Source organism: Aspergillus fijiensis (genome assembly GCF_003184825.1).
Source record: "Aspergillus fijiensis CBS 313.89 unplaced genomic scaffold BO72scaffold_37, whole genome shotgun sequence".
NCBI classification, from domain to species: Eukaryota; Fungi; Ascomycota; class Eurotiomycetes; order Eurotiales; family Aspergillaceae; genus Aspergillus; species Aspergillus fijiensis.
The window spans coordinates 1-258,043 of NW_024469013.1; the positions used below are offsets into that span (position 1 = coordinate 1).

The 258,043-nt window shown below is 52.9% G+C and overlaps 87 protein-coding genes and 8 non-coding genes across 95 annotated transcripts; 45 read left to right on the forward strand and 50 right to left on the reverse strand.

The window, feature by feature from the left end:
• Positions 1–527: 527 nt before the first annotated feature.
• BO72DRAFT_460387 (uncharacterized protein) lies at positions 528–2,511 on the reverse strand (the record flags this gene model as incomplete). The annotated part of the gene is made up of 3 exons (XM_040946466.1): positions 528–541; positions 582–620; positions 1,062–2,511. 3 exons carry the CDS (start codon positions 2,509–2,511, stop codon positions 528–530), a joined length of 1,503 nt encoding a protein of 500 aa, XP_040799397.1.
• A 923-nt stretch (positions 2,512–3,434) lies between these two features.
• On the reverse strand, positions 3,435–5,952 carry BO72DRAFT_382289 (putative DNA helicase; the record flags this gene model as incomplete). The annotated part of the gene is made up of 5 exons (XM_040941468.1): positions 3,435–3,519; positions 3,586–3,646; positions 3,693–5,122; positions 5,207–5,239; positions 5,369–5,952. The coding sequence occupies 5 exons, from the start codon at positions 5,950–5,952 to the stop codon at positions 3,435–3,437; spliced, it is 2,193 nt and encodes a 730-aa protein (XP_040799398.1).
• Positions 5,953–6,700: 748 nt separating this feature from the next.
• Positions 6,701–10,257, reverse strand: BO72DRAFT_433054 (endonuclease III domain-containing protein; the record flags this gene model as incomplete). The annotated part of the gene is made up of 2 exons (XM_040943187.1): positions 6,701–8,381; positions 8,926–10,257. 2 exons carry the CDS (start codon positions 10,255–10,257, stop codon positions 6,885–6,887), a joined length of 2,829 nt encoding a protein of 942 aa, XP_040799399.1. The 3' UTR covers positions 6,701–6,884.
• A 243-nt stretch (positions 10,258–10,500) lies between these two features.
• Positions 10,501–11,729, forward strand: pex4 (putative ubiquitin conjugating enzyme (UbcJ)). Its single transcript, XM_040945100.1, has 2 exons — positions 10,501–10,940; positions 11,047–11,729. The coding sequence occupies exons 1-2, from the start codon at positions 10,784–10,786 to the stop codon at positions 11,367–11,369; spliced, it is 480 nt and encodes a 159-aa protein (XP_040799400.1). The 5' UTR covers positions 10,501–10,783; the 3' UTR covers positions 11,370–11,729.
• A 54-nt stretch (positions 11,730–11,783) lies between these two features.
• On the reverse strand, positions 11,784–13,834 carry BO72DRAFT_169451 (putative GPI anchored cell wall protein (Dan4)). Its single transcript, XM_040939359.1, has one exon. It carries the CDS (start codon positions 13,436–13,438, stop codon positions 12,197–12,199), a length of 1,242 nt encoding a protein of 413 aa, XP_040799401.1. The 5' UTR covers positions 13,439–13,834; the 3' UTR covers positions 11,784–12,196.
• Positions 13,835–15,768: 1,934 nt separating this feature from the next.
• On the reverse strand, positions 15,769–16,380 carry BO72DRAFT_382399 (YbhB/YbcL family Raf kinase inhibitor-like protein; the record flags this gene model as incomplete). Its single annotated transcript, XM_040941474.1, has 1 exon — positions 15,769–16,380. One exon carries the CDS (start codon positions 16,378–16,380, stop codon positions 15,769–15,771), a length of 612 nt encoding a protein of 203 aa, XP_040799402.1.
• Positions 16,381–17,619: 1,239 nt separating this feature from the next.
• BO72DRAFT_169761 (uncharacterized protein) lies at positions 17,620–18,423 on the reverse strand. Its single transcript, XM_040939361.1, has 2 exons — positions 18,247–18,423; positions 17,620–18,008 (listed from the first exon to the last, which is right to left on the reverse strand). Exons 1-2 carry the CDS (start codon positions 18,308–18,310, stop codon positions 17,785–17,787), a joined length of 288 nt encoding a protein of 95 aa, XP_040799403.1. The 5' UTR covers positions 18,311–18,423; the 3' UTR covers positions 17,620–17,784.
• Positions 18,424–19,951: 1,528 nt separating this feature from the next.
• Positions 19,952–21,792, forward strand: gel1 (1,3-beta-glucanosyltransferase gel1). Its single transcript, XM_040939360.1, has 2 exons — positions 19,952–20,796; positions 20,868–21,792. The coding sequence occupies exons 1-2, from the start codon at positions 20,200–20,202 to the stop codon at positions 21,642–21,644; spliced, it is 1,374 nt and encodes a 457-aa protein (XP_040799404.1). The 5' UTR covers positions 19,952–20,199; the 3' UTR covers positions 21,645–21,792.
• Positions 21,793–23,097: 1,305 nt separating this feature from the next.
• BO72DRAFT_170449 (putative cellobiose dehydrogenase) lies at positions 23,098–26,317 on the forward strand. The gene is made up of 2 exons (XM_040939364.1): positions 23,098–25,379; positions 25,437–26,317. The coding sequence occupies exons 1-2, from the start codon at positions 23,202–23,204 to the stop codon at positions 25,998–26,000; spliced, it is 2,742 nt and encodes a 913-aa protein (XP_040799405.1). The 5' UTR covers positions 23,098–23,201; the 3' UTR covers positions 26,001–26,317.
• A 1,439-nt stretch (positions 26,318–27,756) lies between these two features.
• On the forward strand, positions 27,757–28,778 carry BO72DRAFT_498054 (putative Cu-dependent DNA-binding protein; the record flags this gene model as incomplete). Its single annotated transcript, XM_040948738.1, has 3 exons — positions 27,757–27,832; positions 27,898–28,034; positions 28,224–28,778. The coding sequence occupies 3 exons, from the start codon at positions 27,757–27,759 to the stop codon at positions 28,776–28,778; spliced, it is 768 nt and encodes a 255-aa protein (XP_040799406.1).
• Positions 28,779–29,872: 1,094 nt separating this feature from the next.
• On the reverse strand, positions 29,873–32,419 carry BO72DRAFT_470043 (putative actin polymerization protein Bzz1; the record flags this gene model as incomplete). The annotated part of the gene is made up of 6 exons (XM_040946995.1): positions 29,873–30,252; positions 30,332–31,496; positions 31,543–31,623; positions 31,668–32,195; positions 32,285–32,311; positions 32,375–32,419. The coding sequence occupies 6 exons, from the start codon at positions 32,417–32,419 to the stop codon at positions 29,873–29,875; spliced, it is 2,226 nt and encodes a 741-aa protein (XP_040799407.1).
• A 589-nt stretch (positions 32,420–33,008) lies between these two features.
• On the forward strand, positions 33,009–35,315 carry dbp5 (ATP-dependent RNA helicase DBP5). Its single transcript, XM_040945101.1, has 6 exons — positions 33,009–33,375; positions 33,483–33,651; positions 33,715–34,212; positions 34,265–34,502; positions 34,552–34,752; positions 34,808–35,315. Exons 1-6 carry the CDS (start codon positions 33,300–33,302, stop codon positions 35,078–35,080), a joined length of 1,455 nt encoding a protein of 484 aa, XP_040799408.1. The 5' UTR covers positions 33,009–33,299; the 3' UTR covers positions 35,081–35,315.
• BO72DRAFT_170424 (uncharacterized protein) lies at positions 35,121–35,626 on the reverse strand. Its single transcript, XM_040939363.1, has 2 exons — positions 35,246–35,626; positions 35,121–35,181 (listed from the first exon to the last, which is right to left on the reverse strand). The coding sequence occupies exons 1-2, from the start codon at positions 35,496–35,498 to the stop codon at positions 35,162–35,164; spliced, it is 273 nt and encodes a 90-aa protein (XP_040799409.1). The 5' UTR covers positions 35,499–35,626; the 3' UTR covers positions 35,121–35,161.
• A 1,899-nt stretch (positions 35,627–37,525) lies between these two features.
• Positions 37,526–41,556, forward strand: BO72DRAFT_170492 (putative WD-repeat protein). The gene is made up of 4 exons (XM_040939365.1): positions 37,526–37,931; positions 38,041–38,066; positions 38,116–39,676; positions 39,730–41,556. Exons 1-4 carry the CDS (start codon positions 37,755–37,757, stop codon positions 41,518–41,520), a joined length of 3,555 nt encoding a protein of 1,184 aa, XP_040799410.1. The 5' UTR covers positions 37,526–37,754; the 3' UTR covers positions 41,521–41,556.
• Positions 41,557–42,745: 1,189 nt separating this feature from the next.
• On the forward strand, positions 42,746–43,905 carry BO72DRAFT_449799 (oxidoreductase, short chain dehydrogenase/reductase family). Its single transcript, XM_040945102.1, has one exon. The coding sequence runs from the start codon at positions 42,885–42,887 to the stop codon at positions 43,719–43,721; it is 837 nt and encodes a 278-aa protein (XP_040799411.1). The 5' UTR covers positions 42,746–42,884; the 3' UTR covers positions 43,722–43,905.
• Positions 43,906–44,038: 133 nt separating this feature from the next.
• On the reverse strand, positions 44,039–45,432 carry BO72DRAFT_170513 (uncharacterized protein). The gene is made up of 2 exons (XM_040939366.1): positions 44,981–45,432; positions 44,039–44,894 (listed from the first exon to the last, which is right to left on the reverse strand). Exons 1-2 carry the CDS (start codon positions 45,088–45,090, stop codon positions 44,270–44,272), a joined length of 735 nt encoding a protein of 244 aa, XP_040799412.1. The 5' UTR covers positions 45,091–45,432; the 3' UTR covers positions 44,039–44,269.
• Positions 45,433–47,202: 1,770 nt separating this feature from the next.
• Positions 47,203–48,727, forward strand: BO72DRAFT_460399 (putative GTP cyclohydrolase II; the record flags this gene model as incomplete). The annotated part of the gene is made up of 4 exons (XM_040946467.1): positions 47,203–47,310; positions 47,381–48,337; positions 48,387–48,668; positions 48,722–48,727. The coding sequence occupies 4 exons, from the start codon at positions 47,203–47,205 to the stop codon at positions 48,725–48,727; spliced, it is 1,353 nt and encodes a 450-aa protein (XP_040799413.1).
• Positions 48,728–50,513: 1,786 nt separating this feature from the next.
• BO72DRAFT_513307 (MFS general substrate transporter) lies at positions 50,514–51,884 on the forward strand (the record flags this gene model as incomplete). The annotated part of the gene is made up of 2 exons (XM_040949462.1): positions 50,514–50,516; positions 50,592–51,884. The coding sequence occupies 2 exons, from the start codon at positions 50,514–50,516 to the stop codon at positions 51,870–51,872; spliced, it is 1,284 nt and encodes a 427-aa protein (XP_040799414.1). The 3' UTR covers positions 51,873–51,884.
• A 699-nt stretch (positions 51,885–52,583) lies between these two features.
• Positions 52,584–52,683, reverse strand: BO72DRAFT_t188. The gene has a single exon. It is a non-coding gene; the product is annotated as a tRNA-Thr (tRNA).
• Positions 52,684–53,078: 395 nt separating this feature from the next.
• On the reverse strand, positions 53,079–54,593 carry BO72DRAFT_408180 (uncharacterized protein). Its single transcript, XM_040942375.1, has 5 exons — positions 54,355–54,593; positions 53,601–54,297; positions 53,383–53,509; positions 53,268–53,324; positions 53,079–53,214 (listed from the first exon to the last, which is right to left on the reverse strand). The coding sequence occupies exons 1-5, from the start codon at positions 54,364–54,366 to the stop codon at positions 53,130–53,132; spliced, it is 978 nt and encodes a 325-aa protein (XP_040799415.1). The 5' UTR covers positions 54,367–54,593; the 3' UTR covers positions 53,079–53,129.
• A 370-nt stretch (positions 54,594–54,963) lies between these two features.
• Positions 54,964–55,036, forward strand: BO72DRAFT_t179. Its single transcript has one exon. It is a non-coding gene; the product is annotated as a tRNA-Thr (tRNA).
• A 41-nt stretch (positions 55,037–55,077) lies between these two features.
• On the reverse strand, positions 55,078–55,972 carry BO72DRAFT_449802 (putative DRAP deaminase). Its single transcript, XM_040945103.1, has one exon. It carries the CDS (start codon positions 55,784–55,786, stop codon positions 55,247–55,249), a length of 540 nt encoding a protein of 179 aa, XP_040799416.1. The 5' UTR covers positions 55,787–55,972; the 3' UTR covers positions 55,078–55,246.
• Positions 55,973–56,195: 223 nt separating this feature from the next.
• Positions 56,196–61,446, forward strand: BO72DRAFT_170563 (NACHT and WD domain protein). The gene is made up of 3 exons (XM_040939367.1): positions 56,196–56,343; positions 56,421–57,339; positions 57,387–61,446. The coding sequence occupies exons 1-3, from the start codon at positions 56,215–56,217 to the stop codon at positions 61,148–61,150; spliced, it is 4,812 nt and encodes a 1,603-aa protein (XP_040799417.1). The 5' UTR covers positions 56,196–56,214; the 3' UTR covers positions 61,151–61,446.
• A 1,054-nt stretch (positions 61,447–62,500) lies between these two features.
• BO72DRAFT_460402 (uncharacterized protein) lies at positions 62,501–63,582 on the reverse strand (the record flags this gene model as incomplete). Its single annotated transcript, XM_040946468.1, has 2 exons — positions 62,501–62,535; positions 62,598–63,582. 2 exons carry the CDS (start codon positions 63,580–63,582, stop codon positions 62,501–62,503), a joined length of 1,020 nt encoding a protein of 339 aa, XP_040799418.1.
• Positions 63,583–64,808: 1,226 nt separating this feature from the next.
• On the reverse strand, positions 64,809–65,846 carry BO72DRAFT_498065 (uncharacterized protein; the record flags this gene model as incomplete). Its single annotated transcript, XM_040948739.1, has 1 exon — positions 64,809–65,846. One exon carries the CDS (start codon positions 65,844–65,846, stop codon positions 64,809–64,811), a length of 1,038 nt encoding a protein of 345 aa, XP_040799419.1.
• A 668-nt stretch (positions 65,847–66,514) lies between these two features.
• BO72DRAFT_t187 lies at positions 66,515–66,595 on the reverse strand. Its single transcript has one exon. It is a non-coding gene; the product is annotated as a tRNA-Arg (tRNA).
• A 694-nt stretch (positions 66,596–67,289) lies between these two features.
• BO72DRAFT_382306 (SGNH/GDSL hydrolase family protein) lies at positions 67,290–68,749 on the forward strand (the record flags this gene model as incomplete). The annotated part of the gene is made up of 4 exons (XM_040941470.1): positions 67,290–67,424; positions 67,480–67,919; positions 67,965–68,075; positions 68,161–68,749. 4 exons carry the CDS (start codon positions 67,290–67,292, stop codon positions 68,747–68,749), a joined length of 1,275 nt encoding a protein of 424 aa, XP_040799420.1.
• A 402-nt stretch (positions 68,750–69,151) lies between these two features.
• On the forward strand, positions 69,152–69,787 carry BO72DRAFT_498067 (uncharacterized protein; the record flags this gene model as incomplete). The annotated part of the gene is made up of 1 exon (XM_040948740.1): positions 69,152–69,787. The coding sequence occupies one exon, from the start codon at positions 69,152–69,154 to the stop codon at positions 69,785–69,787; it is 636 nt and encodes a 211-aa protein (XP_040799421.1).
• A 1,704-nt stretch (positions 69,788–71,491) lies between these two features.
• BO72DRAFT_513318 (2EXR domain-containing protein) lies at positions 71,492–72,511 on the forward strand (the record flags this gene model as incomplete). Its single annotated transcript, XM_040949463.1, has 1 exon — positions 71,492–72,511. The coding sequence occupies one exon, from the start codon at positions 71,492–71,494 to the stop codon at positions 72,509–72,511; it is 1,020 nt and encodes a 339-aa protein (XP_040799422.1).
• A 131-nt stretch (positions 72,512–72,642) lies between these two features.
• BO72DRAFT_498069 (tryptophanase) lies at positions 72,643–74,025 on the reverse strand (the record flags this gene model as incomplete). Its single annotated transcript, XM_040948741.1, has 1 exon — positions 72,643–74,025. The coding sequence occupies one exon, from the start codon at positions 74,023–74,025 to the stop codon at positions 72,643–72,645; it is 1,383 nt and encodes a 460-aa protein (XP_040799423.1).
• A 1,433-nt stretch (positions 74,026–75,458) lies between these two features.
• Positions 75,459–76,778, forward strand: BO72DRAFT_487483 (aliphatic nitrilase-like protein; the record flags this gene model as incomplete). The annotated part of the gene is made up of 3 exons (XM_040947983.1): positions 75,459–75,724; positions 75,788–76,194; positions 76,311–76,778. The coding sequence occupies 3 exons, from the start codon at positions 75,459–75,461 to the stop codon at positions 76,697–76,699; spliced, it is 1,062 nt and encodes a 353-aa protein (XP_040799424.1). The 3' UTR covers positions 76,700–76,778.
• Positions 76,779–76,998: 220 nt separating this feature from the next.
• Positions 76,999–78,897, reverse strand: BO72DRAFT_513324 (Arabinanase/levansucrase/invertase; the record flags this gene model as incomplete). Its single annotated transcript, XM_040949464.1, has 2 exons — positions 77,201–78,897; positions 76,999–77,138 (listed from the first exon to the last, which is right to left on the reverse strand). The coding sequence occupies exons 1-2, from the start codon at positions 78,873–78,875 to the stop codon at positions 76,999–77,001; spliced, it is 1,815 nt and encodes a 604-aa protein (XP_040799425.1). The 5' UTR covers positions 78,876–78,897.
• Positions 78,898–81,674: 2,777 nt separating this feature from the next.
• On the reverse strand, positions 81,675–82,960 carry BO72DRAFT_498073 (purine-nucleoside phosphorylase; the record flags this gene model as incomplete). The annotated part of the gene is made up of 2 exons (XM_040948742.1): positions 81,675–82,748; positions 82,802–82,960. 2 exons carry the CDS (start codon positions 82,958–82,960, stop codon positions 81,675–81,677), a joined length of 1,233 nt encoding a protein of 410 aa, XP_040799426.1.
• A 2,640-nt stretch (positions 82,961–85,600) lies between these two features.
• BO72DRAFT_449806 (nuclear transport factor 2 family protein) lies at positions 85,601–86,305 on the forward strand. The gene is made up of 2 exons (XM_040945104.1): positions 85,601–85,696; positions 85,755–86,305. The coding sequence occupies exon 2, from the start codon at positions 85,886–85,888 to the stop codon at positions 86,279–86,281; it is 396 nt and encodes a 131-aa protein (XP_040799427.1). The 5' UTR covers positions 85,601–85,696; positions 85,755–85,885; the 3' UTR covers positions 86,282–86,305.
• Positions 86,306–87,523: 1,218 nt separating this feature from the next.
• Positions 87,524–88,727, reverse strand: BO72DRAFT_470057 (isocitrate lyase/PEP mutase family protein; the record flags this gene model as incomplete). The annotated part of the gene is made up of 3 exons (XM_040946996.1): positions 87,524–88,146; positions 88,218–88,365; positions 88,470–88,727. 3 exons carry the CDS (start codon positions 88,725–88,727, stop codon positions 87,524–87,526), a joined length of 1,029 nt encoding a protein of 342 aa, XP_040799428.1.
• Positions 88,728–91,134: 2,407 nt separating this feature from the next.
• BO72DRAFT_382514 (uncharacterized protein) lies at positions 91,135–92,266 on the reverse strand (the record flags this gene model as incomplete). The annotated part of the gene is made up of 2 exons (XM_040941478.1): positions 91,135–91,848; positions 92,081–92,266. The coding sequence occupies 2 exons, from the start codon at positions 92,264–92,266 to the stop codon at positions 91,135–91,137; spliced, it is 900 nt and encodes a 299-aa protein (XP_040799429.1).
• Positions 92,267–93,493: 1,227 nt separating this feature from the next.
• BO72DRAFT_498077 (putative aldehyde dehydrogenase) lies at positions 93,494–95,271 on the forward strand (the record flags this gene model as incomplete). Its single annotated transcript, XM_040948743.1, has 4 exons — positions 93,494–93,539; positions 93,605–94,055; positions 94,197–94,902; positions 94,987–95,271. 4 exons carry the CDS (start codon positions 93,494–93,496, stop codon positions 95,269–95,271), a joined length of 1,488 nt encoding a protein of 495 aa, XP_040799430.1.
• Positions 95,272–99,048: 3,777 nt separating this feature from the next.
• On the forward strand, positions 99,049–100,898 carry BO72DRAFT_449814 (uncharacterized protein). The gene is made up of 4 exons (XM_040945105.1): positions 99,049–99,442; positions 99,496–99,581; positions 99,641–99,849; positions 99,908–100,898. The coding sequence occupies exons 1-4, from the start codon at positions 99,391–99,393 to the stop codon at positions 100,725–100,727; spliced, it is 1,167 nt and encodes a 388-aa protein (XP_040799431.1). The 5' UTR covers positions 99,049–99,390; the 3' UTR covers positions 100,728–100,898.
• Positions 100,899–103,086: 2,188 nt separating this feature from the next.
• BO72DRAFT_408208 (SMP-30/gluconolactonase/LRE family protein) lies at positions 103,087–104,456 on the forward strand (the record flags this gene model as incomplete). The annotated part of the gene is made up of 2 exons (XM_040942376.1): positions 103,087–104,036; positions 104,162–104,456. Exons 1-2 carry the CDS (start codon positions 103,264–103,266, stop codon positions 104,454–104,456), a joined length of 1,068 nt encoding a protein of 355 aa, XP_040799432.1. The 5' UTR covers positions 103,087–103,263.
• Positions 104,457–105,045: 589 nt separating this feature from the next.
• BO72DRAFT_170835 (pectate lyase family protein) lies at positions 105,046–106,414 on the reverse strand. The gene is made up of 3 exons (XM_040939368.1): positions 106,110–106,414; positions 105,738–106,050; positions 105,046–105,661 (listed from the first exon to the last, which is right to left on the reverse strand). Exons 1-3 carry the CDS (start codon positions 106,212–106,214, stop codon positions 105,111–105,113), a joined length of 969 nt encoding a protein of 322 aa, XP_040799433.1. The 5' UTR covers positions 106,215–106,414; the 3' UTR covers positions 105,046–105,110.
• A 3,626-nt stretch (positions 106,415–110,040) lies between these two features.
• Positions 110,041–111,952, forward strand: BO72DRAFT_449816 (putative amino acid transporter). Its single transcript, XM_040945106.1, has 5 exons — positions 110,041–110,206; positions 110,274–110,382; positions 110,442–110,557; positions 110,620–110,862; positions 110,927–111,952. The coding sequence occupies exons 1-5, from the start codon at positions 110,098–110,100 to the stop codon at positions 111,763–111,765; spliced, it is 1,416 nt and encodes a 471-aa protein (XP_040799434.1). The 5' UTR covers positions 110,041–110,097; the 3' UTR covers positions 111,766–111,952.
• Positions 111,953–112,948: 996 nt separating this feature from the next.
• On the forward strand, positions 112,949–113,021 carry BO72DRAFT_t180. The gene has a single exon. It is a non-coding gene; the product is annotated as a tRNA-Lys (tRNA).
• Positions 113,022–113,700: 679 nt separating this feature from the next.
• Positions 113,701–115,983, reverse strand: BO72DRAFT_460418 (uncharacterized protein; the record flags this gene model as incomplete). Its single annotated transcript, XM_040946469.1, has 6 exons — positions 113,701–113,791; positions 113,949–114,932; positions 114,964–115,034; positions 115,104–115,258; positions 115,506–115,737; positions 115,792–115,983. The coding sequence occupies 6 exons, from the start codon at positions 115,981–115,983 to the stop codon at positions 113,701–113,703; spliced, it is 1,725 nt and encodes a 574-aa protein (XP_040799435.1).
• A 575-nt stretch (positions 115,984–116,558) lies between these two features.
• Positions 116,559–117,712, forward strand: BO72DRAFT_513335 (uncharacterized protein; the record flags this gene model as incomplete). The annotated part of the gene is made up of 2 exons (XM_040949465.1): positions 116,559–117,142; positions 117,249–117,712. The coding sequence occupies exons 1-2, from the start codon at positions 116,614–116,616 to the stop codon at positions 117,710–117,712; spliced, it is 993 nt and encodes a 330-aa protein (XP_040799436.1). The 5' UTR covers positions 116,559–116,613.
• A 1,254-nt stretch (positions 117,713–118,966) lies between these two features.
• Positions 118,967–120,174, forward strand: BO72DRAFT_433128 (putative nicotinamide N-methyltransferase). The gene is made up of 2 exons (XM_040943188.1): positions 118,967–119,556; positions 119,626–120,174. The coding sequence occupies exons 1-2, from the start codon at positions 119,073–119,075 to the stop codon at positions 120,159–120,161; spliced, it is 1,020 nt and encodes a 339-aa protein (XP_040799437.1). The 5' UTR covers positions 118,967–119,072; the 3' UTR covers positions 120,162–120,174.
• A 514-nt stretch (positions 120,175–120,688) lies between these two features.
• Positions 120,689–121,403, reverse strand: BO72DRAFT_449818 (uncharacterized protein). The gene has a single exon (XM_040945107.1). It carries the CDS (start codon positions 121,248–121,250, stop codon positions 120,891–120,893), a length of 360 nt encoding a protein of 119 aa, XP_040799438.1. The 5' UTR covers positions 121,251–121,403; the 3' UTR covers positions 120,689–120,890.
• Positions 121,404–123,594: 2,191 nt separating this feature from the next.
• BO72DRAFT_513343 (uncharacterized protein) lies at positions 123,595–124,206 on the reverse strand. Its single transcript, XM_040949466.1, has one exon. It carries the CDS (start codon positions 124,198–124,200, stop codon positions 123,943–123,945), a length of 258 nt encoding a protein of 85 aa, XP_040799439.1. The 5' UTR covers positions 124,201–124,206; the 3' UTR covers positions 123,595–123,942.
• Positions 124,207–124,693: 487 nt separating this feature from the next.
• Positions 124,694–124,765, reverse strand: BO72DRAFT_t186. Its single transcript has one exon. It is a non-coding gene; the product is annotated as a tRNA-Arg (tRNA).
• A 370-nt stretch (positions 124,766–125,135) lies between these two features.
• BO72DRAFT_t181 lies at positions 125,136–125,207 on the forward strand. Its single transcript has one exon. It is a non-coding gene; the product is annotated as a tRNA-Arg (tRNA).
• An 823-nt stretch (positions 125,208–126,030) lies between these two features.
• On the reverse strand, positions 126,031–126,780 carry BO72DRAFT_470067 (aspartate/glutamate racemase family protein; the record flags this gene model as incomplete). Its single annotated transcript, XM_040946997.1, has 1 exon — positions 126,031–126,780. The coding sequence occupies one exon, from the start codon at positions 126,778–126,780 to the stop codon at positions 126,031–126,033; it is 750 nt and encodes a 249-aa protein (XP_040799440.1).
• Positions 126,781–128,064: 1,284 nt separating this feature from the next.
• Positions 128,065–129,892, reverse strand: BO72DRAFT_529356 (MFS general substrate transporter; the record flags this gene model as incomplete). The annotated part of the gene is made up of 2 exons (XM_040950235.1): positions 128,859–129,892; positions 128,065–128,793 (listed from the first exon to the last, which is right to left on the reverse strand). The coding sequence occupies exons 1-2, from the start codon at positions 129,861–129,863 to the stop codon at positions 128,065–128,067; spliced, it is 1,734 nt and encodes a 577-aa protein (XP_040799441.1). The 5' UTR covers positions 129,864–129,892.
• Positions 129,893–130,410: 518 nt separating this feature from the next.
• On the reverse strand, positions 130,411–132,464 carry gliC (cytochrome P450 monooxygenase gliC). Its single transcript, XM_040947530.1, has 3 exons — positions 132,235–132,464; positions 131,986–132,170; positions 130,411–131,912 (listed from the first exon to the last, which is right to left on the reverse strand). The coding sequence occupies exons 1-3, from the start codon at positions 132,349–132,351 to the stop codon at positions 130,673–130,675; spliced, it is 1,542 nt and encodes a 513-aa protein (XP_040799442.1). The 5' UTR covers positions 132,352–132,464; the 3' UTR covers positions 130,411–130,672.
• Positions 132,465–133,725: 1,261 nt separating this feature from the next.
• On the forward strand, positions 133,726–140,552 carry BO72DRAFT_433141 (putative nonribosomal peptide synthase; the record flags this gene model as incomplete). Its single annotated transcript, XM_040943189.1, has 2 exons — positions 133,726–140,325; positions 140,424–140,552. 2 exons carry the CDS (start codon positions 133,726–133,728, stop codon positions 140,550–140,552), a joined length of 6,729 nt encoding a protein of 2,242 aa, XP_040799443.1.
• Positions 140,553–141,492: 940 nt separating this feature from the next.
• BO72DRAFT_170975 (uncharacterized protein) lies at positions 141,493–142,918 on the reverse strand. The gene is made up of 5 exons (XM_040939369.1): positions 142,746–142,918; positions 142,633–142,686; positions 142,206–142,585; positions 142,055–142,125; positions 141,493–141,990 (listed from the first exon to the last, which is right to left on the reverse strand). Exons 2-5 carry the CDS (start codon positions 142,645–142,647, stop codon positions 141,584–141,586), a joined length of 873 nt encoding a protein of 290 aa, XP_040799444.1. The 5' UTR covers positions 142,648–142,686; positions 142,746–142,918; the 3' UTR covers positions 141,493–141,583.
• Positions 142,919–143,741: 823 nt separating this feature from the next.
• BO72DRAFT_498090 (beta-ketoacyl synthase) lies at positions 143,742–144,394 on the reverse strand (the record flags this gene model as incomplete). Its single annotated transcript, XM_040948744.1, has 2 exons — positions 143,742–144,104; positions 144,332–144,394. The coding sequence occupies 2 exons, from the start codon at positions 144,392–144,394 to the stop codon at positions 143,742–143,744; spliced, it is 426 nt and encodes a 141-aa protein (XP_040799445.1).
• Positions 144,395–145,647: 1,253 nt separating this feature from the next.
• Positions 145,648–147,427, forward strand: BO72DRAFT_513364 (cytochrome P450; the record flags this gene model as incomplete). Its single annotated transcript, XM_040949467.1, has 6 exons — positions 145,648–145,914; positions 145,975–146,340; positions 146,410–146,612; positions 146,695–147,142; positions 147,196–147,285; positions 147,335–147,427. 6 exons carry the CDS (start codon positions 145,648–145,650, stop codon positions 147,425–147,427), a joined length of 1,467 nt encoding a protein of 488 aa, XP_040799446.1.
• A 3,180-nt stretch (positions 147,428–150,607) lies between these two features.
• Positions 150,608–151,162, reverse strand: BO72DRAFT_382505 (uncharacterized protein; the record flags this gene model as incomplete). Its single annotated transcript, XM_040941477.1, has 1 exon — positions 150,608–151,162. The coding sequence occupies one exon, from the start codon at positions 151,160–151,162 to the stop codon at positions 150,608–150,610; it is 555 nt and encodes a 184-aa protein (XP_040799447.1).
• A 1,236-nt stretch (positions 151,163–152,398) lies between these two features.
• BO72DRAFT_449823 (uncharacterized protein) lies at positions 152,399–152,778 on the reverse strand. Its single transcript, XM_040945108.1, has one exon. The coding sequence runs from the start codon at positions 152,731–152,733 to the stop codon at positions 152,494–152,496; it is 240 nt and encodes a 79-aa protein (XP_040799448.1). The 5' UTR covers positions 152,734–152,778; the 3' UTR covers positions 152,399–152,493.
• A 740-nt stretch (positions 152,779–153,518) lies between these two features.
• BO72DRAFT_171059 (uncharacterized protein) lies at positions 153,519–154,267 on the forward strand. The gene is made up of 2 exons (XM_040939370.1): positions 153,519–153,558; positions 153,656–154,267. Exon 2 carries the CDS (start codon positions 153,690–153,692, stop codon positions 153,969–153,971), a length of 282 nt encoding a protein of 93 aa, XP_040799449.1. The 5' UTR covers positions 153,519–153,558; positions 153,656–153,689; the 3' UTR covers positions 153,972–154,267.
• A 1,083-nt stretch (positions 154,268–155,350) lies between these two features.
• BO72DRAFT_513368 (putative amino acid transporter (Mtr)) lies at positions 155,351–157,009 on the reverse strand (the record flags this gene model as incomplete). The annotated part of the gene is made up of 5 exons (XM_040949468.1): positions 156,835–157,009; positions 156,522–156,783; positions 156,277–156,468; positions 155,827–156,218; positions 155,351–155,767 (listed from the first exon to the last, which is right to left on the reverse strand). The coding sequence occupies exons 1-5, from the start codon at positions 156,985–156,987 to the stop codon at positions 155,351–155,353; spliced, it is 1,416 nt and encodes a 471-aa protein (XP_040799450.1). The 5' UTR covers positions 156,988–157,009.
• Positions 157,010–157,772: 763 nt separating this feature from the next.
• BO72DRAFT_513378 (SDR family NAD(P)-dependent oxidoreductase) lies at positions 157,773–158,657 on the reverse strand. Its single transcript, XM_040949469.1, has one exon. The coding sequence runs from the start codon at positions 158,603–158,605 to the stop codon at positions 157,796–157,798; it is 810 nt and encodes a 269-aa protein (XP_040799451.1). The 5' UTR covers positions 158,606–158,657; the 3' UTR covers positions 157,773–157,795.
• Positions 158,658–159,293: 636 nt separating this feature from the next.
• BO72DRAFT_529361 (flavin-containing monooxygenase) lies at positions 159,294–160,937 on the reverse strand (the record flags this gene model as incomplete). Its single annotated transcript, XM_040950236.1, has 1 exon — positions 159,294–160,937. One exon carries the CDS (start codon positions 160,935–160,937, stop codon positions 159,294–159,296), a length of 1,644 nt encoding a protein of 547 aa, XP_040799452.1.
• Positions 160,938–161,483: 546 nt separating this feature from the next.
• On the forward strand, positions 161,484–163,807 carry BO72DRAFT_433150 (Zn(II)2Cys6 transcription factor; the record flags this gene model as incomplete). Its single annotated transcript, XM_040943190.1, has 2 exons — positions 161,484–162,757; positions 162,854–163,807. Exons 1-2 carry the CDS (start codon positions 161,672–161,674, stop codon positions 163,805–163,807), a joined length of 2,040 nt encoding a protein of 679 aa, XP_040799453.1. The 5' UTR covers positions 161,484–161,671.
• Positions 163,808–165,030: 1,223 nt separating this feature from the next.
• BO72DRAFT_382359 (SDR family NAD(P)-dependent oxidoreductase) lies at positions 165,031–165,961 on the reverse strand (the record flags this gene model as incomplete). The annotated part of the gene is made up of 4 exons (XM_040941472.1): positions 165,031–165,218; positions 165,304–165,442; positions 165,501–165,881; positions 165,938–165,961. 4 exons carry the CDS (start codon positions 165,959–165,961, stop codon positions 165,031–165,033), a joined length of 732 nt encoding a protein of 243 aa, XP_040799454.1.
• Positions 165,962–166,343: 382 nt separating this feature from the next.
• Positions 166,344–168,187, reverse strand: BO72DRAFT_382434 (Zn(II)2Cys6 transcription factor domain-containing protein; the record flags this gene model as incomplete). Its single annotated transcript, XM_040941475.1, has 2 exons — positions 166,344–168,024; positions 168,093–168,187. The coding sequence occupies 2 exons, from the start codon at positions 168,185–168,187 to the stop codon at positions 166,344–166,346; spliced, it is 1,776 nt and encodes a 591-aa protein (XP_040799455.1).
• Positions 168,188–168,754: 567 nt separating this feature from the next.
• Positions 168,755–171,006, forward strand: BO72DRAFT_513392 (alpha/beta-hydrolase; the record flags this gene model as incomplete). Its single annotated transcript, XM_040949470.1, has 6 exons — positions 168,755–169,106; positions 169,160–169,334; positions 169,399–170,397; positions 170,572–170,656; positions 170,724–170,784; positions 170,872–171,006. The coding sequence occupies exons 1-6, from the start codon at positions 168,999–169,001 to the stop codon at positions 171,004–171,006; spliced, it is 1,563 nt and encodes a 520-aa protein (XP_040799456.1). The 5' UTR covers positions 168,755–168,998.
• Positions 171,007–171,939: 933 nt separating this feature from the next.
• On the forward strand, positions 171,940–172,732 carry BO72DRAFT_449826 (uncharacterized protein). The gene has a single exon (XM_040945109.1). It carries the CDS (start codon positions 172,224–172,226, stop codon positions 172,629–172,631), a length of 408 nt encoding a protein of 135 aa, XP_040799457.1. The 5' UTR covers positions 171,940–172,223; the 3' UTR covers positions 172,632–172,732.
• A 593-nt stretch (positions 172,733–173,325) lies between these two features.
• Positions 173,326–176,598, reverse strand: BO72DRAFT_487503 (uncharacterized protein; the record flags this gene model as incomplete). The annotated part of the gene is made up of 7 exons (XM_040947984.1): positions 176,424–176,598; positions 176,140–176,355; positions 175,911–176,074; positions 175,786–175,854; positions 175,424–175,705; positions 174,603–175,014; positions 173,326–174,503 (listed from the first exon to the last, which is right to left on the reverse strand). Exons 1-7 carry the CDS (start codon positions 176,509–176,511, stop codon positions 173,326–173,328), a joined length of 2,409 nt encoding a protein of 802 aa, XP_040799458.1. The 5' UTR covers positions 176,512–176,598.
• Positions 176,599–177,888: 1,290 nt separating this feature from the next.
• Positions 177,889–179,742, reverse strand: BO72DRAFT_513410 (isoamyl alcohol oxidase; the record flags this gene model as incomplete). The annotated part of the gene is made up of 1 exon (XM_040949471.1): positions 177,889–179,742. Exon 1 carries the CDS (start codon positions 179,698–179,700, stop codon positions 177,889–177,891), a length of 1,812 nt encoding a protein of 603 aa, XP_040799459.1. The 5' UTR covers positions 179,701–179,742.
• Positions 179,743–181,339: 1,597 nt separating this feature from the next.
• Positions 181,340–182,346, reverse strand: BO72DRAFT_433160 (uncharacterized protein). Its single transcript, XM_040943191.1, has 3 exons — positions 182,152–182,346; positions 181,924–182,087; positions 181,340–181,860 (listed from the first exon to the last, which is right to left on the reverse strand). Exons 1-3 carry the CDS (start codon positions 182,275–182,277, stop codon positions 181,440–181,442), a joined length of 711 nt encoding a protein of 236 aa, XP_040799460.1. The 5' UTR covers positions 182,278–182,346; the 3' UTR covers positions 181,340–181,439.
• A 2,206-nt stretch (positions 182,347–184,552) lies between these two features.
• Positions 184,553–186,375, forward strand: BO72DRAFT_171327 (uncharacterized protein). Its single transcript, XM_040939372.1, has 2 exons — positions 184,553–185,383; positions 185,439–186,375. The coding sequence occupies exons 1-2, from the start codon at positions 184,681–184,683 to the stop codon at positions 186,203–186,205; spliced, it is 1,470 nt and encodes a 489-aa protein (XP_040799461.1). The 5' UTR covers positions 184,553–184,680; the 3' UTR covers positions 186,206–186,375.
• A 525-nt stretch (positions 186,376–186,900) lies between these two features.
• BO72DRAFT_171397 (cytochrome P450) lies at positions 186,901–188,957 on the forward strand. Its single transcript, XM_040939374.1, has one exon. The coding sequence runs from the start codon at positions 187,088–187,090 to the stop codon at positions 188,681–188,683; it is 1,596 nt and encodes a 531-aa protein (XP_040799462.1). The 5' UTR covers positions 186,901–187,087; the 3' UTR covers positions 188,684–188,957.
• Positions 188,958–189,595: 638 nt separating this feature from the next.
• On the forward strand, positions 189,596–190,480 carry BO72DRAFT_513423 (lumazine synthase RIB4; the record flags this gene model as incomplete). Its single annotated transcript, XM_040949472.1, has 3 exons — positions 189,596–189,816; positions 189,908–190,073; positions 190,150–190,480. The coding sequence occupies exons 1-3, from the start codon at positions 189,771–189,773 to the stop codon at positions 190,478–190,480; spliced, it is 543 nt and encodes a 180-aa protein (XP_040799463.1). The 5' UTR covers positions 189,596–189,770.
• Positions 190,481–191,263: 783 nt separating this feature from the next.
• BO72DRAFT_382490 (UbiD family decarboxylase) lies at positions 191,264–192,885 on the forward strand (the record flags this gene model as incomplete). The annotated part of the gene is made up of 3 exons (XM_040941476.1): positions 191,264–192,093; positions 192,154–192,268; positions 192,346–192,885. The coding sequence occupies 3 exons, from the start codon at positions 191,264–191,266 to the stop codon at positions 192,883–192,885; spliced, it is 1,485 nt and encodes a 494-aa protein (XP_040799464.1).
• A 543-nt stretch (positions 192,886–193,428) lies between these two features.
• Positions 193,429–193,500, forward strand: BO72DRAFT_t182. Its single transcript has one exon. It is a non-coding gene; the product is annotated as a tRNA-Ala (tRNA).
• Positions 193,501–194,248: 748 nt separating this feature from the next.
• On the reverse strand, positions 194,249–195,337 carry BO72DRAFT_498110 (uncharacterized protein; the record flags this gene model as incomplete). Its single annotated transcript, XM_040948745.1, has 2 exons — positions 194,249–194,784; positions 194,860–195,337. The coding sequence occupies 2 exons, from the start codon at positions 195,335–195,337 to the stop codon at positions 194,249–194,251; spliced, it is 1,014 nt and encodes a 337-aa protein (XP_040799465.1).
• Positions 195,338–196,386: 1,049 nt separating this feature from the next.
• Positions 196,387–197,271, reverse strand: BO72DRAFT_433167 (NAD dependent epimerase/dehydratase family protein; the record flags this gene model as incomplete). Its single annotated transcript, XM_040943192.1, has 2 exons — positions 197,178–197,271; positions 196,387–197,070 (listed from the first exon to the last, which is right to left on the reverse strand). The coding sequence occupies exons 1-2, from the start codon at positions 197,214–197,216 to the stop codon at positions 196,387–196,389; spliced, it is 723 nt and encodes a 240-aa protein (XP_040799466.1). The 5' UTR covers positions 197,217–197,271.
• Positions 197,272–198,256: 985 nt separating this feature from the next.
• BO72DRAFT_470089 (DUF4246 domain-containing protein) lies at positions 198,257–201,298 on the reverse strand (the record flags this gene model as incomplete). The annotated part of the gene is made up of 3 exons (XM_040946998.1): positions 198,257–199,532; positions 199,567–200,332; positions 201,079–201,298. 3 exons carry the CDS (start codon positions 201,296–201,298, stop codon positions 198,257–198,259), a joined length of 2,262 nt encoding a protein of 753 aa, XP_040799467.1.
• Positions 201,299–202,654: 1,356 nt separating this feature from the next.
• On the forward strand, positions 202,655–203,224 carry BO72DRAFT_513449 (uncharacterized protein; the record flags this gene model as incomplete). The annotated part of the gene is made up of 1 exon (XM_040949473.1): positions 202,655–203,224. The coding sequence occupies one exon, from the start codon at positions 202,655–202,657 to the stop codon at positions 203,042–203,044; it is 390 nt and encodes a 129-aa protein (XP_040799468.1). The 3' UTR covers positions 203,045–203,224.
• Positions 203,225–204,085: 861 nt separating this feature from the next.
• Positions 204,086–206,179, forward strand: BO72DRAFT_513451 (uncharacterized protein; the record flags this gene model as incomplete). Its single annotated transcript, XM_040949474.1, has 5 exons — positions 204,086–204,158; positions 204,194–204,798; positions 204,898–205,011; positions 205,066–205,800; positions 205,928–206,179. The coding sequence occupies 5 exons, from the start codon at positions 204,086–204,088 to the stop codon at positions 206,177–206,179; spliced, it is 1,779 nt and encodes a 592-aa protein (XP_040799469.1).
• A 592-nt stretch (positions 206,180–206,771) lies between these two features.
• Positions 206,772–207,495, reverse strand: BO72DRAFT_498115 (uncharacterized protein; the record flags this gene model as incomplete). Its single annotated transcript, XM_040948746.1, has 2 exons — positions 206,772–207,213; positions 207,266–207,495. The coding sequence occupies 2 exons, from the start codon at positions 207,493–207,495 to the stop codon at positions 206,772–206,774; spliced, it is 672 nt and encodes a 223-aa protein (XP_040799470.1).
• A 1,640-nt stretch (positions 207,496–209,135) lies between these two features.
• BO72DRAFT_498116 (uncharacterized protein) lies at positions 209,136–209,858 on the forward strand (the record flags this gene model as incomplete). Its single annotated transcript, XM_040948747.1, has 1 exon — positions 209,136–209,858. One exon carries the CDS (start codon positions 209,136–209,138, stop codon positions 209,856–209,858), a length of 723 nt encoding a protein of 240 aa, XP_040799471.1.
• A 535-nt stretch (positions 209,859–210,393) lies between these two features.
• Positions 210,394–210,467, reverse strand: BO72DRAFT_t185. Its single transcript has one exon. It is a non-coding gene; the product is annotated as a tRNA-Asn (tRNA).
• Positions 210,468–211,640: 1,173 nt separating this feature from the next.
• On the reverse strand, positions 211,641–213,597 carry BO72DRAFT_513459 (putative tannase). Its single transcript, XM_040949475.1, has 3 exons — positions 213,166–213,597; positions 212,828–213,109; positions 211,641–212,763 (listed from the first exon to the last, which is right to left on the reverse strand). The coding sequence occupies exons 1-3, from the start codon at positions 213,554–213,556 to the stop codon at positions 211,682–211,684; spliced, it is 1,755 nt and encodes a 584-aa protein (XP_040799472.1). The 5' UTR covers positions 213,557–213,597; the 3' UTR covers positions 211,641–211,681.
• A 3,278-nt stretch (positions 213,598–216,875) lies between these two features.
• Positions 216,876–218,707, reverse strand: BO72DRAFT_470092 (putative cytochrome P450; the record flags this gene model as incomplete). The annotated part of the gene is made up of 3 exons (XM_040946999.1): positions 216,876–218,183; positions 218,264–218,392; positions 218,612–218,707. The coding sequence occupies 3 exons, from the start codon at positions 218,705–218,707 to the stop codon at positions 216,876–216,878; spliced, it is 1,533 nt and encodes a 510-aa protein (XP_040799473.1).
• An 812-nt stretch (positions 218,708–219,519) lies between these two features.
• BO72DRAFT_478830 (cytochrome P450) lies at positions 219,520–221,612 on the forward strand (the record flags this gene model as incomplete). Its single annotated transcript, XM_040947531.1, has 6 exons — positions 219,520–219,565; positions 219,782–219,861; positions 219,938–220,051; positions 220,168–220,413; positions 220,612–220,832; positions 220,894–221,612. 6 exons carry the CDS (start codon positions 219,520–219,522, stop codon positions 221,522–221,524), a joined length of 1,338 nt encoding a protein of 445 aa, XP_040799474.1. The 3' UTR covers positions 221,525–221,612.
• A 320-nt stretch (positions 221,613–221,932) lies between these two features.
• On the forward strand, positions 221,933–225,860 carry BO72DRAFT_478831 (NAD(P)-binding protein). Its single transcript, XM_040947532.1, has 9 exons — positions 221,933–222,543; positions 222,615–222,634; positions 222,698–222,734; positions 222,806–222,879; positions 222,953–223,326; positions 223,395–223,487; positions 223,566–223,707; positions 223,774–223,832; positions 224,361–225,860. The coding sequence occupies exons 1-9, from the start codon at positions 222,357–222,359 to the stop codon at positions 225,481–225,483; spliced, it is 2,109 nt and encodes a 702-aa protein (XP_040799475.1). The 5' UTR covers positions 221,933–222,356; the 3' UTR covers positions 225,484–225,860.
• Positions 225,861–225,955: 95 nt separating this feature from the next.
• Positions 225,956–226,735, forward strand: BO72DRAFT_487510 (uncharacterized protein; the record flags this gene model as incomplete). The annotated part of the gene is made up of 3 exons (XM_040947985.1): positions 225,956–226,133; positions 226,191–226,473; positions 226,553–226,735. Exons 1-3 carry the CDS (start codon positions 226,102–226,104, stop codon positions 226,733–226,735), a joined length of 498 nt encoding a protein of 165 aa, XP_040799476.1. The 5' UTR covers positions 225,956–226,101.
• A 532-nt stretch (positions 226,736–227,267) lies between these two features.
• BO72DRAFT_513502 (MCT family MFS transporter) lies at positions 227,268–228,692 on the forward strand (the record flags this gene model as incomplete). The annotated part of the gene is made up of 3 exons (XM_040949476.1): positions 227,268–227,475; positions 227,528–227,669; positions 227,727–228,692. Exons 1-3 carry the CDS (start codon positions 227,309–227,311, stop codon positions 228,690–228,692), a joined length of 1,275 nt encoding a protein of 424 aa, XP_040799477.1. The 5' UTR covers positions 227,268–227,308.
• A 5,522-nt stretch (positions 228,693–234,214) lies between these two features.
• BO72DRAFT_171574 (FAD-dependent oxidoreductase) lies at positions 234,215–235,964 on the reverse strand. The gene is made up of 2 exons (XM_040939375.1): positions 234,752–235,964; positions 234,215–234,701 (listed from the first exon to the last, which is right to left on the reverse strand). The coding sequence occupies exons 1-2, from the start codon at positions 235,826–235,828 to the stop codon at positions 234,348–234,350; spliced, it is 1,431 nt and encodes a 476-aa protein (XP_040799478.1). The 5' UTR covers positions 235,829–235,964; the 3' UTR covers positions 234,215–234,347.
• Positions 235,965–238,947: 2,983 nt separating this feature from the next.
• BO72DRAFT_382300 (MFS transporter) lies at positions 238,948–240,679 on the reverse strand (the record flags this gene model as incomplete). The annotated part of the gene is made up of 6 exons (XM_040941469.1): positions 238,948–239,033; positions 239,086–239,259; positions 239,314–239,826; positions 239,879–240,163; positions 240,257–240,502; positions 240,580–240,679. The coding sequence occupies 6 exons, from the start codon at positions 240,677–240,679 to the stop codon at positions 238,948–238,950; spliced, it is 1,404 nt and encodes a 467-aa protein (XP_040799479.1).
• A 5,426-nt stretch (positions 240,680–246,105) lies between these two features.
• Positions 246,106–246,834, reverse strand: BO72DRAFT_171642 (uncharacterized protein). The gene has a single exon (XM_040939376.1). It carries the CDS (start codon positions 246,700–246,702, stop codon positions 246,196–246,198), a length of 507 nt encoding a protein of 168 aa, XP_040799480.1. The 5' UTR covers positions 246,703–246,834; the 3' UTR covers positions 246,106–246,195.
• A 2,011-nt stretch (positions 246,835–248,845) lies between these two features.
• Positions 248,846–251,919, forward strand: BO72DRAFT_487514 (beta-N-acetylhexosaminidase; the record flags this gene model as incomplete). The annotated part of the gene is made up of 3 exons (XM_040947986.1): positions 248,846–250,957; positions 251,036–251,093; positions 251,258–251,919. The coding sequence occupies exons 1-3, from the start codon at positions 248,879–248,881 to the stop codon at positions 251,917–251,919; spliced, it is 2,799 nt and encodes a 932-aa protein (XP_040799481.1). The 5' UTR covers positions 248,846–248,878.
• Positions 251,920–253,226: 1,307 nt separating this feature from the next.
• Positions 253,227–254,911, forward strand: BO72DRAFT_347232 (uncharacterized protein; the record flags this gene model as incomplete). Its single annotated transcript, XM_040940673.1, has 4 exons — positions 253,227–253,354; positions 253,419–254,083; positions 254,129–254,427; positions 254,483–254,911. Coding segments are annotated over 4 exons (1,521 nt in total), but the record flags the coding sequence as incomplete, so codon positions are not given.
• A 722-nt stretch (positions 254,912–255,633) lies between these two features.
• BO72DRAFT_498128 (uncharacterized protein) lies at positions 255,634–257,612 on the forward strand (the record flags this gene model as incomplete). The annotated part of the gene is made up of 6 exons (XM_040948748.1): positions 255,634–255,783; positions 255,846–255,948; positions 256,105–256,254; positions 256,314–256,570; positions 256,636–257,314; positions 257,362–257,612. The coding sequence occupies 6 exons, from the start codon at positions 255,634–255,636 to the stop codon at positions 257,610–257,612; spliced, it is 1,590 nt and encodes a 529-aa protein (XP_040799483.1).
• Between the last annotated feature and the right edge of the window lie 431 nt (positions 257,613–258,043).

Sequence of the window (258,043 nt, forward strand, 5' to 3'; positions counted from 1 at the left end):
GAGGAGGGGGGTTATTCTTGGGGTTTGGGGGGGATTGCGGTGGGGATGGGAATTGCGGTGGTGATTGCGGTGGCGATGCTGGGGAGGGGGTAGCAGGAGGGTGGATGGGGTTAACTGGGGTTGGGGTTGGGTCTGGGGGTTGGATTGGGGGTGGCGTTGGTGATGATGGAGGATCCAGGGTGATTGTGACGGCTGGAATGGCATCGGCATCGGGTCGGGATTCGGTTCCTGCATTGCGGATTGATCGATGGTGATGGTGGGTGGCTCGAGTGCTTGTTGAGATAGCAGTTCTGTAGGGAACGGATCAGGGCGAGATCTATATAAGGGCTTTGTGGAAAGAGCTTTGATGTCCATGTGGGCTTTGTTACTTACGGATAAACAGGAAGTCGCCCTTCCGGTGAAGGAATCTACGGATGATCTGTGCGATGTTGAATGATCGATGTGCTAAGCTTTGATGTGGGGATGAATGTACAAAGAATTCATTGCAAAGGGGTCATACAATATGCTCCAGAGACAAAGGCCTTCAATTACTTGGACACATCTGGTACAGGGACAAGATAGACAGACGTCTGTTAACTTACTTGGTATCCTGTTTTTGGCTTGGGTTGCGCTGGCAAGTGCTAAGTTGCGTACCAACAGAAGCACTGAGCAAGCTTCTTAAGTTCTACCTTTCTGAGCTCAACTATCTTACTTCCAAATTGAGTCCGTTCAATATATCAATAAAGTATATACACTAAAGCTAACTAGGTAATAAGTAATCCTGTCATGAACTTTTCCAAATCATCCTGTGATCTGTCAAGTCAGAATCCGGCTATATACAGTAAAACATGCATAACAAGTCGTTAAGAGGAGAATCCACCACAATCAGATCATCCCACCCAGCTCCATTCGGCGACCCGGCGACCATCGCGACGAAATCACCTCCGGTGCAGGTTTCACCGGCAGCGGTTTATTGCCCGACAGCTCGTTGCGTTCCCACTCCGAGTCGCTTTCCCCCGGCACACCGACTGTCTCCGGCCGAGAAGATTCGCTCGACGACAACCCGCCACCTGGCCGCATACGTCGGAAATCCTGCAGATCAGAGATGGGGATCGGGTAAATCGGCCCCATGCCCAACCCCATCGAATCACGCGCCATCTGCGTCAGCTGCTCCATATCCTCGCGAAGGCCGGCGACCTGCTGCTCGAGGCTACGTCGTGCGGTCTGTTCGCGCCGCAGCAGCATGACCAAGGCACTGTACTGTTCGACTGAGATGGTGCTGTGGTCGGTCAGGGATGTCGAGGAGGGGGCTTGTAAGGTACGTGAGCGGTGGAGTTGATTCGGACGAAGGGTGCTTGTGCTGGAGGGGCGGTCTGGGAGGAGTGTGTCTTGAGTAGGGATGGGCGGAGGCATCTTGTTCGGCCCCGATGATTGTTTGCGACGATGTCGCTTGACAGGTGATGCAGCCTGCCTTGATTCGGCGGGACTTTCACTGCGGTCGGTCTGCAGACGAGCAATGGCGAACTCGAGGTCGATCATCTTGACTTCCAGGATGTTGAGCCGCTGCTCCAGCGTGATGTGCTCGTCCTGTTGCATTGAAGTGACGAGGGTGCCGACATTAGTCGGAATCGGATCCTCGGGCTCGGGCTCGGGCTCATCTTCCGCCTCTGGTTCCACGGCGGCCTCCTCGGGCTCAGCGCCTTCAGGCTCTGCTGGTTCCTCCATCAGAACCAAAGTCTCGGTGGGCAGCGCCGGCGCACTGGCGACTGTAGTTCGAGTTGGTGGACGGTCGACCTCCGAGGGTGCGCCATAGGCGGTAGACGCGGCGCAAGACTCCAGACTGCGTCGACGCCATTGAATAGGCGACATGAGATGGTGGTGTTCCTGCGCCAGACCGCGCAGGGCGGCAGCACTCCGCGACCGGCGCTTTAGCTGCTGGCGCTCCCGGCGACGGCAGACATCAAGAGGATCGCTGTTAGCATGAGGACTATTGTCGCGCTTGCTCACAGGACGGCCCTGAACGGCGGCTTCGAGCGCACCGCGGGATCCATCATCTGACAGGATCAGACTGGGAAGCGTGGCCCGACGCCGTCGTGGATGCGAGTCCAGCTTCTGCAGAGCTTCCGCGAATGAGGTGACCGTGCCATTGGAGGGCGTAAACAGGGGAGGGGAGTGTTGATGTTGTTGTCGAGATCCGAAGGTTAGAGCTTGTGACGGCAAGCATCGTTCCATAGTCGGACTAGTGCTACCTCCCCGTGGTGGCGGAGACACGCTTTCATCCCCGCGCGTCTTGCGGGTGAAGATCTTGCGCATGACGGTCTTCAACGTGCTGCCAGTGCGTCGATGGGTACTGGAACCGCGCACAACCACGGTCGGGGGCTCGGCAGGGACAGGAACAGCTCCCTGGCGGGAAGGGCCGCGCAACGTGCTGGACAAGAGTGATGTCTCGGCGGGGCGCGCGCGACGAGTGCTGACGATGAGTTGTTTCGAACTCATCGGAGGTAGGGCCGTGTCATCCCAAGTGTCGGCCATGGCGGACTCTGGCGATGGGGAGCTCCGATGCGAACTCAAATTGGACATCTAGAAGAGAACATAAGATGCACGGGCACGTGGGAATGTCGGGATGTCGGAATTGCCGCGTGGGATGATGAAGAAAAATGATCGATCAGACGGAAAAGACACGATCGGGTATATAGTCACAGACCGGACACGGCCGCGGGGGAGAGCGCCACCGTCAGCAGGGAGAAGCAGGAGATCCGGCCGAAACGCTCAGATCATGGTGAGACGAAGGAGCGACGCGAGATAAAGTCTGTTTGTAGAGAGTGAAAGACTATCAAGTGGGGGAAACAGTATGGGAATGAGAGACAGTGGATCGAACCAAACATCAAACTACAGGAGGGGGGAAAGAGAGACTGAAGGGAGAGAAAGTGGACGCAAAGAAGAAAGAAGGAAGAGAAGGCGGAGGAAGAGGAGGAGGTGGTGGTGGTGGTGCAGGCAGAAGAGGAGCAGAGAAGCAAGCATGTGCCCAAGTGGGCCTTTTTTTACGTTTCAGGGGGGGTATTTTTAGTATCCAACCTGACAAGATTGAAGACTAAACACAAGGCTCTGTATTGTGGACGCAGAGAAGATGCACAGAAGAGCATGATGAGGTGAAGAAGGATCAGCAGGATCGGATCGCGACCGATTCATCGTCCTCGGCTCGTGCCAACACAACCGAAGATGAAACCGTCAGACTTTAGTTGTTGTTGGTCGATTGATTAATGGTGGGTGAATTGAGGAATCGATTCTCAAATGATGGATGCCAAGCGGGCGTGCTCTGACCACTTTTGCTGTCACTCGAGCCGAATTGGTGAATTTAGTCTGTTTCAGCCGAGTGGAGCTGCTGCACAAGGCCGAATTACGGAGGATTATGCAGTTGCAGTGTTTTTATGACTTCGTCTTTGGCGGGCGGCCTCTCACAAGAACGTCCCTGCATCGGGATAGCGCAGATCAGCCTGTTCTTCTAGAAACTCCATCCAGCGCTTCAAAAACCCGTTTCCTCTATAATGCAGTTGGGGTCTGTCAGCAATCACGGCGAAATCCAACAACCGCCCCCAAATGACTTACTGGCTGATCGTCTCCGAATCACCGCAGATGCATAAGTGTCGCTTCGGCCGCGTCATGGCCACTGGAACGCTCTAGTCAGTGCTGACCTTCGCCAATTAATCTAGAACTTATCTTACCATTCAGCCGACGCTTCTCGGCCAGAAATCCAACTTCACGGGCCTCGTTACTGCGCACCAGGCTGACCACTACTGCCTCCTTTTCGCGCCCCTGGAAGCCGTCGACGCTGCCCAATTCCAGGTCGGGATATTTCTCGCGGAGCATCTGCGACAACACTGCGAGCTGTCCGTTGTACGGGGTAATTACTGCAATATCGTTCGGTTGCACCCCAGCCGCCACCAGGGCATCGACATGCTGCCCTACCACCAATGCCTCCATCGAATTACTCTTGCTTTCCCCCAATAGTTTCTCTGACTTACCTAGCCCCGATTCCTCCGCCGTCTCAGGGAAGTCCCCGCCCTGGGTGTCCCAGAAGACCAGGGGTGCTATCGTATCGTCCGTCGTCTGTACTTCGTATGGCAAGTCCGCCAACCGACGCGCCCGCACGGCGTCAGCTGCTATCAATTTCGACTCGTACAGCTCCTGCGAGGGGAATTGCATAATGGTTTCATGCATACGATACTGGGTGGTGAGCATGCGTTTGATCCCCGGTCCATGCGTGGCCAGTAACCGGTCAAACAGCGTAGTCTCCAACGAAACGTCGGGCAACAGATCCACCCCCGCCTCCGCACTGCTGGTTTTTGTCTGCTCGCGCGTTGATTTGACGGTGGGCGGCAGCTGCAGATGGTCACCGGCCAGGATGACCTTGGACGCCGGCAGCAGCGGGATCCAGCATTGGGGCTCCAGGGCCTGGCTGGCCTCGTCGATCACGACCACATCGAATTTTTGCCCGCGCAACTGATGCCCGCCCGCCCCATGCAACGTCGCCAGCACGACGCTGCTTTCGCGCACCAAGTCCACCACGCATTTCGTTTCCCGCTCGCGGTACTCTCGCCGCAACTCCTTCAAATCGTCGTAGATGGCGCGCCGCTCCCGTCCCGTCCGCGTCTTGCGGATGCTGGCCTGTTTCTGGTCGATCTCGCGGCGCACATCCCGCACAATCCCGGCCGCCTCGGATGTCTGCGTCAACACCTCGAGCGAGTGATCCAGCACCGCCGGCAGCAGTCGCGCGGGGTGACCGATGCGCACCACGGGGATCTTCTTGGGGACCAGTCGCTCGACGATGTTATCCACCGAGATGTTCGAGGGCCCGCAGACCAAGACGCGCTGTTTCCGCTGCACCAGCTGCACGATCAACTCGATCAGGGTATGCGTCTTTCCCGTGCCCGGCGGACCGTGGATGAGGGCGATATCGCGCGACGCCAGCGCGAACCGGATCGCCTCTTTCTGGGAGTCGTTGAGCGTAGGATCGGTAAACTCCATGTCCTTGCATACATCGTAGTCGGGTGTGAGGGGGGTGGTATGTCCGAACGCGACGCGCATGAAGTGAGTATGATCGGATTCCTGCATTTTGGCCATGCGATCCATCGTCTGGTTCATCCTGCATCATCACCATCGCCGTCATCGCGTCAGCATTTCTCCCTTCCCTCAAACCAACCAGAATCACCCGAGGAGATCTCCTTACCTTCGAAACGTGACATCATTCGCCAGCTTCACACTACCCCCCGCATAAAACTCACCAGTCAGCCAGCCATCCCGTCCCATAATTCTCATCATCTTCACCTCTCCCTCCCACCACCCAAACACAAAAACACACAAACAAAGAAAGAAAGGGGAAAAAACATACAACCAAACCCTCTTCCCCCACAACTCCTCCACTCCCTCATCCTCCTCCTTCTTTCCCCCGGCCGACGCAGCAGCCCCCTGCTGGCCAAACGCAACCCAAACCGCCCCCTCCCCAACCCTGGTGACCACCCCCTCCGGCGCCTTACTGCCACCACCACCACCATCTTTCTTCCCCTTCTTCGCCCCCGCCGACGACGAAGAATTACTAATCTCCAAACACCTCACCACATCCCCGACCCGGATGCCATGCGCAGGGAGCCGTAACCGCCCATCATCCTTCCCATTATTCCCGCCCTGGCTGTTGCCATCGCCTCCTCCCTTAGAGCTGTTAGAGGACGTAGTCGCCGCATCCGGCACAAACTCCCCAACCAACCGCCCGCCCAACCCCGTGCGCGTCTGCGTGAGCACCAGGCCCGTGAGCGCGTGGCCCGTGGCCTGGAGGGTGCGGCGCGTGGCGGGGCTGGCGGCGACGGAGGCGGCGGAGAGGGTGGAGGAGGCGATCTCGAGGCTGTGTTCGGTTTTGAGGTGGTGGAGCTGGGTGGTTGCGAAGGCGGGGATGGGGATCGGCGATGATTGGGGTTTCATTTTGGAGAAGGGGATAGATACAGTTTGCGTTTGTCTGAGAGGGTTGAGAGGTGGTGGTGGTGAGCTGAGCTGAGCTGAGCTGAGCTAAGATGGGTCAGTGTGTGGTTGTTTGCTGTGGTGGGGGTAGGTAGGCGTGCGCACTGCGGCTTTTGTGGTGAGGGGTGGTAAATTTCTTGGTTTTTCTTGGGCGGGAGGAAGAGATTGTGGTTTTGTTTCGGATGCGATGGGCTCGATTCGGAGCAAGGTGTGTTGCGGTGGCTTGCTGATCACGGTGGTGAGTGAATCTGGGGAATTGGGTCAGGAAAGTGGAGGAAGTGCGTGCTGCAGGATTGAAGAATGATGCAGTGCAAAACTGAGCTGCCAGATCGGGCTGCGGGCTGCGGGCTGCGGGGAAAGGCCGCGTGAGGGGAGCGATTAGTCATCAACTCCCTCGGACAGCTGTCGTAGTGGGATAGTGGGGGGTGAAGTAGGGGAGGGAAGGCTGGATTCAGTCGCTTCATTTGTGGGTGTTTGCGTCTTTGTATTCAGTGAGGATCCTTCTATGAGAGCTCTAGGCGTAGGAGTTGCTTTGTTGACACTTTTTGGACCAGGGTAGTGGTAGTATGGCATTAGTATGGCCGTATATCTTAACCACCTCAGCCATGGGCAATCTAAGGGACCACTCAATCCTATTCTGGATGTGGTCTAGGCATCAATGACGCCACGAGGAATCGCAAATTAAAATCTATTTGCTGGTTGCAAAGAAAGCCTTTTTTTCATTTGTTATTATAAACAATTACCTTCGGTTACAGACAACCTCCACTTATTAACTAGAGTAGATATTCCGAAGTGCTGAATAATGAACGGCCACCCTCCCTCCACGTTCCAACAAGGAAAAAGAAAATAGACACAGAGAAAAGTAAGATCAAGTCATATCCACTGAAGACACATTGTCAATGCGCATGCTGTGAGTTCTTCGGACCACTGAAGGGCGCCACTCCGCGAGCCCGCTGATATACGATCTCCCCCAGCATCCGCACTTCCATGTCCTTTGCCAGTTCGTGGTTCTCGGAGAGATACAAACGGTAGTCGCGCAGTCCTCGAAGTTCGAGCATCCCCTCTAGCAGCTTCTTCAGGTAACGGCGCCGGGGCTCACCGGAAACCATCCCTTTCCAGCCCATATCCACAATAGTCAATGACAGGTTCGGGATCTTGAAGTGCTCGCGGATGAAGCGGCGCAGCACCGACCACCAGAGCAGAGTCGATTCGTTGGAGCGGGGCCCTGTGCGGGGAGTATCACGGTAGTGGGACGGAAACTTGAGAATCAGGTGCCGCATGAGCTCCGTGGTTGAGGTCGGGAGCTTGTTAAGGAACTGCAGCATGAACTCCGGGTCTTCATCCAGGAATGCGAATTTGTTACGGGAGTAGAATATCTGGCGGGCGTCCCGATAGAAGTCTCGGCTGACAAGGAAGTAGTTGAGCGGGCTCTCAAGGCAGCTGCAGGAGGTCGAAAAAGCTGTGTGACGGCCACGGCAGAAACAAATTGCCCCAACAGGAGAGCAGGTCAGGCAGCAATTCATCGAAAGAAAGCTGCTGGGTCGCATGGCTTTCTTGCGATCCTGGAGCGAGATGACACCTCTCAGGCTCTCCACCTTTGGGAGGAATGGGTCTGGATGGTCCACCAGGAGCAGCTCCAGAATCATGAACTGTATCTCCCGGGGAAGACGAAAGTACGGAAACTGAGGCTTGACTGCCAAAGTATTCGTCACCCTCAAGGCAGCACGGCGAATCACCTTCTGAGTGTGTTCCTCATAATTGTGACCAAAGTGGAACGCGCACTGGAGCAGAACTGGGAATGGATTCATCTCACGCATGAGTCTCTGGGCGACCTCCAGTTCGCGCACCTTGCATGTCATACTAAAATACTTTAGGCCGTGCATTTTAGAATGAGCCAGCAGGCAGAAGCTGATCCAAATTCGTAGAGACGTCCTGTGGACTCCACCGGCCAGCTTGAGGTAGCGGTGTTCTTTCGGGCTCAGGTCCAAGTGCAAGTAACGCAGACGGTGGAGTCCCCATTCAAACGAGGACTCAAAGGAATTGTAGTCAGTTCTGCTGGAGAGGGGTGCGTTAAACCGATTGTGGGAGAAGAAAACTGCGCCCGCTTCTTCACGAGTAGCACGAGAGATACTGAAGAGCTCGATAGGCAGTTTCGGGTGATTGCAGTCGCGCTCTATCCAGATCCCTGGACTTGGAGCAATATAATGACGATGATCCCCTTTCAGACAGGTGCCACCATTGTGCTTTCTGCGTACAGCCTCGTATCGGAAGTTTATGACACAGTTCCGCAGCAGTCCAGCATACTCGAGGATCCTGACGCGAGCCACATACGGGAGATCCATGAACGTGATGCGTGGTTTCTGAACGACCACCTCACTTTGAGCAGCCTGTTTCTCGGGATCGTTCGCAGAAAGCATCCATCCACGTTCAAGGAAAGTGAAGAAGGCATCCTCAAAGGTTGGGAGAACCGCGGCCGGAACATCGATCGAAGCTACTCAGAACCAGACGGTTAGTAGTCTTTTAGCTTGGTAGATAAGGGGAGACATGGAGGCATCAACGGACCCATGATTTCCATCAGTCGAGATGAAGTGCGTCCCAGATACTGCCAGGCAGGACTGAAACTACTTGAGGAAGCCCATATGAGATGGAGTGTGAAGGGCGAGGGAAATTGGGTGGTGGAGGACGAAGTATGGAGGAGGCAGAGATGTGGTGTAGAGAAAGCGAAAGAACGGACGCGAAGAGGAAACACGGTAAGTCACGTCAAATCCTCCTACTGCGTGACAGAGTCAACAGAGACAGCAATGGGGAGATGTCGGACTTGATGGGCAAAACAACAGAACAACAGAACAGTCCAAACAGTCCAAACGTGAAACCTCTCAACAACGACGAGTGAAGAAGGTGAAAAGGGAAAGGCCCGCATTCAATCCATCACTCCACCTCAACCTTCACCTTTGGACTTCCCCCGCTATCGTCACTAATGAACTGCTGCGGGGCAACACCACTTTCCGCCTTGTATACTATCGTCTTCTTTACTTTGGAAGCCATTCCTCGAATCTCGCTCTTGCACAACTTCGTCCCTGCAAGGTCACAGTCGCCGCACCGCCGGCCGATAGGTAAGCAGACCGTCTGCCCCAGTCCAACCAGCAACTTGTTAATCTCATGCCATTTGTCCTTTGGCAGCCACGATTCCAGGGCCTTACGAGTCTCCTCCGGAGTCTTCGTCTTGTGCCATCCCCAGAGGTTGGTGATACGGTGCACGTGAACGTCAACGCCAATGCCTTCGTGCTTGCCCCAAGCAGCACTCATACACAGGAATGCCATCTTCGGCCCGACCCCCGGCAAGCTCATCAACTCAGTCGGCGTCGACGGGATATCGGAGTCATACTGATCGCGGATAATGAGGGCAGCGGCTTTGATATACTTGGTTTTGTTGTTATGGAAGCCCACGGTGCGAATCAGCTCGTTCAACCGTTCCGGCGATACGGCCAAGATATTCTCCAGGTTCAGAGTGCTGTCCTGCATAGGCTCTAGTGCCTTGCTATCATAGTTGTCGTCGTTGGGCTCGGCCTTGATGGCAACTGGAGGTCCATCCCCAAGCTCTGTGTGCAATCGTTGCATGGCCACGGCCGTCACCGTATCCTTGGTCTGCGACGACAGCATCAGAGCAATGAGGGTCTGGAAGCGGCGATCTCGGGGCGACGACGCACGCCAATAGAGCTCAGCACAGCCCATAGTGTCGACTGGGGCGGTCGGATTGTCCTCGCGCATCTTCTTCACGGTGGTATAGATGGTCTCCCAGTTGGACGGAGGCTCTACCGTATAGGTGCCATCCTCGACCTTGACCTTCCGGGCAGGCACGCGGCGGGATCTGGCCGCAGGCTTCTCGAAGACCTCCTCTTTGACAGTGGTTTCAACTTTGAGAGATGTCTGGGTAGCATTTGCAGGCGTTCGCGCAGTACGATTCCGCGAGCCGCGGGCTGAAGGGGCGCTCAATGCGCTCTTCCGCCGCTTGGCAGGGGGCTCCAAGATATCCTCGATATCGACAGTTGGGACCGATGACAGCGACGACGTGTCATCATCATCGCTCACTGCCTCCGCAGACGCAGGCACAGATGCAGATGCAGACGCAGATGCATTGGAGCCACCGTTGAAGGCGAAACTGCGCAGGACACTGGCATGAGCCGATGAGCTGCGTGTTTGCCGACGGCCAGGGGGCGACAGGGCCTGAACGACTCTGGCCGTCTCCTTGGCTGTGCGAGAGGTGCGCATGGATGTAAAGCTGCTGGTTATCAAGATGAAAGATGAAAGATGGATGTCGTTTTCGATTTCACATGAAAAGACGGTGGCTAAGCATCAATAAAATTTGTTAGGGCCCCATCAGTCCAAGGAATGCGCAGTCCAGACCACGGGAAGAAGACTGGCACCCGGCGCTACTGAATGGGGAAGACCCACGACTTGAGCCTCGGTATTTTCTTTCCGCTTCAACTCCATTTGAGTGCAGTGCCAGCCACCCGCTGTGTCACATCCTGGAGGAATGTGTCTGTTGGTGAGGGACTGTTTTTGAGAGACACGCAGCGATCGCAAAGACTTGTTTTCCCTTTCAAAGAACACGGTCAATTTCACACGTCCTCCTCCACACGCACCAAGGGCAAACCCCTCGCTCAGTCAGCGACGCTCAGTCAGCGACGCCGAGCATTCCACCGCATTCCAGCCACTCACCACTCGCCAACCACGCCAGCCAGCAGCCAGCAGCAGCAGCAGCAGCAGCTCGTTCTGCACATGAGAAGCTGAGACAATGGCAACGCACAACACCACCCAGCGTCTCCTCCGGGAACTGAAGGACTACACCAACAACCCCAATGAAGCTCTTCTGCATCTCGGGCCCATCGAAGAGGATGATCTCCTCCACTGGGAAGCCGTCCTGAAAGGTGTGAAGGGCACTCCATACGAAGGTAAGCAAACCCTCATTCCTCCCTCTCCCCCGCGCCCCTCCGCACTGCCGACAGCCCTCACTCAGCTCTCCCCCACAACCTTTACACAATCTAAGATTCTCAATAGGCGGCCTCTGGTCCCTCCACATCACCATTCCCCCATCCTACCCGCTTACCCCGCCCACCATCCGCTTCACCACCCGCATCAGCCACCCCAACATCTCCTTCACCACCGGCGAGATCTGCCTCACCCTCCTGACGACCGAGCACTGGAGCCCCGTCTACACCCTCTCCTCGACCCTCACCGCCATCCACCAGCTGCTGACGGATCCGCGCCCGGAATCGCCGCTTAACGTCGACGTCGCCGCCCTGCTGCGCGACGGCGATATCCCCGCGTGGGAGAGTGTGGTGCGGTTCTGGACGGAGGAGGAGCGGTGGGTGCCGAAATAGACAATATACCGCGTGGACTGAGGGAGGTCGTTTGGGGTATATACTCGTTGGTCAGGAGGTGAGAGGCTAGGTTGAAGGATCGCACCATGCAAACCGAGATGCGGCGCGTCTTTATGGATCATCAAACCGTGTCCGTTCCGGGTGAGGGGACACAAAGAGATAAGAGGGAGGGGATTATCACCATGTCTATACCTACATCTACACCTATCTATACTGTTGTTTATTATTGGGTAGGTTTGTACAGAGCTAGCTACGAAGGTATCTAGCTAGCCTACCCATCACGTGCAAAGTGACAGCAAGCAAGTAGGGCAAGTCATGTCACCAGATTAGAGCCATGTTGTTACGTTCAGAATACCCATTTTCATGACCTAAGCACTACAATTATCCATAGCCTGAAACAACTGAGAGAACGAAACAGTCTCAAATTATGTCCGAATGATCCGTGATCCAGGAGTCACCTTTGCAACCCCCAAGGGTGAATGATCAAAGACAACCTGTCTAAAGTATGCACATGCTTTGAACAACATCCATCCATCCATCCCCTCTACCCTCCTCTTCTCCCCAACCCAGGTGTAAAAACAGAAATCAGAATGCGCTAAAGGAGAGACAAGATGTGGGAATACGCCGAGCTAAATGAACAAGTAATGTATGCTTTGCCAGATTCACGTGTGTTTTGTTTTGCATCAAAAGGATCGTAACATGGTGAGAGGTATCATGGGGGCAGCTGAAAAGCTAGCAGGAAACAAAAAAAACGCCGGAAAATGCATTTGCTGGGAGGAGAAAAACAAGTATTCGGATGATGTGGGGGAGGTGGTTTGCTTTTGTCTTTACAGAGCCATAGCCACCACGGCCGCTCCACCGACCATCACGAACAGCTCCCGACCTAGACCGTGCGCGGTCGCGGCACCGTTGTCGGTCTGCAGACTTGGGGATCCGCGGGTGCCGGTGGCGACCTCGTGGGCAGTCTCGGTCGGGTGGATGACGGTGATGGCGGTGACGGTGCTCTGCTGGCCGTTGGGCAGCGTGGTGGTCATCTTGTAGGTGGAGGTGTAGGGGGTGGTCTTGGCGCTGGTGGTGGAGCTGTCGTCTGTGGTTTGGGAGTCCTTGGTTGAAGTAGTGGAGGTGGAGGTGGTGGTCTCGAGGGTGGTGGAGGTCGAGGTCGAGGTCGAGGTGGCGGATGTGGATCTTGATGAAGTGGAGGACGAGGAGGAGGTCGAGGAGGTGGATGTTGTTGAGGTGGTGGAGGTCGTGTGAGCTGCGGTAGTATGTGAGCTGGATGAAGTGGTACTAGTGGTAGTGGAAGTAGCAGAGGTAGAGGTAGTAGTAGTAGTAGTGGCCGCGACGGTGGGGATCGTGGTACTAGCTGCGGTGGTGTGAGAAGAGGACGAGGACGAAGATGTAGACGAAGTGGACGAAGAAGTAGAAGTAGTAGAGGTCGACGTCGCCGTGGAAGACGACGAGGAGGAGGAAGAGGTCGACGAGGTGGTCGCCGTAGAGGCAGAAGAGGAAGAAGAAGACGTGGACGGAGACGAGGAGCTAGACTCACTGCTACTAGAGCTCGACTCACTGCTGCTAGAGCTGGACTCACTGCTGCTAGAGCTAGTCGTAGGTCTCGCAGCGGTCGTGCGGGCAGCAGTGGTCGTAGGAGCGGCGGTAGTTTCCGCAGCAGTAGTGGTGGGCTGTTGTTGCGCACTGCTGGTGGAACTCTCAGCCTGCGAAGCGGTGGTTGCTGCCGCGGCGGCAGAAGTGGTCGCTGCCGGCTCCGAGGCCTGGCTCGTCGTCTCTACCGCAGCCGTCGAGTTGCCATCCGCTCGCTTGACCAGGTTCAAGTGGTCCGCCAACGACGAATCATCCTGCTGGAGAGCTGCGGCAGCTTCCTCGTCAGACTGGAAGATGCCGTGGCTGAACCTCTGGAACAGATGCAGAGCCTTGTGGAGGGAGGTCTCTTCGATGCTGTCGGCGACCGACGGGGCGTCGGATTCGGACTGATCGGCGGCCGGGGCTGCAATCGCAGATAAGGCGATTAGGGATAGGAGAAGCAGTTGGAGCAGGCGAGTTGACAACGCCATGGCGCCTCAGTTGGATATTTCAACGTCTTTATTGATCGAGTGGGATGTTTTTGAAGTTGAAGTGGAAGAAACGAAGGTTCAGGGGATCGAAGCGAGAGAAAAAGTGTGTCGTTCACTTGGTTGGAGTTCCCAAAAGGGTAATACTCGGAGGTCGATGAAGAGGGGAAGGAGACGGAAGCGGAAGAGAGAGGCCAGGCAGGTTGATAAGTATGAGTAGGTGTACTGGGCTGAGTACAGTACGCTGCGTGTAGTGCGTCCTGCAACAGTGGGCTGGCAATAATTGATTATAGTAACGGTTGGCAGGTGATTGATTAACTGCAAGCCACCCGAGATGAGAGTGAAACAAATGGCCGACAAGGCTTGTTCTGCTGCGCCGCCAGTGAATAAATAGTAGCAGACAAAAGAGAGAAAGAGAAGAAAAAAAAAAGAACCTCGATCGCCAGGCAGGCTAGAAAGAGCAGGAAAAAAAAGAATACGTACTAATGAAAAAAACAAGGCAGGTCTAGCTCGGACTTGCGGAGCCAGTGAGTGAGTGGATCAACGAGTGGAAAGACGCTAGAAGATCGAATTACAAGATGGTGCCTTATTTTTTTTGTTATCATCATAGAAAGAAAGGATGAAGCAAACAACATTCAGGAAGCAAAGGCATTATAACAAGAGGGACTGATAGAGAAAGGAACAAGGTTACCCAAATGCATCTTGCACCATGGTTCTACCCAGGTGCGGCGATGCATAGCCTATCCCCTCCGGTCGCGATAAAATGCCCTTAAAAAAGCAACAAAAGTATCCGGATGCAATCCGTGGGAGTAGTGACTTCTCGACCGATTGTACGAGGTCACCGTCAGCCGCGAACACGGGCAATTGGGCCAATGCACACACCAGCTCGCCTGGATTTCCTAACCCAACCCACCTATTACCTACACAGAGGGTGTAAGACGGCAGCCATGCATCTTTGGCTTTGGTTGCGTGTCTCACAATCTGTGTGTATACCACCTCGGACAGACACTGATTGGCAGGCAGACTGTTTTGATGATTGGTGTCATGGTGTCATTGCGAACAGTCGGCATTGAATTTAACCTCACTGGCTTGAAAAGGGAAGAATGTTTCAGTTGTTGCGGCCAGTAAGGCTGGAGCGGACGATCCCGACCGCTGAGACAAATCCGAAGAACTCCAGGTCGATAAGCAGAATAATGACAACACCATGAGATCAGTCGTGTTGCGTTTACGGTTTTACCCCACCTTACTCTTCGCAACCGAGCAGTCTTCTCCGTCAAGACCTCGGAGTTGACCACATGAGATTTCTACCGAGGACAAAGAATTGAGCTCTGGGGCAAAGTATTCAGTATGGATTTTTTTTTCTCTTTCAGCACAGGAGTCTTTGTGCTGGGTCTATCAGGCACCAGGGGGAAAAGGAAGCCCGAACTGGGCCACTTGGTCCGTTCCTCTGCCACCGTTCGCGGACTATCGGCACTACCATCCAGGTGGCCAATTTGCCAAGGAGGTGTTCCTGACCATCTCTGGTACCTGTCGATTGCTATCCACTTACATCACCAATTGATCCCTTTCTTTGAGTTTCATCAAGAATCATTCACCCTGTGATCAAATTGATTTTTTTGAGGCATCATTTGATGCCTCTTCACCTTGCAGTGTCGACAGACCGGCTGTCATTGTTACAGCTTCCCGAGCGCCGAAACCCCCCTCCGCATCCGTTGAAGGGCTAAAGGGGCTTAGCTCTTATTAGATTCGGCCCTAGTCCCAGAACGGCTAGCTAAGTTGGGTCAGATCTGCTATTCTGGGCAGCGTAAGCATCAGTGGCCATCTCTGATTGGCTCTCATCAGCGCAGTGAGGCTGACCCTTACCGGGACTGGACTAGCGCCCCCTATCCTTGTGCTAATCTTGGAGACAGCCAGGCAGTCATTTTGCCTCTTCTACCAGACACAATACGAACACTGCAGAAGTTTGTTTTCGACCAAACGGTCAAGAATGAAGCCAAAGTCGGGTCGTTCGGCCAATAGTCCATACTATAATTATCGGACAATTCGAAGCTAGCCGGCCCTAGTCGACGCAGAAAGAATGCCGACTTTCGACGATGACGTCCACGACTACTCCATGTAAGACATGAAAGTGAAGATCAGAGCGAAGCCCATCGAGTGAACTGTGGTCGTACCACTTTCTTGATTGCAGGTGCTCCCAATGCCTGTCTCCGGGTGTTACAAATGATTGCGGGTGTATCCATGAAAACACAACAACGACGATGACGATGAACGACTCAAAGCACACTGTGCAACACAACAACGGATAACGATCTCCATCCGATTCGGATCATGCTTCAAGCTCTCTGAGACAATGCCATCCAAGCGCCCCATCCCGCCACCTTCCCCTCGATCGCGCGCATGATTTCCTCAATCTTCGCCGGCGAACTGAGACCCTGCTGGTCCACGGTCTCGTTCAGTGCCACCAGCTCGAAGAAGTACCGATGCGGCCCTTGGCCCCGGGGCGCCAGCGGGGCGAAATACACGCCATTCCCTCCATTCTGGCCGTACTTGAATCCACCCCGCAGCATGAACGGCTCGGTCTGCGACTGGTCGAGGAAGAAATCCGGGTTCTGCACCCCGGTTGTCGCGCGATGGATCCCATAGAACAGGCCGTGGATGACGGCTTCAGCGGTCGGGGAGTCAGGGTCCTCGCAGAGGAGGATATACTCTTGGACGGCCGTGCCGGATGGATAGGGCCAGGACAGGGCGGGGAAGTTGCCTGCGCCCTCGCGTGTGTGGTCGATGTCAAGGTAGGAGCCGGTGGGGCCGAACTCGGGTGATTCGAGGAGGATGGAGGGCCACGGGTGGTTGGTGAAGGCTGGCTGGCTGATGAAGAGTTTGGACCATTGACACCAAACGGTGCTGAGGAGGGTGATCCAGATGAGGGGGTAGGTGGTGTAATGCATCTGGTGTGCTGTCAGTGTCTGCAGTACATGCTGGGTGCTTGGGTGCTTGGAGGCCACTCACACTTGCTTGCTCGTTTGAGCTGGTATGAGCTGGTACAAGCTAAGGGGATGACGAGAAAGAATGATCGAAATTATGTGGTTGCGAGGTGAGGATACTGTTGTTGCTCTTCTGGACGCTCTCTTGGAGGAGGTTGTCGGGCTTCGGTGGCCATATGGACATTCTCCTGCCTCTTGAACCTCAGGTGCAGTGAGTCCTCGGGGAAGGAGCCAGCCGCCACGTATTGAGAGTTGGAAGAGCAAGCACCGAGCCTGCATCTTCCAAGCGAGGTGAGTACTATGCTGGTCCTACCTGCTAGATCATGGTGCAGCTGCCCCGACAATGGCAAGATGCCTTTGCCATGACAGTCGGTGTTGAGCAGCTCAGGGGACCGCCAACAACAGCCAGTGCATTACATCCTTCATTTTCCTCTGGGTGTTCTTTGCAGGCAAGCAAGCGAGGATAAGTATCCCTTATGAACAAAGTAGTACTGCGAGTAAGTCGCTTCACTTGATCACAAGACTGTCATGTTGACTGCAAGAGCTGAGGAAAGTGCAGGACAAACCCTCCAGCCATTGGCCGACATAGTATATATAGATGCCTACCCGAGCACTACATAGCATATTAGGCTGCCATCAACAGCATTCCCTAGAACAATTCCGCCCCCTTTCCGCTCGCGAGTCAAATAAACTATCAGTATAGTTCACATCTTTCACACGGCGACTTGGCAAACCCACGCTCCTCGGCTGTCGAGCTCTATCCCAGCTTGGCGACCGTCTGCGCCTCAATGGATTCACAGCATGCTCGTAGCGCATGTCTTGGCCCATTGGCAATACTTCAGAGTGTCAAGGACCAGGTAAGTCCCGTCCGCGGGCTCCGAGCATGATGGATTGATTCCATGTGGTCCGAGGCAGCATACGCTCGCTCCACTCCTGATTCATTTGTGGGCGACTGGTCGTCATGAGGGACTTCAGATGCTCCAGAGGACCCTGGGATTAATGTCGTGAGGTATACAATCCCATACATTCCATATATCATTCCCTAATAATCCACCAAATTCTCAACCTTCCCTCCTATCTAGCTATCTAGATATAAATTCCTCCTTCGCACGTCAACAGAAGTAAACCTCACCTTCACCTACCCTCCACAATCCCATAAGTCAGCACAACCAAACCCAAGAAGCAGAAACATGCTGCCTAAATCTCCCTCGGCCCCCCAAGACCTCCGTATTTCATCAAATGGCAACCCACCCCGCCGAGACGGTCTCGACCGACTAGCCGAGTCCCGCCGCGCTCGTTAAATCTCCGGCCAAGGATTCCGCATATGAGTTTTGACGCGAGCTATCCACCCCCCGTGGGAGATGTCGCTCAGTGAGCGGTACTCAACCTCCTGAGTTCTTGGGTTGGTTTTTGTGGACAACTTTGTTCTCCTGTTTTGTCTTGTTTTGTTGGTATGCGGTCTTGGATTTGACGGTCGGTCGGGCTGGGCTCGGTTAAGGGGATTAGATAGATGGATAGACAGGTACGGTTACCGGTCGCGGGGAGGGGGGGAATTGGGTCTAGAGCGAGAGTTGGTGGGACCGTGCTTCGATCTGTGCGTTGACGTCAGTGTTAGGGTTTTCGTGTTTGGTTTGGGGATGGAGGGGATAGCATGGGTTTTATGTTCCCTGGGTGATGAGGGATTGGAAGTGTAAAGTTTAGTATTTATGGTTGTGGATGCGATTATCTGAGATTGTTTTTGTTTGTGGGCTGGGTTGGATCGGGTTGAAGAGTTGAGGGAATAGAGAAAGTACCACTCCCGACCGGGCTCGGAGGGAGGGAATATCCTACACATAGGCAGAGTATTCCGTTCGGCAGTTATGAGTACGAGTAAGTTATGTTGAAGTTTGCACATTGTCAGTTGAAGTATAGAAAAGATATCTTATCTTGACGCACGCGTTCTGCTCCTGTGATTTACTTTCCTCCTCTAAGTGCATCATCAAAGGATCGAGTGATAATGATCCCTTCCGGACCTACAGACATACAGATGTTAATTGTGGCACAAGAAGAATCACTGATCTCATCCTCTACCAGTCCAAAGAGCGAAAGGGAGATCAAACTTGGCTCTTCTTCATACGTAAATGCAGGGAAATGAGTCGGTTGGCTAAAATTAGCGAGGGGACCGCCTAAAATTAGCGGAGGGTGGGTTGAGTGGATGGGGGAAGGAAGGGAATCTTGGGTGTTGTGTTGGCATGTCTCAGCTGCTGCTTCTTGGCTGGGTAACCATACCTGCTTTCCATCCAACGAATGGCACAGGCAAAACCTTGGGGGCTCTGAGACAGGATACAGAGTCGTCGTAACCCCCCCCCCCCCAAAGCCTATTCTTCTGGGCGTTTGCTCGGCCATCAACGGAGGGAGGTATTTGGAGACACCACAAGGGAAAAGAGAAGGGGGAGGTCAGACATGCTGAGGAAGGAACCAGTCCTCGAGTCAAACCAGCTCGGAGATGATCTGCTTTGGCACGGCAGGGAAACGGGATGGCTGCATCGATCGGTACCCTGAAGTGCTTGAGAGAGGGGAGGGGATCTTCCCCTTCTTATACGTTAACATGATTACACATAGTATGTTTGGAGAGGCTGAATTGTTTGATCTGGTCGTTAGTGCTTAGTCGACAGTTGAGTACTGAGTAACCTATTTTGCAGGGTGTGGAAGTACAGTACATACTGTGTACAGTACAGTGCAATATGTCAAGCCACTTCCAGTGAGCAGCACCCAGGCAGGGGTCTCACTTCGTTTTCTTTCCCGCCCAGGGACTGGATTTGTGGCTGGACCCACTGGGGGCCCCTCCTTCTTTCCTTGGCCCGGCCGGGGTTCAGGGCTTTTCAGGGCTCCTCAGGGCTCCTCAGGGCTCCATCTCCACTCCATCCATTCTTTGCGCCCTTCCCAGGTACAAGGATGTCATGGTCGACTTAATTGGTGATTGAAAAAGGCACAGCAGAGATAGAAATTCACCAGAAGGAAAACACCAATTCAATTCAATTGACTGTTCTTCAATATTCACCTTTTCACCAGAAAATAACAAACTGTTTACACACAATGGAATCCACTCTGCTGTCCTATGTATAGTCCAGTCCAGTCCAGTCCGTCCCTGGCTGGACCCTGATCCTGCAGTGCAGTGCAGTCCTGCGCTGGGGGCGATCTGACGATCGAGACAGCTGATAGGCATCCGGTAGACCCGCCCAGCAATTTCCCACACATACTGAAATCCCTTGGCTGCCTCATCCGGCAATCCAGGCAATGGAGACATTGTGTGACACGCGCTTCTTTGTGGCAACCTGGGTTATCCTTACTGTTTTGAATCTTTGTATGGGGCAGACGGCTCAGGGATGGAGTGGATGGCTGACACTGCCTGCCTTGGGCTGCCCAGTGTCTGCTCTTCAGTTACCCTTTAAGGGTCCTTCGACCCTGCACCACCACCACCACCCCCTTCCTTACTCTTTCGATTTCTCTCTCTTCTCTCCTCATCATCTTCTTCCCCTGCCTTGGGTTCTTTCCTCCACTATCCCTTCAATCGTTCGCTTTTTTTTTTTTTCCCTCTTTCTCTCCCCATTTCAAGTCACTCGTTCAATCTTATTGACCTCTTCTCGCCTGCTTTCGATAGCCGCCAATTCTTCCAAGCTCTACCCTCCCATCAACTATATCATACTGTTTTTACACAGCAGGTCTCCATTCGTTCCCGAGACTCACCCACCATCCGCCTTGTTTTCTCCCATCAAAGCACCTCAACTCACATAATCCATCAACATGAAGGGCTACGCTATCGCGACAGCCATCACTTTGGGCGCCTCCACCGCTTTGGCTGCTCCGAACCTCAAGGCCCGTGACGACGTGACTCCTATCACCGTCAAGGGTAATGCCTTCTTCAAGGGTGACGACCGTTTCTACATCCGTGGTGTCGACTACCAACCCGGTGGCTCGTCCAAGCTGGCCGATCCCATTGCCGATGCCGAAGGCTGCAAGCGCGACATCGCCAAGTTCACCGAGCTCGGCTTGAACACTATCCGTGTTTACTCCGTCGACAACTCCGCGGATCACGACGAGTGCATGAACGCTCTGGCAGATGCTGGCATCTACCTGGTTCTCGACGTCAACACCCCCAAGTACTCTCTCAACCGTGCCGACCCGAAGCCCTCCTACAACGATGTCTATCTCCAGTACATCTTCGCCACGGTCGACAAGTTCGCCAATTACAAGAACACCCTCGCCTTCTTCTCTGGAAACGAGGTCATCAACGACGGTCCCTCGTCGAGTGCTGCTCCCTATGTCAAGGCCGTCACGCGTGATCTTCGCCAGTACATCCGCAGCCGCAAGTACCGTGAGATCCCTGTCGGATACTCTGCTGTATGTAGTCACGTCATATCACAAGGAAAGGAAAAAGCACGGAAAGTCTAACCTGGAATTTGTCTCTCTAGGCCGATATCGACACGAACCGTCTCCAGATGGCCCAGTACATGAACTGCGGTAGCGACGATGAGCGCAGCGACTTCTTCGCCTTCAACGACTACTCTTGGTGCGACCCGTCTTCCTTCACCACCTCCGGCTGGGACCAGAAGGTCAAGAACTTCACTGGATACGGTCTTCCTCTCTTCCTGTCCGAGTACGGCTGCAACACCAACACCCGCAAGTTCGAAGAGGTCAGCTCCCTGTACAGCACCGACATGACCGGCGTCTACTCCGGTGGTCTCGTCTACGAGTACTCGGAGGAGCCCAGCAACTACGGTCTCGTCCAGATCAAGGACGGCAAGGTCAGCACCTTGGATGACTACGATGCTCTCAAGTCTGCTCTGGCCAAGACCAAGAGCCCCACTGGCGACGGTGGCTACAACAAGACTGGAGGCGCCAACCCGTGCCCTGCGAAGGATTCTCCCAACTGGGATGTTGAGAACGACTCTCTTCCTGCCATTCCCGAGCCCGCTAAGAAGTACATGACCGAGGGTGCCGGCAAGGGTGTTGGATTCTCGGGCTCTGGTAGCATGAACGCTGGAACTGCTTCTACCAGCACCGCCACGCCTGGATCTGGCTCTGCCTCCTCGAGCAGTGGCTCTAGCTCTTCCGGCAGCGGGACTTCGACCAGCTCTCCAGGTGCTGCTGCTGGCCTGCACGTGCCCCACCTGACCATGACCCCTGTTCTTGTGGGCCTGGTCACTGTCATGTCAACCTTGTTCGGAGCTGGCATGGTTCTTGTTTAAATAGTTCATCTACCAGTGCATGTTTGCTCATGCTTGTCAATTCTCACCGAAAACCCTTTTCTTCTTCCGACGGACCTTTTCCTCTTTTTTTTTTCTTCTTGTTTTTTTGTCTTCTTTAAAGTCAATATGCAGCCAGATTGGTCGAAGCACTGTATTTGACGATAGCCGATAGCCGATTGCTAGCAGGGCAGATGGCGGATGTGGGTTGCCAACGAAGTGATATTGAAGGCAGCTGTACAGTTGTTTGGTACCTACATTTTTAGCGCACGTCTCTCTGCATGTAGAGTAGTAATGAAATGATTTATCAAGGAAATTGCCCCGCTCAATTGAAGAAAAAAGAAAAATTGATGAGTATGACCCTATCGCCGGTTGGTCGGCTCAGCTGCCTGGTGGTGGGACCCGCCCGGAGGCCGACCGAGGTTTCCCCTCCCGAGTCGCTGCGGACTAGAGTAATTTCCAGACTCCTCTCTCCGTCTTCCACCATCCATCTTCTCTGACACTTTGTTTGTCTCAGGATTCCGCAGAACGCTTCACTTACGATATCATCCCGGCGGCCAGAGCCAGCATGTTGATTCTCAAAACCGAACAAAGTATCAGGTATGTTTGAATCTTGTCCATTTTCCGATTCAGGTGTTTGCAATCGCCTTGCTAAACAGACAAACCACCCCCCTAGGCACCAACGACTGGAGTTGTGAATACTCCAAGCCTCTACGGCGATAAGACAGCTCTTGGCATCATCACTATACCTGTCCGATATCATGATTTGGTAGGAACCGCCTGTCGACAACGGGGGCTGTCTTCCACCCACTGGGGACCTTCATTATTCATCCGACGCCCAGGGAGGCCAATAGGCGACGCGGGTTTTGTGATCAATCCACTCCGGCGCGAACTCCTGCCAGGAATCTGTTTGATATAGATGAGCTTGGCTCTTCCAAGGCACAGGGGTGCTATAACGCTCAAACCACCGATGTCTGCTCGTGAAACACATGCCGACTAGGGATGCTTGGCATGTCCCACTCCACGCCGCTCTCCGAGAAACGCCCAGGGCCCGCCGGATATTGCTTATTTTGCTTCGAAGCCACTCACAGCCTGGGTTCTAGACGGCCACATCGCTGGAAGGGAGCAGACTAGACGCCTTCGAGGTGGGCATGCGTGTCCACAATCAATATCTTCAATGCATTAGTCTTATCCTCTGACCTCCCTTCAATCACCGTTACGCCTCCGCTTTCCTCACACGATGGCCGGCCTGTCCCCACGTCGGCCTCGCGGAGGATTCTATATGAATGCCGTGGTCCGCCTCGAATTGGACTTCCACCGGCTTTCAAAAGTTTCAATCCATTCTCTCTCATTCTTTTCGGTCCTTCTTTTGTTTTTTCTTTCTTTTTTTTTCTGGCAATCTCTTTTTTGCCGCCACTCTTTTCCGGGTTGCTGCTGGGCCAGCTTTCCCCCTCAAGGTTTCTATCTCATTCTTCTCACCTTTGATTAGGTAACTTTCCGACCCTTTCTGGTCTATCGCATCTTTTGCTCGTTCTTCTCTTTCGAACAATTCGCTTCAAGATGCGTTCCTACATTCTTAGCGGCGCTGTGGCCCTGAGCTCCGCGCTCGGTGCCTCCGCCGCAGCCACCGCCACTTCCGCCTACAGTGATTCGCTTTCCGGCATGGACTTCCAGAGATGGTGCGATTCTGATACGGGCTTCTGTTTCGGTATTGCGCTGCCCGAGACCGTGGAGAAGAGCTTCATCGGTCAGCTGAGTGTGCCTCTCGACAGCTCTAAGGGATGGGGTGGTGTCAGTATGTCCGGTTCTATGACCAAGGCTCTCCTCATCGCAGCCTGGGCCAACGGCGATTCTGCTGTCGGAACTCTCCGCGAGACCAGTGCCTACTCTAGCCCCGAGGTTTACAGCGGTGATGCCAGCATTCTCGAAATCCCCGAGGGAACCTCCGTCAACAGCACTTTCCTCACCTATACCTTCCTGTGCGAGAACTGCATTCTCGGCGAGCCTACCACTTTCGGCGCCACCGAAGACACCTACTACTTCGGCTGGGGTCTCGCTACGACCAGCCCTACTACCCCCTCCTCCGATTCTTCTGCCATGCCTTTCCACGGAGCCGGCTACGGTGGCTTCGAAGTCTACCTGTCCAAGGCCAAGTCGTCTAGCTACGCCACCTGGGCTGCGAAGGCCGTCTCGAGCACATCTACTGCCTCTGCGTCCGCCTCGGTTACCAGCCCTTCTGCCAGTGCCTCGGCCAGTGTCGTCGCCACGGTCTCGAACACGACCTATGATTACATCGTTGTCGGAGGCGGTGCTGCCGGTATCGTTGCCGCTGAGCGTCTGGCCGAGACCAACAAGAAGGTTCTGCTGATCGAGCGTGGTGTGGCTCCGACCACGGAGCTGGGTGCGACCGATGCTCTTTCGTGGAACTCCTCGATGACTCCTTTCGATATCCCCGCCCTCGGCAGCTCCCTCACCTCCCTCAACTTGATGGGCGACTACCTCTGCGACGATACTGCGGGAATGGCCGGTTGTGTTCTCGGTGGTGGTACCATTGTCAACGCCGAATCCTTCATCCACCCCCAGGAGGCCGATTTCGACGACAAGTGGCCCACCGGCTGGAAGTGGAAGGACATTGAGGCGGCCGCTAATCGTCTCTACGCGCTCAACCCCGGAAGCACTCTTCCCTCTGCCGACGGCAAGCGGTACGACCAGGGCATGTACACTGTTCTGTCCGGCTTCCTGAAGGGTCTTGGATGGAAGTCTGTTGACTCCCAGAAGCAGCCCAACGAGAAGCACATGGTGTACAGTTACCCCTCGTGGGATGTGGGCAATGGTATCCGTGCTGGTCCCGTCCGCTCCTACCTCCCCTTGGTCCAGGACCTTGACAACTTCAGCCTTCGCACGAGCACCAAGGTCCGCCGTCTTGTACGCCGCAGCGCCCGCGTTACTGGTGTCGAGGTCGAGACCAGCTCTGGTGGCATCGAGATCATCAACCTGAATGCTGGTGGTAAGGTTGTCCTTGCTGCCGGTTCCATGTCTACTCCTCGCATCTTGTTCAACTCCGGTATTGGCCCCACTGAGCAGATCCAGACTGTCAAGAGCGGCAACACTGGCATCACCCTCCCTCCTTCCTCGGAGTGGATCAACCTGCCCGTTGGCCAGAACCTTCGTGACCACCCCATGTTCACCATCACCGTCAACACCAACAGCAACTTCACCCACTTCAACACCTCCAGTGTTGTTCCCGGCCCCAGCGCCGCCGTTCAGAAGCTTTTTGCTGAGGGCTCCGGTGTCCTCACCCAGGGTGGCCACCGTCTCCAGTTCTGGACCTCCAACGTTGGAACCGATGGCATTACTCGTTTCTACCAGGCTTCCTGCAGCACCAGCACGGACGGCGTTATCACCATGAAGCTGTACCTGACCCACGGTGCCACCTCGACCGGTGTCCTTGGCATTGACAGCTCCGGTACCACCACCCTCGAGACCGACCCCTGGTTGCAGACTGCCGCGGACAAGGAAGCTGTCACCCGCTTCTTCCAGAGCTTGATCGACGACATCAGCAACTCCACCTCCGGGTTCTCCATCTCCGGAACCTCGACTGCCTCCGGTATCCTTAACCTTATGACCAGCGGTGACCACTTTGTCGGCACTGCGAAGATCGGCACTGACGATGGACGTGTCAACAACGGCACTTCGGTCGTTGATCTCAACACCAAGGTGTACGGTACCGAGAACTTGGTAAGGATGCCCTTCTGGAATCGATGGCATCGCGCAGTGAGCTAACCATTTTCCTAGTATGTTGTTGATGCCAGTATCCACCCCGATCTGCCCACCGGTAACACCCAGGCGATCGTCATGATTGCCGCGGAGGCCGCTGTGGCCCGCATCATCGCCCAGGGCACGGACACCGTTAGCGCCGCCAGCTCGTCCATTGCTGTTTCTGCGGCTTCTACTGCTGCTGCCCATTATGCATCTGCTACCGAGTCCTCGGTTGCTGTCAGCATTGCGACGGCTACTCCCGAGACTACCGCTGCCAGCGTTGCCGCCGAGGCGACCGCCACTGCTACCTCCGAGTCCAGCTCTGCTTCTTCCAGCTCTGCCTCTGCCTCCGATGAGGATGAGGATGACGAGGACTTGCCCGACTGCGACGATGAGGACGATGAGGAGGAGGAGACCAACCCCGAGGACAGCTTCTCGGGCTCTGTCTCTGTGACGGCCCACAAGGCTGTCGCTACTCAGGCTGGCTCCGGTGCCTCGACCACCACCGTGTGGGTGACCTCGACTGCCTGGACTACGACGACCGAAGCCGTGGTTACCACCACCACTTCGACCGTCACTGTCTGGCCCACCTACGCCTAGATAGGTTTGGGGATGGACTCTCTTGTGCGAAGGTGGTTGTGGTTGTATGTATATAGCCCGACTTTACCTTTCGATTCTCTGTATTTAGACCGACCGAATTTACTATTAGTATATTTGTGATGCACGCAGCTGGTTACTTCAGAGTAGAAGTAGTCACAATTAAGCCATCCTGGTCATGGTTGTATTATGCGAGAAGGATTGATGAGAGCGAAAGGAAATGGGAAGGGGATGGGTGGCCTGGGGGAGGCCTGAGGAATGAAATTGAACGGGAGGCAGTCACATGTTTGGGCGGATTGACTGATTTGCTCGTCCTTACTTTTTCCGATCGGACGAAGATCAGCACTCTCGCACTCTCCCACACCACAAGATTGAGTCTGTGTCTCAAGCCACGGACTTCTGGTTCCAACCAGTCGGAGGGTCCCAATTTACTACGAGCTGAGCACGGAGCAGGTTCGATGAGGAGCCGATGATGCAAAAGCTCCGACCGGGGAGGACCGAAAGTGCGGCGTGGCCAAACAAGTTTGGAATGGGAAATAAGCAACAACCACTGCACCACTTCCAAATGTCAAATTTTTAAATCACGCAGGCCCAGATTGGCTCGTGCTTCAAGCAGTTGAAGGAAATGGAAAGCTGCTCAGCCACCTCCATCCATCCCGCCATGGCTCGAGCTTTTCCCACACTTGTGCTCTTCGTGCAGCATGGTCTGCAAGCTGCAAGCTGTAAGCTGTAAGCTGTGCGCCGCCAGGGTCTCGAATTTTGGATCTCCAACAGGTCCCAACCCAACCCAGACCTTTTCCCTCCGATCATCAGCAGCTCGAGCGTACGGAGTAATAATCTCTTCGCAGTCGCCGTTCACCTGTCGCTGCTTAGTGCCTTTGATCCAAGGCAGCAGGAATATGATTGTAACTATAGCTAGTCCCGCGAGAGGATTTTCTGTGTTATTGTTCATTCATTGTATGCGGGAATTTGCTGCACCATTCGGTTTTGCCCGCAACTAAGACGGATGCGGCATCTCGTTACCAACGAATTGTCTCGATATTTCGCTAGGGAAAATCCCGCATGCTAATCGCTGGTTTTTTTGTTAGGGCAATTATATCATCATGGACTCCGCAGCCAGCGGGAGAGAAGAGGAGGAGGAGGAGGAGGAGATCGAGGGAGGAGAAATCAGCTAAGGAGGAGTTGGTCCTGGCTGGCTCTGGCGCACTGCACTTGCACTCCCTTCGGATTACCTCTTTCTCTCTAAACTGACTACCTCCAGTATGGTAAGTTAGCAGTCAGAACCTGGGACTTTTGGGTCCATCCAGGAACGGACCCTCCCCAATCCCCCCCCCCCCCCCCCAAATATTGCGGTAAAATGAGACCCAAAAACCGCGCATGCAATCATTTCCCTTGCACACGAAGCTCAGGACCTACCTACCTACCACCTACCCCCTCCCCCCTCTTTCACTACCAGCTACGGAGTACTTTCTTTCTCTACCGAGCTGCCTTATTCTATACAGTCCAGTCCAGTCCTTGCCATCCATGTAGTCGATCCGTGGCTGTGCCCGTTCCCCATCCCCATGCGGCTTTGCCTTTTTCTGTAGTAACGCTCCATCTGGTGGTGTTCATTTCCCCCATCGGCGTCTCTAATCTTTTTTTTTCTCGCTCGCTGGTTTTCCGGCCCATCACGTATTGTTTGCTCTTACCTATAAATCCTCCCCCCTATCCGCCTGGGAATCATGGCCGCCTCTATTCCACTTCAATCTTTGTCCAAGGGATGCTCATCGACGGTGAAAAGTGGGCCTGTGAAGCTTGCGTTCGCGGTCACCGAGTGACCACCTGCAAGCACCATGGTAATATATACATGCCTTGTGTGAATGGTATTCCAACCTACCTGGCTAATTCCACCTCCGCACAGATCGACCATTAATCCACATCAACCGAAAGGGCCGTCCCTTTGCAACCTGCTCGGTCTGCAACTGCACGCCGTGCGAGGCGCCCGAGGATCACGCCAAGCTCAAACGCGAGGCCGACGCCAGATGTCAAGCATCAAAAGTAGAGCCATCCCCGATGTTCAGCACCAGCATTGCAAGCCCCCCGCCCCAAACATATACTACAAAGACAACCAAAAAAGCCCACTCACCATCTGAATCTGAATTTTCCCACACACTCCTTCCTCATTGCTCCAGAGAACAGTCTAAGGCTGATGTGGAATTCCCTTTGGCGTCTTGCTCTTTGTTCTAGAGAGCCGCCGGCAGATCTCCTCGTTCCACCTCGGTGGGCTCCCTGAAGCCGATTGCGCCGCGTCCTGCGCCGTCGTCCACGGGCGGTGGTAGCAGTGGTGGTGCAGGTGCAGGATTCCGGCGCGACTCCCACTCTCCCCCGACAGGGGACTATGACGATCATCGCCCTCGGTCCATCATCTCCGTGAGCCCGCCGCCACCTCCACCACCCCCATCATCCCAGCTGTGCCACCAGCAGCAGCAGCAGCAGGGTCTCATCCCCGGTACGCCCGGCAGCAGTCCCATCTACCTGCCCGGCACCAGCACCAGCACCGCCTACCCGTCCCCATCATACTGCACGATAAGTGACATCCCCAGCTCGCTGAGCATGGTCAACCCGCTCGACTTCGAGAACGGGGTCGGGGTCGGGGTCTCCTCCTACGCAGACAGCGCGTCCGCCGCCGCCATCTACGCCCTCGAAGACCTCGACGTCAATGCTCTGCCCGCCGACGTCTTCCAGGGCGATTGGTCGTGGCTATCGTTATCGGAGGAGGCGGCCCTCCGGGACGAGGTATAACATTTGCAGACGGGCTGGATCTCACTACCGGCTCGTCTACTTCCAAAGGAAAGAAAGCAAAGAGAAGCGATGGTGCAAATGTTATGAGTCATGACGTATACGAGAATGATGATGTTTGAGTGAGCATGAGATAGCGATGGCTGCGTGGAAGGGGGGGGGGGGTTTGTGTCTGGACGGGGAGCACAGAACCATTAGTTAGCCGTGGGGAATCTGTTGATAGAACCGTCTGGGGTAGGGGGTTTTCTGCTGAGCTTCGAGGGCGGGGGTGTTCGCGCCTTCGTATCGCAGGCTTTATATATAGGTTTGTTGCGCAGTTTGCGCAATACCTACAGCAGGATATAGGTATATAGCAATACGATATACAGTCAGCAGATCTTGTCTGCGAGCAATGAAGATTATCCCCCTCCCGCCTCCCGGCAACAAAGAAGATTAAATGCAACCCTGGGAATATCACCTATCGCTGATCTCGATCTCTCAATCTCTGTAGTACTCCTTACTACGGTGCCAAGGGTATACCCCTCGCTATGGAATCGGTACTGTGGTGAGGATGCCCATGGCCACGGAGTCGGAAGCTATAATACTACGAAGCAGTGCATGGCAAGATAGCAGGGAAAGACGACTGAAAGAATCGATGAACTTGAATCTTTAGAGCTGAGATGGGAAATGAGTTGGGAGAACGAGACAAGGAGGCGGAAGGGGAGAACGATTGAGAGGATCAAGTACAGCTATCGAATATAGCATCCCCAAGCCTAGTTATACAACCTAGTTACAGCCTGGAGCGCGGCCGGCCTTTCCTAATTTAAATCCCAAGGGTGGTATTCTCCAATTACCGTCACGCTAGCTTAAGACAAGTCCCTGAAACAAAAGTACAAGTTTAGCTATGCTCGATTATGTACAGCATAACAGCAAGGAGCACCGTATGTATTGTGGTATATGTACTGCATCTCCCGCCATCTCACCCCCCAACCAAATCCAATTGACAACTAGCAATCCGTGAGCCTTGTCTATTGCCCAAAAGCCACATGCTACCTCCCTAATTCCTTCCACCTGGACCCTCCGTACCTGGAATCCCCACGTTTGTTTCCGCCACCTGTCTAAACATCCTGAATATAGTTCGCCGGCACGCTCTTCGTCACGCCCCCCCGCTCCACATCCGCCCACCCATCCCCGCTATCCCGGTTCACCAGCACGAACCGGTCCCCCTCGCTCATACTCCATTCCATGTCGCTGCGGGCCTCGTAGTCGTACAACGCTTCCACGTAGGCCAATTTCTTGGCCCCCCGGCGCGGCGCCACGGCGGGGCCGATGCGTTTGCTGCCGCCTGCTGGCAAGGTAGAGGCCGAGGCCGAGGCCGAGGAGTTGGTTGAGTAAGTTGATGCTGGGCGTTCCATCGGAAGGGCTTCGACGTAGGAGGCCGGGACGAGGCCTTCGTTTCCGGTTGCCGGGGTTCGCACGCGAAGCCAGCCAGATCCGTCTGTTTTATGTGGTGATTAGCCTGGATATTCCAGAATCAAGGATGTGAGAAGATGAAGGATGCGACAAGAGTATCTTACCATCTGGCTCTACAATAACGATATCGTCCCCTTCTTGGACGGTGACTTCGTCATCGCCCTGTGCTTGATACGGATACAGCATCTTCCCGCGGGGTTCGGAAGAAGCCGGTTTGGAACTGAGGGTCGGGGTGGATGGAGGACTGTTAATGTATTGCGCCGGCGGTGGCGCAAGGATGCGGTTCCGCTTGGAGGCGGCCGCGGCAGCGGGTTTGGTCTCTGTAGCTGGTGGTGTTGGGGTTGATGCAGGTAACTCGGCTGTAGACGGGGAGAGACTGGTGGCGGTGGATAAGGAGCGGTTGGCACTGACGGCGTAACCGGAACTGAGTGAGTTCATGGTGTCTTTGCGTGTGAGCGAGGGCGCCCCCGTTGGACCGCTGGATGATGACGGCTCCAGGTCGAGAGTCGGGGTCGAGTTGGCCAGCTCCTGTCGCTCGGCTTTGAGCTTCTTCTTCTCCTCCTTGGTCTGCTCGCCCGGACATTCTGCCGGCACCTTCATCTCGCACTTGCTGTGGCACGTATAACCGCAGTCGCGGCAGTCGAAGCCCTTGGCTGATAGACCCCAGATGCGCTCACCGCAAAGGTCGCAGTTGGTGGGGATCTTGAATGTCTGCGACTTGAAATTGTGATTGCGCGCCCCCAGCGACAGGTCGCCTACCACGGACATGATGGTTGATGTCTCAACTTCGGCCGTCAGGCGTTTGCGGTCAAGCTCATGCAACGTCTCTTGCAGGAAGAAGATGGACCGGACTACTTCCACCTCGCTCCGTTTGTCCCTGCCCTGCTGGATCGCTTCGCGTACCTTCTTGGCCGCCTCTACCTCTCGTCGCTTCTGATCGGTCTCCACTCGCAGATCGCGCACCTGTGTCTTGCTCTTGCTGAGAAGATTGCGCAGGAAGACCTTGGCGGTCTCGTCGGTTATGAGGGCTTCGTCATCGTGCCAGACCGGGCTGGGCTCGAAGCCTACATTGGCGGGTTCTTGAAGAGGGGTGGTGTTGTGGCGCAAGAACATGAGCGAGTCGAGATGAGGGAGGTTGCGGGGGATCTCGTGCAGGAGATTGGACATGTGCTCCACACTTTTGGTCAGGTAATTCTTGTCCAACTGAGCTGCCTGCGCCCAGATTGAATTCAGCTTCGCTACACGGGTTTCGTTGAGGTCTTGCAGCCCCTGCGAACGTTAGTGTCATAGCTGAGGCTGGGCGAAAGAAACCTACATCGAGTAGCTCGGGAACATATTCGTGGTAAAAGCGCTCCTTGAGCTTGTTCGTCACGTTGATGCTGATGAGGTAGGTGTTCTGCTTCTGTTAGTGTGCGATAGGAGCTGTGATTGGCTACATACCTTGACGTTGTTCATTTCCAGAATCTGCTGCTGATAGGCCGCTTGGGCCTTGGACTTGCTGTGGTCAAACGAGCTCTCCATTTTCTTCCGTCGCGCTTCCACCTCCTGACATGCACCGTCATATTTCCCCTTGACCTTCTTAAGCTCGCTGTAAGAAGAGTCCCTTTCCTTCTCCAATTTGGCATGAAAGTCGACGTGGCACTTCCGCAGTTCCTCGTATTGCGCTGCGGCTTGTTTGAGCGGCTCCGCTATTTGGACCACCAGATCCGTGCCGAATTGGTCGCGTTCGGCGGCGTGCGCCTCGATCGCAGTCAATTGCGTCGTCCATGTCGTGAGCGAGGCGCTTTCGAGCGAGCCCGGGGTCATACTTGGAGTATCTCCTACACTCAGCGTGCTGATCTTCTTCGCCTTGCGGTCGTTGTACTTTCTGCACAGCGCCGTCATTTTGGCCGCATATTCCTTCTCGATAACACTGCGCTCTCGGTAGAACTGTTGTATCTCATCCAACCACCCGATGCCATGGGAAACCTGGGGAGCGATGTCTTAGCACGGAATGTCGCATCGACCGTGGTCGTGGGGGTGAATGCGCGCGGACGAATATGCGGGGAGGGACATACCCAATTGTTGACTGGTTTGAAGGCATCCTGTTCAATTTTGCTGTTAGCGACAATACTGGTTGTTTGCCCTAACTGCAGACATCATCATACCTTCAGTTCTGCCCCAAAATGAGGGGCGACATCTGGGGTTGCCATGCTGACGGCTAATTCGCTGCCCGAAGATCACGGCGCAGAAGACTGAGGACGGGGATGCGAAACCAGGAGAAACCGGAATGTGTCGGCCTAAGATAACCCAAGCAGGCGCACGTTGAAATCACCAACCACCCGGAGAAGGGAAGCCTGGTGCGCGACCGGTGTCAATGGCAAGGGATCGGAGCAGCAGCGGAAGAAGCCGAAGTGGACAGCAATCACTAAGACTTAATGATAGTTTGGAGAAGAGAGGAGAGACGCAGGCAATCAATCAATCACTGCGAAAGGAAGGAAGCGGGGAAGAACACAGCTTAGGCTGGATGCAGTAAAAGCCACGGAAGATTGCCCGATGACAATACCGAACGAGGCTGTCAGGCCACGTTGGAGCACTACGTCATTCAGCCTGATGCCACTAGAGTAAGGTACCGTACCGTCGATGCCCTTTCACCGCCCTTTCACCGCCTACCACAATGGGCATCACGACGCCTTCCGGTTCTCCTTCCTATTCAGGATTAGCGCAGCTCAAAGGCGGTCCGGACTGGTTTTTCCGCCGTCATTGTCTGGTGATGAGCAAATGAGCATAGCAACTTGAACACCCATTACTGCCTTATTGCTACCGCGATTGCTCTGAGTCCCGAGTTGGTCCCGAGTAAATCTTTCTCTCTCCTTCTCTTTCTTCTTCGTCCTTGAAAGGATTTCCACCTCTGCCTTGTGTTCGCTTGAGTCGCTGTTTGGAGCCAGCCCTTCGTCGCGCGTCTGGTTTAAATAGAATTACCTACCCCGCTGCTCCCCTCCTTCTTCCGTCTGGAATCAAGCAGCCTTTTTATTATTTTTCCTCACAACACACACCGTCCTCAAATTACCTTTGTCGTTTCACGAGCTTATCATGGCCTCCGACGAACAGCCTGCTGGCGGCTCTCTCGCCGACCGCATTTCCAAGCCCGAAGAACCTCAGCCTGCAGGTATGGACAACACGCGGCGGCATACCTTCCTTCGACCCGGCGACTGTGTCACCCTCCATCGCGGTCGATCGCATCCAGAACCACGCTAATCCAGCCCTCTTACGCAGAGTCCACCGAAACCCCCAAAGAAATCGATCAGACGGATGGAGCGCCCGCCGCCTTGGGTGGCTCCGATCTTCAGGAACCCGACTACACCGTGGAGGTCAAGCTCAGCGATCTGCAAGCCGACCCCAACAATCCTCTGTTCTCAGTCAAGAACTTCGAGGACCTTGGCCTGTAGGTCACATGTCAATCAAATCACTGAATGACCCTTTGGGGCTAACACCGTTTGCTCAACAGCGATCCTCGTATCTTGCAAGGATTGTCGGCTATGAACTTCCGCAAACCGTCTAAGATCCAAGAAAGAGCTCTCCCTCTTCTGCTCGGCAACCCCGCAAAGAACCTGGTCGGCCAGTCCCAGTCGGGTACTGGAAAGACTGCCGCATTCACGCTCAATGTCCTCAGCCGCATCGACCTCAGCACGGAGCAACTGCAGAAGACCCCACAGGCCCTGATTTTGGCCCCTACGCGCGAGTTGGCGCGTCAGATCGTGGGTGTCATCCAGGTCATGGGTCAATTCCTCCCGAACCTCCTCATCGGTACTGCTGTGCCTGCGGATAGCAATGCGCGCCCGACCAAATTGGAGTGCTCCGTTGTTGTGGGTACGCCAGGAACGGTTACCGATATGATCAAGAGACGCACCATCACGGCCAACAAGCTCAAGGTGCTGGTTCTGGACGAGGCAGATAACATGCTTGACCAGCAGGGTCTTGGCGATCAGTGCATCCGTGTCAAGGCGTCAGTTTCGCCATTCCTCTTCCGAATACTGTGATGACTAACAGCTTCGCAGTTTGTTGCCCAGGGATATTCAGGTTGTGCTCTTTTCGGCCACTTTCCCTACGCACGTCCACGAATACGCTTCCAAGTTCGCCCCGAATGCGAACGAGATTACCCTTCAGCATGAGGAATTGACCGTCGAGGGTATCAAGCAATTGTATCTTGACTGCGCCAACGAGGAAGAGAAGTACCAGACCCTTGTTCAGCTTTATGGTCTTCTCACCGTTGGCTCTTCCATCATTTTCGTCAAGGTTGGTGGATTTGGACTCGTGCCACAGGGTTTCTGCTAATCCTCGCTAGACCCGTGCCTCTGCTGTCGAAATCGAAAGGCGCATGGTGGCCGAGGGTCACACCGTTGCCTCCCTGACCGGTGGTATCGAAGGCTCGCAGCGTGATGCCGTGATTGACCAGTTCCGTGCGGGACAAGCCAAGGTTCTGATCACCACCAACGTCCTCGCCAGAGGTATTGATGTTTCGACCGTTTCCATGGTCATCAACTACGTAAGCAATTTGAGATGTGATCTTCAAGTTCATGCAAGCTAATTCCCGTGATCAGGACATCCCTGAAATCCACCAAACCAACCCTCGCGCTCCGCGCCAAGCGGACTTCCAGACCTACCTTCACCGTATCGGTCGTACCGGTCGGTTCGGTCGTGTGGGTGTCTCGATCTCGTTCATCTCCAACCGCGACGAATGGGAGATGCTCAACCAGATCCAGAAGTACTTCAACACCAGCATCCAGCGGATTGACACCAAGGATTGGGACGAGGTGGAGGATATCATCAAGAAGACGCTCAAGAACACCCGTGCCCAGGCCGGCTTCCGGTGATTGTACTGCCTCTGCCCTTGCTGTTTGATAGTCACCGTTCGATTGCCGCGGATTACTAGTCGGTTGGAGCAAATTGTTGGTTTAACGCCTGGGCTGTACTGCTGTATGGGCTGCGGATGAGTTTTATGAATCTTTCCATGATGGCTGAAAAATTGCACACCACACATATTAATAGATACCAGTTCATATTTGAGTTGCTGAAAACCAACAACCCCAGAATAGATATGCAGAGCTTGAGCGTTTCGATGTAGGTTTTTCTCTGTAATGGACGGCGATGTATTGTCAGACATGTGATATGCAGTACGGAGGTGAGGAGTGCTAGGATAGAATGTGGCCATGGACTGAGCCCGGCAGTGCGATTCCCACTGAACCCGAACAAACCGCTTTCTTCCTGCTTTAAATCAATTGGTCCGAGCATGTGGGCACCGGGTGGTCTTGTTGTCCATTTGACCCTCCGTCTGAATATAGAAGTTGGGGGGGTTCCCAGGCGCGATGTTGACAGGAGATATTGTTTTGCCGGACCAATCGAGATATCTCATATCAATTCACATCAACAACCATCCAGACCGGTCCGAGATCTGGCCAATAGAATCTGCTGCAGCAGATGCTGTAACAGCTGGTGGAACTTGATGTGATTTGGTTGCTTCACCGATGCTCGCGCATGTCGGTGGACATCATAGTCCCACGTTTGTGTCATGTCTTATTGTAGCTGGAGGGTAGGTAGATATGCCAGCCCAGCGCTGAGGCACAGCCCGACTGAGCTCCGTGAAAGCGCAATCAGGCCATGATCGGCTAGTCAAAAAGCCAAAGACCGAGACAAAAAGACATACAACAGAAGGGATTCGCTGGTGGTCACCCACCCAACTACTAACCTCCCGGCGTGTGGCTTGAACGCGGCCAGAACGCGGGTGGGTGCCGTTCGGGTGAGCTAGCAGGTGAGGCCATTCTACGGTCCCGCAACCGAGGGCTGAGTTATCTAAAGAGGGTGACCTATCGCACTGGTTGTGCGGCAGTTCACGCAATGTCACCCATGGAAACTTTAATTCTTACCGAATCTCTCTCCAGCAATATTGATTGGTGTAAGTTAATATACTAAGACTGCTAAGCCACCTAACCAACTCAAGACTATCTACTTTGAGTCTAGATAACACGTAATCTTACTCTTTTAGTCTGGTAACAAAGAAGACGAAGTAAGTAATAGATCCGAAGGCTTATAAATTAGGAAACAAAACGCCTCTAGCTACAGTAGAATTGACCAGGCCGCGTTATCCGGATATGTCGAAATTGTAACGAAGCCCTTTCAGCCTTTTACTTGCCAGAAGGATGATGAGAGAAATGACTGAGGAGACGACAAATTCAATCAGAAGCATGAAGAGAGTCGAGAGCATTGCATCGCGCCTTACAACCATGCAAGAGACATCTATCGCTTGCCCCACAGCGGGCTGGAGTCACATGATGATGGGGCTGAAAAGTGCCCCTCTCTTAGCTCAGACAAGTATATTAAAGCTGAGCTGACCAGTTTCATTGTATTTCGCTTTGCTCTATCCTTCTTACTCCCTTACCTCGTGCCTCTGAGAAAGGTTACTCCTTGACGTCTGCCTACTCGTTGACCATTAAGTTTGGCGACCTCTTCCTTAATCTTCGGCCAAAGCCTCTGATTGTATTGATAGAGCGAATGCTCGATTGATCTATCAAGTACTATCCCAAGCGTGTGATTACTCTGCTTCTTTGAATTGTTTCAACATGGCAGAGGCCCAAGAGCAATCTTTATCAGCACAAAGCATCACTAGTCCTGAGACATTCCCGTGCCGAAAACGACTCTTTTACAATGCCTATACTATCGGATGGGTGTGCGCTCTTCCAAAGGAGCAAGTCGCAGCCAAAGTCATGCTGGACGAAGAGCACGAACCTCTTCCGACTCCTCGAAATGACCATAATGCGTATACCCTTGGCTCAATACGCAGTCACAATATCGTGATTGCTTGCCTACCAAACATAGGAACCAACTCTGCTGCGACTGTCGCGACCTCTATGATAAACACATTTCCGTCAATCAGATTTGGGCTTATGGTAGGAGTTGGCGGCGGAATCCCGAATAAGGTTAATCTAGGCGACGTGGTGGTCAGCCAACCTGTTGCTGACTATCACGGGGTAGTACAATATGACATGGGCAAGCTGGAACGGGGTGGGCAGTTTATTCACACGGGCTCACTAAACAGACCTCCGAACACGCTGCTCAACGCGTTGAATCAGCTGAAGGCTAATCATGAAATGTACGGATCGAAGATAAATGAGTATCTGAATGACGTGGAAAGGCGATACCCACGACTGGCGCCAGATTATACCAGGTGTGAGTACTTGGAGGACTTATTGTTGACATCGGGAAAAGTGGATCAGTCTCCGGCCAGAACCCACCTGCTGTTCAGTTTTTGGCGAGCGATCATCGCCACTGTCGCATATCTTCTTGGTTTATGGACTATTAATCCAGATGAGGAATATAAGCAACCATCGGAGCCGCCAGAAGGAGCAAGAATCCGAAGAGAAGTAAGAATCCACTATGGTCTTATCGCATCCGGGAACAAAGTTATCAAAGATGTTCACTCCCGAGACTCTATCGACAAAGCATTCGGTGGGCATGTGCTATGCTTGGAAATGGAGGCAGCTGGGCTCATGAATGACTTTCCATGTGTTGTTATCCGAGGTATATGTGACTACGCAGACTCGACAAAAAACAAAACCTGGCAAAACTATGCGGCAACTGTGGCCGCTGCATATGCAAAGGAATTTTTGGGATGCATTCAGCCTAGTGTTATTGATACCGAGGTGTCAGCAAGAGCTATATTGGAAAAGGGTAAGTATATGGTTTTAGGAGAGAAGTCATACGGCCCTAATCATCTTTACTATCTTCCGGCTTTTTTTTCTATACAGACACCTACTGACAGTTCATAGTTGAGCGGCAGACGCAAGAAGCACAAGACACACTTAGGTAAAGCTAGGTAGAGGATTATAAACGAATACACAGCTAATATAAGAAGTATAATTCAGTCTCAATTCAACCAAACAATCGGTTGGCAAAATCTGAGGGTTGTCCAAGATGCATTGTTTGACTCTCATGGAAATCAGCATGAAGAATGTCTCCCCGGAACCCGAACCAATTTACTCAACGAAGTCGAAACTTGGGTTGAATCGATAGATGGGAAGTGTATCTTCTGGTTGAATGGTATAGCTGGAACAGGAAAATCAACTATCGCTCAAACACTTGCAAGAAATCTTGATAAGAAAGGAGAACTTGGTGCCTCATTCTTCTTTAAGAAAGGTGAAGCAGACCGTGCGACCGCAAGATATCTGATTTCAACAATTATTGGACAACTAGTGAAGCACTATCCAAAGCTAGCACCAGGTGTTCTCAAAGCGGTCAAGGAAAAGCCAGATATTTCCTTCAAATCACTTCAGCAGCAATTTAATGACTTGCTCCTTAGCCCACTACTTACTTTACATTCAGCAAAACCTACAACTGTTGTTGTTGTGATCGATGCGTTAGACGAATGCGACCAAGAGGATGATATCAAATTGATCATCCGGCTTCTACCAGCACTTCAGCAGTCTCAGGCAGTACGTCCTCGAATATTTCTGACTAGTCGATCCGAGCTCCTTATTCGCCTAGGCTTCAAGGAAAACGAGCATCACCAAGACTTGATCCTCTATAAGCTGCCAGAGCCCGTAACTGAACACGATATTCGGTTATTCCTAAAATATGAATTTACCCAAATCTGGAGGCATCCATCCTCCCTGCAATGCTCACTTTCACCGGTTTCGCCCGGAGATGACAACTTTGAGAAACTGGTAACTATGGCAGTTCCCTTGTTCATCATTGCCGCCACAATTTGTTGTTTTCTTGAAGATGGATACAAGCTTCCGGACGAGCGTCTCAGATCCGTTCTTGAAGACAGAGCCATGATATCAAGATCTGATATGCAGATGATATGTCAAAAGATCTTAGATCGACATCATGCTTCCAGGAGTCAGAATAAACTTATAGAAATCTTGCAAGATTCTTATAGTATCATTGGAATCATTATTCTTCTCGCTACTCCACTTTCAGTCAGAGCTGCTGCTCGGCTAAAAGAAATACCCGATACGAAAATCATCAGTCAACTGCAAAGATTTCACTCTACTCTTGATACATCGGCAAATCTCGAGGCACCGGTTCAAATTCTGCGTTTATCATTCGAGGATCATCTCTTGAAAACAACAGAAAAGAGACTTTTCATCGATAATCAAGAGATACATGGGGAAATAGCATCATACTGTCTCCGGCTTATGAAAGCCAAGCTCAAAGAGAATATCTGTGAGCTGGAGAGTTACGGAATACAGTATAAGAATATCAGACTTCAGATTATCAAGAAATATCTTACTTTGGATATACAATACGCTTGTTTTTTCTGGCTTCGACACCTTAAACAGAGCAAAGATAAGATCTCTAACTCTGATATTCTCTCTTTTCTCCAGGAGCACCTTCTTCACTGGTTGGAGGTACTAGCTCTCATAGGAGAAATATCAGAAGCATTGGGATTGATAAATATCTTGAACTCAAGAGTATGGTTAAGTTTCTATTTGCTTACTTTAAAACCTAGCTGATTATTATATAGGTGCATTCAAGTTCTGAGCTTGCAGGTTTTCTTTACGACGCAGAAAGGTTCATTCGTCAAAATAGCTATATCGCAGGAATTGCTCCACTACAACTCTACCGTGCTGGACTTGTCTTCGCACCTACGAAAAGTGTTATAAAGAAGATCTTCTACGACAAGAACATGCATCAATTAATAGATTTAACGGCAGTGGAAGACTCATGGAGCTCTAACCTACAGACACTTGAGGGTCATTCTAAAGTGGTCGGCTCCGTGGCCTTCTCACCGAACGGCTGCATATTAGCAACAGGCTCAACTGATCATACTATCAAACTCTGGGATACAGCTACAGGTATCGAGAAGCGGATGTTATCTGGCCACTCTAACTGGGTCTTTTCTGTGGCATTTTCACCAGATAGCTACATACTCGCAACAGGCTCACGTGATCATACTATTAAGCTCTGGAATACAACTACAGATACTGAACAGTATACACTAGCCGGCCACTCTGGTCCAGTCTACTCTATAGCTTTCTTACCAGATAGCTGTATACTGGCAACAGGCTCAAGTGACTGTACTATCAAACTCTGGGATACAGCCAAACGTGTTGAATTAGACACGCTTACTGGCCACTCTGGTCCAGTATACTCTGTGGCTTGCTCACCAGATGGCTGTTTACTAGCAACAGGCTCAAGTGACCGTACTATCAAACTCTGGGACACATCTAAGCGTGTTGAGCTATATACACTTACTGGCCACTCTGGCCTAGTCCGCTCTGTGGCTTTTTCACCAGATGGCTGTATACTGGCATCAGGCTCAAGTGACTGTACTATCAAGCTCTGGCGTATAGCCCAAGGAGTTGAGCATTCTGGCCCAGTCCGCTCTGCGGTTGCAACAGGCTCATATAATCGCACAATCAAGCTCAGCAATTTAGCAGCGGGCTTCAAGCAGCACACACTAACGGGCCACTCTAGCCAGGTTTTATCTGTGGCGTTCTCACCGGACGGCTGTATGCTAGCAACAGGCTCACGCGACTTTACTGTTAAGCTCTGGAAGACAGCTACAGGCGTTGAGCAGTACACGCTGACTGGCCACTCTGGTCCAATCCGCTCCCTGGCCTTCTCGCCTTTGTTACATAGCCACCTGCTGGTAACAGGCTCAGATGACCAGACTACCAAGCTCTGGGACATAGCCAGAGGTGTTAAGCAGTGTAAACTAAACAGTCACTCTGGCCCAGTTCTTTCTATGGCCTTTTCACCTAACGGCCGCATTCTAGCAACAGGCTCGAGTGATTATACTATTAAGCTCTGGAATACAGCTACAGGTACTGAGATTTATACATTAACTGGCCACTCCGGCCGGGTTTCTTTGGTAGTCTTCTCACCAGACAGCTGTGTATTAGCAACAGGCTCGCATGATCACAATGTCAAGGTATGGGATACAACTACGGGTATCATACGGTACACACTCAGCTACTCAAGTCTAGTCCGCTCTATAGCCTTCTCGCCAGACGGCTATATACTAGTCACGAAGTCAAGCGACCACCAGACTATCAAACTCTGGGACGCGGCCACAGGAGTTGAACAGCACACGCAGACCGGCCATTCTAGATTGCTCTCTTCAATCCTCAACAAACCTAGGTTCAATTCTCATTTATCTATCGAAGATTCTTGGATATCTTTACGAGGTGAAAGAGTCCTGTGGCTAACTGCTGAATATCGCTCGTTTACAAGTTATGCTGTGAAGGATAATACAGTTGCCCTTGGATTTCGGAACGGGCGTTGTCATGTACTACATTTCAATTTTTTATGAATAAAGCAGGTTAATATATTTTTTACTATTCTCTCCTATATCTTTATCTTCTTAAGGATCTAGGATATACCCTTGGTGTGAATAAGAGGTACTGTTGTATTGTTTCTAGACTAGTCAGCAGTCACCACCTGTTTATCATCTACTCAAAGATCTGAGTCATTATTGCATGGTATACTTATTTTTAGAGCAGGATTACTTCTCAAGTTATACTATGAAGGATAAGTCAATTCAATAGAAAAAGGGATATACAACCAGGTCAAGCGCCATTTCTAACTTCAATCTTTTCTTTTTCGCTGCCTAGATGGCCGGTCCGCTTAGTTACTTGTTGACGCACACCCTATTAGCGTAGTCAGGTCATTCTGCTCACCCAAGCTCTTGACAAAAGCAGCCAAATCACCCGCATTCACCCTTCGTCTTAGCGTTGCTCACCCATTAAGCAGCGACCGAGAAAAGGCTCAAACTCCAGTCGGTTGCGTTCAATATGTGGCTTGAGTACGGCTGAGCGGACGGGAAGCCCTATTTTCCACACCCTGTGGTCGTACGTGCTTGGTAACGTCTCTCTGCGGTTTAGATAGAACGTGCGTGTCGATTTATCAGTGCATTTATGAAAGATTGGGGGAAGGCGAAGGGAGGAGAGACGCATCAGCCTCGGGATCAGCTATAAGGATAGGGCATGGATTATATGATTGGCGGCTGTTATAGTGCTTGGTCTTACCACCCTTTCTTCCCTTGAATATGGATGTCTAGTCTTCAATACTGCGTTTAAGATATGCAGCACTGCCAACCGCAGAAAGTGTGTATACTGCTCCCCAGGGGTGCTCAGATATCCTTTGGCGGAGTTAGCATCCCCCGGAGATTACGGTGATAAGAATCGAGCTAGAAGATTCAGTGCGGTGTTTACTAATGGCACATCCTTTTTGAGATAACTGCACCTTCTAAACATCGTAGCACGTTGAAGACATCAGCCGGCTAAACGGACATTCGCCAGGTGCATGCGCCAGTCACCAGCCACGGGGGCCTTTCTGACCGAAGCTCAATTGACGGGAATTAGCAATACGAGATGGATCCTTCTGGTAGATACAGATCCGACTTAACCACCAACCAAGTATGGCTCTGTTATCCCCGCCCCGGAGTTAACACGAGCCGTTGACATGTCTCCAGGGCTGTGTTAGCACAGCATAAGAAGGTGGCACGACCCAGTCAGCCAGCAACAATCCCAGCAACGGTCCAGTACAGTACGCAAAAACCATCTCGCCCTCTCCAATCCCTTCCCCGAGGTGCTCTCCCAAGTGAACCTCGACAGTTGATACAATACACAATCGCACGATCAAAAGCAACCTCCCACCCAAACCAACCAACCAACCATGAACCCAACCAACACCATCTCCGTGAACAAGCTGGCGGGCACGCGGATCCTAGTGATCGGAGGGACCTCCGGAATCGGATTCGCCGTGGCGCGCGCAGCGCTCGAGCACGGGGCGAACGTCTTCCTCGCCAGCTCGCAGGCCAGCAAGGTGGACGATGCTCTCACGCGACTGAGAACCCTGTATCCAGACCCGGGATCTCAATCGCGCATCGCCGGGGGATGCGCCTGCAACCTCGGCGACCCCGCTACCTTGGAGACCCACGTGCGCGGCCTCCTCGAGCAGGCCACTACCACCACCACTTCCACCGCCACAGAAAAAACCCTCCTAGACCATATCGTGTACACCGCCGGCGACGCCCTGGGGCTCAAGCCCGTGACGGACCCCACGCTGACGGTGGCCGACATCCACGCCGCGGGGACGGTGCGCGTGCTCGGGGCCCTGATGGTCGCCAAACATGCCCGGAGCTACATGCGCGTGTCGGCCCGCTCGTCGATTACCTTCACCAGTGGGGTGAATGGGCACAGGCCGGCGCGCGGGTGGGCGCTCGCGGCGGCGAGTGGAGGCGCGGTGGAGGGGATGGCGCGCGGGCTGGCGGTGGATCTGGCGCCCGTCCGCGTGAACACGGTCAGTCCGGGCGCGGTGTTGACGGAATTGTTTGATAACTTCGGGGATGAGGAGGCAAAGTTGGCGGCGGTGGAGCGGTACGCTGAGGAGACGTTGGTGGGGGAGATTGGGCGGCCGGAGGAGGTGGCGGAGGCGTATGTTTACCTCATGAAGGATCGCTTTGTGACGGGGACGTTGGTGCATTCCGAGGGGGGGAAGTTGTTGAAGTGATTTTGTGGGGGTTGTTCGAAAGGGAGGGGTATCTGTTTATTCACCTTCGTATATTCAAACTGTTTTAACACTCTCTTGTCTTGCCGCATATTTAGATCTGGGCCCGATGGAGTGGTCAAATGTAGACCTTGCAGTTTTGTGAAGGCAGGAAGCTGTGGCTGAAGGTGCCTCCCTGTGGATCTGCTGCGTCAGAGCGATGATGATTGGACGAGACACATATTAGGTCTGAACCTAAGAGCTTTGAGTGGAATGAGGCACTTGAATCTATAGGATGCATTCAACAACAAATGACATAGAAGTTACAACCAGAACACTTGGCTACATTGAGAGAGAAAGATGAAAACCAATTGAAGTGAACATGTTAAAATGACTAGGCATTTCAGTGTCGTATTCAGCTAAGATGCCCTATACGACGTCCATCCAGCCCAAAATCCTATGCATAGACGTTGTCCCAGATGCATCACACGATGCTCATGCTGTTCCCGATCCCGAGCCTTCAGGTCCCTGCTGCTCCGGCTCCTCCAGGAACGAATAGCGATCCTTCCTCTTCAGATCTTTAGCTTTCCAGTCATTCGACATTTCGGGGAATAGATCCAGTATTCCATGAATACTCGTATCGTGGGCCACCACCACAAACAACGATCATCCGCATCGAACCTCTGAACGACCGCAAGGGTCTCGCGAGCAGCAGCCTCTTTCTCCAACGATGGCGCCTCGCTGGGATGTTCTGACTTGGGGCGATTTACCCTTGCGTGGAGCACGGCCCCGGGGCAACTGCGACTCGGCACGTGCACATATACGGAAAGGTCAGAGGGTGAATGGGTCCGCAGTACCGAAGGCTGGTCGACGCTGTAACCTGCGAAATAGATGAAGGTGTCCTCGGTGGTGCGGGCCAGGGCGTTCAGGTGACCGAGGGCATGTCCTGGCGGGGAGAGGATATAGAAACTGCCATCGCCGCAGTAGTCGAGCGCTTTGAGGCCTCCGATCTCCATGTCGAACTGCAACGGCGTAAGTCCTTCCACTTTCCGAACGAGGAACTCGCGTGCCGCAACAGGAGCTTCCTTCACGGCGGGCCGACCGGGGTAGAAGGCTTCCTTGATTCCGGGTCCAACAACCGGTTTAGTACGGGAGGGGAAACGGGAGGGTCGTCCGACGTGATCGATGTGTGCGTGACTGCCAGCAGATAAGACATCAGAGCCTGTTCAGATCGGCTGCCATCGAAAGGGGGAAGGAAGGCCCTTGGGGAAATGCATCCATACTTCCGGATAATCGCGTCAACGGTGTTGCGCGCCACGCCATGCTCTTTCATGATATCCTCAACACACTTGTCAACTCGCATATCGCCGCCCATTTCTCTGCCAGCTTCCATAATATGCAGGGGAAGTCGAACATGTCTTTGGAAATTCCCAGATCGAAGATGACATTGCACCCTCTACCAAAGGCGTCCGTATGATGGACGAGGAATGAATACGTGAGAGCAGTCCGCTTCCCCAGGCCCTTGATTCGAGGACCCATGGATTGCCATGTTGGCACGAAGGGGGCGTATGTGATGTCGATTATCGACACTTGTACCGTTGACAAAGAAGAAGGGATGTCCAGGGAGTTTTGACTGCCCATTTTCCACGCGTTGATCGACTGACACTTTGAGCTTAGATCTTGGTTGATGTTTTTATCCGTGGGTGCTTTCAGTCGGGTCTCTTATGAGCTGTAGAAGATTAGGCAGTGTCAGGACTCTTCTGCTTACGCCCATGAAGAAGAGCTCTCACCTGGGTTGAGTAGATGTTTCGTATCCAAGGACGAGGGGAAAGTAACAGCAGCAACTCCTTTCATAATACGAACTGAGATGCTGTCTCCGCGGGTGGTGGAAGGTCGAAAGACCGGGTATGAGCTGACTACTCGGGACCGATGATCAGCTCTCAAAATCATCGTTCATGATTTACTAGGTAAGTACCTACATTCACCCGCGGCCCAGGGGCTTCTTCAAAGTGGCTGCTTCTTGGACATGGACATTCGCATTGTGGGAGTTGAGCCCCCCCACAGGGTCATTGCATTCACATAGCACCAGAGTCAAGAAACTCCCTGGGAGAGTGATTATCTTGGCATGGGGGAAAAGCTAAGTGAAGTAGATATTCGATTGTGCCACACGCAGAACTCACTACTAAATTGGAAAACATGTCAACCAGAAACTTGATCGAATGTTTTAAGAGTCTGTATGATCTATGGACTCTCCCGGTAGTTTTGTTTGATATTGCGATGCTAAGGCTTACCTGATCGTTGCTGTCTGCTTCTAAGCAAGCAGGAACGTCCCTGACAGTCATGTGAGCTGTTTTCTTGGTGTCTACGGTTTGCCGTATCGCTGTCGATCGCTGTTCACCATGCAGCGCACTCATCGTTCATATCATTTACCTTGAAGATTATATGAAGCTCTATGGAAATTTACATGCGAGATTAATACATCAATTTCGTAACCTGTAAGCATCCAATTCATATTCAATCTATAAAAGATAAAAACTACGCTAGTAATGATCTAGTTACCGCCGACGGGGCTGAGAGTTACTCCAATAATAGTCACTGGAGATGTTATCAAATTATCTTTGAAATGTCCTAGCCCTAGATGATAAACGCTCATCCTCGAGGAATAGTCTCAAGAATACTGATCTAGTATTGCTACCAACGTCTCCGGCCAAGAGTTTCGGGCGACCGACCGACTGGTTTTTGAGGCGAGGGAAGCTTTGGAATGAGGGGCTGGTCATCCGCCCTGCTGCCCCCATACCCATCGTCATCGTGCAGCGGCAAATTTGTTGATTGATCCAGCTGCATGGACCAGCCCGGATCGCGCCTCTCACCGACTTCCTCCCAGATGATTTGTTGGATCTCATCTCAAGGATAGCAGTAGGCTTGGTTGATAAAGAGATTAACAGGGGGAGAGGGGGGACAAAGGCACTATGTAGTAGTTATCAGTGCTTATCAGTGAGCCCTGATCGCCCGCAGTGGAGAAGATAAGGAAAGGTCCGCAGCCATGATAACCAACAACCCAGGTAGGATAAGATAATAACCCAAGGAAGGCAGTGCGGGGGGGGGAGAGTAACTTCCCTACTGTAGTACGAGACAGGACAAGAGAGAAAAAGAAAACCTAAGAATGAGAGAAAGCCTGGATCCAACCAGGCAAAGCAAGCATTGGGGCCCAAGTCACATGCACCCTGGTATGCCCAGTAACAGCTGTAAGTTCCTTAGCTTTCATTCACTGGGGGACAGCAAGCAGCCTGATCGGTCGGACCGAGCAAGCTACAACTTCCCTCTTCTACTCCCCTCCCCCTCCCCCTCCCCCTCCCACTCTCATTCTCCATTCCCCATCGTCATCTTCTCTTTCTCCCCTTTATCCACTTCCACTGCTTCTCCTCTTCCCTATTTATGTCACTGAATCCCCCCCCTTCCTTTTCTCTCTTCTTTTCATATCCTCTAATCCTTCTCCCGTGTCACCATGACTGCCAGTACCCCGCAGCTTGATACATCCCCCAAGCCCACTGAAGCGGCGACAACCGTCGTTCAGTCGCCGACTTCTACTTCTCGTTACAGCAAGCACATTGTCGTACGTGTGGCGTGTAGTTCCCCAGTTCCTAACTCTTACAGAGAAACCCACTGACCCACACTCCCCATAGCTAACTACCTACCCCGGCCAAAGCGGGATCGATCCCGTCCCGCTCGAATGGGGCGCCCCCGATGCCAAATCCCGCGGTCCGGTGATCGTCTCTCGTAGCCCGAACCTCCTCAAGCGCCGCAACGCTATGGGCGCTCATGGCGGAAGCTACAGCATTTACAACGCCCTCGCGATTGCGGCGGGCGACCTGGACCCGGATTTCCGCCCGGACCTCCGCAACAGCGAGCCTACCTTCAAGTTTCCTCCGCAGCCCGCCTGGGGCGACAAGACCAAGATCGTGTCCATGGACCCCTACGGCCACGATGTCGTCAACCAGTACCGGGACGAGTTGGAGGCTGGCTGGGACATCCGGCCCACCATGGCTGTCACGCGCGCGAACATGAAGCTGGCCGAGATTGGCGAGGCCGTGCGGGAGGGCAAGCTCGATGTCGACGGTTCGATTGTGGTGGACTCCGGCGGCGAGGTTCGCGTCACCAAGGTCGCCGTGGAGCCCGTCTGGTACCTGCCGGGGGTTGCGGAGCGGTTCGGCGTGGATGAGGGGACGCTGCGGCGGACGCTCTTCGAGCACACGGGCGGAAGTTACCCCGAACTCATCACGCGCCCAGATCTGAAGGTCTTCCTGCCTCCGATAGGTGGATTGACGGTTTACATCTTTGGGCCTCCCGAGAGAGTCTCAGACGAGAATGTCCGGTTGGCGCTGCGGATTCACGACGAGTGCAATGGTAGCGACGTCTTCCAATCGGATATCTGTACGTGTCGTCCGTACTTGGCGTTTGGTATCGCGGAGGCGATCCGGGAGGCGCAGAACGGCGGCAGCGGCGTGGTGATCTACTTCCGGAAGGAAGGTCGTGCTCTGGGTGAGGTCATCAAGTACTTGGTCTATAATGCTCGCAAGCGCGGTGGTGATACTGCGGACAAGTACTTCACTCGCACGGAGAATATTGCCGGTGTTCGAGACGTAGGTGTTGCCCATATTTTGCGGTCGGTCACTGCTAATTTATGATTAGATGCGCTTCCAAGCCCTCATGCCCGACATTCTGCACTGGCTGGGTATCAAAAAGATCGACCGGATGCTGTCCATGTCCAACATGAAGCATGACGCCATTGTTGACTCTGGAATTAAGATCTTGGAGCGTGTGCCTATCCCGGAGGACATGATCCCCAATGACTCCCGCGTCGAGATCGATGCCAAGATTAACGCCGGCTACTTCACCACCGGCAAACAGTACACGATGGAGGAGTTGGCCGCTGTGAAGGGACGCGGTTGGGAGAAGTGGGAGGATGTTACGGTATGTGGTGTTCCTCTTTTGGTTTCGATGCGAGCGAGACTGACTCTTGATAGCACTGATGTTATGCCCGCTTCTTCCAAACCATGACCATCTTTGACCCAGCGTTCGTCATGTCGACTTTTCGCACTTATAGTCATACCAGAATTGCATAGCAAGACTTTTCCACAGATTGGGAATAACAGGAATAACATAAACATCAGGGCTCCACTTAGGACTGCACCATAGGATATTTCTTGTACAATCACAGCAGTGGTAGCGCGTATACTACCTGTCATCCGCTTCAACCACACGAGTAGTCTGGAGCCGTAATCCCATCACGCCATCACCAATCATCCATCAACACATTCCGAGCTTTGAAGAAGAGTCAGATTGGGAGCGACAGAAGTATTTACCAGCTGCAAGTCTTCCAATATGGCTCCAAATGAACGAATAGCAGCTAGCCAAAATCGTTAGTTGAATGGAACCTTGTCGCACTATAAAAGAAGCTTGCCCGAGAAGGAAAATAAAAAAGAGAGAAAGAAAAACACAGGAAGAATGCTTATATATCGCAAAGTTTTCGAAGATATTTACTTGGTTTGTTGTAAGCATCGAAGATACAGAAGGCAGATCATTGACTAAATGAGTGAAAGCGGATGCTTAAATGTGCTAGTGCAGCGTGTCAATACTGTCAACTGCGGTTTATGACGATTGACTGTCCCATGCTGAGGGTATTAGCATTGGGCAGTATTTGACCAGGTATGCTATCACAGATCATCCCGGGATCAACCTGATGCAATCTTGTTCTCACTTGGGCGATTGGTGCTCTCAATGCTTCACTTCTGTGCTTCTTGGTTAGCATCTATCTTCCAGCTGCGCAGGTTCTGCAGTGTATCACTTGTGGCCACAAATTTCACAGCTCCCCATCGTCGATCTGCAGCCAGATCATCTACATTAAGCTTTCTTCTAGTGCTAGATGTTGAGAGATTGAAGATCACTCTGGCTTCGCTGAGATCCAATGCATTACTGTATCACGAATCATAACTAAACCCGGTCCACAATTCGCCAGTCCTTCCACCGGTCGGTGTCAAGGAATCGCGAAATCCATCATCACGGATGGTCGATAGATCTATCTATGCGAATGCATGATTTTATTCCCAATCCCTATCCTCTCCCAGTTGGGGTAAATGCACTGCAACAATCCTGACTCGGCAAAGCGGCTTGACTTTTGCCGCATCATGCGCCGTAGGACAACTATCTACTAGCCAGTCCCACAACCTTGGATCCGGAGGCCAGGCGCATTCTAATGACAGATTATCGAGAGCTTGTGTTGCAGACGCCAAGGCTCTTATCACCCCACAAGGGGCCAGTCGGGGAATTTAGCCTGACAGGAAAGACCAGGTCATATGGATGAGTTTCTCAAGTACACATTGGAGATCAGCCGTGCATCGTGCCACCGGCTCTTCGTTCCCAATTCTATGGCGGGTCAAAGTCAAGGGTAATGAAAGCAAATCTACTGTGTAAGCTTATCGTACCGCTTGGCGCGAGCACTGAATTAATAATCGTTTCCTGCACATGCGAGGGAGCGGTCATTGGCTGCGTTGCTGTGAGGATAAGAATAATGGTGCACTGAAGGTATCACGGGATGTGCAATCTACTGTAAGCTCGGCAGATTGAAAGGACTGAGTTTTGCTGCTGTGCTTGCCTCCATGTTACTGACTTGTATCTCCCTTTCGAGTCGATCTGGTCATGACGACAGCTGTGAAGCCGGTCGGTGAGATCGGGCTTTATATTACTGTTTTTCGGCATGGAATGAGTTGTGCAAAATGCCATGCTCGAAGGTGCTGGGATCGATTTTGAATTTGAATCATGGTGAGTATAATCAGTCACTCCATAATCAACTGGATACCTCGCAGCCACTGTTAGTAACATCGATGATACACCCAGGTGAAGATGGCACCTTCCGGAGAGTACGCTGTCCTGAATAGGAAAGTCCCGTTCCTCCGCCTGATCTTCGACGATGGCTTCATCACCCAAGACATCCTGCACCACCGATACGAAGGCTCTGGCACCGATTCTCACCCGTATATCGTCACCTGGCTGGCTGAAGACCCCCGCGATCCGATGAAATTCCGCGACGCCACGAAATGGGCCATTACCGTGCTCTCCACCCTGGCCAGCCTGGTCGTGGCGTTCTGCTCCTCGGCATACTCCGCCGGACTGGTCGATGTCACCAACGAATTCCACGTTTCAGTTGAGGTTGCCCTCCTGGGATCCTCACTGTTCGTGCTCGGTTTCGCGCTGGGCCCGTTGCTGTTTGGTGCATTGAGTGAGGCCTACGGACGTCGGGTGATCATGCTGGTGAGTGGCGTGTGTCTGACGGCGTTCAGCGCGGGCGTTGGCGCATCCCCCAACATTGCGACGGTAATCATTCTCCTTTTTCTCGCGGGCAGCCTGGGGTCTGCGCCCGTGGCTGTCTCCGGGAGCGTGATAGCCGACTTGTTCCCGGCCAAGGCCCGAGGGGTGTCCATGGGATTCTACGCGGCAGTTCCGTTCCTTGCCGTGCTCGGTCCCGTTATCGGTGCCGCAGTCGAGGTTGCGGGTGGCTGGCGGTGGATCCAGGGGGCCATGGCTATCCTCGCGGGAACAGTCACCCTGGCCTTGTTCTGGCTGCTGCCGGAGACATATGCGCCCGTGCTGCTGGCCACTCGCGCCAGGCGGTTGACGAAACCCACAGGCCGCGTCTACCGCAGTGTCATGGACGTAAGCCACGGCCGTGAGCAGATCGGTACCGAGCTGCGCACGCTTCTTTTCCGGCCGTGGGTGCTGCTCTTCCGCGAGCCGATCGTTCTGCTTCTGTCTATTTACAGCTCGATCCGCAGTGGAATCACGTACATGTCTTTCGCCGCCTACCCAATCGTGTTTCAGCAGATCCGGGGCTGGAATTCACTGGAGACCGGGTTGACCTTCATCGGGATGCTGGTTGGTGTTCTGTTTGCAATCCCCCACGTCCTTGTCTACCATACGCGATATGTCAAGAGAATGAACCGGACGCGCTGCCGGGACACAGCCCGCTTGCCACCAGAAGTGCGTCTCCTGGACGCCCTCCCCGCCAGCATTGCCCTCCCCGTGGGCTTGTTCTGGTTCGCGTGGACGATTGTTCCTGTGAGCATTCCCTGGATCGTTCCCGTTCTGGGCAGTGTCCCGGTCGGGTATGGCTTGCGATGATCTTTCTGCCCTGCTACAACTATCTAGTCGACTCGTATACGATATACGCGGCGTCCGTCATGGCTGTATGCACCCTCATGAACTCTGTCTTTGCAGCTGCGTTCCCTTTGTTCACGGATCAGATGTATCAGGGCTTGGGGCCGCGGTGGGCGGCGTCGGTACCGGCATTCTTGGCTCTGGCGTGTGTTCCGATTCCGTTTGTGCTTTATAAATATGGTGCGCTGATTCGGGCGCGGTGCTTCTATGCTGCCGAGGCGGATGCGTATCTTGATCAGATGCTCCGGGTCGAGGTTCGAGAGGTGCAAGAGTGGCAGGATGTGCATTGTCGGGGTTGATGTAACTTAATATGAGACTTTTGTGGAAGTAGAATCTCAACTAGGAGTAGTACCACAGAAGGACTACTTCTGTAGGCTATACTTCTATTCGATTCTGGCCATCACATTAATAGCTAGAGCTGCTGTAGCTCTCCTCAACCTCACTTAGCCCCACCCATCGTGTGGTATCGTGTGATATTTCCAAGTCTCCCCTTTCACACATCTCTCTACCATCCAAAGCATTCTCTCGCGCAGCCCCACCACAACTGGCGTATATCTCAAGCAAGCCTTCTCAACCCCTCCCCCCCCCTCACCCTCACCCACACCCACCTCCCCCGGAATGACGCCCCCATGACGCCCACCCTTTGCTGGCATGCAAAAAAGAAAAAAAAAGTAATGCCGCGACTGGGACTCGAACCCAGAATCTGCACTCCACACCGCTAGCATAAGGCTAGTACGGGGGCTCTGCAATGTTAATACCACTACACCACCGCGGCTGTTGTTGTACAGATGTGCTCGATACTAAAACATAGCCCCACTTTTCTTACGATCTGTGGCACTTATGTGGGGCTTTATGCGCCACCAAGTGGGTCTTCGTATAATTCAAAGCATTTATAGGATAGATCAATAACATCCGCAACTCCTTACTGAGAAAATAATGTGGTTCCGACATTAGAACTGGTTGCTTTTGCGATTGTTTGTCATTTATCCCAGTGCAATGGGAGTCTTGTGGATAGCGGATACTGGATTGTTTGCTGGGCCCTGCGACCCCGACACCAAGGTTCAAAGCCCCGGTCATTCCTACTACGAAATCAACAACAGAGTGAACAGATTCATGTTCTTGACGTGTCGATATACTATTTTCTCAATGTCAGGTCAAAGACATGCTTGAGGATTGTCTTCCATTGCTTGTCTCTTATCTATTGACTCGGAATAGCTCGAGTTAATATACTCGGGCTCGAACTAGTGGCTTAGCGTCGAGTTCTTGACCATACCGCCGAATCAAATCTTTCATGTCGCCTAGCATTCTGTCATTTGGTCAGTAGATTCTGTTGTAGACCTTGGAGACTGGCGGTCTTACTGCACTCTAAGCCCTTCATTATCTGTGAAGAGGGCAGATACGTGGGTATTAAATCGCCTTTCTGTTGTTAGTGTCACATTGCCTTGTGGGGATCCAGAGTGAACCGCCAACGCACAACTTATACAGGTCGAGACGTCCCTCATAATCCTCTTCAGGATCGGAAACTTGGATATAAGACCGATATGCAGCGAGGTACTCTTCTCCAAACCGATTGCAGATCGGGCGCCATTGACCGAACTCATCTGCACGGTGCCTCTGTTAGCATCTCACCCATCAGCCCAGCGAGTATGGCACCATTGGCACCCAGGGAAGACAAAGATAAAGGGATCCCACATTCGTTATGCGCATAGAAGCAGCAAGCGTCATAAACCAGAGACTGGTTGGTCTCCACATCCACCCCGGAGTTGGCGTACCAGAGATCCCCATGCACGAGGGCCGGCTTCACCGACCGGCCCTCACTCTCCAACGGTCGCAGCAGACGGGGGATCACCCGCTCGAAGATCACAGGCGCGAGGCGATCGAGCTCCGGGTCGGGGCCCTTAGCCTGGATCTCCAGGTCGAGCGCGTGCCGCAGGCTCTTGGCGAAGAACACCTCCCAGCTATCCTCCCACTCCGTCCTCTGCGGCAGGTTGCCATTGTGCGTGACCACGTGGAACCCAAATCGACCCGTCGGGGAGACGCTCCTGCTGTGGAGGGCGGCGAGACGCGCGGCAAATTGGTCGGGATCCGGCATCTCGCTGATCATGTCGCGGTACTCGCAGAGGAAAAAGTGCTGGTCGGGGTCGGATTGCAGGGGCCCCCAGTCGAGAGGCTGGGGCGCGAAGTCCGGCGTAACGGCGTAGATCGCTTTCATGGACTCGAATTCGCCGCGCACCATGTCCCGGGCTCGCTCGCCACCGGGGAGCACCTTCATGAAGAAGGAATGAGGGCGCCCGTCGGCGAGCTCGGTATCGATCCGGTAGGTGGAGCCCCAAAAGCTGATGCCGTGGCTTTCGATGCTGAGGACGCGACTGCCTTTGGGTAGTTCTTGGGGCAAGATCTGTCAGTGGAGTTTTCTGGGTCAGTGGGTCGGATCTTGATTACTGACTCTGAAGAACATTTGGGTCAATTAAGCCGTTCTCGCTGCTTGGGCTGTTTCATCGCCTGTGGCACGACTCATGGTGTCGAATTGTGCTTTGAATGACACCTAAAGAGCTTGCTTGGTTCGAGGGTTCTGCATTCGACGCAGGAATGTGGATGTATTGTGAAATGCCACTTGACGCTGGGTAGCTTGTTGTGAGCTGGAAAGTCTTCGCATGCACAGAGCAATGCGTTACAAAAATTTGTCCTCTTAATTCACGAATCAGCGACAGGTCAAAAGTACATTGTCACAGAAATAGCATCGCTACTTTAGTCGTTCGAGGGGGCACACCGGCGGCAAGCGCCATGGTGGAGTTGCGCGCCGTACGGGGAAGCTATGATAGGCCGGTGCCCGTACCATTAGTGACAAGTATAGCCACGTTATTTACCGCCTGGATACTACCTTGTGTATCTAGCGTTGAATTTGGACGTAACAGACAAAGTAGTTTGAGGCCCTTGATGTCCCTCGAGTGACTGACTCTCCTTCCTTTCACTTCCAATGTGCTACCTCTCAAGGTTTAAGTGCTTAGTTGCTGTAGTCATAAGACATTCTTTTTGATAACTACGTCATCAAGCAGCTCGCATGGCTTAGATGGTAAAGCGCAGCACTAGTAATGCTGAGATCCTCGGTTCGAGTCCGAGTGTGAGCATCCCTTCTTTTGCTTTTTTTGCTTCTTTCTCGACTTTCTATCTCAGGATTCGCAGAGCGAGATACCATTATTCTATCCTAACACGAATACTTATTGTTCTTTCTAAGCGGAACCATGGTCACAACAAGGGTAGGACTGTCGCTTGAGACGTTAAGAGGTAGTTCAACTGCCAAGACTGTTCACCAACAACCAGTAGTTACAACAACAAATTCAGCCGTCGTGCCCCGCAGTTGAGACCTCGGTTAAACGGTCTTCCATTCCCTCGATCAACTCCACTCGCACGCCTGCATCCTCCAACCGCTTCCGTCCCGTGTTCTCGCCGATGAACTTTTCCGGCTCCGTGATTCCGACGTAGACCACCTTGATCGCGTTCCCCAGTCCGATAATCCTGTCACAGCAGGTCCGATTGCCACTCAGCCTCCTGTTGCAGGGCTCCATGGTGGTATACAAGACGGTACTCTTCGGGAGCACTTCCCCAATCCTCTCTTCGGGCACATTGTGCCGGTCGGCGATTTTGATGAAGCAGCAGTGTTCGGCGTGGGTGTTGCCCGGATCCCCGGGTCGATCCCCGGGTAATTCCATGGAATACCCTGTGGATAGGATCTCGTTCTTATCAGCATCAACTAGAACGGCCCCAACACAGAACTTGGTGGGTGCTGGGGGAGACAGTCGCGCTTGATCAAGGGCGTATTCCATATAGGCTTTGTGTTCACCGGCTGGTAGGCGCGGGTATGCGGTTGTCGAGCCCATCGCAAGATGATCTTGGAAGACAGGAAAGAAGGTGAGGGCCGAAGGGACCGGAGTGGCGCGTGTGTGTGTCAGGTTTCAGACACCACAGGAGGGAGTACGATTAGAGAGACGATGGTAAGATAGACGGTCAGTAGTGACAAAGTCGAGAGCCGTGGTAGTCAAATTGTATGGTCGTCTAAATACGTGGTGATTGGGGGCAAGATAACAAGCAAGCATCTGCCATTCAACCCCGCCCACGGTCTCGCCTTCGTGGGTAAGGGTACTCCGTACAGTACAGGTACAGTACAGTACGGCGGGGTTGCTGCCGGTCCGGCCCGCCATCACTTCGACCGGTTCCTGAGGGGCGCTTACATGGCCAGTCAGTCACCTTGTCACCTCGTGATGTTCCCCACCTTCACTGCGTTGACATTTTAGCACATTCCATTCAAATGTCGTGGAGTCATGGCCCCCCCCTCACGCAACAAGCTCTGCGACACGAAATTGGAAGAAAAGTGAATCTGTCTCCTAATCCGGTGTCCTTTCCAGAAGAAGGGAAACAGGATGCGGCAAACATCATGGTGAGTGTGCAGTCTCTACAAAGGCGCAATGTTAACTTGCGGCAACACTGCTTATGTGACCCCCAAATTATGCTTAGTCAATCAAGAGTTTCCTCAGTAAAGAGACCGATTCATCTTCTGTGACTCGGTACGGTCGAAGCAGCCCTGGTGATAATCCCTCCGGGAAATCATTCTTCGCCACGGAAAGCGGTAACAATGACTTGAAAGGACCTCTTGGGTTGAATCTGCTTCACTCTCCAGCAGAGCCTCTTATTGAGTTCATCTTTGTACATGGTCTCGGGGGTGGATCGAGGAAGACATGGAGCAAAGCAGGGTCGGTCTCGCACTATTGGCCGCAAGATTGGCTCCCGAAAGACCCTGCCTTCACACATGTGCGAGTTCACAGTTTTGGTTATGACTCAGACTGGTCAAAAGGAAAGGACAATTGTCTAGACATATACCACTTTGCAAAGTCTCTACTGGGGGAGCTGAGCACGTCTCCTCATCTGGGCTCCAAGCAAACTCCCATGGTTCTTTTAGGGCATAGCATGGGAGGACTGGTCATCAAGAAGACCTACTTGCTCGCGACTCAAGATCCCCAGTACCAGGCATTGTTAAAACGATTTTATGCCATGTACTTCTTCGCCACGCCGCATAGAGGCTCTGATTCGGCCAAGCTGTTAGAAAATATACTGCACATAACCTATTCTCGCCGGGCCTATGTCTCTGACCTCAAGCGCGGCTCTCAGACACTGCAATCAATCAATGAAGACTTTCGACAGCACTCCGGAAAGATAGAGCTTTGGTCATTCTACGAGACATATAAGGTCAGCGTGGGTCTATTCAAAGCACTGATTGTCGATCCCAACTCGGCGACACTGGGATATCCGGACGAGCAGCAAATCCCCCTGGGTGCGGATCATCGATCGATCTGCAAGTTTGAAGGCCTAAAGGACCCTAAATATATCACTGTGCGGAACGCCTTAGCTTCTACGGTGGCGAAAATATCCAATCTCGGTATGCCTTACAACAACATCACTGGAACAAGGCACTAATAGTGACAGAACGCAGCTCAAAAGACGGGCTTCGAAAGGAGCAGATCAAAGCTTTAGGAGACTATATTGGCTCTTGCGACCAGGCCGATGATGACCTCATTCTGGTCGATGATACACGCATGCCTGGGACTTGCGCGTGGTTCGAGATGAAACCGTCCTACGCAAGGTGGAAGGATTTCGACAAGAATGCTCCGATGATACTGCTGGTGACCGGAAAGCCTGCAGCAGGGAAATCTGTTCTTTCAGGCTACGTCATCAACCAGCTGCGCCAAACGAAAGCCAATTGCAGCTTCTATTTCTTCAAGCACGCAGATAAATATCAATCTCGACTCAGTGCGTGCTTGCGATCTCTGGCATTCCAGATGGCATGCATAAATCCTGAGGTACGAGATATAATTCTAGCCATGAGGAATGACAATGTCCGCGTCGACAATGAGGATCCACGTATCGTCTGGAGAAAATTATTTCTATCCGGTGCTTTCCAGGCCGAACGTCAGCCACATTACTGGGTAATCGATGCCCTGGACGAGTGTGCGTCAATCTCTCACTTCTTCGATACCATGCTGGCCAAGCTCGATTCGTCCATTCCTCTAAGGATTCTGATCACTAGCCGAGAGACTCCAGAACTAGGAAAACAACTTTCAATGCCGGGTCTAGTAGGATGCGCTGTTGAGCGGATGATGACCGCCGACACACTGGCAGACATCAAACTTGTCGTGGAAGAAAGGGCGAAGTCATTGGCCATTGATGTGACAGATAATCGGGACCTACTCATTAGCAAGATCATGGAGAAGTCGCAAGGGTCTTTCCTGTGGACAGTGCTCGTTCTCAACGAATTGTCCAATACCTATACAGTACAGGAGATGCGCCAAGTCCTAGACGATGTTCCAAGAGAAATAAAGCTCCTTTATCAAAGATCTCTGGACTCTATGACTCGAGAGCCGCGGAATCGAAGACTAGGGAAAGCCATCCTGACGTGGGTAACATCTACGATCCGGCCGTTACATGTCGATGAGCTGGGATCTGCATTGGAGCTAGATATCAGTGATAGTCTTCCCAAGCTCGAGGAAAGCATAATGGCGCTGTGTGGTCAGTTATTAACGATTGACAAGTTTCAAAGAGTGCAGGTGACCCATGAAAGTATCCGTGAATTTCTTTGCGGTGGCGACATCGAATCCGAGTTTGCTGTCGATAAGGTCAAGGCCAACACGCAACTCGCTAAAGCCTGCCTTTTATATCTGAATGGCGATGAAATGAGACCGCCTCGAACGGGCAGGCGCGGTATCACTAATTCTTCCCAGGTCCGCAGCAGGTTTTCCACCTACGCTTGCGCGGCCTTTTCCTATCACTTATCCAGAGCGGACCCGCTGGCTGACAGTGTACTGGAACTCGTGATGAGATTCCTGAGAGCAAACATTCTTTCCTGGATAGAAGTGATCGCCAAGACAAAAGACATTACTCATCTCATTCGCACAGCGAAACATCTCACAAAATATGCCGATTCTTGCACTCTGCAGAGATCGCCGCTTTGTCACGAATTGCACATAATCAGAGGCTGGGCAATGGACCTGGCTCGAATAGCAGCGAAATTCGCCGATGCTCTCATTGCATTTCCTAGTGCAATCTACGGGCTTATTCTTCCTTTTTGTCCCAGTGAATCAACAATCTATCAGACACCGAGCCCCGGGAAAATGGTAGAGGTGTCGGGACTTCCCAAGAGCAACTGGGATGACAGGCTCTCCTGTATGAAGTTTCAAAAGGGTCAGACCACCGCGATTTGTTACGGAGAGAGCTTTTTCGCCGTGGGTCTAAATACTGGCATGGTCGCAATATATCACACTGCAACATGTCAAGAACAGGGTGTGATACAGCATAATGAGGGCGTAAGATTCCTCGAGATTACCAGACCATCAGAGCTCATTATCATTTGTGGACTGAAGTCTATCGCAGTCTGGGAGATTCGCTGTCGCAAGCTCCTACAGAGCTTCGAGTCTCCGCCACAGCCTATCAATATGGTTGTTGATGGCAACCTGCTGCTGGTTGCGTCTGCTAAGAACTTTCTCACGTCCTGGAAGCTCGATGCTGATGCTTCCAGTAATACGAGGAAACCTTGGAATGACTCGGCTGATATGATCAAGCACGCACAGCGTGCACCGTCTGCTCTATCGATATCTGTCGGTCATAAAATGATGGCTGTCGCCTACAGCGGAAGACCTATAGTGCTATGGGACCTGCTTGAGGACGCTTACTTTGGCACTTGTGGAAAGAAGTTAGCCAATGGGGAAACAAGTACCCACTTGGTCACAGCTGTGGTGTTTAACCCGAATTCTGCCATCGATCGACTTGTGGCTTCCTACCTTGATGGAGAGCTTATTCTCTTGAATCCGTTCCAAGACGAAGTCATCTCGAGTGTTCGAGCAAATTGTCACACATTGACAGCTAGTCCAGATGGACATCTACTTGCAGGGGCTGTCGGTTCGGGTACAATTCAGATATATGAGTTCGAAACGCTGACCTTGCTGTACCAAGTACAGTCAACGAAGCTACATATCCGACATTTGGCTTTTGGCCAAGATGGACTCCATCTTGCGGATGTCAGGGGCTCAGAATGCAACGTCTGGCAGTCTGCACTCTTGGTTCACGACTCAGCGGGCGATAGCAGCAGCGAACACATGCACATTGCATTTGTCGAAGCAATCACGACGGATGCGAGACCCAAAGTCGTAGCCATCTCAGTCGACACACAACAACAGGCACTCTTTTGCAGTAAAGACGATGGATCTGTGTGTCTCTACAACATGCAAACTGGCTCTTACCTCCGCACCTTATACCGGCATAATTCAGGCGTCCATCTCCTGGCCTGGTGGCCGAACCGGAGGATTATTATGAGTACTGACACGTCGAATAAGATACACGCGTGGAAGATGGAGCGACGGCGTCAGGAAGGCTGGGTTCTCGAAGCCCTACTGTTCGAGATTCGCCTCGATAGCAACCAAGCAATCACGCAGGTTCTGGTAGGGGAAGCAGACGGAAAGTTTCTTGTATCCACGCGCCAGACTGATTATCTTTGGACCATCGATGGTCAGCAGGAGGCCATGAGGGCGCACCCCGAAGGACAAGGCATGCGGAAGTGGCTTCAGCATCCAGAATCAGAACATCATCTGATTTGTGTGGAGGAAGCGACAGCCCGAGTCCACTGCTGGAGTGACTGGTCTGAAGTTGCGACTGTCAGCCTGGACGTCAATCTGATAGGTCATCACTGGAAAAGTCTCCACCCATGCTTGTGCCAAGGGTCTCGACACTTCCTCCTCGAGGCCTCCGAGCTGAATGGACCAGCTAAGACGTGCGGGCTTTATCTCTACAATGCAACAAAGCTCTCTCTGAGTTCCGAGACTGGGCAGGCCAGGAATCCACAGAAAGGGGAGACTAGTCTTCCGGCTATCTGCACTGATGGTGAGGATTCAAGCTACAGCAATCCACTCAGTGCTAAGCTTGCGTCTCTCAGCCATCATGTTACCCATGTCATTGGCGTCATCATGCAAACCAGAGTCGTTTTCCTGGACACCCATTCATGGGTCAGCAGCTTCGACCTCGATCAGCCTCGAGAGCAGCGTGTCTCATATACCCGGCATTTCTTCATACCCTACGACTGGTTCTCGGGTATACGGAATATTGTATGCTCTCTCAGTCAGCGAAATATTCTGGTTGCGTACAATTCGGACATTGCGGTCATCAAAGGGGGTCTGGATTACTCTCAGGTTGTGGAGCTATGATCGGGACGAGGGTTGCTATATGAGGATATAGGCTCCTTTTATCCTTTGTGCTGGCTATACTTCTAACGTCGCCTTTCTTTACAATATTTCGCGAGTATATTCCGTGTTGACAGAAAATCCACTAAGCGGTAGAGTAGCATCGATTTCATCTCCGCTAGTGCCGTCCCATGCGGTGCAACTAGTAAAATAGAGGAGGAGCCAGATGCCAAGGCCCCTGTGTTCAGTGCATGCATTTCCAATTTCACTCCTGGTAGTCTATGATTTACTCACGGTACTTCGCAGGGGGTAAAAGAGGGGGACGAGAAAGGGAGTCTGGGCCTGTGGAAGTCAGCCATCATCGCAGCCGATGTATCCTACTTCGCTAATGAGAATGACAATCAGGACAAGGGATTTCGGCGTTCTTATGAAGACATTCTTGGGGGTAATGAGTCTATTCGAGTACCGTGGGGAAAGCTCTTTGAAGTTCCCCCCGGCCCACCCTCTTAGGATGATGCTTTCCCGCTCTAGTATTCAATTGTGTTGCTAACACTTGATACAGGGCCCACCCTGTCCGTGGTCCATCAAAATCGGCCACGCAAGTGAATTTCGGTTCCCTGCCATGATTCCAATACTGGTCAAGTGCAACCGCTTGTTCCACTTTTCAATATCCCACGGCAAGAGCTAGACCATCCATGTCAAAGGAAAGACGTGGTCTCTCAATCGCCATTTCTACAATAGCATGTCTCAACTGTGTGCAGCATTCTTTATCTGGTCTGTACTAGCCTATTGTCTATCACGATTGGAAAGATCTGTGACTTGCCTCCCGTCGTGGCTGTGGATAATGAATATGGAACGTACTGAAGACATCTCGCAAAAAGTCCAAAGCCATTAATCCGCCTTGGCAGTATTAAATCAATCGCATTTTGATACTGTGGTATATCTGTAGCTATATAAGTACATTAGGATTATTAGGATTTTTTTCAAGACCGAAGGTATTGCTATTCGGGAATAAGCTCTGAGAGGGGGCGCCACCCGCTTACCCCCGGATGGCATATTCTTCTAGCTCCGATAGTGATCAAAGAAGAGTGGTCTTTGTTTTTGATGCAAGATGGAGGTAGTAGATGAATCTTTCAAACTTGCTCCTAGCTGGGTATTGCTGCTTCTTACTGGGAGGATTACAGGAGATATACGGAAGATAGACTGCGTATATGCAAATTTGACATGTTGAAGACCGATACCTAATTCTATGTCGTTACTTGTAAATGTCAAAATGCTTTATCTTTTCTTGATTGGTTTTACCTTACTCTTACCTGCTTTTTGGTGTTTTGGATATGTTTGTAGACAGCTAATTGTCTTACCGAACCAATAGGCCTACATCCTCTTGGCATCGCAAAAGTTTAGTATGCCTGAGACAGCCATAGGTCAATAGAGGCCCATCAATAAAAGGCGAGAAAATCATTACACTTACGGCGGGCGTTCTCGGGCAGGGAGTACCTCCAGGCAGCGAAGAGCTGCAGCCCGGCCTCCTCCTTCATGTTGATGTCCAAGCTCTCCTGCACGAGCCGGGTGTCCGGGATCGGCGCGTCGACGCCGACCGCCCAGGGCCTCATCTCGCGGTAGAGACGCGCCCACCGGCCCCGGAAAATCACGCCGTGGAGGGTCACGTTTGGGGGATACAGGGCCCGCACCCGGTGAAACTCCAGGTTCAGCGCGTCGACCGGCGCCCCGTTCCAGTCGGGGTACGGGTACTGCAGCCAGTAGACGACCGGGCACACGGTGGCCGGTCCGAGATGCATCCAGTAGACCATGTATTCCGGGTGCCCGGGCCGCTGGAACCCCCAGGGTGCTGGTGCTAGCGGATCGTCGAAGACCGTTCCGTCTTCCCTGGTGATTTGGTCGATCCAGATCACCGAGCGGGCTTCCCTTGCTATGCCTTCATTTGGTGGTGGTGGTGGTGGTGGCGGCGGTACATTCTGATCATCCGGCTCATGCGGAGCACCAGCCTCTTGCCCGTTCTGCCCATCCTGCCCGTCCTCTGCTGCGGTGTCTTGATCCATGATTGCCCTAAGCAACACTGTATCCTCCGGGACTTGCTGAAGGTGCGCCCAATGCTCGCGCTCTTGGTGCACTTGGGGCTGCTGGTCTTGAGCAACTTGAGCAACTTGAGCAACTTGAGGAGCTTGAGGAGCCTGAGGAGCCTGAAAAGCCTGAAAAGCCTGAGAGGCCTGCAGTAAAGCCTGCAGATCCTGCATAGCCTGATGCATTCGCTGAGCTAGCTGAGGTTGAGGGACTTGAGGAGCCTGTGAAGCCGGAGCCTGTGAAGCCGGAGCCTGTGAAGCCGGAGCCTGCAGAGCAGGGGGTGCCTGAGAAGGCTGAGAATCGTGTTGGTCCCGCCGGTTCTGCGAGTTGCGCGTAGTGCGCTTCCCACGCATGTTCCAGTGTAAGTTCGACATTGCTGTCAATTAGTTCAGTCCTTCTTACAGGCTGGTTGCTGTTCAAGTGAAAGGCAGTGTATGGTGTGGCATCTATGTGAGGTTTGATGCATGACCGAATCCACCGCGAACCAGATAGTAGTTATAGACACCTCTTACTGGCGAATATTTCTACTTGGTTGTTTGGTCATCAAAACAAACGTCGTTAGAGAGGGGGAATATGCCGATATGTCTTTGTTTAGAGAGGAAATTCATTCTTTTATCCTGGTATAAGTGCATGTAAAAGACTGACTGTTAAGTCATCTCTTATCCGAAGACGCGGGCTGACGGACAATCACCCATAACCAGACATATCCATACCGCCATACCACCAATTCTTATCTGTTTCTGTAGTTATCTATACAGAAATAATACTCTAGAAAAACATGTTCTCTCCTACGAAAAGGCAGGTCTTGATAATATCTATGGTATATCTTGTTTGCCTGGCTTGCCCTAGTTTACTACTTATAGCAAGTAGGTAGCTTGAAGACCTATCGTGTAATATAGTAGTAGATGACTGATATAAGATATAAATATAAAGTGTTCTAAGCTTGTCTAAAAGTGATTTCTTCTTTTGGCTCCAAGGAACGAGTGCTCACATTGCTAATTTGAATTAGTTGTTAAGAACTATAAAGGAGCACAACACCGTGGGTCAGGTAAGGCAAAAGCACTATCGATTCTATTTCAAGACTAATCCTTGGGGATTCTAAGTCTACAAGCCTCAGAAGCCTGATATAAACCTTATGAGAGAAGGGAGTTAACAATAGAATGACATGTGTGACCGGGCTGTAGCCCTATCGAATCAGCGTCGAGATAGGAGCAGATGGTGGCCGCCGACAGGTATAGTACATAACATGTACAATATCAAAGGTTAGGTATAGATAATATCGGCGATTCCTGTATCCAAACTATTACTACCTTTTCTTACTAGAAGGTGTTATATCATAAACATAGATAATCAAACTGTTTATACACAGATCTAAAATGTTGTAAGCTAACATCAGGTTTTATATTGTTACTGGTGAATTATACCGTGCTTAAGAGTTTCTTTCTAGCTGATTTTTATTATTGTTTCCTTTTCTTTTCCTTTTTTTTGTAAAGATTTGTAATCATAACAGCTAACTAACTAGCTATCCCACCGAACAAAAAACCTACCATATACTGTGGCATCGCAAGGAGACCGTGCCGCGCCAGTAGAACCTACAAGCTCACCGATTGCTCGGCGGATTAGTGGGGATGGCACGCTTCCAATCAAGGATCAGGCGGGTATGGGCGGGATCCATCAAGTCCAGGTCCCTACTCTCGGCCACCACCCGGGTATCGCGGATCGGGGCTTCGACGCCGGCGGCCCAGGGCCGCGCCTCGCGGAATAGACGTATTGTGGGCGACTGCGTGATGCTGCCATGCAGCGTCACTGCGTCGGGGAACCGTTGCCGCACCAACTGGAACTCCAGATTCAATGCATGCACCGGCGCCCCGTGCCAGTCGACGGGGCCCGGGGCCAGCCAGCGGATGGCCGTCCAGGCCGTGGTCGCGTTGAGCAGAATGTAGCGGATGTGGTAGTCCGGGTGTCCGACCCGCTGGAACGGACCTCGTACTTGTGTACCACCTTGGGCGTCGACTCCACTGTTCATCGCGTTTGCCCCGCCTACGGCGACAAGCCCGGGGGGCCTGGGGTTTGCCCGGTCTGCCGGGACAACCCCGTTCACTTGGGGGTTGGCCCTAGCTACTGGATTTACCCCGCTAACAAGGTTAGCCCCGTTTGCTGGGGGGTTGGCGCTAGCTACTGGATTTACGCCGTTTCCATGGACAACCCCGTTCACTTGGGGCGCTGCCCTGGCTACTGGATTCACCCCGTTAATATGGTTCATTCCGGTTACTGGGGCTGCCCCGTTTACCCCGTTCACAAGTACTACGCTCGGCGTGTTCGGCGGAGCCGACAGGTTTGGTGTATTTGGCGGAAGCACAGCACTCGCCGCATTGCCTGCGTGCGGCGCATTTGGCCCGCCTTGGGCCTGCAGAGTTCCCTGAGCCACCTGCCCATTTGGGTCGGCCTCCTCGTCCTCGTCTTCGTCCTCTGCCGCGGCTTGCACCTGCTGAGCCTGCTGCGCTTGGGGAGGCTGCTGAGCCGGAGGAGCCTGCGGGGGCTGCTGTGCCTGTGAAGGCTGCTGAGCCCGCTGACCCCGGTGACCCCGCGAGTTGCACGAAGTACGCTGACCGGGCTGGTTACAATAAGTATCCGACATGGTGTTCAATTGGTTCAGTTCTTGAAATCAGTTGTTGTTGGATAGAAGGCAAGTGTATGCTTAGAAGTGTACCCGTGTGGTATGATACATAGGATAATCCCATAGCGAACCATGGAGTACTTATATACCATCGCTGGGCGAATGTGCCTCTTTTATAGTTGGTGACGATACTTTGTGGAGATATTAGTTCCCGGAATGTCGCGCGGAATATATCGAGGCTCTTTGTTGAGATTGAAGATTCATTATCCTATAATCGAAGGGAGTGGATCTTGGTCAGTGGAGGTCAGTGAGAACGAGAAGGTGTTTTCTTGTCGGGGGGGTGGGGGTGGTTGGGAACCGGCAAGGTGACTTTGGTGTCCAAGGAGAGGAGTTACCAGGAAACCCGGTTCGCCATGAAGGGAGCTTTCCAGGATTCATGGTGATGGAGCTTTTGGTTAAATCGAGTTGATTGTTTCTATGACGGTATGTGATCAGCTGCCTCGATGGCAATGGGCGATAGCCGTTGAGGGTAGCTTCTCGTCTGCAGGTAGAACATCTCCGTAGTACTGAATGAGACATTAGGAACACAAAAAGCAGATCGATGGGATGGAATAGATAGGGCTAAAGTGCCAGGTGGATGGTAGTCTGGCAATGGATCCGAGTGGATGCTGTGGGAAGCAAAAAAGGAACGACCGAGACGCGACTCGAACGCGCAACCACTGCCACATCCCTAACCGGAAGGCAGCGCGCTACCATTGCGCCACCCGGCCATTTCTATGTTCAATGCCCGCTTGCTGCTCTTCTCGTATGCCAGCTGCCAATGACGCCAATATGACAATCTAAAGCTCATTTGCAACATTACACTCTCTCTGAGCATAGTAGCAGGTAGCTTGACCCATTTCATTCCAGCCTCAAACTATATCATTTTCATGAATGGAATATTATCCCCCAATGCTTCTGTTCGACATGTCGCTTTCGAGACAAGGATTCGAGGCCCACCCACCCAGTCCATTGGAGGCAACCAGTGACAGGTTCACAATGTGGTTCGAGTCAATCTTGGGACTATGTTGCGTGAAAGACAAGGTAAGTATCGAGATAAATCCTCAGTCCTCGACAGAAGAATTTAGATTGAGAAAGTGGGTGGCCACTACTTTCTTGGTTTCGTTAATGCAGGGATGGAGCAAAGTTCAACTTCGACATCATTCCACAACTCTGCTTCAACACAGATGGGCGATCGTGTCTGCAATACCTCTCACCTACTTACATATTGCCTGAATAGGTCTTTCCTCTGTTTCCCCGCATTTTGTGAGTAATCTGCACGGATTTGGTGGAATGTCAAGCTTTCTCCCCTTTCATTTACCCATTTAGCCAGAATGCTTGATTTGGTGCCTCCGATGTATAAATATGTTACGGGCGCGGAGTGTAAGAACACCACAGCACCCCCAAAAAACAAGAAGAATCACCATGCAGATTATTGGCTATACGGCAGCAGCCGCACTCGTTTCTGGCCTTGCAGCCGCTCAGTCCTCACACTGGGTCGATATCTGGACTGCCATGCCGCAATTGACCGAGCCGGCCAATCTTCCTCCGCAGCCATTTGTAAGTGTATCCGTTACCGTTGCAGTTGCGCTTCATGCAGCTCATCCCCACAAAGAATTCCAGTTCCGCCATCTTCCTCAACACAACAATCCGACAGACCCTTCGACTCACTCATCCTGCCTCGACGATTCGTCTTCGTCTCTCGAACGCTTTTGGTGTGGACGATCTCGACGTCGCCAATGTGTCTCTTGCCCTTCCTTTGCAGAATGAGCTTGGTGCAAGCGTCATCGTTCCAGACACGGTTCAACCCATCCTGTTTGATGGTTTTGATAGCATTATCATTCCCCCTGGAAGCTTAGCTGTATCTGATCCGATTCAACTACCTTCCACCCAGCTGAATACGACAATCACGGTCGATATCTATCTCGCAGATGGTCAATCAGGCGGAGCCATCACCTCCCACCCGGGTAGTCGCACGACTTCGTGGATGCAGTTTGGGAACTCAATCGGGATAACTAACTTCACAGACCCTTCCGTAGCCAGTGTGGAGCATTGGTACTTGACTCTTTTCTGTTGAAATCTCCCACTAACGATAAGCAGGTACTTCATAAGCACTGTTGAGGCCTACCTACCAAACACCGTCAAAGCCTGCGCCCTGCTGGGCGACAGCATCACCGACGGGAGAGGCAGTGACAACAACAAGAACAACCGGTAACCCTCTTCCTCTCCATCCATGACCACACCCACACCCACAACCACAAAAATCAGGCCCACCGCCAAAACTAACCAATCCCAGATGGCCCGACCTCCTCCTCACCCGCATGCAGTCCACAGACTCCAACGCAGCCCTCTCCCAAATCCCCCTCCTCAACCAGGCCGCCGGCGGCAACCGCATCCTCCACGACAGCCTCGGCCCCTCCCTCCTCTCGCGCATCGACCGCGACGTCCTCGCCCACACCCAAGTTCACTGGGCCATCCTCTTCGAGGGTGTCAACGACATCGGCACAGCGGACACCTCGCCTACCAACCAAACCGTCACCGGTGACCGGCTCATCCGCGCCTATCGCCAGATCGTCACCCGGCTCCACGCGGTCGGGATCCCGGTCTTCGGGGCGACGATCACGCCGTTAGGGACCCCGGCGAATGCCTCGGTGGTGCAGCCGTATTCCGACCCGGAACGGGAGCGGACGCGACAGCGGGTGAACACGTTCATCCGGGAGAGTGGGTTATTTGACGCGGTGCTGGATTTCGATGCCGTGCTCAGGGATCCGGAGGATCCGGCGGTGCTGCGGGCGGAGTTTGATTCCGGGGATCATTTGCATCCGAATGTTAAGGGCTATGAGGCTCTGGCGGTGTCGGTGGATTTGGAAATTTTCTCTCGCTGAATGGGTCGACCTGTGGTGTGGGTTGATTGGGGTGTTGAATGAGTGGATGGCATGCTCCGAGAGTTAGGGCTGCCTTTGCAATCCTTTTGTGCTCGGCACCAAGAGCAGTATGCTTTTCCCGGCAGAAGTTGGCATACAATTTTTCTCATTGTTTCATGAAAGAAGGGCCTGTCCCCCTCACACCTTAACTTCAACTTCCCATCCCTTGACACAATTGATAGACGGAAGACTTCCTGCAAGTTGGATTGCCCAACCTTGCATATGCTAAACGTTTACTACAACTGAATCATTATTTCGAGGATAATAAACCCTCCAACGAGAATCTATTTAAGAATCAGAGTCAATGAATTTCTAAAAGAGTAAGCCACCCCCACCACAGCAAGCCCCAACAAATCCAGCACAATGCCATCCACACCAATCCCCCGACAAGCCACAAACCTCATAAAGAAGCCCAAGCCTCCCAGCCAGGGCCTCCCCTCCCCTTTCAAGGTTACAAAACTCCCCACCCGCAATCTCCCTGCTCCCAGTGAAAAAGCATTATCGCCCCGGTCATTCTCCAACCTCCCCGTCCGACAGAGAAATAACAGCCACCGCAATTCAACTCAGCACGCTAGCCTGAAACCCCCCCCACCCCCCCGGGGACAGAATGATCCTCCTAAGCTCAAGTCCCAGGGAGAACCAACCAGCAAAGTTTCTGTGCCCCTGCTCGTACCGTTGCAAGCACTGCGCCGCGATGCCATCGCTCTAGCAGCGATTCGCAACGAGGTTGGTCGTCCGCGACTGATCTTTGTGGTTGTTGATGGGCCGGATACGCTGGAGGGAGCGCAGCATTGGGCGGTGGACCCCGCTTATCGGCATAGGGGTAGGGCGATGATTGTTGATTGGAAATGCCCGAGGACCCACTGGACTGCTGGGGAGAGGTTGTTTGATCCTGGGGTCTATGAGGTGATCGAGCGGGCGGTCGAGTATACGATTACTAGTGGCGGTAGAGGGTTTGAGATTCGGCCGATGAGGACGAGAGCTTTGGAGTCGGGCTGATGGTCGTGGTGACTCTTTGCTTGCATGCCCAGTGTGGCCTTTTTGCGAATGCTCAGTTGAGCTTCGACCCTCATTATATTCATGCTCCCTGGTCCTTCCGGCGAAAGTTGAGGCAGATGAAGGATATTTGACCCGAGATAAGAAACCGTATACATTAGCCCATGGGGATGATAAGCCCAAGTTACTTGCCGAATGTTTTCATACTAGAGAAAATCACTTGATTTTGCCTATATACTTTACAAGACTGCATCGAGTACATGATCTGACTCTTCGGTTCACCATCGATAGACAAAGAATGTGCCCTCTAGTATATCCCAGCTGTTGTCTGGTTTCAAAATTGGTTCTTTGTCTACCAGATGGTAGCGATAATGATCGCAACAAGCGTGGGCGACGACTTCAGCTCTGTACTGTACACGCAGGAAGAGCGATAAGTGTGATCTGATTGGGTCAGTGAGAAGTATAAGCCGTCGATACACGTGACCTGTCTTTATCGCACTGGCTGAGACAACAGCATCTATTGCGAGGGACAATGGGTATTGTTCCTCTTTTGCAATAGACAAGCTCAATTGGCGACAAGCTCAGACGTGATTGATTCACCCTGTAGGGGTGAGGGCACTTTTATTATATTTATTTTTATTAACATCGCTCTGAGGGTGTGTAGCTCGGAATTAACTACTTTCCTTTCTGCTTTGGCTGGATACTGAGATATAGTCCTGGCTGCTTCTTTATTATCCCTTACCCTTGTGTAAATTCTGGCTCATAACTCAATGCCTTAAGTAAGGCTCTTGTAATTTGTATACAGTTCCCAAAAAACTTTTGGAAGAATCAGTGTGAACTGCTCCTTAATATTTGTGACCTTTGACAAATACTACCTCAGGTTCCTAACATCCATTCTAGATTAGATATGCACCACCAAACAATGTGATATCAATTTTGAAATATTCTAATATAGATCTTGGTCGCCTTGATAATCGTAATATAGATGCTTATGTAGAAACTAACTGTTGACTAAGCACTTAGTAACTGCTTCGCTTGTAAAACTTAAGTTGGCTTAAAAACACCTCTGCAATGAAGACTAAGTTAGGGTTAGAGCAAGTCACCTAAAATCTGCAAGGCAGTGGGTAGTTTTAGTAGCAGCTCACCGAATGAAATAACAAGGCCGGTCGAGATGCTTCCTGTTGGGTGAGAATTGCTTTGAATACTTTTTGCAATACATCCTTCAACAAATCGTCAGCTACGTGCACTCCATCCCCACGAAGCGCTTCTCGGCCAATTTAGACTAACGGCCCTCCGAGTCCCGATTGTAGGGTCACCTACCTACCTAGTAGTACATCCAACTATACATTATGAACCATACATTATGATTGGTCTTTTGGAAAGTATAGGATGTCCATGCACGTGATCTGTCTTTATCTTCTCCGGACAAAGGCAGTAATTGTATGGAACAATGGGCATGCATCCCCTTTGTGACGAACATGCTACATTGACAAGAATCACAGCCTACAAGCCCTTTCATCATGCACCAAGAAAAGACACATACAGAATACTTAAGCAGTCAGATTACTCTGCTTGCTGGATCTGACGCTCGATCTTCTATCATACACAGCAGTCACACCCGATCCTCACCCCACAACTCAAAGACCTACCAGCAGAATCGAAGTACCTCCACCCATACAGCCTCGATCCACTGCCCGCCAACCAACAATGTCTTCGTCGGCTTCCTTCTCCCTCTTTCCCTGTCTCCCCTTCGAGCTGCGCGACATGATCTGGAAATTCTCCCTAGGCCACATCCCTCGCTCTACCGGGGAGCTCATCGACCCAGGAAAGATCATCCTCCACCCCATCCAGCGACACCACTGGCAGGCTCGTGCTGTCGCAGAGCCGGGCCACGACCAGCACGGCGAGGAGGGCGCACTGACGACCCTCAAGGTGCGATACCCCATCCGCCACTTCCAGGTGAACCAGGAGGCTCGCGCCGCTGCAAGCGCCTATCTCACCAAGCAGGAACGACGAGGGGTCTGGCTGGAGGAGCACTCGCGTTGCGCCAACCCACGCCGCTGCGCCCTCTTCTTCGTCTGGAAGCGGAAGGCGCTCACCGCTCCGCAGGCCCTAGACGGACTGGTGGGCGATGTGCTGTTCCTGTCACTTGCGGAGTACCAGGGGTACTGCGAGTCGTCTCCGGTAGAGGGCTGCAACAGCAGCATCAGCGCCAATGGGCCCGAGCCGGAGCAGCAGCAGGTGGTGCGGTGGGGAACCAAGTGGCGGTGGAACCCTCCGGGTGGGGACATTTGGTGGTCCCAAAAGGAGCATTGTGCTAACAGATGGCCTCGAGAGTGTGATCGGCTGAGCATGGCGATGGAGGAGCCAAGGGTGGCTTTGGCGGTGCCGATGGAGCTGCTGCGGAGGGATTCGAACGCCTTGAAGAACATCCTGCGGTGGCAGGGTCTGGACACACGATCCGGGCCGCGGTTCACTGACCTCGTCCTGATTGTGAATGAGCTGCCTGACAGTGGGGACCGGATACCCGGGGAAGAGTATCTGTGCGTGGAGGTCATCGGGGATATCTCACGGGACGGGTGGAGAGAGGCCGCGGGGGATATCGGGCTCAGTTGGAAGGATTTGATGCGCATTTCGAAGGCGGAAGCGTTGGCTTGGGACTATGGTTCTTTCTATAACATTCTGGCTGTGCGGGTTGTTCCGTTGGGGTCAAGTGCTATACGGTGATATCGATTCAATTGAAGTCGTTGTCTTCCCTTTCTCCTTCAACCTTTTCTAATTCTTTTTCTTTTCTTTTCACAGGCAAGTGTCACAATTTCTGCAAAGTAGTACTTCGACTCCATGTAGGATAGCACCACCTACTCCCTCCGCTCCAACCGGACCGTAAAATGCCTCAACACCGGCTTCTCCTCCACAATCCGCAACCCGCGCGTGATCTGCGACCTGCGATGATACACCTCCACCAACGCCTGCGCCACATACTCCAGCTGCGCATCGCTATACACCCTCCTGGGCACCGCCAAGCGCACCCACTCCGTCTCCGCGAAGCGCTCCTCGCCCGTCTCCGGGTCCCGGCCCTGCAGCAACGTCCCGATCTCCACCCCGCGCACGCCACCTTCGACATACAGCTCCACCGCCAGCATCTGCGCCACATACTCCTCGCGCGGCACCTGCGGCAGGAACCTGCCCGCATCAATGAGAATCGCATGCCCGCCCACCGGCAACTGGATCGGAATCCCCGCCTCGACCAGCCGCCGCCCGAACCGCTGGACCTGCCCGATGCGCGAGCGCAGATACTCTTCGGAGGTCACCTCCTCCAACCCCACCGCCAACGCGCCCAGATCCCTCCCCGCGAGACCCCCGTACGTCCGGAACCCCTCGAACAGGATCACATACTCCAGCGCCCGGTCGCACCACTCACGGCGCCGGGTGGCCAGGAACCCGCCGATGTTGACCAGCCCGTCCTTCTTGGCGCTCATGAGCATCGCGTCCGCCAGCGCGAAGACCCGGCGGGTGATCTCCCGAATCGACATGTTTTGGTACGGGGGCTCGCGCTGCTGGATGAACCACGCGTTCTCGGCGAAGCGGGCCGCGTCGATGACGAGGGGCTTGCCGTAGCGGTCCGCGAGCTCTTTCACGGCGGTCAGGTTGGCCAGGCTGACGGGCTGCCCGCCGTTCGTGTTGCAGGTGATGGTCATCACGATGAAGGGGATGTCCGGGTGGCGGGATTCGAGGAGATCGCGCAGCTTGTTTAGATCTATGTTGCCCTTGAATGGGTTGTTGCTGTCCGTCACATCGTACGCGCCGTCGGGCAGACAGTCGACGGCGGTGGCCTTGCGGAACTCGATGTGCGCGCGCGTGGTGTCGAAGTGGGCGTTGGCCGGGACGACCTGGCCCTCGTGTACGAGGACTGAGAACAGTGCGTTCTCCGCGGCGCGGCCCTGGTGTACCGGGAGGATGTGCTCCAGGCCGAAGAGGTCTTGGACGGTGCGCTGGAGGCGGTGGAAGGAGGCCGAGCCGGCGTAGGACTCGTCGCCGGTCATGATTGCCCCCCATTGGCGGTGGCTCATTGCCCCTGTGCCGCTGTCGGTGAGGAGGTCGATAAATACCTGGTCGCTGGTGAGGGCGAAGAGGTTGAACCCTGCTTGCTCGATCCATTGTTTGCGTTGCTCGGGGGTGGAGGAGCGGATCCATTCGATGGTCTTGGTGCGCCAGGCTTCTGGGGTCGCGGTGTTGGGCATGGTTTGGGTGTTGCCTTTGATTTCTTGATGGTGGGTTGGGTTAGAGATGGGTGTTTGTGCAGTCTCTTAAATGGAAACTGTAGTCTAGAGATATGGTTTCCCACTACCTTCGACTCAACTTATATATGCCTTCTCTTGGGGAATCAAGTCGAATGATGTCTTCTGCAGTATACTTTGCAAGAACACCTTGCATCCACGAAAATGCACCTCTACAGGTTTAGAAGACTGTATGATGACTTGATTCAGGGCACGAGCATTGAGATACGGCTGCACCTCTTGTCACCTGGAGTGACCCTCCATCAGAAGCGGCTTGGCACACCTCATATCAACCGGAAATATGCAGTCTGATGATGCAACTCAGCAGGAAAATCCATTTCTAGCGTATGGTGGACTGTCGAAGCAAGATTAATTGGTGTTGAAAGCCTGATTCGGGTATCAGAGTTCTGCAACAAACCTAAAACGGGAGATTTATGCACGAGCCCGCAACCCGGGGTTCGTCAGCGGGAAATGCAGTGGCGCGGCCCGGCGGCCTTTGATTGGTTGATGGTCTTCTATAGTCTAATGTACCAGCCCAGATGTGTTGCTCGAGATCTTGAACATGCAATGCTCTGTGAGTAATGGCTGGGTTGGTGTTGAGGAATCAGTGTGGCTTGGGTTAGAGCATTTCTTCAGAATCTACCTTTTGGTTGGTGGAATCGATTGTTCTATGTAGGTCATATCCCGCATTCCATCAGGAACAAATATGCTTTACCTAGTCACCAGTCGAATCCCCAAGCATACTACATTTATTTATAACCGGTGAAATACACATTTGCGCCAGGTGCTAGCTAAAGTGGGGCAATTATTTGCACGTATAATAAGACAGAATTCAACAGTACCCCGCCATTCCACAGTGACCTTCCCCCCCTCAGAAGTCTGCCAGGTCTGACGAAGAAAAAGTCCAAATAGCAGCTACACCAAAAGGTCCCGTAGTCCAAGTGTAAGCGGGATAAGGGACGGGGCCGAGGAAGATGTTCTCCGGAGCACGGAAGGGTTATCCAGGCCACCTGATGCCTCCCTCAATATGGTACGTCCCGGAAAAATACTCAGAGACTGGTTAAGCTTATCTTAGGGCTCCACAATCCGGGAGTAAGATCAACCGGCCCTTCGGGTGACTATCAGAAGCCTCAGGTCCTAGAGCTCCCGAAATCGGCACGGGATTTGAACTGCGTGAGGGAAACATCACAAACCCCGGAAACCCCGGGATGCCGATGATCCTTATCTTGTCAGTTTACCTGGGTATCAGGGCGGTACAGATAGCAAGATATCAGGAGAAACACAATGGCAAGATCGGACAGCACCGTCAGGGAAGGGAGGAAGTATAAGTACAGATTCTATGCTGATGTATCGACAACACAACTTCCTCTACTCAACCTAACAACACCTCCTCAGAGATGAAAATGCGCGCCCTCCACCTCCTTGCCCTCAGCCTCCTCAGCACCTGTCATGCCACCGCCATCCACCAGGAAGACTACACCAACCTCACGGTAGCGGTAGTCCGCGCCCCACCGGCCAACTGGCCCCTGCCAGTGATGAACAAGAACTGGACGGACACTCCCTTCGACCTGAACGCCACCGTCGACAAAGCAGTGGACTACATCGCCGAGGCCGCCTCCAACGGCGCCAACCTGATCGTCTTCCCCGAACTCTGGTTCCCAGGGTGAGCGCCCTCTTGCCCCGATCCCCCTTCACCATTCACCACTAACCCCACGAAACCCAACAGCTACCCCAAAGGCCTCGCCAGCAACACCAGCATCACCCCCGCCCAACTCACCTCCTACCTCACCAACTCCCTGACCATCCCCAGCCCGCAATGGACCCGCCTCCTCACCGCCGCCCAGACCCACGGCATCTACATTGCCCCCGCCTTCTCCCACCGCATCGCCAACCACATCTTCATGGCCCAGGCCCTGATCTCCCCGTCCGGGGAGACACTACTCCTACGACACAAACTCCGCCCCTCCGGCGGCGAGCGCACCCTCTGGTCGGACGGGACCCTCGACGGATTGCAGGTGATTGCGACGCCGTACGGTCGCTGGGGCCTGCTAGAGTGCTGGGAGCACTTCCACCCCTCGATGACGTTTAATGTCCAGGCGCAGAGGGAGACGTTGCATATCGCTTCGTGGCCTTGTTAGTTTCTCCCCTTTCCCTGTCCGTTTGCTAGATGAACCTCAGCGCTGGCTAGATTGAGCTTATTTTACATGCTGGTGCTACGCAACCCCCAACTAACAAGTGCATGGACTTAGATATGCCCGACGCAAACACCCCGGGAGCAGAGTACTGGGAATCGAACGAGATCAATGTCGCTGCGGCGCGGACGTACGCGGTCAACGCCGGGGCGCCGCTGGCGATGGCGGCGGTGGGGAATGCCAGGCTTCTGAGCGCGGAGGGCTTGGATGAGGTGGTTGTTGGGGCGGGGGTGTCGTTTGAGGAGGTGCCGATGGTGTATGCTTCGTTCAACACGACGGGGCTGGCGGGGACGCTGCCGTATGATACTGAGGGGGAGCAGTCGTGGGGGACGTTGGGGCAGATCGTGCGGGGGTTTCCGGGGTATATTCCTAAGGTGGTTGGGGATTTCGTGGCGAGGAGGTTTGTGGATGTTGTGGGGTTGGTGCAGGAGTTGAGGTCGAATTGAGTCGGAGACAGGAGAGGGGCTATTTTTGGTCTTTGTTGGTTGGTTGTAGGATACTGGGTTTGCTTTTAGGGCTCTTTTGGGTGGTTTTCGGTTGCTCCTGTCCACTTAGTTCTATTAGATGGGTGGAGGGGGAAGAAGGCGTGGACCACGAGATCAGGGCTACGATTTGCTGATGACTTTGACTGAGTACGTCCGTCGTGAGAGTCACTGAAGGGAAGCTGATGAACGATTCTAACATAATGACTCGTCATAAGGCTATCTTCCTCGGACGATCCAGTTTCGTATGACGCGCCACTGGTCTAGCACCCTTCATCTCCTGCAGGAATGAATTCCCCATAGTCAATCTCTTGTGCCTCTCCAAAATACCCCCATCGACTGATATACGCCTCCATCGCATGCAGTCCGCCATTGGTCGTCGCATAAACCCCGAGTAAGGCCCCTATACGGTGGACCACGTCAGTCAATAGCCACAAAGCAGAATCATAAGAACGATTAACCCACCAGTTCCCGCCCCATCCCCACTGATGACTGTAGTATTCACCACCCCCAGCACCAATCCCTCATTCGATTTCCCCTTCTGTGCCGCACTGAATGCAAAATGCGTCGTATTCACCGTGTGAATGGCAAGCCTCACCGAATCTCCCCTATCCCAGCTGTCCGGAACCTTCACCACCACCGTCTCAGGTACACGGCCCGCAAATCCCGTCTTCCCCGACACCGTCGTCCGCAAGCGCAGATACAACCCTGTTGCATTTCCCTTCGCTGCAGCTCCTGCTTCCACCCCATAAAACACCCCAAAGTCAACATGCTGCCCCTGATTCAAGAACGCGGTGACGCCGACCTCATCCTCCTGCTCGGACCCGGTAGCGAAACCCAGCATGACATCCACCTCGAACCGGAACAACGAATGCGTCTGCCTCCGCGCCACAAACGTCAACCCATCCGTAGCCCGAAACCCCTCGTCGCCCGTCAAGTTGGCCCGACTGGCCGCCAACCGCAACACATTCGGTCTCTCAGGCGGACTAACCACATAATCCCACGGCCGGACGGGCGCGCGCCAGAACACCCACTCCGCCGGCAAGGTACTCCCCGGCTTGAACTCCACCACCTCACGGGCATCACCCACAAACCCCAGGGCCTGCCCCAGCCCCCCACAACTCACCGACGGCAACGGCCCCTCCATTCGCCCGGCCACCCTCCCCCCAGCAACGGGCCACCCGCCCTCCTCCCACCGGACCGGAAACAGCACCGTCTCGCGGCCCATGGGATACACACTGGCATTGTACAAGCGCGGCCCGCCGCGCGTCGCCAACGCCACCCCCCACCAGTTCCCGTGCGCGTCCACAAACAAGTCCGCATGCCCGACCGTCTGGAAATACGCGTCCGTGCGCGCGTTACTCACGAGGGGGTTGCGGGGACTCGCCTCCCAGCTGCCGCTGCCACCCGCCAAGTCGCGGGACCGAGCGAGCGTGGCCGCGTGGTGGAGCTGCGTGCCCCCCTCCGCGATCAACAGGTAGTACCACCCGTCCTTCCAGTACAGATGGGGCCCCTCGGGACTGCTGGCCCCGGTGCCGTTCCACAAGGGGAACGGGGGGCTTGCGGCGCCGGTGGCGAGATCGACGATCGAGGCGCGGATGGGCGAGCCGGAGTAGGCCATGACCGTCGTGCCGTCGGCGTCGATGAAGAAATCCGGGTCGATGGCGCCCGTCGGGTTCGCGATGGGCAGGGGGTCCGACCAGGCGGTGCGGTTGTAGGGGTCGGTCGTGGTGAAGAGGAGGAACTGCGGGGTGCTGGGGGAGTCGGAGTCGAGCCAGCTGGTCAGGAGGTAGAAGGTGTCATTGTGCAGGCGTAAGGTCGAGGCGAAGAGGCCGAGCGTCTGTTGGTTGGTGTCGTCGCGCAGGGCGGGGAGCTGGCTGGCGCGGTGGACGGCGGCGCTGACCTGCGTCCAGTGCTGGAGGTCCTGGCTGGCGTAGATCGGGCAGCCTGGGAAGGTCAGGAAGGAGGAAGTCGTGCAGAAAAAGGTGTTGTTGTGGGAGGGGGAGAACAGGCAGCTTGGGTCGGAGTGCCAGCCGGGCAGGATGGGGTTGGTGTATGGGTGGTGTTGGGTGTGCGGGGGTGCATTGGTGCTGAGCGCGGCGGTGAAGAGGAGGGAGGAGAGGAGAATCCAGCGCGGCATTTTGACGCTGGAGTCGATTGAGTTATCTGATGCTGAAACAGGGTGGGATTCACTTGGTATGGCATGTACATGCTTTGTAGTTATGCTCAACGTCCAGTACCACTCGGATTTCCCGAATGTGGGGCCGAGACCCCCTCAATCCCCGCATTTGGGGGATGGATGGTCTTTGCAGCGTGAGCAAAACTACCCATTCTTACAGCTTCAACAGCCTGATTTCAACAGCATGCATATGAGACCAGGTTACGCTCGCGTACCTCAAGATGAAGCCGACTTCCGCGCCTTAAAGTAAGCCTAACCACCACAAACTCGGTCCACGCCGGGTAAACAACACCGGGCGAACCTCGCGCCCTAATCAGCCTATATATGAGTTCAACGTCTGGGCGTGGTCATCATCCACCAGTAATGGGTATTTCGGCACGTCGAAGCGGCAGTACGTGTAGATCACTGAGGGTTCATCTTTGGCTGAGTGCCAGGTAAAGCTCTAAAACGCATTACATACCGAGATTGTGGGGTGGAAGCCAGTGTAAAGCCTGCGCTTTGAATCCTTCTCCGTATCCATACAATGTCTGCTTTGCATTGGGGTTGCCACCGTCTAAGGGAGAATTCATGCAAGGATCAGGGCTCGGAAGGAGGGAAAACGGACTCAGCGGCATCGCGGTAGCTACCCCATCCCTCGCAGATCTCGCGGATCTCAAAGCGCTCGAGAGCCTCCTTGTCGAGATCAGTGCCCTTGGCGTTGTTGCGAAGGGCGCTCGTGGCGTAGGTGCCTTCTTTCGGAGGCGTGACGGGGTATCGGTCAAAAACCATAGGAAGAATCCGTGAATAAGCAGGTAGACATACTGAGTGCTGGAGAGTGTTGCTGTGAGGACTGACCTGTAGAAGCCGAGGGACGGCGCCTTAGATATACAACTCAGATCTTCAAAGTACGGCCCGTCGGGTCACTTGACGTTAGCATTCTTCTTCCGGCTTTCTACATGACCGTGGATCTCGCGAATGATTTGAGGCATAAAAGTTAACTAGATACTTGCCGAGGTCGGCAGCACCGGAAGCTCTAAAATTATGGACTGTTTCTTGGTTCTATCTCTCGATTATATCATTTTCACTTTTCGAGAGCATCCGGCTACGAATCAACTACAGTATGACCATGCCTTAGTAGCAGCATTGACGTAGCTCTTTACTGTCGCGGCTGTTAGACCCAACATTTTTTGTCGATTGTAGCTTCTTTGTGAAGTTGGGCTGTCCATGGACCAGCAGCTAGTGATCCCCTTGCGTACCTACGAAAGATCCACTTAGAAACATTGTAGGTACTCTGTAGACCCTCGCTCTGTACGGGGTTTTCGGCAGTTCTTGGGCTCTGAATGTGCCGCTTCCAGCCGTTTGACTCGATACGCTCTCTACTTTGCCCATGACTTGACCCGATAGACTGAAAGAGCCCAGATCAGCTGGTCAGTTGTGAGAATCATCTAGTCAGCGGTCAGAAACGTTGACCAGTGCAATGGTATTTGACCCGGGGAACCGGCACACATCTTGTGTACAGTACATACAGGGTAAACAGGCTCAATGATCGGTTGATTATCTAATGTTGACAGTCACCGTCTACCAAGTACGGAGTACTCATACTTGTTCCGTCACATGCGTCGTGTAGACCAAACCAAGATTCTACGGGCCTACAACCTCTGATGGCATAAAACCTTTTCATCCTGTCTGGACTTCGGTATGATGCCAGACATTACAAAGCTATAACAAACGAAGCTGGTGGCTGTATGTACAACAGAGCCTTGGTTCCAAGTCGATGACTCCTGCTATCCGAGCCAGCGAACCACGGAAATAAGTCGGCACAAGGCCTCATACACCCTCAGAGACTCTATTATCCCACTAGACACTCTATTCGACCACATAAATGTAGATAATGGAGAGAGATCTCACTCTGCTTACAATTACAAGTATAGTCCTGCAGGACGGGAAGTGCCGTGCCTACAGATGTAGAAAGAAGCCTGGGCTAACCCGAGCCGTGCTCTCTGACCCATGGTCACAACCTAAGCAACCCTGATCTCATTGTCAAATCCGTAGTCTCTTTACCACGATCGAAACTGGCCCCAGGACGTCTGATTTGACATGATTGGGATCCGGCAGAAAACATTCACCTGTCGATCGATTCGATTGGTCTCGGGTCAAATCCAATCCAACGATCAGACTCCACTAATAGTACTATTTGCAGCCACCGTCTTGATATTATGTGATCCCTTACGTGCATCTAGACAGCAGCTATTTCTGTTCTACTGAGAAATGTCGCTTTGGGCGACTTCCAGTTGTCCTTTAGCTTCTGGACCGGTGCTTTGTCAAATTGCACCGGAGAATAATTGTACTGGAGGACGGTGCTTGATAGAGGACCTCAGAATTGGAGTTCCAAGCAGTTGGTGATCGTGACCGAGAGATAAAGTGGAGAGGTTGGGCGGTACTGGGGTAATATAAAGGTAATACATGGCTCCTTTTCCTTAGCGAGGGCTACATTGGAAATCGATGGAGGGAGACATATACTCTTCCAGATGGCGAGAACTACTTTGGATATTTTTTGTTTCGCATTTACGATTACCTGCATGTTATCTTTTGTTTCGCGCGGAGAGCTAATTCCTCCTACACCGAATCATCTCGACAGCTAGCCTTCTCTTACCCAGAGTAAGGATTGATCGAAGATAGTCAAATGAACAAACATTGATCTCATACAAACTAACGTGTAATATTATATTGTTCTAATCTATCATTACATCCGCACACATGATCGTAAACATTTCTAGGTCTTTACAAACGGACAAAGCGCTTGCCCATGCTGCGCTTCTTGAGGATGGCGCCGGCCTCCTCGAGGGCCTGGGCACGGCCCGGACCGTAGTCGGGGGTAGCACCGAGGGTGCCGAAGATGTCGCCGAGGTAGTTGCGGGGCTTGATGCCGGAGGCGAAGGTGCTGTTCCAGTTCGCCAGGATACCCTCAACGATCTTGATACCGGCGTTGTACAGGTTCTCGACGGCGGGCTCGAAGGCACCCTGAGTGGAGTAGAGCAGGTTGTAGCGGGCGGTCTCGCCGGGGTAGGGGCGGTCGAAGTCCGAGGCGGTGCGCATGACGATGATGCGGGAGAAGTCGGTGAGGTTGTGCTTCGAGGCACGGACGAGGGCCTCCAGGGTGGCGTTGTCCTCCTGAGCGGTGGTGCAGTACTCACCGGTGCCGTTGGTCCAGATCTTGGTGGTGTTGTCGAAGGCCTCGCCTAGCAGGCGGCCGCTGAAGTAGACGTCGCTGGTGGTCACGTCGCACAGGCGGACGGAGGGGCCCTGGGTGCCGGCCTGGTAGAGGCCGTCCTCGGTGGCGTACTTGGCGCGGTAGGCCTTGGCATCGTCGCTGTCAGCCAGGGTGGCGTTGCGGGCGAAGCCGGCAGCGATCTTGCGCAGCTCGTCGTTCACCTCGAACACCTCCGTGCCGTAGATGCTGGTGGGGTACTGGTCGGCGTAGTAGCCGCCCTGGGGGAAGTAACCCGTGGTGGCGTTGGCAGGCATCTCGCGCATGTCAATCTCGTACTGCAGAGCCACCTGGATGGCAAAGCGGGCGAAGGTCACATCGCAGATGCTCGCGCGCTCGGGGTTGACGCCGGCAATACCGGCGACGAGGAAGTAGGTCTTGGTCAGATCGAACATGGGGTTGAAGACGACCGACGCGACGGTGATGGCAGCGTTGATCTCGGATTCACCAGTGATGAGCTGGCAGATGGTGTAGTCCGCCGTGCAGTGGACATCGGGGAAGGCGGGAGAAGCGCCAGGGATGGTGATGTTGTGAGCCAACAGATCGAACTCGGGGATACCCCACCAGATCTCGGCCTCGGGCGCGAACTGCAGGCTTTGTGAGCTTGGGGTCATGCTGGGCTAGAGATTGCTGGGCTTACCATCGAAACGATGAACACCTTAGGGGTGATCTTGGCCGGCGTGTGGCTCACGGCAACATCGCGGGGCTGCTGCACAGGAACAGAGCGAGCCGTAGCCAGGGAAGACAAGCAGCTGCCGGCGAGCAGGAGGCCCGTGGTGACGGATTGGAGGAGCTGCATCTTGTGCGCGTTTGGAAATGTGAGAGAGCACACTTTCTTCCCAGTGAAAGGTCGCGCGACAGCTCTTATATAGAGTCACAATTGGGAGAATTTTTCTGGGCTTTGCGCGGGAAGCAATCGGAAAGCAGTCGGCAAGCACCGATCCATGAGCAAGTCCACCTGCAGGAAAAATTGGGATCCATTGTCCATAGATTGGCTGATTAGGAAGGATCAGCGCTGATAAGTTAGGAGTAGCGATCGGCAGTCGAAGCAGCTTATCCCGCAGGCCAATGATCGTCGTTGTATTGATGCCGAACCAGCCTTCTGGCTGAAGAATCCCCACTTCTAACGTGATTCAGCCAAGCCCGGCCACGGTTTGTTTTCCGTGGTTCCACTATTGCAATGCTGCAGAAAATGGCTGGGTGATCTCCAGCAAGAACGAACTCCCAGCGTGAACGGGCGTGTACACCTGAGAGTCATTCAATGATGCTGCACAAGATGACATGTACAATCGATGAGCTCACAGCTAGCGCAGGAACCGATCGGAGACATCCGAATGATAACACGGCTGCCAGTGATAAGATGAGAGCACAAGACTGAGGAGGATGGAATCGGCGATAAGGGCACCCGTCTTGTGCGGTGGAGCTTCATTTATCTGGTTCTTATCGCGCCCTCGCCCTCCATTCAGAAGGAGGGTCAGTTATCGGCGGCCCACCGGACTCCTGTTGACTCTCCATCCTCCCAGGCAGGGCAAGAGACCCAGCACGGCGAAGAGGCGACTATCACCGTTTGTCTTCGTCGGAGGTGGCCGCTCCCTGCATGACAGCCAGCGATGAAGTCAAAAAGATAGCTAAAAGGCGGGGAAGTGGATAAATCAACCGGAGTAGACGGGGAAAAGAGTTGAGGGGAAGCTTCGAAGAATTCTTTCTCGAAAGCTTCTTGTCGCCAGGGCACGTGACTGTCATCCGAGAAAAGCTGGAACCACGATAAACAAAAAAAAAAATTTTGAGGCTTTTTTCAGCGATGGGGACACCACCTCCCAGCTTCCCAAGGCATCCGAGACTGACGAGTGCTAATGAGCCGGAAAAATCCAGACCTAGTCGCCAATGGCTGAAAATCGCTCAACCCAGTGCTACTGGAAGGTCCGTGACCAGGTGTTGGGGTTGGCAGTGGGCACTAGGCAGACCACTTTTCGAAGTTGATAATGCCGGATGGCTTTTTGTTGATTGAGGGCATTGCAAGCCTTCTGCCAATGCTACCTTGGTGTGCTTTATCTACTACAGCATACCAGGCTGCATGCTCCGTCTGCAATGACTCCCTGTCTCAATGCAATCCCACCACCTTCAGAATTTCAGTGAAGCAAAATTGCTGCTCAACGGCCATTGTCCTCCGAGGTGTGGACGAAGATATGGCGAAATTCGTGTACTGCTTGTCTCATCGGTTGTGATGTGTTGTGATCCCGCACCCTCATGGCGAGAGATAAGCCGTCTCTAGAAATCCGAGGGATGAGACTAGCTCGGCCACCGCGCCCAAACTAGAGGCCCACATCTCGACTAAACGCCTTCCAGATTATGCTAATTTGTTCCATTGGTGGAGACCTGGCTGAAGAATGTCCCTTGGGTAACCGCCGTCACGAAAGTCTTATTGAGGCTGTCACGGTGTCCGACCCAGCGTCTGCGAGCTGCTTTGGTATACCGATTCAATGCGGATACTCCTCGGCTTGTCTGAAAATTGAAAGTGGATTGTAATTAAGACTGTGGCCGAGGTGACTCAGAGCTTAGGAAGATTTTGTTGGCTTGTGATTGAGTGTACAGTAGTTGGAAGGTATGCTTTTTTTCCATGGTTGCTTTCCTGAGATGTTAGCAACTGGCAGGGCAGGTTTCTGTGTAGCCTTGTAGAAGTAATTTCGATAGTGATTGGTTGGGATGAAAAAGATCTGTGAATGAAGCAGTCTGGTCTGTCACGGGTTTATGCACGATGTAGTTAGCTGTGGAAGCTGAAGCTGAAAGGCTGAGATAGCGGCGTGTTGTTGTGCCTCAGGCACCAACAACACATCTTTCTGTGTGGTTACATGACCTGGATAAATGCATTGTTTGCACCCATGCATGCAAACATGACAACCATTGCATACGGTGCAACCAACACCACCATGGCGCAACGCCAAGAATCCCAGCCTCTCCCCTCAATTTGACACCTGCCAAACCACAGTCCAGAACAACAACTACTTGAGTACATTCAGCTACCAGCGTTCCAAGTCTAAACCATAATCTTCTATCGCATACTTCATCTCCTTTCCATTGCAAAGTCACCCCGTGGAGTCATGTTCTCGCTCAGTCTCCCCCACTGCGTCACCACCCCCTCTATCCTCTTATCCTCACCTGCGTCATCCGGTAACGCAGATCTCGCTAAATTACGGTCCACCGAAGAGGTAGACGGTCATCGCATGACATGACACGGCTGAGTCTTCCTCTGCCATCACGGGGACCGGGAGGGGAGGGGGGGGGAGATTACATATACTGAGGACACGAAAAGAGAGTGCCGCGACGTCATCCACGTGGGGTACAACGCCCATGACGTCACCGCTGGGCTGTCCCCCCCCCCCCCTTCGACCCTCATCTTTCCATCTTGTTCCTGGCATCTCAACCTTCTGGTTCTGTTTTCCTTTTATACTCCGGACAACGTTACGTCTGCCCTCTATACCCGTCATCTAAACAAACCTACGCGCGCGTTGCGGTGAGATATCGAGAGCCCACCTCAGTACGTCGCATCCCTTCTCAAATTACAGTGAGAAACGACAGACTAACCAAACAATCAGATCTCTACCCCAATCCTCTCTCCTGAACAACATCCATAACCAAGAAACCACGCTCAAACTCACCCTCAAAACCAGCACCGCCCCCCTCCTCCTTCTCCACCACCGCCAACCCGAACACAAACCCGCCCACAATGGCCCCAATCCACGAACGCATCCGCGACGACCTCCTGGCCATGGAACGCCGCCTCTGGACGGCGCTGACGTCGGCGGACCCCGGCCCCGAGATCAAGAAGATGTCCAACGACGACGCCAACTTCCTCTTCCCGAAGCGCGACATCCTGACCCTGCAGAGCAAGGACCCGTCGCTCTCGGAGGCGCTGAAGCCGCCCTTCCACCACTTCGAGGAGTACGAGCTCAAGGACGTGCGCGTCCTCATCATCGACCTGATGGCGGGCACGGTTACCTACAAGATCAACGCGCGGCTGCGCGGCAAGATCCACTTCAACGGCACGGGGTCGACGACGTGGAGCCAGGGGTCCGACGGCGAGTGGCGGATCGTGGTGCATCAGGAGACGTCGTTGGAGTAAATTCACCCCCCCCCCCCCGGTCCCTTGCAATCAGTGGGGAAAGAGGGGGAGGACCGTGATGCTTTCGCCGATTCAGGCATGAGGTTGCATACTTATTGTTTTGATTTCGCTTCTTGATTGATACTCTTCACTGTTCTACCGACCTACGATTTTTCTTTTCTTTGACCTGAGTTGAGGTGTTTCTTGAGGAAGCCAGCGTCGTTGGGCGGATTACCTCTTTTTCTTTTTCTTTTCTTTTCTTTTCATCGACCACTCCATCATCCACAATCCCCAGCCTCATTCATGTTCCATACTTCCACTTCCGATGTTATTATGTGTATGTGTCACGTGTGATGAAAGTCTCATTCGATAATTTCTTCTTGTCCTTCCACGCCTTCGCGTAACAATAATTGAAAAAAACACCAAATCATCCTTCCAGTATTCACGTATAAACACCACACTCGGTTAGTCGATCCTCGGTCAAGTCAACGCGAATTAAGAAAAAAGCAAACATCCACCAAAAAACAAATCTCAATAATTGTACTCCGCCTCCACCCGAGGAGTTTCGAAACCGGTAAGATCACCCAATAGTCCACCAGATAATCAGCCCCCCTCAGCTGCGGTCTGTCTAATGATCGACACGGGATACATGCGCATGGTAGTACGTATAAGGTAGTCCCACTGTTTCCTTACAAGGCTGCATCACAACCGCCCCCTAGAATGAGGCTGTAAGGGAAGGTAACCGCCTCGTTGGGCGGGGAAGCGCTCCATCCGCATTATTCGCATAGTGATGATCTCAAGATGATCGCTGCCGTAGTCTAGGTTCGAAACCTTTTTTTTCCCCTGAAACAAAAAGCTAAGAATGAGGGATAGAGGGGAGATCGCGAGAGATGGATCGAGGAAGAAGAAAAAGAAAAAGAAGACAAGATAGAAAAGGGAGAGAAAGAAAAACGTTCAGGATACGAAATCAGATACCATCTCAGTCCGGATCATTGTTCTTTTCATTTAATGTATTCATTTTGCTTCAGACGACAATATATATCCCATATAGTAGGGTGTGTATCTGTGCGTGATGCCCCGGAACCTTCTAGGTACAAATTCCCACATGCACATCCGTCAAGGATAGAAAAGAAACATATGTAAGAAGAGAAAAAGAAAAGAAAATGATCTCCAAAAGGGGAGATGAACGGGGTAGGGGGAAACAAAATAACACCGGAAAAGCAATATGCCAGAGACACACAAAAGAAAAAGGAAAACTAAAGTCTAGACACCATTGGAGAACCCATCACCACCAGCCTCAGTGTCAATCCGCATCGCGTCCATCAGTCCACAAACCTCGAACAACTTCTTGGGGCCCATCCCCTCGGGCAGTCCCACGACGCCGTCCTTCTTCAACCGCTCTAGCGCTGCCTTGATGCCCATGTAGGCCGGGGTGATGCAGCAGAAGGAAAAGATCATGATGCGGAAGCCCATCTCCTTGGCCTCCTCGGTGGAGATGACGGGTCCGGCGCCGTTCTCGACCATGTTCAGCAGCAGGGGCCAGGGGGCCAGGTCCTTGACCGCCTGGCGGGCCATCTCCTTGGAGGTGAACCCCTCGAGCAGGCCGACGTCGCAGCCCAGGTCGCGCGCGGCTTTCAGGCGCTTGATGCACTCGTCGTAGCCGTGCTGCTGCAGGGCGTCCGTGCGGGCGATGAGCACGATGTCCGAGCGCAGCCGGTCCTTGGTGATCTTCGCCGCCCGCAGGCGCGTCAGCCACTCCTCCTGGGAGACGACGCGCTTGCCAGCCAAATGGCCGCAGCGCTTGTTGGCGATTTGGTCCTCGATATGGAAGCCGGCGACGCCGGCTTGGATGTACTGCTGCACGGATTTGGCGACGAACAGGGGGCCTGACAAGATTTGTGTTAGTTCTGCGGTTCTGTGGAGATTTTATTGGTGGTAGTAGAAAAGATTGTCCTACCTCCGTATCCGGTATCCATATCAGCAATGAGTGGGGGCCCGTAGGGATCCAGATTGGCTATCATCTCGGCGTTGGTTCGCATCTCGTACAGATGGGCTAGGCCCAGATCTGCCTGTCCGAGCCGGGAGGCAGTAGTGCCGGCTCCGGTCTAAAGCGGGTCGTCAGTGCGTCCACCGGGATAATTATGGGGACCGGACTGGGGAATTTGTAGCACGAGTCCGGGGGGAGGAGGGGGGGGAGAAGCCAAGTTACCATGTACATGGCCTTGAAGCCAAGGTTCATTGCAATTCGGGCGGACAATCCATCGTATACACCGGGGCAAATGATCAATTCGTTGCTTTCTTTTAATTGCCTTCGCAGCTTGGACGCGCCCGTCACCAGCTGGAGGTTGACAATAGGCTCCTGCCGCGAGCCGTTGATATCGTAGTAGCCGTCCTGCTCGACGGTGATGGTGATTGTGTTCGTCATGCTGATGGTGGAGGCGGAGTCAGGGGTATCAGCTACTTTCATTGTTATTAGAGAGAGTAAAGATGTGATGAGGAAGAGGAGGAGATGAGCTGATGATGATTGACAGCAATGGACGGGTCCGTCGGGGAGCTTTATATCTATTCATCTGCCTCTGGTCTCGGGGCAATGTCTGTCCGCGAGGCAATAATCGCTTGCCATGAGGACAGTGTCATATCGCTGTCTAGAACCGGCATCAGTTTCCTGCAACCCCCTCTCGGATCATACTTGTTGTAACTCAAGGCCTTGGCCGACGATTATCGTCGTCAACTCCGACCAGATATTGATACTAGGCATTCTTGGCCGCTACTGCAGCTGGACACCCCCATCCAGTTCGTCAATGATCGTGATTTGTTCTTGTGATGAGCCGAGCACGCCTAACTGTGATCCGACAAGAAAGCAGATAAGCTCTGAGTTCTTCGTTGAGGTTCTCTCAATGACTGGCTGGCTGAACTGGAAGAAAATAATACGGGTAGAAGGCTGATAGGGTGTTAGGACCGGATACGCGCCTCAAGGGCTCCGATAATACCTTCTTAGGTTCGCTCTGAATCCTGCGCCGGGGAAGTTTGGTCGTGCCGGGGGTGGTACAGGAGGATGGCCACCGAGGGGGTGGAGACAGAGCACCAGTTCCCAACCGGACTAGGATGCATGTCAGACATTTGATCACGCACAGAGCTCCCGTCTTCAGAGAATTGTCTCGCTGCCCCCTCTCCTCCGGCTTTTCTGGGTCGCTAGTCCGCGGTGTTGATTGGTGACTTGCCACGCTGATCTGCACGAATAGAGTCGTAAGCGGCTCGGCTGATGCACCGGAAGTTAAACGGCATCCCACTACGGAGCTTGGGGGCAGTCTTGCCGTGAAGGACGTGGACCCATGGTTGGCGGAGAATCCGGGCAGCAGTAGTGTCGGAGGTAATCAGTCAGGATGGAGGGGGGTGAAGGATGGTGGATGCGTGCTGATAGCTACACAGAAATCCGACGACAAAGCCGAAATCTCACTGGATAGCTGCACTGGGTACTATCATCGCCGAGATTAGACTGCATTCACGCGCAGGGGCCAAGTAGCTTGGCACGTTGGTGGTGTCAGTCTCGACCTTGACGCCATGCGCTCGCTGATCACTTCTCCTCTGGTGCTTTAGCTGGTGGTATACACTCCGCGTGTTGTCCGTCTGTGACCAATTTGTGTAACCGACTGGATCGTAGAACCTCGCAAGGGGTTCGACCCGGAGACTTGGTCTTGCGCAGGAACCAAGTGCCCGATGCGGCGTCGAAGAACGGCCTGTTTCGGTTGGGGGATGGCTAGTCCACTGCTTGGATGGCATAATTGCGAACGTATCGCTCTGAAAGGCCGATCATACAGAGACTATCGACGAGAATCCATAGGGCTATACGAGACGCGAAAGAGGAGCAGGAGGCAGAGCATTGGCAGGAGTCGAGTGAGTACTGAGGTAGGTAGTAGGCGTAGGCTCGGACCACGATGGACGTCGCGCGCAAATCACCCGATTGGCCGTTTAGCGTAGATTGGCCGAAGCCAGCTGTTCCGCTCAACTCCGTATTTGTCCGGCTTGGCCGCCCTGAAGCTGTCGCGACCTAAACCTCCGCGGCAGGACCCGTTGCCTATCTTCTGCTTCAGGCCAGTCATGCTCAGCACAGCTCACCTCACCTTACTCAGGTTTTAATCCCCACACATGGTAGGAGAAAAGTGGGAGAGACACTGCTCAGCCTTGGGGCAACTTGAAAACTTCTCCACGAACTTGGCCGACAGCATCGTCTGGGGAGGGCGACGGGTCCGCAGTGGGTCTTAGCATTCTGCAGTTGCAGTGTTGATTGCACCTTGGCCCGATACTAGCATGCGCACACGCCAACATGACCCATTAGGCATCTTCGGAGCGATGAAGCGAGAGGGGTTTCGGAAAAGCACAAATCCGTCGATTACTGCTCACAGCTGGTCCGGACTTCAATTGCCCATGCGTGTTTGACACGGCGTGCGGCATCTCGATCATTCTCCGCGACAAGCAGTGCTTTCCAGGGCGGGGCGCCTAATCATCCATTTTCTGGGCTACAATGTGGTGGGCGGAAAAGGCCAAGTCGTGTTGCGCGTGATCGACAATTTCATTCACGACCGCCAAGAGGACCCTGAGCATTCTTGGTGGCGATGAAGATGCCCCTTCGCTTGTCACAGTTGCATCCCCTTTGAGAGACCGGATTTTGACTCGATTGGTTCGAATCCGACCGCAGAGGGTCGAGGAATCGCGGTGAGATGTGCTAGCCGTCAGTATCGTAGGCAGCAAGTCAGGTCCGTTACCACTTAGTCAACCAGCTGTCATGCTCCGTCTTGGGGCTAAAGCAGGTAAGTTCGCAGCACAATCTCTCTGACATTCTCTCTCCAGAGTGAGTCTTGCATCGGTTCTGACCGTTATTGTGCTCCTACAGCCACCCAGGGGTTGTGATCCGCATATCCGTATGGCACCCACGAGTGTCGGAAGTATTTCTCCAGCACCACCTGCTGGTAGGTCATGTCGTCGACACAATACCCACCCCCGCCGGGCCCAATGTGGGGACAATGTACGGACGGATTGAATCGCACCATGTTGTCGTGCACTTCGCGACACAGCAAGGTGTTCCGGCCCATCTCGTATGGCAAGCCGAAGCGGACGCTCTGGGTCAAGAACACAACACAATCCTCCTTGGAGGTGTACTGCAGGTTTGCCCCGTGGCAGTGGTCCTGGTGTGTCTGGCAGATGGTGTCTGCAAGCAGAGCAGCCACTCTGCTCTGTATCTGGCCGGAATCGTTCAGATGGAACATCTTCCCCGCTGCCTGCATGAGAGGAACGAAGAGATAATCCAGCCAGCGGAAGACGGCGTCATACTGAGTGATCTTGCCGGAGGAGTCGTACTGCAACCAGGTGTCAATCGCGGCGGGGACCACCAGCTGGAAGGTGGTGATGTTGAAGGTGATGACGGTGGTGGCTGCAGCGGTGTTGTCGGTGGCCGCGAACTGGGTGATGTTGTACGCGATAGGAGGCCCGAAGATCCCGGGGTGGTCGGGCTGAGAAAAGAGACCGAAGATATACTCGTTGTTGAGTTCGCGACCGTCGAAGGTGCGAGTTGCGTGAACACGGCCTTGGACCTGCGATGGGGGAGGAGATTAGAGAGATGTGGAAGCTGTGGAAGTTGTGCGGGGAAGGGGGAAAAAGCGGGACGGCACTGAGTAAATACTGTACAGAACGGGCAACCACCAGCCGTCAACGGTTGGCCGTGCTACCCATTATTGGTGGAGATGGGGAGGACCAAGTATAGAGATAGATTGGGAATACGATCCATTGCAACTGAAAATAGCACAATAGCTCAATAGCACCTACATCGGCTGCGAAGATAGAGGAGTCGTTGGCGTCGATATGACCCCGGTTAGTGGGATAGAGGAAGTTCTGCCAGAAATAGTTCTGCAGCATCCACAGCTCGTGATAGGAGTAATGAGTGCCATTGGGGCTGGCACTAACTACAGTGCTAGCAATGAAATGGTATAGCAACAGGAGAAGCACCAACATGGCGTGGTAAAGTTGAAGAATCGATTAACTTGAAGATGCCTAGTGTCCGCTCTAACACAACACTACTTCTGCAGCCTGCCATGACCTATTTATATCTGCCATCTGCCTCCATCCCGTCCCGTCCTTGAAGGTGTCAATGCGCAGAGATCCCTCGAAGTCCTCCAACCAAACATGAATCCTGGTCGACCTGCGAGTATTATTGAATAGGAGTCTAGTCTGGCTGTATTTCTAAATCTTGAATGTCTTCCAAGCGACCACAATCAATTTATCCGACCCGCCCTCCCCCCAACCGCTGCATGCCTTTGCCTGCTGAGTAACGGGATGCCGTGTGATGAAGCCGCAAACATGCACGATCCTGATGGGCCCAATTCACTCCGACAGTTCTGTGTTCCCTCAAATGAGGATCGACCCTGAGGACAATCCATGTCCGATCCGCATGGGGGTCAGATCAGAGGAGGAGTTAGATTGGCTCTTCGCGCAATATGCCCCTTGGTGAACGGTCAGATGACAATCTCGGTCCGGGGTGAAGGGTAAGCTGACCGACTTTCGGGATAGACGTCCACCATGCCTAAGATGGGCAATGCTTTGAGGGGCGGCGCAGAATTTGGGCAGTCAATTTGCCGGATCTCTCGGCAGACGATTGTCAAATGGCGGTGGCTGTACGTGATGATGGGATGCTGTGCGACCCCGTTGGAATTGCAATATGACGACATGCGGCATCTCAGCGATCAGAACAGAGACTGAGGGCAAACTCAATTCAGCCAGACCCGAGCGGAGGATTACAGCTCTGACAGGATCATCTGGGTGGCTGAAACAGTTGGCCTAGAAGCCAGTTCGAGAAAATCATAGTTGTCCGCTTATGCAAGTTTGCAAGAACAAGGAGACCAAATGAGGTTGATGCGCCATCCTGCTAAGGCGAAGAGTCACAAGTGCACCATCAGACATATCAGTCATCACCACTGAAGCGATCACTAAGCAGCCTAAGTCGGATCGGCAGTGAGTTTCGAGTTATCAAGAGCGAAGCTGACAGAGACTTATCTCTCTATTCGGATCAGTTGTTCCCCGCATCTCCGGTCGGAACACATTCCGAGGTGCGGAATGCCCACGGAATCGGTGCGGGGCAGCCTTATGCTCCCCCGTAGCCTGCTATATTAGAAGTATATCCTCCAGCACAACAGCTTGCACCAAGTCTGCTTCAAATACTTGCTTCGCCAAACCTACAGCACAATGGCTTCCATCACACTTACCGGCTCCAAAGGCCGTCAAATCGAAGGTACCGCCGATATACCCCGCAACTAACTCCTCATCCTCGACATACCACTGACAGACTTTCTACAGTCCCAACCACCCTCTTCATCAACAACGAATTCACCCCCGCGGCCAACAATGCCACTCTGGCCGTCGAGAATCCCACCACCGGTGAGACCCTCGCAGACGTCTCCGCAGCCAGCCCGGAGGACATCGACCGCGCAGTCAAGGCAGCGACGGCCGCCTTCCCCGCATGGAAAGCCACCCCGGGGCCCGAGCGCGCCGCGCTGCTCCACAAACTGGCGAGTCTGATCGAGCGGGACGCAGAGGAATTCGCATCCATCGAGGCGCTGGAAGGCGGCATTCTGTACACGGACAGTTTGGGCCTGAATGTGCCGCAAGCCGTGTCGACCATCCGGTACTACGCAGGGTGGGCAGACAAGATTGACGGCAAGACGCTGCACATCCCGGGAGGCGTGGCCTATACTTTCCGCGAGCCCTTGGGGGTCTGTGCGGCCATCGTACCTTGGAATGGACCACTGTGAGTGAAGTGTGATGATCTTCTTCACTGCACTGTATTGCAGGACATTCGTCACGACCATGACCCTTATCTAATCCCCTTTTCCCTCCACATCCCGCCCCCAAAAACCTGGAAATCACATACTGAAAAACCTGCTTCCAGAATGATTACAGCCTGGAAACTCGCCCCCGCTCTCGCCACCGGCAACACTCTAATCATCAAACCCTCCGAACTGACCCCGCTCAACGCTCTCAAGCTGGCCCAACTGATCCGCGAAGCCGGATTCCCCGCGGGGGTGGTCAACATCGTGCCGGGCGACGGCCCCTCCGCGGGTGCCGCGCTCTCCCACCACCCGCACATCCGCAAACTCTCCTTCACCGGGTCCACCGCCGCGGGGCGCGCCATCCTCCGCGCCTCAGCCGCCAGCAACCTCAAGCAAGTGTCGCTGGAACTCGGCGGCAAGGGCCCGAGTCTCGTCTTCGCGGACTGCGACCTGGCCAACGCGCTCCTCTGGACGCGCATCGGCATCACCGCCAACAACGGGCAGATCTGCGCCGCCGGGTCGCGCATCTACGTCCAGCGGCCCATCTACGAGCAGTTCCTGGCAGCCTACGCGCAGGCCGCGGCGGAGAACCAGCCCGTGACCGGGGACCCGCTGGAGGAGACGACCACCAAGGGTCCCGTCGCCAGCAAGGCGCAGTTCGAGAAGATCCTCGGGTACATCGCCGAGGGGAAGAGCTTGGGTCGGCGGTTGTTGTTCGGCGGGGAGCCAGTCGGAGAGAAGGGGTATTTCGTGCAGAACACGGCGTTCGCGGATGTGGGGCAGTCGGATAAGATCATGCAGGAGGAGATCTTTGGGCCGGTTGCGGTAGGTTCTGTCGCTTTCCCTAATCTGTCTTTCAGTTTCTGTCGCAATTTGTGTCTGGTGGCTGATCTAACGCGGTGAGAACAGAGTATCGCCCCCTTCGACACGGAGGAAGACGCTATCCGCCTGGCCAACGATTCGCTGCACGGGCTGAGTGCGGCGGTGTTCACCAACGACATCAACTGCGCGCATCGGGTCACTTCCGCCCTGGAGACGGGCCAGGTCACGGTCAATGCGTGGTCGCTGCTGAGCGCCAACGCCCCGTTCGGTGGCGTCAAGGAGAGTGGTTTCGGTCGGGACATGGGCGAAGAGGCGTTGGACTGTTGGACGACCGTCAAGTCGGTCAAGTATAGTATTGCGCCGCGGTTGTAGTTCACCACCTACTCTGGGACCTTAACGTAGTCATGCAAACTCTTCAAAAATCAAGGTTTTCCAAACAACAGCTGAGAGTTTAACACTCGAATCTACAACGCAAAAGCTCACTTGCTCCATCTCTGCAGGCGTAAGACTAATAGCAGGGGGCGGGATCTGAGACCACTTCTCTTTACTTCTGGCGGGGCAGTTAGCAACTTGGGATGCCTTCAGAGACGCCTCAGGTCGGATTCTCAGGGATGCGAGACCTTTGATTGATGCCCCCGGCAGGATATGGCTATCGGAAAATATTCAGGAGCAATGCAGAGGGCTGTGGTGGAGAGCCTCAATAAATTGCCTTTAGCATTTCCAGCCGCAGTAGTCAGTATTTGCATATTTTGCATGTCATTTGAGAATGATATGCTCAACGTCATCCGCACATGATTCGGGGAATTTGTGAGTGAGTAAGCTTGGACCGAAGAACATGTTGGAAGAAAAAGATTGCATCATGATCCACGCAACTCATAAGCACTCATCTACAAAAGAGGATGAACATCCAAAGGGCTAGGTAATCAGGACCCACATTGTTAGAATCTTGTACTGGAGATCATACTAAGTAGAACTCTCATGTACATGGGAAGCGCCTGGCACCGCCACAACCAAGCTGCAACTCACCAGCCACAATATGGCTGATGAGTCATAACCAGGTCAGTTGAAGAAACACGTTCACAGTTCCTCCTATGACTAGAGGTTATAGCTATTAGCTGCAGATATAGGCCATAGTTCCTCTCAGGCCCTCTCTACTCTGATAAGATAAATCCATGTGCGATATTTCGAGCATCTCTGTAACCCTGCAAGATCGGATCTGCGCCAACGACCGGGAAAAGTTAGAAGTCAAGCCAACCCTAAGGCTACAAACCATTCGATAGACTATAAAATAACAAACTCTTCTCCTTACTCAAGCCAGAGTAATAGCCCCGAAATTGGACCGTGAGAGAAGCAATATCCCCCCTCCCGAACCATGCCATCCCACGCCTCGTATCCGAACAAGCCGCATTCCACCCACCCCGTCCCCTCTGCACCGTACCCTGAACTGCCTTACATACTAGCTCAACAACCACCATTTCAGACGAATGGTGAGGCTCTTGCGCCGGAAAACTTCCGGAAAACCTACATCCACCCTAATGCTCCCTATTCTTCAGTACACACGAGGTCGCTCCACCCGGAATCCTTCAGCACGGAGCAAAGGATGAATATGGTCATTGGCCGGTATTCCTTCTCCGAACAAAGCCCGAGCCGGGGGCTTGCTTCTCCAATGAATAAGGTTCTAGGGAGTGCATAGCTTCTGGAAAGGGTCGTGGGTGCTGCATCGGAAGTCCCGCCCCGTATAGTGTATAGTGTGTCCAATGCAATGCGGCGATTTGTGCCCGCTTAATCAGCCACAATGCATGCATTAGCCAGAAAACTAGTCGAGTCATTCAACCACCCCCATCTACGACTACGTCTTCGCAAGACTGACATGGACATGACCGCTGATCCCAGCAGCACACACACAAAATACCAGCGCACTGCTTGAGTTCTTATTATCAATCTTTAACAAGCTGCGAGCGCTGATCCCGTATCCACCTTGGAAGAATAATATCCACTCCCCGTGGATCATAGCCTCGCTCATTAAGATGGAGATCCCTACTCGACATTATGCCCAGTCTTCTGCGCATGAACTGCAACTCCTTCATGTCTATCGAATTCAACTCGGATGTATCCATATACACCATCTACAACCCCCATCTTGGCATTTCACCCGTTGCTATCTGAACAGGAAGCATTTGGCGAATCTGCCTCTGCCAAGGTACTCGGTAGGCAAGAGTCCTCGGGAGTGGACGCGGTGTGGGGCGGAAAGTTTGGGGTAAGCCGGGAGTCGGGACTGACGCGCCTCACCTCACTGGCCCCAGCCATGACAATAGGTTTCTGATAATGTCAACCTCGACGTTGGATACCAGCCAATCGAGCGCTGGCATCTGATAAGCCTTTCGGTTCGTCGAATATACCCGACTGGTAAGATGGGGTGGGTGATCAGAGTGCGAGGACAAGAATGTCGCCAAGGTATGTATGTCTTGGTTCTTTGGCAGACATAGTGACTCAGTGCTTGAGGTGTGCGGATGGCTTCGATGTGGGATGTATGGGCTGACTGCAGAGCAGCGATGCGATATCGGTTCAGGGATGAATCGCGTTGTTTTGTTTTACGTTCTGGTGCACAAAGAAGCAAGAGCATTGACTAAGACCCTGTAAGCAGCATAAGCAGTAGCAAAGTATAAGCAAAGTCCTCCCCTCCGGATCAACTGATCGATGCATGCAGCGAGGGAGCTTCTCGCCGACGGCCTTGATTGGGAGCGATGAGACCTCCATGGAAAGGCCGCTTAGAAACAGAGTTGCAGCAGCGCCACGGTCAGCATCCCTGCATAACCTTGGGATGCGCCAGGCACCAGGGCGGCCCTCGGACGTAAGAATACCAAATTCGACCGTGGCACCGACCGACACGAGCAACCTCAATCTAAATTGTCCCGAGGGGAGCAAGCAAGGCCGACAGGAATTTGAGTTTGCATCCTTCCACTTTGTGCAGTCTGGATGATTTGATGTCGGGATGCCGCCGTGGGGGTTTTCATGTCCATATGACTCGTGTGATAAGGAAGGGAAGCTGAAAGCTGGAACCGTGAACGTAGGCTATGCCATAGGCGGGCACTTAGATTACCTCCATAGTGGTACTATTTGCCTTCCGGTGGACAGCCTATCGGATACTAGCTTGGCGCTAGACCCGCTCCGGTCGAGCCCCGAGGGCCCTAATCCCGGTCTCCGATATCGATCCGACCTCCTTCTTTTCCCTCCTTTGCCGTCCCCTGGATAACTTGGAGTCTGCTTCATCTGGTGCTTCGGTTGTTGCAGACGGCTCAAGAGCTGGCAACAAGAGACGCGACATCAGACTGGTACTGTATCACCCAGTGAGTAGTTGGATTTGGGTCAACGATCTGACCTGCGACATGTTTCGGGAAACGATAACAAACACAGTTGCGGGATGCGGGAAAGATTTTTCTTGGTCTCGTTTAAAGTTTGCCGGTCCAAAGGAAAACCGCGGAAAGCGTTTCAAAGATAGATTGCCTCCAATGAGTCCAATCGGCCCAAATGATGTCAAGGCTGCTTAATTATTCCTGCCTTGACAACCTGGCAGCTCTGGCTGGCTGGGTCAGGAGTCCTCCCACTCCCTTTTTCCCCCTGAAAGTCGGCACTCGCGGGGTTTCCTGGGGTTGCCACTCCTGAATTTGGGCTCTCACTCCAGGTCAGAGGCACCACTCGAAACCAGATCATGAAAATGTGTACAAGTTTCCCATGCTATTGAATATGTGTAGATGGTAGAAACAGCCCTATGAGCGCACACAAAAGCATAAAAGTTTCTACCTTTTTTCTAAGTGTGCCGATCGCTGCCATCTCAGCAGGTGCAAGGGCACACAGTGTCTCCTCGAGGGCGGCCTCTTGGATCGATCGCCGCGATCGGCCGAGGGAACCACGTGTGCGCTGGAGCACTGCTCTCCCAATCCGGACATTGTCCATGCGCGACATTGTGTGTTTCGACTCTTCGAGGTTCACTGGTGGGCCGTGTACGCCGTAGCCCTGGGTCTGGCTTCACCATTGGAGCCCGTGTTGATTTCCACCAATTCTTATCAGCCAGAAGGTCCCTTGTCCCTCGAGTCATTTTAGAAGGGGCTTGTTCCCCCAGTCGCCTCTCCTCTCTTTCTTCCCCCCCCCCCCCCCTCCTCTCCAATTGTTTAATCCATCGCAATGATAAACTTTGTGATAGCCACCTGAAGAATTGGTTGACCCGCCGATGTGGCGTCAGGCCCGTTGACTATTTTCGCTGGATCGAGGCAACCCCCTCTCCCCGAACGAGACCAACACACGAACCCAAGTGTCATAACCTGGAGTGAGGAACAAAAGGGAGTCGACAGCCCTACGGTTCCTGGCTGACACTCACTCACAATCTTTCTTGAACTCTGAGCAGCCAGATGACTCGGATATTGAGGGAGCTCGAAACCTAAACCGCCTTCGCTTTCAGGCTCCCCACCCAGCCTCTCGGACTCGGACTCCAGGATGACGTCCAGTGCGAACACCTGGGTGTGGTTTGCAGTGGTGCTGCTGATCAGTATGCTACAATACTACGATGCGTCTGTGCGATGGTTCTAACGGACAGGATAGCACTCATGCGATTTGTCTCCCGTGCCTTGCAAGTGGGTTCGATTCGTAACCTGCAGATCGAGGACTATGTGATGCTGGTGACAGTGGTACGTATCTGCGGGTCGTGCGACAACTCGAAGCATCAACACCCACTAATGCACCCTAGATTCTCTACATACTACTCACGGTCTTCCTCATACTTGTCGCCCAGCATGGAACCAACGAGATCCCCATGAACCAGATCGACAGTATCGATCCCGCCACCATCCCCGATCGCATTCTGGGCAGCAAGATGGTCATCGTGGTGGAACAGATGTGGTTGGGGACAATCTGGGGGTGCAAGGCGTGTCTGCTGCTGCTGTACTCGACCATGACGTGAGACCCGTCTTCAGCCAAACCTTCCTTTTGGTCGCGCAAACTAACCCCATCCCAGCAAGGGCCTGACGCAGCACAAATGGGTCAAAGGCATCAGCCTGTTCTGCGCGGTGTGCTTCCTGCTGATCGAGATCCTCTTCTTCGGCGGCTGGTGCCACCCGTTTTCCGCGTACTGGAGCGTGCCGCCGAAGAGCGTGCAGTGCTCCGTCTACCGCAACCACCTGATTCTCTCGCTGGCGCTCAACGTCGCGACGGACCTGATGATCATGGCGATCCCGCTGCCGCTGCTGGTCAAGGCGAAGCTGAACCTGACCAAGAAGCTGACGCTGCTGGGGGTGTTCTCGCTGGGGGCGTTCGTGATCCTGTGCTCGATCCTGTCGAAGTACTACTCGATCTCGCAGCCGTACGGCGACGAGTGGGTCGACTGGTACGTGCGCGAGGCAGCGACGGCGGTGATCGTGGCCAACCTGCCGCAGACGTGGACGCTGTTCCGGCGCATGTTCAACCTGAAGGGGTTCCTGCACCACTCCTCCTACGACCGCAGCAGCCGCACGCGCAGCCGCAAGACGACGGGCAAGTTCACCAGCCGCTTCGACAGCTCCACCATCCACCTGTCGCGCTTCCGCAACGGCGACAAGTCCCAGCTGCGCTCCACCATCGACCGCACCGAGTCCGGCGAGCGCATCCACGATACCCGCCTGGAGATCTGGGAGCAGCGCCAGTTCCACGTCACCAACGAGGCCGACGAGGAGGCCACCCGCCACAGCCCCAGCCTGAGCGAGAGCAGCAGCGCCCACAGCATCGACTTCGACGCCGCCGGCAGTTTCCCCGTGCCCCACGTCAAGACGACGGTCACGACCACGACGACGCCGGTGTAATTTTCTGGCGGAAACGCTCGACGATAAGCACAGGACCAATCACCGGGTCCATCACATTCTTTAGTCATTTCCTTTACTTACACGTTTTACACTATATATGTGACACATGTTATCCTGATAGAAGGATTCGATAGATGAAATAGAAGCACTAATCTGACATCCCGTCAGTCTCCGCACGCTACGTGTTTCAATAACAGCAAATAGAGTGGGCGGTGGCTAAACATCACTAATCTTAGCGAACCTAAACGAAGAAAAAAAAAAAAAAAACCGCGTACCCCTGCTTTGAAATCACCCATAATCTATCTCAAGCCGAGGGGGGTGCTTCTTATCCCACTAGTCACTAGCCGAGTTAGCGGCAAGGACCGTTCGCCGTTCGCCGTTCGCACCAACTCCCAGAACCGGGACCAGAGACTTGTACTAACCCATCCCCGAGCATCTTCCCTCGCAGTGGTAATCAATAATAAGCATATTTCCCACCCCATGAAAATAGATCCCGAAATCCCCCCAAGAACACCTCAAACACCTTTCCCTCGCAGAAATTAACCGCAAAGCGCATCCTCCCCTATCCAGTGTCCAGTGTCCAGTGTCCAGTGTCCAGTGTCCGTGTCGGCATGTCCAGACCCGAACCCACAACGCCACTCCCACTAAAAGCTGACAGGGGAGAGGAGAGGGGGGCACGCTAAGCGACACTCAACACTTAGCAAGTTAGCACTAAACCAGGATCCCAATCCTGGCTCCTCGATACGTACCTTTTTTTTTCTTTTAGTCTGTCGCCCGGGTTTATATCACATGAGAACGAGTTGCCGTTGTGCTGGACCCCAAGGAGAGTAATTTCCGGGAACCCAGGCTGGGCCACGCATCTCACGGCTTGAGGTGGGGAGATAGCTCGCGTGGGGGGGGTTGAGTAGGGCTTGCCTGTATGCGCTAGCTCCGCCGATTGCGGGCTGGGATACTGGGGTAGTGCTTGTATTACCTGGCGAGCGAAGGGGTGGGACTGGACCAGTGTGCGAGAGGTTCCGCTGCGCTGGTGGCGGGTGGTGTAACCCGCTGGTGTGAGGTGGTGGCTGGTTAGGAGGCCAGAGCTGGAGGTACAATGACGGGTGTCCTTTAGGCCATGGTCGGCAGTGTGTGCACTGAATGGTCGGGACTTGAGCTCTAGGCCATGGGGAACGGGAACTGAGTGCTGTGAGCTTCTTTCGGGATGGTTCGTTGCTAGCTATCTGCTTTTCACTCATTTTCTGGCTGGTATTGTCAATGGAAATGGAAGTACGGGGGTGCGCATTTCTTTGCGGTGCTTTTGTTCTTTCTATCTTTTGGAATGATATCATGCTCCACGGCCCAGCTATCATTCCCCATCGCGCAGTCGAATGGAGGTGTTATGCATCGCGGATCAATGTTCTCGTCCCTGTGTGAGCTGATCAGCTCGCAGGCGAGGGATTATGCAAGTCCGTGAAATAAGGTAGCCTACAGTCATAGTGTGGGCGTAGGCAGTGAGGAGTGGGGAGCTCTCGAGCTTAGCAGTTGCTATCCGCACTCGGGAAACATACTGTCCAGATTTTCTTCCTATTCGGATCTTCTTTTTGGTCTTCCTTTTCTGGCACCCTGAAAGATCGAGGTATGGAGACATCGGTCCGGCGAGAGTGTAAACCCAATCTCCAAACACAGCACACGTCCAGATGAGGGGCACAGAGACTCATATTACACAGCATGGCTAAGTATTCTTCTGTCTTGCCATATGCATCGAATTAGTCTATATACTGACAGGAGATGCTGGTGAACATGACTTATTGGATCTCAGTGTTCCGTGGGTGCATTGTGATCCATATAACATGAATTCCGTACGGAGATTTGTTATATATGATGAAGATGCAGTATGTGCTTACGAACGACTGATCTGTGGAAAGCAATAAAACCAGACGGCGAAGCTTCAAGTATGACAGCAATGCTTAATCTAGCTAGTGAAACGGCTAAATCGATCGAGCTCTGCAAAAGGGAGTGCAATGGGGGCCGGAACTGGTTATCGTCCTCGGAATAGGATTCCGAACTAGCCCAGATATCCCTCCATGTCAGCCGATTACATTCGACTCCCGCTGTGCCTCTGTGACCACTCAAAAAGACGAGACTAGCGAGACTAGCGAGACAAGGAGATCAATACTCGTAGGGTACAAGTCTTCAACGGTTTTCCCAAGTCCACCTTGCACGCCAATAATTCCGCACCGGGGAAACCTCGGTGAGACCACCCGCCATGGATCGGCGATCCTCCCCCAAAGTGGCCGCAGGTCAGATATGCAACCCAATTCTAATCAATCTTGGCCCTTAATGGGGGGTCCAAAGCGGCCCGAAACAGGCAATGCAGGACAACGCAGTGGCCCAGTGGTAGTTTGGCAGTACTGGCGCATAACCTTGTCCGACGCAAGCAAATGATCAACGTGCCCCTTACATCATGCCTGAACCACATGGACTGCCTCCAAACGATAAATAAAGCAAGGGCAACCGCACCGCCATCCACACTCCTACATCCGCAACCACCACCAAAATGACCACCACCGCACTCACCCCCACCTGGACACCAGCAGCGTCCCTCCCCGCGGCCTTCGAGGTCCACAACCCGGACTTCCTCAACCTAACCGGCCTGCACCCCACCCTCAGCATCCTGACCACAAACCACAACACGACCACCGCCTTCGCCCACGAAGCCCCGATCTACATCCCCCAACCCCGAACCCTGTACATGACCAGCAACATCCTCACGGACCCGCACACCAACACCAGCACCATCCAAATCTCGAAGCTCAGCCTCGACGACCCCCCACCCCTCACCGCCCAACTCATCACGCCCACCCCGGCCATCCCCCACCCCAACGGCGGCCACGCCTACAACAACAACCACGAAATCGTCTTCTGCGGCCAAGGAGACGAGGACCCCGCCCACCCGGCAGGCCTCTACACCCTCTCCCTAACCAACAGCAACAACAACAACTACACCAGCAGCCCCTTACTCACCAGTTTCCAATCCAGACCGTTCAACTCCCCCAACGACGTAGCCATCCACCCCGCCGACGGGAGCATCTACTTCACCGACCCGGATTACGCCTACATCCAGGGTCTGCGGGGTGCGGAGACGGCCCCCCGGCTCCCGAACCAGGTGTACCGCTACGACCCCGCCACCAAAGCGGTCCGCGTGGTCGCGGACGGGTTCGACAAGCCGAATGGCATCTGCTTTGCGCCCGGGGGCCGCACGGTGTACGTTACGGATACCGGGGCGGCGCGGGGCGATGGCACGGTGGATTTGACCAGGGCGGCCACTATGTATGTTTGTTCCCTTGTCTTGTCTTGTTCGTGGGGGTTAGCTGTGGAAGGGGTTGTGGGGGTCGGGGGTCGGGGGTCGGGGGTGTGACAGTAGACCCGGTGGGTGGCTAACTATGCTGGCGTAGATACGCTTTCGATGTCACGGCGATCAACGGGGAGCCGTTTCTGGTGAACCGGCGGGTGTTTGCGATGGCGGATGAGGGCGTACCCGATGGGATTAAGGTGGATATTCACGGGAATGTGTATGCCGGGTGCGGGGATGGGGTGAATGTTTGGTCGGCGGGCGGGGTGTTGTTGGGAAAGATTAGGGTGGAGGGGGGGGTGGCGAACTTTGTGTTTGGGGAGGCTGGGGAAATGTTCTTGATGGGGGAGACGAGGGTTTGGGTGGTGAATTTGGATGGGAGGGTTCGGGGGGCTTAATGGGGGGGTTTTGAGTGTGGAAAGGGGATTTGGGTAGTCGGCGTGAGTTTTGTCTGGAGGGAAGGAAGGAGATGTGCTGGTTTTGGAATTGAAAGGACTGGGGACTTTGCTATACCCATTAACTTATCAATACTATGTGGTCTACCCTGGTGGACTCATCTCACTAATGCAAGGGGTGCAGTCTATGGATTTTCAGCTATGGGATGTGTCTCCGTCATGACAGGTCATTCGGCTGCCATGTTGCAGCGGTACCTGAAACACATCTCATTTAACACTACCCCGACATCTTCACAGCCGCATACCAACCCAACTCAGGGCCTCAATTGCCGAAGATTAAACGAACCATGCGGGACAGCTGGCCCGAGCGCGGGTGCCAGTGGGGCCCCAACAAGCCCTTGGCGAAGCCATGGCAGTTTCACATTGTCCGGATCGAGCATTCTTGGCGCCAGCGGTGACGACTACATCTGCCCATCTCTACGAAAGACCGAGGAACCAAGGATCACCAATACCAACTCAATTGGATAAAGAAAAGGCCCTGAGAAATCAGAACCCGTTAAGAAATTAAATGAATGACAAACCACCACCACCACCACTACCCCCTCACTACCCCCCTCATCCGGCAAAGCGAAGCTAAGCTAAGCAAGCTCGTCAAGCTTAGAAAGTAAGAGTCTGTCCGGCCGTGCCCACAACAGCACTCTTAACCTTGCTCGAGCCGAGCAGAGTGTAGCTGTACGGCACGGAGGTCAAAGTACCCTTGTCGGCGGCGTTCTCGCCGTCGCCGAAGTCGTTGTCGTTGGCGACGGCGTAGCCGCTGTCGGTCGAGTAGAGGGGCTTCTTGGAGCCGCTGAAGACGTTGGACTCGACCAGCAGCTGGGCGCCGTCGCGGGTGTTGATGCCGTCGCTGACATCGAGGTAGTAGCTGTTGTAGATGTGGCCGGTGCCGAAGCGGAAGGAGGGGCCGCGCGAGTTGATGTTGTACCAGTAGTTGTTGGCGTAGGTCACGGTCAGGTGGCCGGTGTCCTCGTCGGCGTTGCTGTCCGAGTGGCCCACCAGCGAGGCCTTCCAGTGGTCGTGGAGGAAGGTGTTGGAGATGGTCACGTAGTCGGAACCGTGAGTGACGTCGATCAGACCGTCGTAGTAGTCCTTGTCGTGGTCGCGGTCGGAGGAGACGTCGCAGTGGTCGATCCAGACGTTGTTGGAGTACTCTGCAGATGACAGTCAGCGTCGGCTTGGAGGGCTTTCTTATCTGAAGGGGGGGGGGGCAATGGGATAGGCACGTACGAACACCAATGGCATCGCCGTTGTCGGCCAACACCTTCTTCACGCCCAGGTTGCGGATGATCACGTTCTCCTTCTTCTTGACCAGCAGGCCGAATCCGTCCAGGATGGCGTTGGCGTCCTTGCCGATGATCGAGGTGTTGCTGCCCACCTTGACCTGGTCGGCCGCCTTGCTGATCGTGCCGCTGACATACACCACCTTCTTGTCGTCGCTGCTGACGGCCGAGGTGAAGGCCGCGTACGAGGAGACGGTCGTCGTGGTTCCGCCGGATCCACCGGTGGTGCCGCCGTTCAGGCTGGCGTAGCCGAATGCACTCTTTACGGGGAAGTAGCTAGGTTAGTGTTGCCCTGGTTAAAGGAGGAAATAGAACTTACGTCGCTGACAGTGGCACGCTTAGCGTGGGTAGTGGCAGTAGGAGCAGCCAGGACCTGTCCAGACAGGAGGCCGGCCACTGCAATGATCCACTTGAGGTTGGTCATTGTGTAGAATGAAAGGAGAGCAAAAGACTATAGTTGGAATAAAGAGAAAGAAGGGAAGAGAAGGTGAGAAGGTGAGTTAGTTGATGGATTGCCAGGACAGCTGGGATGGAAGACAATGTCTTTATAGCTTGATGGATCGGTGCTGGTGGTGCCATCTTCACCTTCCAAGCGCCCTCATTAAACGAGTATACATCATCAGGAGGTCGACCCAAGACTTGGCTGGACCCCCTTTGCCATAGGTGGAAGGACTATCGTCTCTAGAGCATCAACTAAGGCGTTCAAGCTCTTGCATGGCAACTGTCGGCAGTGACCCCGCCAAGCTTGTCGGTCGGTGTTCTTGCTGAGACGGAGGCGACACCGCTTCATCTAGGGTTTTGCGGAAGAAGCGGAGTTTCGACACATGCCAAGCGCAATGCGCGCATATCCGGGGGTTAGCTGGCAAGCAGTTCCAGCAGAACTTCCACAAATGAAGCAGGAGGGCGTTTCAGGACGGGGTTGCCAAGAGCGCGGATGTTTGACTCCATCGTGGCTGTGCTGCGCTGCTTGTCGGCTCGTCTTGGCACGGCCAGAACCACTGGGGGTTCAAGACACCTTCACGGATGCTGTTTGAATGCTATATCTGATGCTTTTAATGTACTTGAATTACTTGGATGCTGTGTCGAGGCCCTGTCCGGGCTTTTACCCAGCCGATGCATGTCGAGGGTATTCGTCTGGCTTGGCGCAGACCTCCTGACGATTGTTGATCGCAGAATTATCCTAAATGCATGCTAGCAGTTGAATAGCACCGCATTCCGTGCTCTACAGCACACATGGTCTGCGACCTGGTCCGAGGTTGAGGGCTCTTTGGCGGAAAATTGAACGCTGCAAGTCTTCTTATGTTGTCGGCGGTGTCGATCTCCGTGTTGTGGCGGGATGGGATGGAGAAATGCAGTAGTACCTGCACCCACATCAGATACCTCGTCGGGGAATTAGACTGTGCAGATGCTGTCGGCGTCTTTTTGATTGCTAAGCATTCTATTTACAAGTCAATGTTAGCGCCCAGCAACCAAGCACCGTGTAAATGATTTAGGACCGCCGAGCTTCTCACCTTAATCATTATGGACTTGTGCTATGGCGACAAGCGTGTCGAAATTAGAGCAGGGTCATGCATGATCGGGTGGCTATGTTCGCTTCACATGTTTTCGACTGACGGATGAGGATTAGTATCTTGTTTGGGGGACTTGACCCGTCCACAGTACAGCATGCAAGCGTTGGACTCGATGCGAGACGTCGGTACGGAAAGCATTTTGCGCCAGAAGAGTCGTGGGGAAAAGCTTTTCCACTTCTCTTTTTTCCTTCTACTGTCTTCTCATTGTGATGAGTCGCGAGGAAAGTGGGGCAGACTATCTTGAGGCAGAGCTCATTCACCTCATGAAGCGTCACTACCAGTCCATCTCCTTTGCCACTTCGGGCGTGTCCCGTTCAAACCCCGCTAAGTTGAGCAAGAAAAGATGTAATCTCGTTTGCAGAAGATGCGACGCCTGCTCTTCCAGATCCTCACTCTCCCTCCCATAATAGCTAGGCTCTTCGCATGTTCTCAGTGTCACCCCATAACCTCGCGGACCCGTCACAAGCTCGATGAATACCCAGAAGCCCCGCCTCCAGTACAACAGCATCGAGCACCCTCAAGCCCTCAACTGGAGCAAACAACAGCTTTGACATACTTTCGCAGAGCAGACATCTCCACGTGATGAAGAGTACCGTCGGATCCGTCCTCCTGCGAATCCACACCCCAAAGATCTGCACCTCGTCTAGGCGCAACTCATGAGACTTCAGCATATGACAATCATCACCATCGGCCGACGTTCCCGACGGAAAAATCCAGACGGAAATCTAGATGTGACTGGGTTGGCCGTCGATATACTAGGGGAACAATAATGTCAGAGATGCCGTTTGCATCAGCGCCCTGATCTGCGACTACTAAGTTATAGAGGGTGAAATGTAAGTCTCAGGTCTGGACCTTGTAAGGTCATGCTTTCTAAGTGCCACTAGATGTAGAGTCACAACACTGGTTTGGTGTAAGAAAGATAGTTCTTACTATAGTTAAATAATGGTATGCTCAAGGAGAGGCCAGTTCTTGCGGAGTATCATACCTTGGTCAGTAGTACATGCTACATATACCCCGAGCATAGAGACCCGAAATGTTGCTGGGGTCCTAGAGTGTGGCATAATATCTAGCCTTTCTCGTCACGTGACCGTGTCGGATCCGACAGAAGAGTCGGGTGTTGTAGCTTCAACATCCTGGTCGCTTTTGTTGCCTCATGGTTCAGGCAGAATTACTGGAACAGATGCAGGTCTTGGCATCACGGACTCTGGTAAAAGTCTAGTCACCGGAAGTGGAATAGTGCTCTCATGAACTCACCGCTTTCTCTTCTGAAGCTTTTCTGCCAATTCTTGGTCTGCTTCCAGACTAGCGTGCGTTGTGGTGTGTACGCACGGCCCATCTCAGTCCTTGCTTGTGCTGGGTGATTGACATCTGAGTTAGTGGCAAGAAATTGAAAATCGATCTTTGGTTTGTGTGCCCTGATCCATTGGCGCAAGGCAAGAACGAAAACTCTCGTGTAGGAAAGTCAAGTGCTGTGCTCAGTGTTGTTTTGGGCTTGTGCCATTGCTACAGAGCATTGGGAGGATCTTGTGCAAGTAAACCTGAGAGCTCGCTTATGTTGCTGGCAGCAAAGGGATATGCCTGTTCAAACAGTTTTTGAATCGAGCTTCGAGTAAAGCTGGACAGTGGGTATCACAAATGGAGCCCGGAGCTGCCGGCCGCTGCTGTGGGGGTGATGATTTATCCACCATCAAGATCCACCATTAAGACTCCGTTCGAGGTTAAGGGGGACTTTCCTTCAACACAGTGAGAGTTACATGGTCGAAAACAAATTTGCTAGCCTTGATAGGCCATACAAACGTATCGTATCTGATGATGAGGTAGGTTGCACGGCGGTAGCCCTAGCCGTTGCTAAGTTACGGTCTATCTAGCCACTTGGTCGAAGGATCGCAGGATTCGAGAATCACGCAAGCCACTGGATGTAAACATGATCAATACGAGGCCTCCCAAACATCCGAGTTGACAAAGAATGCGCAAAGCTTAGCATGGGGTGTCTATCATTGCCAAATGACGCCATCCGTAGCACACGTGGTGTGCGAATTCGCATGAGCCAGTGGAACCCCTGCCAACCCCTCCAGGAACACACTTCGCAACCTTAATTTGTAGTGTCAACCACAAGGCTGTCAACTTAATCTCGCCCATCCATGCCAACTGACCAACTGACCAACTGACCAACTGACCATATTCTTCTAAAATCAATTCGCAACCATCAGATAGTGACACCACCTTGTCCACGGTCACCCCGATTATGTAAGGGTCATGGCAGGGTAACATTGGCTGCCTCTTTCCAATCCAGATTCGGCCATCTCCGAGCACACTGCAGGTGTGCTGCAGTCAGCTCGACCTTCCTTCTTCCATCGGTCGCCTTTCTGACTTCTTGGAAATCCTTCCTTGCCACTGCCCAGCGCTCCTGCTTAGCTTGCTGAAATTTTTCTTTTTTTCTTACACTTACTTTTATATCCTCATCATAGGTGGTTCGCATCTGAGTTTGCCTCCATCGTGCTCCGCCCATCAGCAAGCTAAAGAGGAACGCATGTTCCTGGTTGGCTATCTGGGGCCTTATCGCGAACATCGGCCGCGCTATCACGCCATAGCACCCCAATCAACCCGCCCTCCACTAGTGCTGCGTCTAGAACATCTTGATTGTTTAAAACCCTGCAGCCTCCGCGGAAATACGAGTCCCTCATACTTCGTTGCTGAATCGCGCACTTCGACAACAACTCCTCCAACTCTTTCGCGATGATCCACGACGAGAAGAAGGAGCCGGTGCAGCAGCCCGCCGATGTCGACGAGTTCGATTCCGATGGATACAGTTCGGCGGAGATCTTGAATGCGCTCAAGAATGAGGGTAGGCTAAGGTGGCTGTCCTAAATGGCGATGATGATGGCTAATCTTCTGTTGGGCGCATTCCACAGACAACCAACATGAGATCCAGCTCCGGACTATGTCGTGGCAGAAGGGAGCGTGGCTGCTATGCGGAGAGCAGGTTTGTCTGGCTATCATGTCGCAGTCCTGGTCGCTCTCGTGAGTTAAGCCGATCCGTGATTGTGTGTTATGGGTACTGATGGCTGTTGGGTTTCCAGAGTTCTAGGGTGGGTGCCAGGGATTATCACCATGTTACTTTCCGGGATCCTGTTCTGGATCACTTCAACGACCATGCACAAGTTCATCATGAAACATCCGCAGATCCGAAATATCTGTAAGGGGCTCTGGTGGATGGTTCTTGCGACTCGAGATCGAGGCTAACGATTGCATGGGCAGGCGACTTCGGGTATTATGCATTTGGCAAGAGTCGGATCGCCTACGCATTTGCCGGGTTCATGCTGATGGCGAACAACATCCTCCTGATCGGCTTCCACATCTTGACCGGGGCGAAGATTCTCAACACCTTGTCGGACCACTCCCTCTGCACGGTGGTGTTCTCGGTGATCTGCACGATCATGGGCGTGGTGCTCTCCGTTCCTCGGACGCTGCACCATGTCTCTTTCATGTCCATGTTCTCATGTGAGTTCTCGGGTGGAAAGCATTAGACCCACGTGCGCGTAATGGTGCTAACCTACCTCTGTAGCGGCCTGTATGGCCATTGCCATACTTCTGTTCCTTATCTTTGCGGGGATTGAGACAGCGCCACTGTATGGGTACAACGGGAACTACCCCACCGACGGACCCGTGCGCACCTACGCCTTTCCCCTTCCCGGCACGACCTGGGTCAACTGCATGAACGCAGTCCTCAACATCACCTTCCTCTGGGTGCCCCAGATCCTCTTCCCGAGCTTTATCGCCGAGATGGAGCGTCCGCAGGACTTCCCCAAGGCCCTCGCCGTCCTTACTGGGATTTCTGTTATCCTGTTCATCGTCCCCCCGGCCATCGGATTCCGCTACCTGGGTCAGTACTCCACCGCACCGGCGTTCGGCAGTCTTGGGACGGTCGCGTACAAGAAGGCCTCCTTTGGCTTCGTCATCGCGCCCACTCTCATCATCGCCGTCATCTACGCCAACGTCAGCGCCAAATTCGTGTTCGGACATCTGATGGGTCGGTCGCGCCACGCGCACAGCAACACGGTCATCGGCTGGGGGGTGTGGCTGGGCCTGATGGCGGCGATCTGGATTTTGGGCTTCATTTTCTCGGAGGTCATTCCCAGCATGGGCGACTTCCTGTCTCTGCTGGGTGCGGCGTTTGACTCGTTCTTCGGATTCATCTTCTTTGCCGTGGCGTACTGGCAACTATACAGGGGTAAGCTGTTCGCCGGCGCTGGACGCAGCATTATGACGGCGATCCATGTGTTTATCATGGCGTGTGGGTTGTTTCTGTTGGGCCCGGGGCTGTATGCGGCCGTCGAGGCGATCATTGCGGATTATGCCGGGTCGGTTTCGCCGGCGTTCAGCTGCGCGAATCTGGCCTTGTGATGTGTGATGATTACGTTTTTCTTTGCTTCTTTGTGAATATGATGAACAGGAACATTAATTTGTAAATTTGATGGTTCAAGCATCACGTTCTACTGAGTAGATATAGGTCTAGTTGGGGGGGTCTGGGCCTGGAGAACTGTATGCGGGCGACTGAGCGTGTACTGTACTTGCAGCAGGTCCGACTGGCTGTCATCTTTCGTGGCTATGAGATATGTTTCGACTTCCTGTCGGCGGCTCTGGCACTGTTAGAACTCCGGCCTCCGGCTGTCTACTTTTTGTTTCATGTTCATCACCCTCTGAGGTTATTTCCCATATTACTTTTTTCTTCTCTCCCTTCCTTCTTCCACCATTTCATCCTGCATATAGTCTGCTGGCTTTTACCTTCTCATCCTTCAAACAAACTGACCCTTTCCACTTCTCGTTTCGATTGATCTGCAGCCCGGACTTCCCCCTCCAATCTTCTCTTGGTGGTATTGCCGATGCGCTAATATTAGGGGCAGGGATTCTTGCCTCCTGTATAGCAATTCGCACGATTTTGCTCGCGGTCCATCCCACGACCCCCCGACCCGCCGTCTGCTTATACGCCTGCGCCAGATATATTTATTTCAGTCCGCACGGCCCCATGCATATCAGCGCCGACTTTTGTTGTGAGAGAGGCGATCAGTCGGCCGGAATTCGTGCGCTGCGATCTGCTGCCTGGATTATCAGGCATTCATATATCCCGAGAGCCTTGGCACTCAGCTCCTCTACCGCCGACTCGCTGAGCGTCGGCGATGATGTGTACACACATGACGGTGAGTCGAATGCCACATGTTGCAAATAAATGGAGTGACTTGCAGGTCATAATAGCTGAGCTGTGCTGCTTTATGATAATGCGCGTGTTCAGGCGGACTGCCAGCTGACCGGATTTCTCGCAGCGCGCGCGCAACGGCTCTCCCGCAAGTATATACAACCACCGCAACGATCCATATTTTGCTACACAGCCACAGATCTCGGAATTCGTTGGTTTCTAGAAGCACATGCTAGCTCAGCCTCAGGGGTAAGGCTAGCTTTTTCCACCGCAAACTCTGTCTTTACCTCAGACTGACTGTCTGGTGTGCAAGCGATGATGCAGTCATCTGCTATAGAGTGGAGTTTGCTGAGGGATATATTCGCAAGCATGGCACAACACTTCAACCAACTAGCCCGGCTAGCTCAATCGGCAGAGCGTGAGACTCTTAATCTCAAGGTTGCGGGTTCAACCCCCGCGTTGGGCTTTCATTTTTGTTTTTGGAGGGGAATGCTCGGTAAGAGTGGGGCGCACGCATGCCTGCATGCTCGCATGTTTGGTCTAGATGCGACTGGGTGGGTCTCCCGATGGACTGGATGGGATCTCTTATTTTTGCAATTCTCGGAGGTTGAGCGATGGATTCATTACACATGTTGAATGCTGTTATGCGCTGTGCAATGGGACAGGTCATTAAAAGTCTTATACTACTGTGAACAGGTAAATAGATGGTGAGAACAAGGGAGATTAACAACAAGTATAACGTACCCAATTTGTCGACATTTTGTGATGCAGCAGCGCTAGCTACTAAGTACATGAATCACTCACTCGCATTGTTTTTTAGTATGTATCTATGTACTATCGCGTGTTCTTCCAAATCCAGCTATCGAGAATATTATTTACATACATCTTAATATAACAGTTGATTGTGATACTATTAATCCCATAACCCTAAACCTAGCCCTCAAAGACGCCGCTCTAAGCAAACAAACCCGGCCGAACCGCCGACGGATCCTCAAACAATCCATCCCACTCCGGATGATCCTCCTCCAGATGCAGCAGCAGCCCCCACCAATCCGCCCGCCACGACAGACACAACATACAGATCGGAAACTCTATGGCGTGGTCGACCTCCAGATGCTGGACCAGCGGGACCAGATTCCCGAAATTCACAGCGCAGAGCGGGCAGAACCGTGGCTGGCGTTGTCGGATGACCGGCGGCTGCGCCTGCGGTCGCGGCGGCGGTCTGTACCGCTGCTCCTGCAATCGCAGCAGCAGTTCTAGCTGGACTGGGTTTGTGGGCGGGGTCGGTGAGGTATATGCATATGGCGCCGGTGGAACACACGGAGCTGCTGGAACATACGGAGCCGCTGGGACGGACGAGGCCGGTGGTACATACGAAGCCGCTGGAACATACGAAGCCGCGGGGACACACGAAGCAGGCAAAGCAGACACCGTGGATGACCGTCGGCGCTGGAGCTGCCCAGGTACAGGGTTGGCTTCGGCGGTGATAGCGAAACCGCCCATACCAGCATTAGCGTGAGTACTACCGCTACTCGGGTTCCTGTTACTGTTCGTGACACTACAAGAGCAGCCCCCCGTGTTTTCCTGGGGCATATGCTGCCGCCAGTAATGCTTCCTGAAACTATGCCACTTCCCAAGACGCCATCCGCACGGCTTAGTGGCGGCTGTTGTCGTCCTGGTCCTCGTGGGGACGGGGAAGGTGCAGATGAAGTGGCCTTCTTTAGTGCGTTTGAAGTGGGAGTTGTATGCGGCCTGGGGGTGGGGCTGGTCTTTGGGGGTCGTGGGTGTCGTCGGAGTGGTGCTGACCTCTCGTCCCGTCTCTAGGGAGATGGGCGGGGGCAGGAGATGCATTGGTGGCTCGGTGCTCTCCGCCTCGACGGCTAGAAGGAGATCGGTGAGAGTCATGGGAGGGGTAGGGGTAGGGGTAGGGGCAGGAGCAGGAGCAGGGGCAGGGACAGGGACAGGAACAGGGACAGGGGGAGGGGTAGCCATCGCAGTCGCAGTCACAGTTGCAGTCACAGTGGTAGTGGCAGTTGCAGTTGCAGTTGCAGTCGCGGCCGCGGTCGCGGTCGCGTTAGCAGTGCTGGCACCGCCACTACTACTACTTACGGCACAACCCTCACACGAATGCCCTGCATCGGCCGCCCGTTCATGCGCCTGATGATGATGGGCGCGGTAGTTTGGCCAAGCGCTGAAGTGCAGATTGCAGGACCGCGAGGTCCCGTCCCGTGCGGTGGAGATGTAGGTGCACACGTAGAGTCCTGCGGGGGTGCGGTCGTAGTGGTAGGGGCTGGTGATGAAGAATCGGGGGGCTCCAGGCCCTGTGGGAGCCGAGGGGATGGGGGCTTGGCCCCCCTCGATCCCGCAGGTTGGGCACCTGTGGAGCGCTACTGGCGCGGAGGACGTACCTCCTGCCAGGGTGGGTTGATGGCTCCGCTGCAGCAGCAGCGCGTAGAGACAGGGCCGGTGGTACATGGCCCTACATGTCCCGCAGAAGTATAGCTCGTAGCTTAGTAGGGCTTGGTCGCTCAGAATGCAGACCGCACACCCGGTGGGTGCCGGGCTGGGGATGGGTCGAAAGGAGACCACTTGCTGCTGATATGAGGGCCCCGACTGCGGGAAACCCGCTGGGTCGCGGTTGTGTGGTACAGTGATCGGCATTGCTCAGTCCTTGGCCTTGGATTGTATCTTGGAGGATCTGTTCTTGAGACACGTGAGATAGTAGGGAGTGAGCAGGACAAAGAAGACGGTGTGATCTTCGATCACTCTTTATATAGAATAGCTCTTGAAGAAGAATCTTGGTTAGATAAAGGCATTGTAGGTTTCGTCTAGGGGAGATATTCAATAATGTCCTTGTGTAGACCCACTGGTAATGATGTTTGTGCTGTATAATTCGGATTGTTCTTTGTACTTGATGTTCGAGTCGCAGATTCCGAGGTAAGTGGTGTACTTGTTTGTTGAGGCAAAGGTAGTGTCCTCCGCTTGGCGCAAACGTAAAGGCGAATATCAAGGTTAAACTGCATGAAGGAGATCAGGATCTTGACTTCCAAAAAATGATCAGCGCTAAGACTCTTGCCCATGGTAAAGCCCACAGCCTTGGCCTGAGCCTTGGCATCATCGACATTGACGTGGAATTCTTTGACGTCTGACTTGTTTGTCTTGGGCTTGCAGATAAGCCATCTCTGCCCACGAGAATTTTTATAAGACAAGGTGAATACGGATCAAGAAACGCATACAAAAAAGGGTAGACAAACGCCCTGTGTCACCTTGGCGACTGTACCTTCGATCTCGTCTATGTCTTCCGTAGGCAGCGAGGTAAATTTTGTACCATTCAAAGACAGCAAGGAAACCTCTGTGTCATTCAAAGGTAGCGCGACAGCTACCAGAATCAGAAGAAGAAAAGGCAGAACTAGCCGGGAAAGCTGCATTTTTGGTTGTTATGTGGAAAATAAGAGAATGGAAATGAGTGTTTCTGGATGCTCGGGTCACGGATATTAAGACTTGTTTATGTAGGGGGTAAAAACTGGGTTGAACAACGAAAAGAACAAATGTGTGATTCGATCTAGAGACGATTGTTCTGTTGTGCATTGAGAAGAAAAAGAAAAGGCCTGGAGATGGCCAGGTCAGTCAAGGTATATATAACGGGATTATACACGACAGGAAGAGGGTTTAGCAGTTTTTCATTCATTTCAAGCTGGTATACTGAGGTCGGCAAGTCCTGCTACCCCTGCATACAGGCTTGAAATGAACGAGTTGACTATGGTGTCGGGATGATCTTTACCAGGAGATGACCAGGTGAATGAAGCCGCATCTAGTGATATGGTACACAACGGGGGGCCGGTTTTATAGTGTTTCATTCACTTTCCGAGTCGGCATACGCAAGTTGGACAAGTCCCACTACCCCTGCATAGAGGCGTGGAGTGAATGAGCTGACTGCCATATCGGGGCCGATCTCCAACTGTTGGTCTTTCTCTCTGATTTTCTTCTCGCTTCATCCCTCGCACTTTCTTCTCTTTCCCATCCGCCACTCATTTTCGTACGCATACTTCAAGATCATCATGGACTCTAAAGACACCGTCAAAAGGCGCGCCTGCCTCCCGCTCAACCTCTACCAAGAATGGGACGATGAAGAGGATCTCGCTTACAAAACCATCCTCGTCAGCCTGGTCGAAGGAGACCTTGACCCCTCCGAAGCCGCCCGTCAGATCGACGCGGTCTTGCTCCAGCGCTACGCGGCCAGATACGACCTTCTGCGCAGCGGGCCCAACCCTTACCAGCTCACCCCGGAGGAAGTTACCAGAGGTTTGACAAGTATTCACCAGGTCGCCTCCTCAGCTTGGTGCCAAGTCAAGATGATCTTTCAGTGGATTGCGGTGCTGTGTAGCGCATGCCCACCCGGCCATCCGGCTCAGGACCGCATTATCCTGTTCCTGGAGGCACTGCGCGCAATGCCCTTACACCACGTCACGTCTTTGGGGCCGAAATCCAACGAGGGGAAAGATATGGAGCCATTTGAGGAGATGCCGCTGTGGCCGCTGGGCAAGAACTGGTGTGGATCGGCGGACGCCTTTCGTCGAGAGGTTCCTCGTACGTGTGCTGCTTTTTGGTTTGACCTTATTTTACCCCTGTCCTTCGTGTTTATTGGTTGGCGGCTCAGATTTCTAATGCTTGCTCTTCGTATTCCCAAAATTAGCTTGCGCTTACAGGTGTACACACCGCAACCTAAAGGCCAGAGCCGGTCGGATGATCTGCGACGAAGAGCATTTCCGATGGCGCAACTTCCAATCCGCGATCGCCCGCATCACAGTCCTGGGTCTCGTGGAGTGCAGGTTCCTCTGCTCCCTGGAGAACATCATTCCTGGCGGCCGGCAATATGCCCCATCCAAAACGACAGAAATCGCGTGTGATCTCTTCGCGGGGGTGCAGTGGATCCTGCTACATGGGAAGTACGTTTATGCGCAGTGCAAGAAAAGGGACAAGGTCACCGACCCAGTCAGGCAGATGTGGAGCATGGAGCGCTGGGGTCTGTGGAAGCAGCTGTTTCTGCGCATTGTTTCCGGAGAGATTCGCAGGTTCGATATGGATATCAAACAGCAGGCGGAGCTAGCGCTTCTGCGGATGACAGCGTGTGAGGAGGGAGAGGGCGTGAGGTGCTGATTTCCGTGAGGCGCCCGTTTGCATAAGATGATTTTGCGCTACTTCTTCTGGTTCGTTTCTTCATGTTGCTTGCTCACTTTGCGCAATCAAACTTGGTTCTATGTGTAGCAGTCTGTTCTCACTCTACCCTTACCGGAAATCAGGATCAAACAGGTCGATGCGCTCCAGATTCTCCTTGGCAGCGGCTTTTCACTCCCTCTCTCGGACATCATGCACCAGCCATACTGCTCCTACAGGGCTTTCTTGAGTATCAGGTGCTATAATGCAGCATAAGAAACCCCTTGACCCACAAAGAGAGGCAAGGGGAGAGGCACACACCACTTCTTTCCGTTCCGCATCCGTTCCGTATCGTAGAAATGGTGACCAGAAGAGGCACCCCGGAATAATCTCAAGAGATCTTAGCTTCTGAATATGATGTGCTGGATACGTTGGCACATGATACGCATAGAGACTATGATAGTCGTCATTGCTGTTGTCATCCATTCTCCTGCCCGGATTGAATCTGGATATGCATCTCAAGGCAATCTATCGACATAGACGAGCTTTTTGAGTTGGCTCTGACATGCCAAGATCAAGTATTCGATTTTGAACAGAATAAGCGTGGTGGGTCCAATCAAGCAGGCTTGCTCAGCACACTATATTAAGCAAGACATGACTTGTTAAGCAATAATATGACCCAATTACCACTGACAAGAGTGAGCGGGGGCATCATTGTTTCCAACTCAGTCTGTGGTGTTTGATGGGGTGCGGCAGTCTGTGCGGAGGGCGGCAGAATAGCCTTAAGTAAGGGGGCGGTAAGGTTTCGAACGGTACAATACCCACAGTCTACACGTGGAGGAAGAAAAAGTATAAAATAAGTATAAAGTCTTTTCCATGTGCATTATTACCAGCCCTAGAGAGTAGAAGTGAATCTGGATATGGGGAAGTGCTGTGGCATAAATTCAATAGCCTTGGATGAAATTTGAACCGAGTGGATTGACTTTATACTTCCCTGAGCGGTGAGTGGTGCTCAGAAAACAATGCCATGGTAACAGACAAAAGCCTTGTTTGTGGTGGGGCAAATGGGACAATTTAATGGGTTATTAGTCGAGGGAAATTCGACCGAGGGGCGCAGAACCAGATCGAAGGCACACACCAGAGTGAGTGCGCGAGTGGATCAGGGGAACTTGAACCGATAAGTACGTATTGTTACTCGGTAGTTAGTTAGTCTAGTGGGTGGCTACCTTAATTCTTCACAAACCCTCCTCAAAGAGGACCGAATCCACTCCGAGCTCTCTTTTCCTCTTCCTCGACGGCCGATAAGCAACTTACATATGTGTAACTTCTGACCGAAAATAGTCACGTCAACGGTCACTTGAAAATGCTGCTGTCTCGCCTTCGCCCTCTCCCCACCTTATCTTGCTCCTCGTCGACGGATGACCTGCGTGATGATGCTGCTGCTGCTGCCGCCGCCGCCGAAGATGAAGCCGAAGACATCTTCGCAGCTTTTCTCCCCCATCTCTTACCCGACGATGCACCACAGTTCCACGGCGACCCGGGCCAATATCTCCTCTACTCCTCGCCACTCTATGGTGATCTGAGCATCCAAGTTCCGTCCTACCCCGACCAGAGCGGGAGTGCATTCAGTAGTCCGGAACAGAGTGACTCAGACTCATCGTCGGCCAACAGCATAGACTCAAATTCCGACGCCAGTCAAGTAGATGCGCGGCGGCGTTTGTTCGCTCATATTGTGTGGAGTGCCGGTCTGGTTGTTGCGGAGGCCGTCGAGGATGCTCATGCCGGTCACGAATATGTCGACGAGATGTGGAAGGTCGAGGGAGAGAAGGTCCTGGAACTAGGCGCTGGTTGGTCCTCTCATCCTCCATCTTGTTTGTGTTTCGCCTGCGCTTAAAATGCTCACAATCTGGACCTAGGCGCTGCACTCCCGTCGACAGTCTCGGTCCTTGCGGGCGCGTCGGAAGTGACCATCACAGACCATCCCGCATCGCCCGCGCTGCAGGGTGCAATTGCGTTCAACCTGAAACACAACATCCCGGCCACGAACGGATGTGCGGTCTCCGTCCAGCCCCATGAGTGGGGGACCCTGGCGTCCGACTCCTGGGCGGTGGCGAACCGAGGCCGGTTCACGCGCATCATTGCGGCCGATTGCCTCTGGATGGAATTGCAGCACAAGAACCTCGTCCGGACGATGAAGTGGTTCCTTGCCCCCGAGGGGAGAATCTGGCTCGTTGCGGGACTTCATACGGGCCGGCCGATTGTTGTGAAGTTTCTGAAGATAGCGGTGAAGATGGGCCTGGAGGTTGACACAATCTACGAGCGGGACCAGACCACGAGCTGGGCAGAGGGCGATGGCGAGGTCAGACGAGATTGGGTCGAGGTCAGGGAGGAGGAAGGGCCCGAGAACAGAGCGAGGTGGTGCATTGTTGCTCGGTTGAAGCACGCTTGTTAGTTCATAGACAATCATCGGGACGAGCAGGATCATGGTCCTGACAGTCCAATAGAACAAATACTCCAGAGTTACTGCACCAATCCTTAAAACTTGGCCCACAACCGCGAGACACCGAAACAGTCATCTTTTTCGGTAAGGCGGAAAGTCGTTAATCTGTTGATATGCTCGGGTCTTACCAGAGACCCGGCGGCCCGTTGGGCGTTTCTCAGGTCGAGGCCACATGGTATGATGAATCCACCTCGTTTGTAGTTGCGACCGAATTGGACATATCACAAAGCCATATTGGAAGTATTCAAGGGTAAATTTGTTTCTATCCATTGGAAGCTAGGGGCTTGTGTGTCAGCGCACATGGTAGACACAAGATACAAGGTCGGAGTCTACTGATCCTTTTGTCTATAGTTGAGACTGCCGCGCAAAGGCCACGGCGACATGCGTTGATGATATGTCCCAGTTTTAGAGTGAGCGCACCAAGACCTGGTCAAATGATGAAGTGAAAAAGTCCATTGGGGGTTTGAGATCAGATCCCTCCCCAGGTATTACACCGGCACCTATCTTCTGGCAGATCAGAAACAACTGGCGACCACATAACCCTGATCAGACAATAGAATAAGGGGCAACCGCAAAGCTCCAGCTAAAAAGCATCAGTTATCACTCACAACCAACCTCAGCGCAATAGTCAACCTGTTGACATAATTCCTAGCATGCCCTAACCATCTCCCTGACCCTCCTCTAAGCCCTCATATGATCCGTAATCTCCACCTCAAAATCATATGCATACCACCGATCGCCCTCCCACTTCATCAGCTTCCCGAACCGGTTGTACTCGTGGTGACTGCGCTCCGGCTGCGTCTGCTCGCTGGAGAACTTGCCGTTGAACCGGTAGTCCCGGCCGTGGTTGTTGAGCAGGGTCGAGCGATGGCCGACCTGGACGACGGCGGCGTCCGGATGCGCGCACAGCTCGTTGTACAAGCGATTCGTCGCGTTCTCGTACCCGATGAGGTCGACCTCCGTCCAGTCCTTGGCGTGCTTGCCCTCCCAGTGGGCGTGGACGTTGGTTTTGTAGTGTTCAATATTGTGGGAGGTAGTCATGATTTGTTGATGTCGGGAAATGGTTCAGAGTTTTGGGTCTGTTGGATTGTAGCTAGATCTGGGGATTGTGGTGAATGGAGGGGTCTGGTTCACTTCACCGAGGGTGTGTGTGGGACTGTCAATATTGTCAAGCTGTAAGGTGCTGAGTTAGACCCGTCCCTACCGCTACATACCAGCATGGAGACTTTTATACATTCCGGCAACCCGCAGGAGCTGTCGGCTTTTGTCTTTCCATATGACATCAGGAGTCTGTGGCAAATGGCTGGTGTCAGATGACATCTCATGAAAGGCGGGGATGGAACCCCTCCCCCTCGGATTCCATGTGGAATGCGCTGAAAGAAGTGAATTGACTCGTCGGATTGGCAGCAGTTCGACCGTACGCCGGTTCGTATTCCACATTTTGCATTGGAGGTTTTTGCTGTAGAGTTCCTCACAACAGTTCCCCACCTGCTATTTCGAAACACAGTGATAAGCAGCGAAAAGGAAAAGAGAGAAGAGAGAAGAGAGAAGAAGAAAAGATAAAACGACAGCAGCCAATTGCAACCTGCCCAACCTGCACTTCGTGATTTCTACTTCAGGCAGGGAAAGGTGGGCAGTCAAAGCGGCAGCTGCCGTCATTATTTGTGCGTGAGCCAATGGCTCTTCGGCGATCGGAATCGGAGCCATGGGCGGGCAGGAGGTTCCTCCTGGTTTACTACATGACATTTGATGCAACGGACGCCGCTGACCGTGAAGGTCGTGTAGTGGAACTTTAAATCAAGGAATCTCGATTGCTCTTCACAGTACGAGTCGCGTCCGCGGTAATATTCCAATGACAGACCGCACCCCCCCCCCTACCCGGTTCCCCCCTCCCTATACAGATGAACAGAGGTATAGAACATGACGGACCGGAAATAAGAAGACAATACAGTAGACGTACCAAACCAATGCACGGGATTAACATAGGTGATAAACGGATAAACTTGAGTGGTAGGTATACTACACAAAGAATAGGGCTAGAAAATCAGCTGACAGGATTGTGGGGGAAAGACCTCGGAAATCACCATCGGAATCCGAAGGGATCATCGTGTTCCAGAGACAGCGGTGACAAGAATCATAAAAGGTAAGAACAGATAGTGTAACTATTCTCTTTATGTTGGAGTCTGCCTTGCAGATTGAGAGCCACATTTTGCCACTGAAAACATTGCAGGATGATTATATAGGTAAGTAGAAGCCGCAGTTTGGCGTACAGGTTATTCGGTAGTAAATAATAAATTGAAAACCACGTTTTAGAACCTTGCGAGTGTACTTTTACATTCCCAGAGACCTTCACCAGGGTGGGCCTAACCGACTAGGATAATGCTTCTTTGGCGATTTTCACCCCCGACATCATCCGAATCTCGGGGCATTGTCGATGTGATTTCTTGATTTCGCAGTGAATTGGCGGCTGTGTGTGTAGCCCGGGTAAAGGCTGGTCGGCACATCAAGTACAACCGGATTTTGTAGAAGCATGAACATCTTTCAGAATTAGCTGGTTCTCATGGGTGAGATAATATAACCTTTATGTATCTAGAGCCACGGTCACTGGCTCCATTTCGGTTTTTTCTTTTCTCCCCGGAAACACCATACAAGTTTAGAAAGTTGGGCGGCCCCTAAACGATAAACTTCTGTAACAAGAACTGACACCAGATGATTATGCAGAAAACAACACCAATACGCCTGAGTGAGGCAGGCGGTGCGCCTCCGACAATAGCCCAGGGCGCTCTGACTTGCGAGCTGGGACAATACTGTAGCCTCTTTCGACGCAAGCGGTGTAGATAGCGCCATAAGCAGACTCTCCGTTACAAAAGCGCCTGTAATGCGTGTCAAGCATGTCCACTACCCTTGCTTTTCATTCCGTGCCTCTCAGGACATGCCAGTAACAATCATACTGAGAAGTCCATATCGTCGGCCGTTCTTGTTAGTGGGCCTCTTTCTTTGTGTACAACTCACAGACTGGCGTACTGACTGTGGAGTAGTTGCCCTTACACCGTATCAACCTTCCGGCTCATCTTCGAGAAGTCGGCCTGCAGTGTGTGAAATACGTGTCTCTACAACTCAATATGCTAGCTGTCCTGCTACATGCAGCAGAGTCTCTCGGGATGTGATTACTGACGGCTGCCCCCACTACGCCTCGAGAGTTGACAACGGCGTGCAAATCTCTAAGAAAAAGCATCTCGGCCAAAGAATTAGTCGAATCCGCTGCCCTTTGCAAAGAGATGGGGGGTATGCCGGAATAGACCCTAAATAAGTCCACACCGGCAGAGGCGTAAGTTATTGGGAAGTCAAGAGACGTCTGGTGCCTATTCTAGAAGGCGAGCACATGTTTGGTTTCTAGGGAGATCGCTGTTCAAAGAAATCATAAAACCGAGCCGCAGTCACTTCCTGGTGCCGACACCGTTGAATAATAGTACCGCATGCGATGCTGCTGACATCCGGAAATCGTAAACTTCCATATTTCGCCTCACCATCGTCGGTACCTCCTCATAGGGGTACTGGTTGGTCATAATAGAGTAGATCGATGACCCCAGCCCAAATATGTCATCTTGGTAATGGGGAGGGTCGTCCCATCTGTGCTTGGGATGGCGATAGCGCGTGTTCGCATATGCGGATGAGAGTGACCGCGCAACGAAGAGCCAGCAAAATCCGAGATCTTCAAGTCCAAACGATCTAGTCAGATGTTCCGTGGGGAAATATCGCAGTGGATAACATGAGCATTATGAAGAATGCGGAGACCAGCAGCGGCTTGCCCCGCCAATTTGTGGCGCAGGCTGGGTGTCAGGGCTTCGGAATTACTCCTGACATATTCCCGAAGGTTTCCATGCTCCAGATATTCCAATGTCAGGCAACAGGTCAACGGATCCCAGTTGATCAATCCTGGAATCGAAGCATGTTCGCCGAGTGCCTGGTGAATCTCGGCTTCCAGGCGCATATTGTTTCGGTGGTGGATTGGGTGTGGGAATTATTGACTGTATTAGAGGGTAACTTAGGCAAAAGAGAGAATAACAAACGGGTGAACACCAACATACAACCGGAGCGATTCGCCGGTGGTCACCCACCCAACTAGTCAGGTACGTATATACTGTATAAATTCCTAAAGCTGGCCCACAAGGCTAGCTGTCGGGGCGTTGCTAGCAGTGCTTCTAAGCTTATGTTTACGTGCGTCACTTACAATTGATCCCGTAACTGGAAACTATACCGAATTCCTAAGACTTTCATAATTGATCCTGGGTGCCTTGTCCTTTTGTTTCTTCTCCCTATCTTGTAACAAAAGACGGCGGGGGCTTTGAATGTGCACATTCTGTGCATGATATTTGCCGTGACCATGGACAAAGTACAAAAAGCAAAAAAGAAAAAGAAAAAATTGGTGGTCTAGTCTGTGGTAAATCACTTCAGCAAATGAAGTACCACGGACTGTGATCAACCGATCCACATGGGACTCGAACCCACAACCTTCGGATTAGGAGTCCGACACTCTACCATTGAGCCAATGGACCACAGTTAGACAAATATGCACCTCAGGAAGTCCCGTGATCATGGCTGACTTTTTTTCAGTGAATTGTTGGCGAAGCATTCACTTCTGCAAGTTGTTGTTGGCGAAACACTATCCTCCCCAGCCAGCTAACTTGCAACTCAGTGAATTGATATGCAAATCACACAGAAAAAAAGATAAAAAACCCTTATGAGACGATACATCCTGCTCAGAAAGCACAATCTACCAAGATGCTGTCATACCCCTACCAAGTGATCCAAGCCATGGTTTCTATGTTTCGGCCTTTAATGAGTGAATTTCTTGGTGAGTTAGCATGCTAGCTCGAGTTGCTCTTTGGTTCCAGTTCCGTTAGGGGATATGGTTGACAGCTTTCGGGCCTATTGGCTCAATGGTAGAGCGTCGGACTCCTAATCCGAAGGTTGTGGGTTCGATCCCCATGTAGGTCGGTTAAATGCCTTTTTGTCGCTCCCGTACCGAGTGCCTACCACTTATGTGACCGCCTCCAAATTCTCGCTTAGCTTGCGTATCGCCAGCAGATTTTCAGAAAAGAATACTCTGCAATTTCGGTAGTACCCAGTACAGTTTTCATCTACGGGAAATGGATATTGTGCAAGGGGTCTTTCTCAGCAATATGTTGATGACCCTTTCAGAGACACCCGCTACTCCGTCCCGAGGTAGGATATACCACCCCTTGGCAAGTAATAATTGAGACTTCAATCGCAACCAGTAGATCTATGAGCCTTGAAGTAGGCCCTTCAGTATATCCCAAGGCAAGATACCCATGTTCACCCACGCCGGATAACTACAGTAAGCGTAAACACCTGTGCTAGAAGAAAGTCACACTTGCGCAAAAGAAAACCAAGACGCGCCAGCCAACCACCGAGTCAAGTGCAATCAATTTAAGGATATCCCGAATGTCTGTCTAATGGAGGACCTGCTCGGAACACTTCCAGCAAAAGCCGCGGGATGTCCCCCTCTGCCTTGAGGACAAACGATTGAAGACCTCCAAAAAGAATGCAGCTGTTTCGACAATCAACCAGCGCGTCTTGCGGACGTGGGTTTCTCCATCTCGGCAGAAGTCCAACAATGGCTTCGATCCAGGTGGTTGCTCGGCCGACTGAAGGCGAGAAGATATCCCGCAGTCTTCCTTTCGCCAGGCTCTTTCCGACGTAGTCATCTCTTTTCCTGGTGCTGATGGTGGTGCTCTCGATGCACTGAGCATGGCCACGACCATTTACCAAGGTTGATCTCGACCACTCTCCAGCGCTGTCACTGACGCTCTCCCAGCTCATACCCCTCGTACGATTTCACCTGACACGGCGGGTAGCTGATGCTGCTGTGGCTCAGCCCCTGCTCGACCAAGGCGACGGCAAAGGCGACGGTGGCAGGCACGGGGTCAATGACCGGCACGGCCAGGCCTCTCTCCGCCAGGAACCCGCGGATCTCGCCCGCGCAGCCCATCAGCGCGCCACAGCCCAGGATGACCGCGCCGGCGCCCCGCTGCTCGACCAGCTCCAGCGCCAGCCGGCTCAGACCCTCCTGCACCTCGCGCGCCCGGCGGTGGACTTCCAGCACGGGGATCTCCACCGCGCGGCAGCCGACATACCGCCGCTCGTAGCCACAGTGCGCCGCGTTGGCCTGCAGGACCGGCGCGAGGCGGCCCAGCACGGTCACGATCCCGAAGCTGTGCGCCAGGGTCGCCGCCGTCGCCATGGAGACCTGCGCGACTCCGACGACGGGGATCGCGACCGCTTCGCGGAGCGCGCTCAGCCCCGGGTCGCTCATGCAGCTGATCACCAGCGCGTGCGCCCCGGCTCGCTCGGCCTCGAGCGCCGCGGCCAGCATGCCGGGCACGGCCATGGCCTCGTCGACGCGGGATTCGATCGAGGCCGGCCCGACGGTCAGCGAGATTTCGGTGACGTCCACCCCGGCGCGGCAGAGGCGGTCGATTTGAGGCTTGTAGAAGGTGACATCCATCGTCACCGGGGTGATGATCACGATCTTTATCGCAGGGGTCATGTTAGGGTCGTCTGCGCGAGTCATATTGGGGTTTATTGTGGGTGAGAGGTAGTTGGGGGTGGGTGGACTTGGTAGTCTTGGTGGTCTTGGTGGTCTGGGTGGTCTGGGTGGCGGGTCGTTTATAATGTTGTACTAGTACTTGGGGATTGAGATTACAAATTGACCCTGTACGTACGTAGGTACGTCGCAGTATGCTCCTTCTCCGCCTCTTATATTAGCACCGCTCGAGACGTAATACGCACCGTCCGCACCGTTACATCCTATGTATGAGTGAGGTCCCTGGAGTGAGTAGAGGGGCCCACGGCGCGCGAGGCCGAGCGGATAATTCTGCCGGGGTCACCCCCTGCAGAAGTAAGGGGGAGGGAGGGGAATAATCCATACCAACTACGTATACCGATATCCACGAGTGCACAGCGTACACATGAGGGTGCGTGTTTTTAATCTTGCTAGCCCTGGTGGGTGTCCCCCCCGGCGTGTAGGCGCCGAGGCCAAATACCTAGGGCTAGGAGCACGCGGATGACTACCCCACGGAATCCACCATGGGGCCCAAGGTCAAGCATGCACCCAGCCACAACTGGAATTTCTGCACTTTGAATTGTGCAAAACCATTGCTGGCCTTGGCATGACACGTGTACCTATCATTTCTCTGTGGAGATGAGAGAGAATCATCCTTTGCGCCGGGGGTCCGTAGTGCCTTGCTAGCTCTGTGGCAATTGATTGGGCGTACGCTTATGATGCCCGTGTATGCTTGCAGGTGAGACTCTATGTTTGTGGAGAGGGGCAGGCTTTGATGAAAGAGGCGGTATAGCCGGGGTGCGGTGCAGCTACCCTCCCACGAGTCATGTTGGAAGGTAGGGTAGTACTGTATCTCGGTGGGAGTAGTGGCTTGCATGCTAGCAGCAAGTATAAGAATGTGGTGTGGACCGAACGTTACAGCTGGATAATTTATAATGACGCAGTAGGATTCTGTTGTCGTCTACAGGTTAAAACATGGATCGTGGGTAACCTGGTGTCTCGCCCTTTGCTCCGGGTCCCAAGTAAGGGGAAACGGCCATAAACCGGAAGGGGGGCAAGTGAGGGCTGAGCTTTGCAGGTCTGCAGTGGGCACCCATTAAATGAATTCGATCAAGGTCCTGGTCTTAGTTTTGAGCTGAGATCAGGCCGAAAAGGAAACAAAATGTGGTCAGCGACCAGTGCAGGCTCTTACTGGACCATGTTGTATTCCATCAGTCATATCATACAAGTAGAGAATGAGGTCAATTCAAAGAGAAAGAAAGCATCAGTTCAAGCGTCTGCGCCCCGTTGAGCCCGCGCCGCGCGCCTCCATCCCAAAGGCACCCACAGGATGGCCCCAATGCCGAGGCACGCCACACCAACAGATACAAGAAACGTCCTGGTTACCGCTTCATTATACGCCACCAAGATCGCCGGGATCAGCTCGGCCGGAACCACGTCGCGAAACCCCGTCGCCCCGGGCCCCGTAACCAACTGCGTATCGCCGTGCAGGCCCGGGACCTCATCGCGCAACCGCACCGCCAGCTGGGAGTTGAGGACCGTCGCCGCCACCGAGGCTAGGACCGTCGCCGTCAGGTTCTGGCACAGCAGGATGATCGTCGTCCCCATGGTGATGTCCGCATGGCTGGCAAGGGACTGCGCGGCCGTCATGCTGAGCTGCATCCCCAGGCCCCCGCCCGCACCCAGCAGAATCTGATAGCCTATCCACTGGCCTGTGCTGCTGTGCGGGGTTAGAGTGGTGAGGAGGCCGGAGCCCGTGGAGAGCAGGATTGGGGTGGCGAGCATGAGGAGTGCGTTGGTCGTTGTGGGGGAGAGGCGCTGAATTGCTCGGACGCGGCTGGGGGTCGGGGGCGGCGAAGATGAGGATGGAGACGAGTCGCTGGAGCTCAAAGTCCCTCCGAGTGTGGAGGCGACGAGGAAGCTGATGGTCATCGGAAGGCTCATCACGCCCGAGGAGGCGGCAGAAGCACCTTTGACAGCTTGGAACCAGATGGGGAGCTAGAGAGAATGGTCAGATCAGGTCAGCCAAGTAGTCCTCAGTAGTGCAGAGCACGTTTTCTTACATTGTACAGCATGACGAAGAATGAGGCCGTAGCGGCAGCTCCCAGGATGACGGCGGACCAGATCCGGGGATCCTTGAACAGCCGCGACGAGATCATGATCCGACTCTCATCCTTGCGGCAGATCTGACTGAGGACGAAGCCAGTCTCCAGCACGCCTGCGACGACCAGCGTGGCGATGACCCGGCCGTCACTCCAGGGGTACTTGGAACCCCCCCACTGCAGCGCAAGCAGGAGCGAGATCATCCCGGGCACCAGCAGCACGGCGCCCAGCAGATCCATCTGCAGCAAGCGCTCGCGGAAAGCAGTGTTCCGTCCCGGCGGCTTGTTGCTGGGGACGCAGAAGACGACGATCGTGGCCGCCAGGGCGCCCAGCGGGAGATTGATGTAGAAGCACCATCGCCAGGTGAGCGTGGCGTTGTCGGTGAAAGCGCCCCCAAGCAACGGGCCAACGGCCGCACCGAAGCCAAAGATCGCGGTCAGGATCCCAATGAGAGCTGGCCGCCGCGGTGGAGGGAGCAGATAGGTGACGAGCAGCAGCGACCCCGCGCCGGTGCCTCCGCCACCAAACCCGGCAATCGCACGGCCGACGATGAAGCTCGTGGACGAGGGCGCGATCCCGCAGATGAAGGAGCCGAGCTCAAACAGGAAGAGGCCGACCAGGTATGTCCATTTCACCGTGTAGAAGGTGTACAGCTTGCCCCAAATCAGCTGGAAGGAGCAAAAGGTCAGCATGAACGAACTGGCGTACCAGCCGACATCGCCCAGGGCATGGAAGCGGTTTGTGATCTTGGGGATGGCGGTCGTGACAATCGTGCCGTCGAGGCCTTGAAGGAACTGGACGACCACCAGTGCCGAGATGTCGAGGAGCAGTGTGGACAGCCGATTCGGGTATTGAGGGTCGTCTTCTTGGAGGGAATCGGTCTCATGTTTGGGGGCCTCGTCTTCGTGGATGCGGACACTGGGCGCTGCTGGCTCACTCTCACTCTCAGTCATCAGGAGCGCCATGATGACCGCGCAGCAGAATAAACTGAGTGATTCGGATACGAGAGCAAGCAGTGGCCTTTGGTCTTGGAAAAGAAAGCAATTAACTGGGGCTCCCAAGGCACAGACAGGGAGGTCGACGGGCGAGCAAGGGGTAGCCCTAGAGCAAGGGACAAACAAGACCCGTCATGGAGAATTTTCAAGGGATGAATGGATGGGTAATGAGTATCTCACACCGCATTTCCAGACAGCCTCTGTGACTGTCTGTGCCCCCAACCGATGATCGTCGAAACAATGTTCGTAGGGTGCGACTCGAGCAGCATTGCCGGTCCCCCACTTGAAAACGTGCCCTAGTACGGCAATATCTCAACCAGCGATCTTAGGGCTCTGAATTCATTGCGCCTCATTATCATCTGCGATCCTATTGAGTCAAACCATACGCTGACCATGTTAATGCCCGTCGTATGCCATGCCATGTGCCAACACGTGGATGATGAATGAATTTAGCCATGTGAGGCTATCTGAGGAATTAACAAACTAGGAATGAGGCCACAGGGCCGCCAACGCCATGCGAGCGAGATGCTTGGTGGGGACCAGAAAAAGACTTTCACCAACCAGATCATCGACTGGATCTTGTACCCTAATAACATGAGAGCTTGGAGGCAAAACTTTGACAAACTGTACATGGGAGATAACATCTTTCGGTAGCTGGTAGGGAGGCGGTAGCCCTATTTTGGATCATTCACTTCTCGGCTTGGGGTACACTCAACCCTAACAACAGCACCAGCTTTAATTTGAATCAAAACAAAATCGAACCCAAACAAGCTATAGCCTCAAATCCTCTCGCAAACAACCGGGTTCTGCGCCATTGAAAACCACGTATCCGGCCTGCGTGTCTTCCAGTCCTCTTTCCCCCCCGCCAACGCCTCCGGGACGGAGATCCTATATTTCTCAATCAAATAGACGGCCAGACACTTCATCATCGTATCCGCCAGGGCCTGGGCCAGACACTGCCGGGGGCCAAACCCGAACCGCCACAGCCGATACCGGTACTCGGTCACCGACGCCTCCATGTAGCGGTGCGGGCGGAACTCGTCGCCGTCCGCGCCCCACGCAGGATCGCGCCGGTTCAGCGCGTTGGTGTCGACGATGAAGTACGTGCCCCGGGGAACGACATAGCCAGCCACCGCGCGGTCCTCCGGCAGGTACTGCGGGTACGTGTAGTTGGCGATGGGGCGCAGGCGCCCGTTCTCCACGACGCATCCGGCGAGGAGCGTCGTGTGGCTCGCGATGTACTGCTCCCAGGCCTCGGGGGTCCCCCGCGCCCGGGCTTGGGCAATCTCCTCGCGCAGCTCGGTCTGGATGTCCGGGTGCAAGGCAAGCAGGAGGGCCAGCCAGGCGAAGGTGCCCATGGTCACGTCGACGTTGGTGAACAGGCCCTCACTGATGGAGTGCAGGACCTCGCTGCGCTTGACGCGGCCCTCGTTGATGGAGCGGTGCAGCGAGACGATGGGGAGGGAGGTGGTGCCCTGCGCGAGGATGTGCGCGTACGCCTCGTCGTTGAAGGTCTCCCAGCGGTGTTCGAACTCGTGCAGCTGCCGGCGCAGCGTCGGGTAGAAGAGCCGGTTGAAGGTAAACATCGACCACCCGCCCTTGAAGGTGTGCGACCAGATCTCGTTGCGGAGGTCAATCAGCTCCGTGAGCTCCTGGTTCATCGCCTCCGGGAGCTCGCCGTAGACGATGTCCTTCAGGATCCAGAACGGGAACGAGCTCAGATCCTCCGTCGCCCGGAGCTGCAGCAGCCTCGTCATGCCCTGTTGCGCACAGCGGTCTTCGAACTCGGCGAAGTGGCGCTCGACGCGCGACGTGACCACGCCCACATACGCCGTGGCTTTCTGGCCAAACGGGGGCGCCACGACCGAGTGCACGCGCTTCCAGTGGCTGCCGTTGAGCAGGCCCACCCCGTCGCCGAGCAGCGCGCCCAGCACCCATCCGGCGTTGGCGCTGTTGACCTTGAAATGCTTGTCAGAGTCCTTGTAGATGGCTTTAACGTCGTCGGGCCGCGTCAGAACGCTGTATCGTTGGTCAGCGAGAAGATAAGCATACCGAGGGAGGGGGGGGGGAGAGGAGGAGGAGGAGGAGGTACATTTCTGGAACAAGTCCAGTCCAGATACGGTAGATTGGCCCGTATTTCTTCTCCCAGTCGCCCGAGACCGTCTCGCCATCGAGGAACTTGGTACTGCCGCCACCATCGGGAAACTTGTAAGGACGCGTGGGGATCTGAGATCTGCCGCTGACGGAGCTGACGGGGTAACGCCACCGCAGGTATTTCTGTATATAATTAGAGTCTCGTGGAGACAACCAGAGACAAGCAATCGGTATGCTTCAGACTTACATCGATAATATATGATAGAACTGAATTGCTCCAGCTGTTGGGATCAAAAGCCCACCAGATGAAGACCGCAATGGTCGTGAATATTGCCTGGGCCCAGATTAATTGTTCGCGAGACATCTTGGTGGCTTTGCCAGAATCCGTTAGGGACCGATCGGATTGTCAAAAATAAGAGATGGAGAGATGGGTCTGTAGAATAAAACGGTGAATTATGTGTGACGGGCACTGCTGGCCCTCGTTTTGTTGAGGAAGATCATTCTGCGAGGGGCGGCGGCCATACAGCAGCATAATTGCCTTATAATGCAATGCAATGTTACAAGGCCAACTGGATATACTCAGTCTACGCATGGGAAAGGCGTGATTCCGATGTTGCACATTCCTGCCGCCCCGACAGTCCACCTGCACATAGGTTCGGTAGCATTTACATTCCGCAGAGCAGGTTTGTATCCTTGCGGAGACAGCGAGCGAGCATTCCATTCGCTTGTGTCGCCCAGCACTACTTAGAGTCAGCCGCGCAAGGGACGTGCCGCACCGCTTGAACGCCCCTGACATGCTGACTTGCCTCTTTCTTGAATGTTATACACCGCGGACTTGGATTAAAAGCCAGCAATGCTGTTCTAAATGGCCGGATATTGACTCCTCACAGTCAAGCTTACTGAATGGTTCCTTTCAAGGCACGTTGTACGTAACTAGATGGTGCTGGATCCAATAAAACCTGCACGGGTGGGTTCTAAACCATGTAAGGTGATCAGGAACGTGACCCGTAGCAATGCTAGCGAATGGACCGGTATGGCGTGCGCTCGCTGCTCCTTGCTGTTCCCCACAATAGCTGGGAACTGATGTCACCATGCCAGGAAGATGGATGGCTTGCTTATATCGGCCACTGCCGTGCAATGGCTGAGCATGACATATAATGACTGCTTGTGGCGTCGTACATCGTAAACTCTACCCCCCCTGATAAGATACGAAGGTTTTAGGGTAACGTACCTAGCTCTGATGGCGCTGGCTGAGATGGAGTCACAGCCAACTATTTTTCCGACTTTGAACGGCGGTGATGATGAACATGCTGTCTTTCATGTCATCCGCTCACAGTTAAATTCAAAATTGACCACACAATGGCGACATGGCGACAGCGCCCGATGGGCACATTGTATCAAGCTCGCATGGGCCGTTCTACTTGCACGCTACGCCGGCAATGAAGCTCCCAGCTTCACTGTCGTTGAGGACGTTCATGCGGCACCAGGCCTGTGTTCGGCCTCGCGTCATTCTCGTACGGAAGCTCATGTCGAGACCTGGGAAATTTCAGAAACCCCGAATGCCGGTGTCGCCGAGACGGCACGCAGGCGCAAAGCAGAGCCGTGGCCCGCACAACAACGGGGTCGTGAAGCGCTGCCTGACACCGGAGTTCGAATCCAGAACCACAGCAGCCATCAGCATGGCTCGGGCGACTACGCTCCGATATCTGATGGCTGCAACTTGCTTGTTACTCTGGATATGTGCCGGTCTCCCATCGACATCTCTCTGAGATTCTCGAGTACAACCATAAGCGACAAGTATGCACAGACGATCATCGAGACCTTGACGCATCTCTTCGAATGTTTACTGCAGAGCCCTCACGCCAAAATGAGCAGCGTCAGCTTCTTGGGGAGGCATGCGTCACGTTTGCTTACAGAGTGGAACGATCCAAAGCGACTCGCCAGACCGGGGACATGTATCCATGCCTTGATTCTAGCTCAGTGCCAACAGCAACCCGAGGCAGAGGCCCTGTGTGCGTGGGATGGCTCAGTCTCCTACGCCGAGCTCGACCGCCTCTCCAGCGCTTTGGCTGACCGACTTGTCTCGCTAGGCGTGCGATTGGAGACCATCGTGCCTGTCCTTTTCGAGAAGTCAATGTGGACCGTCGTGGCCATCCTGGGCATTTTGAGGGCCGGGGGGGCATTTGTTCTTCTGGACGCCTCTCAGCCTGATGCACGCCTGGTCGAGATCTGCACCACCTGCCAGGCGAAGGTAATACTGGCGTCACAAGCACTCCACGAGACCGCGAGGAAATTGTGCGAGACGGTGGTCTGTCTCCCGATTGAATTGTGTACGGAGAAGAATCTTCCACCGCTGAATCGACCCCCCACGCCGCCAGAGAGTGCGGCAGACGCAGCAGCATATATCGCCTTCACCTCAGGCTCCACCGGAAAGCCCAAAGCCATTGTCATCGAGCACCAGTCATTCTGTGCCAATGCCCTAGCGCAGAACGAAGCCCAGAACCTCAACCGCCAGTCGCGTGCCTTTCAATTCGCTTCCTATGGATTTGACAGCAGTATCCTAGAGATGCTAATGACCCTGATCGCCGGCGGCTGCGTCTGTGTGCCATCGGATACCCAGCGGATCAACGAACTCGCTTCCACCATCAACCAGCTCCGCGCCAACTGGGTGGAGCTCACGCCCTCGGTGGCCAGAATGCTGACGCCCGAGGCGGTGCCCAACATCCGGTCACTGCTTCTGGTTGGCGAGCCGCTATCGCAGGAAAACATTGCGACGTGGTCCGGGAAGGTGCAACTCATTAATGCCTATGGGCCGGCCGAGTGCAGTGTCGTCACCACGATCCAGCCCTACGTGAAGCCGTCCGACCCGTCGAATATCGGCCGGTCACAGTCGGGCCATTGCTGGGTCGTAGATCCCCATGATATCTCCACGCTTCAGCCGATTGGCGCGGCGGGCGAGCTCCTCATCAGTGGACCCCTGGTCGGCCGAGGATACCTGAACCACCCAGCCCAGCAGGCATATGTGCGCGCCCCGCCCTGGGCTGCGGACTTCGGGTTACCGGTAGGGGAGCGCTTCTATCGCACTGGTGATATGGTGTATTACAATATCGATGACGGGACGTTACGGTATCTAGGCCGCAAAGACCGGCAGGTTAAGCTTCACGGCCAGCGCATCGAGCTGCCGGAGATCGAGCACCACGCGCAGCTGTATCAAAAGGGGCTCGTGGCCGCGGCGGATGTTGTGAGCCCGCCCGGCCAGGCCTCCGACGCTATACTGACGTTGTTTGTGGTGGGGCAGGGAGCTGGGGCGGTCTTTCCGAGCCAGGATGGAGCAGCAGAGCTACTTGCCCCCGTTGACGAGCGCACTCGCGCCTTCTGGAAAGAAATGCGACGCTGGCTTCTCGAGCGGTTGCCCTCGTACATGGTTCCCACCAAGTTCGTGCCGATGCACCGCTTCCCCTTGACAGCGACTGGGAAGCTCGACCGGAGGACTTTGGTCGCTCTTGCTTCCAAGGCTCGGGTCTCAGACGAGGTTCGGGACCTCCAAGCACCGCCGAGTCAGCAGCCTGCATCGACATGTGACGTAAAGAGTACCCTGTGCTCGCTCTTTTCGAACGTTCTGGGAGTCCCGGAAACCCAGATCGCCGCCGATGACGACTTCTTCGCCCTTGGAGGGACATCATTGAAAGCGATCGAGCTGGTGGCTCGCGCACGCGACAGAGATATCATCATCACGGCTACGGACGTGATCACGCTTCAGACCCCAGCAGCCCTCGTCCAGGCTGCTTCTCGGTGCCACGACCTCCCTGTCATTCCCCCTTACAGTCTCATCAGTGAGGCCAGCCGTCTCCCTACCACCGCCAGGATAACTTCTCAGTTGTTGCAAGAGGACAGCATTGAAGATGTGTACCCATGCACCCCTCTACAAGCCGGGATGATGGCATTGTCAGTCAAGATCCCAGATGCTCTGGTGGGCACCTTTGCATTCACTCTGCCGCCGCAAACAGACCTGGCGAAATTCAAGCTGGCCTGGGAACAGGTCATTACAGCCAATCCCATCTTGCGGACCCGGATCGTCCAATGCGAAAGTGAATTCCTGCAAGTCGTCGTTGCGGCGAAGACCGTCCCTTGGGCCGACTCCTACCCCACTGGTGACAGCTGGCCAATGGGCCTAGAAGCCCCTCTCCTGCGCATGGCCATGATTGATCGAGCGCAGTGGAATAAGGAACCTTTGTTTGTCGTGAGAATGCACCATGCCATCTTCGATGCTTGGTCCTACGCGCAAATCCTGGAGGATGTCGAACAAGTATATCACGGCGGTGCATCGCCAAAGCGCCAACCTTTCAATCACCTCGTTCAATACATATCCAACCTCGACGCGAAGGCGGCACAAGAATTCTGGAAGACTGAACTTGCTGGATACAATGCCACCGCGACCTCCTTTCCACCGCTCCCCCAAAGCGGAACGACGGCGTTGCGCTCTCCTCAATCTCGAAGTATCCATGTCCATTCCACGACCATCGATCAAGACTGGGCACTGGCAAGCAAGATTCAGCTGGCCTGGGCTATGGTTATATCGGCGCATACAGGCACGAACGATGTTGTTTTTGGTCTGACCGTGTCGGGGAGGACGGCCCCAGTGCTGGATATTGACCGGATTATGGGGCCGACCATTGCAACAGTCCCCTTCCGAGTCCAACTCCGGCCCGACCAAGCCATTCAAGATGCAGTGACTGAGGTCCACGATCACGCCATCTCCCTCGTGCCTTTCGAGCACACCGGGCTGTTGTCGATTTGCGACTGCAGCCCCGAGGCTGCGGCCGCCTGCGCCTTTCAAAATCTGCTGACAGTCCGACTGCGCCCAGCCGAGCGATCGCAATCGATCATGGCGGATACGCCGGAGAACGAGGAGGAGGATCGCAATTTCAATACGTACCCTCTCTCAATGATTGTTCAGGCGCGGAAGGACTCCTTGCAGCTCAAGGCGCTGTTCGATGGCTCCATGGTGCATGACAGCCAGGTGCAGATCATCCTGGAGCGGTTCGCCTCAATTCTAGAACGGATCCTGCACCAGCCACAATCACGTATCCGTGACTTGTGGTTGCCGTGTCCCTCTGATAAGCATCGATTGACCGCGTGGAATCAGCGGGAGCTCGGAGAACGACCAGGCTTTCTGCACCAGCTGATAGATGGTTATGGTGCGACGCAGCCCCAGTCGGAGGCTGTCTGTGCGTGGGACGGCTCCTTGAAGTACGCCGAGCTGATTAGGGCAGCGCGCTCCTTAGCTGCGCACCTTCAGTCCCAGGGAGCAGCACCGGAGACCGTGGTTGGCATCTGCACCGAGCGCTCGAAATGGCTCCCTGTGGCCATGCTGGGGGTCCTCATGTCCGGCGCAGCTCTGGTCTGCTTGGAGCCCAGCTTCCCCGTCCCGCGCCTGCAAAGTATCTGCCGAGACGTGGAGGCGCAGTTGGTGATCTCCACTGCCATGTTTCGGGACAAGTGCCGCCAGATCGTCAATAACGTGGTCGTCCTGTCCGACGATGGAGTTGCTGGGTTCGATGACACCAATGCGTACCGCCCTCCTTCATTGAGCCTCCAGAATGCAGCGTACGTTGCGTTCACGTCCGGCTCCACCGGCGCGCCCAAGGGAGTCACCATGGAGCATGAGATGCTTTCTCTGACGGTGCGGGGCCACGCAGGGCTCTGCGGCTTGTCGCTCGGATCCCGAGGTCTCTCGTTCTCGTCGCTTGCTTTCGATATGTGCGTTCTCGAGGTCACCTTCGTCCTCGGCGCCGGTGGCTGTCTCTGTATACCATCCGAGGCCCAGCGGACGGACGATCTCGCCGGGACGATGGAGGAGATGAAAGTGGACTGGACCATGCTCACGCCCGCAGTCGCGCGCACCCTCACCCCAGCGGCCGTGCCCACCCTGAAAACGATCGTCCTGGGAGGCGAGCCCTTGTCGGAATCCGACATCGCCACCTGGAGTCCCCACGTCGACTTCCATGAAGCTTATGGTCCCGCCGAGTGCGCCATGCTCACGACCACGGCGGTACATCTCCAGCCGGGGTCTCCACCATCCAACGTTGGACTCCCGCCCAATGCCTCCTGTTGGATCGTTGATCCCGACAATCACCACCGCTTGCAACCTGTCGGGTGCGTGGGGGAGTTGGTCATCGGGGGCCCGATTGTCGGACGAGGATACATCAACCGCCCGGCCGAGACCGCGGCGGCCTTCATCCACAGTCCGGCGTGGGCAAGAGACTTCCCATTCGTCGCGGGCCATCGCTACTACAAGACAGGGGATCTAGCCTACCACAACCCCGACGGCAGTATCTCCATCATGGGCCGCAAGGATTCTCAAGTGAAGCTGAACGGCCAGCGCATCGAGCTCCACGAGATCGAGCATCATGCCGAGGCGTATCAGAGCGGCGCGACCTACATAGCCCTGCTGGTCCACCTGGAGCATCTCCGTGGATCTCGCATTGTGCTCTTCACCTGTGCAGCTCGGGACGTGGGCTTCGATGGAGGCGTGAACGCGGCCGCACAGACAACAACAACAACACTCTCAACCTCGTCGTCTCCATTCGTCCCGGACGTGGACCGGTACCACGAAACCATCCAGCGGCTGAAGGAGCATCTCAGCCAGACGCTCCCGCCCTTCATGGTACCCTCCATCGTAATCCCGCTACGATATCTGCCCCTGAGCCCTAGCGGAAAGGCCAATCGGAAGGAACTGCGGGCGTTGGTGGAGGCAATGCCACGAGCTCAGCTTGCCAGGTATCTGGGCAGCAGCAGCAGCAGCAGCGAGACGACGCAGACAAAACGACCGCCCGCGTCCAGTCAAGAGAAATTCGTCCATCGGGCGTTCGCCAGCGTGCTCGCGGTGGCCGAAGATGCCATTGGCGTCGACGACAGCTTTTTCACCTTGGGTGGAGATTCAATCAGCGCCATGCGGCTGCTGGGCCTGTGTCGAAAGGGGGGAATGCGCATGACGATGTACGAATTCCTGGCGAACAATACCGTTGCTCTTTTCTGCGAGAAAGCCCGCATGGTCACCCCCGCGAATGAAGCCCCACTCGTCCCTGTCGCAGTACCAAATGGAAAGAAAGTCGCCCCTGAGCACCCAGCGAGTCCAGCAGTCCTGCAACTCAGCCATGCTGAGTGGGAAGCCGTTTACGATCTGGCGGGGCAGCAGTCCGTCGGGTCCCTCCAGGATGTCTGCGCCTGTTCCGACGCCCATTGCGGTATGCTGGAGGTTTATACTTCCCAGTATCGGGGAAACCTAATTTTTGCCCTCGAAGCCGCAGATAATGCCGTTATTAGCCCAGACCAGGTCGTGTCCGCCTGGAGAGAAGTGGTTCAGCGGCATACCGCGCTGCGCACGGTGATAATTCGCCGTCCCGGCAGCAAGAAGCAGTACCTCCATGTTCTGCTCAAGAGCGCTTCGCCGACGGTGGTGGTCCTGCCTCCTGGTGAGGATACTCTCGAAGTGCTCAAGGCGCTGCCAACGACCCCGTGGGAGAAGGGCTCGCCACCCCACCGGCTGATCGTCGGTCAAGACCGGTCTGGACAGGTCCTCTTCCGGCTGGAGACTGGCAGCGCGCTCATCGACGCCATGTCGGTGCCCATCCTCCTGAGCGATCTCGCTCTGGCCCTGCGCGGCAAGCTCCCGCCGGACGCCGCCACCCCGTATAGCGACTACTTGGCGTACCTGCAGAGCCGGTCCAAGGAGGAGACGCTTGAGTACTGGAAGGGCGCCCTGGCCGATGCTCGCCCATGCAGGCTGCCACGACGACCCAGTGCGGACAAATTCCCAGAGTTGGACTGCACACCCGAGCACCGCTCCCTACCCCGACTGATGAATCCGGAAGATCTCGCTCGTCTCGACACATTCTGGCGCTCGAACGGCCTGACGATTGCCAACATCTTCCAGCTCGCCTGGGCACTGCTTCTGCAGCATTACACCCACATCTCGGACGTCTGCTTCGGCAGCATTGTGTCGGGCCGCGACATCCCCCTGCCGCACATCTGGCAGATGGTGGGCCCATTTTTCAACATCCTTCCCTGCCGGATGGTGCTGGGTGGCGACGACAACGCACCACGCACGGTCCTGGAGGTGCTGCGTGCGAACCAGATGAGCATTCAGCAGCGCAACGACCACCACCACTGCTCGGTCCCCGAGGTTGTTCGACAAGCTGGGCTGAATATCCACGGGGACCAGCAGCTCTTCAACACCGTGCTGACGGTACAACCGGAGTTTGAAACTTCCGCGTCTACTACCACGGGGATTGGCTTCAACATGCTGGAAATGGATGATGCTACTGAGGTTAGTAATGTCCTCCATAATGTAAGCCTCGAAGTGCTGCGAACGCTAACCACCATCTCTAGTACGATATGTGCTTGGCTGCGGTCCTATCGCCGGGCCGCATTCAGCTGGAACTGCGATACTGGTCATCCACCTGCTCAGACACGTACGCCTCGGAGATTCTGCATCACTTCTGCTGGGCTGTCGGGTGGATTGTGGATCATCCGGGGGATCCTATCGCTGCTGTTGCATTTTGAAGGAGGACATATATGCATAGTTGTAGCCACGTAAGGTATATAAGAAAGAGAATAAATTGCTTCCCAGGCTAAAGGTAAGACTTGAGGCTGATCTTAGTGGTTCGTGAGATGCATAGGAAGAAAAGAAAATGGCAAAAACATACGCAAAAACATACAACAGAAGGGACTCGCTGGTAGTCATCTACCCAATTACTAACCTCCCGGCGTATAATTTAAACGCGGCCAGAAGACAGATTTAATAATGCTCGGGTGAGCTATTAGATAAAGCTCTCTTACAGTCGCGCGATGGTCAGATAAGCTTTAAAGTTAAAACTTGAATATCTACTTAGTTCTTCAATAATATAATACAATCGGTCTTAGATAAAATTGTTAACCACAACGCTATTTTAATATTATTTATATTAGATATAGAAAATATATGATCTTAAGTTTCATCTAGTACAATGCAGAGGGACTAACTAAGCAGCCGGATAGAAGGACTGCTGTATATATTAAATGTATAAAATAAGTATAATCAAACCAAATCATAAAGCAAAAATTATATAATATATATCTCTCGAACAGTTAGCTTACTCGAGTCTGTTATTCATCTAGTTAAGAGAATATCCGAGGTATTTTCTAAAATAAGTTAAGTTCAACGACAAAGTTGAAAATACCGGAGCTCAGCTGATTGTAGCAGTTGTCACTATACAATTGAGATAAGTACTACATTAATTATGTAGTGACAACTGCTACAACAACACGATTCTTCGCGATGGTTTGATATCAAATTCATCCGGCGATTCCAGTCCTTTTCCTCTCTCGATAGCCTCTTATATGCTTGTTAACACTACTTTCCGGAACTACTGAGACTATCCGTAATTTTTCATCATTTCCTAGCCACTTATTCCGAGACACAAAGAAGGCGTCTTTGTCATGTAAGAAAGCGACTCGGGATATTTACAGCGGAGCGAGTTCATTGAACACTTGTTATTGGAACTCTTGAGCCCGCACTCCAATGATTGAAAAGGGCTTCGCGATGGAGTGTCGGCTTATCCACTTGGTTCTCGACCAATTGGGGCGTCTGTACAGCGGTGATGTTGTCTTCGAAAAATCCACTCGCCCATATCTCCTTGTGAAATAATGTCAACCGATCTTTTCACTTCTATCACTCCCACTTGCCGTTTATTGTGGTATCCACCACCCTCTGTGACTTGAACACTAGCTGCGTACATGTGACCAGAGGCCACAAAAGTTGAATCATCGTCGATCGGGGAGGTCAGATTGATGTTCCTTGGTACAGTCGGTTCTTTCAATACTTTGAACTTTTGAGGAATGTTTTGTATAATCAGCCGCGTAACTATCCATCGAAAGACAGGATAGCATGCAGGCATGCACGCGCACACAATAGAGAGTGTTGCATCGGAACTCGAATAAACAAGATCTTGGTTTGCGTTGACTAATATCGTAGAAGCGATTAATGAGCGCAGGCGAGATGGACATCATGCTGAACGCGTCCTTACCAAGTGTAAAGTTTCCACTCAGAAATCTCTTGAATGTTACCACTGAATGGATCATTCCAGCGCACGCTAGACTATGGATTGCAGAATTGTAAGCAAGTGGAAAAGAAACCAATCTCACCGGCAGGTAGGAGAAGGCATGATTGCGACCTACAGCAGGTTCAAACCGAATAAACTCAGTAGTCCAATCTTTTGGCCTTTCGCCAGGCACAAACCAGGCAGAACCATCAAAGGGACAATCAGAATGGCCAGGTAGCTGACGATCTGAATAGATCCATTGATGGTCCATAAGATCTTCCATGGTAGGCAATGCTTTTTTGCAGTCGGGCCATGAGCCCAGAAATAGCTCACTGGGTTGCAAAAGAAAATGGAGCTGAAGAATATCCAAACACCACACATTATGAGTATAGTGGCAATGAAATGGCCAAAACGCTTTACTGAACGCCTGGTAAATATCCGCTGGTAAAAAGCCAGAAGTGAGAGTTTGCATATGATTAGAGTTGACTGACAAAATGGAATCGACAGCCAGAGTGCCTAGAATGAATTAGTTATTATACGAAGTACGAGTGAAATCTTGAAACATACAAAAAAGTCATTCGGCGCCTGAGATGTGTTCTTTCTGGACTGGAGCTCGGCTTTGCAGCTGTTAGCACTATTTCACATTTTATATTGATCCATGTCATGCGCAACACACCAAGAATGCCACATGAGTAGACTATACAACTCATTCCCTGAATGGATGGTAAGAACGGACTTTGCATGATTTCTGCGGATACTGTAGGACATACAAAAGCCAGGCAGATAAGAGCATCATCTAAACCCAAGCTACACAGGTGTAGGCGTGTGGAAAGGCGGATAATGACGGAGAACAGGCTTAGTAAGATGAGGAAAATGAGAAAACAAAGAGCGTTCATGGTTAGTTTCAAAATCAACCTTGCCAATTCTGAAGTCATTGTCGCGTCTGCGTAGGATCATATATACTGCTTAACATAGATTACGTCAAATGTGGGGCAATGATCACAACATTTTCTCTTTGTATCGAATATCCCCATGGTACGACGGCAATGATGATTCATTGATTAGACAACAATTCTGCAAGCCAGCCCTCTACCCAGATGAGTACTTTGGGATTTGAAATAACTTAGTTCTTGTGTCTCAACCGGGTACACAACATTAATTGCCAGTGAAAAACACTCCCTAAAGCTTAATAATTTGGACTAAAAACTTGAGTCGATTTTTGGTTACCGAGCAGAGACTGATTGGACTCAAAGTTTTCTAGAATGAAGCGTTATAGCTCCAAAGCATTTTGGACTCCCATGGTCACCTTCAGAACTAACGGAGGAACTGCCTTGATTACTGAAACTCATGCCCCCTAATCCGCAGTTGGCTACTCTCAACTTGGAGTACTTTTGTAGGTGGTTTATCAGTCCAACAATCATCTACTTTGATGAATGATCATCTCTAATTATTCTTTTTGAATAGTTTGTAAAGTCTACTCTCCCGACTCATTAGCTTTCAGATACACACTTTGGTGCCGTTTTCCAGTGCGATTAGGAAGGGGCTTGTAAACAGAGGCAAATGAGGGGTTCACAGTCACGGTAGGCTCCATGAACACCCGACACTAGCCTATATTTGAAGTCATACCCGGACTTGCCGTTGACCCTGAGAAGCCCTTTCTCCCGTTTTCTCCCTAGTCACCGGTATTGACACCCATGAATACAGCCGTGTCGGATCCCGCCAAGCTTTGCGGGGGAATCCCCGCATGCTCCAACGCCTCCTGTGGATCTAGTTGTTCGGCTTCCTTCGGAGATATTCCGAAAAACGCAGCGTCGAAGTTTTCCATCCCGTCAACAAAGTATCCAAGCGTAGTCACGTTGTCCAATATCCGTGCATTGGCACCATCGCGACAACGGTACGCTTCCCATCGTGCGGGCGTCGTCTCGCTGCATGCGTCGGACTTGCTCGCTTGGAAGTCCCACAGTTCTTCCAATGAGTTATTGTCGCCTGGCAACCCACACGCAAGGCCAATCACAGCCACGTCGTGGGGTTGCTCCTATAGAGGGATAGAGGGATGTCAGTGTACCATATATTTGGCTTCGTGGAGTGGCGATCGTAGTAGGAAAGCGCGAATACACAAATTGAAGTCAGTGTCAATAGACAGTGTTGGGGAATTGGCAAGGGACAAGATGTGGGATTGGAGATATCAGCAAGAATATGCTCATCACTATCAGATATCTCTGAAGTCCGCCGAGGCAAAGGGCTGCGAAAGGACAAACTGACCGTGGAAGCTGTGGCAGGACTCTGTTCATTGTAACTCGGTTCGTCGACGACGTCCTTGTGCATTCTCTTTGCACCTCGGGGACTTGAAATTTCGGATGCACAAATACCGTCTGGATGCTACAAAGAGAGTACTAGTTATGCCTGAGCAGGCAAATTCCAGAAAGAGGAGGCGGACTGCGGTGAGCGCAAGATTGAGTTCCAGTCTTACAGATTTCTCGAAATACTGTGCTGCGTGGGGTCTTTTTTGAAAGGTCCATTAGGCCTCCCGGGTACATGCCGTATACTATGACATGCTGCATCGCATTCTACACAGCTGATCATAGTAGAACCATTTGCTATAGTGACAGCGGTAATCATATGCACCTCGGTTGGCAACATATAGGCGGAAAAGCTTGAACGCTGTTGACGCAAATGCTTGCGAAGTATGGTTTCAGCCATGTAGGATGTGCTCAAGATGTCACAACTGAAACTGTCGTCAGATCGCAATAACACTTACAGGTATTCTGTTTGCGAGCATAAATATAAGCTCTCGTGCCGGCATCAAGAATCAAGATATGAAGTAGGCATGGTAACTTGACTCTCGGCCGGTAATCCGGCAGCGGCGAGATTCCGGTTACGCTAATCTTGAATAGATTGAATAGGAAGGAACACGGTTTTAGCTAGTAGTAGGTACTACTAGGTATTGTAAGCCTTGCTTGCTGGTACACAACCGGTGAAAGCATTTGGCTTTTACAAAGGCTGAAAATTTAAATGTGTGTCGTTTTCATGGCAATCAGTCGCTCAAGGTGAGATGAAATGGGCTCTTGAGACAGGTTCCTGGAAACCTAGTCAGTACGTGAGTGGTCCTAGGCCTAGCGGACGCACACAAAGATGATACCTGGCAAGGATCCAACAATCTGGAGGTTTCATTGTGACCTTGACTCGTAGAGTATACTTGCTTGCTTCTTATCTCTGGATTGTACTCGTTTTTGACTGACAGACAATTGATTGAACCATACTAGGCTTGTGACGTCAACAAATTCGACATGTTGACAATGCGCCGGTTTTGGCCAAGATTCCTTATCAAAGATCTTGTACATGTGATTGTACACCGGTCTAGCACCCCTTTGTGTCTGAGATAGATTGGAGGAAGGAGGAGAGCGAGCGCAATGTATATAGCCCAGCAGGCAGCAGATACTTGCGAGGAGAAACTCTTCAACCACATACAACCCACAGTCACTGTATACTTTGGCTGAGACCTTCTATCGACAGCCATGAATTTTTCAGTGCTCTCCCTATATGCGTATTCTTCTCCGCTGGGATGGATTATGTTATTAATGGTCGCAGCGCTTATCCTAGGGCTGTACCTGGCGTATGCTACAATCGTGGCCTATCAAAGATTGTCGCAGTTCCCCGGCCCGGTTTGGGCGCGATTCACCAATCTACCGCGAGTAAGATGGCTGCAAACCGGCCGTTCGCACGACATTCATATGGATCTTCATGAAAAATACGGCACATTTGTTCGCCTGGGTCCGAACATGATATCCATCTCGGATCCCAACGCCCTCCCCACGGTGTATCCAAGCAGGCCTGGTGTCAAGAAGGTATGTCAGTTTCTCATCAAGCTGAGTTTGATGGTTGCTTAGCTTTTGAACACTGGTAAGGGAAATTTCTACCGAGCCCTGACGCCATTCGTTGGCAAGGGGGATCCTTTGCCTCTCGTCTTTAACACCCGAGACGAAGCCTTTCACCGCGTTTTCCGAAGGCCGATCGCCCCGTTGTATACGATGGCCAATGTTTTGACCTACGAGTCCACCGTTGATCGAGTCCTTGATCTTCTCGTCGCACAGTTGGATGCGCGATTTGCCGAGCCGAGGCGAATATTTGACCTGGGCTCGTGGCTGCAATTGTTCGCTTTCGAGAGTATGGCTTCCATGACCTTCTCCAAGCGATATGGCTTTCTAGAGAAAGGAATAGATGAAACGGGGCTTCTATTCACCATCGGAAAATTCTTGAAAATGGCATCTCCTGCAAGTTAATGCCGCTCCCCTTCATGTGGCAGCTCAGACGAGTGATTAACATACTAATGCTGGCACCAGATCACACAAATACCCTGGGCGGACTTTCTCTGGAACAAGAATCCCATTGTGGCTCGCCTCATGCCTACCACTGCGCAGCCCATTATGGACGTGGTAATGACCAGAATCCACCAACGTCAGCAGGAGGTCGAAAAGGGCGGAATGGAGGGCCAGCCCAAGACCTCCAAAGACTTCCTCTCACAGTTCAAAGAAGCCCGCGATCGGTATGCGGACACAGTCGGCCCAGGGTAAGAGACCCAGTGTTCGGTAGCCACAAGATCTCTCGATCTAAAATCCTCCTCGCAGGGCCGTGACCGCCTGGATATTCTCGAATGTCTTGGCGGGTTCCGATACGACTGCGGTGGCAATGAGAACCCTCTGGTACAACCTCCTCACCCACCCGAGCTCGATGGCAAGTCTGCAGGCTGAGCTTGAATTCCAAGAAGGCGCTGGTAGAATGTCGCGGCCACATCCACCGTGGAGCGTGATTACCGACTTACCTTACCTGGACGCCTGTTTGAAGGAAGCCCTGCGCTTGCACCCCCCGTTCTGTCTGCCGTTCGAGCGGATCGTCCCTGCAACAGGCATGACTGTCTCCGGCCGCTATCTCCCTCCCGGAACGACTGTTGGTATGAACCCATGGGTGATCAATCGGAATAGACAGGTGTTTGGTGAGGATGCCGACATGTGGCGGCCAAAGAGGTGGCTGTCTGATGCTCACAGTCACACCATAATGGAAAAGACTATGTTCAGTGTATGCACTACCTCAGACGACAGTGTCGATATGCTGATCCAAATGGGATATAGTCCGGAGCAGGACGACGTATGTGCCTGGGTAAGATTATAGCCATCTTCGAGATCAAAAAGTTGACTGCCACACTCCTTCTGAAGTACCATGTAAGCTGGGGTGCTACCGTTCACAGAGATTGATCTGACCTTGATCCAGGTTCGAATCCAGCACCCGGAGCATTTCAAGACGGAGAATTATTTTTTCTTCCACCAGACTGGTCTGATGGCAACAATTGAGAGGCGGATTTAGTTCAGGTTCGCTGGCAATAGGACAAAGTGGGCTGAAAGATGCAACGGCGCCTTCATCGGGATGACGAGGGAGCTCAAGTCCGACTCGTGAGCGTCTTCAGAGTAAGTCAGTGAGAGTCGAGCGGCTTTACCATCGTGCGACAAGAGTGACCAAGCGCGAGTTAGGGTTGGTGGTATTTTTAAGTCTCGTAATACCTGTTGAAACAGAGGTATTACGAGGCAATCCCGCTGCTGTCACACGTTGTATGATACCTGCTGCCAACCATACTCAGCCTGTCTCTTACTCCTGTTATTTGGCGGTCTTTTGAGTACTGATACTTCATACATTCCACCTTAAAAGCTGTCTACTGAGCTAGTATCTTGGAATAATTCTTAAAGACACGATCTGGTTTGCAACACCCAGCTAAGTAGGGAGCCAATTCCAGTCACCAGGGCTGAAGGTCAACCATAGTTGTACAGTCCCAGGGATTATGTCTCAGCTATCTCGCTAAGAGCTCTACAATCGAGCGAAGTTCGAATATCATATCAACGATAATCCCCATATCGTCGATAAATGGCGTGGCTCACAAGGTAGGGCTGGTTCTAGACCAGCCCCATGTTCAGGGAGCCAATCGCGTATAAGGCGGGGGAAACAAGAATGCTTACGTAGCTGGTCCCCTGCATGCATTAGAAACTGTGGCGGATTTTGCGGGGGATTTGAAACAAAGGAAGTATAATTCCGCGGCAATTTGCTAGTAAGGGATGACCATTCAATCTCAGACTCGGTATGTATTTTTCTTTGTTCTTTGTTCAAGGATCGGCTGGGAAGGAAGGACTTATACTTTCTTCTACTGATACCTAGCAGATATGTGTAAGGAGAAGGACGCTTATCTACACAGAGTATAATAGTTCATGTTGTGGTATTTCCATGCTACTGCACGTAAAGCCTAAATGATATGTGCCACAGGCCCGTGCCGGGTACTACCCTCACGTAACTAGCCGCCCTCCAGCCTGCTAACGCAGGGGCACGACCCTAGAAACTTCCCTTAAGCCTTTTGTACGTACACACAGTTAGCCCCCTAGTTAGAACCATTAGAAGTCTTCCTTTGGCCCCTTTGCAATATGCACTAAAGTCTTTCATAGAATGATCTTACTACCTAAGTTTAATTGATACATTTCTGGTATCGAAATCTTTGTTATGATTCGCTTGAAGAGTACGTACCCAAGAAATAAGAGAAGGATATGACATTCGATAATTCTGTCGGGCTACAATGAATGAGTCAAGCCTTTCGACCTCTGTTAGGAGCGCATCCTTGTCCTTGGAGCTTTCCACCGAGTCTCTCCGCCCCTGGATTCTAGTCAACGCCACCTTTAAACTCTAATGGCCCCACGATTGGCGACATATTGAGCCTAACCTGTCTGAGGTATACTATGAGGTATGGAGTCTTCAAAGAAAGTCTAACCTATGCCCAAACGGAGGTAAGGCAGTTCCTGGCGCTCCTTGGAATGACGGCACTAGATGTTATGATCATAATATGCTGTAATATTCTTAACTTCTAAGGGTTAGTGCGAGTGGAATGAGAAGGTTCACCTTCCTAGTTGATTCCCTTCTGGACACATAGTATGCGTGCCAACAGTCCGGTCTTACCGAGAAGTATATAACGCCAAGGTATCGTTGGTCCGCATTAGAACTGTTGCGAAATACAGTTTATATTCATCTCGTCGTTATTCACCAATATGAGTTACCGCCGTCTCCTCCCGGGCGAATTTTCAGATGAAAAGTCAGGTCACTTGAACAACCAGGCAACCTTCACTGCCCATGTGCTTCTGCATCCTATTACCAAGATCATTATTCTCATTATGATTTTGATTCTGAGCTTGTTGAATCTGCCTATTTCAATCATAGAACTTGAATCGAGGTCGTGTGTATCGAAGCATAGCACCGAAGACACCGTTCCCACGCTATTCACACAAGACAAACAGTTCCAGTCGCTCGATCGTTCATTTGATCATCTATGGTCAGAGCTATCAATGAACAAGACCACAGCTGGTCTAATCTATACCGGAGAGAAAGGGAACAGGAAGGAGCAAGGAGGTATCAGCATGTGAGTCAATGTTGGAGTTAGCGATATTGACCTACTTACAACGTCTAACAGGTTTCATCAATTACACTGCCTGACAATGATGCGCCAAGCCCTCCAATCTGCGAGTGAGGGTGAAGAGATCGGTAAAGATTGGCATGACGATGGTCACTGGCCGCACTGCATGGATTACTTGGCCAAGGTAGCTATAACTCACTGACCTCAGTCTTGCTGGCTTGCTTCTAAGGCTGACTATATGCGCTCATAGACGATTCTATGTTTTGCTGATGGGTCGATTGAGAAACCGATCCAGGGGGAAGAAGGCATTCTATTCATAGATGGATCCAATGTTGTTAGGCAGTGTAGACCCGCACAGCCACTGTATGATCTGTATAGAGAAAAAGCTGTATAAACTGTCCCGCATGCAATTTTGCGCTGATTAGCTCAGTCCAGTCAAGTTGATTGTTGACCTTTTCCCCCAAAAGTAGAGCACAGATTACAAACACAAAAGAATGCTAATCCAGAGAAGTCACATTCCCCTCCAGTCCCGCTAACTTCATCTCCCTCACACCGACCGAAGAAGCCATTTCCCCGCCCGCCACGCCGCCACGCTTCCATCAAGTCCCTGCCTTCTCCGACTGGACTTTCTTGCAATCTGGCCATCGAAGAATGCCTTTCGGATTCAGACTAGTGGGGCCCGTTCATGCAGAAGCCGCTGACTATCCATCCCGTTGAAATGTGGAGTCGCAAACGCGAAGATCCGCTCTAGGTCCACCTCGGTATTCATCGTGTGAGAGGCCGGCGTGATCCTTCGATATGAGACTCATAGCATCCAGTAAGCAAGCAGGCTACTTAGCCTAATACCGGTTGACTACTCTGATACTGTACGAGATTGAAGGGCTATGATACCCACAAACATGAGAAGCTAATACAAAAGTGTCCAAGACAACGAAGTGTTTTTATTATATCAGACAGTACTGTACCTGTTGCCCAATTTCACTGCACGTCCTGGATCATCAATCCTCCGCGTACCAACTCAAGAACAACACTAATTATATACCTCAACGCCCACACTGCTCCCCATAGCGCGGTGACCATGCGTCCATCCAGCCCCCCCACCGCTAACAACCACACCCACAAGCCGGACACCCTCCCCTCCCACACGCATACGTCGCCGTCCCGCAGTCCTGCCACTTGCTGCACTTGATCCACGCGCCCAGCCCGGCCTTGGCCGCTGTCCAGCACCACTCGCCCTTGTTCGTGTTCCCGCAGGCCTTCCAGCAATACCCACCAGAGCACCCGTACGGCGCGTCTTTGTAGCACGACCGCTTCTCCAGGGCTTCGAGGCCGTCGAGGCCGTCCGAGCGCGCCTCCACGGGACTGGAGCCTGTGCCCGTGACGGTGTCCACCGTGCTGTTCTGCCAGAACGCGACATCCACCGCGTCGAGCGGCGCCAGCGATGCGCCCTTGACGTGCCGGTTCCGGCCGAGCGGGTGGTCCAGGCATTTCCGGACGTCGCTGGGGGCAACGCCCGCGGGGAGGTCGGCGGGGTCCACGGTCATCACGTCCAGGTCGCCGCATTCGACGATGGGGTCGCCTTGTTCCGCGTCGCGCGGGGTGAGGGTCAGCGCGGTGGTGAGGGCGAGCATGCTGATGATGGTGAGGGGGGGCTTCATTGTGGATGCGGTGGCTGGAGATTATGGGAAGGACAGTATGCTTATGGAGTTGAGAGGAGAAGAGGGAGAAGCAGAAGAGAGGATAAGGGGTGATACCTGTTTTAAGTGAGAGATGTGCGTTCTTGGGCCAGTGGGGAGAGTGGATATGGATATCAGACTGTTTTGCTTCAGACTGTTTTGTTGTATGAGGGATAGACCTAGCTGGATAAATACTGTGGATGAATGGGAATGGGTCAGGCCTTTTATATTTCATCTGGAAAAGAAATGAGCGTTTACTTCTCAGGAACGATACTACCCTCGACAGCCTGGGGGGCTCTCGCCTCCGGTGGGCTGATCACCGTACCTGGTCCCCGTCTTGACGAGCAGGATTATGACAAGGAAGAGGACCGCTGACAAGGTCGGTGACCGCAGGCGCAAGGCATCCTCGGCCCCCGTTGACCCCTGGTTATATTTCACCAGCACCAATCCCCGGGCCTGCTAGTCGTGGATTTCATGTATTCCGGGGCTGGCGCAATGCAGCTAGAGAACGTCCGCATAGGTCTCGTAGTCGGTGGATATCCTGGTGCAGCTGCCTGTGGGTTCTGAAATTTCCCCTTGTCCTGAGCTATGAAACCAGGTCTAATCAGTAATATACTGGTCTTCTAAAGCCTTGGCCGTCGACATACGCTGTATAATGAGCACGGCCACTGGCCTCTCCCAAAGCCTTTGCGCCCACGCAAGTTATCGTTCAGTCAAAGGATCTTTGGTTAGTCTTTCGGAGACTTTCTCTGCCTATGTTACTGGATTCTGGTTGACTCCGGCAATTTGGCTAGTGCGATGGGGAGTGGCAGGACTCTAAATCAGGATCCCAGCTCGGAGGGGGTGAGGAATGCCGAGACCCAGTACTCCCTCACCTCCTCAGAGCTTTTTCTGAATCACGTAAGCTTGAAGATAAACCCCTAAGCCTCTTTTTCTATTCGAAATATCAGGGTTCTTAGGGGCTGAGGGCTTCTATATGAGGATTGCATATAGGGAAATACACTTGAATATCCTCTCACATCAAGGTAGTTGAGGTTTTGTTGGTTTCAAAATACCTATCATAAACATAAATCAAGTCTCATGTCTGAAATGTTCTAACCCTCTTGAAGATCACATGTTTTTGATCTTGTGATCCCCTCGCACTAATCTCTGACGCCCCTCAGCGCTGATAATCTAAACGAATCTTTTGGAGTCTGCTGTTAGGATGGTTATTTTTACCTCATATGGCCAATTAGCGTTGAACTTCACGGTCTGGATGGGAGACTTACTAGGTACCGCTTCAAGGGTTCAAATCCCTGCAGTACCCCACCGTTCTAGCAAAACCACTGGAGCAATCGTACTCTAGAATCGGACAAACGTCGGTGTCCGTTAGAAGAGTTTTCGCCAAGTGCCATCATGATCGCCGCCAACCAATCAACACCCCTGTCATTTCTTGGTTGTCTCAGACCCTTGACGACGCAGCGAGTCAGCCACCTCGAGCTGAGACACAGGAGCAATAGCGTCTTATTCTTGCGCTTGTTCACAACAGGCAAAAGCTGGGCTGAGCCGTGCATCGCTAGAGTAATCGAGGCCCGTGGCAACGTTTGGAAGAGAAAGCGGGCCACGAGCCTCGACACCTCGCTCTGCTTGGCCTCTGCGGAGTATCTGAGACTACCTATATTATGTATCTCCGTGGTGGCACCATGATTTGTCGTCTTAGACTTGTTTGATGTCAACAGAGCATCACTCCACAAGGTCCCATGGTCGCCAACCGATTAGCATCGAGTACTATCGGGGGAGAAAAAGGGTTGTTTCACCACTCAAAGTTCGGGCCGGACCGCGTCTTCGCAATCCTGACGTTATGAAGATGGCACCCTATTCTAACTAGATGCGAAGACCTCCCTTGGGCCTATTTTCGTGGACAAGAGCGGCGACAGCATGAGACCTCACAGAGGGCGCTCCATGACTCAAATCCTCGGGTTGGATCGATCCTTGCCTGGTAAGTGAGTCCCTTTGTGCATCCATGATCAATGTTGCCCTGTGATCACATGGCAGGCAGCAAGCAAACGAGGATTAGCGACCAATCGGGCTGCCTGGGGCGACTTTCGACCACGTCGCCTGTTTACCTAGTACCCGACGCCGGGGGCCTTAGGGCTTACATTGTGTATAAAGAAGCCGGCTCCCCACCAGCCAGGCCAAGCGCTGAGATCCAACACCGAACGTCACCACGCCCCTCCTCAACACGTGAGACATTCATCCTTGCCCGCTAGTAGCAGCCAAGATCCAAGCCGCTGCTTCCCGACGTATTAATCTCTTCGTTGCCCAGAGCATTAGCGCCTGCCACCTTTGCCTTCCTACTCGTCAAATTCCGCTCAAGTATTTCAACGTGAGTTTCAAAGGTACGAAACCCCCTTCCCCACCATCTGTCTTGCTAGACCAGCCCTCTTTCTCCTCATTTGTGTTTGAATCTCCAGTGCTAACCACACCACTCTATAGCCTTCCCGCCAGACCCACCACCTCCGACCTCAACATGAAACCCATCACCTACCTCACATTCCTCCTCGGCCTCTCCGCAACCACCGCCCTCGCCGCTCTCCGCCCCGACGCAACCCCCGAAGAGGTCGCCGCGGCGGAAGCCGAGTGCGGGTCCCTGGGCGTGATGAGGATCGACCCAGCCGAGCTGCCCGAGGGCGTGACGATGGCCGACGTCCGCATGTGCGCCGACCATCCCCTCGGCGCCCGAGCGATCCCGGGTCTGGGTCCTGGGACTTTGGCCAGGTTCCGTCGGTTCTTGCCAAGTTGGATGTTCTGAGCGGACGACCGGCTTCGGGAAGGGGATCCGAGGCCCTGTAGCGAGTAGGTAGGTAGTCCGGCGCGCGGTGTTTCTTTGGCGTATGTAGGGGCATATTTGTTTACGTCAAACATGGCTTACCGCGCCCCGGCAACGGGTGGGAGGGAGCAGACGATCGGGGATGGACTTCTGGGAGATGGATGGATGTTGTTTGATGTTGATTTTTGGGACAAAGGTTGAATGGTATAGTGTGGCTGGGGAATATTATCCGGATATCACGACGTATAAGATTCAGGGATAATTATCATGAGCAGTTTTGAGTAAGTAGGATATCAACTATGTTGATATCGGCGTGGTAATCACCTGCCCGCGCAGCGTATATGGACTAGTTGGTCGGTCGTTCCAGGGAACAGACATTGAAACGTTATTTCATCAACAAGTGAGAATGTTGGTATTTCCCTTTCATGGTGCGTCTACAGCTTCTCCTCTCCTCCTCTTCGTTATTGCAGCCGGGCCTTGGATCCAAGCCATGCAGGATCACAATAGCAGGGTGACCTACGCCGCTCCCCAAGATGTGATCGATAGAGATCCCCTAGCGTAGAACCAGCGAACATCCGCGCAAAGACGCAATATGTTCGACAGTTCCCCCTGGAGACGCGCCGAGTGTCTAGCCCGGATAACATCCCTACATAAGAAGGCTTTATCAGCTAACGACATATGGTGTATGCCATCGAATGCAGCGCAGAAAGGCAACAAGCTACTATAGCGGGGTCTTAATTCCCTAACCCCTTTACCATTTTTTGTTGAGTTATCCTGATTCTCGGCTCTTTCTCTCTGCTTGGATTCGTGCTGAATCCAATATGGTGGGTTATAATACAGGTGACCGAAAGCTTGTAGTAGATGTATGATTAAAAATCAAAGCTCAATTGTATTTATCGTAAACGTAGAGATATAGCCTCATTGTTTATGACTACTCATCTATAAACAGATACATTAATAGCAGTCACAAGAAGTGGTCCAAAAGGTAAACTGACCAGCTCAGCTGTTCCTGTCTTTCAGTATGGCGTCATACAATTAGCCCCGAGCTAGGCCCGGGTCCAAGCCGGGCTGCTTCTAATTTTTCTGATTTGCGAAGTGCCCGCCTTCAAATAGGAGGTCGCGTCCTACTTGCTTAGCTATCACGTTGCTGATGCCTGAGGCCTGCCACATAGTTTTCCCTTCGCGGATACCGCGAAGGTTGGAAGGGCTGGTTTGGGCCCTTCCACTATAGAATAAGTACTAATTAAAAACCTTGAATATGTACATTTAATAGAAAAGAAAATATGTTATGACAGTATAAAAACCCTAAATCTCGATATGAACCCTAAAGTCATACTGACACAAAGGAAATCTTCTCAGGATCACGACATGTTGGAGTTGTCAGAACAAGTCCATGGCTTTAATCCTCCATTCTGAAGAGAATCAATGATGCTAATGACTGAGCCATATGTGCCTGCAACTGTGATAAATACGCCGGCGACGATTATAAACACAGCCCAACAAGCCATGCATGACCACTTCCAATTCCGGTTGGCCCGCTGAGACCAGTTATCGTAATACCACATGGCACCAGCGGGTATATATGCGAGAAATGCACCGAGTAGTGCTCCGATGAGTGAAACGAGGCTGTCGAAAAAGGGAATGCCGCTTGCGATCAGATAGCTGATAAGTGTGACGGTGAGCGTGCACCCAATCCAACTTATCCAATGGGTGGGCGAGTTCGAACTTAGATGCCGGGACCCTCGCAGAAGGCGGACGAAGATATATTTACTCGGTAACTAGATCTAGTTAGTACTTATCATCCTTGAAAGACCTTTATGGTTGATGGGTTGGTTACATGAATGAAGATAGTGGTTGTGGCAAGCAGTCCCGGCAGCGCGATCCCGTAAGAAACCTTTTGGATAAGACGACCAGCGGATCCCAAAGCAGGTGAGGCAACATATGAGCCACAGAAATAATAGATGACGATGCCGACAACGATATAGATTAATGTTGAACCAACCTGAGCGATCACGAGAGATCGGATGAAATAGCGAGGCTCGCGCATTTCGGCCACGATGGAGAAGTATGCTGGGGTGGCAGAGCATGCGAAAATTAGCGAGGAGACGACCGAGACGCCTTGTGCAAAGGATGGGTATGCGAAAAGTTTGTAATCCGAGGACCATGCGCCAGTTTGTGGCGCTGAAGATGGCCTGTCCTGAATGCCGACGGCGATGGTGACAATCAAAACTTGAAAAGCACCCAGTTAGTGACAGATCCAAGCCCGCTCCATCTGAAAGAATCTTACTGGCTACCATGATGCAAAACAACCCGACCCAGGCTATCCATGTGATTCGACTTAACGTGCGGACGCTGGCAAAGAGCATCCCAACTATGGCGGAGACAGCGACAAACACCGCGGTGCACGTTCCGTGAGCCGACACAGAATTGAATCCAATGGACATACCGAGGATTCCTGATCCGGCAACAAATATCATATCTATAGATCTGTTAGTCTCGAGCTTGGATAAAGATCGGGTCGAAAAGCCATACAAAGACTAAATGCGGCGCCGAATACCTCACGACCCACTCGTCCGAACATCACCCAGCCGGCATCGTCAATGGCATATACTTCGCGATGTTTCAATTTGAAAATGCCCACCATGTAACTCGTCCATGTCGCAATCCCTGCAATTATACCGATCAAAAGGACCCCAGGGATCAGGCCAACGGTGTCAAAAATTGAAGGTATGGCGAGAACACCCAAGCCAATTTGGGTTTTCAACATCAGCACCATGGCTCCCAGCCATCCCACCTATGCTCTGTCAGCTTCGTAAAGAAGAGTGCTATCTCTACAAGTATTCACACTGCGATAATTGGGCCCATTCTCAGCAACTTCGCCAAAGACATCGTCATAAGGGCGTTCCTTCGCGGGGAGGATCTCTTCAATCTCCTTCGTAGTTGTGATGTCTTCGGGCGCCTCTATATCATCCCGGTTCTTGCTCTCGTGTTCGGCCATGCTGAGTAATGTCTGCCAAAACCCGGAGATGGATTATGTATTCAATATCAAATATGCAAAACTGGGAGGCTATCTCGATGAGTTCTGATTGAGTCTTTATAGTGCGACACCGGGCTACGTAGGGGCAGGGTATCACTTAGATAAGGTTCCGAGTCTGTACAGGGCGTGGAAACCCCGGATTTCCCCACTTCCAGTATCTTGTGGCGGTTGTCCGAACAGTTAAGAACGTCTTATCTCGGTACGGTGAGTAAAGTTTACCCGAAACTGGCAAGAGATGCCGGGGACGCTTTTGTCAACGTCATTAGCGGCTCCCTTGAATCTTTAGGATCCTCCATTTCCCTCCATTTACAATAAGTTAGTTTCCCAACATGGGATCCCTTAAGTTTCTGGAACATGTTAATAGATCCAGAGAGGTACAGTATTCCACAATAATTACTATTTGTAACATAATGGAAGGAGGTCAACAGATCTCTCAAGCCTCGTCGACATTTGACTTCGTTTTTCCTACTGGTAAGGATGGCAATGGATTGGTCTAGTTATCTATCTTGCTCGGTAAGAACTACCAAGATAGATTTATGGCATTTTAACTCAAGAGACTCGGTACCAGAGCTGGCAGTGGCAATTGGGCTACCTTGCTGTAGCGTGGTCCTAACATGGTAGTCTTTTAGTCCGGGGAAGTCTCGCCTGCACAGGGAGGTATTCGTTACGCCCCATTTATTACACTAATAACATCTTTTCAGTCCACCCTGAATCTTACCGGAAGAGATGTCAAGACTCATGTTTGTGGAGGTTCACTGGTCTGCCACCGCTATTGCTGTGTATATCCTCCGTCCACGAAAAGAGGTGTCCCCGTGACAAAAGAACTGCGACCACCGGCAAGATAAAGAACCCCGTCCGCAATCTCTTTTCCCTTAGCCATTCGTTGTATCGGTACACTGGTTGCAACCTTTTCTCGCATAACTTTTAAAACATCGGGCTGCATCGTTAAAGGTGTTTCCGTGTATCCCGGGCAGATGGCATTGATTCGGATACCATCCTTGGCATAATCCTCGGACGCAGTCCGCGTGAGCCCCAAGATTCCGTGTTTAGACGTCGTGTATGCAGTCGACATGGGCAGACCCACGACGCCCTGGATGGAGCTGAAATTAACAATAGAGCCGCGCGAGAGCGGCCTCCCATCAATCGTTGAGGTGATCGGCTCTTGGTTCAACATGACTTTGCAAGCTGCTCTCAGCATGTAGAAGGATCCGTGGAGATTCACGTCAATTATTCGTTTCCAGTCATTTGTATCAACGAAGGCTGCGCCTCCGGCATGCTTCATGGCAATTCCTGCCGCATTGACCAGATAGTCGATCCGTCCGAAATCTTTCGCCACTGCCAACACTGTGCTGTTGACTTGATCTTCATCTGTAACATCCACCACGAAGATTCTAAGATTCTTCGGGTCAACCTTGGACGCACGATGAGACTCAATCTCCGCCTTCACACCACACAGCGCCTCATAACTCAGATCCAGTAGAGCTAAGCCCGCCGCGCCTTCGTCTGCAAATGCCACTGCACAAGCCCGACCAATGCCAGACGCGGCCCCAGTAATCATCGCATATCCGGGTACATCCATGCTGACGAATTTCAACGGCTGTAGACTTTCGACTCTGATCGGGTAAAATGACAATGGTGTAGCGAAAGAAAAGGTTGATGGAGATAGACGACTAAGCCGGGCCTGGTAGGTTTATATAGTCATCTCAGATCCGAGGTAGATTGTCTAAAAAAGCGTTGTTCGTGAGGGGTCATTGCCCCGGCATTTAATCCCTGCGGAAAACAGTCGCAGGTTGGCTCTGCGGGAAGACTTTCCCTGTCAGACGGTGAATTGTGGCCACCGAAAAGCAAGTAGAACGATGGAATTTGTTTCACGGATTCTGCGCTGGCAATACCCTCTTCCGTCCTTTAGAGAAGAGGGAGCCATGAAACTATGGTTTAGTCAGCCTCTGCCCAAGTGTCGCTACTACTCATTTTGTCCAAGTCCTCACAACACAATAACTCTCTGGTAGATATCAAACAGTAATACAGTCTCGCAAGCTTATGATTGATTCCTTTTCTCAAGTCTTAGGCCCGATATTCCTTTCTCTCATTTTTGCCTCCTTACATGACGATACTTCCTGTCCAAGGATCATAAGTAGACAAAATGAATATTGGCCAGAATCCTTCAGTCTATGGATCTAGAAATTCTCGATGCTGGAAAGGCAGGATCATGAAATAGCGAGAACAGATGTTTCAAAGGAGAGCGCAGACCAAAAGCCAACTCCATTTCACGCAAAGCTGAACCCTTCCCAATTTGCAAGCCTGATTTCTCTGCATCGCTTGCGGTATTCCACCGCACTCCCAGTATATCTTGCCACACTTCTTTCCTGCTTTCCTTCGACATTGGTGTTCACGCCCGTGAGCCAGCTATCGATTTCATTAGCGAGGGCACCCTCGCTGCAAGCAACGACATGCTTTGTCCAACCGTCGATGGCTTCCTTGGTCGGTTCAACATAAGTGTAGCCTTTGTCAGCACAGAACTGCAGCAGCTCCATAATGACATCGACGGCGTGCTCAATGCTTCGCGGGATGTTTCCAAATGGCTGATGAGGTCCAAGCACCATAAACATATTAGGCATTGCCTCCGTGGTAAGTCCGAGGAATGTGCGAGCCTTGTGGTTTTGCCAGATGGCGTGGTCTTGGTCAGAAATCAGTGGCCTGTCATCCTTGCCATGCCACTCTACATCACTGAAGGCTCCAGTAATGGCGTTGAAGCCCGTTGCACAGACAATGATGTCGAGCTCGTACTCCTTGCCGTCAGAAGTCAACAGACCCTTTTCCGTTGCTTGTTTGAAGGGTGTTTGACGCAAATTGACAAGGTGAACTTTCGGGTCGTTATAGGTTTCGAAGTAGCCACTCTCCAGCGGCACTCTTCGGAGCCCGAAGCCGTGATCTTTCGGAATCAGTTGCTCTGCGATTGTGGGGTCATTGATCCGAGCTCTGATTTTCTCGGCCATGAAGTCTGAGTATAGTTTGTTGGCCTCGCGGTCTGTGTAGGTATCACTGAAAACGCCCAGCCACTTGCCGAAGCCCGGCTCTGAATATTTCTTTTCCCAGAGGGCGAGACGTTCCTTCTGGCTGACTTCCGAAGATTTGCGAGGATCGGCTTTATGCAGGAAGCATGACGGACTATCCGCACATTGTTGGAAAACCTGTGCGTAATTCTTCTTGATATCGTTCATTTCGGCGCTGCTAATCTGAGAATTGCGAAGAGGGCAAGACCAATTCGCAGTTCTCTGGAAGACATGAAGAGACTCTAGGGGCCACTTGGACATCTCGGTGATAGTCTGTATGCCGGTGGCACCAGTCCCTATCACACCAACCTTTTTGCCGGTGAAAGCGTCGGAAGTCAAATCTTTGGGCCACCGAGAAGTGTGAAAGATCTCGCCCTTGAAATCGTTGATCCCAGGGACCTTTGGCAATGTTGGTGAGGACAAAACACCAAGGCAGCTGATAAAGAAGCGCGACTCGTACTCCGCGCCTCGATCATCAACAAATCTCCAGGTACGATCTTGATCCTGCCAGTGGGCCGACTTAATCTTTGTGTGGAATTGGATGGCGTCGCGAAGATTGTGCTTCTCAACTACCCGATTGATGTATCTCAGAGTTTCGGGTTGAGGGGCGAAAGTCTCTTTCCAATCCCATTCATTCAGGAGCTCTTTGTCCCAAGAGAATTGATAGGAGATTGTTTCCGAGTCAAAACGTGCACCAGGATAGCGATTGAAGTACCAGGTACCTCCGACATCGTCCCCGGCTTCAAGGACCTTGACAGTCCACGAAGGGAAGCGCTCGCGGATGTGATGCAGGCTACAGATTCCCGATAGACCTGCACCGACAATAAGAACATCGTAAGGGCGTTGAATGGAACCCATGATAGCAAAGACCGTTGAAAAGTTCAAAGTTGGTGTCTGAAGTTGCGTTGTCCCCGGAAAACCTTTTGAGTCCCAGTTGCGACTCTTATACTTGGGCTGGCGCACCAGTTCGCTGGGAGTAGACCCGCGATAGGAAATGGAATTGGAATTCACAGAAGCTGTCTCCTGTGCCTTCCTGGGATTTCAAAACAGGCCACACAGGCTTGGAAACCTTGGCTCAATTCGAAAGAAAGTGACACTTCTACCAGCATTTCCCCAACAACCCATCAATTCAATCCACCTAAGAGGTTCCACATGCCTGTTATCCAACGTATATCTCGCCTGGGTGGGTTTCTCAGTCTTCTCGTTCTGTAGTCCAGAATTTGGGGGAGGCGGGGTAATTTACGGCGGATACCCCACTCCGGTCATCGGTAGCACTTGCCCAAAGTCCCGTATTAGCGGAGCCACGCAGCTTGCTATCGCCCAAACCCTCTTCTCCCCCCGCCCCCACGCTCCACCTCTTTCCCTCTCCCCCTTCCCCACGTCACTTGCCTCAGTCCCGTTGAATTTAATCCCCCGGGACTGAACCGGAATGGGTTCCGAGGAGGTCCGAGCTTCTTGATAACCGCAACTGATCGAGAGGGTGACTGTGATCTCTCGTTCACTTTCCGTCCGAGCCAACACCGTCCACTCGAAATCTACTCCCCTGTTACAGTTTTTGATTGAGGAGCAACCACTTGCCCTGCGTGTTCACGATGAGTGCATCGAAGAAATCATCCAATCCTGCGGTCCCCTCAAGGACTGCGGGGCGAGGTCGGTCCATGGACGGCTGCAACACCTGCCGCCGTCGACATGTCAAATGCGACGAACGTCAGCCATCCTGTCTACTATGCGAAAGCCAGGGGATCACCTGTGAAGGCTACAAAGTAAGCCTTGTATTTGATGCCGTGGGAAATGAGAGGTCACAATATCGACGCCCCTTATTTACCCTGAGAATGCGTCAACATATGACTGAAATGCTCACGGCTAGCGTCGCGCCTGACAATGTGGACAATTACTTGTCCCGGGTAGACGAGCAATGTGAGTCAATCCAGCAAAATGCTCACGCTAGTTTCTCCACCGAGCTTGGACCATTTGGAGCATTCCGCACGGCCCAGGTATCCAATGAGGAGGGAAGGCAGCAGCGGTCTCCAGATACACATGTCAGTTGTGGAAGTCCAGTGGCACTCGTAGCTGTTGCCGAGCCAGAAGATGATATGGACACCCTTCTTGCCGACGATGCACTCATGGAATGTTTGTTCTGGGCTGCTGAAATGCCGGAGTCCCACAATAGTGTGTTCTCGATGGCGGATTCATCCCCTTCCACTGCCTTGGGCATAGACTCCAATTTCCCGATTCCTCATTTGCCATATGCCTCCAACCCCGCCCAATCAACCTTGATACCACTGGCGCCTAATTTGGCGCCTGCCTATGCGCCTGCGCTTATATCACATTACAGAGATGTAGTTGTGCCTTCTTTTTCCCCTGCAGTGCCCAAGAAAACGCCGTGGCAGATTCTACATGTTCCAGTCGCAATGGAAACACTTGCGCTATTGAACATGGGAGAACTTGCATCAAATGCAAGGATGGCCGTCTTCTACAGCATACTAGCTACCAGCGCCCTTTCGATGCTGGGGACATCCGAGCAAAGGTGTGGCTCGGAGTGGCATGCCCAAGCGGAAGTGTTCTTTGCCGAGGCTCAGGACCATTTCAGAATGGCCCTTCGACAAATCCTAGATGGACAACAAAAGGTTCGATATAAGGATATGCTGATTGCTTTCCTTTGTATGTCAACGCTCTGGGTGAGTGGGTCGACTCGGTATCATCTTCCCAAGATCCGGGCATCAAGAAGGTTGGAAAACGACAAGACATGGGCTAACTCATCAATTGGGGTATAGACATACAAAGGTAACGAGAAACAGGTGGAACGTTGCCTCTTAGATTGTGAACATTGGATCACTATACGAGGGATCCCCAAACCCCATAAATCTCGAAAAGTCCGTCTTTTGCATCATTGTTATCTTTCCTCGCGCACCTTTTACGAAAGCACGTCGGTCTGCCGTAAGCCTGTGTTTCTCGCAAAAGACCCCTCTGCTCGATTTTTTCGCCGTCAAAAATGGGTAGATCGATTTGAACAGCGGATGCAAGAGCAGAAAGGCGGAAAATCGGTCGAAAATGACATGCATTTTGAAATTCCTGGAAATTGGGACTCTTCAATGTATCCAGAAATCTACGGTATTCCCGAGCCTCTCTTGTTCTCTTTGGCTCATGTCACCCGTCTGGCGAACGAGAGGCAGATCTCGTTTGCGGCTCATCATGAGACTGCCCTTAATCTGAGAGAGTTCATGGAAAGAGCTCGCAGCATAGAGAAATACATCTCTAGTTGGCAGCCTCCCGCTTTTCTGTCCACAACCGAGTCTATCATTCCTCATGAAAGGGTTCTGCAAAGTCCGCACAAGGTGATAATCAACCGCCTGATTATTGCGATGCACAAGGCATTGCTCATCTACTTCTACCGCCGAGTCTACGATGTCGATGCGACAATGATGCAGGGGAATGTTGAGCATATCCGAGAAATACTTGCCGAATGCGGTCGTTTTGATATTTGCGCCGTGTACCATGCTGACAGTTTCGTGTGGATTGCATTCGTTGCCGCGTGCGAGGCATTGGATCCCTCGACGCAAGATTGGTTCTCTTCATGGTTTGACACGTGTATCGCCAGAGGCAATTTTCAATTCTTCCAAGTCATCAAAGCCACTGCTCACGAAGTTTGGAAAAGAAGAAAGCAGGGCCATTCAGCTACATGGCTGGAGGTTCTTTCGGAGGCGGGAACCAATCTTTGTTATATCTAGCTTTTTAAGGGTAAACAACATCTGACAATGTATATTGCTGAGAAGAGAAAGGTAGATCCTCGTCTTCACCTGCGCAGTTTATCTTCCTGGGAACACCAGTCTTCGCGGTCAATCCCATCAACGAAGCCATGAAGTTTTCATCCTATTCGCATTTTTCTATGGGTGCTTTTTCTCTAATTGAAGGGACCTTCAGCGTCGGAAACCATGAGAGTGGAGCCCTGCCCAGAGACAATCTGCCACATCCTGTGGGATCGTGGGGTAAGGCTCTGGGGCAAACCAGACTTGGACATCCGGAGACAAACGAAGAGGACAGTGAATGAGACATTACAGCACTGCTATCTATCATTAATTCTCATCTTGTTCTATTAACAATGATAAGCAGCCGACTAGTCTGCTCGGTTTGATTGAAGTGAATTGGCCCCGGCTAATGAACTTTGGTGCCGCACAATGTCTCCGAAGATTCTCAGGGCTTCCGGGCGACATTTATCTGGAAAAGGTATATAAAGCAAGGTTAGTTTTAACGCAATACCATACTTACTATAAGACTGATTCCTGAAAACCCGACCTAGTCAATTGCTTCTAAACAAGCCTAAATCAACTGAACTCGATTCAAATTGTGCCGGCCGGGAATATTATGTAGTGTCACCTCAATTAGTGCTAGTTACATGATTTCAAAACGTCGACTTGGGATAGTCTAGGCCGGGGAGGGAGCTTAGGAATGCTGACCTTGCGATAATCAACTAGTTAATCACCCATGAAACACTCTGGACTTCCTCGGCGGGAACAACCTGGCAGGTGTCGAAACATTTGCATGTTGGTCAATGGAAGCGCCTGTTATTGTCTCTCCAACGCTTAGGGCGGACAGAAACGGGACGATAGCGAACCCGACTTCGCTTTTGTTGTTGTAATGTTGAGAGTGAGAGTACGGGTCTGGAATATATATGTCTTATCGCTCCGTTGAGCACCATCGTCGGCGACACCGCAGATGCAGAACGGAAGATAAGATACTACGTATAAAAACGAGGAATTACGTTGACGGTCCAATCTTTCCACCAATTTTGATGTGTAATAATGGAATCTCTATTATTACTGCGAAAAAAAGGTTATCATGGCCCTCCATTTCCGGTGTCTTGGACGAGCCTCGCTAACATCCCAATTTGTTTTGTTGGCCTCTGCTCTCTTCGTCGTATTTTCATTAGAACGCCGCACCCTAGCAGACAATTTTAGCATACCCACCCTCCATCCACATTGTAAACAGCACCGGTAACAAAGGAAGCCTGTTCACTTAGTAGGAAGGCGATAACATTGGCCACTTCGATTGGCTCTGCCCTCCGCTTTTGTGCCGTGTGTTGTAAGCCGCGCTTCACGTGTTCTGGATCTTCGCCGGCAGACATTGGTGTGTTCACAGACCCTGCAGAAGAAAAGAAAAAAAGGTTAATGGAAAGTCGACCATCTTGCAGACATTGGACAAAAGGAAATTGATAGAATTGACATACCAGGAGAAACGCAATTCACTCGAATGTGCTGGTTTTCTTTGGCGGCTGTACGGGTCAGACCAATCACTGCGGCTTTACTTGCGCAGTAGGGCGAGTTTCCAGGCGCTCCGAACTGCCCAAATACGCTTGCCGCAGAGACCTTTATCTTTTGTTAGCTTTGGCTTTAAGAAACTAAGAAACAGAACCAAAATACGCACAATACTTCCACCCGCAGTCATTGCCCTCAGCTGTGCTCTGAGACAGTAGAAAACGCCACGAGCATTGACAGAGAAGTTGAAATCCCAGGCCTCATTTGTCAGTTCGGTGATTGGCTTAGCCGGAGAGATGACGCCAGCCATGTTCACTGCGCCGTCCAGCTTTCCAAACTTTTGTACGGTTGTTTCGATCCATTGGTCCACTGAATCACTCGAGCACACATCAACAACGAAAACAAGATGTCTTTCAGGGTGATCCAGGGTCTCAACAGCTTTTCGAAGTGCTCCTTCATTGATGTCCGCCAGCGACACTAAACCGCCCTGAGAAGCAACGAGCTTCGCTGTGGCTAGGCCCATGCCAGATGCCGCACCAGTGATAGCGATCTGTTCGAGAGATTCAGCTTTGATCATTCTCGCCAGACTCCGGACTTTTTGCCTACCACTTTTCCTTCGAAAGTTGACATTTTGTAGATGTGTTCGTTTTCAGATACGCGATGATGATTGATTTGAATTCCGAATGAAAGATGCAGGGGAGCGAGGAGCCAATTTAAAGCGAAGGCTATCTTTAGACTAAAATATTATCCGGCCCGACAGATGATCTCTTGAGACAATTTTGCGAGATAATGGAAAGTGATACCGACACGTGACCAATTGTCCCCGCATCCCCGCGTTCCGTATTTTGGTTTTATATAATTTACCTTGGTAGGTAGATTGGTGACCCGTGGCGATAACTTTGGGCTTCCGCTGTTCCTATGACCACAACCAATACCAATGTGAGTCACGTGGGTTAAATCTCTGGAGACTAAATAAGAATACAGCTTATCTGACACCAAGCAACTGTCTCCATTATATCGTGAGCGACTCGACGTGTATGCCCTCCCGGGCGCAGAATGTATACTCAATCTCCAACCGAGCCGCAGACGCCCTACCCCGGGGGATATACGTATACGACAATGCCTCAATCCTCTGCCATAACAGAATCTGTTCCATGCACCGTGGTGCCATTTGCTCTTGCCCAGCGACTCCACCACCACCACTCTCTTCAATCTCGATGACCCGCTCCACAACCCGAGCAGTCAAGATGCTATCCCACGCCGCCTCCCGCATCGGTTGCCGTCGCAAAAGCTCGAGGGCTTGACGACGGACAACCGGATGCCGGCACTTGACGCCGACGATGAAAAGAACGGGGATGAGGCCGATCTCCGGCGTGAATGTCGCGCGTGCTGATGACCCCGCATACCGGTGATGGGCCGCCGCGACCTCGCCCGCCAGTGCGATGCATTGCCGGAACTGGGGCAGAAACTTGTCATAGTCCATTTCTTGGCCGGGTCCGTATCCCTCGAGGAGGACCCGTGCGATAGTATGTTGCAGACGGAGGAGTGTTACGAGCGGGTTGGTTTGTGAGGCTGGGGCAGAGGAGCTGCTGCTGCTGCCTGGATGCAGGAGGAGGGCTTCGAAGCGACGCGACCACGTTTCCAACTGCCCGCGGACGGTGTAACTGAGGGAAGAAGGCAATGGCGGCATCGTACCTGTTGGGGATATCTGGTGATCGGTGTTGCGAAGCCGCATTACCTGTGTAACAAGCATCTGGAGGTGGTCGGCGGCTTGGTCGAGGGACTGGAAGGGACTGTTGTCAGAAAGAGCTAGATGGGACATTGTGAATGTCTCTTGGAGATCAGCGGGAGTCCAGTCGACCAGGAACATGACGGCCTGCATGTCCAGGCGGCGAATTTGCTGTGTAACCTGGTCGATAATCACGTCATTCCCCCAGGATGGGGGGTCGTCATCAATATAGCAGCTGAATGTAGCGTTATGGATGATGCTACGGGAGAGCGCAACGCCTCCGCGCAAGTGCTTGACTGCTTGGACGTTGTCGCCCACCAGATGATCAAGACAGGTGAAGAGGTAACAGACCATCAGCGTGACCGCTATGGTTTGAGTGCCGTCACGCTTCTCCGTGTTCAGCAGAAGTTGAATGGCGCGGTTATAGTGAAGCAAAGGGGCGTGATCCGGTAGTCGGTTTTTCAACAAAGGTGGTTGATACTGGAATCCATTGTTTGAGTGACAATCCAGGTAATAGTTTCGGTGAATCAAGGCCAGGGCAATGGCAGCATGCCGCACTGCAGGCACTGTTTGAGCGAAGAACATGAGAGTTTGCCGCCATGATTCGCAAGGACGGTATTCATTCAGATGCTTGATCGAGACATCCCTGAAGAAGGACATCATCTCTGCCTCGGTTGACGCAGTAACTGGTAGGATCATAAAGGGTTGGAAATTCTGCGAATTGAGACCACGGTACTTCGAGTGCCATCGCGCGGACTCGTACGCACTGATTGTCGTACGTGGGTGGTAATTGTTACAGATATCTGCTCTGCCAACGATCTCCTTATGATGAGGAGTTGTTTCAGTCTCAGCCTTCTCGAGCTTGGATGTGAAGGTCATTTCACTATAGCCATCGCAAGTGCGGCCGGTCGAATAGCATTTCAAGCATGCGGGTCGAGCTAGATCGCATTTTATCCGTCTTATCCTGAGAAATGTCAATTTCGTAGTCTTTGACTGCCCTTCCTAATGCAAGATGCAAAAGTCAAGACATACTTGCATGTTTTACATCCCAGTCTGGACTTTGGAGCGAACTTGCGAGGCTTTTTTCTCCAAGCTTGATTACCCGCCTTGGTATTCTCAGCCTTCATCTCAACCATCGTGGCGATGTGCCCTGGATGGGCTCTGCAAATGCGCAGCGTTTCAGGCACAGGACTTTCAGAACCACCACGTGCATGTATTGAGACCGAAAGGTGAGCTTTTGGGGCGTCTACAGAAAGTTTGAGATAACAATCTGTTTGTCGGTTCGCACGCCAGTGAGGAAGCTATCGCCACATCCCTTATGGTGGACGGCTGGGAGAGAAACAGGGGACGATAATACAAAGTGCAAAGAGCCGAAGCTGGGGAAAGTCTGCACTTGATGAATTTGTTCGTACAAGCGGGGGTATTTCAACAGGAGTTTTCAGTGAGGGCGAATGATTGCATCAGTAGCTTAGACTCTACCTAATCTTGGAACCCATGATATGACTCCGGGACTCACTGCACGGACCTCAGATAAATCTTACCTTACTTTTTAAAGACTAGTGGCACAGATTATGAGGAAGTTGATTGGTCAGCTCGTACAAGTGGGCCATCAAGGAGGCTGAGCTGGGCCCATTTGACTATTCTGAATAATGCGCAAGTATCCGACAGCGTAAACATACAGACAAGAGCATGAATCTCAATTAAATCGTGATCACGCATGCTGGGGTTGAAGAAAACCATTGATTGGTTCATTCGTACAAGTGGAACAGAGTGCGAAGGAGGTGTTTTGAATTGATAGGAAGAATACAGCTGCCTATTGAGTTCTTCAGATTCAACGTTACGATCTAGAGGATATAGTTAGTATAAATAGTTCCTCAACATCGGTACAATTGCAAGAAAACCAGCATAAAGATCAATAAAAAGGCCCCGGGATCGAAAATGCACCGATTTGCGAGCGCGCTCTTCCTTTTGATGAGCTTGGGACCGAAAGCCCAGAGTTTACATGATCGGGCCATGGTCTATAGCTTTGACAACGTGAGTTCGCAAGTCTACGATACCACAGTTGCCCAAGGGTTTCGAGCTCCTGACGAGTCATCTAGATTGAACCAGCAGCCAACCTCACATGGACACCATGTTTTGATGCCTTTGGTTGTTCCAGGCTGGAAGTTCCTTTGGACTATGCGAACCGAAGTCTTGGTACAACGTCGATTGCCTTCATCAAGCTGGCTGGCAAAAATGCAACCGTCGAGTCTCCAAGTATTGTACTCATACCTGGTACGATCCCATTCGATCAATCATGGCAACATTGTACTTCCTCTACTGGACTGACATTCACCAGGCGGCCCCGGTGGTTCTGGTGTCGACCTCCTCCTCACGTACCAGACTCTCGTGGGACAACTTTTTGGAGAGCAGTACAACTTCGTCTCCTTCGATCCTCGCGGTGTGAACAACAGTGGCTTGCATCTAGACTGCTTCTCAGGGGACGCAGAAGCAAGATCAGCTTTCTATCGACTACACAGAACAGGCGCTACCAATGTTTCGTCGACATCGTTTGAGGAACAGTACTATTCAAGCTCGATCTACGGCGATTGGTGCAACAATGCCGTGGAAAACCAGTCACCTCATTCGTACTATGTGACTACGCCCGCCGTTGCTCGTGATTTGCTCACATTCACCGAAGCCGAGGCTGAGGTGGCCGGTCAATCACCGTCAGCCGCCAAACTGTGGTGCTATAGCATCAGTTACGGCACTGTCATCGGAAGCACTTTCGCTTCCATGTTTCCTGACCGTGTTGGAAGAATGGTGCTCGACGGAGTCATGAACGCAGAGCAATACTACAACAACTTTTGGACGGACAATGTCGATCAAATGGACGAGGCTATGGGAACATTCTCAAGCTTCTGCCACTCCGCAGGCCCTGCGAAGTGCTCATTCTGGGGGCCCACGTCGGCCAACATCACGGCGAGGATGGATGGCATCATCCGTCAGCTTCAGAACCATCCCGTCCCGCTGAGCGGCGTCGGCGATCCAGATTTGCTGCCAAAAATGGTCACTTATTCAGATTTGAAGACTCTCTTTCTCAACACGCTCTACACCCCACTCGCAAGTTTCCCTAGCATGGCTGATATACTACATCAAGCCGAGAAGGGGAACTTTTCCGCCCTTGCAGACATGTATGACCAGTCAAACTCTATAACCGATGCCCGGCTCGCCATTACCTGCACCGATTCGTATCGGAGAAACAAGCTTACTACCATTCAAGAGTTCAGGACTTGGGCGGAATACACGATTTCCAAGAGCAAGTACATCGGCGATATCTATCCAATCTATCTGGAAGGTATCTTATGCCGATCGTTCCGACCGCAGTTGCCTGATAACATGGTAGCTCAAGGTATGCAACGCTCTTTTGCTCTCTCTCTATCTCGACTCTATAGTATTCTATAGACTTCACCTTCGACCGAGTGGGTGGCCATCTGCACTGAAATCCAAGTCTAACCAGGTTGTGATGTAGGTGATATCAGCGCAATAAAGATGCCTACGTCCTTCCCGATCCTCTTTGCGAGTAACACCATCGACCCTATCACGCCGTTGATCTCGTACGTCCCTGTCAAATAGCATCGTCATTGGCTACCTATTCTTCTAATTGACATTATCTCGTCGTAGGGCGCGCAAGATGTCCTCTCGATTTGCCGGATCAGTACTTTTGATGCAAGAAGCCGTTGGTGTAAGTAGTTTTCACTTCCCGATCGATCTCATCGCCCTCTCGACTAGGAGTTTTTGCTTACACGCGGGATGGTTCCGTTGCATTCAGCATACGGTCATTGACCAAGGCGCGTCAGATTGTTACTTCGGAAAGATTCAGGCATACTTCCAAGGCATAGTTCCAGTGTCGAACACTACCTGCCCGCGGCAGTTCACTCCTTTTATCGATGCCTCCCCTTTTTAATGATTGTCAAAGCTGCCCCAAGGGAGATGGAAAGTCCAGTCAATTTCAGGAAGACATCAATCAGTGCGGCCTAAGTGCTGGAATATGAAAGTATGGCTTATGTACGATCAATTCTATTGCAGTGCTTTGCCGTCTCTTGTTGGCCCCTACAGTTCTTCGACTCTTAGGCTTGGGCTAGGATCGTGACGAGTATATGTTTGTCTCCACTTACGAATTCCATTGGGGAGGACTTGGGTGAGTCTGCGATAAGTTAGTCGTTCGTACTGTTTCGAGACAACTGTCAAGCTCAATTACATATCTTGGAAGCCTTCTTTTATCGAGAACTGACCAGACGGCGCTCGGTATCTAAGGATGTATTCCAAGTTGTGAAGGACTAATCCTCTACTAGTACAGTTTTGACTGGACAGGCTATCTCTCAATCTACTCTGTGCAATATCGCAGTGGCTATCTAGTCTCGACGAAAAAGACAGACCCCGCAATGTCATGGAATGGACTGGTGTGACATTATGGCCGAGTCCAAGGGTATTAGATTAAGGTAAGTATTGGCTTAGGACAAGCGACTGAGGAAGAGAGAAAGAAAGTTACTGGCATTCCCTTAACCGACGGATGAAGCGGATATACGGGTATTGATGTCTAAGGGGATTAGTTAGGTAACTACCAAGACAATGACAAGTACGTATCGCAACAAACACCATGTCAGGTAGAGTATCCGTGGCCTGACATTCACTAATTCATCCTCTGGACAAGGCTACAAATGAACTCCACCCAAGGGGTCGGTGGACCCTGGAGGACCCGCTTCCGCAGCCTCATCAAACCAGACTAATTCCTCCGCCCCCAAACTAGACATTCCTGCAGGGCGCAAAAGCTTGATTTCCCCCGAAGATATGACGATGGTGACCTCGCACCCGAGTTTCTTTCCTCTTCCGGTGAAGTCCAGGATCATTGTTGAAATGATGATCGGCGCAAGCACAGTCGAAGGGTTGAATCAGTGCCAGATAAGAAGCATTTGCCTGAGGAAAATGAGCCGAACTCCGCGACTGCCTGCGCTCTATAAAGAGCCTGCTCATTCCCAGCTCACCAGTTTATTCTTCATCAATCCAAACCATCCTCCCAAGAGAACCACATTCAAAACATCTCTCCCTCTGATCTTGTTCTCATCTCGGACACAAACTCAGTCCACGCCACCCCAAGCCCCGCAGAAGCCAAACCCAGCAACCATGATCCCCCCCACCCGCCTCCTCAGCACAGCCGCCCTCCTGGCGACCTGCGCCCGCGCCATCGAGTTCAGCGTCATCATCTCCACCGCGGGCGACGACTGCGACCACAGCTTCGGCTCCTCGGACTACCACTACCTGGAGGTGGACGGGTCGCAGACGATGGAGGTGCTGACGACGGCGCAGTGCCTGGCCGTGGGCGAGGACGAGTACGACGTCGACATCGGCTGGTCCAACCTCAGCGGCCAGGACTACGTGCCCCCCATCTACGCCTGCCCGGACAGCAGCTGCTCCAGCGGCTGCGCCCTGCTGTGGGCCGCCACCGAGTCCAGCAGCACCCAGTGGACCAGCTCGTGCGAGCACGCCTACAACGCCCCGTACCTGTTGGTGGATGGGATGCAGAATCAGTGAACGGCCCCGATTCTCCGATCGGGGTTTGACTGCGTGTGCAGTTTGTGAGTGGACGGAGGTAGGGGCGCGGAGAGGGTGCGGTTAGGGGGATGTTGGCTGAGAATTAGGTATATTTGGTTTGAACGCGGTATGCTGCGTGTGTTGGTGTGGAGGAAACATCAGATACTTAGTGCTTTCAAAGGAAGGAATGAAGTTGTTAGACTGGTAAATTTACAAACTGTGCTCGGAGACTATGGACGATTATCGCGGCTACTCGGCGAGTAGAGCTTCTTCTGTTGACTATTCTCGCTACAGCGGTAACCGCCTGGTGACTAGGATTGTATGTAATAACCAAGTCTGCCTATGATTTTGCAGCAGATTTCTGAGATACTGAGTGGCTGGATGGTCGTCCGTGTCGAATTGTGATTACAAATCAGACACGAATCCGTCCTCGACTGGAAGTTGATGATTCTTGCTGATTTGCTACCTGTCGTCGATGGCTTTCCAGGCCGTTCGAATGTCATATTGCGATTGTGAGATCCACGAACAAATCGTGCCCGGGGAGGTGGCGAGGCTCTTTGCGACACTGGTTCCCTTGTCGGTGTGTTGAGGGCGCCAGTTTCACGAAGAAATTTGGAAACTTATCGCGGGCGGGAAGAAGTGACGAGCCCCGGCCATGTTGCGGTTTCGATGGCTGGGAACAGACGGAAGCCTATTATATTAGTGATCTCTGATCCACCACTCCAAGCTCAAGATACTCCTTCCAAGCCCGTCGCCAATCGTCCGCGCGACTCTTGTCGAAGAAAAAACGCCGTAGGACCCCCTCGATCTGATCGATGGATCGATAAGAGAATCCACCACTCCGTGGGGATAGCGGGACCAACATCACCATCCCAAGCACCTCCATCTTAACATGCCAAGGCAAACGCGATGTCCTTGGCGGTGTTGCAATGACCGTAATAATCCAGATCCCCAGTTCCTGGAGCCAGGGCTCATCGAAGAGAGATGAGAGTGATCGCAGAAGGCGCGCGCGTTGCTCGGCCTGTCGGAAGATGACAGCGCACGGATGGGAGCCCAGCGCGCTGAGATCGTCTGCGAGCGAGACCAAAGCGATGCCAATGCACTGTTCAAGGCTGTCACTGGGGGTGAAGGTCAGACAGCGCCAGGTCTCGCGGGTGGTGACGTCTGTGCCCATCCCGCTGTAGAACCAAGAAGAAAAGTCCGAAAGGAGGTTGACCACCGTCGGAGTCAACCTGCCCGATCGAGCGAGATCTTGGAAGCCGGGCGGTAGGAGGTCCTCCACGCTAGTGGCATCGGTGGCTGGGCCTGGGCTTAGAAGCAGGCGAGGGGGTTTATCGGACAATATTGGCGACGGATCCACTTCCTGCTGAAAGCCGAGGCTCATCTTCAGATGGAACTCTACCATGATCCTATTGACGAGCACCACCTTGCCCAGGGGCGAATGCTTTGGCAGCATACCTGGGCCGGCACTGGACCCTGAGAGTGTGAGCTGCGACGCCCTGGTGGGAGATTCGCGAACGCGCATGATATTCTGCAGTCCTTTCAGGTGCACGGCGCGAGACTCGTGGAAGCCCAGACACTCGTCGACGGAGATCATTGTACAAAGACTGTGCAGCAGCACGTCGTCCACTCGCTGAGCGGACAGTCTCTGACGCACGGCCTTCAGCAAGTGCTGCCGATGCCACAGGATTGCCTGATAAGCCCCCCTACTGCCATCCTTCTGATACATGATGCACAGGCTGAAGGCTGTCTGGCTATGAAAAACCTCCTTGTGTTCGAAGGTCCATGCAAGGAGATCCCTCGCGTAGCTGTCTGCTTCTAGTTTCCCTAGGCCCACAACTTTCGCATCGTATGGGAGAAGGACATCGTACACTGAAGCAGGGTTTTCCGGACGGGGCTATGTCAGTTCGGGCTCAAAGCAAGATTTCCGATCGAAGATGAGTAGATTTGGGTCGCATGAGCTTTACTCACAATGGGCGAGAGCTTGCGGCGCAAGCGGTCCGCGAGAGTTAGGGCCAGAACCCTCGATGGGGTAGAACCTTCCTGCAGCAAACGCACGCGCCGGCAGCTGGCCAGCGCCAGGGTCCTCGGCCTCGGGCCTCCCGCATGCTGATCCCTGCTCGTCTGCCTGACGTGCAGGGGGTTCGCCTGTGGGATCACTAAAATGAAAAGTAGGGAACCAATGGAGAGCTTGAGTGAAGTTGTCTGCCTTTCCGGTTGCACGACCCGTCGTAGCCGTCTTGTGGGGCCGTGAGCATTGCTTGTCGCTGGTCTTTGCGGCCGCAACTGCGGCCACGTATGTGTTTATCTTGCGGCGGTTGTGCTTGCCGTGGCTTGAGGAGGGAGGGTTGTAAGGGATAAACATGGCCAGGTATAGGGGAAACTGTTACATAATCGATAGTGCGATGAGGTTCTGGATGAGAAATATATGAGATTCGGTGGGACGACATTTATAGTAATACGAGTCAGCTATGTTCACCATATTGTTTCCCATAGCCTTGGTCTACCAGGATGCCGGATCGTAGATACGCGGTGGGCGCGAAAAAATAAAACGCGAGAATTCTCGGCTTGGGAGAGATGGCGCCAAACCGCATTCGGCAATTCAAGACTCCGACTATCTACACAGCAGCAGCCGAGGCAATAAGCTGAAGCTATTCCGAGCACCCCTACAGCTCAACGTTCCCAGGCCCAGTACCCCCCTCCTTCGACTGGACCAGTCCCACCGTACACGACCCACTCGGGATATCCAGAATGAAATCCCCACTCCGCCCATGATGCCCCCGAATGCCCACGTGGAACAACTGCCCCGCATCCCCGGCCTTCAGCATGCACTTGTAGTTCTCATCCGCCTGTCGCAAGAGGTAGTGCGCCCCGCCAGCCGCAGTGTACTTTGCTCGCACCGCCCAGAAATCCGTATCCGTGTTTCCGAACCCCGTGGTGAAGTACACCGGCACCACCGGCGAGAAACCCTGGGGGGGGATCGACATCGTCCACGCGCTCCGCCTCTCGCCCGTCCCTTCGTGCGTATGCGCGAGTTGAGACCATTCGAACGTCTGGTCGAATTCGTTTTTGATCTTTTCCATTACCAGTCAACGGAAGCTACTACACCAAGCACACGGAAAGGGGAGTCGAGCAGAGCAGGGGGCATGCCTACCCGTGCGAATGCGTAGGTATTGAACTCGTCCTCGTCGTCATTGTTGCTAATCTGCGTGTTCATGCCGTCCTATTCATCTTCAGTCAAACATGATGCCTCGGAGAGAACTGGTGGGACATGCATACACTGTTCATCGGCATGTGGAAGGTGGATCCCTCGATGGTCCACGTGTACACCTGCCCACTGTCGGACTCCTGCAGGTTGCAGGTGCTGTCCCGGTCGATGTAGAAAGTCTCGCCGTCTTCGAAGGTGATGTCCAGGTTCCATGTGTCGCTACCAGTGAAAATGCCTGATACGGTCAGCACCTGTGTTCGAGCTCGAGAATAGTCGTGGCTCTCTACCACTTGAACATACCCGTCGCATATTTGATCCAGACTGCTGGGAGGGTCTGCCCGCTCGGCACGTTATCCCAGGCCTGGACGTTCAGCTCCTGCTTGCTGATGTGCGCAAATCGGATGCGCTTTAGGGGTACTGGGAGCGAGTTTTTGATCGCGATTTGGGTGTAGTACGTCGTGCTTGTTACGTTGACGTTATCGGGTGATTGGGAGCGTGGGGTGGAGGGAGAGGTTGCTGATGGAGACGATACGCCGTAGTTAGCAAAGGCTTTGCAGTGACAAGGGGGGGAGTATTCCACGTACCAGTCACGGCAATAAGAAAAAGAGGTAAAAGAAGCATCATCCTGGACATGAAATCCAAGTTCATGAAGAAGTTAAGATTGTTACCCATACTGCCGTACTATATCGGTAAGAGGTAGCTATGTTTGCTGAGCATGTACCGCAGGATGCTTTCGAGACGTTGGGTGGCACTTGCCTGGAACTACCTACTTTATAACTCCCGGTCCTTTCGGCTCATACAGGCTATGTTATGCGATGTTCATCAGGTGAACAAGTCTTGCTTTTTTGTAAGTGGAAGAAAATCCTCTCGGCTCGGATTGCCGCCTTTTCTGCGCCTCCAAGGCTCTATCGCCTCAGCTGAACATTCAGCTCGCCATGGCGGGCGCTTACGATGCGAGTGCCATTGGTTAATTGCTATTGATATTCTTCAGTGTAGATTCAGCCTCGGACTTACCGGTACTCAGTTATAGATGGGTCTGTTCGATTCAAGGTACTAGATTTCTGCACATGGTCTCCCATCCGCGGCTGTGCCGGGTCATCTGCGATTCAACTGCTAGACTGGGAGGCACCGAGTCTAAAGGCCGGCTACGTGAATGGCAGGGAAGAGGAAGTTCGATCGGTTTAGGCGAGCGATGCTAGTGGAAGCGCTGATCATATGTAGTCACGCTTCTTCGATGTCATACTGCATCCTCATCTTGCCTCAAATTTCGGTGACTGGATAGCCTGTGATGAGCGAAACACCGACGAAAACTCTGTACAGTAATGGAAGATGCGGAAAGTCCCATTTCCTACTAGGGTGGATTGTAGGAGGTTCTTTGGTGATATAGAATCCGCTCCTCATGTGGCCCGCTAGTTAAACAACTTTACCCAGCATTCCCCTGCCAACTCAAATCACAATAGAAGATTTCTCTTTCGGACTATTGGCTATTGGTGACGCCTCCGAGAGGTGGGAGATGTATAGTTTCTGACTACGTCAGGCTGACTGCGAGAATTAGCTAAGGCCACCGAGGTCGGGCCCCAGGCCGCCGTCAGCTATGTTACTACAGTAAGTAGATGGTTTTTTTTTCTTGTTTCCCTCTAGACGAGAACACGAGACTCAAACCTCAACAAGGTGCGGGCTGGCTTGGGGAGTAAATTTGACAGTTCAGGTTTGCAGGGTTTTGGGGAATGATTTTTTTGTTAATTCTCAACTAGCGACTGGAATCATGCTATCCTCAGGTCTATAGACAAGACGTCGCTCGAAGAGCTACGACGGGTCTAGAAGCAGACAGGAACTTAGGCAGTGCATATATACTATGTACAGGGCAGATACAGCAGGCAGTAGGGTCAGTCAAGCTGGACCTGGACTAAAGACACCGCACCTTGTCATCAGTAAAGTGTAGCCTGGTCGCGATTGCCCCCGGCATCCAAATAATTAATCGTAACACTGGTACCCCCTATTGCCGCCAACGTCAGTCTATATCCAGCAATCGCAAAATTATAGGGAAACTTACTTGGACCCCTCCCAGCCCACACACTTCCAACAATCAAAGAAGTGCGTCGGATCATACCGCTTTTTCACCCCGAGCAGAGCCGGATAATTCTCCCCGAAAAACGTCTCCTCCCATTCCGGTTCCAGATACGACCCCTCGTTCACGTAGCACCCGCCCCGCGGCGTCAGCTCCTTCAGCGGCTGCACGGTCTCCAACCACCGTTCCTGCAGCGCGGTCTGGTTCGCCGTAGAGCGCACGTCAAACCAGCCCCCGGTCATCAGCAGATGCCACAGCGCCGAGCGCCACGCGGGGTGCACGCTAGTTGTATTCCCGTTCTGCACGTTGACGGGCGTGGTCATGATGACCTGCGTCAGGGCGTACTCCTCGGAGATTAGGGCATTACTCCGCCGGACCCCTTTCAGCACCGCCGTCACCAGATCCGTGACACTTCCCGGCGACGCAAAGAGATCGCGCGGAATCAGCCGGCTGGCGACGGCTTCGTAGATCCCGCCCGGCGTGAGCTGCGTCGCGATCGCCTCGGTCAGCGTCAGGAAATCGGTGTACTTCGCGTACGTCGTGTAGTTGCTCTCGGAGACCTGGATCAGCTCGGGGTGGGCCCGCACGGCGGCCACGAAATCCCGCGTCAGCGCCGGCAGCGCCGTTTGATTGTTTGACGGCAACACCAGGTAGAGCTCGACCTGGCTGGGCCAGTAGTAGGCATGGCCGGAGACGTTCTGGGCGGACCAGAGGGGCTGCGCGGTGGCGTGCTGCGTGAGCAGCCACTCCAGTCCGCGGTACTGAAGGTCACCCCCCGCCGTCGTCGTGTTCGTGTTGAAGCTGGCCTTCAAGGAGTAGACGTTGATCTGGACGGCGGGGTAGAGCTGGAATTTGTAGCTCGTCAGAACGGCGAACGTGCCGCCGCCGCCGCCGCGCATCGCCCAGAAGAGATCCGGGTCGGAGCAGGCGTTGATCGTGCGCAGCTGGCCGTCGGCCGTGACGACCTCGAACTCGACGGCGTTGTCGACCAGCAGCCCGCGCGAGGGCCCAAACACCCCGTGGCCGCCGCCTTGCCCGAACCCGCCCGCCAACCCCACCGAGCCCTCATTCCCGCCCGTCACGTCCATCCCAAACCCCTGGAAGTACGCGTACACGTCTGACGCCTGCGCGCCCGCCCCGATCTCCCCGATGTGCTCGTGCTGTTGAGAACAGTTCGAGGCGGTGAAGTTGGCGTGGTAGGTCATGTTCTTCAGGTGGTGCGTCCAGATGGCCAGGGTGTCCGGGCGCGTCGACCGCCCGAAGTAGTCGTGGCCGGTGTTCTTGATGCTGATCCGGAGGCGATTCTGGCGCGCGAATCGCACCGCCGTGGCTACTTGCTGCGCTGAGTGGGCGTCGACGTACAGCGCCGACAGGCGGCCCAGTCGGCACTCGTCTGACTGCACGTTCCACCCGTCGAGCGGGTTCAGCGCGCAGCTTTGGAGCCCGCACGTCTCCCAGTTGAGGCCCGTCGCCGCTCCGTAGACTTCGGTGCGGGGCTGGTTGAGTAGGTAGGTCTTCTGGGCCAGGGCACAGGAGGCTGGGTCGTAGGAGAGCGAACTGTAGTAGCAGCTGGCGGCGAAGGGGACGGTGCGGTGGAGGTTCCCCGACAGGCTTTTGTTGAACTGCGCCCATTCCTCGTTGGACGGCCAGCAGGACTGTCCCGCGTGACAGTTGTACTCGACGGACGAGCTGGTGTTGTGGAAGGCTGTTGCCGCGGCTGCGTGGGGGAGGAGGTCCAGCGCCCAGAGGGCGGACGCGGCCTGGATTACTGAAAGAATCGGTACGTGGACCATGCTGTAGGGAGAGGAAGGCCGGGTTGTGTGCAGGGCCCTAGGGTAGGAGGAGGATTGTTTTCATCTCTGGGTGTTGGGTGCTTACTTTAGGGGAATATTTATACCCCGGTAGACTTTACGGTTTTGTCAGACACGAAATGATGGAAGAAGGCATGTCAGTCAGTAGCCGAGCTGAGATCGACAAAAGCCCTCGGCTCAGCCTCGTCTATTGTGGATATCGCAGCATGCACTCCAGTGCTGTGCTGGTTGTAGCTCATAACAAGCCTGTGTCGATCAACAAAGCCTAATTGGTCGAACATCTGGATTTCCTGTTCTGGCCTAGCGGGAGGAACACCCGCGGGATGAACGCATCCACCACGCCTGTTCCATTACAGTTAACCCATGGGGCTCGTTGAGCAACAGCGGGCGCAGCCTCTCAGCTTGGGTCCACAAATCGGTCATCTTGTTGAATGTGGTTTTGCCGGGCACGCCAAGAACACCCCCAACAATCACATCACCAATTTCACCCGCGGAGTGGACGCTCACAGTGTGAACGGCACGGCTGGATTATACCATAATGGCCAAGAGTGTAGGGTTGATGTGGGGGCGGGCGGAGATAATTAGTTGGTGAAAAGGGTGGAGATAGGCGGATTTGTCAATTCGAGGCCGCAAAGTGTCTTATTGTACATTAAACACTCCGAAAATTCTCAGAAAGATTCTGCTATTTTCTTCCCTTCTTCGCACGAGACAAGTGTCTCGATAAGTTGCTCACATCGGGCCCGAGTTCCAATTTATATATACTATCCCGCGTATCTCCGAGCATCTGGGGAAAGCAGGGGAGTAACGCCACGCAGATTAGAACCTGCAACATCAGGAAGAGCGTGCATGTCCGTGCATGGTCATCTTGGCATCTGCTCTAGCGTCAAGACCTACCTTTTATCCTATCAAGATGGCATTCTTTACAGCATCCATTGAGACAATAACTGCTCCATAAAGGGGTAATAATAGATAGCATATAACTTATTTTTTGTTTCTTCTTCATTGAGCAAAGGCTCTTATACTATATCATTGTACCTGACATTCCAGGAAACCTTATAGAAGCAGTATAGCTGGCTATCTGAGATAAATAGGAGACAGCCGCTAAAGGGGCTGTAAAGTTCAAGCCCAGTTTAATTCTGATTCTGGGTAATGGTAAAGTGGGAGTATACTACTTTATGTACAAGTAAGTGTCATGTGCGTGAAGTTTCAAGCAACATGCTGAACAGAGGTATTAATGTCGCAGTAGCGTCCATTAGCTAGCTCCTGAAAGGGAGCACTTATGCATTGGTGGGGGTATTATGCCAATGAGGCCCTGTCATCTTGAAGACATATCCCATCTACTGGACTGAGCTTATTATGTGAGGGCTAAGATTGAGTTGGAGTTTGAGCTGTTAGTCTTGTAGGTCTATATCTTAGGGCCTGTTTATACCGACTAAGGGCTCTTGGGCGAATTAACTCTTGCCTATTTAAGCTCTGCTTGCCCCTATTGCAACCCACGACTCAGTTGACATTTGTGTAAAGCAATCTAACAAGGGTAATTAGGGATCACTCAGATAAGGTGAAGTAGAGAGCCAGCCACGTTCCGCACCAACAGCATACTAACACCATACAAGACTCAAATGTCCGAGTGAAGCTTGTAATCTAATTCATCCACAGACTTAAATAGCTAGGTTCGAATAGTACACTAAAGAACGGAAGGCATTTCGGGAGAGTATCATATTTCACAAATACGCCGCCACAAGAACAGCCGCCGCAGCACCTCCAAAGAGCATAGTCAAATCATGGGTAATGAATCCAGCAGCTCCGGTGCTGCTCTGGGTTGTGCTTGTACTATTGTAATTGGTAGTGGAGGCGACAGCGGCAGTAGCCGATTTGTCGCTGATTGCCGTGTTCGTGCCGGTAGTGGAGGCATTAGGAATGGTAGAGGTAGCCGTTTCAGTGGCTAGCGCAGTCGCAGGGAAGGTGGCATCTCCAGCACCGGTCAGCGTGCCCGCAGTGATGGTCACGGGCACAAAGCAGCAGAGGTCATCAGCGCCCATGGTCGTGGTATAGGTCCCAGTGAAGTCTGCCCCCGTGCCCGAGATCATCTCGGTGCAGACCCCATAAGTAATTCCTTGCACCGAACAAGCCATGGACATATACCTGAACGGGGTGGGTTAGCAAGTAATCCTCGCAAGTCTGACAAGGAGGACGAAGGCCACGTACAGATCATCTTCTGGCTCCCCCAGGAAATAGTTGGTGGTTTGAGGGCCCGCAACAATCGTCATACCGGGTCCCATGCCGCAGTCATCATCATCGTCATCATCATCATTATTATCAATACCAGTAGCGGTCGGACAGTTGACAAAGTAGGTAGTAGCAGTTGCAGCCTACCCTATCCGTCAGTGTGCGATACTTGAATTCCGTGCACCGCGACGGGTGGGCAGCACTTACCACGCCCATTACTGAGCCTGCCAATGACTCGGCGTCGGTATCCGGGATAAATAGGGTAGTGACAATGTTCTCGGCTGAGACAAGGGTAGCGGCAGCCAGGCCCAGAACCAATTTCACGTGCGTCATAACGGCAGAACAAAAGAATTATCTGGTGTAGCGATGAAGAAGAATAATGTGCAAGAGGCAACAAAAGTTTCTCAACGGAAACAAGTAAGGGGGGAGCTATCAGCCTCGAACAAACTATCAGGTACCAGCCTAGAAGCTGAAGCCTTGCCAAGAGAGGCTAGTCTGGCCGAGCCCCTTCTTGGCTGATCTCCTTTGGGGTTTAGATCTTGGGTCACTAGGTCTAATCGAGCCATGGTCAATCTGCATAGAGACTAGCTGACTTGGTTGCAGCTTGGCCCAATTTCATTCCCGATATGAGCCAATAGTTCGGGCCCAGCCGATGTGCGGGCGAGATGCCCGGAGGGCGAACTTCAGAGGCATTCTGGGTGTACTTCTGGAGGGAGATCAAGCGGTGAAGACTGTCAATGTGTGGTTAACTTTGATACATTGCTCAAGCGGATTCTACCCCTGATGCTGCTCCATGCTAATCTTCCTCATACCTACATGAGTCCTAATAAGCGAGCACCAAATCTAGATCATTGAAGGAAACTACCCAAGGGCCTCTTGTTGGCGGCATTTTTCACTCACGTGATACCTAGGCCGTGGGCCCTGGCACTGAGCGTGATCCATATCCTACTCTGTACTCATTCCGTATTTGTAGTGAACCGACTCCACTATTCGAACGTCACACAAATTTGGAAGGGTATCTACCTGAAGAATGAAATCCATGATCGTAACTGCAGCACTCCCCCGGTTGAAAATACGCCGCCGGGATGTATAAGGAGAGACTCAAGCGAGGTGTTTTTTTTTTGTTTTGGGGTCACCCACCACCGCTGCTCTGAGATCGTGGCTTTAGCTTTGCATGCTATGGGGTTGGCATACGCAGAATGACTGCATTAACATGCGGTGAAGGTCGGGTGCATGGCTGATGCTTATACTGATTACATCTTGCGTAGTAGCTTCAAGTATTACCTAGCGTGGCTCTACAGTATGAGATATAAATCAAGCTAATAGACTTTATGGTCCCGCTCCCCTCATCTGTTATAATTTAGTGCTTGTCCGCTTGCTCATAGTATCAAGTAATCATGGATGTTTTATAAGTATTGTCACCTAGATTGCGATATGGAGAAGATGGCCAAATTCACAGAGAATACGGGAAAGACGAGGATGCCGGTCTCCTGATCATACTCGCGGAATCACCTCCCCGGGATCGGACGTCTTGGATTTCGACCTTGCCTGGACAAATACATATGTGTAACTTGATATTCTGTCTTGTTCCGGTGATTGGCAGACGGTATTCGGTCGGCGGCTTCCCCACGCTATCTGGATAGCGCAGTAAGTCAATGTGTAAGTTCCATGGTGGGCCATACGACCATTTGGTATGATGTAGTGGGGCATGGGGTGGGGCATGGGGCTGGTACTGAAGATCTGCTTATAAAAAGTCTACAGACTTTCCAAGCAGGAAAAGAATGCTAAGAACAGTTGATTGAGTATGGCATGAGACGGGACAAGGCCTGCTCGTTCCCTGGCATATTTCATAAGCTGCAATGCAAGAAGAATCAGTTAATGTCTACAGCCGAAGTGAGTTGGATACTTACATAGTACATAACTACCTAGTACCGTATAACTTGATTAAGTTATGCTAGATTAGTCATCATGGTATCATCATAAAGTCACCCGTCCAATGAAGGTAGCAGTAAGAGGAAGCGGTCACGGGACGGGACGCGTCTCTCCGCCCGCGCCTTCCGCCTTCACGTTCCTTCTCCTTCGCCTTCCCCTCGTCCTCGTCATCGTCCTCGACCTCCTCTCTCTCGACCTCCTCCTCTTCTTCTTCCACCTCAATATCATCTCCCATTCCCCATTCCCCATCCCCCCATCTCCTTCCTGCTCCCTGAAACCAGTCCTGCCAGTCGGTTGTCACAGGTGGATCTCAGATTGCGCATGTACTGGTCGGCCTATCTTGCTGTTCTCGAAGCCAGTCCTGCCTGTGGCATGTACTCGTGACCAGACCGCATCTTGCTTTCCCCTTGGCCTCTCTTGCTGTTCTCGAAGCCAGTCCTGCCATTCCTGTGTTTTCATAGGACTCTCTGTCGTCTCTCGTGGATCTCAGATTGGGCATGTACTCGTGACCAGACCGCATCTCTACTTCCTCGTTCCCCCTTCCTAGGTATCTGCTCTCTGTCGTCCTCGAATCCAGTCCTGCCATTCCTGTGTTCTCATAGGACTCTCTGGTTTCACTCGTTGATCTCAGATTGGGCATGTACTCGTGACCAGGCTCAGAAGCTCATACATTCTCATTCTTCCATTTCCCCCCTCCTATTGAGAGTCAGGGCTGCTCGACGTCGCTCAAAGCCTGGGTGGGTGGGCTACTCGATTCTTCGAGGGTTATCGTTTTAATCATTCAGCGGGTCTCGCAGCAACAGAATGACAACTACCTCTACGCGAAACCGACCATGGGTCTCGAAAGTCCTTGTTCACGCACCCGATCTTGATGTTTTTTGTGTCGCCCGCCTTCGTATCGTCCAAGGCCAAACTATTGCGCATGGAAATACTGCCAACCAAGCATCTATCTTGCTTTCAATCACGACAACTCTCGCTAACTCGAGCAGCAGATCCCAGGTCCTGACTTTGAATATCCCTCCCGAACGAGTCGAAAAATGCGGTCTAGCTCGGAGAAGCAACAACACTCTCTGTCCAGCTCGTCTCCTTTCCTCGCTCCCGGCGCCTGTTACAAATGTTTCGGCCGTCTCAACATTAAGTCTTAGCCTCGACACGGTCGGCATCGTTCTTAGTCCATCCGGCATGGACTCTCTCATACCGGCCATACCTGGAGATTTGGAATTTTACTCGTTTGCCAGAATTTGTCAATCTAAATTTCTCCGTCTACACTTCTCCGCACGACAGTTTGTCGATAACGAAATTGATAGACTACAAGATTTCGCGTATGCCCTCCGGCGAAGAAGTCTTCGGGCAGTGCCTTTAAACACCGCTCGCCATGGAGTATGCCCGAAAGATTGGCGTGTCTTTGCTCTGTCGCCCGATCCACCTCCATATTGCCAGGAGTCCGTGTCCGAGCAGGTGGATCCCCCCGTATATCATGAGAAAATGCTAGGAAAACGGCGCAGAGGTATCTTCTCACTCTGCCATAGCGCCTTGTGTAATAGTTCAATAATAGTATCTAGATTCACGGTCAATATCACCCAACGCCGAACGGCGAAAAAGATCGCACCGTCTTTCCCCTCGACCGATAGGCTCTCCAACTGAAGTTGCGACTGATGTTGCGACTGAAGTTAACACGCCGAGTATTCGGGCTCCTTCCCGATCACCGTCCTCGATCCGCCTGACTCACTTTCGGCGTGCTTCCTCCCGCGACCAAACAGAGTTCCAGAGACTCGCGCATCTGGAACACGAGCTCCGTGGTGTTTCTGATGACCTGATCCGTAGACTTTTAATTCGATCCGGCCGCGAACATCTGCTAGCCATACCGCAAGACGTCGACCGCCGTCTGGCACGCGAGCTCGAGCCTGTAGGCAGCTCTCTCGAGTCCGACATGGTGATGCTTGGGCGCCGGCTCGAACGGTACGTTGATAAAACAATTGAGCGTCGGCTCGCACATTACGTCGACTGTGCCGTGGCCGAGTGTCGCGATCAGCTCTACGACGTATGCACCCAGAAGGAAGCCCAATTCGAAGAAGAGATCGACAACGGTAACATCGAGGTACGCAACACAGTGAATGACTGTATGAAAGACTTGGAGGAGCAGGTACAAGGGCACATGGTTCAGATGGAAGAACAAGCGCAACGGTGCATGAGGCATATCGAGGACCGGGCAGCCGAGATCGAGATCGAGATCGAATCGGAGATATCTGCGAAGAGGAAACTTTCACTTGATGGGAAGCCAAGCGCACGTCATGGGTTGCGTGCCCGTGTCACGCGCAATTCCGTTTAAACTAGTACCGGTGTCGTTGAGAGCTTGTACTTGTATTCTATTGAAGATAGACACCCATCCCACTTGGATCCGGAGACTAAAGCATCCCTGCGTTCTCTTTCGATCCTCCGGCAGCGTTCATCGGTCAAACAACAGTGGCTGGATTTGAGGCGCAGGGCGGAAATGGGGAGCGGCCCGGGGATCGAGTTACATGCCAGGTCCGCATCAAGCCGCGAAAACGCCTTTGCCCTATCGGGTACACCTCATTAACAGAGTCGGACTAGAGGCAGGCGATGGGAAAGCCAGGCGTGCCTGAGGCCCTGAGCAATGGCTGCTTCTCTAACCGATCTAACAGTAAGCACTAAGTAACACTAACGCTCACACTAACGGTGACCCTCTTAGGGATCGAGGCGCAGCAGCACAGCGAAACCGTAAAGCCTCGCAACATAAGCAACACAAGCAACATAAGGCATGCCAGATCTTGCCTATCTGTAGGCACGTTTCCGTGATTTTCCACTAGAGCCTCCATTTCAGTCGCTCTGATCCCGGTTTTGCAATTTGGTCAGTACAGTAGTAGTGACGTGGCCTCGGACTAATTGCTGTGACCTGCGACGGTTTAATGAAAACGGACCAGTAAGATGGCGGCGAATTACTGTCCAAATGTGTGGATCTACTCCGTATGATTCCTGCCCTTGAAGACTCCAATGTCAATGCTGGTCTACTGTCAGACCACAGAGGGTCATGTGACCGGTGCACCACAATTGGGGATATAGCTTCTTCACACCTTCTCCTCCATCAGCTGTTGATGTTCCTTTGTTCCCTTGATTCTACCAATACGTCCTCAGTCACCCGTAAGAGGTACTGATCCTCATTGTGATTTCGTACCCAGCAATTGTTTACCTCATGCATTCAACAACCTTCGCCGCGCTTATAGGATTTTTCCTCCTGATTAGCGTGTTCTTGGTCACACGCCGGCCGAAAGCATCTTCCTCTTCCTTACCCTTACCACCAGGACCCAAGCCACTGCCTTTGATAGGCAATGTTCATCAGGCTCCCAAGTCCCATGGATGGAGGACCTATCGCGAATGGAATGAGCAATACGGACCCATCGTTCACCTCAATATGCTTGGACAACCGGTCATCATTTTGTCGACCTCGGAAGTAGCCCATGACCTGCTCGCCAAACGTGGAGTGATCTTTTCCGACCGACCTCGACTGTTCCTCGCGACGGAGTTGGCATTGAAGGGGCTCAACATCCTCATGATGAACTACACCGACCAATTCCGGCATCATCAGCGGCTCCAGGTGTCCGTGCTGAACGCGACTCCAGCTGCAGCATATCTCCCCATCCAAGCCCTAGAGTCCCAACAGTTGCTGTACGATCTCTTGCAAACAAGCGGAAGCGCGGGGATTGATGTCCAGGGACCGTTCCAGCGGACCACGGCCAGCATCATCCACACCTTATTGTACGGCTTCCGGATTCAAGACCCCAACGACCCGGTGCTCCGTAGCGTGGTCAAACTCAACGAAGAGTTCTCCGAGTTCATCCAGGTGGGCGCGCATATCGTCGACCAGTTCCCGGTGCTGAACCACCTGCCGGGCTTTCTGGCGCCGTGGAAGGCAAAAGCGGAGAACCACTATACCACTAAGTATAGCCTGCGTCTCAGCAACTTCCGCCGGGCGCTGGAGGATTCGGACGCCTGGAACATCTCCAAGCAGCTGAAGAAGACGGTTGAAACGGATGACAATCGCGACATGCCCTTGGACGAGCTCGCTTTCGAGCTGGGGACGATGATCGACGCCGCGCTCGACGGCACGACCGACAGCCTGGTCTGGTTCGTGGTCGCATGTATAACCCAAAATCAAGGCTTTATCACCAAGGCCCGCGCCGAGCTCGACGCCGTGGTCGGCCAAGCCCGGCCGCTGCCCGACGATAAGCCCAACCTGCCGTACATCACCGCGATCGTCGAGGAGGTCCTCCGGTGGCGGCCCGCCGGCCCGGAAGGCGCACCGCACCTCAACCGCGAGGAGACGACCTACAACGGCTACCGCATCCCCAAGGGCTCGGTAGTGGTGGCCAACATCTGGACGATCGCCCGCGAAGAGACCGTGTTCGGCCCCAACACGGACGCTTTCATCCCGGATCGCTGGCTGGACGACAACGGGGACTTCCGATCTTCCCTTCCGGCGCCAGCGTTCGGGTATGGGCGACGGACCTGCCCAGGACGGTACTTCGCGCGCAATGTCCTCTGGATCATTGTGGCGCGGTTGCTCTGGTCGTTCGATATCAAAGCCGGTGTGTCTGAGACGGGCGAGCCGGTCCCCGTGGACCCGGAAGCGTGCACCTACGGTTTGGTCATGCGCGCCCTGCCCTTCAAGGCGCGATTTGTCCCGCGCGGGTCGTGGGTGCGTGAGGTGATCGCTCGAGGGGGGGATACTTATGGCGCGGATCACTCGGCGCTGCTGCGGCAGATTGGGCCTGAGTTTGGGAAGCTGTAACTGGAAGGTCAAAACCACTTGATACTGTGTACTATAAGGCTACTGTAAGCACATAGACCACTAAAATCATCGGTTGAGTTAGCGACGCGTCGTGGTTGAGCCCAGGTAGCTGTCTGGTTGTAAGAACCCACCCCGCATCGAGCTGGATTGGACAGGGTCTATCTCCACGTGGCATGGCACTTTTACCGCATGGTTGAGGTGTCTCGGTCAGAAATTGACTGGCTAGCTTTGCGCGAGTTGGGTCGAGATACCGACTATATTCCATGTCTACGGGGAGGTAGGCGGACGGCGATTGTGTGGATGGGGTGATCCGGGTGTGGGGTGCCCGTGGCGGAGACCGGGGAAGGAACACGGGGGAGTGATATGGAGCGATGATAGGTGTGCTTCTCTTGGAGTTTGACAGATCGCGCTTGGTTGATCAAATCTACTATGAAGGCGCCATCGATCTAAATCATAGATATGGAAAAGCAGACTGTTTTCAGCACACAAACCCGAAAGGCAGGAAACCGGGGCGGGGATGGGAGCAACTGGAAGTTGATCTGTAGGAGTCAGCCATGAGGGATTCGACTCTGGAGGTCATGTCTACCTGGCATAGTTTGCGCACTATCTTCCGCTGACATCGTTGATTTCACACATTTGTCCAGAAGTCTAGAATTGACGATCAACTCTCTCTCCTCCCGTCTTGTTCTCGGAGCCCTCGGGGCTCTCGGATCAATCCCCTCATGGCAAAGATACATACCCTAAATGGAAAGGATCACGAACATCCAGGAGTTAGCATTCTGACTTTCTTCTCTATACCACTGTCCGCCTTGTTTGCCATAGCTATAGCTCAGTGCCACGTCAGCAGATGGCAAGTGATCGGCATAGTTTTTGACCCGAGTTTGAAAGATCCGAGGGCCCGAAGTGATCACTCTCCAGTCGCTGGCAGCATGAGGGAGGAACGTTGGATGCTGGATCTCAGGTCCGCCTAGAACACATCAGTCGGACCTGACGGAACCAAACTCAAGGGGAAATTACAAGCAAAAACATCTTCATCCTTGGGTCTGCGGCAGAAGCAAGTTAGAGATTGATTGTTGTGCTTCCAGTCATGGCATCATCTATCAAAGGCCCTGGTGCGGTGCAGAGCTACAATGGTCAGTTGAAGCAGTGCCCCCCAGAAAGCTTCCCGGCGCTGCTGCCGGTTCTTGATTGGAACGCTGACACATTTCGATGGAACAACTTCAGGTGCCGGTCTGCGAATTGCCATTGTCCACGCACGGTGGAACGATCGCCTCATCGACTCCCTCATCGCGGGGGCCAAGGGTCAACTACTGGAAGCCGGGGTGAAGGAAGAGGACATCGTTCTGGAGAGTGTGCCAGGGAGCTATGAGCTTCCTTCTGCCGCGCAAAGGTAACGTCTTCCCTTTCTTCCGCTGTTCTTTGTCTTTGCTTGTGCATCTTCTGATTCCCGATATCCCCATTCACAGAATCATCCACACAGCACAGGATTCTGAGAACAATACAGCCTTCGACGCGGTCATTGCCATCGGGGCCTTGATCAAAGGGGAGACCATGCATTTCGAGTACATCTCCGCGGCGGTCTCTCAGGGGCTTATGCGCGTTCAGCTGGACACCCACGTTCCCGTGATTTTCGGGCTCCTGACCCTCTTGACTGAACAACAGGGGCTTGAGCGAGCCGGGCTGGCGGGAGCGCGGCGTCATAATTATGGAGAGGACTGGGGACGGGCGGCGGTGGAGTTGGGGGTGAAGAATCGCGAGGACTGGGTGGCGGGGGGTTGCAGGTCGGCACTCGGTTAGTATGAGCATTATCTTCGCATTATACATAGACATTTATGGTCGAATGCACAACGATCTCTTCTCGCAGAGAACATCAATCATGATGTATTTACATGTAAATGTTTCCGGAATACGTTTTAATCTCTTTCCATTTTGCTTTTTTTTTGGTGGATTTCTTTGCTCATGCTTCTATTGTTTCCTTGTTACCCCCCGTTTGTTTCTTTCTCCATCCCTGTTCTTCTGTCCTGGGAGGCACAGTACACCTGTCGAAATCCAAACAACTCCCAAGAAAGTTCAAGGCATGATGATCACGACGGATCGAGATGCAGATCATAAGTGGAACTGCCAGGGTGCCCCAATGTTATCTACACACTTTGTGCATGTCCCGAGCCTCCGAGGCTACCGAGACCCCCGATACTCACACGTCGGCGGAGCTGCCCCATCCAGAATAAGCGACTCGTGATATCACCATGGATGAGAGGCGCACTCGCCTAGTGATCAATAGTAAGCGCAGGATCAGGAGGAAATAGGAGGGGCCAAACATTGAACAAGCCCGCTTGCCCTCACGAAAAGAGCATGAGGCAACCCACGCTCCAACCATCCGTATGCAAATCCCTCGCCACTTGTAGGCTTGGGAATCATATAAGAGCCACCTCCCCATCTTCATCTAAACCCTCGCTCATGACTACCAAGCTTGAATGAGATATACCTGGTCTCTCCGATTGTATATTGCTTACCAGAAGATCAGCTGCCAAGATGCCTCACCACCACCACCAAGACCCCTCCGTCCAAGACCTCCCCCACATGAATTTCCGTTCCTATGTGGAAGCCTTGAAGCAGGACAACGACCTGGTTGAGATTGACCGCGAGATCGATCCGGACCTCGAGGCTGGAGCCATCATTCGCAAGGTGTGCGAGACGGACGACAAGGCCCCGCTGTTCAACAACCTCAAGGGCGCCGACAAGGGTCTCTTCCGGATCCTGGGCGCGCCCAACTCCCTGCGCGCCGACCCCAAGACCCGCTATGGCCGGCTAGCGCGCCACTTGGCTCTGCCGCCCACTGCGGGCATGAAAGACATCCTAGACAAGATGATGTCCGCAGCCCACCAGAAGCCGATCCCGCCCCGGGTGGTCCCCACGGGCGCCTGCAAGGAGAATGTCCTGAATGACGGGGAGTTCGACCTGACGAAACTCCCTGTGCCCCTGCTACACCAGGCCGACGGGGGCAGATACATTCAGACCTACGGCATGCATGTTATATCCTCGCCCGAGGGCGATTGGACCAATTGGTCGATTGCGCGCGCGATGGTCTACGATAAGAACCATCTTACAGGGTTGGTGATCCCACCTCAACATATCTGGCAAATGCAGCAGAAGTGGAAGGCCATCGGAAAGGATGTCCCCTGGTCGCTGTGCTTCGGGGTTCCGCCAGCGGCCATCATGGCGGCCAGCATGCCCATCCCGGACGGGGTGACCGAGGCCGGCCATATCGGCGCGTTCACGGGCCACGCCATTGATGTGGTCAAGTGCGACACCAATGATCTCTTGGTGCCCGCCAACACCGAGATCGTCCTGGAGGGAACCATGAGCATCTCCGAGACGGTGCCCGAGGGGCCCTTCGGTGAGATGCACGGGTATGTTTGGGCACCCGTCTTTCCTTTCGCGTCGCTGTTAGACTAACCAATGACCCTCAGCTATGTTTTCCCTGGCGATTCGCACCCTTGCCCCCTGTACAAGGTCAACAAGATCACCTACCGCACCGGTGCTATCCTCCCCGTTTCCAACTGCGGTCGTCTGACCGACGAAACGGTATGTTCACTTCCTCCGCTTATTCTTATTCCCGCTCCCTCCCAAATCCCCTCAGAGGATAACTAATCCCAAAACAGCACACAATGATCGGCCCCCTCGCGGCCGCTCAGATCCACCAACTCTGCAAAGACGCCGGCCTCCCCGTCAAGGAGGCGATGTCTCCCTTCGAATCCCAAGTAACCTGGGTGGTCCTACAGATCGACACCGCGGCCCTCCGCCGTCTGAAAACCACCTCGGCCGCGTTCAGCAAGCAAATCGGCGACCTGGTTTTCAATCATAAGGCCGGCTACACGATCCACCGGCTCGTCCTCGTGGGCGACGACATCGACGTCTACAACTGGAAGGACGTGATCTGGGCCTTCTGCACCCGATGCCGCCCCCAGCTGGACGAGTACTTCTATGAAGACGTGCGCGGCTTCCCCCTCATCCCGTACATGTCGCACGGGAACGGCTCCCCGACCCAGGGCGGGAAGGTGGTCTCGGATGCGCTGATGCCGTCGGAGTATACCACGGGGCCGGACTGGCAGGCGGCTGACTTCCGGCATTCGTATCCGCGGGAGATTCGGGAGAGGGTGGAGGCTAGCTGGACGGCGATGGGGTTCCGGGGCGAGGATTGAGTGGGAAGGCCGAGGAGTTGCGGGTGCGTATATGAAGTACGGTAGGGCCCGCGCAGGTCCTTGGTGTGGTCTCCTCTCGCTTTCTTTTCTGGTGGCCTTTCTACTGTGTACATGACAGGCTCAATCAAATTCTTATTGCTTGTATGCATAGCTTAACTATTGCTTCTATGATATGTTACAGTTGTGTGGGTGGATCTTCCTTGCAATCTTACCGTGCAGGCCTTGGAGGGACTCCGATGACTTGGATTAGGGCTACCCGCAAAGACCTCTGGACCCCGTCGTAAATATATTTCGCTCGAAAGTACTACAACCACCATCACCCCAAACGAGCCGAGAAACAGCACGGAGGTATTCATTCCACCCTTCTCCAGTAAGAATATTCGCTAGATAGTATACAAAATCTCTTAAACCACCGGAATTCTGATAGATACTCTCGCACAAAGGGATTTTCTTACCAAGGGGGGTTCTGACGTAACCCGAAAGCGCGCTGCAGCACAATGCATTAGAATAGGTAGCACATTCTCGAGCCCGTGTTCAACAATCGGGGCTGTGGTTTAGTGGTATAATATTCCCTTAGCATGGGAGAGGTCCGGGGTTCGATTCCCCGCAGCTCCAACTTCTTTTGCCCTCGAAGATTCTTGATCCGGGGTGGTAGGTTCGACGCGTGGAGATGGTGGAGATTTTTATCTGGTCGGGCTGGTATATTTACTCCTTGGGCCTCGGGCTGTTCAAGCCTTGATATACAGCGATGTCTGTTACAATTGCCAGTGGAGACATGATTGATAATTTCGGATCTGCCGGTTTCATCTTGTTCTCAGAGTATATTTGCTCATAAACCTCAGATCATATCTGGATAGAATGCGGTACAAAAGAGACGAAGGGCGGTGGGTTGATGACAGCGGCGGAAATGACAATCGCATTGTACCGAGCCGAGTAGTAGCTGTAAAGCTATGTTGAAAAAGGTTTACACGGTGCGGAGATAGGAGCCCTGGCGACTGCAGCGGTCTCCTCTATACCGTCACTGCAAGAGGGTACCGGGGCGGGAGCTCTCTGTCAGTGCTCCCCGCAGTTCCCTTTATGTCTTGTTGAGTGCTGGGTTTATCATGGGGCAGATATATGACATTATTGCAAAAGATCCTCTTATAGTCACGATAGGCGTAGGAGAAGAACGCAAAGGAAGAGGTTGGGAAACGAAGATATGAAGGCCGCGCAAGTAAGCCATGGGTTACAGAACAAAGCAGATCGTAGAGATCGTCCACAAGAATCATTTACCACAGATCGCAAGCCTTGCCACAAAGAGCAGTACAGCCTGCCCCCAACCTCCCAAAGCCAGTCTCAACCATGAGGTAGGTAGACCCCCGCCCTAAACATCCGCAATCAACCCCTTCTTCTCCCGCCTCCCCATGAAACTAAAATACCAGGTCGGTTCGCCATGCTTGATCCGGCACCCTACATCGTACCAATCCCGGGGCAGCATATACGCCCAGTAATCCCGGTCCCGATCGCCGCCCTTTTCCAGATTCTTCGTGTTGTCCATGCAGTCCAGACACAGCCCATCGAAGTATCCCTCGACGCGCTTCGCGGCGCCGGCCACTGCGGCTTCCCAGTTGCATCCGCAATGGGTACAATCCACCGGCTTCCGGGTCCCGGGATCCGTGTATTCGCGCATCTTGCTCGCGTCGAACCTCTCCATGCGGAAGACCAGATCGTCGATGCTGCTGTGCCGCATGCACTCTTCGAAGGGCCAGACGCTGATGCGCTGTAGCTCGCGGAAGAATTCGAAGACGGTGCGTTCGCAGCACGGGGAGGGGGTGGGGGACCTCAAAATCGTCGCGATCCAACTGAAGAGGTCCTTGTGCGCGATGTTGCGGAGGCGGCCGCGGACGGCCTTCATTTGCTCTGCGGGGAGTCTGGGCGTTAGATAGGTAACAGTCGTGCCTGGTTGATATCAGGAGAAGGAATGTTTATACTCACGCAGAATCCGAGGCGGCAGATGCATGTGATGGACCTTCGTGGGGTTGCGCTCGACGATATGCTCCTCGCTCCCGTAGACCAGGGACTTGGTCGCCTCAGCGAAGAGGGTCGTATGGTCGGTCGCCCAGCTCGGGAACAGGATCTGTCGATAGTACTTCAGCTCGTCGCCGTCGTAAAGCGTCTTGATCTGGGTCTCGGCGTATTCCGCCCACGATGCAAACCAGGCCAGAAAGTCCTTCGGGTTGAGGCCGTACTTGTCGCACGCGAGCACCAGGTGCCACACGTCCGCGACGGAGACCTCCTTCACGCTCATCGCGTCTAGGGTCCCGTGTAGCTTGCGCAGTAGGACCTCCATGGCGACGATGTGGTCGTCGTGCAGGGTGATCGTCGCGCGGTCGGATTCTGCCCAGCGGTGACTGGTCAGCATGTTCTGGAAGTACTGGTTTCCGTTGATGAGCGTGGCGCGGTCGACGTTCATGGTTTTGCTTTTGTGGGGCTGGGGCTCATTTTCCTGGGGCGTGGATGACTTTTCGACGATCACGATTTGAAGGTCAGATGGGCTTGTGATTGTGATCGTGTCGGGGTTCGGGGGGACATATTGGGGGATGATTATGGACGCGCGCGACCCGCTTTTGGGGAGTGGACTTTTTTTTAAAAGAAGAAGCTGGATAAACACTCGATAGCTGCGAGGAGGTTGATCCACTGAGCCTCAGCTGGGTATTAACGCACGGGCTTGATTTCCTAGCTGACGGAGAACACGCAGGAGTGACCAGGGTCAGAAGAAAGAATGCCTCTAAAGGCAGCGGATGATATAGAATGAAGGAGAGGAGAGGATAAGCAAGAGCGTGTTACATGCAAGATGAAAACGCTGTGAATACCTACCCAGCCGCATGCCTTTTTACTGCCACCTTTCCCTTTACGGCGTCTAACTATCCATTTACCTGCTGTCAGCTAAGGAGCAGTTTGAGTCGTTATAGGCTCAGTCCATAGCCGATATGAAATTGTTGAAATGTGGTGCAGCTGAGGGTTCATATCATGTCTCAGCAAAGAAATTTCGCAGCTCCTTCTCAAAGATACTCGTTTCCTTAGTTCACAAAAGACTTTGATATGTTAACTAGGGAGGCCAAGAAGGCTGATTCGGTCTGAATGTTATAAGGTCTTGGTGTTTGTAGTTGACTGACTTCCCTTTGCGTGGATAGTTACTTGGTGAATAACCCTGGACCACGTGGTTAGTTCACTTGAACATACCGACACAGTTGATCAAACACACAGTAAACAACAACAAGAGGTCAATGACGTTACTGTGTGCTAGGCAAGTAAAGGAGTAGATGTTAGATCACCAACAGCAAAATTCAACCAATATCTTGTGTCCACATGAACAAAGTACATGTACTATACATTACGCAGGAGCACTACTTCTATGCTAGACTAACAGGCCAAATAAGAGAAGAGAGAACTAACACATGCTACTTTGCGATAATACTGTGATGATTTAAAGAGCCCCACCGAACTTTCTTACAAAAGAAGCTAAGAAACTGGCTCCATCCTCGCAATCTTGACGATATCACTCCGTTCCACAAGCAACACCCCAGAACCGTCATCTCCCCCATCCAAACCCCCCTCTAAGCCCCTTAGTCCAGTCCTCAAAGCAGCCTCAGCAATCACACCAGCATCCTGACCAAGCGCATTCCCCCAAGAAGGAGCTACAATCCCAATGCCCCGCACCAGCCCCTGTGCGAGCCATTCCCCAGGACGGCTCTCACCACGATCCCCTAATATTACCCCGGGACGGAGAATCACGGTCTTCTCGAACTGCAACGCTTTGAGATCGGCTTCAATCCGACCCTTCATACGTGCATACGGGACCCAGGAACGCTCACTGGCGAAGGACGAAGAGACCAGGACGCACACCCGACAGCCCGCGTGCCGGGCGGCCCGTGCGAGCTCGAGCTGCAGGCTGTGGTCGATCCGGGATTGGGCCTCGAAGCTGCCGCCGACCGCGGCGCGGGTCGTCCCGAACGCGGAGAACAAGATCGCGGGTCGTTGCCCTCCGGACGGCCGCGTGATCTGGGCAAGCCACCGGGCTGGGTCTGAAGCGACGAAGGCGTGGACTTTATCTGATGACGATGCCTCCGGAGAACGGCGGCGGGAGAAGGTGTTGATTGAGGTGATGGCTTCGCTGGAGATGAGGTTTCGGAGGATGTGAGATCCCTATCGTTTTCCCGGAGTGTTTGGTCAGTAAGTGTGCAAATCGGGCACGCCGTACATTGTACCAGGATACGACGCTAAAAGGCCAAGAAGGCGTGGTCGGGGCTTACCACCAGTCCGGTACAACCTATTAGTATTGCTGATGCCATTGCTAAGGCTTGTTCAACCCAGATTCCTCAGCAAAATGGACGACGTAACCATGAAGAGGGGCAAGGGAGAGGGGCGAAGGGAGTCACAAGACGTGCCCGGAGCCTTAGAATTAGGTTGATGAGGAAGCGCTTTGCCAATGCATGCTGACAGGCTTCTCCCTCACCCAGCCATGCACGATACAGCATATCCACTCTCCCGTTACAGTTCCGTGTCTTGGGAATCCCGGTAGAAACCCGGGGCGAGGTGTACATAGAAAACCTGGGACCTGTCGGAAGACCCTGGTTCCGTCCCCCGTTCCGGAGTGCGGGTGCATCCGACCATCCGAGCTTCCGAGTGTGCTACGGGGACGCGCAAGTTTGATTCCTAGGGGCAGCGCAACTCGACTCATTCCTCTTCTTCACTGCCCCATAGTTATTCCTTCTATTGAGATTGAGCCATAAAGATAGCCTTACTCCCGCTATACATGCTACATAGTTAGTGCAATCAGCCCCCAAATATGTTGATTCCAACAATAGATCGGAACGGATAGGCATTCCGGAGATGATGTATCATACGGCAAGTCATGGTCCATCTTTGTGCAAATGTAACGAACTACGATGGTTAGACTAGCAGGAATCTATTGACTTAGGACATTCTAATTTCCCGTCTCAAAGACTCCATCGTGGGAGCTCCAAAAGGGGGCAAGAATCTTAAAGATATCGGAGCGAAGATGGTTCCATTGCCCAGTCTCATGGAAAGTAACAACTCTGTGAAAGAGTGCTTCTTGTGAGATTGGTAAAGAAAAAGGGTCTAGAAGATCCGACTCAAACTGCGAATTCTGTCCATTGTCTGTAAAGGCTGGTGGAAGTTTCGTGGTACTCAAGTCTACTCAGATAAGTACTGAGCCCTGTGAAAGTTACAATGTCCCTCACACGATCTATGTCAATCAAAGCCCAAGTTGTTATAGGCATCTAAGACTTTTCATCGACGAAAAAGCGAAAAAACAAACCACCATGATCTGAACGGTAACATACTGTGGTGTAAAACCGCCTGCTCGGCACTAACTCAATTCCCACCAGAAATCGTAGGATTGAATGTACAAAAGCTGGTGCGGAACGGCTTTCTCTCGCTCCTTCTCAGAGTCTGCCTTGTGCTGCAAAGCTTCGGAGAGTTGCATCGGCCAAGGCCCTGTTTCCTTCATGACCATGTCCATCAGCTCCTGGGGAAGAGTCGAGAGCGGAGTCGTGGCGGAATTCGCCAAGACCGCATTGCGCCACCAATCGTGCTGCTGCGGGGGCACATTCCGAGTCGAGCAGATGCGATAGTGGGGATCCACCAGCCGCAAGACGACGCACCGCTGATGGCCTGGGCGGCTCGGGTCGAGCAAGGAGAACGGAAGCCTCTTGTATCGCAAGGCATTGGGCCACATGAGAAAACGACCTTGAGTGACGGCGACGGACCCTAGGGTTTGCAGCGGCAGAGCGTTTGGGTCTTCGCCCGGTCCCGGACAGGGAGGGATTCCGTAGAGTTTGTAGATGCAGAAGGGGTCCGGTTGATGGCCGAATATGTGCAACCTGTCCCGTTGTTGGTAGGAGATGCGGGACTCTGTGATGTTCTCCGCGCTGTAGCAGAAGTGTGCGGTGGCGACAATATGCTCGTTGAGCATCCCGTCCACTTGGAACTCTGGATCTCCGGGGTATGCATGGGCACCATCGTCACCACCACATCCCTCGGGCGTCAGATCGATGCTGAAGACTTGAACAATCACCTGGAGACCCTGTTTGCGGAACTGATTTTCGAGCGACACCGAGTAGTATTCGTGATTTCGAGGCGGGTCGAACTCGTGGTCAGATGGCCATGGCCCGAAGATCGGGTTCGCGGTCTGGCCTCTTTTCCAGTCTTCATACGTATAGGAAATCCCGGGCTCGGGGTATGAGAACCGATGCAGTCGCCTGAACTTCGCCCGGATAATCTCCGCGACGCGTGCAGGGGATGCCCACATCTCCGGCGTCATCCAAGCCAGAAGATCCTCCGTCTCAGGGGGATCCCCGGGCTCGGGTTCGAAGACACGGTACTTGGGATCCACATCAGGCAAAGTCAAATACTCTCGCACCTTGGAGCAGTGACTTTCCCATTGCTCCGGAGACCAGGCGCGTCGAGTGATCTTCTGATTCCACACGACTGGGAGAATGTCCTCCGGCGGGTCTACATCTATGGGACATTCTTCTTCTCGGTCTGTGACGCCATAGGTATAGATGCGCCGAGGCATGCGCCCGCCAGCGCCTTTGACTAGGACCTCATTCCACGGTCCTATCGCGCGAGAAATAAGAATAGGCCTGGGTATGGCTTGGGTGGAGATTGTTGATATACGAGGTGATCCGTACTGCCGTCCCCGACGGCTCCGCAAACTCCACCTCGCAAGGCAGCCATTGGAAGCGAAAGGAAACCTGTTGTAACTTGAGATTATCCTGAAGATAAAAGAGTTCTCGGGGTATCAGAGCCGTTATACTCCTGGAGGGATCCTGCACAGGTGCCGTGGCTAGTCTGGGATCGGTGGAAGGCGGATAGAACTGGGAGATTGAGCCGTCCGCCGCAGGCAGAGCAACCCGACCACCGTGGCTGAGAACTGTTGTCCGGCCATAGACCAACATGTAAAGCGACGGATCTACTAAATCGTGAATGCCACCACCCTTCCTTGTCGGCAAGAGCGGACGGAGTGCTTCTTGGAGATCATCCCCCAGAGCCTCGTCGTCGATTTTGCCTACGCCGGAGTCGGCATTGAGAACAATGACATATCCAGTGTCCCGGAGACCCTTAGCCTTATCCTGCAGTTCCGCTACGCACCAGAACCATGCCTTCGTTGTGATCAGGTCCATGTCCACGTCCTGATCTGAGTTCGAGTCAAGGCTCGCGTAAGATGAAGATGCCTGTGCACGCCACTGGGCAAGATTTTGTTCGTTAAACACATCGTGTTCCCAGTTCGGAATGTCTGTGATCCGTTCCATGAGTCGCAACATCTGGACCTCAGGTGCTGTGAGCCTGATGGCTCTTCTTGAGTAATTCTCGCGTGCTCCATGCGCAAAGCGTTGGTTGAAATCGAACTCATAGTCCAGGGGAATTCCGCTGAATCCTGGCACTCGAAGTGGACATGAGCCAGTGTTATCAAATTGCAGGGGTTGTTCTGTTCTGTCGCTCATATTTGATTATTTGGTAGCTGGAGATCGAGTTCTGCTTTGCGTTATTGCCTGTCTGTCCCCTGCTGAGCCGAGGAGGTGGAGGGGACTGAAGAAGGAACTTGAAGAGATACATCCGCCGGACTTCGAGAATATATAGGATGTTCTGTACGTAAATTACTACGGCAAGGGGGTAATCTATAACGGGTTAGCCTATTTGGGAGCCCGTTACGCAATGGCCGGCGTTGTTCCATGTTCAAGATTATCTTTTACTCATGCTCATTCCAAAGCACGTCTTTTTAGGTCTTTTTCTTTGCATCACATTTGGTCAGATATCAGAATAAATATCAGCATTAACATGCGATTCGGCCCCGACTTCGTCTTTCAATGATGGTGATGATGGCTACCGTCTTTGTGGAATTGAAGATGCTGTTTGCTAGCGGCATTAAGTGGGATCTGAGCCGAGTGAAAGGGTCAGTGAAATCACAACAAACGAGCAATCAGAGTTGGGAGAACCACTCATGCATTAGGAAGAGACCTACCATACTAGAAGTGGGTGAAGATGTTGCAGTCTTGTGAATCAGATGGGATGAAGATGACATGAGTGACGGCCGAACGCTCTGGGAAGGACTGCTCCCCTGACCGCACAAACCATAGGTGAAATTGGGATTGGGTGCTGTTGCGACCGGAGAGTGGCGAAAAAGTTCACACTGGCCACCACTGGTGAAGAGCCAGGTTCGACATGCCTGAAGTGTCGAGCATTTGTGGCCACAGTCTGCTGCATTGGTATAGTTGGAACCGAACGTCAGAGCGGTTCCACTGAAGAAGGCGATGGTATCACGAACGGAGTTGTCTAGACAAGCGGTACTTGCGATCGTAGTCGCAGCGAGAGCAAAGAGACCCAGAAAGATGGAGTGAGACAACAACATCTTGTGCTATTCAGGGCCCTCCGGTGCTTCAATGCTGAGACACATGGCCCCTTTATCTCATTTGTTACATCGCGCCGGGCATGAGGGTTCGTCGGTCATGGTAAAACCAGTCCCCTAGGAAACTACCAGAGTGACTATTCAGGGGGGTGTTTGTTGAATTCTGTTAGCACAGTAATAATCTCCGAGGTCACCGCTAGGTAGGTAACTTGTCTTGACACTTGGGCCATGATAATAGATATGCGGCATGTGCTTTCAATTAACGCAAATAACGCATTCAATGGTTTGCCGGAATGGCCTACAGATTCGGCATGGTCGCCTATCTTAGCTCAGGACAGCCGAGTCCCTGGTGGGGTGGGATAGGTGGGGTCCCAAACCACCGGCGTCCGTTCACGTTGCTGATAAGAGTTTTTTATGAGCTTGTTTTAGGTAAGAGCTCACCAGGGCCCACTGCTCGGATCTTTAGATGCCCTACTTGAAAGGCTTGTCTCTACTGAGAAAATTCGGAGATCTCGGGATTGGGTGCATCCCTGAAAGGCTTGGAATGTTGATCTTCGGTTGTCAATGCACCGCACTTCTGTATTACTTGACTTCCCCAGGGTCCTTCAACGGCTGCGAATTTCAAAGCAACTTGACTCCGCGGACAAGAGACAGGGGTTTCGTTAATTTTCCGGCAATCTCGCCACAGGCAGGCGCTAGGTAGATTTTGCCACTAGTGAGCATTTGACGAGATTGGAGGCTGCTAATGAAAGCAACGGTTCTACCACTATTGAAACTACTCCTTTTCACCGAGATCGCCTGGAATTGCGGCAATGGGATGCTATTCCGGATCCGGGCCAGAATCTTATTTACCCAACCCTAATTTACTTAATAGTAGGATGCATTACCTCGCGATAAGACCCTTACAGTCGGGGTCTTTCGCGTTGTACCCCACCGTGGACTCTGTATACTAGACTGGATCTGTAAGGCCTACCGAGCACTACTAGGACTATGCCAGCACTCATGTCCGCAAATCAATCCAGGCACAGATTGGGCCGAAATTGAGAGATTACCCCTATTCTACGGGGGAAAAGAACAGCTAGCCGGTCTTGGATGAACAGTACGGTTTCTCAGCACTAGCTACAGCCTAGCACACCCTGACTTCTGGCGATTAAGGTACCCTACACTACCACCCATTTCAGCCCGATCTAGCCTTTGAGCTGGGGATTTTGGTTTCTACAAATCCTCGCGATGTTTGAGTGTTGAACTTGATTCCACTATTATTTTCCACCAATTACCTACGTACACTGCCAAGAGTCTCGGTCAACGGACATCGAAAAGTTCATATCATTTACCCTTCGCCCTCTCCTTCAGTTTTTCATGACTATGGTCGAGGTCGCCGACAAGGCGTCGGCGGAGGAGAAGAAGGCCATGATCGAGGAGATCATCTTTGGCGTCCTCATGATTGTCCCCTTCTTGGGAGAGGTCCGGCTCATTTCGGACGGGCTGGAGCAGCTGGCCGACATGATGTCGCTCATTGGGGACGCGGGCGCCTTGGGCAGTACGATCTACGGGGTAGTCACCGACCCGGACTCGGCGATCTTGGATATCTTCGAGCTCGCCTTAGGGGGCGGGGTCCGGACCCCGGACGAGTTCGAAAAAGCCGCCAATGCCCGTCGCGGGTTGACTGACGACGAGGTTATCAGTCTGGGATCGGACTGGAAATCCTGGAGTGATGACCTCTCCGAGGTGCAGTCGGTGTGCTACTAAGGGCTGGCCGGATCCGGAGATGGGTACATCTCGCAGAGATGTTACGTCGGATGTACAGTGCGTACATTTCTTGATCTATGGCATACCAATGAATATTTTGATTTTCTCCAACACTGAGGGAGGCGTATCTTCCTTGACCTACTCTCTCCACAATTTTTGCTTTGTCTCCCTCTCTCTTCCAATCGAGATTCATCACTCCATGCTCCAGCAATCTTCGGCCATGGGGTCTCAAAGTAACCGACTCAGCCGCCGGCAGTCGCTGGGTGAGCAGATAGGCCATTACCTGATATCCTGCTGAGGAGAAGGCAAGCATGCTTTCCACTGCTTGGCAGCTTGCTTTGTTGTATCGAGAAGCAAGGTGTCTTTTGAGACTGCGATGAAATGTACCATTCAAATCTTCAAGGTTCTTTTGCCACATTAGTATTAAACTGTAGGTTAATGTTTTATCACCCCGATTCGAGTTCTCTCGGCTTCCAGCAACAGCGATGATGGTGGTTTGGGGTTCTGGTCCATGGGGGAACACTTTCAAAATTCTAGGTCCGGATTTTGTTTCTGTTCATTGATAACATTGACAGGGCTATGCCACCTTCTCATGTGTAGCTTGTTCTTAATTTTTAGAAATTGAACTGTATTTTACTCGTGCTCTTAATAATAGAAGAAAAAAGAATATGTAAACTTCATACTTTTATTGCAATGTTCATTCTAAGTTTCGGCTTATCACTGAGATTTTAATGTCAACTTCTTTAAATACTCGGATGTTGATATCTGCATAGTCTTGTTACTATGTACACTATATATCAAATCTATCTCTCTACAATGGATACAGAGTCGGTCCAATATGGCTAGTCCTTTTTCCTGGTATTCATAAATGTACAGTACACATAGCATCTGCAAGGGACGAATCCCACAAGTATGTTTCCGAGACTGACACTAGGTTTCACATCAGAAACGACGACAGCCAGCCAAACTGAGAACAAAGATAGCACTGGTGGTTAAATCTACAGCACGTGACGCAGCGGTACCTTTTCGACGACAAAAAAAATGCCCGCAAGATGGAACCCTAACTGGTTCTGCGAGCCCAGGTTTTCTTTCACCGCGGCCCTGATTGCGGTGGGTGAGATTACGAGACGAAGAATGCAGTCCTTGTAGCTAGGATCATGGACTCCAATTCTGGCTTCCAAAAGTTCAGTAAGAATCAAGAATCACAAATAAAAGCACTGCCGCCGGCGCTCATCGAGACGCATCTTCCTGAATTTTCAACTCCCCAACCGGCTCACTTGTCAAGCAAAGCTGTTTGGTCTTTCACTATGGGTGATAAACCTGGGAACCCCGATGTTGATGTAGAGGCTGAGGTGATCAGATTCCAGGCCGAGCAAGATCACGCAGCGATTACCTTTTTGTTCAGGAAACGAGTCTTCCATCTTGCCATCGTCCGCTCCGCGATCCCGGACAGCGTTGCCAGACTCGATATTGTGCGACAGCTATGGTCGGACACCCCGTGCAAGGGCGACACGATCCGCAATCTGACCTTCGATTGCCGGCCAATTTTCCGCATCAGTGGGGCACAGGCCTCGACGATCCTCGCATCTCATCTGGTATCCATGCAGGTGTCGTCCCATGCCGGCCGCGCGCATGGCATCGATCTCGGCGACCGGCGATCCCTCACCAGTAGTCCTACACGGATCGAGCTGGCGGAGCAAGGAAGGCTGAGCTCTGTGCCCCGATTCACGCTGTCGGCGGCGGAGGTCGTGGAGGTGATTGAAGCAGGCTGGCAGTATTGAGTCAAAATCAGCCAGCGGGTTTATATCTACTGCATCCAGGACAACCCAAAGTTCTGGAACCCCAGCAACTAGGCGCGGTGGGTGCGCGATGCAGCCATCCACGAGGTGCAGGGAGTCATGGGTCTGGACACGCCGTTTCCGGGGATTTTGTTCCCTGACCGTCCGGAAAACGTGCTGCCCGACGATGTGCGGCGGCGACCCAAACCTCTCTCCTACCCTTGGTCGACCGGGCTGCGGTAGATCGAGCCCCCCAGCCCCTTGTTCAAGTCGACCTGGCGCGCAAAATGGGTCTTCCCCTGTGGAGACGACCTCATCTTCCGATTCAACGTGCTGTGGACCCGTCCGCACTACGAGCATCCCTACGAGGCCAGTATCCATGTCCCACTCGTGCGCCCACCCCCGGACTCGCAGTCCAGTGGGACTTTTGCCCACCTGATCTTCGAGTCTCGAGACCGGCTGGTGAATCAGCCACAGACCAGCCCGATGCGCTGGCGCGTGGCGGAGGAACAGTGGAGCGAGATGATCGCCCGGATCGGTGAGTATCACTTCGACATGATGATGACGATGACCTCGCACCTCCCCAACCACTTCGAGCGCCTGCGGTCCCAATTCATCCCTATCCGTCTCGGTCGCCCCAATCGGACCCCGGTTCCTTCACCTGACGTGAGTGTTGGCGCTCCTGCCAGCGACAACACCGCCACCGCCACCAGCAGCAACAACTACACGGACGACCCCGTCACATGGCCCATGCTCCCGCCCTCAGCCCAAGCCCGCCTCCGCCACCTGCCCCAGTACGACACCTCAGCAGTCCGCATCAACTTCGTAGTCCGAGCCGGAACGTACTACAACATCACCATCGACGGGGTGGAGATGATGTGCGACTTCCTGGACTGGCCCCAGCGGCTGGACGAGTGGGTGACCGGGGTGGAACGGCTGGAGCGCGCCAGCTCCATGGCAGGTTCTTTCCACCCCTCGGTGCGCTGCCCGCAGCTGCTGGGGGTTTTTGGATCTGAACGGGCCCTTCCCCGCGGTCCTGACGGCCTACATACCCAGTACCCTGCGATTGCCAGACATAAGACATTAGGAGACAACGCTCGACCAGCGACGCGGGTGGTACCGGCAGCTCCGCGAGGCGGTCCGGTCCCTGCGGCGGCGCGGCGAGCTCTGGCCCGGCGAGCTGCACAATGTCCTCATCGATGAGCCAAGTGGGAGCCTCTGGCTTCTGCGGTTCGCGCCCTGCGCGCCGCCGCGCTTACTTCTGGATGTGCAAGTCTTGCGGGGAGCGCGCGAGTTGTTGGGGCTCGCGGAGTTGGAGCCGGAACCCGTTTTGGGAGAGGGTCTGGATGCACTATGATGACCGCTATTGTTAGAAAATAGGAAAACTTGACGTGCATGCCAAACCATGACCACGCGCATTTGTTATTGAGAAGGGAAGATGAGCAAAAGGGGTGGTGGAAAGAAAGAAAGAAAAACAAGGCATAGAAAAGGTTTTGCTTGAGTGATTTCAGTCTACTAGAACTAATTCCCAAGGCGTTTGACTTTTGGCGAATAGAAATCTGTTTTTCTTTCTGACTTATTTGCTACCTTTTTGAAGCATAGTAGTGGAAATTGACATGAACATAGTTCTAATTAAATCCCGAAATCTGGCCTCAACACTCAACATACACAGAACCACAAAAGATAAGAGAAGAAAACCCCGAAAACGACATTGGAGGATAAATTGCCCAGCCAGCTCATGAATCACCAGCAGATTTGATGGAAAAGCTCTTGCGCCGGTCCCATAGCTAGTATTGTACCTAGTACAGTACCTAAGAATGCCTTGCTGCACTGCTTCCAGCATTGGTAACGGCACCTTCTGCGGTGAGGCTTGGTTTTCCAGCGGTATAACAATGGAATCTGCAGCGTTTCCAGGCATCGGGTTTGAAGTACCGCAAGCACCGCCCAGCTTAATCCCAGCCAAGCAAGGAGGGCCCATGTTGAGGCTGCTCTTGCAACGAAAGTCGGCTAAACTCGCGACGCACCACCTCCTCTGGTTCCCCGGAACCGGAGGAGGCGGCTGTGCTGCTCGACTGCAGCAAGAAGCCATTGGTATTGGGCGCACCGAAGCAGGAGGGACCGCCTGTACCGGGCGATGAGAAGCTGAAGCCGCCGGCCGCGCCCATCACCCACTGGCGGTCACAGAAGCCGCGCGCGTTGACACTATAGGAGCCGGAGAAGGTGTTCATTTCCGCGGACGCCGAGCCATAGGGGGTGGTGCCCGTCAGCCGAAGCGCCCCGGCCCGGTTCGCGCTGGCGGTCACCATGCCTCCATATCCGTTCCAGTTGGTAGTCTGCATGTCACCCATCCGGTTCGCGTAGGCCATGACCGAGCCACCGAGCGGGTTCCGACTGGTCAGCCCCATCTCACCCTGAATGCTTGCCGCAACCGTCGTCCGCGGACAGCGCAAGCCCGCCGCGGCCGTCCACCCTGAGATGATAGGCGCCGCCCGAGCGATGGGGTATTGTCGCCTCCCACTCGCCGAGGATGAACGGTGTCGATGCCGGTGGCCGATGGAAGGGGTTGAGGTCCGATCGCATTTGCCAATCTCCCGGACGTGCCTGGCCGGAGCTGACGGACCCGTTGACGCCAAACTGTTCCGGTATGCCCGACGGATTCGAGCCCCAACTCATCGCTGCGGTGGCGACGGCGCTGAGATATTTTTGACACGGGGTAGTTTCGATATGAGGGTTGAGGTTCAGCCGGGGGGGGAGGGACGTCTCTGAGTAAAATGGAGAGACACAGTAAGGCAGATGGTGAAGAGGAGAGAGATTTTAGGATAGGCCAGGTACAAGAGAGCTCAGCGAAAGCCGGCTGGTGCGGTGTTTGTGAAAGGTTGAAGTGTAATGTGGTTTGACAGTGCTGGATCGCTGGCTCCCTTATATGTTGTGCTCGTGGGTACCGTCTACAAGGCAGGATGGGCATGCAACTCTCTGTTCCATGACTGGAGATGTTTTCTTCACCGCTAGATAGCAAACTCATTGCTCTACAGGAAGTGAAATCGGCGGGATCTTGGTCTTGTCTCTGGATATCCTTTCAGCATCAGACATAGTTTATGGCGTTAGCCTCTTGGCTGTATCACTCCTCGTAGAGCTTTTTGACTATCGGAGTTACAACTCACAACGGCGTAAACATCGGCAACTGCAGTTGGATACAGAGTCTGTGCCAGTTCTCTCCTGTGCAGCGCCAGCGTCTTGCCGACCATGCGATACACGGAGAGCCGAAGATATTTGATGTGGTGATGAGGGAAAGGAGCCTCCTGGCGCCGCACTTCGCCTGATTTCTGTCTTAATAAAGTATCCTGCTTTCTTTGTCCTCCTCGTGTTTTTCGCTCCGTGTCTCGGTTCTTCTCCTCTGTTGTCACAGACCTGGCTCTCGTACTGAGACACGTGATCATCAAAGCCCCGAAACACGGGATGGAGGAGAGATCACCTGCCAAGACGAACACCCTCCGCTGTCTTGGATTGAAATTTCTCTCAGCTCATTGAGGTATACCCTGAGTAGCACCTGCAGCGCGTGATCATGGTCAGATTCAAGGCTTTTGACGGTGTTTGGGGCTGTGCATAAGGCCTCAGACATGGCAATCCCACTTCGCATTCTCCTGGCCAGACATCCAGCTCCTATTCACATGATCCAGCCAGTCTACTGTTTTAGCCACGCCCTTTAAGTGGCCCGCGAGAATCCGAAACCGGTGGTATTATTTTGGCCGCCGCAGTCGCTCTCTTCCTGTGCTGGACAAGAAGCATTGGGTCTTCCTTTCCCTCCCTTTCCCTGGGCCTCTACCATTACCTACTGCAGACAGTTTTAGCCAAACCATAGACTAGTTAGAGGGGGAAACGGAACCTAGGTGGTCTGTAAATGTTATTAATGTCAGGTGGGCGTCTCAACAGGGCCTTGGAAAGGCCAAAGATACGGCGGAAGCAGTGCCGAGCTTCTTTGCTGCTCCAGCCGGATGCTGGCATCCAGGGGACATATACCCGTTCAGCGGTGGCTTGCCAAAAGTAGAGGCATTCTTTTAACGGAGATTCACAAGGCTTCTTTCCTCCTGTCCATCATTATGGTAATTAGCGTTCATCCCATTACGATGCTACTATATACATGTAAGTACCTGACTAGGCTTACTAACCAATCCTTAAGCGCTTAAATGAGGGGCTAAATGTATGATACGGAAGTATCATGCACTCTGTCCTACCTCACCCCCCTTCTTCAGCAACCTCATCAAGCAACCCATTACATAGAAAGACCACCTCCTCCAGCTGCAGAGTACGCCACCATGCCCTCCGACCTCCTCAAGCCACTGGCCGTATTCGCCCGCCAGCCTCTGTCGCAACGCTACATCAAAGCCATCAGAAACCTGGGAGATGCATGGCGTCGCCTCGTCGACGAGCCTCTCTCTGAGTCAGATACCAAGTCCACCCTCGTGGAAACCAACTTCGACCTGGTCCTCACGATCAAGAGTGCACAGGAAGCTCAGTCGTCCCTGTCGAATCCCATGGTCGTCGAGATGTCCACTCGCGAGCCTCTGGCTGCGCCACCCGAGGACACCACTACATCAGGATCTCCGCCCCGCCACTACCGCATCTTCGCCGACTGGGGCACGGATTTCATCTGGCGCGATTTCGACGACCTGCGGGGTGACGAAGGCGACTGCGTGCTGGAGGCGGACGAAGTACTCAGCTCCCCCGTCTACCCTCCATCCGTGTTCGAGCACTACGATGCGTGGGTGGAGACGCAAACCGAGAACTTCGACCAACGACTCAACAAGACCGGCGACTTCCATGCCTCCACGTTTGCCACCGTCGCGGAAGAAGTGGCCTGGAATGTGGCGGGGTATCTGCTGGCTTGGCGCATTGCCATGGCGCCGGACGTCGGGAGGATCGAGTTCAGCGCGGGCGTGTCGAAGTATATGCTCGAAAAAGGGAATGAGACGAGCGTGACGCTGTCTTTTCTGCGGGATCAGGCTGAGCTCTTAGCGAAGGGAGAGTCGGTAGCATAGCGAACTGAATGTTCTAGGCGGCGGACATTGTTTATTGCGATCTTTCACGTGCGAATGTAATGATAACCGGCATGCATGCTTTCTCGAGGGAAGGGTCTTGGTTGCTTCGGGACGCTACAACAGGCAGTATTTTCTTATTGTTTTGTGTGTTGTTTTTAGCTACTTGGTACCAGGATGGGACGAAACATGCACCGACTACATATTCTGGCCCAGTCACATCGAAATAGCAGGGGTCTTTGTCTTTTGCTTCTCTACTAAAGCTCGTTTTCTGCTCACTTACCTGGTTGTCGGATTTATCGACCAAAGACTACTTGTTCATCGTCCTCCTCTCTCGCTTATAATTGTAAGCATTTCTTGATATGCCCAAATTTCCACCACGGCGATAAATATGACATCACTCGATGACGGTACAACTAGACTAGTTAGCCACCGGATCATAAGCTGGGCTTTGAATATACCGGCTGCACTCTGTCTTACAGAGAGATAAGGGCACCAGGCCGAGAGAACCAAGACAAAACAAAGCAAAAAGAAATGACGTCCTAGGAGAGGATCGAACTCTCAACCTCACGATTAACAGTCGTACGCGCTAACCAATTGCGCCACCAAGACGTGCTTGATGTATTCTCCTGGGTCTGCTGTGCTTATATTCCTCTCCTAAGTCTAGGCTATAATTCCAGCACAATTGAGAATTCCGTGGCCGCTACGCCTACACATTCTGTGTATTCAATGGCTCAAGTAGCCATGAAACCCGACCCCACAACTCACTTCATCTATTCTCTTGCATCATTACTGAACTACCCTTGTGCGAAAGTAGCACGCTAAAATCGACCACATGCTTCAGCCATACTCTCCGTCAGGGACCGAATCATAGTATATCTCAGTGTTCCCCCAATCTACTTGTACCAATCCCCTACCCTTACTCCCCAAAAAACATCAAACCCTCTACCCCCCTCACCATAGCTATACCCATAACCCCTATCAAAACCACCCTCCCCAGCCCAACACATAGAGCAACCCCTCCGACCCAAGCACAAGCCTGAAATTGGGGTATCACAACCCCCCCCCCTCGGAGGTCACCGCTCAAACACCCCCGACCCCCGATGTGGAGCCCACCCTATCTTCCTGCCCACCAATCACGCAAAGCCTCAACGCCCCACTTACAGCTCCGTTGCCCTTAAAATTCTTTAAAATTCCTAGATTCTCATGAAGGATTACGTGGATCCCTAACCTCCAAGCGGAGGTGGTTCCTGCCGATCGGTGGTGAGGGGTTACGCATTTGAAGGGATTTGTTTCTGATTCTGTTGGGGCTGGGATTTAGTGACATGCAATTATAGATTCGAACTCTTTCTTTTTGTCGCTTGGTGGCGTGAAGGGCGCTTGAGGTCGAGTGCCTGGGGCCGCACCCTGATTGGGCCTGGAGCTTTACTCTGGGGATTTTCGGGATTTCATGGGAATTGTTATGAAATGAGATGGTCTGGGTGTGCCGTGGAGGTTCTTGGCAGTGACGTGTGCTCTGCGTCTTTTCGGGGAAATTGAGGGAGGCCAAGATAGGTCTCGGTGTCGGGGGGGCGGGCGACGTTTGGTGGTGGGGGGTCTATGAGGCATGGGTTGTGCTTGGCAGGCTTTCAGTCTTGGTTGTTTTTAGTGCACGATAGAATGGTCTTGTAAGACTCCTTTGTGGAGGTGTTTGTCAGATGGTACAGATAAGAGTGATTGATAAGGCTAAAGTATAAAGCTAATACTAGGGTACAGGGTGGCTAGAAGCGGAAGAGCTCTTATCGAGTAGTCACGGCGACGAAAGTATGGGGTTAGGCAAGGCCAGCTCAGTAGACCGGAAGCTTGAAAGCAGGGAACTCGTAGGTCCACGAGTCGATGGACTTCTGGTCGTGGACGCAGGAGAAGCTGCTGTTGCTGGACCAGAGCGGGCGGGTGGGCCACTGGCAGAGCATCTGGGTCTCGCCGGCGTAGGAGCCGGAGGAGACGGTGGCGTTGAGACGGGAGGGCTTGACGCCGTTCTCGACCCAGTTGATCATGATCTCCATGTTGTCCTCGGGGTAGGGGCCGGGCTGGAGGGAGTTGGTGCCGCAGTGGGCGGCGCCGGGGATCAGGTAGAACTGGTACCAGTCGGCCATCTTCTGGAGCGACTCCTGGTAGCTGAGGTCGCCGTACATGATGGAGCGGACGGATTGCCAGTAGTGCACGGAGGAGGCGGCGGGAATCGAGGGGTCGGACTCGCCGTGGTAGTGCAGCAGCTTGCCGCCCGAGGACTCGAACTCGGTCAGGTCGGGCACCGTCGTCTGCAGGCTGTCGATGTAGCGAATCATGCCCGTGTTCATCCAGCCGACCAGCGTGTCGTAGGTGACGTTGTCGAGGTTGGACAGGTTGTCGATGTTAAGAAGCTGCACGAACTTGGTCACGTACTCGCCGCCGGTGGACGGGATGTCGAGCTCCCACGCGCCGGTGTCGGAGTTATACTCGGTCGTCGCGTCCGACAGCTCGGAGCCGATCTGCCACGACAGGTAGGCACGCTCGCCCTGGCTGTTGTGCAGGCCGTCGTAGATCGCCTGGGCGAGCTTGACGCCCTCCGCGGTCACGGTGCCGTTCTGCGCGGGCTGGTAGCTGGTCGAGCTGCCTTCAGCCCGCTTGCTGAAGCCGAAGCCCAGGGAGGTGTAGTTCTGCTCGGCGCAGTAGTAGGACTCGCCAATCACAGAGGTCAGGTTGAAGTTCAGCATGCAGAGGTCGGTACGCGAGATGACACCGTCGGTACGGCCGTCCAGAGGGTCGCAGGCCTCGATGGTGGCGTTGACGATCTTGTCGAGCATGCACGGCTCGGGGTAATAGTCCATGGTGTGCTCGACGGCCGAGGAGAAGACGTGGTGGACCTGCTGCTGAGCGAAACGGAAGGCTGTTGGGAAAAGGTTAGGGATCGATGCGCTCTGATTGTAGAAGTCTGTCAGGGTTTGGCTTACCGGGAGCTCCAGTGATGGCACCATCATACTCGGATCCCCAGCGTTGAACCTGGCTCATACCCTCACGACCACCGTCGGAGCAGCCCTCGTAGTAAGTGTAGATCTTCTTGTCGCTGTCCAGACCATAGAAGCCCCGGGCAAGGGGCTTGGCAATCTGGGTCATTTCACCCAAGGCCTGGTAACCAAACATGTAGGTGGCATCCCAGTTGATGGAGCCGTTGCCGTACAACACGACCTCATCGTAGCTGTAGGAGAAAGCGTCGTAGCCGGCATCAGTGGCACCTTGATCACGTTAGATAATGTCTTAATGGTCAGGATTGTTGTTCATGACAGCTTACCTGAGGCAGCGCCGTACTCGAGACCGCCAGTTGCGTCGCTGGAGAGCGAGAAGCCACCGCCACCAGCAACGTAAAAGCGGCTCTTGAACTCAGACGGGCTGGGGAAGGCATACTTGAGAACGACCTTGTCGCCCTTGCCGGTGTGGGTGTAAGCGACAGTCACGTTACAGTAAGTGTAGCTGTCCGCCCGCTTCATGCCGCCGCCCATGCCGCCGCTGGAGGTGGTGACACCCGCGGTGACGGACGAGGGGATCATGTTGATGCCCAGAAGGGTGCCATTGGAAGGCAGAGCAGACTGCACGTTGGACACGGTACACAGATCAGAGAGCGAAGTGGCATTGGCCGTTGCGGCTGCCAGAGCAGCAACAGCTGCACGGGAATACTTGCCCATGGTAGGCAGCTGAAATGACTGGATTGGTTGGTAGACTCAAGAAAAGAATGGATGAGGCTGGATGGTAAACAGGTCGACTTGAGGAGGCACATGGCTTCTATTTAAGCAAATGCGGCCTCAAGTATGAGGCACTGCATGGTCGAAGAGCATCCATGGATAGTCGGCCCATAATTGGAACGGAGGCGGGAAGCATGTTTGGGCCCACTTGTGTTTGACGTCCCTGCCCGGTTCCCTTCATCCCTCGTCACCCGCTTGCGTGGCCCTCCCCAGCACTTAGGGTCTAAGGGTTCCCTGATCAAACTGATGTTGAGTCTGCTACTGCTTCAGCCTTAGTTCACTGCCAAGCGAACAGCACCTCTAGCGCATTGCAGTGATGGAAAGTGCTGGAGTAATTTCGCAGTTTTTGCCTCCTCGCCGTGCGGTCTTGGGATATGACCCACCAGGCTGGGAGTTCAACATGAGTCCCATTATGGGATGACTAGAGCGTAGACCAGATAGCTGCGTGCCCAACATTTCCAAAATTGGTTCTGATGGCACCAAACTTGATGGTGTTCTGCTAGGATGCTAGGGCGGGAATAAGCTTATCCGCAGGCCCCACTGATGACCGATCTGGGATGCTTGGCACAGGCTTGGCGCTGGATTAGGGTCTCCCGAGCCACTTTGTATGCCCTGGACAAGTTTCTTCATCCTGCAGCCTAGTTATCCGCCGGGCTGAATACTGCTTCGGTGGCGAGATCCCTTGCCCCCTTGCAAAGATCGAGGGATGCAAGCCTTGAGCGTCATCTGCAAGCGCAGGTGATAAGGCTTCCCCACGTTCTACTATGCAAATGGAATCCCCAGCTCGGCTGTCAAAATAGTCATTCTCATCATTGTCAGCGCAGAATCATGAAAAGCCCAGCCACCGGCTTCCATGCAATCAGTACTAAGCTTTCTACGCTGCGAGTCAATCTCGCTTATGCATGCAGAGCAAGTGGCTTCGTCAGCTCTTCCATGGTCAACCCAACCGATGCATGTGTATGAGTTCTGTCTCATCTATCTGAGGATTAGGCTTGTGCCAGAGCTAACCCGTAGACAACGACCTTTAACGTTAGTCTGCCTGCTGGACTCTCGCTAAGTCTTGGCTAGCTGGTTCGAAAAGTGAGCAGCGCCGCTGTCGCCGACACGAGGATGTGAAGCCTGGGCGCCGTGTGTGCCTGCCAAGCTGCTAAGATACGCAGTTGCGAAGATCGTCATCTCAACATTATCCAGAAGATGAACTTAACGTTCGGAATAGAGTGTACTGATCCCTCTTTGGGGGGTCCTTTGCCCGGAGATCCACCGCGAGAAAGAACCTTTTGCTCCCGTCCGGCTCTAGCGCGCCGTCCTGTCTTCACCTGTCTGCCTAAACACCACCACGTTCGCCAGCGCTTACCTTTACACGAGAGAATGATTACACAGAGGATTAAGAGAGTGTAGACAGCCTTTGATATCATCAAGATGGGTTACATGAAGGTCCAGGTGCCATGTCGAGGCTGTTCCAAGGCCTTGGTCCTGAGGGTGACGCGTCAGACCGTAAGGGACATCATTACGCACGTATCGTACCTTTCAGGAACCTTGCGGATAAGGCGGTGGTAAGCTGCAGGCTAGAACTAAAGTACCCGGTGTGCCGTCACTTCAACGGGGCCTCAGGTGGGTCGGCCTTGCCGGCGAGGGGGTGTCTGATGGAGTTTTCGATTACGTACTGTTGTGGACTTTCTGGGGGATGTAGTGTGCAGCCATCTTATCTCTAGATTATCGGGTGGCAAATTGCAGAAGATAAGTCGAGTGCGGTGACTGTAAGATCATGGTTGCTGGGTGAGGTTGACCGTTGGATATTCAAGCAGCCCGTCGCTATGATGACTCCCCAAGAAACAGCAAGAGACGTAATGGAGAGTGGCTGTTGATGTTGCGAACTCAACGGAAACTCTGTCGTATGCTTCAAATAGACAAACCATCACTTCTCCGTGTTTTGGGGATGGCTGGAGCAATGGATCTCGGGCCGTCTGGAATCTGACTCGTATGGCTCCATGATATGGAACATGGCTCGGAGCACTCGTGGAGCGTCATAAATGCCTCACGTGGGGTGGCCGGGGGCTCCCATACGCTGCGAACACTGCTGGTAGCGCATCATCACTTCTACTGAATGTGTCTTTTTTTACTGTTTGCGTTGTGAGCCAGCTCATTCTAACGAGGAGGGCGCTATCGTGGACCTCAACTTGAGCACTTTCGATTTCGACTTTGAACTGTCTTCAAAAATAGAGCCCAACAATCCACGTCTGCTGCTGTCTGCAACACCGTCAACATAGCCTCAGCAGGACGAACCCAGTCACCTTCTCCACGGCGGTAGATCATCAAACAAGTTCAACCAGACTAATTTTTTCCATAGTTTCCCTGGTTTCTAGATCCGTATCATATTCACATCAGTCAGCGGCCACTCAAAGCTCTTCTGATTGGCTGCTGGACATGCACCAGGCCTAATATGGACCTAGCGCCAGGGTTCTTGCCGCTGACTAACCGACTGCTCCCTTTGCTGCCTTGACACCTGATCCTTCGACGGCTGTTCAACGTCCTGGTCTATGATCTGGAGCATACGCGTCCTGGTGCTCCTCAATTTACATTTGCAATGAGAAAGAAACCTTCTGTTTTGCGATAAGATGAGCAGCAACGCTAGGTGCCCGGGTCTCGAGGTTCCGTTCTACCCGTGGCTCATTCCGAACATATCGATCAGGCGACGAGCCTAGGTAGGAAACCACTGCTGTTGTTCTGAGTATCGCAAGGAAGAGTTGGTGAAGACTTATCTCTCAGAGCTTCGCTCGCAGTGTTGTACATTATCTTTCACGCTACGCAGATGCAGTTGCAGGGGTCTGATGCTGGCATTCCCCCCCCCGCTTTACTGATGTACACTGCAATGCTGGTGAAGAGTGACCCCGACGGGGGAGTTAGACACCGCCAGATATCTGCTTTTCTTCTTACATACCGAGTGAGAGAATGACTAAGCTCTAGTTCGGTTGATAGAAATCTCACGACCATGTTGCTCAAGCTTCTATCATCAAGCAGTACCCCAAAAACGAAAGAGTGCGTCGCACCTCTAGTGCCTCCCCGTGGCCCTCAACAAATTCAACACCAGCTAGGGTTATCATCGACTTACAACCCAGTCTCAACTGCGTATAAACACCGAACCTCTACCACCCCACGACTCTCACACACCAACCACCCCCACCGAAACCAAAGAAACCCAGCAAAAAAACAAAATGAACAACCAGAACCCACAAGCCCCCCCTCATCAGAACTAACGAACTACCTAACAAACCCCAGCCAAAGCCCGCACCCCCCTCTCCCGAAACAACAACCCCGCCCCAGCCTTGGGCACAATCGCCGAGCGCCAGTAAAAATACCTCCGCTCGTCTTTGGCCGTCTCCACCATCTTCACCTCATACCGCAGCAGGATCTGCGCGAGCACCAGCTTCAGAAGCACCGACGCATAATACCGTCCGGGACAGGCGCGTTTGCCCAGCCCCCAGATGGGGAAGGTGACGTCTGCGTCTGTGAAATCGGAGGATGTTGTTCGTGTCGTCGGGTTCCGGGTGTCTTCGTTGGCCTTCGCGGGATCTTGGGGGATGATGAAGCGGTAAGGGTTGAAGGTGTGCGGATCGGCGTAGAGATCTGGGTCGCGGAGGATGGGCTGCAGCGGGATGCAGGCGACGTCGTTCTTTGCTAGGGTGGTTCCGTCGGCCAAGGTGAATGGTTGGAGGACTTTGCGGCGCAGGGAGATGGAATCGGTTGGGTGCAGGCGGGCGGATTCTTTGAGGAAGCTGGTGAGGAGGGGGAGGTGGTTGGGGTTGATTTCTGGTTGTTGGGGGGTGGTGGTGGTGATGGTGATGGTGGTTGGTTGGGGCATAGCGGCGCGGACGACCTCGTCGCGTAGCGCAGACGTGAACTCGGGATGCAGGCAGAGGTCGTCTAGGGCGTAGAAGAGACACATGGCTGGTTGGTGGACGGAGGCAAACCACACGCCTAGCAGGACCTGGATGATGCGCTGGGCCGGCCATTCGTGTTGCTGGTTCTTGCGCGCGGCTGCGTTGACGAAGAATTGGATGCAGTCTGCATGTTCCGGGGCAGTGGTGGTGCTGGTGGTGCTGCTGCTGGTTTTGCGGATCCGCGCCTCGACGACGGGGGTGAGGCGGTCGAGCAAGATCTTCAGCGCTCGGTGGCGGCGCATTAGATATGGCGCTGCAAAGGGCGCGACCCACGCGGGGAGCAGGCGCAGCGCTTCGGCGGTTTCCATGAGGTGTTCGGGGTACTCGAGCGCGGCGTCGAGGAAGACCTGGTCGCTTGAGACCTCGGGCCCGAAGAAGACCAAGGCGTTGGCAGCGGTGATCAGTCGCTTGGCCATCGGGAAGATTGGCACTGCGCGCCATTCCCCGGACTGGGGCTTGTGGGCTGTGATCTCTGCAGTGAGCGCTTGGGCTATGCAGTCGTGCAACGGCTGGGTTAGGGCTGGCAGGTGGGATCGCAGCTCCGCTTGCAGGGCTCGCTGGTGGACGGTCCCGTTGGCGCTCATGCAGTCGTCGTATTCGAGGCCGTTCATGGTATACTTGGGCTGGAACATCTGTTCTTGTTGAGATGAGAATTAGAAAGAGGAGGCTTGATCAACTCAAAAGCAAGGAAGAAAGTCGGATAGCGACGTACATCTTTCGCCAGAGCATGTAGGGACAGGTACGTGTCTGGCGCCTGCACCAATTGCTTGATGTGCTCCCTGGAGGAGAATTGGACTTGATATCCTTCTGGTGTGCGCACGGCATAGGGGCTATCTTTGATCTGCGCGCTGCAGTCTTAGCATTTTCTGCGCCGTTTCCTCTGGGCTCAACCACTTACGTGTGCCTTCTGCACAATCTCCGGTCCCTTCAAAAGGTATTGAAGCTGGTCAACAACCCAGAGGAAATAGCTGGAAGGCTCGACAAGAACAACATTATGACGTGTCTAAGGGGTTAGATTAGCGATTTTCCTCTCTCGTCGTCGGCGACCGATGCACAGTACCGATTCTTGGGACTTGGACTTGGCTCTTAATCTGCGAACACACAACCAGCAGCAGAGCAGGAGGAGGAGCACGCTCCCGAGAGAAGCAACTCCCATATTCGTCGAAATAATCGAGAACAGCATGCCGAATCCGAGACAATTGTGTATAGCTACAAAACCACGAGAGGGGAAAGCGGCATCACCCCGCGAAGGGTACTTACGATTACAAAAAAGGGAACGCCCCCTCCGCTACTGCTCACTCACTATCTATCATATGCCTTGAACCTGGCCTGATAACGGCCGTCGCTACTGCGGGGTATACGCCTCTAATTATTTCCAGCTCCAAAAAAAGTACGAGTAGCGAATACTACGCTTATGAATGCAAAGCCCTAGATGGGTAGGAGCAAAGTGAACCGTGGACAAGCTATCATCCTCCCGTCCGGAATCAATGCCAAGTTTGGCACGGGGCCAGCACGTTCTGCAGGGGTCGGGAAGTCAATGGCTCACCGGCTCTGGTAAGCGCTTAAGGCACCCTACGCTAAATTCCAACGTGCAGAAAATACGAGGCTCAGGATTTAACTTAAGTAAGTGCTGGACTACCCCGCTCGGGGGGGTTTATTCTCATTCGCGATCGTGGGGAGATGCACGCACATGGCAGAACATCGAACATCTTGATTGGCGCCAAGCAATAACACCAGAAACGGCCACTCTCTCGTGATCACTATAATTGGACGGGCCCTTATGGTCTCTCAGCCGCATCACAAGCAGGATTTTATGTCAAAGAGATAAGGCTAGTCGCCCTCGCCCGTGGCGGCGGAATAGTCCGCGTATATTGGCTGTGTTATGGTGGTGCGCGGCCACCTCGATGTGGCGAAAGAGAGAGGGGACGGAGATACCGGCTGCGCCGTTGGGTTGACGACCTAGGTAGTATGTACTGTACTTTCGAATCCCTATCCTGGTCTGCACGCCAAGGACGTAAGTCGCAATGTGATAGCGCAGCAGTAGCGTGCATCCTTATCAGGAAAACCGGCTGCTCGATATAAGGGTACTCCTCTAAGAGGATTAGGAGGGGTATGTATCCTCACCCTCCTACCTTTTACATCTGTCTCAGTACCATCTACATCATGCTGTCTGTACTTACCGATTTTGGGTTTATCCAGGATCAATTGAGCCTGTCCCATCTGGTCGGAGGTGGTGTCGTCCTTCTCGTGATCTGGCGTCTGTGGCGGTTCACCGTTCGTCCGTTGCTCAACCCTGACTCGCCGCGAGAGGTTCCCTATCTGATTCCAAGTGAGTGCTGTACATGACAGATTGGCCGCTGCCTCGATTGCTGACCAAGGGAAATAGTTGTTGGTACGGTTGGTTCGCTCGGACCCTTTCTTGACGGCGCTAATGACTCGGCGAAAAAGGCCATGCAGTCCCCATGCTAAGGAGCCCCCATGCGTTACTATCATCCGCGATGTGAGTTGTCCATTCCAACCTTAGCATTGTATTTAGCATTACCTAAGTGATTGTGGCATCGTAGCAAGGATTGCAAGGGCAGTGGAGAACCAATTGCCATCAATGTCTTCGGCCAGAAAATCTACTTCGTCCTGTCGGAACAAGATGCCACCGCCGTGCTTAGGGAACCACCCCAGCTGACACATACGGAGCACTTGAAAAACCTTCTCATGGGCCTTGGCTGTTCGGAATCGGGAATCTCGGAGATGGATCACGATTCCGAACCCAAGGCCCCGCCGTTGGTTCTGGTCGCAGAGGAGCTTATGAGGAAACAGCTCCTTGAAAAGTCTTTAAGCCCGGAGATCCTCGCTCGGTCCTTGGAGGTCCTTGAGTCCCATATGCGATGGGATCGACTCGAAGCACCGACTCTTCTTCATAGCTCCGAAGATGGGCGGGAGCGAACGGTCTCGCTGTACAGGTGGGCGCAAACGGCGATCATCCACGCCGTCACGACGGCTTACTTTGGAAACGCCATCTGGGAGCTCTCGCCATACATCGTCGAGGACCTTGTGTGTTTGGAGAGCGACCTGTGGATCCTGTTATTCAAACTACCCCGACCATGCGGCAAGGAGGTCCGCGTGGCCAGAGCGAGGGTGCTGCGCTGCTTGGTGGACTACATGCGTCTGCCTCCCTCGAGCCAGCAGGATCAATCCTGGGCTGTCAGAAACTCCATCACGGAGATGCGACGCCGCGGACTGAGCGAGGATGATATGGCGTCGTATCTGCTGATGGTCCTGTGGGGGCAAGTTTCCCTCAACCATCTTGTTATCCTCTTTCCTCTTACAGAGCTAACCCCTCCTCAGCTCCAACGCAAACGTCTTCAAACTCCCCTTCTGGCTCCTCGCGCACATCTGCACCGACCAGACCCGTCTGCAAAGAGTCACCACCGAAGTTACCACCCTCTTCGCGCAGAGCACCGCCGCCAACGAACCGCTGGCCGCCCTCGCCCTGCGCCTCGAGCAGAACCCCCTCCTCTCCGCCCTCTACAACGAGACCCAGCGACTGACCATGAACTCCAGCTCCGCGCGCAGCGTCGAGAAGCCCCTCACCGTCAACGGCCGGACCTTCCAAGCCGGTGCGCACCTGCTCGTGCCCTACCGCCAGCTCGCCATGTCGCACCCCGTGCTCGGCCGGGACTGGGACCGCTTCCTGCCGGAGCGGTTCCTCGACCACCCGGGCCTGGCCCAGAGTAAGAGTTTCCTGCCGTTTGGCGCGGGGAAGCACAAGTGCGTAGGGCGGTATCTGAGCAAGCGACTGTCGCTGACGTTTGTTGCGCTGGTGGTGCATCGCTTCCACGTTGTGCGGGCGCTGGACGGCGTTCCGGCGGTAGGGTTCACCCCGGTCTCCTCGGGGCCCGGCGGGCCTGTGAAGGGCGGGGATGTGCGGGTCGTGATTGCGCCCAAAGAGGACGGGTTATCGCACGAGGAGAAATGATGATAAGCTTGTTTGTTGGTTGAGCATAGACAATTTCCACTGGTGCTATCTATTTTCGAAGATGCTTAGTGCGCATTGTTCGAGTGTACCATGGTATTGCGTGAGTCTACTATCATTCTTCCCGGTCCAGCGGGGAGGAGGTTGGGCCAGGAAAATAGCATAAGGTGGCTGAAGATAAGCGGGGCTCTCAACTGCCGGAGCAACAAGCACCGCAGAGAGCGGGACAGAACGGGTAATGTCCCCGCGAGAAGCCCTGTAGGACGATTGAAGAAATTAAAACTGGCATCTGAGGCCGAGATTCGCTGACTGGTTCGCTCGTGGCGAGGTGCAGGAATGCACCTCATGGTGATTAGAGGATGCCGCACTGAGGGGTTCTTCCTGCAGCCACGCTCTTGGCACGAGAGTCATTCGCTGGCCATGCAGCTGAGTACTGTATTGTATATTAAGCCTAAGCCTCACGACTCACCCCAAGCCTTGCATGTCAGCAAAACAGCCTGAATTTAGTCGGCTGGCGAAGTTTTTGGACCCCAACGGTCAGCCTCTACCCTCCATCAGGCCTCCTAGATTCTCTGGTGCACTGTGCAGTTTTATCGCAAGTTCCGGCCCACGATGGATTCGACAGAGGCTGACTTGCATGACGACCGCACGGTTCGTCGAGCTTGGTGTGCTTTTCGCCCGTGCTGATCTGGCTCGCCCCCCACCCTTCCTCAATCCTTCAGCTGTCACGACGATGTCTAATGAGAGGGAGATGGTCTTTAAAAATCCAAGAGCCCTTCCCTTCAGACCGTAAGGTCTGCTGCTCTGCTGAGCAACCCGTTCCAGTGCTCTGGCCATGGATTATTACAACACGCCAGCCGCCGCCCCGCCGCCAGGGGTGGTCCCCAACTTCGTCAACCCGCCATCCCAGCGGACGACGATCATCGTGCTGCAGTCGATTTTCCTGTTTCTGGCGCTACTGGCGGTGTCCGCCCGCGTCTGGGTGCGGACAAGTATCATCAAATTCTGGGGCGCCGAAGACAGTGAGTATCCCCTCAGTCTCTGCCCCACATGGCTAGATATGGGACTTTGCTAAGAACGACAAAACATGTAGCAACCTGCATCCTTGCGGCAGTAAGTCGATTTGACCGGATATCGCTTTCGCAATCGCCCAGTGCAGGATGCTAAGTCACACAGTGCGGCTCGATCGCGCACATGACGCTCTACACGCAGAGTGAGACTTCCCCACTGCCACCAAGTCATACTCCAACCGTAGCCCTAAGCTAAACAGCCCGTGCACGACAGCCCTACCCCTAGGCATCGGACGACACATGTGGGACGTGCGAGCCATCAACCTCATCGATCCCTCCTCGACCCGCGTACGTCTTCCCCCACCTCAGGAAAATAAAGAGAAAAGAAAAGCCCCCGAAAAATCTAATCAAAAACCCACAGGTCCTCGACGCAGGCGGCATCACCTTCCCATGGACGGTCTGCTTCGCCAAGATTTCGATTCTGTTGCTGTATAAGCGCGTGTTCCCGCTGCACCGCGAGATCGTCGCCGTCTGGATCGGCATCGTCGCCGACGCGGTGCTCTACACGTTCTGTATCGCCGTCGCCATCGGCAGCCTCGTGCAGTGCGCGGAGCTGTCGCAGCTGGAGGCCCCTTACTGCAAGTTCACCTCCGGGACGATGATCACGATCCAGTCGGTGATCAACGTGGTGACGGACTTCTACGTGCTACTGCTGCCCATCCCGCGGCTGCTGAAGCTGCAGGTCAGTCGTCGGCGGCGGATCGGGCTGCTGGTGACGTTTATGAGTGGGCTTGGGTGAGTGAGCCCCACATAGTCATGATGTTGAGTTTGAGCGCTGACTGAATGTTGGATGTACCGGACAGAGCCTGCGCGGCTAGTCTGGCGCGGCTGGTGAATTTCCAGCTGAATGATAGCTCGGATGTGTTTTGGACAACGGGGCGGAATGCTCAGTTTACGTATGGTTTCCCCCCATCTGGATCAGTGGATTTCGAAAAAGTGAAGAAGGGTGGAGAGCTAATTCCGGTGTCATGCAGGATCGTCGAGATGAACATCGCCATCATCGTCGCCTGCGCCACCTCCTTTCCCATGTGCTTCGCGCGCCTCCGCTCCCTCACCTCCTCCTTCTACAACTCGGCCGTCTCCCTGCTCCAGAGCGGCAGCCGGGAAACGCCCAAGGTCAGCGAGACGGGGGACGCCGCGGTGCGGAGCCACCTGTCCAGTAAACGGCGGCCGGGGACCCAGAATTGGGAACGGCTGAAGAATGGCAAGGGGGACGGGCGGATGGACTCGCAGGAGCTGGAGTTTTTGACGGATAATCCGGTTTAGCTGGTTGCTCATGCGGAGGAGTGGGAGTCAAGATACTGCTACGTTTAGAATATACTAGGTACCTACATAGTCTCTTATGGTCAACCGGGGTCTTGGGTGATAGAGGCGATTGATTGGGACAGTGATTAGGGCTGAGTAAGCACATGCTAACAAACTAACTAACTTCCACCGGGATTTAAGTGTAGTAAAGTTAAGTAAGATGAGGCAAATGACAAGGGTCGTATCGTAGCCCCCTGATAGGTGTGTCTCATGCAGGGATACAGTATACATCCCGCAGGTGGTGTACTTCCACTTATTCTTAATCCAGTTAAGCCGACAGCTGCTTAGCGTACAGCGTTTCTTTGTGAACGTGAACGTGCTCGTGCTCCTCCACAATAAAAACAAGCACTTTCCCCTTTCCCCCTCAGCTCCCTACTCCTAAATTCAAACCTTCCCCCACTCAACCTCCCATCCCCCTTTCTCCCTTAACCCTAACTTCAACATAAAAAAATGACCACCCTCAGCCCCGTCCTCGTCACCGGCGGCAATGGCTTCATCGCCTACCACATCATCGCCAAGATCCTGGAGAGTGAACCGGAGTGCACCATCCACTGCATCGACGTGAACACGCAGCGCAACCGCCACGCGGGGGCGAACGTGCACTACCACCAGGGCGACATGGCGAACGCGGCGGACGTGCAGCGGATCATGCAGCTGGCGCGCCCGGCGACCATCTTCCACACCGCCTCGCCCGAGTTCTCCGACGAGCCCGAGTCCGCCTACCGGGGCATCATCGTCGACGGCACGCACCACCTCCTCGACGCCGCCTGGGCGGTGGGCACCGTGCGCGCCCTCGTCAACACCTCGACCTCGGGCGTCATCAACGACAACCACACCGACCTGGTCGACGCCACCGAGGAGCTGCCCATCCTGCGCCCGCCCGTCCAGCAGCGCCTCTACTGCATCGCCAAAGCGGACGCCGAGGACGCGATCCAGGCCGCCAACCGCACTGCCGCCCCCACCTCCGCCGCCGGGACCGACGACCGCGGCATCCTGACGTGCGCCATCCGCCCCGCCCTCGCCTTCGGCGAACGCGACCACGGCACCCTCGGCAAGATGTACGCCGTCGCCCGCCAGGGCAAGCTGCGCTTCCAGATGGGCGACGGCCGCAACCTCTACGACTTCGTCTACGTCGGCAACCTCGCCGATGCCCATCTCCTCGCTGCCCGGGCACTGCTGGCCGCGTGGGGGAAGCCCGCCCCCGCTGAGAGAAGAGTCGACGGCGAGTGTTTCCACATCACCAATGAGGAGCCCTGGCTATTCTGGGATTTCCAGCGCGAGGTGTCGAGGTTGGTGGGCAGGCCGGTCAGGAAGGAGGATGTGGTCGTGATTCCGAAGTGGGTGGGGTTGACGATCGGGTTTGTGAATGAGTGGGTCGCTTGGGTGGTTTCGCGGGGGACCAAAAAGGCGAATATGACGAGGGAGGGGATTCGGTTTAGTACCTTGGTCAGGACGTTGAATGGGGGCAAGGCGAGGAGGGTGTTGGGGTATTCTCCCAGGATTGGGGTGCGGGAGGGGCTGGAGAGGAGTGTGAGGTGGTTTGTGGAGAATGAGGGCGGGGCGGTGGAGGGGGAGAAGGAGGATTAGGGGGGGGGCTTTCGAGATGTGGTCGGTGTCTTGGTAGGCGCTGCAGGCTTTGCAGATGATTAGATGCACCTTGGGGATTCTTGGCTTTGCATGATGTTTGCTGTTCGTGGATTCGACATAGTACTATGTCATACTGACAGTGAGGATGACGGGCGGGGTATGTGGCGATGATGAACTCGATGTGATTGTGTAGCTTACATAGCGGGATATGTGATACATGAAGGCTGTACTCCAGTCCAGAGCACTCCAGCATCTGACGAGCCTACGTGCTTGGCCATGCCATGAGCCATATAGAGTATCTGTGCATGCGCTTCGGGAAGGATCTACCACTCTGACCGGATTCCGCTCCACCCCTTGCATGTATGCACGTGGCCAGGACAAGGAATCTTTATGCTTCATGATTGCAGGAGCACAACCCTGTGAGTGCTCAAACCGTGCAACGTCATCACCATTCTCGTACCCCATATAAATCCTACCAGCCATGTCTTGAAAAGCACGTCTAGTACAAACAAGCCCAGCGCCCACGATCCAAGTGACATATCTATACTAATACTCTGCAACACTGAACACAACAATCATCATCCCCTACCACAAAAGCTCAACTCCGTCACAATCACCATGACTAAAGACTCAACCCAAACTACAAACAGGCACGCACCTACCCCCCCAACCCCCAACAACACCCACCCACTAACCAACCACCGCAGCACCCCGGAATCCCAATTCTGGGCCCTAAACAAGCATCCCAAGCAGGTGACATCCGCCGATATCACCGCCGTCTTCGACAAGCTCCAGCCCATCGCCCCCGAAAAGCTCATTGGCAGCCGATGGAGAGGCTATGCCTTCCACAGCGGCCACCCCGCCGAGAAGCTACTGATGGAGGACCTTAAATTCGCGGGGAAGGATTTTGTCTCCTTGAGTGAGGTGAACCTCATGGTGTTCGACGGGGAGGGAAATTGGGTCAAGTCGGAGGAGTGGGGCAATTCGAGGGTATGTGTTTTGGTTCCTGATCACAGGCGCGAGCGACTGTAGGTTTTTATCAGACGAGGGAAGCTGATGTCGAGGATAGCTGCGCGAAGTCAAGTTCCGAGAGGTGGTCTCGGCCGCCTTGATTTCTGACACCAAGCCTTGCATCGATTATTGGAGGGGTGTCTCGGATGATGTGGTGATGGTGGCGTTGGAGGACGATGGGAGCTTGACGCAGGGGGCGGGACCTTTGTATGGGTATATGATCAGGGTTGTGTTGGAGTAGGGGTGGGCCGTTTTGTGGAAATTGCTACTTTGTGTCTGTGATTTATTTTTTCTAGACCTAGCATATTGGAGTTGGATTGCTCACCTGATAGTACTATATGTTGAACTATAACATTGTACTTGATCTGGGTCGGGGACGATGTGTGGTTCTTCTGCTGATGCTATGTCCCAGAGTAATGTGGTTCTTACGTTCCTTGAGTAAGACTGAGATATGAGACATTGCCCCCCCTTTTTTTTTTCAAAAAAAAAAAAAAAAAAGAAAAAAAGAAAAAAAAAGAAAAAGAAAAGAAAACCGGAGGCATACAGATCTACCCCCGGGCATGCTTATCAGATTGCCCTAAACCCGAAGCAGATCGATATGAATTAAGCTCGGAGGGTCAGTTCGGCCCCGACTCGGGTCAGGGAGTTAGCGTCCGAATCGGGAAATCCCCGAGCCACTCCACCGACTCGACAATGTATACAAAAATTATATCTATTGTAGTATCTCAGACCTCTTCCTACCTTGTTATAGCATGAAACAATCCGATCTCTATCTATCTTGTGGTTTACACCCTAAGTCAGGTCTGCTGTCATCATGTCCGACGTTGAGAAGAATAGCATGTCCTCGGACAGCACTCCGAAGGAAGAGACGAGCCCTCCCAAGAACCCGACCTTCCCTGAAGGAGGCATAAAAGCGTGGCTAGCGGTTCTGTCATGCTGGTGTGTGATGTTCAACACATTCGGTTACATCAATGCCTTCGGGTATGCCCAGCACCCCCATGTCAACCCTGCTTCGGAGTTAACAGAGCCCCAGAATCTACGAAGCATACTACCAAAGCACATTCCTCAAGAACGAAAGCGCCTCCAACGTCGCCTGGATCGGCTCTCTACAAGCCTTCTTCATGTTCTCAGCAGGCCTCATCTCAGGTCCGTTGATGGATCGCTATGGTCCTAGAGTACGTCCGCACCCAACCCTAATCCCTCAACACAGCTAACACCCCTTTTTCAAACAGATTATCCTAATCCCATGCTCCCTCCTCTTCATCCTCTCGGTCATGCTCACCAGCCTCTGCACGGACTACTACCAATTCCTCCTGGCCCAAGGCATCCTTGGCGGCCTGATGAACGGCCTAACTTACACCCCGACCCTAACAGCAGTAAACCAATACTTCCTGCGACGCCGCCCGCTAGCCATGGGGATCGCCTCCTCGGGCTCCTCCTTCGCAGGCGTCGTCCTCCCCATCGCACTCAACCGCATGCTCCACGACTCCCCGCTCGGATTCGGCTGGACCGTCCGGATCATCGGCTTCCTCATGCTAGCGCTCAGCCTCGTAGCCTGCGCATGCGTCTCCTCACCCGCCCCGCCCCGCCGAACCGGGGCTCCCTTCCTCCAAGAAGCCTGGCACCACCCCGCCTACACCCTGCAAGTCCTCGGCCTGTTCCTGATTATGTGGGCCCTCTTCACCCCCTTCTTCTACGTCCCGGACTACGCACACTCCATCCTCAACCTGGACATCGACCTCTCCAATTACCTGGTCTCCATCATGAACGCCGGTTCCTTCGCCGGCCGCCTCCTCACGGGGGCCTTCGCCAACCGCCTCGGCCGGTTCAACGGCCTGGTCCTGGCGTCGGTCGTCTCCGGGGTGCTGATCCTCTGCTGGCTGGCCGTGGATTCCCGGGGGAGCATGATTGTTTTCGCCCTGCTGTTCGGGTTCTTTTCGGGGTCGGTGATCGGGCTGTTCACGGCGACGCTGGCCATGACGGCCCCGCGGCCGAATGTGATTGGCTCGTATCTGGGGATGGCGTTGGGGGTGCTGAGTCTGGCGTGTTTGACGGGCACGCCGATCACGGGCGCCATGATCAATCGGTTTGGCGGCTATGAGGCCGCTATTATCTTTGCGGGCGTGTGTGCGTTGGTCGGGGCTGGGGTTGTTGCTGTTGCGAGGGTCAGGTTTGCCGGGTGGGTGGGGGTTGCTTAGGTTGGGAGGTGTAATATGTTGTGGAAAAGGTGTATAATGTGGATTGTATATGGTGAAAAATGTGCTTGACTAGAGATTGTGTTGGTGTTATGGATTGAGCGCCTCTCTCTCTCTCTCTCTCTTAAGACTGGATCAAGGTCTTGCCAAATGGAAGACGGGATGACTATGACACTTTACCACCCACATCTGCAGATCAAGATGCACTGCTTTCTGTAGACGGGGAATGCGGCACCTGGCACCAGACTACAGCAGCTTGATACAGAAAGAGCGCTCATGGTCTTGCTTGTTCTGTTCCAATTCCAGACATACAATTGCTGATGAACCTGGAAAGAATGCAACAATTCAACTCGGGGAAGGAAGAGCTGAGGGTTAACAAAGCCCACCTCTTCGCCCTCTTGACCATTTTCACTCTCTGCACCTCTGCACACTTCTCTAGTCTATTGCATCGCTATCATTCCAGCTACTGCCCCCACATTCTGTCGCTGTCATCGACAGCTTTCTCCCATACTACCGTCACTCATTCTACCCAACATTTCCAGACCGAACTTCCTCACTTACCGCTCAGCGCCCTGTATTCAGCCTTGACCCGATATTTACCAGACTTACCCATCCAAGCAAAATGCAGAGGCGTAACAATTCCATCAGACGCAACAGCTCCATCACTGTCGGCTCCAGCACAACCGGCAACACGACCCCCATCAAGGTAGACCATGCTACCTCCACCGCAGACGATCGCAAGAACGAGCCATGGAAGAGATACGGTCTTCTCGTGCAAGGCTTCTGCGAGCTGGCCGCGGCCGAGAAGGAAGAGTTCCAAGAACTGGTGACAAAGGACCGCAAGATCCATTCGGTCGACAAGCTCACCGACTGGCACGAATACTACCTGGAAATGCTAGAGGTCAGCAGTACCGACGACGAACCTAGTTTTTACCGTGCGAGCGCAGGGGCAGAGATACCCCCTGTGGTGCGGGACTTGCTCAATGCTCCGTCCGCTTTCTCCGGCTTCGACTACGCAAACTCGGACTGGGAGCTCTCGCGTTCAGTGTACGCTGCAGGGCTCTTCACAGCCTCGATCAAAGGGCCCCTCACGGCGAGCCCGTCCGCGTACCCCACCGTCGTCGCCATGGTTCATTGCATTGTGAATGAGATAAATCGTGAAGACGCAGCCGTCACTGGGACTGCAAACGCCAACGCCAACGCAGCGGCCACAAATCCAGAGCCCGCAACAGCAGGGCCCAGCAGGCAAAATGACGGTCAGCCACCCCCGCCGTTACGGCCACCCCCACCGCTACGGCCACCACCGCCCACGCCACCACGCCCGGCTTCTCGCTCTCGCCTCCGCGTGGCACCCAACCACCACCCCAAAATCACCCACTATCGGCACACTCACAACCGCCTGGACGTTTACGAGGCCCGGTGTGATCTGGCTGTGCTGAGTGGCCTGGAGCCACACGTGCACTGCGGCATTCTAGGGCGCGGGCGTGCATGGGAACAAAACCGGGACGGTGCCCTGGAGGTGATGCAGATCTTTTTGGCCCTCTGCCAGGAAGACGAGCGACGCCGTACGGGCCGCAGGCGGCCCTTCCATGGTATCATCACGAGTGGGCTCAGCGTGTGTCTCTGCGAGATGACCGAGCAGCGCGAGTTTCGCGACACCGCATTCCGGGATATACTGCCCGCACGGCACCCCCAGGACGAAGGACGCGACGGGCACGGCGGCGTTCCATTCGCCACCACACGGCTTTACCACAACATCAAGCGCATGCTGAGTATGACGGAACGGTATCCAGATCCTCCAGAGGACACTGGTCGGGGACGGCGGCGCACGCGGCTCAGATCGAACGCCATGTCGAAAGGGAAAGAGCGTGCTACTACTGACGGTGCTTGAAGCTGGTGAAGTAGGGGTAGGATTAATGTTTGTCTCGGTCGTTCTTGTGTCGTTTATCACTGTAGGCTATTATTCTTCCTGAGCCAGGGCTCTTAGTGTAGCTTTGGAAAAACATGCTCAAGGTTCTCTCTATAGGAATGAAGGATTTACTGTTTCACGACCACAAGTCTTGGAGAAGAAATAATATAGAGTCAGCCCGCCCATTGCAGCAAGATATGAAGATGCTTATTGAAGAAGCCGAGAACTCAGCTGATTGGCCATATACACCTGAATACCCTCCATAATCAAGAATTAAGGCATGTCTCTCGCAAAGATATGAAATTGCGGCTCCGCGGTCGTTCATGGTCCTCATGTATATGCTGTATGGTGTGCACCATATCCGTGACTCAATGGGCTGGTTGTTCTCAGTTTCGACAGCATCTTCTGCACTGAACAGGTGTCCATTGCCCAAAGGCCTATCATGGATTTCAATGTTCGTCGCTTCCCTCGTTGCCTCCGGCCATTATGTTCATCACATCGGTATCGCATGCTCCAAGCACAGGACTGATATCCCCTTGCCATACGCACAGTTGAGTTCTGTCTAAAATTGTCTCTATTCAATCTCTCTTGGTTCTTCTTTTGCTCTTTTTTTTTCTCTAAGATGCCTCGGCTTTGCGCCATACACTACACCTGGAAGCCTCCTCAAAAAGCTTCAGTCATACACACTCGAGACGCACTTCTGGGAGAAAAAAAGACTGTGACCAAAGACGAAACGAAGCTCAACCCACCGAAGCCCCCGACTCAAGCCAGCCCTAACCCCACGATCATACCACCCACCACCCACCACCCCCCCACGCAATTCCGAGCACCTCAGCAAATACCACCCCGCGATCCTTCCACGTCCAGTCCATCCGAACCGTTCAATCAAACACGCAACCCCCGGGAACCAAATCGCATACGATGATACGAGTAAAAGTACGTCTCCACTCCCGGAGAACTAGATCCGATCTCCGATCCCCGACCCCGAATCCACCGCATGATTGCATCGCATCGCATCGCATCGCGGGAGGACATCACATGATCCGGGGATGGATAAGCGAGCTGCGGCGACGGCGGCCTAAGGCTCCCTTCCCGCGGCAACCGGACTTTAGCTCGGAGGGCTGGGCTGGGCCGGAAGAGCATCCATGGGCTGATCAACGTTAACTCCCGGTAGCTTACCCAGGCATGTTGATTGAGTTTCCATTACCGTTGACAGATTCCGTACACTGTTACTGTGTACAGTATATGAGTGCCAAATGAACAGGGAAGATACAGCCGAGGCCAGACCTTAGTTCAGTCTTGGATTTCCACAGTCGTACTTGTGAATGAACTACTCGGTTCGGTGCGATGCGATTGTTGTTTTCACCACTGACATTGACCCACCGCCTTTCGTCTCTCTTGCACCACTTCCTTTACAGGTATGATCTGAGGCTCATTAGAAAATAAACTCAGACAACGGAATAAATCCGGCCAATCTGAGATTAATAATCAAATCTCCCCGGACAACTGCAACAGAGTACAGTACTGTACATTGCAATTAACCCACTTTCTCTAGCCTATGCATGACCTTTTTGATTTCGTAGGTGCCATCCGGCTGTACTGAGCAAGTTCAGAAACAGCAATTCTGACATTCAGCTCCCCCCCGAACCATCTCCGAGACTATCGCAACAATAAGGTTATGAACCGCCACCAAGGATTGAGTTTCAGGGGGGAACCGGAATTTTCGAGAAGCGTGATCAACCGCAAGATCGAGACTTTTTGAGTTTGCTACGGAGGCACAGGATGGAAGGATCGATAGTGCGGAATCCCCCTCGGATCCTTTCGTGCTTGACACTTAAGGTAATGTACACAAATCGATTCCGAATTGGGGAGCTATTTTACTGAGTTGACATTTGAGTTTGCGTTCGGGTGTCGGGCACGGGAGATGATCCTTCGCTAGCTGGCTGGCATAGTTCATCGGCACTAAAACCAAGGTCTTGATTCTGGCTAAAGAATGCATCATAGAAGTTGTATGATTAGGCAGAGGTGGTTGTGATTACTGTGCTGGATCTGGTGATGACGCTGGGGGATCGTGGAGTCTACCTCATTTCTTGACTCCCACCCACTCAGCTACCTACGAAGGTTAGAGGGGCTTGTACGGAGTTGGTAGTATGCTCGGTAAGATACCCGATGTACGGGGGTTTCGTTTGTTGGTGGTTGGGGTTGCGAGTGGGGGAGAGGGCGGATCGGGTCTTGTGCTCTCTTTCCTGTTTGGGGGCTGGGGCTGGGGCTGGGTTGCTGTGGATTCACCCTGTCTCATCTAGTGTCTACTGGGTGTTGTCTGTCTTTTCAAGACTTCAGACCGCCGTTTCGTGGACCGTATAATCAGACTACAGAGGACTTTGTGTGGAATGGGACGGATGCAGCTGGTGGAATTGAGGAAGTGAATCGTTCACTCGAAGACTCAATCGATTTGGTTGATATCGGGGAGCTTGGTTGTAATGTAAGGTCGGGAAACTTCCACGTTGCAGAGACTTACCCTCTAGTCCATCACAGCCTGAATATTCCTTGGAATGAAGAAAGCCTTTCCGTGGGTTTCCGGGATAACTCGATAAGCTTACTGCATGGCTCATACGGCGTGAGCGTGATACTTAGGTCTATGCAGTAAGCAAACTGGGTATTGCACCCTCGCCGATTGGAGGAAGACAGGTTCATGGACATGCATGCTTAGGAGAGCAGGGATCCAGTCCATGACCTTCCCTGGTTGAACTACCACCAGCTAACTGAACTTGCCAGTAACTAGGCAGCAACTATGCTGATCAGGGCAACCACCACGATGCATGCATGCAAGCCACTGCATGCATTGTATCCTTGTCAGCGACTCCAACCCTACCAGGCACCAGGATCCAATCCTACAGGATGATGGCATGCACAGAGTACCAACGAAAAAAAGGTAGAGATCGAATCCATCGCTCGATCTCCAACCTCTTTATTCGTCTCTCGGAGAACCCCGTGGGATCCATGCCATCTCTCCCAGGTGGAGTCCATGCTCATCCTATTCCCACGATCTCGAAACACTAAATCTCGCTGTTGCATGCACGAGACTCAATAGCCGGAGGCCCGGCGAAAAGATTGACGGCCCCGATGCTGGATGACGGTCTCCGGAACTAGACTACTTTAGTGCTTCCGAGCACTGAGCAAGAAAGGGTTAGGGGATGCGCTATCGGGAGCTATCGATTTCATCCGTTGCACGATGGACCAGGGGGAGAAGAGGAGCGCAAAAAAAAAAAAAAAAAGAAAAAGAAAAGAAAAAGAAAAAGAAAATAGATAAATCTCCGAGAACGGCCGGCGGGAGCGGAAACCGTTGCGGATACCGCTCGGGATTTGGTGGGGATTCTTTTTCCACTTCCTTCCCGGAAACCTGGCAGAATAGATGAAGAAATAGATTGTGCCTTGGTCAATAGATGAATATATCCCCATAGAAGCAGAACCCGAAAGTGTCATGGTGTATAAGCGAGATTAGTATATATGAGGGGAAAAAAAAGTAATAGTAGCCACGAAAGAAAGTGCCAGGCAGATAGAAAAAAAAATCAAAATGGTGCGGCCGAGACTAACAAAACCCATAGCCCCGCCAACACTTCAAGCCTAGCGTTCTTTTTGACAACAATTGTATCGATGCAATGTATCCCAGTTCGTATTCTCGTAACCAAACCCATCCATCCCATAGACCCGGAACCCAAACCAACCGAAACACCGCCCATGCAAATAGTCTAAAGGAAATCTCGTTCCGACGAGTAGAGAGATGAAGATTGGTCGCTGAGCGTGCCCGGAATCGCAACCTTGGTGGCATCGAATTCCCAGGCCGCCTCGCGTGAGTCTTTCGCATTGCGGACCTGCATCGGGTAGGTCCACTCCTTCAATCGGCCTTCCAGGAACCCCATGTCGCGGTTCTTCTCCCACATCCGGCGGGACACTTGGAACGCCGCGTTGACCGTGCCCCGACGCAGATCCTCGTAGGCTTTAAACGCTACGGTCAAGGGATCATACCGGTGCTTGGCGAGAATCCGAGAGAAGAGGATAGCATCATCCAGCGCATACGCCGCAGACTCGTCACGGGGAGGCATCTAGTCAAATCAGTATTCGAATCACAAGTTACGTCACGATGGCAACATACCGCATGAGCTGCATCACCCAAAAGAATCACTCGGCCCCGGTACCACCGGGCATTAGGCCGTACTTGCCAGACAGGATACAACATCCAGTCGTCCGCCTTGTTGACGAAGTCCCGGATACAAGGCACTCCGGATCGACCGAAGCGGTCTTGCATCTCTTGGCGCAGAGCTTGCTTGATCGCAGCAGTCCGCCGCCAGTCCTGACCAGGGTCCATGCGGTAGTGAGGAAGCAGTTCCTCGCGGAACTGAACAATAGCGGCCAAGAAGATCTGCTCGTGGTCCCGGTCACAGTAGCTGGCTAGTAGCGAACCATGTCGAGAGATGTTCATGGATGTGGAGCGGAAATGAACAGGGGCTTTGATCTTTTTAGTATCAACGAGCGTCTGACAGAAGGAGATGCCAGTATACTCGGATGGACTGTCGGGGTCAACCCAGTACATTCGAGTCGCCGAGTGCACACCGTCGCAGCCGAGAACCAAGTCCCCTGTGGCTGTGGTTCCGTCATGGAAGTAAAGCATGGCTTTGTCTTTTGTTTCCTTCCCCCGGACCAGCTTCTTGCCGAACACAACGTTCACATTCTTCGATCGTTCAACAACCGTCAACATGGCTACCGAGAGAGCAATCCGCATCACACGGCGACCCTTATATCCTCCGAACCCATTGCCGTGTTCATCCACAAAGTCAACCGAGCCGAGGGATCGTCCGGACCGACTGGAATAAAGTTCAATGGCATCCACGTCAGTACCACCTTCAGGTCCAAGCCTGTCCAACTCTGCTAGCACCCCAAGACGATCGAGATGCCGCTGGGCGACAGGAGTGAGGTTGATGGCACCACCGGAGGTGGAGAGAATATCGTGTCGTTCATAGACAGTGATACGGAGGTCGGGAACGAAGGGTGTCAATTCTTTGGAAAGAGCCAGGGCAGCGGCAATGCCCGCAATGCCGGCGCCAACAACGAGGATGTCGCGGGGGACGGGGTCGCTCTCTTCGGTGGGGGGTGCTCTGTCGACGTAATTCCAGAAACTGGCCCAGTCCTTCCCCGCGGAAGGCGGCGGGGTCGCTTCATATCCGACATCCATCGTGATGTAACTTCGATAAGGTCCTAGAGCGCTTCAACAATGCAGAGAGATAGTATACATAGAGCGGCAGGGAAAGCGGTTATATAAGGAGTGCGGTGTGCAAGTCGATTATCCAGAACCGAGGAGATTAAAGGGCAGGAGCCAGATAAAAGGAAAGAATTCTTTGTAAAAAAGCTTTGGGGGCGAGATACATCGGCCACCGATACCTAGGGGCAAAAGGCACAGGAGATCAAAAGATTTATATATAGACCAATAAGACCGGTGCATCAGCGATGGTTTGGGAGAGTCGTCGAGGAGGGGACATGTTCGGCCGGAAAATGGAGAGTGTTCGGAAGTTGGCCCTGGCATCCAGTTTCGAGACAGCCAAAATTTGGCAATTGGAAAAAATTTGTCTGCAGGAATCCACACCTCACAGGCCTCACAGGCCTCATAGGCTAGGACTGCCCCAAACCCGATGAGCTACGACTTCCGCCGGCGCCAGGCCTTCATCCGCAGCTCCACCCGACTGCCCGACGAGCAGTCAAACCGAGACGTCATAGGTTGGAAGCCAGCAGCTGTCAGTGACTGAACTTTATTAGTTCCATGGTAAGAACGCTGGACCATTCCATTGTAGCCGTTGTGGCCCGCTCGGTACTCGTAAAAAAACCTTGGGACGCTGGGCGGAAGAGAAAGATGGAAAGGAGCTCGATGGCTGGGTCAGACCGAGGCTCTGTGACCCAGCAGTTGGTCCGTGTGGCAGTATTCGAGATTAACATTGATGGGGAAGCGAGTTCATCTGATCAGGATTCAGGAGAGACTCGATTGACGCAGGCTGCACTGGGGCTTGCTCTTCGTTGCCCCCCTCCTTCCTGTTGATTTTTGGTTTTCTTTTTTGATGCAGTGTGTTTGAGGCCAAGACACTAGTCGTGACTAAGCAGGGGTCTTTTTTCCCCTTTCCTTGTATGTCTGGCTGCAGCAATCTGCACACGCAGTCTCTGATGAATTTTCAGCAGCTTCGAGGGCAGAATAAGACATTCCGGACAAATCTGCCGATCCCATCATGGAACTCCGACCGGGATCAATCCTCGCTCTTCCTCAAGCCCAATCTTCCTCGACCAGGCCGGGTCCAACGACCCGGTCGGCGGTCGCGCGCCCCCTTGATCCCGGTTAAGATTTCTTCTGCGCATCACTGCAGATACTGTTCCACGACAATGAACGGTGGTCCCCAACCATGTGGTTTTCTTCGGGAGGTGTCCATCATTCTGCGTTATCGACATCAATCCGAAATGATCAGGATGGTCTCGACTCCGCTTCGAGACCCAGCGAAGATGGGTATTCTCCCCCTCCTTCCTCTCCTCCTTCCCCTCCCTCATCTCAATCCACTACTGCTAGTTGGGACTATAGCACAGGAGACTATGTCCGCACTCCGTTTCCGTTCTCCATTTTCACGGTAGTTGTCCGGGACCAGCAACCAATGCAGCGAACGAGGTCAAAAGTCGTAATTGGCCCCCACGCCCCTTCCGTGCCCCACCGTCGAGCAGACTGCCGCGGATAACTGACGTAGCCTTGCGGTATGGTGGCTTCGGATTGAAAGCGCTGCCTGGCGCTCGAAAGTCTTGCTGACCATGACAGGTGTCGAAGAATTGAGTCCCAGGGGGCCAAGAAAAGTAAGAAGGGAGCGCCACTAGCGCACAAGCCTGCAGCAGTAGCAATCTAGAAATCTTGTTGAAGGGCGAATATGATGTTTTCCCCGCAGCCTGTCAATCAAGACACAGTGGACCTGTCACATCCTTCGCCGGTGACCCAAAAACGGCCGTGGGAAGGAGCCAAGGGGAAGAGGGACGGGGTGGTTGGACAGGTCCGATTCGTGTCTCGGGAAAGATACAAACTTTGGGACGAGTGAGCTTGATCGAACCTGTCACTGCGTGGCTGCAAGGAAGGCTGCCCAGGTTTGGGTCCAGAGCGTTGGGGGAACCGCGTGTCCCTGACGATCGATCATCGGAAAACAAAACAGCCCTGGCAAGTGATCCGTCCCGTTTAGTTTCCATCTTTATTGAAATCTTGAGAATACGAAGCGGATGGAATAATACCCAGACATTATAGAGCGCTAGATCAGCGTGTGCGCTGTGTCGAAGAGACAGGCCTCGAAGGAGATATGCCGACATAAGGTAGTTGATAGTAACATTATAGTGCTAGAAGGGAATTGGTGGCTGTAGAAGGAAAGTCCCGAATGGGAAGAAGTCCCGAGGCCGCCACGCAGCTTTAGGAAGGAGGGGGCCTGGGGCCTTCTCCTGGGCTGCCTTAGTCCCCCCTCTTCCAGAACAACCAAAACAACATTGTCTTCAAAGCTTTCTCCTATCTTCATCCCCCTTCATCCACACTGCCTTACTCAGGATTAGACTGACTGACTCGTTCAGACATCGGGGTGACTGTGTCTATTTTGAGATGAGCTCCATATTCCCCATCGCCAAACTAGCGAAACACTCCCATTGTCTCCAATCGGTCTCAGATACGCGCCAGAGCTCCTCCGCCCCATGTGTCGAGCTAATGCACGTTTGCTCGAACCTCTGATCGAGTATGACTGTCATCAAACTTTATTCAGAGATCGACACTCATCCTGAAGTTTCCTGTCGGAGCCGGCAAACATTAAGGTTGCAGGGGGGGGAAGGAGCCTGGATTCTGGAGGTATCCTGACAGCCTCGCTCACGGAGATATTCACGGAGACAATAACTGCCGACGCCTTCGTACTTCCTACTTCCTACCTCGGAGACATACCTATACCTAGATCTCGGATAATTGTGCCATGTCACATCTGACTTGTGCTACCGTGCCAGCCGAACCGATTGCAAGAACAGCCGACCGACCTTGATTTAAGCGAGCCCCAAGTGTCTCAAGGGTCCGGCTTCGTCCGGAGAGCAATCTAAATAAGTCATTCTTAGTCGAGACTACCTTAGACGCCTCGAAAGCCACCTTTCAGTAAAAGGCAAACCGAAATTCTCATCTGTCAAACAAAGGATACGTCTAAACTCAAAACTTTTATGACATGTCTCATAATTGTCGTCCTTGGCATCACATGCAAGTGTTCTACTCCACGCCATGCAGACGAAACTTCAAGCAATCATGCGGAAGCACATGGATCACTATTGCGTCTCCCTCACGCGGTCGAAATGCACCCGAGAGTCAAGGTTCCAGAACGCATTGACTCCGGAAACCGCACACACAACGGCTACCAAGGTCAGCTTCACTCCGCAAGTGCCAAGCAGTCAACATCGACTCACCAATCACAGTGCTCATTTCATAGTACCCGACGTGCTCCGCCAGGTACCCCGAAAGCACGGGCCCGATAAATGCTCCCAGGGTCCAGCTCATGCTAGCCATGGAGAGGGCTCGCGAGTAGCCTCCGTTGGGGCCAAAGATACCGGGTGTTTCGGCTTCGAGCTCGTCAATAGTGACTGCCGAAGTTACAGTTAGGCTAACCTCCTATCCGTGGGATACAAGTAACGCACCTGTGGCTTCAATGGTTGCCGCCCCATTCATCAGACATGAAACGGACCCTACTAGGGTGACGCAGATCGTATAGATCACTTTTCCTCGGTCGCCTTCATTGACCCAAGGGAAGCGGTCGTCGCCCGGCATACCAATCACCCACATGATCGGTGCAAGGAGAAGAAACCCCGCCGTCGTCGGCCACCTCGTACCAACCCGGTCTTTCAGCCAGCCACAAAACGGGCTAAGAATGATCCCAGGACCCTGGAGGGCGAAGAACATCATCCCCGCGGGAAAACTGCCCCAGTTGAACACGTCGCGAACATGGAGCGGAAGGGTGGTGTCGAAGCTCGAGATCAGGATTGCGAAGGAGAAATAGCTGACTACGCCAGCCAGGAATCGGCGGTGCTGCAGGACAAAGACATAGAATCTCCAGCCCGCCAAATTCGGTACGTTTACGTTATTATCTCTCCCCAAAAGCGGTGCATTCTCCGGATCTATCGAGGCGCTGTTGTGCGGAGGCTGCGTTATTTCTTCTGGTACGGGATTAGTGGAGGTTCGGGCGCGAGCTCAGACGCCACCTACCCTTTTTCTCTTTTGACTTCTCCAGCATGAGGAATCGCAGAACAATGTCTACGATCAGGATCGCGAAGGCGCTCGACCATGCGACCCAGTAGCCTCCCAGCTCGAAGAGTATGCCCGCTACCATGGGTCCACCCGAGGTACCCGCTGCAACGATCAAGGAAATGACACCGTAGGTTTTACCCAGATGCTCCGGTCGAACGTTATCTGCGATGGTGGCGTATCCTACGACCCAGATAAAGGAGCTCGCAATCGCCTGGACGAGACGACCGGCGAAAAGCGTGAAAGCTGTTTGCCTAGGCGTCAGCACAACCCCGCATCTCAACAACAAATTCCTTGTCGCCTTCATCCGACAGTGACCTTGTCGTAAGGGTCACTCACTCGTAGTCGCCATCGCCAAGATCATCGACCCAATCAGAGCCGCCACCAGAGACCCAACCAGCAGCGCTCTCTTAGAGGATAGCCCATCCGCGTAGTGGCCGATAAAAGGACTCGTAACCAGGGACGCTACCGCACTTTCGGACAACAAGGCAAAACTCATGCGCTGCGTCAATGCGACATCCAGCCCCAGGCGATTCTCAAGAACGTAGGGAAGAATTGGCACGAGGAAAGTATACAGAAAAGTGTCTAGAATTTGGCGAAAGTAACCGTCAGCTCTTCATAATTTCGATTGCTGTCAAAATTTTCTCTTATGGCGGGCGTACCCGTGAACAGCGCGATGGCCATGGCACCCACGATGAACAAGGGCGAGGAGCGCCATTTCTGGCCCCATACTTTGCCTCCCACCGTGGGAGTATAAGTCATGATGCTTCTTCTGGCCGCACGGAACAGCAGCAACAGAGTGAGTGTGAAGGTGCGAAGGAAAAGAGGGGAGACAATTCTTGATGATAAGCAGAAATATGGCTGGAGGGGCCCCATCCGCGCCTTAGCTGCTATCGTGCGCGGCCTGGTGGTTGGTCAAAAAGCCCGCAAGACCCACTGCGTCGCCGATAAGGAATCATTGTGGGCGGAGTGCTGGGAAAACACCTTGCATAGTGCAGAAACATGTTTCTGTTCTTTGAGGGGGAGCTCAGCTGGAGGGAAGTTGTTTTTTTTTATCTGTAAAGTGAGGGCTTTGATGCTAGTAGAACTTCGGAGTCCCGATGTTGCTTGTATGGGTGACTCAATAGACAATGTATCGATTGATAGCTTCAATGGGCGGGGAACGGGTTCAGCCGAGGTAATATATTTAGATGGCGGCAGCTGCGCTTCGCAAACCTGGCTCACAACCACCAAACTTTCACCTTATTACTTTGATACATTACTTCCTGTCGTGTTTCCCTTCACAAGCAGGCTCAATTGACAGAGCAAACATATCATAAAGCCTATTCAATGACCTGGGTATAGAATTATCAACCAATTTCTGTGATTATACAAGAAAGCCAGCTGCCCAAAGTGAATCTCCATCCCAGTGTGAATAGCAACACGAAAGGGTGTTGATGAATGAAGAGCTGGACACTTCCTGACCTCAAACATAAATACCGCCTCTCACACCATCCTTCCGTCTTCTTCTCTTCTTCTCTTCTACCACCACCACCCTTCAGAGAATTCCTTACCCACTCCACACAACATTCTTGATTTCCTGGATTCAATCCAACACATGAAGAGGTGATCTTTCCTGATACACTGTTTTGAAGACCTGCCATAGCATCCTCAAATCTCATCTGCGATGGTGGATTTAACTCCCACTCCGTCAAGCCTCACGGGCGGTGCCGTCCTCGGCTGAACCCTCCCCCATCCCTCGCGGGGGCAACAACAATTCGATGACCCAGTCATCCAAGAGCCATCGCGTTCTTCTTTCAGTATATCTCTTCCGCTGGTCTCCTCCTCCAAAATGCCACAGGATTCACTGGGACAGTCGCATTTTTAAGCTGTCCAGTCGAAGACTGCCCAAGACTCAGTTCGTTTACCGACCAGCTACACAACGCGTCTCTGATCTGTCGGAGTGTGCGCGGCGATCCTATCAGAATCCTCCCTGAAAGTCGTGCGAGTCCCTGTCGGGTCGCGAGAGCTGCAACCGTTCTTGCAGCCTGGTCCTTTCGTGAGGTTCAGTGCGTGAGCCCAGTTTGGGACCCGAGTCCAGCTTCGTGAGGGAATCCTATGCGACGAGTATCAGATTCAAAACGTGTTTTGAATGGCCAAGATACGTGCTAAGCCTTCTAAAAAATCAAGTCTTCACAGCGGAGTCTGACAATCTCGTCTTCCGGGCGGACAGAGCTCAGAAACGCATACAACAAGCGAGACCACTTCCTCTCAATTAGCATCGCTTGAACGGAACCAGGACGGGTTAAGGGTCGATCTATACTCTGGCCTTATGGACACTATTGCGCATGCATCGCGAACGACGAGACACCTGAGAATATCGACAAAAACAGCGGCCATAGAAGTTCTTCTCAGAACAAGGCACGCCAGACTGGAGTCGTAAGACATTTCTGGGATAAACGCACACAACAAGCGGGATTGTCTCCTTTCCACGGAATGGTTTGAACGGAGCAAGAACAAATTACGGGCCCACTTGCTCTCTGGGTTTATGAACACCATGGCGCATGCATCGCGAACGACAGGACACCCGCCAATGTCGACAAATGCAGCGACCATAGAAGTTCTCCTCATAACAAAGTACGCCAGACTACAGTGACAGGACAGTCTTGGAATCTCACTGTCAAAAGAAAAAGGCCTGGTCGCAGTTCAAAACTCGACTTAGCAAGATTTGGAGCTGTGTGTTTATTGGAGGTTCGCTCCCAAGAACACAATACCGGTGTTGGTCTGGCGACTTTGACACAGAAGGGACCATTGGAAAGGCTCGCACCTCCAAGTCATGTACAATTCTGTACAGGCCGTGGAATCTAACATTCAAATTGTCTCTTAAACACTGTACGTATGTGCTATGCTGTGGTACCGAGAAGAATAGCGACTGGATCATCGCTGGGCAGAGACGGACCACAGACCAAGCTATTCTCAACAAACTCAGACATGGGCCAGTGGCAGAGCTACACCCCTCTAGTAATGAGCTTACCTACGACTGCGATGTGGACGGTCTGGACGTTATCGCGGAGAATCCGGGCCGTCGACTAATTCTTCCGTCGGGCCATGAGGGCAAATTCTCTTACCATGGTGCATTGCGACCGATCAAACGACTGCTCTGCAATATGACGCACGGATCGATCCGATGGTTGAGACTCGTCTGTGCAGCTAGATCTGCAAGGTCTTTGACTGGTTTGTGGTAGCTGGCGGCTGAACCATGACGATCAGACGCTGAGGCAGCTGCTGGCCTCCGTGCTAGATTGGATGATCAAGGACCTCTTCAAGGCGATGATCTCCTGGTTTGGAAAGGGTTCAACGCGCTGAGCTCATCCCACGGGCCAGTGCAAATCCCAGTGGCACATTGGGAATAGCTGAGTGATGCCGCAGCGCGATAGAACGACGGGCGTCGACTTCTCGCAATGTGCCGTCGTGCAGTATGCGACCAAGCAGCAGTACAACTGCAGTGCTGTAATGCAGCCGAGTCTTTAAACCGTCGCGACAGTCAGGCTGATGGGCTAATTGTGTATCCTTTGCAACAAGACCCGACGCGCCATATAACGGGAGGCAGATTGCTGCTCAAAGCGCAAACCGATTAACAAGCTTATACCCATCGAAGTTCAGACCGGGCTGGAAGGTGATAGATAGTAAGTACGCTGACTGCCATGATCAAGATGTGGAGCGGAGCTGACAAGAGATGCAGTGACATGAGCAATCACGAGGTTGCGGACGTTTCCTTGACACAGTACGATCGCGATTAGAGACTGGATTTGGACGCCATGGTCGTCCATGCGTGCTGCGCTTTGTGCTGTGAGATTAAACATTGTGACTAGAGCTGACCGGTTTCTTTACCGGAGTTAATCCTACCGAGTAGCGTACTTGCATGAGTGGAACAAGGCGGCTGCTGTTATGCTCGTCACAGAGATGCTAAGCCTTGCGCTCAGAAACATCAGCCAGGCATGCACTGGTCTGTTTGTAGCCCACTGAGTTACACGTGGCTTGAACTTTCAGTTTCTCCCACATCGGTCTACACTCAGAATCACAGCGTGAAATAAGCCAGCTTCGACGCCTAACAGGACAAAACAAGAGATCGCAAACAGAAAGCAGTCAAGACCGTTAGAACTGAGAAGCGGAAATTTGCGAGTACAAGCATGGTCTGGCTACCGCAGTGCGGTGACCCGACTTCGGCCAAGAGGGTTTGTGGTCACTGCAAGTGAGTCTCTTCGGCTAAAGCTTGAGTCCACTCACAAATCCACCATTTCATCAACGGGTTATGAGCCCTCAGCTGCGATCAGCTTGGCTCTACCGTCTTGGTCAAGAGATGCATCATTCTTGATGAGACTATCAACTGAGCGCTGGCAAAGTTCGGAAGTGCTACGGAAGCGCGGATCTAAGACTAGTGGTGTGGAGGTTCTCACTTAAGGAAACGGTGATGATCTTGTTCGATGTCAGCATGAACAGCGCTTCCCGCACTGTTTTGCTTCCGCAGAGCTTCTCATTTACTGCACTCGATATTGCAAACGTCAGTGAGCGAGAAACAAAAATACTGCAGATTCACATTCATCAGCGTGGTGGGATAGTAACGCGGAGAATGCCCGGAACAGTCCATGGGGCACAAAAGGCCCAGTTGAGAAGCCATCATCAAACAACCGCCATCTGCAAACTTGGCCATCATACGGAGTTCGTATGTCCGACTGCTGGTTCTACCTAGCTGTTAAGTTCTTAACGGCACATGAGAGAATCACCAACTATTCCGGTGACTTTGACACCGAAGGAAGGATCTGAGTAAACCGGGTTCCGTTCGGCCGAACGTTTGTCTTCGAATTGCATGATATGCAAGTATTCAGGATGGTATGTTCTTTGTAAACAGCCTCTAACGCGAGTCCTGAAACATCAGCCACTTCGGGACCCTAAGACCTTTGGGGATTCTCAAGTCCGCTGCTGAAGCTTTCGATTCACTTCTGGCCGCCAGATGCGCTAAAAGCTTTCCCTCGCAGTGACCAGTATCCATGTTATCGTCATGCTTATCATCATGTTGTAGACCTTCGCACAATAGATCTGGTATCTTGTACTTGCACCATTTTCACCGTGTTCATCATCTTGGTTCTTTCGCATACTATATTCACTGAAGCAAGAATCGATTCTCGTGGAGATCCTAAAAGAGAAGCGATATTGGAAGAAGCTACGGAGTCAATATAACTCAACCCAGAACATTGAATCCCGGCGAAGACAAGGAAAAGGAGATATTTTCTGCAGCAAGTTTTCAACACCGCTGACTCGATGGGACAGACAATCAGTATGATGATGATCATACAGAGGCTTGCGAGAATCTGGGCATTGTGAACCAGAACAAAAGCCCCGATCCAAGGGAGACCCGTACAATGTCCTTCTCCAGATTTTGCAGGTATTCCACTGCCAATAAGCTGGCCACAAATCGGCCTTACTATTGGCGTCTGCTAGAATCGGCGGGACCTGGAACGCAGTCGTGTTCATTCTTCATGTACACTGGCACCCTCGACAGCCATGACGATGGAAACCACGGCCACAGAAAGGAAGTCAACTGAAAGGGCAATCAATGCCATTGAGGATACACCGAAATGTCGGTCTTTCATGAGTAGTCTCACCCCATCTGATTGGGCATCGGGCACGGAGGATCAATGCTAGCACATGAGCATTCGCAGAGCATTTCAGAGGAAGTCGCCCATTGTCCATTCCCTAAGACACCGAAAAGGAAATTGCTCGGATGTCAGAATCTGCCCTCGTGAGCGACTCTATGGGTCCCGTCCCTCTGGAACCGCACAACAGGCTTCGACAAACGGTGGCGCCATTAGTACTACTGAATCCCTTCAACATGTCGTCCAATCAGCTGACTTTTTCCGGCGTGCCCAGCGAGAATGTGACCCTTTTCATAAACCAGTGCAATTTCAATGGTTGATCACGTTGTTGACAGCCGAGGACCGAAACGAGGCAATTGCAACTTCGATAATAATCGGCCTTTGGGACAGAGCAAGACATTATGCCAGCATTCTGTTAATGGGAACTTAGAATAATTGGAAATTGTTGGCGGAAGCGCGGAAGAAGAGATGCCCGACAGAAGAGCCAACCAGTTATATTCAGAATAGCATCAACAAGCTTGCGGAATTACGGCAAGGTTTCAAAGAACTGGGAGAGTATGTTGAAGATGCTCAGGAACTGCTGCATACGCTACCAACAATACTGATGTCTAAAGTTCTTGGCGCCACGGAGAGATGGTTCTTTGCTCAAAAGGACCATTCCTTTATCGGTACCCCCATCGACCAGTGGCCGCTGTCCAAAGACCTGTTGCTACGCCTAGCAAAAATTGAACGTTGACAACTTCTGTCCATATCCATTTCCTTACGCATACGTCTGATATTTCCTTGCGCACACGCCTCGACTATACCGAGTTTACTAATAATCGTCCACGTCTCCTTCCGTACACGTCTATGCAGATTGCTCTTTACGTTTCCTTTCACAGTCTCGACTATGTTGTTTTCATTCGTTTCCAAGTCACGAGTGCGTCGAAGTCTCGGGTGTCTCGACTTCGCCGCCTCGAGCTTTTTCTTCTTCTTTTCCGCTCGTCTCGCGTTTGTGCGTGCCTTGCTTACGAGCCGGGGGGGAGTGTTGGCCGCAACCCTGAGTGGGTATTCTGCCATCACTGACCGCTTGCCCCCGCTGTCTCGGGCGATCTTTGATGTATCGTACATAGCGTAGATAGGAAGAATGAACAAGCATCCATGATCCATCATAAATCTCGCCTCGACCGGCTTCTGCAGCGGCCAACTGCCGCGGTCAACATTAGTGGTGCGGCAGGGTGGTCAAATGAGTGCTACCAGGAAAGAACGGAGCCTCAAACGACAGCTAAATCTTCTCCAAGCAAGAACAGCTCAAAGCAACGGGAAACGGGAAACGTCCAAATGGCGATACAAGACCATTGTTGAGGCTGACCAGATCCGCGACGACTTCCACAATCTCATGCTGCAAGAACTAGACGTCCGTGGGCATGCTCGGAAATGCTGTCCGAATTCTCGCAGATTCTGGGCTGGTGCGAGGACCCGACGAGCAGGCCGAAAACCTTAGCATTCAGCGCGGATGTGAGAACTGCGCATGCAGCCGGTGAAAGCACAAATGCTCATTCCGTCCATGAATCGAGTGTGTTCGCAATCCCTAGACAGTAGGGTACCACTTAATCGAACGCCCATAAAGTGTTTCTCACACGGAAAGAGAGCAACATTTTGGATCACGCAGAGAATCAGCGCTCGCTTTGCTAAGTCCACATTAGGTCACAATGAACATTCTCCGACCTCAATGTGGGCTACCTGATCAGGGTCCGTTACGCGAATGTGGGATTCGACCGAATTCAGAGAAGGGTGATCTAGTGGGGTGATGACCTTCGCAATTGACATGCGGTCTTTCGCTTCCAACCGAAAAAGAAGTGCCCAACATCACCCCCATGAAAGCGAATGATAAAGAGAAAAATCCAACCAGGGTTTCGCGTATCTTGCCAGCTCACAACCCACGAGAGAGGGTCGTACACATCCTGCTCATGTCGATGCTACTCCACGGTCTACATATAACCCAGCACCCACGGTATTGAGCTGCACGTCCGAGGTCAGAAACACCTTCGATATAATCGGCAGCTGGAGATAATCAACATATGCTAAATTGCGAGAACATTGCCGAGTGCTGTCCTGCCGTGAAAATGTGGAGAGATGCCGAAACACAGCTCGGAGTCTCCACACAGGGCATTTCGGCGGAGCATGCGCCAAATGCAGATGGCCCGATGCCTGGCGTCGATTGCTCACGCTCCTAAAATCACAACCGCCATCCCCGGAATGAGTATCGATTTGACAAGCTCTGGTATCAAGGCTCCTACCAACTCTACCGCGTATACTACACCGGCAACTATCGAGAAATAATTCGAGCTAAGTGGCCTTTTCTGTCAAGCCCCCGCCAGCGCGCCCGCAAGCGCTACAGGCCACTTTCAGGCCAGCGCCCTCTTCAGCGCCGCTTCGGGCAGCGAGACCCAACACGGGATGCTCTACAGCAACTGCAACCTCCTACTGTCATTGTTGGGATACCATATCACTTTGAATTCAGTATTGGTCTCTTTATTAAGCTTCTTCCAATCTCTGGCAATTCCAAGCTCATTGCCCATGGCACGTGACTGACTAGTATGATCTTTTATACCATACATAAATTACTTGGTTGTCAGTTGATATTTGAATGGTAAAGGTAATCTAGGGACAGGGGGATGGAATACAGTTGCACTATGTCTGTCACACCCTTGTTTTGCTAGTGTTATAGTGCTGATGCTTGCGTTGAACCGCTGACCTCGGTAGAACGAGAAGTCGTTATATGATCGTCATGTTCCGGCCAGCTTTTTGCCTTTTTCGTTCCTTCCCCAAAGTACTTATGAGTGAGGTTGCTTTCCTAGATATGTAAAAGGCTGAACGTACTAGGATGGTTCGATGAGAGGCTGGTAGTTCGGGCCAAGCAAGGGGTCGGGTGGTGGGAGCCGATGCGAAAACAAAACCCAGCCCGCCATAAAACGGCCATTTTAACGGCTAGAAGATATAGGGCAGCGCGAAGACAAACTGATAACGACAGCAGAAGAGCTCACTGCTGCACAGAGAACTGGTCTGGCCAGCTGTCATCACGGTTGTATACACTGCGACCACATTCCTTATCTCTTGGCGTATGAACGATCGGCATTTGGGGGATCGTTCTGGTGATGCAATAGGCCAGCCCCGTAGGATGCATTGTTTATTCCCCGCATCAAAATGTAACGCCTCGGGCGTGGTGCAACCCCCACTCCAGAGATTTATTCAGAAGGTTGTTTACTGCCGACCCAGCTTGCTATGCCTGTTTCTCGTGAACTCACTTCCACAGCGGCGGTATGGTTGACGACTACGAGTTCACGTCATGAAGTTTGTGGCTTTTCTCTATCTGGCCGCGGTTGCGTGTGCTCTTCAGGTTCTTCCCCCTGTAGCGTGGAATGCAACTGGACTATCAGAAAACGGGTTCGACATCAAAGCGATAGAAAGGAAAATCTTCATCACCAGCAGTTTTTCGATTCGTCGGGATGACAATGGCTTGACACTGATTCCTCCCTCTGCTGGGGAGTTTGCAGAGACCTTCCGTCAGGACCTGCAGGCAGTGACAAACACGTCTTGGGTGCTCCATACGGTAGACGCGTTTTCCGATAGCGAAACAGGAATATTTCTGGACAACGTGGCTCAGCAGGTCAACTTGACTTATGAGAACAAGGAGCCGACCGAGGAAGGTTATGAGCTCGTGTTCAGTGCTGGTCGGGCATACATTTGCGGCTCTGGTGCTCGAGGGATGTGGTGGGGAACGCGAACATTTCTCCAGCAGTTGCTGATCCACGACGTGGGGATCGTTCCAGCCGGACGGACCCTTGACGCGCCTTCATCTGTCACGCGGGGGTTTCTTCTCGATGCGGGTCGGAAATGGTACTCTCCCGGATTCCTCAGGGACTTGTGCACGTACGCCTCGTTCTTCAAGCTGTCTGAATTCCACTATCACAGCAGTGACAACTACCCATTGAATCGCGGACATAACGAGACGTGGTATGAAGTTTATTCGCAATTCTCCCTGCGGCCCGAAAGCGCGGAATTGCAGGGCTTGGTGCAGAGGCAGAATGAGACACTGTCACGGGCTGAGTTCGAGGACTTCCAGTATCATTGCGCGCAGCGTGGAGTGACCGTTATTCCTGAGATCGAAGCGCCCGGCCATTCTCTGTCGATCACCAAGTGGAAGCCGGAGCTGGCGTTGGAGCCGAAGGATCTGCTCAATTTGACGCACCCGGATACACTGCCGCTGATCAAGTCGATATGGACAGAGTTTCTGCCGTGGTTTCAAACAAAAGAAGTCCATATAGGCGCGGATGAGTACGACTCGGCATTGGCGGACGATTACATTGACTTCGTCAATGAGATGGCTGCCTTCATGAATGAGACTGCCGGCAAGAGGGTTCGCATCTGGGGAACGTACGAGCCGTCGAACACCCACAACATCTCCAAGAATGTCATTATCCAGCACTGGCAGTATGGACAGTCAGATCCCGTTAGCCTCGCAAGAGATGGTTTTGAGTTGATCAATTCTGAAGATTGGTGGGCATACATGTCCCTGAAGAATGATCACATGCCCATCATCCCTGCTCCATATCCGCCATCGTTCAATAATACTAGATTACTGAATTTCGGGGGGAGCAACGGCCTGCAATGGACTCCACCGCTGTTCAACCCATACAATCTCACGAAGCAACCGGATCCGAGGCGTGTTCAGGGAGCCATCATCGCAGCCTGGAATGACAATGGTCCTGACGCGACGACGCAGCTGGAAGCATATTATGCTCTTCGTGACGGTATTCCAACGTTCGCGTCTCGTGTGTGGGCGGGTAACCGTGGGCAGGAGCTGAATCTATCGAGCTTGTCAGAGTCTATGCGCGTGTTGACTGCGAATGCGGTGGCGCAGAATCTGGATCGGCGGCTTTCTGGAGCGATGGATCTAGATGGAGACGTACAAGTCAGCTGGGATGCAATGAACGAGAATGCCACGACAAAACATCACTTGGGATATGGGAGTAAAGGGATGAACTATTCGTTAGAGCTGAACGTAACGGGTCCGTTTACTCTGTCCTCCGACGATGCGACGCTCAAGCTGGGATCCGATGGTTCCTTAACCTTCGTGTCGGACGGGTGGGAATATCCTCTCCGGTCTGTGTCCGAGGCCGATGGATATGATCCTGCGTACCCAGGTCGTATATGGGTCAACGAGACGACCTCCACGCATGAGCCGGTGACTGTGCCGTTGGGAAGTCTGATCACGATCCAGACGGATGTTGTTGGTGGAAGTCGCATTTGGATCGATGGTTTATTTGTAGGGAGGTTTGAGGTGTTTGTTTTTGGAGGGAAAAACACTTTGTTTTCTTGGAGTCAAATGGCGTTTGTCGCACCATTAGAATGGGTGGAAGGGGGTGTACGCCACTTGCGACTAAAACCTTATGATGGGAATGGCAATCAGTATTAGGATACTTAGTGAAAGAAGTTGTTCAAGTTGTTCTTGCAGAGTGCCATCAAGCGAATACGAACGGAATCTCCCCCCGTGTCCTTACGTATGTGTGCCAATCAAGGTTTGGTCATTATAAGGTCCATTCTAAGTCCGCACCATATAAAGTCTGAATGCAACCTGAGTCATCATCCCTGCTCTGCTTTTCTACCACGCACAATCAGACCATCGCATTACATCCTCATATGACCTCTTTAAGTATGTGTACAGTCAAGAGCCGAGACCTGCTAAGAGAGCTGGGCCCCTGGAAAATCTTCGTCCTCATCGAGTCCTTGCATGCCGCCGCCTGGTTAGGGGCGTGCATCTGGTTCAAAGCCTACCCACCAGCAGCAATCTATAACCACCCCAGCCACGCCGACTCCTCCTCCTATAAGCCCTGGATGGAGATTGGCTGGCAGATTAATTTTCACACCTTAATCCTGGATATCGTATTTTGGGCCACCAGCATCTATCATTTATACGTGTGGTATCGCTGGCGACTGGGTCGTTCCCTCAGTGTACGCCAGCGAGCGCTGGCTGATCTCGCCTATCTCCATAAATTTTGGTTCGGCTTCGATGGCCCATGCTCCGTTGTCACCCACCCAATAGATGAGGCAAAGAAGCAGCAGCAGCGGCAGCAGGAGGAGATTGAAAAAGAGGAGAGCGCAGTACTAAGAAGGCTGCTGTCATCAACTCCGTTGTGGAAAATAGAGGCAATGTTCTGGTGCCGTATGCTTCGTTTTCTGTTTCATACTGCCGTTGCTGCAATTAGGATGGCACTTGATGGTAACAACCGGGCCCGGCGGCTTGCGAGTAGCCTGATGATTCCGGCCTGGCTTATGCTAGCATGTGTGGTGGGTATTCAGGACTCGGTGCGGAGGCGGATTCGTTGAGTGGGACGCCTCCAAGGGATTGCAGATGTTGGAAGTGCAGATATGGTGAGTCTTTTTTTTTCTTTGCGCATACTTGCGTGTTGTCTGGGAGGATGTATCAATCTGACCACATGGCATCTGGCAGGTCGAGACAAGAGAAGAGATCTGCAAGTGTGGTTGACGGAGCTGAATTCAGGAAGAGGTTTGTGTGGTAGAATGTGACGTTGCAAGTCAATTGTTAGAGACTTGGCTCGATTCGCTTCAGGAGACATATATGATCACGACAAATTATCACTTTTCCTGGAGTGGTGAGTGACGAAGGCCCTGCGACCATGTTGGCTGAGCCGCGTTCTGGTTAGGTTTACTTTGATAGTATCCAGGCTACATTGCTCATCTTGCATCGTGCTAGGAGTTCGGGAGTCTTCTCCCTTATTGAACTGTTCTTTTCTGAGTTTCAATCATTATTTGGTTCTCTTTATTCTTTTGCATATTGCTAGACGTGCAAAAATCTTTTTCTAACACTCAAGAGATAAAGCCCTTCAACAGATTAGCATAGATTGTTGTGAGTCTACAGAAGATCACGATATAGATGACTGAGAATTCTATTCATAGAGAGACTTACTGCGAACCGGGAACAGCTCGTCACAATGTCCTCAGGATATTCGGGTGATCTGAAAGATGTCGGAGAATAATTAGATACAATGTGTACTGTATATAAAATTGCAATCTACAGAGTATCCTCAGATTTGATCAGCTTTAGTACTAATAATCAAATTTAGTACTCTTTTTAAAAATATTTCTTTTGTTCTAGTATTTTATTATTCTAAATTTTATCATCATTCTGCTCAAATCAAATTATATATTATAGGATTCTTCATTTTCTGCTACTTCAGATTAAGTCTTTTATATAGTTGATATCGGCCTTGTGCGTGTAACGCCTCCGTTCAGCGAGGTCACATGATATTAGACAGAATTGTATAATAAAATGACGACTAGTATCGATTTATGACGCTTACAATAATGCAAAGATTATCTGTCGGCCTGAAGAGTTCTGGTGAAGGGTGAAGTTGCCTCGTTTGTAGCCAATTCACTGGCTGATCACTTCACATATTCTTCTTCTTCTGATTTAATCTCTCCCATCCCTCTCATGTTTTCCGGCTCGTTACACCGCCTCACCTTTCCTCAACCCATCCTTCCCAGAATCTATCGTCTTCCTCAGTCTGTCCTGACACATTCTTTCAAGTTTATCATTACTTCTGTTGAGCAGTGCTTGGAAAGATCAACAGCCAAGGATGGAGTCAGAAGACGACGTATCTCAGTGTCAAAGTCCCCAAGACTCCGAGCAAGAAGATGATGATGGCTCACTTCGGCCCATGTCATATACGTTCTCCTTGAGTAAAAATTATGTTCGTGATTGGAGCAACCAAGATGCCTTTCGCGAGTTGTATCAGAACTGGTGGGGATAATTCCGCACTCAAACCAGCAACTACCTACGACAGACCACTAACATCAATTGATAGGAAGGACGGCATCCTCGCTTCATTCCATTTGAATCAACGCGACTTCCGACCAGAGATTCAGCAGAAGCGAACGGTGATCAGAATTTGTCTATATCATCCACATAACATGCAAGATGGAACCAGAGAGCTATTGGGCTATATTATCTGGAGGGAGAGATATGGTGGCATTGAACTGGCCAATTTTGATGCGCGATTGACCTCCCAAGACCTAGACATTGGAGGGACGACTAAGCACGGCGACAATGGCTCGTTGGCTGGCCAGCATGGAGAGGGTCTCAAGATTGCTGCTCTGGTCCTTCGTCGCGAAGGATTCCGTGTCCATTTGGCTGCGAGCAAGTACAAGTTCAACTTTGGGTTCAGAGGCAAAGGCAAGTCTCGGATGTACTGCAAGCTCTCGCCTATTCCACCGGCCACCTTGACCAGGAAGAAGGCGAACTGTCGTCGTCTTTACACAAATGGCAAGCCTGGGGGCCTGGCAAGTGACCCTGCAAGAGACGTATCCGTTTTCATTACGAAAGGACGCGGCGCAACTGGGGTGAAAGTGACTCTGGACAAATTTCAGCAGTGGAGACGTGTGGCCTTGGAGCTGGACATGCCACCTTCCGAGAGTATCATCCAAACTGAACATGGAGACCTTATCCTAGACCGCGAGAAGTACCACAACCGTATGTACCTGAAAGGTATTCTACTTTCTCGTCCTGGGTCAAAAGCAAGGGAGTTCTGGTACGGTTACAATCTCATGGCTGAGGAAATCAACCGTGAACGCCAGAGCCTAGCGAGTCCAGAGGAAGAGGCCTTGTTAGTGACAAAAATTTGGGCGTCTGCCATTGAGAATGGTGGGCCAAGCATTGTTGAGAAATATACAGACTTGCTGAACAAGCACTATGATTGTGCGGACGTTTCCATGGCAGATAAAAAGGCATCGAAAGCCACGGCACTAGCTATTTGGGCACGGCTTGTTGAGAATGGCCGCGGAAAGTTCTACTATGGCCTCGGATTGAATGAGACAGTATGAAATCTCTCTATGTTATCCACAAACAGAGTTGACATTCAGTTCCCATGAGCAGGACTCGAAGATAATCACTACAAGTCTTCGAAGAGAACCGGCTGGCCTATCGAAAAAGCTTTGGAATCTCTTGTCACGATACAGTCTTGTGCGAACCCCTAACGAACAGAGAGCACTTCTTTTCGAAAACTCGCAACGCTCATCGCTGCAACCAACCCAATTTTCAAAACATGTACAGCGCGGACTAGCAGGCTGCTTGGCATTGTGTTCGCAAACTCACAATCTGTCCGTAGAATACGTATCTGGAGGAGACACCGATGTTGCCATTCTCTTCAACCCAGACACTCGCTGTCTCAAAATACATGAGAAATACCTGAGACCCGACACAGCTCACGAGTTGGCACCTTGCCTCGCTTACACGATGGGCCGCGCGAATCATGAGGATTCGCCGTCATTCTTCTGCGATCATATCGTCGAGGAGCTTTATGAACAGGCGCTTGAACAGATTATAGACTCGCCTGACCCTATTCTTGTCCGCTCATTGCGACTTGCGGCAAGGGATAGCGTTCAACTGATGCCCCGCATGATATCCGTGGACCTGTCAAAGCAGCCACTTCAGCTCAAAGTTTCTTGGAGAATCAAAGATAGCGAGTTGTTGCGCGATTTTGTCGGCCCGGAAATGCGTTGCATTGTGACGCTTCATCGGGAAAGCACATGTTCCCAATTAAAGGAAGTGGTTTCGCATTGTGAAAGTCAGTCTTATTATCCATCCATATTATGACCCTAATTTTACTCTAACCAATTGCTAATGACAATCCTGTGGTGAAAGATGAGCTACCTAAGGACGGAGTCATGGTTGCCACTTGCGGCTGTCAGATGACAACTACTTCGTTCAATGCTCACGAGGCTCAATTCAGCGGCCTGGACAGTGAGGAGTTATATTTTCCTCTTGTCGCAGTAGTTCGTGATATGGCTATCTATGGATTGGCACCAGATGCCGTCGCTCCAGAGCCGCGCTCATCGGGCCATGGTTTGGCAATTGTCAACATCCCATTCCATGCAAAGCCAGACGATATTATGTATTCCGATGAGGACGAGGATCCTGGAACGACATCCATAAGACAGTATGGGCCATGGCGTCTCTGCTCCCAAGTGGTTCCTTCTATTGGTTCAACAGGTTACAGTACACCTACCGGTGATGGAGAAACAATGTCTTGTCTGCCCGTCTGCACCCAAAGAATGAAAGAATTGGCAAAGGAGCGTGAATTGGAACATGGTAAAAGGATCGAGTGGAATGATTGGGTTGCCGATAACCTTGTGGTGCAGTTTGAGAAGCTGGTTTTCCCTCGAAGATCTCAGGTAAGCTCAGTTGTCATGCTCTATTACTGCTCTTCATGTTTTACTGACTTTCCGTCTCCTAGTTGCCTCGTGCAAGTGCTGTCCCTCATTGGGAGTATTCCTGCCAGCGTCTCAATCACGCTTTTGTACGGGACGAATACTCGCAACTCACACTGATACCGTCAGGTGGGCATGCAGCAAACGTACAGTGTATTTTCCTGGTGCATGACATTCTCCGGACCGAAAGCCCTTCAGGCGACTCTGAGAGCATTGCAATAGTAGGGTCTCTTTATTTATTTCAGTCCACGAGCCCCCCTTTTTCTTCGAGGTTCACACTCCCAGTCCGAGAAAATGAACTTGTTCTGCAGTTCCACGATTTTGAGACAATGGGCCAGAAATCAGATGGAGAAATCATATTTCTTGATGACATTACGCAGGCCCAGGCACTGCCATCTCAAGACTCTGTTCTACATTTGCTCCCTGCCGCAGATGGTAGGTCTCCCAAGGCGTCAAGTCCGATCGTCTCTTTCTCCTGCTAATCAAGCATGCAGAACCTCAAAGTGCCGGTTACTTCTGTCGCTTTGCTATCCGCGATAGAAGCAATGCGAACGCAGCTTGCATCACGCCACTAAATTCTGGGTTACTTTCCCGTCAAGATCGATGGAAGCGCCCTCGTTATGCGCCATCCAAGCCTATTGTCATTGACCTCAGTCCACGGGATCTAGGACTCGCTGAAGGTTTTTCCCAGGCTGAATTTGACATCATCGCTGGTTTGGGATTCGACTCGGAACAGGACATGAGTTGGAGGGTAAATTTGCAATCCCCAGATCTGACCCCACCAACCCTCATCGCTAGATCTAATCATGATGATAGACCAGGTATCCTACAGCAACTATTTACGATGAAAGTCCGCCGTCTGTTCTTTCGCACATGAGACGCGGAAAATTGCTGCCTCCTCAGGACGTGAAAGCTGGCGTTCCAAAAGTACTGATCTTCTCGGAGACTGGGCCATTGGTCATCGGAGGTGGTGAAGACCCCTACTTTGACCTGCCCCTTCTGAACATAATCAATGAACTGAATGCCAGCGAGGATGACTTTGACTTTCTGGTCTCTATACAGCCAGCAGGAATTCTGCATCCACAGTGCCTTCCTTCCTTTGCAAAGGCTGTTCTCGAACTCCTGAAGAAACGAAACTCAGTGCATGTTTTCAGCGTCCGTCTACCAGATCATGGGATCTCGAACAGTCAGACATACATCGTCCTGCTTGCCTCTCCCATCTGCTCCGACGTCCCTTGGCCTGCGACCCACCTTGACACAAAGAGCATCGAAGAGCAGATCTGCCATCTCAAGTCTAAGAACCCTCGGGCGGATGACACACACCCTACAGCAGGGAAACATGTATTCTTGAATCCTGCGGGTCAGGTCAATGTCTACAACCATGGCACCGGTCAGCTGCCTGATGCGACTGACAGGCCGTACTTTAAAACCGTCGACTTTGAGAGCAACATCATCTTGCCAACACTTTACAGCGATCACGGCTGGCTGCACCCTAGTAAGTCGCTGTTGCATCGTGATTGACCCACCGCTAACTGGCAACAGCTCGCCACGATATTCTTACGGTACGCGAATGCGCTCGCATCCAGGGGTTCCCTGATGATTACATTTTCTATGGCGCCGACAAGGCCCTTCGTTCTCAGATCATTGCATCATTTCCGCCGCCTATCGCGCGGGGCATCGCGGAGGCAATTCGTAAGATCATCAAGGAGCATACGGCGCCCGGATTGGATGCAAGCACATTTGCTGCTCTGAATCTGGGTGGGCGACCGCAGAAGAGGACTCGAGTGGATTGATTGATGCCTGACGCATGGGTCAGCCCAGCACGCATTTGCAGTCAATTGTGATTGGTGTTATAGCACAGGCTTTGGACATGATCTTTCTTCAGCGCTCGAACTCTGTTCCTCTCTTGGATACTCCCATAATCTGTAAAGCATCAGAAAGCAATTGGGTGTATTATCTGTTGTGCATGGAATTGCAATACGCAGGATATTTATTGGACTTGGTCAGCTTTATCACTAACAGTCGAATTTAGCACTCTTTGAGTACATTTCCTTCGTCCCACCACCCTGTCGTTTTAATATCTGTCATAATTCCGCTCAAAATCTGCTAATCGATTGCGAGTTGCGTAACGTAGGATCCTTGTTCCCTAGCCACCCCAGAGTAAAATATACCTTTCATGCGGCTATTAAGTCCATACGCTAGATGGTCAGCATGATATACTGCA

Coding starts and splice junctions, on each gene's coding strand:
- BO72DRAFT_171059 (XM_040939370.1), top strand. CDS start 153,690: ATGAAACCCATCACCTACCTCACATTCCTCCTCGGCCTCTCCGCAACC.
- BO72DRAFT_513459 (XM_040949475.1), bottom strand. CDS start 213,556: ATGGGCAAGTATTCCCGTGCAGCTGTTGCTGCTCTGGCAGCCGCAACG. Junction 213,110..213,165: donor CGAGTACGGCGCTGCCTCAG/GTAAGCTGTCAT, acceptor AACGTGATCAAG/GTGCCACTGATGCCGGCTAC. Junction 212,764..212,827: donor TGCCATCACTGGAGCTCCCG/GTAAGCCAAACC, acceptor TTTTCCCAACAG/CCTTCCGTTTCGCTCAGCAG.
- BO72DRAFT_169761 (XM_040939361.1), bottom strand. CDS start 18,310: ATGTGCAAACTTCAACATAACTTACTCGTACTCATAACTGCCGAACGG. Junction 18,009..18,246: donor ACGGAATACTCTGCCTATGT/GTAGGATATTCC, acceptor GTCAACGCACAG/ATCGAAGCACGGTCCCACCA.
- BO72DRAFT_171327 (XM_040939372.1), top strand. CDS start 184,681: ATGACAACTACCTCTACGCGAAACCGACCATGGGTCTCGAAAGTCCTT. Junction 185,384..185,438: donor GCTAGGAAAACGGCGCAGAG/GTATCTTCTCAC, acceptor AATAGTATCTAG/ATTCACGGTCAATATCACCC.
- BO72DRAFT_433128 (XM_040943188.1), top strand. CDS start 119,073: ATGCTGCTGTCTCGCCTTCGCCCTCTCCCCACCTTATCTTGCTCCTCG. Junction 119,557..119,625: donor GGTCCTGGAACTAGGCGCTG/GTTGGTCCTCTC, acceptor ATCTGGACCTAG/GCGCTGCACTCCCGTCGACA.
- BO72DRAFT_449818 (XM_040945107.1), bottom strand. CDS start 121,250: ATGACTACCTCCCACAATATTGAACACTACAAAACCAACGTCCACGCC.
- BO72DRAFT_171574 (XM_040939375.1), bottom strand. CDS start 235,828: ATGGATGTCGGATATGAAGCGACCCCGCCGCCTTCCGCGGGGAAGGAC. Junction 234,702..234,751: donor TGGGTGATGCAGCTCATGCG/GTATGTTGCCAT, acceptor TGATTTGACTAG/ATGCCTCCCCGTGACGAGTC.
- BO72DRAFT_449816 (XM_040945106.1), top strand. CDS start 110,098: ATGATCCACGACGAGAAGAAGGAGCCGGTGCAGCAGCCCGCCGATGTC. Junction 110,207..110,273: donor GAATGCGCTCAAGAATGAGG/GTAGGCTAAGGT, acceptor CGCATTCCACAG/ACAACCAACATGAGATCCAG. Junction 110,863..110,926: donor TTTCATGTCCATGTTCTCAT/GTGAGTTCTCGG, acceptor CTACCTCTGTAG/CGGCCTGTATGGCCATTGCC.
- dbp5 (XM_040945101.1), top strand. CDS start 33,300: ATGGCCTCCGACGAACAGCCTGCTGGCGGCTCTCTCGCCGACCGCATT. Junction 33,376..33,482: donor CGAAGAACCTCAGCCTGCAG/GTATGGACAACA, acceptor CCTCTTACGCAG/AGTCCACCGAAACCCCCAAA. Junction 34,213..34,264: donor CAGTGCATCCGTGTCAAGGC/GTCAGTTTCGCC, acceptor ACAGCTTCGCAG/TTTGTTGCCCAGGGATATTC.
- BO72DRAFT_449799 (XM_040945102.1), top strand. CDS start 42,885: ATGAACCCAACCAACACCATCTCCGTGAACAAGCTGGCGGGCACGCGG.
- BO72DRAFT_171397 (XM_040939374.1), top strand. CDS start 187,088: ATGCATTCAACAACCTTCGCCGCGCTTATAGGATTTTTCCTCCTGATT.
- BO72DRAFT_171642 (XM_040939376.1), bottom strand. CDS start 246,702: ATGATGGATCATGGATGCTTGTTCATTCTTCCTATCTACGCTATGTAC.
- BO72DRAFT_449802 (XM_040945103.1), bottom strand. CDS start 55,786: ATGGGCTCGACAACCGCATACCCGCGCCTACCAGCCGGTGAACACAAA.
- BO72DRAFT_170975 (XM_040939369.1), bottom strand. Junction 142,126..142,205: donor TTATTCGGTTTGAACCTGCT/GTAGGTCGCAAT, acceptor TGCAATCCATAG/TCTAGCGTGCGCTGGAATGA. Junction 141,991..142,054: donor GAGTGGAAACTTTACACTTG/GTAAGGACGCGT, acceptor CTACGATATTAG/TCAACGCAAACCAAGATCTT.
- BO72DRAFT_170835 (XM_040939368.1), bottom strand. CDS start 106,214: ATGACCAACCTCAAGTGGATCATTGCAGTGGCCGGCCTCCTGTCTGGA. Junction 106,051..106,109: donor AGCGTGCCACTGTCAGCGAC/GTAAGTTCTATT, acceptor TTCCCCGTAAAG/AGTGCATTCGGCTACGCCAG. Junction 105,662..105,737: donor CGGCGATGCCATTGGTGTTC/GTACGTGCCTAT, acceptor TGTCATCTGCAG/AGTACTCCAACAACGTCTGG.
- BO72DRAFT_449826 (XM_040945109.1), top strand. CDS start 172,224: ATGATCCCCCCCACCCGCCTCCTCAGCACAGCCGCCCTCCTGGCGACC.
- BO72DRAFT_449814 (XM_040945105.1), top strand. CDS start 99,391: ATGACGTCCAGTGCGAACACCTGGGTGTGGTTTGCAGTGGTGCTGCTG. Junction 99,582..99,640: donor ATGTGATGCTGGTGACAGTG/GTACGTATCTGC, acceptor AATGCACCCTAG/ATTCTCTACATACTACTCAC. Junction 99,850..99,907: donor CTGCTGTACTCGACCATGAC/GTGAGACCCGTC, acceptor ACCCCATCCCAG/CAAGGGCCTGACGCAGCACA.
- pex4 (XM_040945100.1), top strand. CDS start 10,784: ATGGCAACGCACAACACCACCCAGCGTCTCCTCCGGGAACTGAAGGAC. Junction 10,941..11,046: donor GAAGGGCACTCCATACGAAG/GTAAGCAAACCC, acceptor GATTCTCAATAG/GCGGCCTCTGGTCCCTCCAC.
- BO72DRAFT_169451 (XM_040939359.1), bottom strand. CDS start 13,438: ATGGCGTTGTCAACTCGCCTGCTCCAACTGCTTCTCCTATCCCTAATC.
- BO72DRAFT_449823 (XM_040945108.1), bottom strand. CDS start 152,733: ATGCACGGCTCAGCCCAGCTTTTGCCTGTTGTGAACAAGCGCAAGAAT.
- BO72DRAFT_513378 (XM_040949469.1), bottom strand. CDS start 158,605: ATGGATGTACCCGGATATGCGATGATTACTGGGGCCGCGTCTGGCATT.
- BO72DRAFT_513343 (XM_040949466.1), bottom strand. CDS start 124,200: ATGCGCCTGGAAGCCGAGATTCACCAGGCACTCGGCGAACATGCTTCG.
- BO72DRAFT_170424 (XM_040939363.1), bottom strand. CDS start 35,498: ATGCTCGGACCAATTGATTTAAAGCAGGAAGAAAGCGGTTTGTTCGGG. Junction 35,182..35,245: donor GAACTGGTATCTATTAATAT/GTGTGGTGTGCA, acceptor CAGCCCATACAG/CAGTACAGCCCAGGCGTTAA.
- gliC (XM_040947530.1), bottom strand. CDS start 132,351: ATGTCTCGCGAACAATTAATCTGGGCCCAGGCAATATTCACGACCATT. Junction 132,171..132,234: donor TTCTATCATATATTATCGAT/GTAAGTCTGAAG, acceptor AATTATATACAG/AAATACCTGCGGTGGCGTTA. Junction 131,913..131,985: donor ACTGGACTTGTTCCAGAAAT/GTACCTCCTCCT, acceptor CCAACGATACAG/CGTTCTGACGCGGCCCGACG.
- BO72DRAFT_170563 (XM_040939367.1), top strand. CDS start 56,215: ATGTCGTGGAGTCATGGCCCCCCCCTCACGCAACAAGCTCTGCGACAC. Junction 56,344..56,420: donor AGGATGCGGCAAACATCATG/GTGAGTGTGCAG, acceptor AATTATGCTTAG/TCAATCAAGAGTTTCCTCAG. Junction 57,340..57,386: donor GGCGAAAATATCCAATCTCG/GTATGCCTTACA, acceptor TAATAGTGACAG/AACGCAGCTCAAAAGACGGG.
- BO72DRAFT_449806 (XM_040945104.1), top strand. CDS start 85,886: ATGGCCCCAATCCACGAACGCATCCGCGACGACCTCCTGGCCATGGAA.
- BO72DRAFT_433160 (XM_040943191.1), bottom strand. CDS start 182,277: ATGACGCACGTGAAATTGGTTCTGGGCCTGGCTGCCGCTACCCTTGTC. Junction 182,088..182,151: donor CAGGCTCAGTAATGGGCGTG/GTAAGTGCTGCC, acceptor CGGATAGGGTAG/GCTGCAACTGCTACTACCTA. Junction 181,861..181,923: donor GGGGAGCCAGAAGATGATCT/GTACGTGGCCTT, acceptor CACCCCGTTCAG/GTATATGTCCATGGCTTGTT.
- BO72DRAFT_170449 (XM_040939364.1), top strand. CDS start 23,202: ATGCGTTCCTACATTCTTAGCGGCGCTGTGGCCCTGAGCTCCGCGCTC. Junction 25,380..25,436: donor TGTACGGTACCGAGAACTTG/GTAAGGATGCCC, acceptor CCATTTTCCTAG/TATGTTGTTGATGCCAGTAT.
- BO72DRAFT_408180 (XM_040942375.1), bottom strand. Junction 53,510..53,600: donor CTTCTATGCGCATAACGAAT/GTGGGATCCCTT, acceptor GGCACCGTGCAG/ATGAGTTCGGTCAATGGCGC. Junction 53,215..53,267: donor AATGAAGGGCTTAGAGTGCA/GTAAGACCGCCA, acceptor ACCAAATGACAG/AATGCTAGGCGACATGAAAG.
- BO72DRAFT_170492 (XM_040939365.1), top strand. CDS start 37,755: ATGACTTTCCATGTGTTGTTATCCGAGGTATATGTGACTACGCAGACT. Junction 37,932..38,040: donor AAGAGCTATATTGGAAAAGG/GTAAGTATATGG, acceptor GTTGAGCGGCAG/ACGCAAGAAGCACAAGACAC. Junction 39,677..39,729: donor TAAATATCTTGAACTCAAGA/GTATGGTTAAGT, acceptor ATTATTATATAG/GTGCATTCAAGTTCTGAGCT.
- gel1 (XM_040939360.1), top strand. CDS start 20,200: ATGAAGGGCTACGCTATCGCGACAGCCATCACTTTGGGCGCCTCCACC. Junction 20,797..20,867: donor TCCCTGTCGGATACTCTGCT/GTATGTAGTCAC, acceptor TTGTCTCTCTAG/GCCGATATCGACACGAACCG.
- BO72DRAFT_478831 (XM_040947532.1), top strand. CDS start 222,357: ATGGATTATTACAACACGCCAGCCGCCGCCCCGCCGCCAGGGGTGGTC. Junction 222,544..222,614: donor ATTCTGGGGCGCCGAAGACA/GTGAGTATCCCC, acceptor CAAAACATGTAG/CAACCTGCATCCTTGCGGCA. Junction 223,488..223,565: donor GGGCGGAATGCTCAGTTTAC/GTATGGTTTCCC, acceptor GGTGTCATGCAG/GATCGTCGAGATGAACATCG.
- BO72DRAFT_170513 (XM_040939366.1), bottom strand. CDS start 45,090: ATGGAAGCTGGCAGAGAAATGGGCGGCGATATGCGAGTTGACAAGTGT. Junction 44,895..44,980: donor GTTGACGCGATTATCCGGAA/GTATGGATGCAT, acceptor ATCTGCTGGCAG/TCACGCACACATCGATCACG.